Source organism: Pleurodeles waltl, chromosome 7 (assembly GCF_031143425.1).
Source record: "Pleurodeles waltl isolate 20211129_DDA chromosome 7, aPleWal1.hap1.20221129, whole genome shotgun sequence".
Lineage (NCBI taxonomy): Eukaryota > Metazoa > Chordata > Amphibia > Caudata > Salamandridae > Pleurodeles > Pleurodeles waltl.
In genome coordinates this window covers 273,152,746-273,441,103 of record NC_090446.1, presented here as the reverse complement: position 1 = coordinate 273,441,103, position 288,358 = coordinate 273,152,746, and the positions used below count along the sequence as shown (strand labels likewise).

Genomic DNA, 288,358 nt, shown 5'->3' with positions numbered 1-288,358 from the left:
CCAAGTTGGAGCAACTGGAATTTATACCTGAGATGATTGGACTCCCCTTAGGTGGACAGCCCCCCTTATGTATTTTGTGAAGAAGATATAGGGTGGGTGTAGTCGGATGTTTGATGAATAGAAAATTCCTTTCTTTTGGGGTAAGAATTTCTCTTGAGTACCAGTGATCTAGTAATTTCCTTCGTTTTTCTTGAACCTCCTGTGTTGGATTTCGCAAAAGCTTTTTGTAACATGTGGTATCATTAATTTGATGGTAAGCCTCCTGAAGATAGTCTCTTTTGTTGAGAATGACAATATTACCCCCTTTATCTTCTTCCTTGATCAGGATTGCATTGTCTTCTTGTAATTCTCCTATTGCCTGCCTTTGTTTAAAATTAGTATTCAGTGGAAGATATTTCTGTTTTCTTGCATAGTTTTGATATTCCTGATATGGTCCTCCATTGTAGCTGTGAAAAAAGATCAATAGAGTTGCCTGATATGGGTATTTAGGTCGATTGAGTTGGTATTCTGAATTATTTAGTGTGTGATGTGTCAATATTGAGTTCCAATGCTATCTCTGTAAGTGATTGTTCATGCTCCTTGGTACTGGAGAGGTTGCTGAATAATTGTATTGTTTCTAGGTCTTGGACTGTGAGGTCACTCATAGTGTGTTGTAGTGGAGGTATGGTTATGCCATATTCTTGTGTGGCAAAAAAAAAGATTTTAGTTTCAGTTTCCCAGTGAATTTAAACAGGTCAAGTTTAGTTTGCACTAGGTCCAGGCTTAAGGTAGGACAAATGAGAGGCCTTTTGTCAAAATCTCAATTTGAGATCCGGAGAGAGTTTTGTCAGATAGGTTGACAATCAGTTCTTTATTTAGGTTTTGTTCCTGGCTTTCTTGCTGCGAGCCCTTGTCTGTATTCACATGTGCGATTGTCTTGTGATGTGCCCAGGCGATGTCTTCTTACTTCTTTGTAAAAATGTACTCCTGGTCTTAGTGTCTGACCTCTTACTGTTTCCTCTGGTGATTCTATGTCTGACAATGGCAATGTCTCAGAGCAGTTAGGTAATTCCGTGAGAGAGTTTGATGCCTTTATGTTGTCATATTTTTTACCGAAAGTATATACTCTGCCAAGTTGGTAGTCAGTAACGTCTCGTCTGAATTTCCTATTTTTCCTTTGAATTATGTCTTCTTCATATTCATCAATGATTTTATTAAGGATTTCATCTGTTTTTTTTTTTTAGATATCACACCAGTTGGCTTCTTCAATTTGTTTGTTACAGCGTGCCCACTTCTTCCTGATATTTTTCAAAGTCCTTCATTGCTATTTTTCTTAGTTGTCACAGCAAGTTGTTTGAAGCTGTCTGTAAGTTGGCTTCCCATTGTTTGAGCCTCTCTTGGGAAGTGGTTTCAATGGGAGGAAAGATCAGGATCCTGAGGCCTCTTGGTATGAGATCATGTTCAACATATTTCTTAAGTGAGGCTGCCTCCTACCATTCAGATGTTTCTTTTTTAACGGCTCGTTCCAGAGCTTGAAAAGTTTTTTTAGCAGAGGACGGGTTTGGAGTCTTAAACTGACTTATGCTAGCAGCTGATGTGTTAAATACTTGGTTGAGTCCACTATTTCTTTTCCATTTCTATTTTGATAATCCAGCATTTTATTTTGACTTGTGAGGGTAGGTTTCAGTGTTGCAGGGTTAGCGGGAGGGAGACAAAAAAGTGATTCAAGAAGCGAAGTTCATGTGGCCCAACTCTCTCATCCTTTAGAATGCTTTTTTCATTCACTTGTGGGTAATCAAATGGTGTGTGGACCAATTGTCCCCATATCAAAGTCTTAGGGTAATGGAGAGTTGAAAACCCACATTATATCCAAGTATAAGATTCCAAGCTTGTGACTTGTAATAATTTGTCATGTAGAATTAGTACTTCAGGTCAATGTGGTGAATCCAAATGTATTTATTAATGTCCATTTGGCCAGAACGTCAAAAACATTTGAGCGAAAAGGCTGAGTCGAAAGTTGTTTATTGATGCCCATTTGAACAGAATGTTGTAAACACATGTTTCGCCCCCTATGGTAGGTCCATCTGGAGCTTTTTCAAGGTTGTAAAATATATGCAATGATGAGATCAGTAATGAACAATAGTAATTTAAGAGCAGGCAGGTTTAATTCTGCATGCGCTGCGGTGTAGTGTAGATAGAAAGAGTACCAGGATGTGCCCAGTGAATCTAGTGCGATTGTAAGATAGGAAGGAAATAATAAATAGCACCACTTGTGGTAGAGAGTATCAGAGAGATCCTGGGAGAATAGTTGTGACCGGATTTCCAATTAATATTCTCGGTGAGTCACACACATTGAGATAGATACACAATTATTGATTCTCTTTACTGGGTGTTGGTGAGTCATGTACGTATGAATATGCAACCACTTAGTAGAACAGATGCTGGCAGAGAGTAGTTAGTAACGTTGCTTAATGTATGTTCATCATCACAGGTTAATATATTATTGTTATGACACCAGGAGGTGAAGGGGAAAAAGGCAACTCATACCTAGAAATAGTCATCAGATTGAGTCCATTATTTGGGACGAATATTTGCAGGTCAGTATATTTAGGGGGTCATTCTGACTTTGGCGGGCCTCCGGCAGAATACAGCTGCGCGGTCAAAAGACCGCCGCGGTAATTCTGAGTTTCCCGCTGGGCTGGCGGGCGACCGCCAGAAGGCCGCCCGCCAGCCCAGCGGGAAACCCCCTTCCATGAGGATGCCGGCTCCGAATGGAGCCGGCGGAGTGGAAGGGGTGCGGCGGGTGCAGTTGCACTTGTCGCAATTTTCAGTGTCTGCGTGGCAGACACTGAAAATCTTGGTGGGGCCCTGTTAGGGGGCCCCTGCAGTGCCCATGCCATTGGCATGGGCACTGCAGGGGCCCCCAGGGGCCCCACGACACCCGTTACCGCCAGCCAGGTTCTGGCGGTCAAAACCGCCAGAACAAGGATGGCGGTAAGGGGGTCGGAATCCCCATGGCGGCGCTGCTTGCAGCGCCGCCATGGAGGCTTCCCTTGGGCAGCGGGAAACCGGCGGTACACCGCCGGTTTCCCGTATCTGACCGCGGCTGTACCGCCACGGTCAGAATGCCATGGGAGCACCGCCAGCCTGTTGCCGGTGCTCCCGCGGTCGTTGGCCCTGGCAGTCCATGACCGCCAGGGTCAGAATGACCCCCTTAGTCTGTATGAAAATGATGTGATATAAATAATGGTTTTCTTAGACACATCATCTTAGAGAACGTTTAAGCCTTTGCCACATTAGACCTTCCTAGACCTGATACTGGCCATGTAGATGCTGCTTTATATGTAGTCTTGATTAAAGGCTTCACTATCAATATACTTAGATTTCAACCACAGCCCATCCTATTGGGCTGAGGGCAACGCCCCCTCACCTTTTGGCCACCATAAAGAGTGTCTGTCAAACTGAGCAAAGGCTAGCCTGACAGATACTCTTTATTTTCAGATCAGGCAGCCAGGAGGTAGACATACACTAAATTGGCAGGCTCCTGGCTGCCTGAGCTAGCTGAACTTTGCTGGGCTGAAGAAGTCACAGCTCCTGTTGGGGTGACCTCTTCAGCCTGGCAAAGAACCTGGAGTCCATCCCCCTCATGATGAAGGGAAGAATCACACATTTCCTCAGACCTGGGTGCTTCAGTGTTAAGCTCTAATATGCCCAGGGCTGTGTCAGTCACTGACACCTCATCACAGAGAGGAGTGGGCTCAGCAATCTCACTGATCCCATCCTGCTCTGTGACAAGTGAGGAACTGCTGCCTTCCCTCATTGGCTAACCTTAGGTCAGCCAATGAGGGAAGACAGCAGTCCAGCCCTCCTGGGATCTTTGGGGCAGAGCGTTTTGCATGCAGGTAAGTATGATTTTATTTTTAATGTTTGGTGCGTGAGTGTGTGCATGAATATTTGGGAGTGAATGATGTAACTGGATGTTTGTGTGTGCATGTGTGAATGTATGAGTGTGAGCAGGTGTTTATGTGCACGTTTGTGCCCGCACCGCCCCCCAAACAGCCCCCAGGCTAAAAGTAAAGGCCGCCACTGTTCAGCCCATAGATGCTGATGATACGACCAGTTTGATGCCTTCTGTCTGGAGGACTAATGTCTCAGGATAGGTCGGAATGTTCTGTCACCATGGGGGCATATTTATACTCTGTTTGTGCTGAAATAAGGTAATTTTTCTTGATGTTATTTCAGCGAAAAACTTAACTCCATATTTATATTTTGATGCTTGACCCATCTAGCATCACAATATTGGAGTTAAGGTCATTTTTTGACTGAGGAAAACTACCTTGCATCAATGAGATGAAAGGTAGGCGTTCCCTGGAAAAAAATTACTCTAAGAGCCAGGCGCCTTATTTATCCTCCTGTGCAAAAATGGTGCACGGGAGGGAGGTGGACCTAAATAATGGGGCTAAGCTTGTTTACCGCCTGGGTCAGGGCAGGGTTTAGGGGAACTGTAGGACTTTTTCCATTGTGGAACACCATGGAAAGAGCCCACAGGTGCCCTTCCCAGCCCCCAGGTACACCCCCACCCACACCAGAGGGACAGCGGAGGATGGGGGACACCATCCCAAGTAAGTATAGGTAAGTATAGGTAAGAATTTGTTTTTTTTAAAGTGCCATGGGGGGCCTAAATTGGGCCCCCCTACAAGGCACTCTGCCCAGTGACCATGCCCAGGGGACTTAGGTCCCCTGGGCATGGCCATTGGGCTGGGGGGCATGACTCCTGTCTTTACTTAGACAGGAGTGATGTTCATGGGGGTTGTGCGTCTAACAATGCCGCTAGTCAGGCTAGAGTCATTATTTTTACTCTAACCTGACTAGCGACATTCTTTCATGCACAACCTCCAGTTTTCCCTACGCCTCCCCTATCCGCTTGGTGTCATGTATTTTGACGCTAACCGGGCCTTAGCGCCGGCTTGCGCCATTCCTTAAATATGGCGCCTGGCTGGAATGGCACTAGCCGGCGCTATACTTTTGCTGAAGCCTGCGCTAATGCAGGTTTTCGTCAAAAAGTATAAATATGGGCCCATAATTAAGTCTACACTACTGAAGAGTTTCAACAGGAATCCTCAACTTCAGATACATGGCTCAGTGAATTAAATTTTAACAATCTGAAGGTTACAATTTTAATCAGGCAAAGAGTCCCAATCCTACCCTCTTTGGAGCAAAGTAAATTGAGTGTTATTCAATTAGTTAGTAGGCTTACAAATGGAATGAAGCGCTGAATAATAAAACAGTTATTACATAAAAATACTTTATTATAGATGTAAGCTCAACATTTATCATGAACAACCTACTTTGACAAAGCTCTAACCATTCTTAAAAACGTCAAAGCAATTAATTCAGGTTGGACCGGGAAGCAAAGCTATCCCTGGCAAAAATGCTCAATCACCCTTCGTCCTCTGTGATCTCTCTCTCTCTTTCATAATCTGTCTTTCTCTTGAAGCACCGGTGCCAGTTGCAATTAATCTCTCGAGGTGCTGGCTGGGGAAAGTGACACCAGAAGGAGCGGCTTTAAATCCCATTCTGGTATGGCTGCAGCCTCTCGCGGAAATGCCCGATTAGTTTTAAAAGCCCGTCTCCATGCAAAATGATTATTTTAGGCCCATAAGGGCACCTGTCTCTAGTGTCCAGTAATCCTAGTGCAATGCCCATGCAACAAAAAGCTAATATATATCATATGACATACCTGTGCATAACACGACATGGCCTTCTTGTATATTCTCATGTTTAATTCAGATACGGAAGTAATAGTATTCGAAACTGCTATTTGCGATGTATAACTTGTTTAAATCAGTTATCATAAGATTACGTGCGAAGGGCAAGTAGGGAAGTCGTTATTCCATATGTACGCACCCTGAGTTTTCAGCCAGCAGTCTCATGCAATACCATATTTGAACTGAAGATGGCGGCATGAGATTCACGATTAACAACTATCGCGTCCATTATCAGAACAAACGAAAGACCGTTTGCTCTTTCTAATCTAGCATGAAGATATGTATTTGTGCGACTAATAATCTTACATCCGAGGACTTTACAGAACCCATAAAAATCATCTGAAACGGTCCAGCGGGTATTTCCATTATTGTAAATGCTGTTACCTATGGTAACCAGACACCATAAGGTGTAGTGCTTGCATTTAAGCAAACATTAAATTGAGAAGCGATAGAATCATGTCCTCGCCTCCCCTCTCGACCCCTTAAAGAACAGTTTTATGCAAAGAGCTGAAACAATGCTGAAGGTGGGTGGGAGTGGAGGTGCAGGTCTAGTTTGTACTTCAGATGTGACCAGGCACTAGGGAGGAGGTATTGACTACTGGTTTGGCAGACACAGTTCTAGGCAGCAATTTTCAGTAATTATGGTTATGTGATGGGGCGAGGGGATGGAACTGCCAGTCATTTCATTTGAGTTGGAGAACTTCAAAAGAATTAGGAGTGAAAACGCCACTAAACGTGAGATGAGGTTGGTTATAGGGGGCGTTGCCCCTTTATATCTCGCCAACATTTGGGTGCATATTTAAGAAAAGTGGCACTGCACACAGTCTAGCGCCACTTTTCTTGCTCCCCTTAATGCCCCCTAATGCTGCTACCATGCCTGTGCCAAATTTATTTCTTTGCGTCATTTTTATCAGCATTTTTAATGACTGCTAAGAGAAAGCGATAAAGGGATTGTTTTCAATGGGATGAATTTTAAATTCGGCACACACATGGTGGCGTTAGGGGGGCGCTAAGGGGTGCAAGAAAAGTGGCGCTGCACTAGGTGCAGTGCCACTTTCATAAATCTGACCCTTAGATTTCTTTGCACCATTTCTCTCCCGTCCCCCCCTATGGGGTATTCCCCCTTTGCATACAATAAGCCTGGCACAAGCATAATGTAGCGCAAGGGTTACAAAGTGGCACAATGCATGCATTGCACCACTTTGTAAATATTTCACGAGAATGTTGGCCTCATTGGGCCACATTAGCATGAAAAAACAATTACGCTTCTGTGCACAAGGAGGTGGTAGGGGCTCTTAAATATGCCCCTTGGTATTTTAAAGCACTTTGGTTCACATAGCTTGCCTAAAAAGCTGATATTGTAAAGTCAGATATAAAGCGTCTGCACGGCCTAGCACAAGACTCAGAGACTTTTCCTATGCAGCAGAAAAAAACAATTGTACACCCGTGAGTAGTATTGCATTATGTGCCTGATACTAACAATGCAATCATAACCGGACTTGTTGGTGCCACAGGAGAAATTATACTGAATAAGCAATGGCAAAAACAATAAGTCTCGCCCTTGTAAGAGCTATTGGTATTGCCAGCATGTTTTAGCCATGTTGTACTCCAGAGTGGCTGATGTTCAGCATGGCTATAAGTTAGTGGCATAGATGAGAGAGATGTGGAGTTTGGTAGTGTAGAACGGCGAAGAGTGGAGTACTGTGTTGTAGAGTGGTGTGACAGAGAGTGTTGTGTATTGGAGCGGCATAGTGTGAAGTCAAGAAGAGTGGACTGGTGTAGAGTGCATTGGCGTAGAGTGTTGCAGAGTATAGGGCATAGAGTGCAGTGGCAATGAGTGCAGTGGCACTGAAGTCAGTGGAGCACAATGTAGCGTCATAGAATGCAGTGGAGTAGATTAGAGTGGTGCATAATAGAGTGCAGGGGTGTAGAGTGCAATGGTGCAGACTATAGTGGCACAGAGTGTAGAGGCACTGAGTAGAGTGATTCAGAGTAGAGTATAATGAGGTAGAGTACAGTGGTGTAGACGGCAGTGGTGTGGAGTAGAGTGATATAGAGTGACGCAGAGTGGGGTGGTGTAGAGCTGAGTGATGCAGAGGGTAGTGGCGCAGAGTAGAGTGGAGTGGCATAGAATGCAGTAGCATAAAGTGCAGAGTAGAGTCGAATGGCATTGACTGCAGTGGAGTAAAGTATTGCAGAGTAGAGTAGCATAGAATGGTCCAGAGTAGAGTATAGTGTCATAGAGTGCAATGGCATAGAGTGCAGTGGCGTACAGTTGAGTACCATAGTGTGGCATAGTGCAGAATACAGCGGCGTATAGTTCAGTGGAGGAGAGTACAGTGTTGGAGAGTAGGGTGTCAGAGTGAAGTGGTGTAAAGTGGCATAGAGTGGAGTAGAGAACAATGATGTAGAGTACATTAATGCAGAGTAGAGAGCAGAGCGTAGAGTATAGTGTCATAGAGTGCAGTTGTGTAGAGAGCATTGGCATAGAGTGCAGTGGTTAAGAGTAGTGTGGTGTGGAGTGCACTGGCAGAGAGTGGAGTGGGGCAGAGTGGAGTTTAGTGGCATAGAGTGCAGTGGTGTAGAGTAGATTGTTTCAGAGTAGAGTGAAGTTGGCATAGAGTGGAATGATGCAGGGAAGAGTGCAGTTGAGTAGAGTGGCATAGAGTGTAATGTCATAGAGTTGAGTTGTGCAGAGTAGATTAGGGTGGCCTGCAGAATGCAGTGGCAAAGAGTCCATCGGCATAGAGTAGATGGGTACAGCATAGAGTGGACAGGCATAGCGTAAAGTGGCATAGAGTGCAGTGGCATAGAGTGGAGTGGTGCAGAGTGCAGTGGCATGGAGTGGTATAATGGTGGTGAGAAGTAGAGTGTATTGGCATAGAGTGCAGTGTTTCAGAGTAGAGTGGCGTATAGTGTAGTGGCATAGAATGGAGTGGGGCAGAGTGGAGAAGAGTGGCATAGAGTGCAGTGGTATAGAGCAGATTGTTTCAGAGTAGAGTGAAGTGGCAAAGAGTGGAATGGTGCAGGGTAGGGTGCAGTTGCATAGACTGGCATGGATTGTAATGGTGTAGAATAAAGTGGTGTAGAGTGCAGTGGCATATGGTGCGGTGGTGTAGAGTAGAGTAGAGTACAGTGGCATACAGTGGATTGGCGCAGAGTGCAGGGGCATAGAGGTAAGTGTTGCAGAGTAAAGTGCATTGGCGTATAATGTATTGGCAGAGAGTGCAGCGGCATAGAGGGCACTGTTGGAGTAGAGTACAGAGTAATTGATTGGATTTGTGCTGTCATGGTCCCAGGTGTGAGCAGGGCTAGACATGCCTTATCCACCCCCTTATGAGTGATATGAGAGTTGTTGTTGTTTTCGTTTCAAACACAGTACCAGTTTGAATCATGTTCTACCTTTAAAACCCTGTGTAACTTGGCAACCCAGTTACTAACATAATGGCAATGTTTAAAGCGGAGCTAGACCAATGCATGTTGTCAAGATAACTTCTGAACACCTGGGCCTCATTCAAGTATTTCAGGAAGCACATGTCAACTGTCTACAACCAGCTGGGCCTCACCTAGGTAATCCGGGAAGCACATGTCAACTGTCAACAAATGCCGGTTCTTTAATTGATTCTTCTTATGGAAAAAAGACAGTTGAGAAACATGAGCAATTAAATTAATAACTAATAAGCTCTTAATTGATCCTCCTAATGGAAAAAGACGGTTGAGAAACATGTGCAATTACAATTATCACTAACGAGTTCCTCTGTTTTCCTCATGTGTTTCCTTGCACCTGGTCCGGGCGGCTATAAAAGCCGGCATTTCAGACTAAACCCTGCTTAGCCTTGTTTAACTTGGGAGCAACGCTTACCTGTCTCCAGTCTTTGGAAGCCTTCCCTTCACAGTGGCAGTCCTCTCTTCACAGCGTCATCCATACCTTCACAGAGACAATCTTCTCCTTGCAGCGACGTGCTCCCTGAAGTTCTGACCTAATATTTCCGATCTTCTCCAGTTACCACAGTACCTGTAAAAGGCAGGCAGCTTGCAATTCATCTCTCACATCACGCTTTCTTGTTCTAGCAAAAAGACACAAGTCATCCCAAATAAGGTAACATGAGTTTTTATGTTTAATTTGGGATCTTGATCAAAGCTGATGAATCAAACTCATCTACAGCCAGCAATAATATTCGGATAAATGTTGTGACTGAAAAGACATTAGAGAAAAGTTGTATTTCTTTTAAATGTTGCGCCTTCCTGGATCTTGTGCTTCTTGTTGGTTTTCATTCTGTGTTTTCTCGATCAGAATCTGATGTTGGTGTTCTAAAGACTTTTGGGACATTTGAGAATTATAATCTGATTGCCATTGCATATTTGCATATGAACCATGAACTCTTGAAACTCTTGAACTACTGAAGAATTTGAAGTAGTTTTGTTGTGATTAGCCCAGTTTTTTCACTCAATGAAATCATTGTACATGATAATTCCGTTAGTTAATGCCAAAGATCTGTTTAGTTTTTCCTGTTTTAAAGTGTGGTTTTATTACAGGGAAATCTGAGGCCAGACCCTTGTATCTGAATAATCCTGATTGCCAGTATCCTGAATATAGAACCAGAATCCAGAAATCCTTGAGCCCAGCAGTACACAGAGTAGAGAAATTCCAATACGCAGAAGTCCTGGTATTTCTCTCTTTCTCTCTCATCCCAACCCCCCCTTCCCCTTGGAAACTCCTAGGTTGCAGGGTGTCTTCATTGCTGCCCTGTCAGTTCTCATTGAGTTCAGGAATTATCATCACCCATCGGAACCATCTGGTGTTCAGGTGAGTGTCTTGCATGTGCAGAGTAGATCAGTGTGGCCTAGACTTGAGTGGTGCCGCGTGCAGTGCTGAAGAGTGCATTGGCATAGAGTAGACGGGTACGGGGTAGAGTAGAGAGACGTAGCGTGAAGTGGCATAGAATATAGTGGCATAGAGTGGAATGGTGCAAAGTGCAATGGCATGGAGTGGTGTAAAGTTAGGTTGTGCAAAATAGAGTGGAGTGGCATAGAGTGGAGTATTCTTGGTGTTGTAACACACTGCCATTACTGACAACACATTTTCAATTGAAATGACCATTGCATTTGCACTAGCATACAGTTTTACTAATATAACTATGAAGTGCACAGACGAAAATGTGTGGAAATTACATCACCTAGTGTAATAAGTTGTTTTGATCATATTAACATATTTGTTTCCAATGCACTTCAGAAATAACAAAAAAATTGCTTAGTTTGTGTTCCTAATTCTGAAATATTCTGTAACACCTACACAGTTCATTTAAGTTTTGTCGTGTTCCAGAAGTAAACTTTTTCCTACCCCCAGTATCCAGCAAGATTGTTACATAATTCCTCTCACCTTGAAGTCAGAGAAAGAAATGTAAACAAGCATCCTTGACAACAGCAGCTGACATTTGACCTTGGTCTTCGACTGCATGGCAAATGTAATGAGATAAGAAAAATATTTACAGGCCTATCTACAGAAAGGGAGCAGTCAGAAGGGTACTGGAAATAAGGTTCAGGCACAGGAAGCTACAAATTCAAGCTAGACAGCCTAAAACAAATGAAGCCAGTGAATGGAAAGGCAGAAAGTGCGAGTTACAAACCACAAAGCTAATGGTAAGCACAGGCAGAATGCATTCCTAGGTCAGCTTTCAGCAAACCAGACAGCGACCTCAAATTTATGACACTGAAAATTATTGCCACTTGAACTTGTGACAAGGGAAACAGCACCAAACTTGCATCGACTGCCAAAAAAAGCCAAAGATTAGCATGACCATAACGGTTAATAAATCCTTGGTTACCTAGCTATCTATACTTTTTTCCCTTTAACAACTCCAAAATGACTGAACAGCTCTACACCAAATTGAAAAAAGGGCTCTTTGTGGACCAAGAGCTAGCTTTCTGCCAGATTTGTTGAAATTCCGATCAACGGTTCGGGCTGTAGTCAGGTCTAATACTTGAAAAATCCCTGTAGACATTGCATGGGAAAAAAGCATTTTTGGACCACCCTTTTTTTGACCCCGTTTGACAAATCACTCAGAACGTTCCAGACAGAAAAGTGGGCAGGATAGGAATACACTGACCCCCTAAAAAAGGTGCTGGGGTCCTCAAGAGACCCCACCAGGGCAAAAAAGCATTTTTTTAGTTTTCAGAGACATTTGTGGCAGATTCACGAATCTGGCAAAATTTATTAAAAAATCGCAATCTCCCACTCTTGTACAGTATGGCCCCTGGGTGGGCCAGGTCCTAGGGGCATTGACCATAAAAATAGGAGGGGGCGCGTGGGTCACCCCTTCTAGGGCTTCTTTAAAATCTTGGAGGAGCGCCACGGGGGCCCCCTCCTTTGGGCTCCTATGAGCCCCATGGACAACTACCTCCCTGGAGCTTTAATTATAAAATGGCTCCCCGGGGTAACATTTTTATAACTGGGAGGGGGCTGCGCGGCTATCATCCCCTGGCTGATTTTGCACCTGGTGCCCCCCATCCCATGGGTCCCAGCTATGTCTACCTGAGTGTGCTGGCCCCACCCAAGGCACACAGTTTGCAAAGAATGTGGACTGCAGCTAAATATGCAGCTCCCTGCGTGCAGAAGCATTCATTCATCTGTTTCCCTACCCATATGGCAGTGGGCAGGGAAACAGATGAAATCTCTGCTCACAACAAACAGGAGCAGTTTTTCTGCTCCCTTTTAGAAATGGGGTTTCTGGTTGGATACGGTATGCATGTCAGCCAGGCAGAACCCACCACTCTAGTCAGGGCGAGTATGTTACACACCAAAGATAACCCATTCTCACCCCCTGCAGTCAGGCTTATCCTCAGAGGTCATGTGTAAAATGTTTGCGCAACACACACACCAGTGACACAATAAGTGCACAACAAAAGAGACTCCACACAGGATTATCTATAAAAATATCATATATTGTAAACATATCATAATGTCACAAAACCTAATAGGTCATAAATGGAGGGCACTTTGTGTAATTACTGAACAGTTCCTAATATCCTGCTAAACGCATGCCAAAATGACACATGTTATATCATGAAATGCAGTCAGAAATATTTAAAGCAGCAGAGTGTCATCACCTTAGTGAACCCCAGTAAACCCCTGGGGCCAGATCAACAGTGTATATAGATCATTACAAAGTACCATAAATCATGGAGGTCGTGCATATCATGTAAGGACTAAGACTCATTATTCTTTTAGTGATGTACTCCCCCCAAAAAAAGAAATGATGTACAACACACCCTCAGGACATGTAATGCAGCTTTTGCCCCTTATGGTTTGCAATGCAGACCTGAATCATCGGAGCCTCTCCACCGGAACAGCGAATGCAGCCCACATGCACTCACATTAGGAGGACTACGGGAGCTAGGGCTTCCTGGATAATGGTTGCCGTTCCTATGAGGGCATCAGAGCAAAAATGAAACAAGGGCAAAATTAGCACATGTTGTCATCATACCTCTGGGGTGAAAAGAGGAAATACAGAGTAGGGCACATAAATTCCCATGTTCAATCACAGGGCATCGGGGGCCCTATGCTCCCCAAAGTACGTGAAAACTATGGCATGCTGGCAAATAAATCCCTTTGGTGGGGCTCAGGAATCCTGCAACTTAGCTGTGAATGCACGGCTCAAGTGACGGGCACAGTATGTTTTGTGGTCCCAAGAACAAGGGAGGGATGAGTTGCTGGTGTCGGGGCTGTTGGGGTTGCTATCCTCTTCCAGGGCTGCGTTGAGCCATTTCTCCAGAGGTGTTGCAGCGATTAGAAAACAGCTGACAGCACTTCACGGAAGTGGATGCCTGCTTATTCCATGGGGGCACTAGGCTGTGCTCACTTTGCCCATGTCGTTTTTTGGCAGTTGCCTTGTTGCCATAGAAGGGGGGAAAGTCATGCTGGTCAAGGTGTCTCCAACACTAGTGCATGGTCACCAGGCATGAAGTGCTTCTCCTGCACTGGAGGAATAACAGAAAAACACTCCTCATACGCTAGGAAGTATTCCAAGCGCACCCATGCATAGGCTTGGCCCAAAAGCTGGATGATTGTCACACTCCTCCTGCGCAGTGGAGGGGTATCCAAGGGTAGTACACAGTACTCTCCAACATGAAGGGCCCCTGAGAGAGCACTGGGGGAATTGAGATGCAGGAGGCCAGTACAGAATGAAACAGGGAGCCCAGATCGCGTTTTCTCCCGGCAATGTGCATGGTAGTCCAGAGACAGGGAGCAGCTGGCAGCAGCGCAACAAGAAGCAAATCAATCCAGTGAGTCCTTTATGCTACCAGGACAACAACAGAAGAGCAGTCCAGATAAGTTATTTGTGCAGTCCTTCTGGCAGAGAGTCAGTCCTAGTTCCCCCAAAGTGTTCTAAAAATCATTGGGTGAGAGCCCCTGTACTTATCTCCCAGATCCCCAAATTCTAGAAGGTGTGAGAATTTCCCTTCTCCCCTACTCTCACTCCAGACATCAGTAGGGGGTAAGCAAGCTCTTTGTGCGAGGGCAGAACACAGCCTATTCAAGTGTAAAGTGTGAATGACCCTCCCTCTTTCCCAGCCCAGGAAGACCATCAGTATGCAGATGAATGCAGATGTAATCCTGTCACACCTAACCATCCCTGATGAATGGCTGTCTGGAGAGTATGCACAAAGTGGAGCTGTCACTCTGCCCAAGCCGGATTTGGAGTCAGGCTGCAAAGCACCAGAGTTATAAGCACAGATAAATGCCCACTTTCGTAAAGTGCCATTCTAAAATAGAAATGTAAAATCCACCTACACCAGTAAGCAGGATTTCTCACTACCATTCCACACATACCAAACATACCTAACCTACTCGTCACAGATCAGAAATTACCACTTAGACATATATAATGGAATTCTCAATGCAAACCTATGGGAGGAGCGGCACTTGCTGTAGGGAAAAATTAAATAGGTTGTTTGTCACTACTAGGACATGCAACATAAAAATATATTTCCTACCTTTTACATACACAGCACCCTGCCTACCTTGGCGGTGACATAGATGTAGTAAAAAGGGAGCTCCAGCCTTGGCAAGTAGTTTGTCTTGCCAAGTCAATATGGATTAAACTGTTCATCCAGGAGCTGCAGTAGCAGGCCTGAGACAAGTTTAAAAGGCTACTTCTGTGGGTGGCACAATCAGTGCTGAAGGCTCACTAGTAGCATTTAATTTTCATGCCCTGGGTATATGGTATACCACTGTACAATGGACTCATAGGTAAATGAAATAAGCCAAATAGGTGTAAGCCAATTATACCACATTTTAGGGAAAAAACACATGCACTTTAGCACTGATTAGCAGTGGTAAACTGCCCAGAGTCCTAAAGTCAACAAAAAGAGGGTCAGAAAAATAGGAGGAGAAAGGCAAAACGTTTTGGGCTAACCCTGCAGAAAGGGCTATTTCTAACACTCTGCCTGCTGGGAGCAGAGTTAGTGTTTGCTGCTGAATGGAAGGAGATGTCACAGCTCCCACCAACCGAAAGCAAACAGCTATATATCCTGAGGGTGTGCACCTCTGGAGATAGCAGGAGCTTGCCCTGGGGGGGGCTTTCCCCTGGCCCATTAATGGCTCCAGAAGTGGTGCCTCATGGCCCCCTTCTTGGGAGGTGGTTGCCCCTGGGGCCATATGTGGCCCAAGAGTTGGCCCCCTCCTATTTTTAATTATGTTACTGTCTCCGGTAAGTTGGTGGTGCTAGGGCCCAGGCATCCATGCAGCCCACCTGCTAAAATACAAATTTTTAAGGCACAGGAGGAGGGTCTGTACAGTCTCCCTCCATACTAGTTTTCAAGCTTTGGGTAGGTGGTGGTCCCCGGGGCACAAAGAGCCCAATGGAGATTGGTCCCTGTGCCCCCCCAATATTTTAAAAAGGCCCTGTGGAGCTGGTGGTCCTTGGGGCTCATAAGAACCCTAAGAGGGGGTGTCGCATAGGCTCTCATTATTCTAATGAGACTACTGGAGTTTGAGCAGCAGAATCGTCCGCGGTGTGGGAGACTGAGTCTAACCCACTGCGGGTGACACCTGTCGCTCTAATCCGGGTTTTTGCTCCGGCTTACTAGCAATGCCTCATCCCTACCACAGGATAGTGATGATTGGACAGCCGAGCGCATGACATACTAGGCTTCTCAGGGAAGTCGTGGTCACTCAGGTCGCATCCGGTTCTCTCATTGACAACTTAGGGCCTGATTCCGAGTGAGGCGGGCGGCGGTAGCCGCCCGCCTCGCGGGAACCGCCATATGGCCGCTCCGCGGTCGAAAGACCGCGGAGGCCATTCAGGCTTTCCCGCTGGGCTGGCGGGCGACCGCCAGGAGGCCGCCCGCCAGCCCAGCGGGAAACCCCACCCCTCGAGGAAGCCGGCTCCGAATGGAGCCGGCGGAGTGGGTATGTGCGACGGGTGCAGTTTGCACCCGTCGCGTATTTCAGTGTCTGCATTGCAGACACTGAAATACACAGTGGGTCCCTCTTACGGGGGCCCCTGCAGTGCCCATGCCATTGGCATAGGCACTGCAGGGGCCCCCAGGGGCCCGCGGCACCCCCTACCGCCATCCTGTTCCTGGTGGGCGAACCGCCAGGAACAGGATGGCGGTAGGGGGTGTCATAATCCCCCATGGCGGCGCAGCAAGCTGCGCCGCCATGGGGGATTCCAAGGGCAGCGGAAAACCGGCGGGAGACCGCCGGTTTTCCTTGTCTGACCGCGGCCAAACCGCCGCGGTCAGAATGCCCGGCGGGGCACCGCCAGCCTGTTGGCGGTGCTCCCGCATCCCCGGCCCCGGCGGTCCTTGACCGCCGGGGTCGGAATGACCCCCTTAGTCTCATATATAAATGACAAACAGAAGCAGTATATGTTTCAATGAAGAGTTTAATAAAACGACTGCATCTTAGATAGCAAAGTGTGAGCTGCAATAACCAGGACGATACAACATGACAATATTAGCATTGTGACGATAAGAGTGAAGCATAAAAACAACGCTATCATATTGTCACTATAATCAATGGACTATTTCCTATCTAGGTATAGTTTGAGCACAGCATGTTAAGCTCTAATTCTGCATTTCAGGTTCCCCTGGGAAGACATCAACCCCCATACCTGAGCAAAGGCCTGTGGTGTGCATTGGCATCTGTAGCGAAGCATTCAGCAATCAGCATACAGTCGTGGTTCCCTGGCTGGAATCTCCCTCTAACGTGTAAGGGACAAGGAAGTGTTATAATAACACATCTGATGTTCTGAAAAAATGTCCCTACGGAAGGATGTGTATGTTCTAGGAATGTTGGAAACTAAACTTCTACCATGTTCACCGGCAATGTACCGAACTGTAACCTTGAATGAAGCACAGAGTGATCAAGAATGTCTTGTTTGAGAACAGAGTGCTGGCCTAGGCAAAAATAGTTAGATAGGTGAAAATAAAACAAGACCGTAAAAATGGTTATTGTAATAATAATAATGCGAAGCTGAATAAAATATATCTAGGTAAAGTGCACAGCGGCCTAGTGTGTTAAAATAACGTGCATGGAGCTATAACTAAAATGGCTACACAACAGGGGGACTTTTTGCCCTCCTCCTTCTTTTTTATAAGTCTACATGCCCCCGGGGCCTGGTTCACCCGGGGGCTAAATGAAGGCTAAAAGACTGCGCTTGCTTTTATTTAAAAATGTTTACCGGATTCGGGGATCCACTGCAATTTTCAACAAAATTTAAAAAAACAAATGCTTTTTTGCCCTGGCATGGTTACAGGGGGACCAGAACACCAAGACTGAGGGATCAGGGTATTCAGTATGCAGTACTGATGGGGGGCTTGAATGTGGCTCAGGTGGTTATCATGGATAGATTGAGAGAGAGCGGTATCCGGAGCAAACTTTAAAGTTATTGAGTACACGTATCTCCAGGTACACTCGGGAGATGACACTATATAAATCTAGGAAGGCCAAACAATCAGGAACACCACAGTGTAGATTTATTACAACCAATAATCAACAGCAAGGTATACTAGGGAAGGGCCTTCAGGGACATAAAGGCACAGATGTAAGAGGGAAACCCCAAGTGACATATAGGAGGGCAAGGTCTCTGAGGGACAATTTCGTCAGGCATACAGTAGAGAGTAAGAAGGAACATTGGTTGACACCTAAATCTGGGTTCCTGAAAAGTAACAGATGTAAAGCCTGTGAACATGGGATGAATCTGAAGGAATTAGGAGTCAACAGAAGAGAAACCTTTAGGCTATAATTTTGTATATTCTCTTTTGCATCTGCCCTAAACAGTATATAGTGAGTACTATACTCCCAGCATATAAACTGATTTTGAAACACCTTAGAGCTATTAGGAATATGGACAGGACCTATCCTACAGCTCGTCACTTTAGACTGGTAAATGAGGCAAACCCACAAAAACTAACACATAGGGGGTCATTATGACCCCAGTGGTTGGTGTAAATGTGGCGTAGTACCGCCAACAGGCTGGCGGTACATACCGCCACATTATGACATTGGCGCCAATATACAACACTGACCACCATGGCAGTAGCAGCCGCCGGGCCGGAGACAACAATCTCCAACGCGGCGGCCGCTAATGTACCGGCGGCGGCATTTTAATCATGCCTACCACCATGGTTTTTGTGGCGTTCAAACGCCACGAAACCCATGGTGGTAGGCTATACCAGTGACAGGGAATTCCTTCCCTGTCACTGGTAGGAGGCCCACCCACCCCCCCTAACAGTCCCCAGATGCCCCCACCCTCCCTCCATCCACGCTCCCCCTGTCCAATCACCCCCATGCACGCACACTTGCAGGCACACACCACGCATTCACACACTCACTCACACAGTCATACACACATTCATACACGCATGCATCCATTCATTCACACACACATCCATACACACATTCATGCTGACACTCAAACATGCATTCACATTTCCATTCTTACACGCATTCTCACACATGCACACACATGCAAACAACACTACACACATTTGCATTCATGCACACACTCGCACATTCATGCAAACTCTCCCCCACACAAACACACAACACCCCCCCCTCCCCTGTCGGAAATCCGACTTACCTGCATCCAGGGGTCTTCCGGCAGGGGACGGAGCACTGCTACCGCCAGCAGCGCCCAACAGCAGAACACCGCCAGGCCGAATTATTTGACATAATATGGCTGGCAGCGATCTACTGGCATGGCGCTGGTGGTGGTAGCACCGTCTGCCAGTATGGGCACAGCGGGATTTCCACCCTTCTTGTGGCGGAAATCCGGCTGTGGTCATAATTTGGCAGATGGATGTTAGCCGCGGCGACAGTCTTTTGGCCGCCGTCACCACGGCGGTAGGCGGCACTTACCGACAATGTTGTAATGTGCCCCATAGTGTGTTGGACGGTACAAGGGGGCACACCATTGGTTACAATGGGCCGCTATGTACTGTTCAGGGTTAAGCCAAACCTTTGGTGCTAATCCTGAACAGAACATCAATAGCGGCAAAAATGTTGATGCTATTGCTCCCTACCCTGTGCCATGATGCACCGTATTTTAAATACGGTGCACACATGGTGGCAGTAGTGGGGTTGGTAAGGAGCACGCTTTAGCTGCTATTTTAAAAATGTTCTCTTGCTTCTACTGGAGAATGCCAGTTCCTCCAGGATGCACGATCCGAGTTTAAAGGGAAGCCCCCAGATTCTTCTTCCCTAGGACATACCATTTTGGTGGGGGTGGGATTTTTGTGACAATTAAGGTGGACAGATCCTGAGGCAGCCTGCTGTTTCCCCTGATTTCCTACAATGAACATATTATTAACAACTAATTCCTATTGCTTAATGGAATGTGCAAGCTGCCCTGGACTGTAAGTTAGGGATTTACCTCACATTATTGCTTTCCATAGACTAGCCCTTAAGCAAGGGCCTATAGCAAACCCTCCTTATTTCAATTTCTGTAGTTTGCTTTGTGTTTAGTGGAGGCAGTTAGCATCCATGTGATAAGAAAGCAGAAGGCTGCTATGTTGTGGGTCGAGCACACTAATGAAGGGAGGAATCCACATAAGGAGGGTCACATCACCCTCCCAAGGTTGAAGAGTGTTATGCTCCTGATGTAAGGGGGGAGTTAATAAAGTGACCGGTGGATTGGCACCAAGGGTCTTTCCTTTGTAATTATGCTGGTGTCCCATTTCTTATACTGCATGCAGTTCCCCTGTTCGGGAACCCCACAAACTAGTGACAAGAGTGGAAGCCTGCCCATGCTTACCTGGGCATGTGCAGAGGCTCCCTCAGCGTCCCCCTCTAACCATCCCTGTCCCACCGACTGTGCAGGCCATCAGAAGCAGAATGCGCCGCCTCTCTGTGAGCAGAGCTCTGCTTGACGCTGCTCCCGCTGGTGTCAGCCCCATTGCACATGAGATGTGGAGCTTCGTCTTGGTGACGCAGGTGCTGCCTAGGATGCAAAGGCTTCTCTACATGCGTCCATCCGGTGAATCGGTGGTCCCGCCCCCTCCTGATATCCCGGCACTCTGCAGAAGCACTGCATCATGAAACGCCTGGCCACCAGTTTTCTCGGCCCCACCGACCCATGCATTAGCAGCACAATGGAGTGGCTCCGCCCACTGCCCCAAAGCACCGAGGTGAAATAAAGGAAGGGGCACACCCCTTAAAGGGACAGCAGGCTGAGCTGACAAGGTGGGGTGCCCTGTCTTGGTCAGTGTTTTTTGTTGTTTGGGGAACAAGCTACACCTCATGCTAGTGTCTAACATGCAAGCAGAGGCCCAGTACTGACAGCCACATAAGAGAACTTGACATCAGCAATCACCGCATAATAGAAATCAGCGCTGAGTGGATGTATGCGCAATAGTCCATGGAGTCCAGGCCCTGATACCAACTGGCAGCACAGAAAGCATGCGCACTGTACACACTCAGCACTATGACAGGTATCCCTAGCGCGCTATTCTACCTCGTCAATCGATTTATAAACGCAGGTAAACATTGAGCGGCCTGCCACCTGCCAGAAATTGCCACCACAAACACAGCACATGTCGATCTCAGACATTCGTCACTGCCACACAGTGGAATCCATACTTGCCCTGGGGCTATTTATGCTGGATGGACCGACTTCGGCACAAGCTGTGTGATAGAAGGAGTCGGTTGACAAGTTGGAGACCTACTTTGCTGCGGTAGCACTAGACAATGACAGACGTTGGCCAATGTTATTACATCTGGGGGGTGCCATAGTCCATAAAATCAGCAAATCAGTGGCTGAGGAAGGCACGCCATTTACCTATCAGTCCTTGAAGTGAGAACTCACTAAATACTTTTAACCCCTTGCCAATCCAGACTATGAGAGCTTTCTCCTTCGCCAAGTCCGTCAACTCCCGAAGAATCAGTAGACACCTTCTACGCAAGCTTTGGAGATCTAGCCAGCACCTGATTGTTGCCCAATGCTGCAGATGAGGTGCAAGCCCAGGTCATTTAGGGTGTCACTCGACAAAGTTGAGGGAACATATCCTGCAGGCCCCAGGATGTTAATGGCAGACATGCTTACCATGGGCCAATTGAAAGAGCTGTCCAGGGTACGTGCGGCGCATATGTAAGTGGCATTGCAGAAATACATAAAGACAGAGCCAGTGAATGTGAATGCAACACTGTCAGAAAAAAAGATAACTCAATCTAAGCCACCTCCAAGACCCTTGCATTTGGGTCGTCGGCACCACTTCCTTTAGCGGGAGTCTTCACAACGGACATCACACATGAAACCAGGACCACCAGGACCAAAATCTACGTCACCAAGGCAGGCTCAGGCATGCTGTTGAGTTTCTGCACAACCAAGTGTTGTTTGCTTTCAGTGTGCACCTGGGCAGAGTTGATGAGCTGGTCAGTGAGCACTCGCAGCCCTTTGAAGGCACTGGATGTCTTAAGGGAAGGCTCATAAACCAACACATCGATGAGTCCATCCAACCTGCGGCCATGAAACACCAACGGATTGCGTTCCACCTGCACCACAAGGTTGAGGAAGCTGAAGTCGGCTGATATGATTGAGGGAGTCGATGGTCCAGCACCCTGGGTCTCACCTATTGTCGGTACTCGAAAACCGAAACAGCCTGGTGAGGTGAGAACTTGTGTAGACATGCATCTACCCAATATGGACATCTGTTGAGAACGCATTTAACCCCGATAATTGATGACATAGTGGCGGAGGTGAGCAGGTCACGGTGGTTCTCGAAGATGGATCTTCGGGCAGGATACCATCAACTACTACTAGCACCAGAATCGCAAGCTATAACCACCTTCTCCACACATATTGGACTCTGGAGGTACAAACGCTTCAGTTTCGGGGTATCGAGCGCTGAGGAGGTTTTCCAGGACACCATACGGAGAGTGGTGGTTGGACTGGAGGGAGTCATCAATGTAAGCAATGACATCTTGGTGCATGGCCCACTATTGAGGAACACTTTGAAAGACTAAGAGCCACTTTCAAGCATTTGCATGACAACGAACTGACACTTCATTGGGAAAAGTGTGCATTTCTACAATAGGTCATTGCGTTTTTTGGATACCACTTTTCTGAAAAGGGGGTCATGCCAGACCCGGAGAAGTTCAGAGACATTCAATCTGCACCTGCTCCTATGTCTGTCACAGGGGTGCACAGTTTCCTAGGGATGGTCATGCACTGTGGGAGGTTCATCCAAAATCTGACCTCCCTCACTACCCCCTCTCAGAGAATTGACGAAGACAAATGCAACCTGGGAATGGGGGCCTGCACAAGAGGCCGCTTTTCAAGCTAACAAACAAGCCCTGTCAGCACATACCACTCGAGTGTATTTCGACCCCTGCAAGGAGTCAGAGCTGCCGGTGAATGCCAGCCCAGTGGGACTCAGAGGTGTTCTATCCCAAAAAGGGGTTAACGGAGAGTGTCCCAAGTGACCTATGCCAGTTGGTCATTGACAGATACTGAACAGAGGAATTTGCATATTGAACAGGAGGCCATAGCGGTGCACTGGGGTTGTCGTCACTTCCACCTCTACCTTTATGATCAGCCCTTCAATGTGCATACTGATCATAAACCCCTCATTTGCTGTTCAATGGATCCTCTTCCAAAGCACCTCCCTGGATCAAAACATGGATCCTCCAACTGCAGGAATATCAGTTTTCAGTGGTTTATCACCCCGGCACACAGAATCCTGCTGACTATCTGTCCTGGCACACCAGACCTGCCACGGCTCGAGAGGAAGCGAACGACGTGGAGGAATACGTGTGCATGGTAGTGGAGCAGTAACGGCCCCTGCCCATATCGCTGGAAGAGATCAAGACAGCCACCCAAGCTGATGAATGCCTGCAGTTAGCAATATCCTCTGTCCTTACAGGTAGATGGCATACCATGATGCACAATTTGTCATGACGGACGGAAGTCGCATGTCTCATACTATCCTCCTTGCATCGTGTAAGGCAGGAGCTGGCAGTTTCCCCGGATAGATGTCGAAAGGCTTGTCATTTCAAGGTCCCTACAATCAAGGGTCGTAGACCTTGCTCACGCTGCCCATCAAGGAATCATTAGGAGCAAAGCGAGGCTACGTTGCATGGTGTGGTTCTCGGGACTGGACCATCATGTGGTACGGGTTGTGCAACACTGTCCCATTTGCCAAACAGTTGGCATGGCTAATCCACCCGCACCTATCATCACCAAGCCAATCCCCTTGGTTCCTTGGCATCGGGCCAGTGCAGACTTGGGAATCCTACCTGATGGTTGTCATAGACAATTTCACTAAGTATCCGAGGTAGAAATTCTGGAATCCACTACTGCGGCCCAAATCATTCCATGAGTGGAAAATATCTTGGCTACTCATTGTCTCATCCAGGAAGTTCACATGGACAATGGTCCGCCCTTCTCAAGCCAAGACTTTGCAGTGTATCTGGCCTCTCACGGCATGCACCATCACAAAATCAAGCCTCATTGGCCTCAGGCAAAATGGGGAGGCTGAACATTTTGTGAGAACCATCAATAAAGCTCTGAGAATTTCTGTGGCTCAAGGTCAGAATACTGAATGTGCTCTATATGCCTTCTTGTGGGAATACTGACTCACCCCTCATGCTATCACCCTGATCGCCCCCATCTCCCTGTGCATGAATCGGATAATCGAGGACACGATCCCACACTCTGAGAGTCCTTCTATGCTGCAGCGCCAAGTGTCTGAAACCCCAAGTCGGCGCTGTGACAATAAAGATTGGATGTCCAGGAAAGGAGACGCCCTCCCCGACACTTCCGTGTAGGTGATTTGGGGCCAAATGTACCAACAAATTTTTCCATAGACATAGAATGGGTAAAACCCTTTGCTACATCTGGGCCTTGGTGCTGGTAAAAAATCGACATCCGGGGGAAAGTTTAAACTGCCTTTGGAGCCAATGCCGTGGACTGTTATGAAGGTCTGTGGGACTTTGTTCACAGAGTGAAGAGAGGAATTGAATCTGCGACGAAAAGTGTATCTTTTTTCAAACAATATCTAACTCCAGACCCAGAGCCTGAAGTTCTAGAGGATGCTATGCTTGTTCCCCGGGATGAGACTGAAAGTCCGGTGGTGAGCTTTCCTCTGGGTGAGCGATCTGGAGACTCCACCGGAGACAATCCTCTCAGAGCACAGCCTGGTCAGAGAACTGGAGTACTGCCAGTACCCAGGGATGGTAGGTTTGAAGACTCCTCCAGAACAGCGGCCCTGTCTTCTCCTGAGGAACTTGGTTTGCGAAGGAATGATTCTGGGAGATACTACCTCAACCAAAGCCTTCCGCGATGATGAGAGATTTTGTAGTGACCTGAGATATCAAAAATATACGTTTTGAGTTAATGTGTCTTGTAGTCAAGTGAAGTTATTTTGTGATAGATGTATGTGTTTTAGTTGGGGGTGGTGACTCCCCTGTTTCTGTTTTTGTTGTGTTTTCGTTTTATTTTTCCAGGTGAAGAAGGAATGTTATGTTGTGGATCGAGCCCACTGATGAGGGAGGAATCCTCACAAGGAGGGTCACATCCCCCATACCGTGGTTGAAGAGTGGTATGCCCCTGATGTAAGGGGCGAGTTAATAACATGACTGGCGGCTTAGCGCCAAGGGTCTTTCCTTTGTAAATAAGGTGGTGTGCTGGTGTCTCATTTCTCATACTGTGTGAGGTTTCCCCTATTTGGGAACCCAACATGGGCCAGGGGGAGAACTGTGAAAGCCCCTACCACCCTGATTTCTTGTTAGGTATGTCATTATGGAAAACAATCTATGGTGAGAGGTAGGAACCTTCAAGCTAGTGGGATATAAAAGCAACTATTTGGAACCATCTGAGAACACTGATATTCAGCACGGCTCAGAAAGTGAAAGGATTCTTTTTACTTTGTCTATGTGGTTATCTCAAATTGACTGTGCCCCAATATACATTATTGCCCCCGGGCAGCAATTCTCTGGGTTTGGCCTAGGTATCGTGGAAGATTCACTCTTGAAAGATCTAAAAACACACTTGTAGACTAGAGTTTTTATCGAAAAGAGAAGATGATCCCACTTGTCACACGAGGCAGACAGTCAGTGTTCTTTGCCCAGCACTCATAGGTGTCATCGTAGGGCTCATGTGATCATAGTTGATTAAGCTTGCTTTTACCAAACCTTGTAAGGAATATTTTACTTACATTGATGTTGCTGTCTATGTACATATAACCCTGATCGAACTGTTCAGTATGTGTTTTTTTCCATTTTGTTAACAGTGGTGCCCTAGCATGTTCTTTAAGTTAGCTTAAGATGGTATGTAGGTTAGATCGATAGAGAATTCTTCTCCACTGGTGAAGTATATTAGAGCAGAGTAACCTTGGGACAACTACTTACCTTAACCAAAATATACATTTTATTTTTGGAGACGTTACCTGCCACAAACACTGTGATTGGGCAAATCATCAAAATCTACCTGCAAAGTTAACTTAAGACTCATCATAATGGGTATGAGGTTGCAGATCCAGCGCCAGGGGAATCTCATCTTATTGTTTTATCCTCTGGGTTAGTTGATGGAACCTGGTCAGGGATCACAGCTCTGCCATGTTTCAGGAGCTAGAATGCAGTCAGGAATTTAACCATTTCAAAAGCAAGACTCACCCCCTTAATACAGTATCTTGGTTGGCCTTGGGGACTATGTTGGAGCTAATATATGTATGCAGTGGGTTTGTTCTTGGTTACGGTTGGTGTCAGAATACATGGCTTGTGCAAAGTCATCAACAAAAAACACAATATCTGGTAAGGCAGCAGCATAGAGTGGAAAGGAAATCTCCAAGTTTTAGCAATTAAACTCACTGCTGAGGGCATGAAGGTCAATTATTTAGCAATTAAAGGGAATTAATCAATTAAAACAGCATATATTTTCACCTGGATTTGCCTATTATGCTTAAGTAAGTGGGATAACCAAGGTTGTAAGACAGAAGTCAATTTGTTTTAATGTCTTTGGGACTCTTTTAGTTGCTTTCAGTGCTTCTTGCTGAAGCGGCAAATTTTCCTCCAAAGTCATTCTTGCCTCCAGGGAAGGAGTCAGTTCACTGAAAACCCTTCAGTGATGCTATGTCATGCCAAGGCGGCATGTCCACAAAGATGGCATGGCAGACATGCTGACACTTTGGGCCAGCTTTACAAGAAAGTGGCGCATTGGTCCAGATGAGAAACTTTTCTTGCACTGCCCCTCCCCCACCTAATGACACCATGGTTGCACCGAATTTACAATACGTCACACCATGGCGCTCATTTTCACAATAGTGTCATAATTTATGACGCTATTGTGGTACTTTGCTGGATTAGTGCCATAAATTATTGCAATAGTGCAGCAAAGCAATAGGGAGGCCCTTAGGTTACTATGGGCCAGTCACTTTAATGCCTACCCCGAGCAGGCATTAAAAATTACGGAAAGATGTTGCAGTGAAATCTTGTAGATATCACTGTGCCATTTTTAGCAGCCTCCCTGTGTGGGAACGCACCCTTTGCATACATTATACCTGGCACAGGTATAATGTGATGTAAGGGGATACAAAATGGCACAATGCTATCATTGCACTACTTTGTAAATATCGCACAGGGAAATTGCCACCTTAACACCACATTAGTATTAAAAATAATGCTAGTGTGGTGCAAGGAGGGGCAACAGGAAGCCGTAAATTGAGGGGCTTACTTACAAGCCTCTTGTGCTGCCTGTGCATCACTTTTTTATATGGGACAAAGTAATGCACCAGCTGTGCAAGAAGCTTGTAAATAAGCCCCTGAGTCCCTTCCCAGACCAGATCTGCCAGCAGCAGCTCTGTCAAAAGGGTTTTCCTGATGGTGCAGCTGGCAGTGGCTTTATCATCATTGTTGTGTCTCCTGCTTGGGCCTGGTACCACCTGCGCTAGCACCAATGACTGAGGCGACACCAGTTAATTAAGTGGTTCTGACCACGAGGTCCTGGCCCCGGGTCCTTTTATTGACTAATCTCCTGACATCATGGTAGATACCATGTGGCTGTGCATGACGGGGAGCAACCAATAACGTTCCTCACTTTACATTACACAGAGGGATGGCCCATCCCAACATAACATTCCCCTTTTACCCAAACAAAAGAACTAAAAGGAAAAAGACATAACCAAAACAAAAATGATAAGAACATACATTTGCAAAAGACCCTGAGGCCATGCAGGCAGTGCTTGGTACCATACACCATGGTCAATGCCGACTGCGACTCATGTGATATTTCTGCTGCGAAAGCCCCTGCCAGTGGGAGTGACATTGAAGATCCAAAAGCATAGCCCTGAGTGGTAGTGGGACGTAGGATTGATTGTATCGGGAAGGTCTGCAACACTGATTGCACCAAGATGTTTATGGAGGCTCCTGTGTCAATGAAGGCTGGAATCTGGTGGCCCGCAGGAAAAATGTGGCACTTTGGGATGTGCCAACTAGGGTGTCTACCAGGCTGCTTGTCATGGATAACCTGTACTGCTCTTTCCACATCATCAACGTCACCCTTATCCTTGTGGATTATCGCGGTTTTTCGCGATGTTGACTGACTTGGATTTTTGTGCCTTTTGAGATACAGATGTGACGCATACCTCAGTGAAATGGTTTAATTTGTTGCAGGTCGAGCACTGTTTTCCCTGTGCAGGACATGGCCCTTGATGAGGTTCGGGTCCTCCACAAGTGTAGCACACTCTAGCGCTTGCAGCAGGTTAAGGATGAGATTTTTTCTTGTCTGCCTTCATTTGTTGTTATAGAGCCGCTTCTATATTCACAGTGCACACCACTGAAACTTCCCTGGGCCGCCCCATGGTGATCATGCCAGCCATGGACTTACCAGGTACCTGCAGGATGTTCTCCTTCAGTTTGACTGAGTGGCACCTGTGTAGAAACTGTGCACAATTTTTTTTGTCAGCGTTAGGCAGTGTGCAAGTACTAGCAAGTTCCTTGAGTCGCACATAGATAGTGTCCAGTGTTTCATCAGGAAACTTCCTAGCTCCGGAGGTTTGTTTTTTTGGGGTATGGCTCACGATCGCAGGTTATTATGGACCTAATACAGATGATGCCAGTTCATTTATAGAACTATATAATCTCCTTCTGAAAACCAAATACCCGATTGTATTAGGTGGGGATTTTAATATATTACTGAACTTGGCCTTAGACAAATCCACTCCCCGGGGAACGGCTAATTCCCCTAGATGTAGGTTACTGGTTAAGCAGGCTATAACTGATTTGGGGTTGGTGGATGTGTGGCAGGTTAAGGGGGGGGGGTAGGACCCAGATTCACTTTTCACAACAAGAAATATGGGCATAAATCCAGAATAGATTTTTTTTTAGTACAGAATAGCTTGATAGGAAATGTTTCTTCAATAGTACATGCCCCGGCACATTTATCAGATCATGCGGCTGTTAAGCTGTATCTTTCCTTCACGGCGCAAGTTCCTAGGTTCCGAGGTACAATAAGTCATTTATTATTACTGGATGACATGATAATTGAGACATTAAGAAAGGATACAATAGATTTTTTTGAAGTGAATCAGGGATCTGCTAGTTTGCAAATAGTCTGGGATGCATACAAAGCCTATATTAGGGGGAGGCTGATTAATTTGGCTATATTTAGGTGCAGGGAGGAGAGAGAGAAATTACGTAGTGTCGAGACCAGTATAGCGATGCTGCAGGACTCTATACAAGCTGCACAGGAAATGGGGAATAGGGATCAATTAATGTCACTCGAACGACAGCATGAGGAAGCCCATTCGAAATTAGAGTATTTATTGGAAGTTCGAGAAAGAAAGAAATGGGAAGCTAGTCAGTACGCACATTATGAATATGGGGAAGGGTGCAGTAAGTTACTGGCTTGGAAGGTAAAATCTGACCATTCAAAGAAACATATTGCGTCAATTAGGTCTAAGGCTACTGGTCAGATCTGTGTAGAAGGTACAGAAATAGAAGCTGCTTTTGTTTCCTTTTTTCAAAATCTGTATTCAGATGAGCTGCGGAACTCTGAGGAGCAGGTTAGAGATTTTTTGGCTACGGTTAGGCTGCCATGTCTGGAGAGCTCAGTGTTGCATATTTTAGAAGGAGAGGTAACCGGGTCAGAATTAATGGACATGTTTAAGGGTTTGAAGAGAGGTAAAGCCTCGGGCCCAGATGATCTCCCGAATGAGCTATATTTGGTACTGAGGGAAGAATTAATTCCAGTTTTATTGAAATTATTTAATCATATGCTCTTGAAAGGGGGCCAAGCACCAAGCTCCTGGAGGGAAGCAGTAATTTGTTTGATCTTAAAGCCCCGTAAGGACCCAACACAGTGCTCCTCTTATCGACCTATTTCATTACTGAACTCAGACTATAAAATTTATACAAGTCTGTTATCTAAAAGGCTGGGGAAAGTTTTGCCGGGACTGGTCCACCCAGATCAGAAAGGGTTTATTAAGGGTAGACAGTTACAGGAATTAGTGCACGATTTACTGGCGGCAATGGATTTGGCTTTAGCAGAGAGGCTTCCTCTTGCAATAATAACCTTTGATGCAGCCAAGGCATTTGATCAAGTAAACTGGTTATTTTTGCAGGTGGTTATGGAAAGGTTTGGATTAGGGACTACTTTTATTAGCGCAGTTAATGAACTATACAGGTCACCAACAGCGAGAATTCTGATTAATGATGTGCTCTCACAAGATGTAGCTATTTTCAGAGGGACGCGGCAGGGCTGTCCCCTGTCTCCTTTGTTATTTGATCTATATATTGAGCCACTAGCAACACTGCTTAGAAATAATGGGGAAATCCTCCCCTTTCAGAGTAGGAGCTGGGAGAAGAAGGTCGCACTATATGCGGGCGATCTTATGATCTACACTAGGGATCTTTCTTTGTCACTTCCTCCAATAAAATTGGCGATAAAAGGTTTTGGTAGAATGTCGGGATATAAAGTTAATGCTGAGAAGACAGAGATTATGTGTTGGAACATGGCATATGAATCTCCTCTAGTTAAACAGGAAATTAGGTATTTAGGAGTCCAGATCACAAAAGAATTGGGGGACTTGGCAAGGATAAATTTTGGGAAAACACATTTAGAGGCCAAGAAACTCCTAAGAACATGGACGGCTCTCCCGCTGTCTTTAATAGGTAGATCCAATATCTTGAAAATGATAATTCTGCCAAAATTCACTTTTCTATTTAATTCTATCCCGTTGGAATTTAAGAGCAAGTGGTTTACAAAATTACAGGGAGACATGTCTTCGTTTGTCTGGGCACAAAAGGGAATAAGAATTTTGTGGAAAAAGTTATGCAAGAGAAAGGAACGGGGGGCAAGCAACACCTGATTTCTATAAGTATTATCTGGCTTTTCAATTTAAGAATAGTAGAATTCTCTTAAATAAAAAATCAGAATACACTCCAATGTGGGCAGCATTGACTGCATATGTGGGGGAAGGAGCTGAGTTTTTTCTATACAAATTTGGCCACCCAAGGTTTTTCAAAAAAATTAGACTTAAGACCCTGCGGCAGGCCTGTAAAATTTGATTACAGATTCGCAACCTACTGCGGATAGCTTATTACTCCGGCTCAGCTCCAATATGGGACTCACCTGGCACCCCGGCATGCTTGCATGATAAACTATCAAATCCTCTAAAGGCGAGCGGGATACTACAATGGGGACAGATTATAGAGGGTGCGAATTTGATACCATGGGCCACATTTCTGGAGAGAGTGGGAGGGGACATCTCTAAATTTAAGTATTACCAGGTGGTTAGCTGGATTAAATCTTTACAAGAAGGAGAAATTGGTAGATCTTGTTGGGACGAGAAACTAAATCAAAGACCTCTACCGAAGGAAATTGCGGTTTGGTATCAAGCATTGATGGAGGCAGCTGAGGAGGATCCCCCTTTCCCGCTCCAGAAATGGGGAGAGGTGTTCTCAAATATGGACATAATAGCGATGTGCCAAAAATCATGTTCTATTCTCTGGAATACGGTTAAATCTGCGGCAATGAGGAAGAATCATTTGTTTACATTGCACAGAGTGTATTGGACTCCAGCGAGATTATCCCGGATAAGTGGAATCCAGAAGAAATGCCCACGATGTGAAGGCATTGATGCGGACGAGATTCATATGTTCTGGGACTGTCCAGGTCTAGCTAAATATTGGATAGATGTGCAGAGTGTCTTAAATAGGATATTTGGGGAAGAAATAATATTGAATTCTGCTCTAGTGTTATTTGTGGTTTGTGAGATGAGAGACCAATCACAGCAACGTTTTTTGTTTCTTTTGATGCTTATTGCTCGGTGACAAATCTGTCATAATTGGATATGCTCACAACCCCCTACAGTGCAGGAGTGGCTGAACTCAATAGATAGATTACATAAACTGGACAGAGCCGGGCCGATCAGTAAAAGAGATGTTTTGTGGGTGGCATGGGAAAACGATTGGTAAAATCTTATTCGAGTGGCTAAAGATGTCCGATGATTATACCTGACCCCCCCCTCGATACATCTGGCCTTATTGTCCAATCAGGATTTTGGGCGGAGGGGGGAACGATTTGCCAAGGATATATGGAGATCCCTAGAAAAGCGTATCAGGTGGAATGGCCCATTGATACTAGGGGGCTGGATACCTGGAGTTAAAATGGATCCTCTCGCTATTGGCACGGGCTGGTGAGATGAGGACAAAAAAAAAAAAAAAGGAAACTTCCTAGCTTGGTGTAGAAGAAACTGCTCATAGGCCGGGTTTGTGAGTGATAGGAAGCGCCAGTGAGGGCCTGTTTCAAGGTTTGGTATGTAAAAGGTGTGCCTTCCTCCACCACTGATTTTCCCAGCTTGTGAATAGTGGCGCCCCATAGGTGTAGAAGCATAGGGTGTCGTTTGTCATTGTCCAGTGCTACCACAGCAAAATAGTTCTTAAGCCACACCACCCAGTCCTTACGTCGAGCTGCTTGTGCAGAAGCGGGTCCCTCCATGATGAAGAGTTCAAGCGTGGGGATGGAAGCCAGGAGGGATCACACCAGACACCACCAATAAGAAGAAGTCTATGCCAGAGGTTCCGGATAAGTTGCAGCAAATACTGGTGCCTTCTCTGACCGCCAGGCAGGAGGATTGTCACTTTTGTTTTAGGAGGGCATAGGTCTCACGCGCAGTTTGTAAACAAAACTAGACCTCACACACATGACCAAAACTAGCCGTGGACATCTCAAGGTTAAGTATAGGCTAATGCAGACAAGCAGGTAGAGTGTTCTGTTGTGAAAGGCACAAGTGAATCATGTTGTCTTTCTTTCCCTGATTTTGATGTACATCTATTTCAATCTGTTGAGTATAATAATTGTTGTGCAGTGACTGACGGTTGAGCAGGTGGTGGCATGCTCTCAGCCAGTAATAGTTGACTAACTGATGTAGCACCGGCCGCACAGCACAGTAGGCAGCACAGGAGAGTCTTCGTAAAGGCCTCGGGTTGGTGGACGGGGCCACCACCAGCAAACAACATCCTTGCCCCCCTCAGGCAGGCCTTTGCCGTGGCAGAGCAGCCCGCTGGGAGGCACAAGCAGCTGCTTCCACCGCAGTGTGTGTGGCATGGCTGGGAGCAGCAGACAAACACTCATTGGCAAGATGGTCTTGAATGAGCATGCAACACGGACTGTGCTGGCAAGCGCGCAGGGCGGCAGAAGGGCCACAGCGGTACAGAGGAATGCACAGTGGGTTGAAGTGGATGAGCGGGCAGATGGCGCTTCCCCCTCATCGACAGTTTGTTGTGTCTCCTGCGTGCTTCTGGTACCATCGGCAGTGGCAATGACTGAGGAGACACCAGTTGCTTAAGTAGTTCTGACCATGAGGTCCTGGCCCTGGGTTGTTTTGTTGACTAATCTGCCCATGTCATGGTTAAAATCCATGTGGCTACGCATGACGGGGCACAATCAATAACTTTCCCCACTTTACTTTGCACAATGGGATGGTCCATCTCAACAGAACAATCACCACAACCAGCATCTTTTGCCTTGTAAATGAGACATTACTGAAAGAGGGCAGTGGTGGGGCAGTAGTCTAAATGAGGGGTTTGTCTCCTCCAAGGAGCTGCTACAAAGAACAGCTCGATTTTCAAATGGACTTTTCATTTTATTTCAATAGATTACACATTTTACACTGTGCTCCATGATCAAACGTGCCACAATAGGTTTCAGTCCTACCCTCCCAGGGAAAACTGGTGCGGTGTGATAAAAGTCCGTGGAGTCACTTTTTAATTTTCAATTAACAAAAGCAGGCATAAGACTCCTCCTTCACTACAGAAAGAAACTCTAGACCTCGCTTGTTATGGAACACCTTATTGCCTTTTAACCAATGGTACAACACCCTCCACCCTCCCTTTTACTTTCAGTAGTACTGCATTGTTCCTTTACTTCTTTACCCCCTTAACATTGTTCATTCTATGCCTATTCTTTGCTGTCTCAATTTCCCGTTATTTATCCCGCTGTACTGTAGCAAGTTTCACAAATCCAAATACATACGGGGGGAAATAGTGAATGGCCCTTACATTGCTGTTGTTACACATATATCACATTATTTATTGTAGGAAAGTTATGCTTTATTGGCTTTTATACAACGGAGCGGGTACATATACAGTTTGTGGCGGTGCAGCGCGGCATATGATTGTAACAGGATAAATAAATGTCATGTCAGAGTGGAGTAATAACACCTGCAGTCCCTTGATATTTGTGTCTCGGAAGAAAAATAGGGTTTTATGAACTGACTCGGCTACAATAACCGGTAATTCATGTATATGTATAGTCATTTGAATGGAAAATATGTCCTTTTTTGAGAGACGCGGGGGAGGGTAGGAGGCAGGAGGCCGGTGTACAGAGCAGCGCTGTATGCAGAGGTAGTCAAGATAACAACACACGGAGGTGGAGGGCGCAGGTGTAGTCAGTGGAGTGTGAGCAGGAGAAAATTCGGGTGAATGTCAATTCCAAAAGGTTCCTGAATTTTGCTGAATGACTTACACTGTTGATGATTTGCCAATTGCTATTATCCTGCTTTGGGATTACAGTTACAGCAGCAGAACCTATACTGTAAATATTTCACACCTGCTCACTTCCATATTTGATGGCCTCTGAAAAGTGAACTCTGCTGGACAGGTGACAAAAACATAAGGGTATTTTGTATAACTCTTCAGGAAGTGTGAAGGAAGAAATCCCAGTGGACGGAGGTTTTGCAAATAGTTTAATTCATTGTGAATGTAAAATCACAGACCAGCCCTTTCTGAATCTGCTTCACTGTGATATGACTGCGGAAAGTCAGAGGTAGTCACGCAGAAGGCCTACATTTTGCTGTGAAAATCGACTACCCCGCGATACGCAGGGGACTAAATGGAGGTCCTCTGTAAACTGCCTAATCTGGAGAAATCGTGTTATGGAGCAGGAATCATTTGATGAAAACTGAAACAATCTGGAGCAATTTCGAAACTTTATCTATGTTATAATTCGTGTAGGCTCTGTTTTGGAGATGCCTTGGTTCCCTGTTCACCATGTTCCCTTTTCTTTTTCTCTATTCAGCTTCCTTTTTTGCTTTGCACTGTTCTTAATGTGAATTGTATAGCATTGTAGAATATCTTGGAGTGAGACTGGTGCTTTTATCTATAAAATCTGAGTTTACGTTTGTAACATAATTCCGAATTTATTGTTATAAGAATGGCTCTATGAAAAATTAATTTCCAGAAGGCTTAATGTGCTATGTGTTGTTATGTTATGCATATTTACTGTTTGCTTTCAAATAAAATTGAAATACAAACGAAAAGATAATGAGGGAGCACTGAGCAATAGAAGAATGAGGGAAAGTAAAAATGCTGCGAGTGCAAAAAATATTATTACATTAAAAAAAACAAAGTGGGAGTTAGCAGCGCGATCAATGCGGGAAGTATAATCTGAAAATATGTGTTTTAGGTCTTTCAGACTGAGCTGAGCCTGGTACAAGACTAGGACCAGGATATATCATAGTTTACCGCAACTGTGGTGCACCGAAAGAGCACTAAAGCCATGCACTGTATTGCTCAAATTTAACAAGTATGACCCCAATTTTTACCACAATTTTTCCTCTGCGTCTTCATGTGTTTTGTAAAATAAATTCCTGTGGTCATTTCATTCTTATTAATTGTTTCAGCTAAAAGCCTTATAATAAGATAAAACACTATACATAAGGAATAAAAACTGAATTAGCATATAAAACACGTAATCATTATTTAAGAAAAGTACAACAGCAACAAAGCAGCTACACACAAGGCAGTTCGATAATTCATAGGAGCACTTTGCACAAGTGTGTACCAATGCAGTACAACCATCTACAACTACAAAGAACAATAACACCCCCATCCATACCAAAAACGTTAAAAGGGGGACCCAGAGAAAAAGTGCTTGTACATCTAGCAATTGCTAATAACAAGACATTAAAAGAGACAACTACTGCTGGGGCCAACCCGCATTATACAAAGAATATAAAAGAAAGAGGTACAAAAAAAGTGCCTGTATATAAAACAGTTAGCTGTAGCAAGACATTACATATGGCTATTGAGGCCAGCCCCATTTATACAGAAGGGAGGAGGTAGTTCCATCACACAAAAGCACCAAAGCTGGGACCTTGTAAGATCTTATAATTCAGTCAACCACAACTTGGCTGGTAACTCCCTCAGGCAGGGCTAAGCAGCCCACATATATAAGGCTTTCAAATTGTGTGCACTGATGCTACCTGGCCTTACACAAAACGATAGTGCAGTTTCGGTGCGGTTTGCCCCACTGGATTTAAAAAGGGGATAAAGCCACTGTCGCCGTGCCGCATCTAATTTCCTACAAAACAGGGTAAAGTGGACAACATTGTCTACCTCCCCGAGGCTACAGTCGCAATACTCTGGTTCAGCAGACAGTTAGATAACCTCTAAATGGCAGTACACCTAACCTGTATTTTATACACAAAGAGTGCATCAGTTCAGGGTACACCAGATCCAGGTAATCTATAGGGGCAGGGTCATAGACGTTGTTAAATTATATCTTGTAATTCTTCAGGGCTTTTCAATTGTTAAGTACATTGACGCAATTGTTTGTGTTCCTCTTTGCGATGTCAGCTCTTGCGCAAACATTTTCAAAAACACACCCTTGTTTAATACATTTGATAGGTACACAGGGGGCTACATTCACAGCCACTTGCTGTGAAGGGCACCCTAAGAGCGGAACTGTATTGTCATTTATTTGTCCCTGAAGATAATAATTTGCACAAATCCTTTTTCAGACAGGTCTGGAAATCCAGCTTGATTAAGAAAAATTCTTGCACACCAAGGTGCAGATTGTGGGAGCAAAAGTTGAAATCTCGACTCAGAAACCTAACACCATGAGACAGAATCAGTGTATATTTCCATGCAGGCCGCAGTAAAGAACTGCAGAAAAGGTGCACGAGTTGAAGAGTGATCTACAGTGTTGTGAGTAAAGGACAAATATTGAGTTGTGACATCGAAGTGTTGTGATGCAAATATGTTGCACACCATTAAAGATGTAACTTTGTGGACATTAGCAAAGTAACTTTATTTTGGTTATTAAAAATCATACATAAAAAACTCATTAAAACACTGCAGTTCAAGTGCCCTTGTTATAAAATAAGTGTGTATGTGCAAGACTGAGTGATACGTTGTCTGAGCTAGAAACATTGCTAGAAAAACGCAGTTGACGCTATGAGCTCACTGCATGGCATTGCAGTATTTGATGTCCGGAAATAATGTTATGCAGGTCATGCCTGGGTATAAATGCTATCATGCCAGTTTCATTTAAAAGAAAAATTATCTTGAAGCCAGACAAGTATCCGCTATGTCCATAAACTTTCTAAACCTCGCTGTGGCGACTGTAAGATTCTCTTGCAAGCTAAACGTTATCGCAAGTCACCATGTTTTAACTCCATGTAGGTTGAAAATGTTGCAGAGCCAGAAGCGCTGTTCATTAAGCAGGAATTTGCAAGTGCATAAGATGTGTGCTAGCAATTCTTGGTTGTTGAAGAGACAGCACAGCCTTGTCATGGGTTTTGATAGCCATTTTGGCCAATGACTAAATGTTGCAGCATGTCAGATTCACCAGATCCTCGGGGTCTGTGCACGTTCCCAACACGTCCACCACTGAACAGCTCCAAGACTCTGATAGATAAATCACAGAGACTGAGAGAGTTCAAGAGGGGAAGAGGGGATTAGGAAGGGAACAGCTGGGAAGGAGACCTGTTGTAAGAAAAAAGTTAGAACACACAATATGAAAATTATATCTCCTGAAATCAATACTAGACTATAATTCTAAGCCTAGTCACTCTGAAAACATGAACAATCTAAGAGTTAAGTTTAAAATTACTAAGTTTTAAGATGGCCGGATACCTGTAGGGGAATCAAGATTAATTAAATGAAAACTTTCTTATTCAAGTACTTTCCTTTACATGAGAATCAGAAAAACATTCTGACTAAATTTTAAACCAGTCATATAAATCCTGTTTTGAGAATGTATACTAGGACCATACAATATTGCATCTAGAAACTCTGGCCTTCTGTGTACTCTTAAAATGTTTCAACACAAATTGCGCATATTGCAGATATATATATATATATTAAACACCATAAAAGGATTGTGCACCATGAATAACACAATATGGATTCAGGAAACAAATCACATAACTTGTCAACTCGAATATTACATAATAAATATCTTAGAATAGTGGCATACAATAAACAACATGAAATAAACTTAAGGAGAGAATCGTACGTCTTGCCGATTCGAGTGTTACCATGTAAAATACCAAGAAATGGTAGCATGCAATGAATATCAAAGTCAAATCATTATTAATTGAATTGTGTGTCTTGCCAATTTGTAAATCACGATGTAATTGTCAAGAAATAACAGCTCACGATAAATAACAAGATTAAAATACAATGAAATGAATCGCGCTTCTTTTGCCGATTCTTAAGCCACCGTGTAAATGTCAAGAAATGATAGCGCGCAATGAACAACAAAGTTAAATCCTCATGAAACGAGTTGCGCGTCTTGCCAATTCGTAAAACATCATCTAAATGTCAATAAATAGTAGCGCGCAATGGACAACAACGTTTAAACACCATAAAACGAATCAGGCGTCTTGCCGATTCTTAAGCCACCATGCCAATGTCAAGAAATGGTAGCACGCAATGAATAACAAAGTCAAACATTTATGAAACAAATTGCGCATCTTCCCTATTTGTAAACTACCATATAAATGTCAAGAAATGGTAGCGCGCAAGTAACCTGTCACTCATTTAAGAATTAAATCAAGAATATGAAAATTCTCAATAACGGTGTCGGGACAGTCCAACCACCATCTTACCGCCTGGAACAATGATCACCAGTGATGGATGAAGGGCAGAAAACTGGAAGATCCAAATAGGCCACCGGGACAGGAGCTCAGGAAGAAGCTGCTGCTCTGCACCGGGACCTCTGATTAGTGAGCACTGGGAGTTGGGCTGGCTATCTTTTATAGAGTCTAGGCCCAGCCCAGAACCACGCCCAGGCATGTTACAGCGAAAGTCTCTGGAAGGCCCTGGAAAGGGGCCACACCCTAACACACTCTGAAAACCTGCAGCAATACATTGCAAAGGAACTGTATTTGTAAGCATATTAAAAATAAGTTTTCAGGATTGAACTCTGCAATGCAAAAGGTTAAACCACAACATATCAGCACAATGGATAAATTACTTTGTTTTGAGAGTGCTGGGTTTTTGCATTTTTGTCGCCAATAGAGCGCATACTGCTCTGGTGTTGAAACTGCATTGCTAAAGCAGAGTTGCAGAGCTGGGTCTTGTAGTAGGATCTGTGTTTCTCTGTCAAATATGCCTGAGATGCCATGTATTGTAGGTGTTGATGAACATCTAAGCATTCACTTCTATGTTAGAATGACTCAGTATTGATAATGGGGATTTTAATTGTTTATCTGAATTGTGGCCCAGATATATCAAGAAGTCACACAACACAGGGCATCATGTGAAGTTGCTACGCTGGGTTGCTTGAAGACAGAGAGCCGAACCGCTCTATATCTACATATCTGTTGTGCTCTCTCCCTGCTCTGGCACACTTTTCTTTAGGCAGTTATTAGCCAACGCAGACAACCTTGTGCCATATTGCACGGGTGCCTGTGTTGTCTGAATCACATGTTTTGTAATGGAAGGGATCCCCTCCAGCACAAAACCTATGCTTTAATGCTCTCTCAATTTGTATACATGCTGTATAATGCAAAGCAGCACATTGTGCAGCTCTGCATTAATTAGGATAATATCCAACACCATTCATAATTTGTATTGGCTAGTAAATCAACATAATACCAAGGCCCTCATTACGAGTTTGGCGTCATCTGACAACCAGTGCGGCCAGAACATCGCCGGCCCTATTACAAGTTTCCTGCTGGGCCGGTGGGCAGAAACAGCGGGAAACAGGGCCTTAACATTGACGGCAGCTCATAATCGAGCCGGTGGCAATGTGGCTGTACGGTGGGTGCGTAATTCGGGCAGTGGAAAGAGCGACGGGGATGTCCATGGGGGCCCCTGCACTTTCCATGCCAAGTGCATGGGTAGTGCAGAGGCCCCCCAGGGGGCCCAGACACCCCCATTCGGCTAGACTTTCCATGACAGACCAACCGCAGTGAAAAGGCTGGTGGATTGGGGAGACATAATCTCCAGGGTGGTGCTGCATGAAGTGCCACCCTGGTGGATTACAACCGCCGAGACCACCAGTCTGTCGACTGGTGGCAACCTGACGGTCTCAGCAGTTGGACAGTGGCAACTCCGTCACAGTTGTAAGGTGGCGGTCTGACCGTCACGACTGCAGCGGTCCATCTGTCATCACGAGACTGGTGGTCTTAACACCACTAGACTAGTAATGAGGGCTTATGTCTGGTTTGCATTAGCTCAATAATGCAAATGAGATGGAAAGCATTTGTAAATCTGGGCTCTAGGAAGGTTTTCTAATTTCCATATTGCTTGCAGTCGGATTTGTCAATCCCATGTGGATCGTGAAATCTTCCAATTCCTACAAAAGTGTCTAAATCTTTCACACTTGTTTCAATACTTGGGCATATCTTGGTTGTTCAAGGAGGCCAACCTTTTGCTAAAAAAATTCCACATTGACTCTTTTGACTGATCTCAGTGCAAAATATATATATGTCTTTCTGACTCTCTTTTTTTGCGTGAGATTAAAAAAAACAGCTGAATTTTTATCATTCCAAAAGATAGCATACTGATGACAGTAGGCTTTAAGCAGATCTACATTCTGATATTACACCCATAGTTACCTGCTGATGTTTATAGTAAAGTGAATGGGAAAACGTTAATACCAGACTACCTCAACAACGTTTGCCCACCTAGAGTAATCTTTACTAGGTCTTAATCAACATATATGTAGTTGTCTAAATATTTAGGAAGGGCTCTCATTTCCTAGACCTCTGTTATGTTAGGCTATTCCACTTGAGTGTGCAAACACTCATAGTTTCTAGTTGCACCAGCAGAGCAATTTCAAGTGCTATTTGGGTAAGAGAATTGTAAATGGCCTGATTTCTTAAGAACATCTTTTATTACTCCAAGCCTTTATCTTCCTATACTTTGACAAACAGATAACAGTCCAATTACTTCAATATAATTCCCATTACTTACTGGTAATCTTTGTTGTTCCAAGTCTTAGTACACTTCACATCAGTCCTTGCATAAATGAGTGAACTGGGATGGGGAATATGAACAAGGAAGTAATGTTTACAGTTTGAAGGGTGAGTTACACTTTAGGGTTCTCACCTGTAACTTTGTATTCCGAGCACCATTTTGCTTTATACCATTGATGCTGATAACCATAAGCAATGGTAAAGAATGGCTAGATTACTAAATGGTAGTCCTCATTACTGTGATCCTCCCATTGTTTTCCCCATAGTTACTCAGTGGAGAGGATCCAACACATCTGGGCTGAAAAGGGGCAAATAATAAGCGACACCATAAAAACAACCACAACACTGGTGCAGGAGATGTGAAGGCTGGGGATGACAAATTCCAGTGGTGCAGGGTGTGGAAAAACAAGCATCTTTAGTAGTCCAGGTTGGTGCAGGAAGTGGGAAAACAAGCATTATGGACTAGTCTAGGTTCTAGCACGGCTCAGCCAAACATAACAGCACAAGGACAGTTACACAGGACCCAATATAGCAGCTTAAGTAAATTGTTAAAAGTGCCTTAAATTAGATCTACCAAGAATGAACAGAAAAAACAAGGCTGAAGAGAGGGTTCATAGAAGTTAAATTATCAACATACTGCCAGCCTGAACGCATCCATACTTGCAAAAATGTAGGAGTTGGAGAACCAAAAATGAAAGAATGAAAACACAGCCTTTCATCAAATAGGCCAGCATGAGTGACATAACCAAGTAGAAAGGCAAATAAACCATTATCTACCTTACTGAACAGTACACAAGAAGGAGCTAAAAGGGACAAGTATGATCATTCAGCGGCTTTGATGTACCTGACCTCACTCTAACAACAATATAACCCAAGGAGGTTTTGAGAAGCAAATTACTGTGCTTTGAATTATGAACATGGCCATGTACAAAGGCATGATCATATCACTCCTGAAACTAGACTTGGTCAGTAGAATCAGCACCCAACACTGCTATAAAGAAGGGACCCTGACAAGGAGCTAAATGATGAAAAACACAAAGCTTTGAAGGAAGGAACCTGAATATCAAATGTCTGCCACAACCATGCACCCAAAGCAGTGGTCACAAAAATATGAAGCTATTTATGTTTCACTTATTGGAGAGGTCATTGACAAAACACCCTCAGATAGAACACACATTCAAGCAGATGTAGGACCATGGTGACAGCTGAATCTGAACGTTTCACTTTCAGGTTGAGAGTCCAAGACCTTTACCACTGCACACTAGCGGCATTCTCCAAGATAACCTGTTTTCAGATGTCACCTGACAGGGCACACAAGCAATCTGAAACCAGAGGTGATAAAAACAAAATGTGGTGACAACCCAGAGAGATCCTGTGAAAGCAACATTATATTCACACCTTTTGGGATCACTTGTGTGTTTCTGAACACAGTGGAGGCTTTTGTACAAACAACATCCTGTGTACGGTTCGCATTCTTCCCATCCCCACAACTGAACTTACCGGCTAGCCATTAACTGGAAACCCATGCTTGTTTCTTACTGGTTGACCCACTAATCATAAGGACAGAAAGGCAAAAGAAAGATGAAAACAGGGGGGCAAGGCTAATATTTGGTGAAAGGCCAAAAAACCAGAACACAGACAAGCGACCACTATCCAAATCGAAAAGTGGTCCGTCATTTCTGTTAACATCCATGTTTCCTGAAGCTAGTGATGCAGCATCCCAAACCACCCCCTCTAGTCAATTCAATTCAATTAGACTTTATTTGAATACAAAAGTATTCATTAAAGCATCATACAAATACAGATACAGTGTAATAAATAGCGTCTTTAAAATCAATAAAAATAAAATCAATAAAAATAGATCATGAAACAATTTAAAATAACATATAACAGTCGATTACTATACAAACATAGAACTACGAAAACCCTTGATCCATGTGCATAGAACGCTGGGCATGCACTGCGGCTGTCAAAAAAGCTCCGACATGGACAAATACCTCTTCATCGGACGGCGCAACCAAGGTTTTGAAACCTTCCCTACCATGGTTGATCTCATTTTTCTTCATACAGGTTATCAATAAAAGCCTAGTATACATTAAACAATATTTACAGAAGAATGTAAAGTGCAACATTGTTTGCCCAGACCTCCCGTCACATGGGCAGGGTGTGCAAACAAGACACACATTATAACCCAGGGGGAAACTTAACAAATAATTCATCGTACAAGCCCTAAGATGAAATAGCAGGCTCTACTCCCACCGACCCATCGGTCTTTTCATGTACCCCACCATCTGATATGACACAAGGGAGACAATATGTGTAGCCACTTTTGGCTTTTCTCTCTCTGAGGTCCATCTTTCAGAATCCCTCAGATTTTTGACGCCTATTATAGTTGTTTTTTGTTAACATTGGAGACAGACTCAAGGTCCCTAAAACATCATAAAAATCTGATTTATGCAAACAGGACGACACATAGGATAGCCAAGCAATCTCCATACCTTTGTCACAGCTTATGGAGTCCTTTATAGTATCCCTTGTGAGACTTGCATATTCATTCTTCCAACATGTGAGCTATAACAAGGAAGGTCGAGTGGTGATATAATCCTCCAAAAAGCAGAGACCCAATTCTCTATGACACATCACTCTAGGGGAAGAGATGGGAGCAGCCACCACCCTTCTACAAAATGTATTCTCCTCCAGTTGAATTGTGGCACATTTCTGAAAACCAAACACCCCTGCTCCCTATGTTACAGAGGCTAAACATTGCATGTTATATATTTCAAAGAGAGGGATGAGAGCACCCCCACCTCTGGGCTGGGGTAGACTAAACAGAGAGGAAGTTGCCTTAGCTAATTTCACCCTGCTATGAGTGATATGCAGAGCCCAACTGCCTGTGTTTGCATATAACACCCCTAAATAGGGGAAAGTGCTAGTACATTTCAAAGTGTTGGAACCAACTTTCATGGTGGGCAAGTGTTGTTTCTTAAAAGCACATGCCATAATATAAGATTTATTAAAATTAGTTAATAGGTCTAGATCTCCCATAAAATCAACCAACTTATTGACTAAAAGATGGGGTGCGTTGTGGGTACAAGCCATCAAAACAGCATCATATGCGTATAATAACAAAGGCAACAGGAAACCAATAACATTTGGAATGTCCAGAGGTTTTTTTTTTTTAAAGGGATAAAGATTGTTTATAAATAAGATAAATAAAAGCGGGGCAAGGACACATCCTTGTCTCACTCCTCGGTAAAACTCTATGTCATTTGTGACTTCCCCATTCTTATTAAATCTAACCCTGGCCTTCATATCCATATGCAAGTAGGTCAGAAAATGCACCACTGTTTCATACAGCCCACAGATTACAAGATGTGACCACGGTTTAGAACGTTTCACACAATCAAATGCTGAGGTCAAATCCATAAAAGCCAGGAACAAAGAGGAGCGTTTGGCAATCATAAATTTCCCAAACACCAAAGACAAATTTAAACACTTTTCCAAGGTCCCAACATGAATCCTAAACCTGTACTGACATGGGACAAAATAGATTTATCTTCAGCCCATTCCCTTATCCTATTGAACTATACATAGAATCTTTACTGTCGTATCAATCAAGAAAATGGGCCTATAACAGCTTGGTTGCAAAAGATCCCCTTTTTTAACAAATTTGAATATTATATAGGTAGACCAGTAACTTGATAGTGGGCTATGGGTTAAGCTGTTAAAAACATTTGCCAACAGTGGAACCCACAACTCCGGGGCTAAATTTAATAAATCAATTGGAACACCGTCGGGTCCAGGAGCCTTATCCCCTAGACTCTGGATGATTGCCTCAGGGACCTCGTCCACGGATGTTGCAGGCCAATTCAAATTCGGTGCAATCATAAACACACTTGTGGCTTGAGGAGCGGCAAACATTTTTGCAAAGTGAGATTGCCAAGCCTCACTGGAAACATGACTGCTATCTGAAGGCGCTCCCCGACTTAAACGCTTAAACCCCCCTTCAAGTTAACATTGGAAGGAACTCGACCCAAGACTCCACATTGGTCAGGGTAAGATACAGTCCTACATACACTTAGTTACTGAAGAAAATGTCCGTTTTTTTCCCGAGAATACATTAAAAAAACCCACTGATTTTACATTTTTTTAAAACAACTCAGTCTAACACACAAAAGTTTTAATACTTTTATATTACTCTACTACCTTTTGGTGTTCAGCAGGGAAATGTCTTTCAGCACATAACATCAATAATTAAATGCATGTAACAGGAAAATACATTACACATTTCACACACAAAAATAATAAAATACTAAGTAAATTATAGAGTCAGACACACTACACATGTTTTGTACTTATTCAAGCATGTGTTATCCATATATTTGTGAAGTCCACAAAAGGGTTGTTCTCATTCAAAGACCCCCCACAGTCCATTAGTACAAGGGTTTTTGCTTTCATTGTGAGGGAATATTCCACAGTGGTGATGTAGTGCTGAAAAAAGTGTATGTGTCAATCTGTTTTGATCACCTGAATGTGGGATAGAATCTTAGAAAGAAGTATTCTTAAAGGTGACTTGCTAGTTTCATCATAGGAAACCAAATAAATAATAAAGCAATCAATATTATATGATATACAAATTCAATTTGATGTTCAGGAGAAATTATTTTTTAAAAACATACCCAGGAAAATCTTTCCAAAGTACTACATTCTATGAGTAAGCAAGAATTTAGAAAAATGTCATGTGAAGTAAGTCCACTACTCCTCTAGTAGTAAAGTAAAATAACGTCTCACCTAATCTGGTCATATCATTTCTTGAATTACTTAAAAAAAACAAAAACATATCATGTAAACATCAATGTGATTCGACAACACATTGGGGGTCATTCTGACCCTGGCGGTAAATACCGCCAGGGCCGGGGTCGGCGGTAGCACCACCAACAGGCTGGCGGTGCTCCGCCGGGCATTCTGACCGCGGCGGTACAGCCGCGGCCAGAAGCGGAAAGCCGACGGTGTACCGCCGACTTTCCGCTGCCCATGGGAATCCGCCATGGCGGCGCAGCTTGCTGCGCCGCCATGGGGATTCTGGCACCCCATACCGCCATCCAATTCCTGGCGGTTCACCCGCCAGGAACAGGATGGCGGTATGGGGTGTCGTGGGGCCCCTGGGGGCCCCTGCAGTCCCCATGCCAATGGCATGGGCACTGCAGGGGCCCCCGTAAGAGGGTCCCACAAAAAATTTCAGTGTCTGCTTTGCAGACACTGAAATTCGCGACGGGTGCAACTGCACCCGTCGCACCTTCCCACTCCGCCGGCTCCATTCTGAGCCGGCTTCCTCGTGGGAAAGGTGTTTCCCGCTGGGCTGGCGGGCGGCCTTTTGGCGGTCGCCCGCCAGCCCAGTGGGAAACCCAGAATGACCGCCGCGGTCTTTTGACCACGGTACGGTCTTCTGGCGGTTCCCGCTTGGCGGGCGGCTCCCGCCGCCTGCCAAGCTTAGAATCAGGGCCATTGTATGTGAGGCCCTAGAGGCATGTCAGAATGTATAGGGTACTTGTTTCCTAATGTGTGCATTGACATGCAGAGTAAGACAAGCCCAGTTCGGGTCCCCCTTATGGCTCTTTGCTGCCTGTCTCATGGTGGCAAAAATAGTAGGAATTTTATTGATTCATTGTTACACTGCCAAGAAGTATCCTCTCCCCGGGTTCTACTTGTTGTCTTTCCTGTTACTCTCTTTTACAGAGTGGTGGCTTATTTTAGTGTTCTGGATCTCAATTTTAAATGATGGCGATTAGCAGTTGTTCAGCTATTTACTTTCCCTCCACATTGAATGGATCTTCTGTGCACTTGACGTTGCCACAGAAAGACCGATACTCTGTTTTATGATGTCATTCATGCACAGACCTTTATAGGGTTTCTGGGAATTGTAGTTATCGAGATGTCACTTCTCCAGTTTGCTCTAGTAATAGTATGTAACAACGCCTTCTATACAAATTCAGATGCCTCTATATGTGGGGTGTTTCCATGGCATGATTGGTGATAATATTTAAAGAAATCATTGATGTGCAGACATGTATAAGGTTGTTAGGGATTGCTGTTGTTGATTAACTGTAATATAACTTCCCTAATGTACTTTTGTCTAAGTATGTAACATTCCCACAGATTGCTTATTGATGATATTGATAAACTATCAAATACAGATATGTCGAAATTGGTTGGATTCTGGCTGATCTCAGTAATTGCTTTGCTGTGACATAAGTGCTATCATGTGTGTTCCAGGATTTGTAGTCTCCATATCTCTACAAGAAGAAATGCCAGGTGTCTGTGTATTACCATGGATCTTGCTAACCTGTTTCCACTGCGATCTAGGTGCCATGAATTCTGGCACCTGTTGTCTCCATATCCATTTTAGAATGCAAACTAATATAAAGTGCCTATTGGTTGAGATGCAATGATGTGATACTATATGAAAATAAATCGTGCTCATCTACCTCCACCATGGTTTAGGTGCAGTCCTTAAAGTGTTAGTATTAAGTGGGTGAATGTACAAAATATTGGATGAAAAATATTATGTGACATGAATATTGTGCCAAAAGTATTGTGACTAACCAAATATCATCGTACATAGTACCTAAGGTATGAGTATTGTTTTTGGTGTAATATATCATTTTTTTAAATGTTGTTGAATGTAATATTGTTTACTTTATTATAATTGTAATATATATTGTTTTATATTAAGTGGGAAGAAAGCAAACATTTCCCAGCTGACATTCATTAATGAGCATTGCATGCTGGATTATTGTGTTTAGCAGTTAGGGTAGGACTATAGGGATCCTGGTCCTGATAAAAGCCAGGGACCCTAGGCAGATGCCTATAAAGGGCTGAACATGTTGACCAAGAGAATTAAAGGGTAATTAGCAACCCAAGCATCAGATAAGACATTTTAACTATCTCTTAAGGTTTCCAAGCAGTAAAGGAAATTAATTGGGGAGGTAACAGATTCTTATACCCAAATATTTATTCCACACTCCACTACCCCAGTAGGTACTCCCTGGTAATACAGCAAACCCACTCACCATTAGTGTAACCTCTGGCCAGTGTGGCAGGCCAGTGATGAAGCATGTCACCCAGGTTGATGTATGAAGCCTTGCTATACATTGTTATATAAATCCCCGGTCATTACATATAGGTGAGCATACAGCACTCTTTGGATCCCCTAAAGTGTAAGTCAAAAAGTCCCTGGATGAGAACCCTTGATAGGCTTAACAGATCAGTCTCACCTGTTCTTTTAGTAGTACAGACTGTAATTAGGTAGGACGCAGACGAGACCAGCCTAGCTTTGCCTCTCATTCCCTTGATCCCAAACAGTGGGCTTCATATGGTTTACAGTGCTGCAGGCGGACCGGAAAGAATGCCCGTCTTCAGAAGGTGAATCCTCCTCAATGCGTAAGGTATCAGACAAGGATGGGCATGAGGACATACTGAAACCTTTGCCCACATCACCTACTTTCCACAAGGTCAACGACCTAAGGGAGAGAATGCATCCAATGATTCTGACATTATGTATTTGTGCACTTTTTTACTGAGGCTTTTGCTTGCAACTGAGACACCATTTTGGATGGGGACGCCCATTCATTACCATGTTGTTGCTGCAGTAAAGTAAGCCAGGGTACAATGATGCAATTTCTTAATTTGCTGCAACATACTTTCAAAAGGGTAACCAGCCCTCCCTTCAGCCTCCCGCTGCAATGCCCAGATTGATGCAACAAGAGAAACCGACTTCTGTTTACGATGCACAGGCAATAAACAAGCCAGTATCCTGTGGTTCAGTTTATGTGGCCTGTGTGGAAATTAATAACATGAGTACCATATTCTACTGTAGGGTCACCAATACAAACTCAGTCGATCTAGTTTTTTTTTTTAATTGATTAAGGATATTTTAAAATATATTTCATGGCTTTTAACGATGTCTTGTATCCGTAGAATACCTGAAATGGTGGCTATACCAGCAATGAATGTATGACGATGTTGACTTCTCTCATTAGATTTTGACACTGAATTTTCATTGCTTTCCTGAAGTGGAACAGCTTGTTGAGCTCAGTGTAAATCTCGGCTTATATTCACATGAAAGTAATTGCGGCTTTGCCAGTTAACTGGCAACTTTTTGTTTTTTGAGAGGCCGATTTTAACCATTGATGCCGTTCGTTACAAGTGGACTTTTTCCCTTTTTTGCAGGTTTCATCACATTTATCATAGAAGATATGTGGTGTGATAAAGATCACTGTCCACGATTTTAGGCTAATATTGTTAAATAACGTAATGGCTTACACAAAATAAGTTTTTGAGGTACCTATGCTCACCCTTCATGTGATTCTATTAAGGTTTTTTCCACATAAAAACGGAATAAAATGAAACAGTTAAAAAAGATAAGAATAATATAATAAAATAAATAGAAGAGAAGAGAAGAAAATTGAAATAAAAGCTTTATATAGCAACTGAATCTTACCAAAAAGAATGACACCAAGTAGTAATCAAGGTCTTCATCTGAATGGCCCAATGTTTGGTGCAATATTTATGAAATCCGAGTTAAAACTTACTTCGGGAGTCGTTATTGATCTGATGCGATGTAAATCTTCAATTGGGAGTTTCCCAGCCTGGAAATCTGCATGTCGCGACAATATTGGGGATTTTCAACATACCAACATTGACCAAGAAGGCGAGGGTGATTACCGACTCGGTGCTTGTCATTTCTATATGCATTGTGCCAGATGTGCCACTTGTATAAGGATTTATATTGAGTTGTTCCGTTGTTCCAACTATAAGCAAGTTTTGAGCTCTGCTTAACTGAATTGTTACGATTTCCGTGTCCTTTAAGGACCTGTCTCCGTGTCCTTTAAGGACCTGTCTGTATAGTTATTTCCAGATAATCGCAGGACAATAACTTTCCTCGTCATAGTAGCTGAAAAACACCCCCATCTAGATCCTCACCATTTTTATCCCGAGATTTATGTTGGAAATGAAGGCTTTTTATGAGCTTATGCTCTGAATAGAACATCCATCTGTGCGTCAGCGTGCTCAGGTTCCACTTTCATGCACCATTTCCTCCAACTCTATTATTTAATTCCTTTGAAAGCTGTTAATCTGCAGATAAATGCAGGACATGGGATGAAAGAAGAGACTGCTTTGAGGGAGCGGGCGCCTCACTTTCACAACAGCTGGCGGGAAGCTGCAGCAGGAGCGCATTAAGGGCTGGACTGGGGCAATTCCTTTGCTCACCTGCGCCTGTTCAACGCGCCTTGCCAAAGGAAAGCGCTTTCTCAGTTGTAATCTCTTCAAAACACGCTCTCACGTTATCTGCATTTGGCGATCAACGTCACTGTGGTTTAAAGTATGAACTATTATGATTTGGTGCATGGTTACATACATTTTGTAAGCGTGCTAATTTATGCAGAGCTGTTATTTTTCACCGTGTAAGGTGGTGTTAACTTAGTTCACACATCTTGGTGAGGTCAGCAATATTTTACTGCAGCAGAAACTCTATAGGCCTTGATTCACAATGGTAAATATACAAGTATAGAATTAGCCGGGTCCTACACCAGGTGTAACTCTACATTTTTGTTATCCATCATTTTCATGAGGATATTTACACAAGGGTGTAGGCTAACTTATTTCCAATCCTTCTACAAACAAAGTTTTGCATTTTTTAAAGTGTAATTTGAGTTTATTATTTCATTACAAAAATTATAACTATTTTATATATTTATAATCACTTACAAAACTACACATGTACATTTTAAATTAGTGAACTAACTACATTTATTTAAAATAGTATAGGTCCAGATGTAGCAAGCTTTTTGCATGGCACAAACAGTGAATTTCGCTGTTTGCGACATGCAAAAAGCACAGCGCAATGCCCATTCCCATTTTGCGAGTCGGTAACCTGGTTACCGACTCGCAAAATGGGAATGCAAGTCGCAAATAGGAAGGGGTGTTCCCCTTCCTATTTGCGATTCGCATCGCAATGCAGAATTGCTTTGTGACCGCGAACGCGGTCGCAAAGTAATTCACAGTTAAAACCAGTGTCACACTGGTGGTAACCCATTCGCAAAACGGAATGGGTCCCCATGGGACCCCTTCCCCTTTGTAAATGGCCCTGAAAATATTTTTTAAAGCAGGACAACTGCCTGCTCTGAAAAAATGAAACTGACACGTTTCATTTTTCCGTGTGTAATGCAACTCGTTTTCCTTTAAGGTAAATGGGCTGCATTACAATAAAAAAAAAAAACTGCATTATTGAAAAGCAGTCACAGACATGGTGGTCTGCTGTCTCCAGCAGGCCACCATTCCTGTGAGTGCTGCGACTCGCAAGGGGGTCGCAAATTGCGACCCACCTCATTAATATTAATGAGGTGGGCCTTTGGGACCCCCTTGCGACTTGCAGATGGTGTCATGTACACCATCCTGCATCCGGATTTTCAACTCGCAATTTGCGAGTCGCAAATTCAAGTTTTGCTACATCTGGCCCATAGTTCCTTTGATGGGTATTTTAATTACTTGAATCCACCACTATTCTAATGGAAGTGTGTTATAGTACCAGTGGTTGGCCATGTGTGGTGCTTGCCATACCCCGAGACTGGGCTGAAGTATATTTACTTAGTTTATCAGACTTTTAGGCCCACATTTAAGAGGGCCTAGAGCCATTCTAACGTGACATTAGCATAATTGTTTTACGCTAATGTGGCGTTAGATGACCAAAAACGCTGCACCACATTTACGATGTGGTGCATTGCTTGCATTGCGCCACTTTGTAACCCTTTGCACTACATTATACCTGCACCAGGCATGATGTATGCAAAGTGGGCATACCCCCATTAGTATAATTTTTTTCGGCACTTTTAATGCCTGCTCTGAGCAGGCGTTAAAAGGAGGCTCCCATTGGTTACAATGGGCCTCTGGGTGCTTTGCAGGATTATGCTAATCCTGCAAAGCACTGAGCTAGCGCCAAAAATTCTGACGCTAGTTCTCTAACTACTGCCATGGTGCACTATATATGAAATACGGCACACATATGGTGGTGTTATCGGGGCGCTAAGGGGTGCAAGAAAAGTGGCCCTGCACTATGTGCAGCACCACTTTTCATAAATATGTACATAGTCTTGTAGCACTTTAGAAGTATAGTTTGTGAATTACAACTATGTTACTCTTTTCTGGATGCATTATATGAGAATATTCCTCCTGAAGGCCCTCATTCTATTTTCCTAGGTGCATACCATTTAGTAATAAGTATTTCCCATTTACTAGACAGCCTCACTGATTTAGTGCAAAACATATACCTACGTCTGCGCAAAAGTCTGCACATGATGCAGAGACCTACTCCTAGAAAAGATAGGAGAGACAGAGGTGTCATGCTGTAGGTTAGTGAATAGCATTTTATAGTATGTGAGTAGTACTATTCTAGCACTACTTTACATATTCCAAAATGCAGTTTCTGAATCAGGCCCAATGCAAGCATTTTGGGACGTCTTTATTAAAAGTGGCGCTGCAGACAGTGCAGCGCCACTTTTCTTGCGCCCTTTACCTCCCCCCCTACCATCACCATGTGTGCACCGTATTTAAAATATGGCGCACCATGGCTCAGGGTAGGGGGCAATAGTGTCATTTTTATTATGCTATTGATGTACTCTGCAGGAGTAGCGCCAACTTTTTGGCGCTACTCCTGCAGAGTACATAGGGGCCCATTGTAAGCAATGGTATACCCTCTTTAAACGCCTGCCTCCAGCAGGCCTTAAAAGTGGTGAAAAAATGGCGCAAGGAAATCTGTTCGATTTTTTTGCGCCATTTTTTTGGCTCCCTAACGGCCAACGCCCCTTTGCATGCATTATGCCTGGCACAGGCTTAAAGTAGCGCAAAGGGTTACAAAGTAGTGCTATAGCTGCATTGCACCACTTTGTAAATATGGCGTAGGGATTTTGGTCTTCTAACGCCACATTAGCTTAAAAAAATGATATTAATGTTTCGGTAGAAGGCGCTAGGGGCTCTTGAATATGCTCCTTTGTCTACAAGTACCAAATACAAATATTGTTTTTTCAGCTTTAAAACAACAATGACATCTGCATTAGGAAATGGAACAACATAGCATAATCCTCCAATAGACAATGTGCTGCTGAATAGTACATCTCTTCAAATTAGCACCACTCAGGTAGTTTCTGTAATTTGCCACTTTCAGGTTTAATTTTATAGTCCTACAGTATTTATGGGCATTGTTTAGGGTTTACATGGATGTCGTGTGTAACAGCCCCAGAGCTTTCACGTTGAGTATTGCATCATGTATTTGTTGGAATTTTGCATGAGGGGCAGTTTTTTGACCTGAGTATCTCCGGGCACGTAACCTATGTATTACGAGCTTTCTTTAGGAGGGTTCCAAGTTGCAGTTACTACTCCAGTATTCCAATCTTTCAAATTCCCCTAGACTAACCTACTGTCCTGAGATCAGTCTGAACTACTGCCTTTACTGTTAGCTTTAGTAACAATGGTTTATCGTCTATTAGCAACCTATTTTAGTCAGCATGCTACTGTCGGTCGAAATTCATTAAAGGATACCTATAAAAACATACACATGCCCTCTATTGTAGTGAAGTTTGTCCATTGTCCCACCACTGGCTGAATGGTTTTGTGCAATAATTTTGAGAAAGTTACAACTTTACATAACTATACTTATGATAGCTCTTTTGAATATAGTGATGGCACACCTAAAGAGCAGTTATCTGAGGGGCTTACCTCATTACAGTGTCTAATAATTAAAAGGGAAATAATTAAGTACATCTGTTGGGGTAGAAAAGTTCTTTGTATTATAATGAACGTGCACCCCTGCTCTAAGTGCCCAAACGTGCTGGTGCCTGTTGTCATAGGCAAACACAGATCATGTGTGTGCACCATGTCCGGTCTTGTTGGCCCAGGAGTGGCACTCAAATTGCTACACTCACAGAGGTGTGAGGCTCCTGCCTTCCCCAGGAGTTAAGCACACATGTTGTGGTGGCAGCATACCCTCCTTTTTAACTTGTTGCTCTGGAGGCACACAGGCTCCCTCATGTTAAGGTTCAACTGCTGTGTGCTTAACTCACCCTTGGCCTACATTTGTTTGCTGTGTAGTGCTGCACAGTGCATGAGTGGTGTATTTGCGCTGGGTGTATGTGTGCCAGGGAAGTGAACAATACAGGGATAACATAGTGGTGTGCAGTGTGTGCATACTGAATGCAAGTGATGTGTGTATATGTGCCTATGAGTGGTACATTACATGAAAGATGTAGTGCTGCACTGTGCATGCATGTTAAATGTTCATGCTGGGCGTATGTGTGCCTGTGAATGGTACAATTCATGGAGGACCCTGGGTTCCATTTTGGGCGACCCAGGCCTGCATGGTGAAACATGAGGTGGTAGAGGAATCCCTCCAGACTTGTGTATTGCTACATTCCTGTAAGCTGAGTAGGACAAACAGTGGGAGGGGGGAAAGCAGGCTTACCATGTACACTTCAACGGATGCTCTTTGATTCAGTAAGTGGTTACAGGAAAAAGACCTTTGCACATCTCAGGAGGGAGATGGGTCTGATGAGAGAGTCTTACAGAGAAGGGCCTAACTCCCCCATGACCGGTCCCAAGCCCAGCTTCAAAAGGAGGAGGGTTATGTGTGAAGTTAGCTACTCTACCATGTAAGAAAATCCTAGTGACAAAAACATCAGCCACAAGATGAAAAGACATGTCGGCCTTGGGGAGAGAAGAATCTTCCTCATGTAGCACTATGACTCATTGTGGTGAAAGCCAGAGATTCCTGGAAGCCACAGAACCGATCTACCTGCTTTCGACCAAGACCATCACCATCGGGACATGCAACATGAGGACCATGTACGGGATAGGCAAGACAGTCCAGGTGGCAGTGGGGATGAACAAATACAACCTTGCCCTGCTTTGCATCAGTGAGACCAGATGGACACAGTCCGGGCAAAAAAGACTGGCTCCAGGAGAAATGCTGCTGTGTACTAAACACAAGGAAGAGAACACCCCTCATACTCAGGGAGTAACACTGATGTTATCGCCAGCAGCCAACAGAACTCTAATTGGATGGAAAGCCAATGGTCGAGGAGTTATCACAGCAACCTACTGCACAAAGAAAAAGAGGGTCACCATGAATGTTATCCAGTGCTATGCACCTACAAATGACAGCAGAGAGGAGGAAAAAGAAAAGTTTCACAATAGACTTCTTTCCACCCAGAGAAATGCCTTGAGAGAGTTATCACCATATTAATGGGGGACATCAAAGCCAAGATTGGAAGCTACAACACTGGGTACGAAGAAGTCATGGGCAACCATGGCCTTGGCAACATGAATGAGAATGGTGAAAGGTATGCAGATCTCTGTGCCCTGAACAGTATGATGAGAGACGGTAGTGTATTCCCACACAAAAAAATACATAAGGCAACAAGGGTGTCACCAGACCATTCAAAAGAAAATCAGATCGACCATATATGCATTGGCAAGAAGTTATAGATGTCACTTTAGAATGTGAGAGTGATGAGAGGAGCAGATGTGTCAGACCTTCATCTTGTCATGGCCTCCCTAAATTTAAGGCTGACGAGTGCATGGATGGAACCAACAAACCAATCCAGCTATATGATATCACCCTCCTCAAAGATGCACAGAAACGGAGTGAATACTCAGTCACCCTTAGTAACAAGTTTCATGAACTAGAGGACGACAGAGGCCCAATAAAAAGTCAGCTGGAGAAGATCAAAGAAACAGTGACATCAACCTGCCATGAGATACTGGGTCCCAAGAAACACACGCATAAAGAATGGATCTCCACCGAGATTCTCGACAAAATCAAAGAGAGAAGGAAAAGAAAGCTGTAGTCAACTCCAGCTAAACAAGAGCAGAAAAAGGGACAGACCAGTGGCCTAACAAAGACCCCCGCAGTCCCGTCGGTGCAGGAGGGCCTCCGAGCAAGCCATAGATCCTTGAAAGAACTCTATGACATAACAAGGAAACTCCGTGGCAGATCAGCAAGCCAGCAAGATCTTTTAAGGACCAAGCTGGGAAGTGAATCATGGTAACGAGGGTCGACATCAAAGATGAGTGGAGCACTTTGAAGAACTGCTAACCCAGCCCGTGTTGCAGTCTCCACCTGATATACACACCATAGAAGAAGGCCCAACACTCTCAACTGCTACCTATTACCCTAGTAGAGACTTTTCTCAAAGAGCAGGGAGTTGTACACTCATGAGTATAGGGCTAACTATACCTCGTAAGGTAAGCAGTATGTAAAATAGTTTTGATTGCAATGTTCTCCAAAATTATCTCTAGTGGATCTAAGAAATTAAAATATTTATTTACTTGAAAATTTCATTTATTTGTTCCTGCACATATTTGCATATCATATAATTATATCTCACCCTAAAAAATAAACATAGAAGAAAGACCCTCTCTTAGCGCGTTTTGAGATTTATAACTAAAAATAAAGAAATGTAGAAATAATTAATTATGATCAATGTATAAGGTATGTATGAAAAGTGCCTTGGCTCACTACTTGTAAAACTCAGTAAATGGAATTCCATTAATTTAAAGGTAAAAATAGCGATGGTTCCACCATTAAAACATGGCAGATACCATTGTAACTATAGAAGTGAACATAGAAGACAGACACCCATCTTTCAATGAAGTTAAAATGGTGCCAAACAGAAACGCCATCGAGCTGACAAAGAACTGGACTCATGGCAACCAGATATACCACAAAGACTGGATCAGGGATTCAGCCTAGGAATACCCAGGTAAATGATTTTCTTAATAATTGCTAAATCAAAATACACATGTAAAAAGATTTTTCAAGTGTTGTGGTGGATTGAGTGATGAGTCGGGTCCAAATTCAAAGTGACCTGTAGTTTGTAGTTTGCAGCACAACATTGCAAACAGATGCTGATCCATGAATACAATACATATATTTCTAAAAAAGTAATATTAATATGAATAGAACAAACTAGACCATAATAATTTAGCGCTTCAATAACAGGTTGTGCTTTTAAAAAGGAGAGTATTTAGAATCTAACATTTAACAGAGGTAAATGTGTATAGAATATTACCAATTTTTATTAATATAACATCCATTTAAGACCTAAATATGCATGATTAGCAACAATCTAATAAAGATACTAATTGTTAAAGAGCATGCCCGTGCACTGATCATAAAATCCTATAATGAAGGAATATACAGAAAACTACATTTCTTTGCCTCTTTTTAAACAGTAGGATGGGGAACAATGGTTCTCACAATCACTGTTTGACCTTTGAAAGCACTAGATTTAAGGGGAATACAGGGTGAGATTCACTGGGGCTCATTTTTGTCTTTGGCCTCATAAGAGGTGATCTTGTATTCAGATTTCATTAAATGGATGTGTGATTATTTGTTTATTTGAAATGACAGCCTTGAAAAAGCTCCAGGCAAGCCAGCCTTAAAGAGACAAAACATGTATCGGCTGACCTTGTTAAGGAGAGGTGGCAAATCATCCAATGACACTATTTGTGAGCATAAGTAATCATTGTATAATTTTGGAATCTAACAAAATGAACTGAGACCTGGTGAGCATATTTAACATGGTGGTCAATCTACAATGGAGGGAACAATTCCAAAAGAAATGAATAATTTTCCTAAAGAAAGAGGATCAATGAACATATGGATGCTATGCCTTAAATTGTGTAATTCTTGGAGAAGACCTGAATGAAAGGATATAATATATTAAGCTTTGATTTGGCAGGCTGATAATCACTAAGTATGTGAACTCCTTGAGACTGTAAGTGGATATGAAAATATGTAAAGGAACAAATAAACACAAGTTTGAAGCAAATTAATATTGTGATTTCTTAGATTCACATGAAATTATCCAGGAGAACATTACACTCAGTACTCATGCACCAGACGTACAGCCAGACAACAAGGTCTTGAAAATTAACTGCAGCAGACCAACCAATGAAGAAACATGGCTAGCCATAAAACATCTCAGAAATGAGAAGGTAGCAGCACTTGACAACATTCCTGCATAGGTACTGAAGGCAGACATTGAAACATCAGTAGACATGCTCTACCCATGTTGGGAAGGATCTGGGAAGAGAAAAAGGTGCCATCAGACTGGAAAGAGGGATATCTCATTGAGACCCCTAAGAACGTTGACCTGAGTAACTGTGCAAACTACAGATGGATAACTCTTCTTTCAACCCCAGGCAAAGAGTTCAACAAAGACTGAAGGAATAAGTTGATTCTTAGTTGTGAAACAAGCAGCTGGCTTTGGCAAAGATATTTCCTGCACAGACCAGATTGCAACCCTGCACGTCATTACTGAGCAGTCGATATAATAGAACTACCCCCATGCCAATTTCAATGACATGAGAAAGCATTCAACAGCATTGACAGAGAGACCCTTTAGTAACTCCTCAGCCACTACGGTGTGCCAGAAAAAACTTGTGAGAATCATTAGGAACTCTTACAAGGGAGTGACCTGCTAGATCGTCCATGGAGGATAACTAATGGGTGCTTTCCAATTGAGGACTGGAGTCCACTGGGGTTGTTTGCTCTCACCTTCTCTCTTCCAGCTGGCCATAGACTGGCTCATGAAGACAGTCCCACAGCAAGGAGAAGAAATGGTATCCATGGACACTTTAAATGCAGCTCGACGACCTGGACTTTGCAGACGATCTGGCCCTACTTTCCCGTATTTATCTGCAGATGCAAGAGAAGACGGACAATATGACAGCTGTCACAGCACAACTTAGCCTTAACATTCAACAGGGGAAGAACCAAGATCCTGAAGGCTAACACAGCCAGTGCAACTGTAGTCACTATTGCAGGTGATTCACTGGAAGAAGTTGAGGTCTTCACCTACCTGGACAATGCCATAGACCAGCAGGGCAGCACCAATGCCAATGTCAAGGCAAGAATCGGCAAAGCAAGGGCTACTTTCACTCAGCTAAAGAAAATCTGGAGTTCCAAGAGCCTAGTGCTGCAAATCAAGATCAGGCTTTTCAACACCAACATAAAATTGGTCCTTCTGTATGAAGCAGAACCTTGAAGGACAACAGTGACCACCATAAACAAAGTTCAAACCTTCATCAACACTTGTCTGAGGAAAATCTTCCAAATCTGCTGGCCAAACACCATCAGCAAAAAGGGCCTATGGCAGCAGACTTTCCAACTCCCTGCTCATGAAGAAATCATGAAAAGATGCTGGGGCTGGATAGGTCACACTCTCCACAAGCCTGCATCAAACTGCAATGATATGGGTTACTCCTGGAGTCAGATTAAAAGAAAAGCCCAGGGCAGAGATGAATAGGGAGTTCTGGTTGATGGCCTATACCTCAGGATGGGTAGTAGGCATAAATAAGTAAGTAAAGAGTAGGCACGGGACTTCTGTGGATGACAACTAGGTGTGAACTCCAGTCACTCCCAAGGCCTGTGTTGTGGGGATATCAGCTTTGGAGTCCCTTGTGCTGTGATAGTCTGTTTCAAGTGGAAGAGAAAGCAGAGGAGAGGTCACTTCAAAATAAGCAGATTCCCAACATAAACTTCAAAGACTCAGACCCTAAATCACATTTGGTGTCAGGTAATGGACTATTAAAAAGGGAGTTTGAGATCCCAAAAAGTTTTCATCTTCATCTTAATTTTCCACTTTATTACACGTGCAAGGCTGCTGTGATAATATCAGACATGTGGGCCTAGGCCAATGGAGCTACTTGCATGCCGTAAGTGAACATTGCTGCTTGTAGCTTCACTAAAAAAAAACGAATCAAATTTGGGGCTAGAGATATTCTGGCAGTGAAGTGGGCATGCTACATTGACTGGCAGAAGGACTTAAGGAAATCCTAGGAATATTTCGCTGGAGCTCATCAAGCTTTTACAGGGAATCATTATTGCTGACTGTCATACATGACACTTCAAACACTGCACAACAAACTTTAAACATTGATTTTAAGTATTGTCTGCCTTTGCACAAGGAAAAACTGTCTGAAAGCACATCAGCTCTTAAATGGTCAATCTAGGGTTAAAGAAAAACAGTCTCTTCAGCCAGCCATCCTTGTACTGCTAACAACAATCACCAACAATAGACATTCTAGAAAGTGGCTGTGTTTGATTGGGTCCGGTTGGGTTTTGAGATGTATTTTGACATCATTCACCAGATGACATTTGTTATTAGAAGCAGGAGCTGCTTTCTTTAGCCCTCAGTGTAAAGATTCTGGCTCATGATTCTACAGAAGCTCAGCACAACGTCTTCTGAGATGTGGGGGGTTTTGTCATGTGCATGCCAACTTCTCCCTTTTCTGCCTTCCTCTCTCTTGCTCTGTGTCAGTGTCTGAAGGTGAAAAATAAGGTGGCTTTCCCCACAGAAGAATCCACCTACAACCACTCGCACACATTTTTCACAGACCTTAGCCTAGACAATACTATAGGACACAGTTTAGGTTACCTTCTGAGCAGCTGACTTTGGAACTGGGAAAGCAGGTTTGAGTCACAGGCTCATCTCAACACTTCTCCCTGTGGCTAAAAGCATACAAAAAACTGTCCTTATGTAATGTGGTGCTCATGTAAAGCGTTCTAATGACTTAGGGTCAATTTTGTGCTATTTAAAATTGCTAAAATAAATAACTAAAATGATGGAAAAAAAGTCCAACAACACTGCCTCAAGCAGGAAAAGGTCATGCATGGGGGCATAAAGTGGGAGAATGAACAGACATTAGGGACGTCGTTCCACACGGTTAATGTGTGGAGCGGGGCTGACAGATTCAACTAAAATGATGTGGCTGGGTGTACCTCTGAGTAGCAATGTTTCATGAAGAGGGGTTGTTTCTTGGAACGTCAATACATGCTTCGATTTTTTCTGCATTTTGTGAACTCTAGGGCTCATTTACAAGGAAATTATGCAGCCTGGTACTGCAAGCCAGCCCGGCAGTGTCATTTGGAAGTGCAGGGATGATTTGTATGCACCTAAATGTGATGCATCCCCGTACTTTCCTCTGCGCTGACGGGCAAACTTCCTGCCAATAAACAATCAATAATGGTGCTTTCCTCTCTGCAACACACCTGGAAAGAGGAAAAAACGGGGAGAATTATTGTTATTTATCCCCATTGCGCCACTTTAACATCACCCTTGAGTTGGCGTAGGAATCTCATGCATTCCCAGCCTTGTAACTATGGGAATGCGCCAGATTCCGACAGATTCCATGAGTGCTGCATGGGAATACATACAGCAACGCCCATGGAACACCCCTTTCACGCAGTGTTATGCATGAAAAGGGGCCATGTTTACAAAGCTATGAAAAGCCATGCAAGGTGACTTTGAGTGGCCTTGTGAATATGTGCCAGCACACTGCGACACCCAAGAGTAAACAAATGAGGCTCCAGTGGCGCAGTGTGCCGCTAGGGCCTTGTAAATGAGGCCCTCAGTTATTTCAGGTCGAGGCTTTCACATCAGAAAAGAAAAATGCTCCAGTACCACCTCCAGAAAAAGCCAGTAAACTCTGTGATTTGTGCAGCTGCCTTTTTGTACTTTACAAACCAGAGGTCTTGCAGATTACAGAGTAGAGCTCCCTTTAAAAGCAACTCACCTATAAATCAACAATATGCAGTCAATCACTGCCTGACGTTCCATTAGCTGAAAGAGCAGAGAATTATCTCTACAACACTTTTTCCGGGATGGTGACCAAAAAAGCTTTGTAGATAGAAAAGTAACGACTTTTGGCCATATAAGGCAACCAACGAATTGGCTCTCATGATGCCTTTTTGTTTAATAAGATATTAACCTTCCTGAGAGGAAGACAGGCTCTAATCTTTCACAGCAACTGCCTCTTTGACGGCTGACATTGCAAACTGCAATCGAAAGTTGATGTGCGAAGGTGCTAAAATCCAAACACATCAGGAGGTGTGGATTTTGAGAAAGTGAGAATTTTGGCTAAATGAAAGCCACGTCCTGTCCAGTTATGGATTTATTTGAAAAGAATAATAAACTTTAAGTCTGAACTACATTCTCTAAATTACAGTTTTCAAGGGACTTTTCTGGAAGTGAAAGGCCCAATTAATCATAAGAGGGGAAAATGGAATTATGCGACAGTGGAGGATTCTTTATGCGTCATGCCTGGCTATATCTTGTGGAAAAAACACAAACCCTGTGGTGAATACGGGACATTGTTTGGCTGAATCACTGCCAGTCAATTTCTCTTCAATTTCACTCAATCGGTCTTGAAATGGTTTCACTACCATATTGGAGATGCTAGCCCCTCTTTGAACATTTTTAACGCCTCACACAGAATGTAGCAATGTTAAACTGATGTCTGATTAGTACCAAATTGCTCTTTAATGACTGCAATTTTCTTATACTTCCAATTGGAACGTCCAGAAGCCACCAACATCTCTCTATTTTGGAAAATAAGGTCACTTTAAGCGGCGAATGGCTAGGCAACGTGCGTGGCATGCTATGTATCTCCATCAGGCGAGGCAAAAAATGCCTGTAGCACTTCAATAGACCTATTCTGGACAGCGAGACATGTACCAGCGATAGATCTATTCTGGACGGCGAGACATGTACAATGGAATAAGGGGAGAAGGTCTGCTCACACTCATGTATATAAGTGCATGCATGCTTAGTCTCCGGATTCCCTGGCTAAGTGCAGTGTGGTACCACGATCCTGGTAATAAAAGAGATGCATATTGAAGGGACACTAGGGGGGCACTACTGGGAAGTCAGCTTTCTATGTGACCTCTCCACTACCAGCATCTATGAAAAATGGTCTCTTCTAAAAAGGTTACTAAGCTGTTTCTTGACAAAACCTTCCAGCTTTCCTAACTGTGTTGATTGCAAAATCCCAATATTACAAATAATGTTTCATCGAGAGGCACCTCCAGACCTTTGTTTTTGCTCCATATTAACTCCAGATTTTTTTTTTCATGTGAAGCAGTTTCTTAGAGGATGTGGCTCCATCTCATTGATTCCTCATTCCTTGTCTATTTGGCTTGGCAGTTCGGGCTGGACTGTTCCGATGGGGAACCGGGTCAAGACTGATTTGCATATGGCTGGGTCAAAAACTGGAATGGCATGTTTGACATTGTTCAGCATTCCGTCTATCACTTGTTGTTTTTGTATTTTGCTTTCATGCCTGTCTCACCTTGCGGTGGGCTGTGAACGCCACTTCACTCTCGGAGTTTGCAGAGTTTTTTCCACTCCGCGCTCCAGTTGGAGCGCAGAGTTACGAAAAACTTGGCAGAGCAGAGTTTTTTTCCTCATTCGCGCTCGACAACGTTAAGATGGTGAGCGCAAGTGAGGAAAATGTTACTCAGACCACCTCCCAGTGAGATTTCTCAAAGCTGATGATTGTGGATGGTTGCTACCGCTCGCGTTGAGAAACCTGTTGGCGTTGAGGAAGTTGTAGCTCATGTAGAAATTCTACTTGAGTGGCAGAAAGGAAGCAGCGCCCACTTGCGCTGTGCGTGGTGCCGTTCATTTTGATTTTACAGTGTTGGACAAATACCTGTCGCTAAAAATCACTGCGAACTGCATGAATAACGCTCTCCACGCTTATGGAACTCCACGTAGCACAACTGAGTTTTTTTTTCATTTTGCTGTAGAACTCCGCAAACTCCTCCCAGGCCTAGTCTCACCTATCCTTTCATGTGGTCCTACAAGATTGTTAACCCCTTATTTGCTGAGGCTTTTTCAACCCAGTGCTGAGTCCTTTATCAGCCGTTTGTGGTACTTAGAGCAATTCATATGGTACAATTGAGAGGGTGAACAGATGGTATCAAGGAAACCTATGTATTTCTGAACTGGACACCAGATACAGAGTTCAGGAGCTGTGGTTATTTGTACACCTATGAATTTGTGAGTACCCATACTAACATTGAAATCAGAGGGCATTTTTCAAAATGTCTTCTGTCTTACACAGTTTCTTACATTTTGAAGGCACACATGCAGAGAAATCCAATTGGTAATAACAAATATTCTACTATTCTGTGCATCCACATTTATCCCAATAACAATGGTGCCTCACTTTTTGGCTAAGTGTCCATGATAGGAAAGGGCCCAGGTGCAACATAAATACATCACCATTTTGACTGAAAACTGACCTACAATGGGGATAGCTATGGTTTTTGGGCCCTAGCTCAGCCAGCACTTAATGAAACCTAGCAAACCTATACACTTTTGAAAACTAGATTTCAAAGGCAATACAGGGTGGGTTGACTTTTGTGGCGTTCCCCATGTTTTGTTACTCAGAAGCCTTTGCAAACCCCAAACTTTGACTAAAAACTCACTTTCCTCATATTTCTGCAAGGCAAACCTCTGCAATTTGTGGGGAACCCCACATTTCCTATTACTCAACTTTCCACCATGTCTCCTGATAAAAAAGAATGTCTCACTTGTGCTGGTAGACTTACTGCCTTCAATAGTAAAGGGCCCAAAACCCAACATGGACACATCACATTTTTCCTCTGAAAATGGACCCTGTTTTTGCAATGTGGGTAGTGGTGGCCTTTGGGCCCTATCTCAGCCAGCACCTAAGGAAGCCTGGCAAGCCTACTTATTTTTGAAAACCAAACACCTATGGGAATCCAGAGTGGGGTGACTTGTGTGGCGCTCACCAGGTTTTCTTTCCCAGAAGCCTTTGAAAACCGCAAACTTAGACTAAAAACACTTAGGCCCATATTTATACTTTTTGACGCACAACTGCGCCAACGCAGTTGTGCATCAAAACTTTTACCGCCGGCTAACGCCATTCCAACGCACCATGCGGGCGCCTTATTAATGGAATGACGTTAGCCGGCGCTGTGGACTGGTGTGCGTAAAAAAAAATGACTCACACCAGGCAGCGCCGGCGTATGGGAAAATGGGGGTTGTGCATCAAAAAACGGTGCAAGTCAGGTCTGAGGCAAAATTCAGGCCTCAAACCGGATTTGCGCCATTTGTTTTTACGCCCAACCTCCATTGACATGACTCCTGTCTTAGAAAAGACAGGAGTCATGCCCCCTTGCCCAATGGCCATGCCCAGGGGACCTATGTCCCCTGGGCATGGTCATTGGGCATAGTGGCATGTAGGGGGGCCTAAATCAGGCCCCCCTATGCCACAAAAAAAATCGGAAAAAAATACTTATCCAAACTTACCTTTACTTCCCTGGGATGGGTCCCTCCATCCTTGGGTGTCCTCATGGGGTGGGCAAGGGTGGCAGGGGGTGTCCCTGGGGGCAGGGGAGGGCACCTCTGGGCTCCTTCCGAGCCCACAGGTCCCTTAACGCCTGCCCTGACCCAGGCGTTAAAAAACAGCGCCAATCAGGCTGTGCGCCGTTTTTTAAGGCCTGCCCCCTCCTATGCGCCAAAATGACGTCAGAGTAAAAATAAGGGGCGCAGGCCTTAAAGTCATTTTTTTGAAGGGAACGCCTACCTTGCATATAATTAACGCAAGGCTGGTTCCCCCTTCCAAAAAATGACGCACATGGTGGAATTTTGACGCCCGCGGGGTCGGACGTCAAAGTATAAATATGGGGCAGGGTTTGCGCCGATTGTGCGTCAAACATTTTGACGCACATTCGGCGCAAACAGAGTATAAATATGCCCCTTATTTTCCTCACATGTGTCTGAGGAATTCTACTAGAATCGAAAGGAAGCAATACATTTCCTACCAGCTAGCATTCCCTCAAGTCTACTGCTAAGAATGGTACCTCACTTGTGTGGGTAGGTCTAATGCCAAGGACCGAAGAGAGCACAAACCCTACATAGATACACTACATTTTACCACCGAAAGCTGATCCTTTTCTGCCTTGTTGGTAGCTATGGAGTTTTGGCCCAAGATCAGCCCCCATTCCTGGAAACGTAGCAAATCTGTAAATTCTTGAGAAGTAGAATCCTGGGTGAATCAAGGATGGGGTGACTTGTGTGGCTCTCACCAGGTGTTGTTACCCAGAAGCTCTCGCAAACCACAAGCTTTGGGGAAAAACTCATATTCTACTCACATATCCGTGCGGGAATTTTTCAGAATCTGTAGAGATCCACAAATTTCATACAACCCAGAGTTCCCATATGTCTCCTTATAACAACGGCACCCCACTTGTGTTGGTGGGCCATGAGTCTGATACTCCAAAGGCTATGAAGCACTACATGGAGATATCAGCGATAGGGGTAGTTGCGGCATTTTGGGCCATGTTGGGCTGCCATCATTGAAAGACTACTAACCAAAAACTTGTATGGAAATAAGACACCCATGGGATTCTAAGGGGGTGTACCTTGCATGAATCTCTCAAGGTTTTCCTCCCACTATGCTCTGCAAACCTCAAATGTTAGCTAAAATCACATTTTCAAAACATTTCTGTGATGGAAACTTCTAGAATTCAGGGGGTATCTAAAAAATTCCCTTCACTCAGTGTTCCCAGACTTGTCATGAGTGAAAAACAGCCCCACTAGTGTGGCTGGACGTAGTGCCTGTGACAGGAACAGGTCAAACCATAGTCAATGGGAGCTCCACTGTAAGACTCCTATTGATCCTGGTTTGATCTGTTCCTATCATGGGCACTAGCTTCAGCCACACAGCAAGTAGGGTTGTGTTTTTATGGGACAAATAGAGGAATGCTCGGTGGTAGGAATTTTCTGGATCCCTATAGACTCTGGAAGATTTCATCACAGAAATTCAAGGTAAATTTTTGATTTTAGACAAAATTTGAGGTTTGCAGGACAATGTGGATAAGAAAACCTCACTGGATCAACATAAAGCACAACAACCTGGATACCCCAGGGGTCTAGTTTTCAGAAATGTGTGGGTTTGGTAGGTTTTCAATGGTGGTGGCTGAGCCTGGGCCCAGTCAACGCAGCTATCTCCACTGCCAAATCAGATTAGGTTTTTGACAGGAAGTGATGATGTCTCCACATTAGTTTTTGGGCTTTCCCTGTTGTGGACTCACGCACCACCCATAAAAGGCTAGTGTTTTTATCGAAACAAGTGTGACAATGCAGGGCAGTGAAATGTTTGTGGATCACTTTGTATTCCGAAAGTTTTCATCACAGAAATGCAAGGCAATATGTGATGTTACACAGAGTTTGAGGGATACTGAGCACTGGTGGTAAGAAAATGTCATGGGACCCATTCAAGGTATACCACTCTGGACTTCCATCAGTGTCTAGTTCTCTGAAAAAATGTCTGGGCCTGGTCAATTTTCCTCAGGTGGCAGACTACTAAAGTCCAATAGTGCAGCCGTTCACCATGCAAGTGTGATGATGTTGGGATTTAGCCACACTCTCCTGCCTCATATGTAAACTCAACACTCAAAAGAAGCATATGTCCTCTAGCCTACCATTGGGATGGGATTTTGTAGTCTGCAAGGGGACAAAAAGACTATTGAGGCTTTACTGGTGAAGGTGGGGCCTGATATGAGAGTGGGCCAGACCCACCCCAATATTTTAAATAAGAAAATAGTCCTTCTATTCAGTGGGCTTTCTGTACCCTCAGGGACAAAGTGGAGGCAAAGTTAGTTGCTGTCCTCCATGGAGACCAAAATACTGGTTTGTCCCTTTGAGTGGGACTCAATGTCACAGGACAACACAGGACAACACACTCACCACTTTCTTTTGCCCTATAGCAAACTCCATGGTGTCTAGTGGGCTCCATGGGGGCAGATTTGGGGCATTCTTCCCAATTGGAACAAGTCTTCTAACTTCACTAAGGGTGGCCGAAAGACATTATTGTCCCTACTGTGGCAGGATTATGCCTCCATGCCAGGGTAGGTTGCCCCATCTTTTTGTTTGTTTTGGTGCCATTTTAGATTCCTTGTTTCTAGTGGGCTCTCTGCTCCCACATGCCAAAATTTGGGGCACAGCCCCTGTCCAGCTCAGCGGGAGAGGGGGCAGAATTACTGCTTTATCCCTTTTGGGGTAGGGGTTTGACCAGTGCAAGAGTGCAAAGCCCACACACCTTCCCTTTTTCCCCAAATGCAAAATCCCTGGTGCATGGTGGATTTTCTACAACCAGAGGGAAAATTATGGCAACCTCCGCAATTGGGACAACCTCCTTTCTGCCCCCAGGGGGAATAAACACATTATCACATTATTGCCACTTCCGGGGTGAGGATATGGCCCACGGCAGGGTAGGCTATCCCATCCTTTTGTTTGTTTTGGGCCCATTTTGAAATTCCAGGTGTCTGCTCTTAACGGGAGGGGGATGCGTATTGGATGGTGAATATCCCTATCTACCCTCATGAGGGCAGAATTTCTATTAGGCCTTAGGATGGGGGAGGCAATAGGCGCAGTCCTCCCCAAAAATAAATCATAAATGTAGTCCCTGATGTCTAGTGGAGTTTCTGCCCTGTGGCAGATTGAAGGTGAATACCCCTATCCACCCCAGAGGTGGACTGAAATTATGTTTGGGCCCCGGGTAGAGGAACATTAGCCCATGCCTGGGGGTGCTCCCCCAGACCAAATACTGCATGAATGCAGTCCCTGGTGTCTAGTGGTCTTTCTGACTCCTCAGGTGCCAGATTAGGTGCAATTGCCCCCATTTGCCCACCTGGAGGGCAGAAAGACTCTTTGCTCCATTTCTGGGGTGGGGGCTTGGCCATGGCAATGATGGACAGCTCCCATCTCTATTTTTTCTTTCTAAAATGTTTTCCTGGTATCTAGAAGACATTCTACCCTTGGGGAGCAGGTCTGGCAGTAATTGCCTCCATACAGCTCCGAGGGGGTGGCAGAAACACTATTGAGCCATTTTGTGAGGTGGTGATGTTCATGACCATGGTGGACAGACCCCACCCCTAAGTATTGTTTTATTTTTTTACTTCTCCCTAGTATCTACTGGGCTTTCTGCCCCCTTGTGGGGGACATGTTTCGGTAATTGCCCTATCTCCACCAGAGAAGGCAGAAAGACTGTATGCATCTTCTTGTGGGTGAGGTAGCTCCCAACCTATATTAAAAAAAATATATATCTGTGACTATTGGACTTTTTACCCCCAGTGGGGCAGATTGTGGGGTTTTGGGGGGTCTTCTGAATCCTAGGTGTGTAGTGGGGGATCCCTATTTGGGGATTTTTCTCCTGTGGTGATCCTCATGTCGGGATATACTGAGCAGAGATACTATTGGAATGGGGAGATTCTCCCTTTCCAAGCCTACCTCCCCAAAAACAATCAGTGCTTGGTAGAGGAGATACTCCTCTCAGTACTGATGCAGTGAAAGTAAAAACAACTTGTTTTTCTGCGCCCTGCTGATTGTCATGATAAAACAAAAACAAAAACAAACCTCAGACTGCTTGCCAAGCTCCAGAGCTAAAGTAAAAAAAATGAATCCCTTTGGTCTAAAGCACCAGAGGGTCCTTTATACCCCTCCCCACTGTTGGCCAAAGGCCGGCAGATGCACTGGGGAAGGTGTGTGGGTGTCAGCCATTGACTGACACCCTCAGTTAAGGGGATAATAGGTATTATAATTCTATATCCCCAGCATTTAGATCACAGCATATTTTTTCTTTCTGTCTCTTTTATTGTATTTTGTCTTTCTGTCTCTTTTATTGCAGTATATATGTGAAATAGAAAATACCATCACATCAGCCTGCCAAAACCGGATCAATTATCCTTGTCATTAATTTTTCTATTTCCATCAAGAGACGGAGCACTCGTATTGCACCTCTCCTGTCTTTTGACCTTGCTTCACCCCCTGAGGGTCGTAATGGTAAGCATGGAGGTGATTCAAGGTGTGCACATTGAGTTAACTATTGAACATTTTATGGAGTAGGTTTGAAGTGAATATTGACTTGCAAGCAACTATATAACTGACAGTAGTTCATACCCACAAATTGGCACCATGGAAATATGGCCATAGAAGGTGTATGAAAAGGAAGAAGAGTGAGCTCTTCTCTTGGGTGCAGATGACAAGATGAACAGCAAACAAAGAGAATGATGCTTTGTTTCTCTGATCATAACAGCACTGCCAGTGTCTTATTCTTTGTAGATATATTCAGTGTTTATTTGGATGAACTACTTGTAGGGAACATAATGCTGAAGAGAAAGAGGTCAAGTATTGATGTGACCAGTGACTGAGCTCTGACAATGTTTAAAAAATTTGACTAGCAAAGTTATCCTTGTTTTATTAAGTAATGATGGGCTCCCCCTTGCTAATATTGCTCATGCTGCAATACTTTCCTTAAAACAAGTGAAGTTTAAATGTGCACAAAGATTTTTAAAAAAACAATGCAGTTAAAATGTAAAGAATATGACGGTTCCAACCAAGTCAACTCACACACCAGGGAAGTAGGTAGAAAATTATTATTGGTGGGCGTAACTCATGTGGTTCAATAGCACTAAATGTAACAGAAATGAATAAGAAGCGTGAACAGCCACTTGTGCTTGCTAAATGCGCTCTTGGGGTAGGATTTTCCCCCAGGTTACACACAGCATTTAGAACTACTTTCTTAGCACTAAATGCAACAGAGCATAAACAGTAACATCTGTTTACACTTGCTAAGTGTGCTCTTGCTTTAAGATTTTTTTGCCCTCAATTTACTCGAGTGGGCCTAATCAAGTTATTATTGGTAATTCTGCATTAAAGATTAATATAGAATTACCAAAAATTACTCCAGCATAATTGAAATTCTGCCCAGGCGTATAAATTATAAATACAAACAAGATGGGTCTGGAATATAATGATGTTTGTCCTATTCCAGGAGTCTGGAACTGCACCGGATTGATCAATACATTGCATGACAGTGAGAAGAGAAGGGAGAATAGTGTCCTTAAAAACTCTGTAGAATTCCAGGAATAGAATCTTCCCCTGTAGCCGTGCCAGTAGGCAGGACCCCCAGAGCTTCCTCTATTTCCCCAATAGTAAAATTCCTCTGTAGTGCCATCCTAGAAGAATCCTCCACTCTAGGGAGTTAGCAGTTTTAAATCTATGTTACTAGCTCAGCCTGCAGACTAACCTGGGACTGGCAATATAGTTTCTGATAAAAAAGGAAAAAAAATTGGGAAAACTCTCGTGGGTCAGTGTAAATCAGCCTGTAATACCCTCTAATTCTTTGAACTTCATTTTTTGCCTTTCTATCCGCAATTCGGTAAGCGGGAACCCAACCCACCTGCTCCCCTTACTTGTAATGCTGAGTCTGATATTTAACATAATTGGCTTCTACTTTATCTTTAAGGTTTCACGCCAAAAGGGACAGTTTATGGGTCACTTGTAGTTGGAGTTCCTGCTCCTTAAATGTACAGATGCCCCCATCGCAGACAGTTCTGACATAAATATCCAGGCGGATAACTTCCTCCCCCAGGAGCCTCTGCTTCCTAAAAGCGGTAGAGTTAACTCTAAGAATATACTGTTCCGTAATCCCCTTAATGTAGACCTTCATAGTATCGCATACCACCAGAGGGGAGGCTTACGTGTATTAATCCCCAAAAACTCGGTAAGAGAACTCCTAACTAATTGACAATATTCAATGTTATTCGGAAGATACTGAAGGAAGGTAAACTGACGCTTTGCCCTTCTTGTCCCTGGACACTTATTTGGAAGCAGTATGGGATTATGATCTGAAGTAATTCAAGGACAGACCTCCATGTCCATATCCTGGACCAAAATCCTTATGCAAAAGATCATGTCTATCCTAGAGTACTGTTTTTGAGGAGACAAGAAGAAGGTAAACCCAGGGGGAATTTGGATGAATTGCCTGCCAGATGTCCGTAAGCCCAAGAAGACTTGCCAGTTCCTGAATCGTCGCTCTAGTTTTGACCATGTGTGGTGTAGCAGACTGATTTATTGAATCGATACTATAATCCAATACACAAATAAAGTCTCACATATAAGTGATTCTCAGGCCACCCCAACAGTTCAATTGAAATCGAAATCAAGGGATTATCTATGTTTGGGCCGTATATCAAACAAATTGCATACTTCTGGCCAAATATCATAATATGTGCATAATATGTGCAACTGCTCATCTCCCCTGAGAGTCTGCCATTGTTTTAAGAACCTTAACTGTAATATTCTTAGCTGCCAACATATCAATCCCTCTAATGAAAGAAGATTGAGAAGTACAGATGATATTATTATACCCCAGTTGCACTAATAAAGCAATCGTTATATGCTAACTGGGTTTCTGAGAATGCCACCAAATGCAGAGTGTATATTTTGATTTCCTCGTGGACTAGTCGATGCTTTTTAGGAGAGTTAAGGCCTGACACATTCCAGCACATGCACTTAAACATATTTATAAAGCAGTGCCAATGAACCACCCCTAACTGCCATTATCCGAGTAACTATATTGAACGCACTCATACTCCCACCACTACTCATTGTGGGCCATAGATAGCCAAATTCTATATACAAAACTAAACCGCTCAGACCTTTCCCCCAACCCAACATAATGTAGCTCGTGTTTATGACACCCCTCATCCCTCCCCCTTCCTAACTGCCACCTCTCCTAGGCCCCCTAACCTCATACCTCACAGAGAGACACCTCCCCATACCTTTTGGATGTTGTTGGAAGCGTCAGCCGACAGAGCCTCTCCTCAAACCCTTCACTCACTGCCAACTGGCCCAGTCTGCCACCTCATGAAAGAGAAAGAGATTAAAAAAAGAAAAAGAGAAGTACTCTATACATATATACAAGCAGGGCTTCAACTCCCGGATTTGAAACTTTATTATTGGACTGCATTTGCTGGATGGCTTTGTAACCTGCTTACTGTTAAGGAGCCAGACCTTTCCACTCAGGCATATCATTCAGCATTGGGTCCTGGATTACAGTTTTGTCTTTATAGACTGATGGATCCTAACTGCTAAAATCGTGGTAGATTGAAAATCATTTGGGATATTACTCATATTTGGCAGGGGATATGTGTTAAACATTCGCTTGGGCTAATTAGCCGTTATACTTCGCTCTGGCTTTCCCAGAAACATTCCATGATAAGATTGGTTGGGTATGGGCTAGTCTAGGGGTTGAAACTGTCAGACAATTATTTGATTTGAATGGGTTTTGCACATTCATGAGCTCCAGGCTGCTTATGATATCCTCCAACAGTGTTATTTTTAAGTATCTACACCTGCAAAACTATTTCTTATCTGGATGTGAAACTCCTATTAATCTTGCTGGCTCGACTATCTTGGATGCCTTGCACGGCACTGGTACCAAATCACTTATTAGCAGAACTTACTTAGGGTTGTGCCAACCTCAAGTGGATGATGGGACATTGCTAACCACTAAGTGGAGTAAAACACTTGACTGTCAGGTTTTGCTCTCAGAATTGTATAGGGCTATGAAAACGGTTGAGGAATCTGTCCATTCTATTTCATTGAAACTGCAACAATTTAAGAATATTTGTCTATTATACTACACTACGAAGAAATGTATGTGATGGGGTAGAAGCTGGAAATGATAGGTGCCTGAGGTGCCCCAAGTGTAAACTTTCCGCTCCTGACATCGTATATTATTGTGATGTCCAGGCCTGCAGAGGTTTTGGGCCGGGGTGAGTCAGCTAATTATGCAATATTGTGGGTCTGACATTTATTTAGCACACAAAGAAATGATGTTGGGGTACAGAACGGGAAATAATACTGGGTCAACTCGGTAGGTGCCTATTTTTATTATGGCAGCTAGATTCTGTATCACTAAATGTTGGGTATCCCCAAACCCATCCCTTGTCATGGAATGGTGGGCAAACGTGCCACAGGTGTATGAGTTAGAATTTGCACTTGCTAGAGCTAGAGGGGCACAGTCACTTGAAAAGTTTCACAGAGCGTGGTTGGGGCTGCACTGTAAGTTTGGGGAAACCCTGTGAAGTCTGGTCTGGAAGTCCCTGTTTGTTTACTTTCTGTTTTGCCCTCTTGGGGAAACTTATTACCTCACTCACCATGTCTTGTATTAATTACTGTCATGTTAATGACAAAAATTAAAAAATAGTTTTTTTTTCTTTTTTTCCTCTTGGAGAACTCAAAAGACAGATTTGAATATATGAGTTGCTTTGTTGGAAAGTGAAAAAGAAAGACACTGTCAATGTAGTTGTGTCCGCAGTTGCTAGGGACTGGAATAAAGTGATGTAACAGCACGGTAATGTCACAAAGCCTGGCACACCACTTAGTGGTAGCAAGTGAAGACAGGATCAAACTCCAGTGTCTGTTGTTCAAAGCCTTCAGCTTCAGGCCATACTATGTAGAAGGATCCAAATGGGTTGCAAGGAACCTTTGGAGATTCAGCTTAATGCTGGTTCAGTGGAAATGTGTTTATCTTCAAATACCAGCTCAAAGAAGAGAGTCTCAGTGACTCAAATGTTCAATTTTCAGCATTATATGATGGAAAATCCCTATACAGCCACTGGCTTCTTCAGTGCAAGTTCCACTGAACCAAGTCCCCTTTAGGCACCTCCATCGAAAACTGCAGTTGGATACATGATCTTTTGAGACACTCCAATTAGCAGTTTTCACATTGGAAACATTGCCTTAGACAGATCAGCACCTTAATGCAAGCTAGCTCTTTTAGGCTACATAGAAACGGAGTTTCCCTGAATATTTTGCTTCAGCGCTCAGACTTCTTTTCATAAGTGAACATGCTCCTATGGAACTTGCACTCTAAAATCTGGAGAAATGTTCTGAAGGCAGAACTTCAATAAAGAACTGGAGACAGCTCCTATTAATACTATGGCTGGGTGGCAGAATTATTCTTTAAAGGGAAGCAGAGAAGGAAGTGTTTTACTTCCCATAGGTTTCAAGCAAATTGTACTTGTGCTGTTACTTAAACAGGGGGCAAATAGGTGTACACTCGGTTGTCATTCCTAAACTAAACCTAAGACAACTACTACACTTTCCAAAATCCAAATTTTGAATAAAGCAATGCATTTCAGGTTCACAGAATTTAATTCAAATACCAAATATCAAATACAATTACAATATCAAATAAATTTTTTGCAAGAGAGAAAAGCTTTGTCTCAGACCTGCATAGCTTCCTCTGTCTCTCAGCTCCATTCGTGTTCCTTCCAGTTCAGCCACCTTGACCACACAGTAACACCGATAGGCTAAGCTTTGGGTTTGATTGCACCTCTGTGACATAATATTAAGTTGAAACATATTGTGATACAAAGGGGCATATTTATACTCCGTTTGCGCCGAATTTGCGGCGTTTTTTTGACGCAAATTCGACGCAAAACTAACTCCATATTTATACTTTGGCGTTAGACGCGTCTAGCGCCAAAGTTCATGGAGTTAGCGTCATTTTTTTGCGTGAACACCTTCCTTGCGTTAATGATATGCAAGGTAGGCGTTCCCGTCTTAAAAAATTACTCCGATGCATATGCGTCATATTTATACTCCCGGGCAAAAATGATGCCCGGTAGTGGGCGGGTCTAAAAAACCCGCATTAGCGCCGGATTTTAGCGCCTGGGTCAGGGCAGGCGTTAAGGGACCTGTGGGCTCAGAATGAGCCCAGAGGTGCCCTCCCCTGCCCCCAGGGACACCCCCTGCCACCCTTGCCCACCCCAGGAGGACACCTAAGGATGGAGGGACCCACCCCAGGGACATTAAGGTAAATTCAGGTAAGTATTTTTTGTGGCATAGGGGGACCTGATTTGTGCCCCCCTACATGCCACTATGCCCAATGACCATGCCCAGGGGACAGAAGTCCCCTGGGCATGGCCATTGGGCAAGGGGGCATGACTCCTGTCTTTGCTAAGACAGGAGTCATTTCAATGGGGGTTGGGCATCGTAAAAAAATGGCGCAAATCGTGTTGAGGTGATTTTTTTGCCTCAGCCTGACTTGCACCATTTGTGGACGCCCATACGCCATTTTCCCCCTACGCCGGCGCTGCCTGGTGTACGTCGTTTTTTTTAACGCACACCAGACAGCGCCGGCGGCTAACGCCGGCTAACATCATTCAATAAATACGGCGCCCGCATGGCGCTTCAGAATGGCGTTAGCCGGCACTAATTTTTTGGGCGCAAAACTGCGTTGGCGCCAAAAAGTATAAATATGGCCCAAAATATTGCAGGAAAATTATCTTGGATAAAAATATCTAGTTTACTTACTAACAATGTATATAAAAAGATATATATAAATACTACACAAATATATTGGAAATATCAATGTTAGATAGGTAAATGTATATACTTAAAATATTTAACATTAAAATAACTTTAAAAATAATTGTTTTAACAATTACTCAGAAAAAGATATATACACATATATATTCATATATATATATTTATTTCTACATACAATCTATCTCTTTCTCTCTCTCATATACATATATATATATGCATAATATAAACAAAGGTGTAATAAATTAAAAAAAGTAAAAAACATACTTCAACATACACTTAAACAAAGAAACACATATATCATAAAAATGTAAATAATTCAAATTGTTAAAAAAACAAGAATTAGAAATAAAAGTTTTAAATGTAAAACTAAAAAATACACATATATAAGCTACAAATTACACATATATAGTATAACTCTTAGATAATTGAAATTCATTTTTCAAAATACATAACTACAGTTCATATTACATTAAAAATAAAATTGATACAGAAAATTAAAATGGAAGTATACTATACAATAAACTCACAGAATGTATCTAAAACAACAGATACAAAGTGTAAAATAGCCAACATTTAAAAATAGTATAATAAAAAACAAACATTGGTAAAAATAGATACAACTTTACAAAGAAGGGAAACTATGTACAATATTACCTGTCCATCCAGTTACGCTATCCCACAGCGTTTGTATTTTGCTTTGCTTTTGCCGCCCTAAGTGCGCCGGGTATGCCCAGACGTGGGTCCCGGGCTCACTGTGCCACTGGATTCAAGCTAGCCTGGCTGAGGAGGGGTGAAACCCCGAAACCGGTCCCAGGATGCTTGTTTCCGGTCCAGGGAGAACCTGGCCTGGCAGTTCGGGCTGGACTGTTCCCGTGTGGAACAGGGTCAAGACTGATTTGCGTATGGCTGGGTTCAAACTGGGGTGGCATGGTGACCAAAATAATGGATGGATTAAACCCAGATCTGTGACTGGGGGTGAATGTTTGATTGGTTCCGCATTCCGTCCATCCAGTTACGCTATCCCACAGCGTTTGTACTTTGCTTTGCTTTTGCCGCCCTAAGTGCGCCGGGTATGCCCAGATGTGGGTCCCGGGCTCACTGTGCCACTGGATTCAAGCTAGCCTGGCTGAGGAGGGGTGAAACCCCGAAACCGGTCCCAGGATGCTTGTTTCCGGTCCAGGGAGAACCTGGCCTGGCAGTTCGGGCTGGACTGTTCCCGTGTGGAACAGGGTCAAGACTGATTTGCATATGGCTGGGTACAAACTGGGGTGGCATGGTGAGCAAAATAATGGATGGATTAAACCCAGATCTGTGACTGGGGGTGAATGTTTGATTGGTTCCGCATTCCGTCCATCCAGTTACGCTATCCCACAGCGTTTGTATTTTGCTTTGCTTTTGCCGCCCTAAGTGCGCCGGGTATGCCCAGACGTGGGTCCCGGGCTCACTGTGCCACTGGATTCAAGCTAGCCTGGCTGAGGAGGGGTGAAACCCCGAAACCGGTCCCAGGATGCTTGTTTCCGGTCCAGGGAGAACCTGGCCTGGCAGTTCGGGCTGGACTGTTCCCATGTGGAACAGGGTCAAGACTGATTTGCATATGGCTGGGTTCAAACTGGGGTGGCATGGTGAGCAAAATAATGGATGGATTAAACCCAGATCTGTGACTGGGGGTGAATGTTTGATAGGTTCCGCATTCCATCCATCCAGTTACGCTATCCCACAGCATTTGTATTTTGCTTTGCTTTGCTTTTGCCGCCCTAAGTGCGCCTGGTATGCCCAGACGTGGGTCCCGGGCTCACTGTGCCATTGGATTCAAGCTAGCCTGGCTGAGGAGGGGTGAAACCCCGAAACCGGTCCCAGGATGCTTGTTTCCGGTCCAGGGAGAACCTGGCCTGGCAGTTCGGGCTGGACTGTTCCCATGTGGAACAGGGTCAAGACTGATTTGCATATGGCTGGGTTCAAACTGGGGTGGCATGGTGAGCAAAATAATGGATGGATTAAACCCAGATCTGTGACTGGGGGTGAATGTTTGATTGGTTCCGCATTCCGTCCATCCAGTTATGCTATCCCACAGCGTTTGTATTTTGCTTTGCTTTTGCCGCCCTAAGTGCGCCGGGTATGCCCAGACGAGGATCCCGGGCTCACTGTGCCACTGGATTCAAGCTAGCCTGGCTGAGGAGGGTTGAAACCTCGAAACCGGTCCCAGGATGCTTGTTTCCGGTCCAGGGAGAACCTGGCCTGGCAGTTCGGGCTGGACTGTTCCCATGTGGAACAGGGTCAAGACTGATTTGCATATGGCTGGGTTCAAACTGGGGTGGCATGGTGAGCAAAATAATGGATGGATTAAACCCAGATCTGTGACTGGGGGTGAATGTTTGATTGGTTCCGCATTCCGTCCATCCAGTTACGCTATCCCACAGCGTTTGTATTTTGCTTTGCTTTTGCCGCCCTAAGTGCGCCGGGTATGCCCAGACGTGGGTCCCGGGCTCACTGTGCCACTGGATTCAAGCAAGCCTGGCTGAGGAGGGGTGAAACCCCGAAACCGGTCCCAGGATGCTTGTTTCCGGTCCAGGGAGAACCTGGCCTGGCAGTTCGGGCTGGACTGTTCCCATGTGGAACAGGGTCAAGACTGATTTGCATATGGCTGGGTTCAAACTGGGGTGGCATGGTGAGCAAAATAATGGATGGATTAAACCCAGATCTGTGACTGGGGGTGAATGTTTGATTGGTTCTGCATTCCGTCCATCCAGTTACGCTATCCCACAGCGTTTGTATTTTGCTTTGCTTTTGCCGCCCTAAGTGCGCCGGATATGCCCAGACGTGGGTCCCGGGCTCACTGTGCCACTGGATTCAAGCTAGCCTGGCTGAGGAGGGGTGAAACCCCGAAACCGGTCCCAGGATGCTTGTTTCCGGTCCAGGGAGAACCTGGCCTGGCAGTTCGGGCTGAACTGTTCCCATGTGGAACAGGGTCAAGACTGATTTGCATATGGCTGGGTTCAAACTGGGGTGGCATGGTGAGCAAAATAATGGATGGATTAAACCCAGATCTGTGACTGGGGGTGAATGTTTGATTGGTTCCGCATTCCGTCCATCCAGTTACGCTATCCCACAGCGTTTGTATTTTGCTTTAATATTACCTGTAAACCAGTAAACAAAAAGTGAAACAATTAACAAACAGATAAATTTAATTAGGAGGAAACTTTAAAACCATATACATAAAACTAAATTAACATTGCAACATCAACATAAAAAAGTTAAAAGTTGTTAACTGTGGAGAAAGAAATTGTACTATTCCCACTTTAACTAAGCAACAGTAGATAAAGTGCTGGACTTTGGAGGAATCAAATTTACTATTCCTAACCTAAGCAACAGTAGGGAAAATGTTGGCTTTCTAGGGGTCAGATTAACTATTCCCACTCAAACTAATCAATGGTAGGAAAAGCGCAGCAATTTCGATGGGATGGATTTACTGTTCCCACTCTAAGGTAAACAAAGCTAGAGAAAACCTTGGACTTTGGATGCATATCCGCTGGAACAACAGAATTAATAAATCATCTATTAAAAAGGCTTACAAATCTGCTAGCCAAGCAGGATCTACAGCATCGAATACCCTGCCAAAGAACTCAATAAAATGTTACAAAACTATTGGGATTACACAATCAAGAAAGCAGTCAATTATCCATGCTCCACATTTCTGTGCTAAGTTAGCAGCTCATTACATAACCAGAGCAGACAACTTGGACTCATATCTAGAAATGTTGAAAGACTGCTGATACAATATAAGACATTTAGGGGGAAAATACCAATTCTTCCATCCTTCTAAGCAATATTCTTAGATCTAAATCTAAGGCTGTTACTTGCCTTCATTGCATATGTATACTGTTCCTCCCATAAAGAGACTGACGTTAATATGTTGCTGATAGCACTCATGATTACTATGAAACTGACCACCGAAGACAGCAATATTAAGGTATACTCGATGGACTTTTAAAACCAGATAGCTACAAGGTATAGTATTTCTACATTGTATCTGACTTTTTAGGATTATAGGCTATATCAATTTAACTAACTTAGTTTACTGACTTGATTCGGTCTACAGGATGCAGGGGTCTGAATTTTATTTATTTTTTTCCTTCTATGTTCTATTTGATCTTCTTGCCAGACGATCAAATAGAACATCAGCCTCCCCTGGGTCTTATTTAACAGTATATGTAATTATGGATCGGTCCCAAATGAAATTAAAGTATCGAGGACTCTGTTTTGAGTCCAAGGATTTCCATTAAGGTTTTACTTACTTCTTTCCAGAACATGAAAAGTGCAGTCTGCAACCATATGCTTATCATCTGCCACTGGCAGCTTGAATCACCTACAGCTTGGTATCACTTGTGTGAATTTGACCAATCTTTGCAGTGTCCAATATATCCTACAGAGAGTGAAGAAATGGTTCTTCTTTAAAGCAGCAGGTTTTACTGTTGAGTAAAGTAAACCTAAGGATACTTTCCATAAATCTTCTGACATCACTTTTGGCAAACTTTTTTCACCTTATTCATTGGATGTTCTATCAGATTCTTCTCTTTTGGTAATCTCCCAATACCACAGAGCAACATCTTTCTTTGGTTTCACATTGCCCTTCATCAGATCTTCATATTCCCAACAGTTATTGTCAAACCAATTTTGGGATGACCACCATGAACATATCTTCAAATAATTAATACTTGACAACTCTCCCTTTTTGCAACTAAAGCTGCATCACACTCAATGAGATCTGTTCCATCTCTAAGATCTCCCCAAGTACTAAAGCCTGACCATCTAAGGGTGCAACTGAGTTTGCCTTTCTAACATTCTAATGTCCCTGGAGAGTCCCAGATAGGAGCTAGGTATGGGTAATAGTGAATACTGAAGATTGTTCTGACATAAAACCAGATTTTTAAGGGTTCTAGCAACCTCTTAAGCTGTATCTCTTTAAAAATTAACTTTGACTCCCCAGACCTGCAGAGAACCTTTTCCTGACCTACATTTTTCAAAATAGTTGCATACATTTGCCCTATGTGTAGCTTGGCTGGTTGAGTTGCTGACATCTTATTGTACTTAAACTGGAAAGCTTAAAAATATATTTGAATGTCAGGTACGGCCAGACCCTCTCCTAGTTGAACTTCTTTCTGACTTTTTTTTAGGACAATCTTATGCCTTTCATGAGCAGATGAAACATCTAACACGTCCTTGTATCTTATTGTTAGACTTTTCATCCTTGGCGTGGTCTCCCTTAACTTTTTGCCTCTGTTTCCCAGGTTGTTCATGTGTGCTGGACTCTGTTTTTAATGTTTTTGTTACTCTGGGCACTTTACCACTGCTAACCAGTGCTAAAGTGCAAGTGCTCCTATACAAAATGTGTATGTAATTGGCTCTTCCATGACTGGCATATTTAATTTACTAGTAAGTCCCTAGTACAGTGCACTAGAGGTGCACAGGGCCTGTAAATCAAATGCTACTAGTGGGCCTGCAGCACTAGTTGTGCCACCCACATTAATAGATCGGTAAACATGGCTCAGGCCTGCCACTGCAGTGTCTGTGTGTGCAGTTTTAAAATGTAAATTTGACTTGCATACCCACTTGCCTGACCTAAACCTTCCCTTTTCTTACATGTAAGACACCCCTAAGGTAGGCCCTAGGTAGCCCCCTGGGCAGGGTGCAGTGTAGGTTTGAGGTAGGACATATACTAATCTGTTTTAGATATCGTAACAGTGAAATACTGCCAAATTCGGTTTTCACTGTTGCAAGGCCTATCCCTCTCATAGGTTAACATGGGGGCTGCCTTTAAATATGATTTAAGTGTAGGTTCCCTTTGTGAGCGGATAGACATGTGGAGTTTGGGGTCTCTGAGCTCACAATTTAAAAATATGGGGGTCATTCCAACCCTGGCGGTCATCGACCAGGGTGGAGGACCACGGAAGCACCGCCAACAGGCTGGCGGTGCTTCCCTGCCCATTCTGACCGCGGCGGTAAAGCCGCGGTCAGAAAAGGGGATCCGGCGGTTTCCCGCCGGATTTCCCCTGTCTGGGCTGAATCTCCATGGCGGCGCTGCAAGCAGCACCGCCATGGAGATTCCGACCCCCTTCCCGCCACCCTGTTTCTGGCGGTTTTTACCGCCAGGAACAGGATGGCGGGAACGGGAGTCGGGGGCCCCTGGGGGCCCCTGCACTGCCCATGCCACCGCAGACAGTGAAAATCGCAACGGGTGCAACTGCACTCGTCGCACCCCTGCAACACCGCCGGCTCCATTCGGAGCCGGCCTCTGTGTTGCAGGGCCTTTCCGGCTGGGCCGGCGGGCGCTCCCTTGGCGGGCGCCCGCCGGCCCAGCGGGAAAGCCAGAATGGCCTCCGCGGTCTTTTGACCGCCGCGGTCAGAATGACCGCCTATATCTTTTAGTAAAGTTGATTTTAAGATTGTGTGTTTGAAAATGCCACTTTTAGAAAATGGACATTTGTTTGCTTCAACCATTTCTGTGACTCTGCCTGTTTGTGGATTCCCTGTCTGGGTCAGTTTGACAGTTGGGCTGTTTGCACCTCTCTCTAGACAGTGACACAAAGGGAGCTGGGGTGTAGCCTGCATATCCTGATTAGCTATCTGTGCTAGGAGGGAGGGGAAGAGTGGTCACTCTCACCTGAAAGGGCTGTGCCTGCCCTCACACAATGCAGTCTCCAACCCCCTGGTGTGTGTCTGGGGCTTGGCCTGGGAAAGGCAGGATTTCACATACAAGAGAGACTTTTCTTTGAAGTAATCCTAATTCAAAGGGCAAAATGGGTATAAGAAGGGCAACCAAAACCACAGACTTTAAAACACTTTTGGAAACCAAGAGGAACCTTTGCCTGGAGAAGAGCTGAAGAGGTGAGGAAGGAGAGCTGCCCTGCCTGTGACTGTGCTTTTTGGAGCTACCCTGTGCTAGAGGACAAAGACCGGACTTTGTGTGCCTTCCTTTTTGTGAAGAACTCTCCAAGAGCTTGAATTAGATCTTTCCTCCTGTTGTTCAAAGCCTCAGGGACAGCAAAGACTTCTCTCTGCCAGCACCTGGAGCCTTGGCTGAGACTCCTACTCTGCCAAGGGGTGCCCATCCATTTCCTGGGACCCTGAAAAGAGTAGCTGACAGAACAAGAGTGAGAAATCCATGCACCGACCGCCGTGCTGGGAAAAGATCTACGCAACTCCGATCCACGGCTGAAAAACTGACGCCCTGCCAGCTTCGTGGTTGAAAATCGACGCTCGCCTGCAGTGTGACTGAAAGATCGATGCACACAGCGGGAGAAATGACGCGCAGCATCGCTGACGGAGCCTGGTGAGATCGAAACCAGCACTGCATGGTTTCCAGATCATCGTGCGGCAGGATTTCCGATGCAAACATCGCTGGGTGTGTAAAAATGATGCAAGGTCTGCCCGTACCCGAAAGTGCGGCTTGAATCGACGCAGTACTGTCCTGCGGAGAGAAGAAATGACACACGCCGACTCGACAGAAGGAGAAACGACTCACGGCCTCGCTCGTGAGTGATACTGACGCATCGCAAACCTTTGTTGATGCACATTCACCTGTGTGGGGTTATTTTTGATGCACCACAGTACATTTCCATGCTAACAGCGTTAGCGTTGTGTTTAAAATTACATGAAGACTCTGTTTGGTTTTTTTTCATTGATAACTTGACTTGTGTATTGTGGATTTTTGTCGTTTTGGTCTTGTTTTGTTTAGATAAATAGTTTCTATATGTTTAAACCTGTGTTGTGCCATTTTGTAGTGTTTTCATTAAGTTACTGTGTGTGTTGGTACAAATACTTTGCACCTAGCCCTCTGAAGTTAAGCCTGCCTGCTCGTGCCAAGCTACCAAGGGAGTGAGCGGTGGTTAGCTGAGGGTGATTCTCCTTTACCGTGACTAGAGTGAGGGTCCTTGCTTGGACAGGGGGTAACCTGACTGCCAACCAAAGACCACATTTCTAACACTTATTAATAACATCCTTTGGAAATGTTAAGGATATAGCATTAGAAAGGTCACTTTGGGAACAATCACCACCTTAATCAAATTGAATCTCCCATACATGCTTAGTGGTAGTCTTTACCATCTACTCAGTAGACTCTCTATTTTTCTGCAAACCTTGTTAATTTTTTTGCAGGGAGGTAATTAAAAGTTTGTTTTATTAAAACCCCTGGATACCTGATCTGTTGTTTGATTATCTCCATTCTTCTTTTTTTTATTAATACCTAGAGATGTCTTAAAACACTTTACCATGTTCCAACAATCAGGTTACTAAATACACTGGGTTAGATGTATATAGGATGATGTCATCTGAATATAAATCTAACTGTATTGGCATGCTCAGGGCCTCAAATGACGTCACATTCTGACATTCTGATCTAATCGGATCAGCTAGGCAAAGGGTTTGATGGATACCAAACAATATTGGTGAAAGTGGACACCCTTTCTTAGTCCCTCTTGAAATGGAAATGTTTTGGGTGAGTTCACCATTTAATAATATTGTTGTTGTAGGTGTTTTGTATAGGGTTTGAATGGTATTAATCACATTGTTACTAAACCCTGAAAACATTATAGGACTTTCCACACTCAGTTCACGCTATCAAATGCCTTCATGGCATCCAAAGTAGCTACTGCTAAAGGAATATTATAGGCATCTGTTTTGTCTATTACCCCAATCAAAAGGTGTGATACCTCAACAAGTTACCTGCGTGGTATGAATCCATTTTGATCAGGATGGATATTTGTATAGATAACACCGGCTAGCCTTTTGGCTACAACACCTGTAAAGGTTTTAGAATTGCAGCCCCAGTGCTGAAGGTCATAAAGGCATGCCTCCTACCGACACATCATTACAGGCTCCTGACATTACCCAAGGACTGCACTACCATCTTGGACCACTTGCAGACCCTATGTTATAAAAACGTTTTCCAACTTCCCAGATATGTGAAAAGATACAGTCTGCCTGGAATTTGGTCTGTCAAGCCAACAACTAGTGTGTGCATCAGACACTCTGAAATACTACATTCGGATAATTATGGCTCCAGACAACTCAGTGAAAGCGTGTCTGAAAGACATTTGAAAGATCAGGTTCCTCTTGGCAGGACCAACTGCAAAAAGCAATTCAATCACTTCAAATAGCTACAGCAGCCTTGGCACTCAACACTATGGATCTGTCATCATGGAACAGGGACATCAATAAATAGGTGAGTCTTGCATTGTTTCATCAAGACAAAGCATCTCTTCAGGAATTAGCTATTCTATGCCCGTTAAAAGCATCATACTTGATGAGTAGACCTCAACCCTGCCTCCTTGAGGCCATTAAACCCCGTACATGCAAAAACATCATGAGTCTATGTCAGCTAGTTTTGTCTGTGAAGGATTTTTGCAAGGCTTGGTGAGAAATGGGCAAGAGGAGGGCCTGCGGGCTTTGTGATTTTAGCAAAGAATCTTGGCTTCATATACTATGCTGCTGCCCTGTCATAGGGAACACTAGGAGGTGATTATTGAAGCCGGTATTTTTATTCAAAGACGCCTGCACTTGCAAGGAGGCTTCGGCAATATGCTTTGCACAAACAGACGTAAGAACGCTGGCAAGATGCGCCAACTACGTCAGTGAACTCAGAGCCCTCCTCTGCCCACAATTCACAGCAGCCAAGCCACTGAACTTTTCCCAAAACACACATTACAGACTATGGGGGTCATTCTGACCCTGGCAGTAACAGGCTGGCGGTGCTCCGCCGGGCATTCTGACCGCGGCGGTACAGCCGCGGCCAGAAGCGGAAAGCCGGCGGTGTACAGCCGACTTTCCGCTGCCCATGGGAATCCGCCGGGATTCTGACACCCCATACCGCCATCCTGTTCCTGGCGGTTCGCCCGCCAGGAACAGGATGGCGGTATGGGGTGTTGAGGGGCCCCTGGGGGCCCCTGCAGTGCCCATGCCAATGGCATGGGCACTGCAGGGGCCCCCGTAAGAGGGCCCCACAATGATTTTCACTGTCTGCTGTGCAGACAGTGAAAATCGCGACGGGTGCCACTGCACCCATCGCACCCCTTCAACTCCGCCGGCTCAATTCTGAGCCGGCTTCCTTGTTGACGGGGCTTTCCCGCTGGGCCGGCCGGCGGTCTTCTGGCGTTCGACCGCCGGCCCCGCGGGAAAGCCAGAATGACCGCCGCGGTCTTTCGGCGGGAACCGCTTGGCGGGCGGCGACCGCCGACCGCCGCGGTCCGAATCACCCCCTATATGCTTTTTACTCAGTCACCTTGCAACCTTTAGCCAATGGGTAATGACTTGGCAGCTCTAGCTTGTCAGAGAACTAAACGGGCGACCTACGCCCTTGAAGTCAATCTGCATGCACTTAATCTAGCTCATGTGAATGTTCTTGTGTAAAAAGCAATAACATTTTATAGATCACAATTCCACTTTATTTTTATACAGCTTTTACAATCAAGATCTATTTGGCGTCACTTGCACTTTTTGTTATGATATTATTCTTTTGTACCATTTTTATTTTTATGCAATGGGTTTAAGTAATCATGTATTGCCAATAAAATTGAAACTGAACCTGTAAAGATTTTAGAATCGAAGCTCAATAGTGAAATAGGTCTCTAGACATCTTTTTTTTAATCCTTATATTGGCTTCAGAACCATAACTATGCTAGCTAAATACCCTGGGGTAAGAATCTCTTTTTGAAAAGGGTGTAGTCGATAAAATATTTTTTCCTGTATGAGCCAGCTCAGTAATTATCTTCTTGTAAAGTTCCCCTGGGGTCCGATCTGTCCCTGCCACTTCACCACTCTTTAACCTCTTTACCTGTTTAATTATTTAACCTTCTCCATTTCAGCTGTATAGCCTGCAATTTGAATCTCTGTAAGTACCATTAACTTATTCTCTAATAACCAATTCCTGGTTTTAGCTGAATCTAGTTTTATATTCTTCCTATAAAGCAAGTTTACCATTTTTTAATATCTCACGTTTTATTCTTCCACTGTTCCCTTTTCTGTCAGTGAGTTTATGAGATTTCTGAATGCATTGGATTTTTTTTCCAGGTTAGTAGTGCCCCACTGTTTTCCTCATACTCAAATTGTTGTATCTTACTCGCTCTCAATTTATACAGTATCTTTTTGTCTAGACTCTTTTTGAACTTCTTGTGCATATTTTCTAACTCCAATCTATGCTAGGAATTTTATGAAGTGCTACTATTGATTGTATCTGTATTTCTGTTTCTTTCTATGGGATCATCTTATAAGTTTCTTTTCTTGCTCTTGTCTCTTAGTCTTCCGTATATATTCTGTATATATGAGATTTTACAAATAATCCCCCTAAAATATGCTCTGTATGCGTTCCAGACTTCAACATAGCTAACAATACCTGTATTGTATTGTAAAAAACTCTTTGGTTTTCCCTATTAGACTCCGGATGTGGCCCTCATCAAGGAGAAGGGCCTATTTAATGTTCACTTAGTTCTAACCTTTATTACCAGGAGTAAACAAAGCTCGACAGCTGATTGGATATCAGTGCTGGAACATGGAACTCTGACTTTACCATTTTAATCATCGCTTCATCGAAGAGGAAATAATCAATTCAGGAATGGTGCATATATTTCTATTGGAAAAAGTGTAGCCTTTATGGTTACCAGACTTCTTTTGCCAAATGTCAGCTAACTGTAAATCATACATCATGTTCTTTTATTTACATTTTAAGGTTCTCGTGATCTCCCACAAGAATAGGTGGATGTGGATGTCATAGATGACATTCTATGGTGCTTAATTGACTAGGAACATCATAGTTGGGGTCACCCTGTGGACGTCCTTATGAACTGACCAATCCTCAAAGTACCTAAAATCCCCCTCCCAGAATTGTCAGTTGTATAATTTATTAGTCTGTTCCAGAATTCTTTATATTAATTATCACCACTGCTTTTGTGCTATCCATATGAATTAGGCATCCAACTACAGTTTCTAAAACATAGGCCCTCATTATGAACCGCCGAGACCTGCGCTGGCGGTCAATAGAAGACCACCAGCACGACTACCCCTCCCCCGCCGGCCGCATAATGTTTTCCCCGCTGGGCCGTAACATTGACAGAGGCTCCAAATGGAGCCGCCGCCAATGTTGGTGTGAGGCGGGTGCAGCCGCACCCGTCGTGCAGATCACTGCCCATAAACCGGGCAGTGACCTGCGAGATGGGGCACTGCACAGGGTCCCCTGCACTGCCCATGCCAAGTGCATGAGCAGTGCAGGGGCCCGCAGGGGGGCCCCGGGGCACCCCTTCCACCAGCCTTTCCCTGGCGGGGAAACCCGCCAGAGAAAGGCTGGTGGCAGAAGGGATCATTATCCGAGGGGCGGCGCTGCTTGCAGCGCTGCCCGGTCGGAAAATGATTCCCTCCACCATCAGGCTGCCTGTCGGCAGCAGCCTGGCGGTGGGGGCCGCCATATGCAGCCCTCACTGTGTTCATTATATGGTGGCTCAGACCGCCATGCCGGTCTTTGCACCCGCTGCCGGCATGGCGGTCTGAACCACCGGGGTTCATATTGACCCCTATAGTCTTCATTCTGGTCTTTATATGTGTGCCTCTTCAATTATGATGATGTGAGCATTAATGACCTTCAAATATTGAGCAACTAGAAGTTGCTTCTTCCTTAATCTAAGACCATAAAAATGTGCATGTGATTATCTCAATCAGTGTTCCCGTCTCTTTCAAAGATATCACTTTACCTTCTTCTGAACGCCACTAACATCTCTCACTGTGCTCACATATAATTGGATAGTTTTTGAATGTCTTCCAAATCCCACTGTGTGAACTGAGGATTTTATTTTACACATTTTTTTCTGAATGCTCCCTATCCAATTGTGCCCTCCCCGAGGAACGTTCCCTTCATTATGTGGCATCATCTTCACACCTTTAGGGGCTTCTTGAAAGGGTTGGCTGATATACACGTGCCAGTAATAGGTATTAGAAAATATACAACTCTTGTGTGTTTGTGGTCTATTGTGGCCTGATCCATCCAAACCTCTGTATCTACTTAATCAGCTCCTCGACTTCCTTCACCCATATGAAGTTATGCATTTCATTTCCTCACATTATTTTAAGCATATCGGGGAAGTTAATCCGTACCTTGGCTGACAGTTTTTCTGGTTCTTTCATTTTATTCCTAGCACCCATTTGCTTTGTGCAGTTATTTTATTGATGTCTGATCTTACTGATAGGAAGAGCTATCATAGGTCAGTGAATTTACTTTTAAGACACCACTAAGGATTTGTTCTTTCAGCGTATAGGTTTGAAAGTTCACCAATATTGTTCTTGGGGATTTTTGACTGGGATTACATATAAAGGGATCCTCAGAATTTCTGCTTCCAGGTCAATGTCACTACCATCCTTTAAGAGTCCCTCCCTCATAATTTTGATTAGAAATCACTTTAGGCTACTGAATTCTGCCCATCTGGAATATTTAGGATTTTCAGATTTTTCCGTCTTGATTAAATCTCCAATTTTTAAGTATCATCCCTGTTACCTTTAGTTTTTTCTGAATCTCTTAAGTATTCTTATGTGGCGATAGATTTGTATTTTCCATGTTTTCTTACCAAGTCTTGTCCGTTCTGCCAAGTCATCAAGTTTAAAAGCTAAAACCTGGAATGCCCTCCGAATCTCCTTTTGCCTGTGTCATTGTGCCTGATTTCTAAACTCTCAAGATGATTTCACCTTAAGTCCCAAGAGAATGCTTTCTCATGAGGTTCTATCCATCTTTTGAGATATCTGAGGACCTACAAACCCCTGTCTAGTCTCCATCCCTGCATTGCTTTCATGCACTCCTTCAGGGATGCTAAGAGATGAGCTTTCTACTACCATCCACAGCAACTCTTGTTCATTTAAGGATAGGAGGATCTCAAAACTATTTTCTGTGGGAATACCTGAGGTCGCCTTTGATGACTGTGGGTAGACAGCTGTGTGTTATGTCATGTTTTCAACAACCTTCCTACTCGGCTCAATTTAGGTAGAAAGATAGTAAGGGGTTATACTTTGTTGCCATAATTCAAAAGAATTGAGGGCATCCTCTCAATTCACATTGCATGAAGAAAAGAGAGCAGGCCAAAACGATTCCTTGATTTCACCCCCAGCTCCCAACATCAGTACAAAACAGTGCCATGTTCATCTTCCTGTCCCCGCCCCCTCTCAAGCAATAATATTGCAATTTCAGTATCTTATGAATGCCAGGAGGCCTACTGGCTCTCCATCTGACCCATTGTGAAGATCAAGAAGATCCTACTATTAACATCAGAAGCCATCCTAGTCAGAATCATAATCAATGACTCATTGACCAAATAGCCCTTTCCTCTTTCCAGACGAATTGTAGAAATCATACTATGTCCATAAAACTAGAAAAATAGCCTGGACCAGCAAAACCCTAACAAATGCTGATCAAACTCTAAATAACGTCTTCTTGGCAAACTAACTGAAAGAGCCACATATCTCAGATCTCTCACATTCTAGAAGAAAACTTTGACTGTCAGTCTAGCAAACAGGATTCCATCTGAGAAGAAGCACAGAATCTGTCCTAATTACAAAATGGGACAGCCTAAAAGGCACAGTCATGGAGGATGGCATAGCTGCACCATTACTTATGGATCTTTTGGAATCTTTTGGTGTAATTCATCACCAAATTATACTTCTCAGACTCAAAGGAATGGGTATTGATGCTATAATTGTTGCTTGGATTTCATCCTATCGACATAACAGGACCAACATAATTATATGCACCCTTTCTCATTGACACCTTGCAACATAAGAACATGAGTGGCCCAAGGATTCAACATCTTGCCTCCCCTTTTCAATATTACATGAAACCATAACCTGAGCTAATCAATGCCTTTGATATTATCTGCTACAAATATGTGGCTGACAAAAAAAAAGCATAATTGAAAACATTAACAACAGAGGAACCGCTAAGATCAATAGCTGTCTCATAGGCATAGACCATTGCATGGCATGGAACCATCAGGAATTACATGCATCAAAAACAGAAGTACTTATATATGGGGAATAGAAAAAGTTATGAACTGCTATCATTCTGGTGGAATGAACCAGGACCTCTGCCAAAGTTGCCTGAAGTAGCACAAACGTTTGGAATTGTCATAGACCCTGCACTCTCTGTGAATGCGGAAGTGGACAAAATTACCAAATCTGCCATTCATCCTCTCAAACTTGGACTGGACTGCATAATGGCATCACACTCTCAACCATGAGGAAACACCAGAGACCCCAGAGTTTATGTGCATGACTACTTTTATATGAAAAGGAAATTAGATGCATCTCCCTGTCTTGAGGATTCTGCATTTGCTGCTGATCACAAAAAGATAACCATTCCACTTATAATGTATCACTTACAAGGTGATCACGTTTAATGGGCCTGAATGACTTTGAACAAAAATAGGTAAATATTTCTAACCTAGGACCTTATATTCCAGGCTAGCACCACATCTATTAATTGCAAAATAAGAAAATAAAACAGTTGGTGCCACTACTTTTTCTGTATGGCTAGGAAATAACAGAATTCCCTTCCAGCAATAATAAAAACCAATGACAACTGTTTGGAATTCAGAAGAATGATTAAGAGCAGGTTCTTCCCTACTCGATCATCTCAGACACCAAAGAACTGTCAGCAAAGACTGTAGGCTGTACAAAAGAGAGGCTGCTCTACACAGGCAGATGTTCAACCCAGCTTGTCAAACTACTTATGGGGGGTTTATAAAGCTTATTGTTCAACAGTCCTGTATCCACATTTATGGGCACACTTAAAAACTATCCTCAGTGATTAGGAACACCCCAAAACTACTGGATGGAGGTCCACAGGGGGTCACTTGGTCCAACTTATAGCGGGTCCATGGGAGGACACAATTGTGTTTATCAAAATATGACTGAAAAGTCCTCTTTGGAGCTTGATGCTGACATCTTCTGTGAGTCTGACATCATGAATAGAGCCTAGGCTGTTATACAGTTTTGTGTTTGAACATAAATCCATTTTACATACTGTTGTACCAAGGCTAGAAGCTACCTTGCTCCAGATTTACCAAGCAATGCAAGGCAACACAAGGTGGCCTTGCGTAGCTTGGTAAGTCTGACTTCAGTTTTGCCCTGCCTTTGCGGTACCTTGCGTAACACAAGGGCAATGCAATATTAATAAGGCCCAGGTGCCTCTAAAAAGGCTGACAAGGTGTTAGTTTAATGCAAGATGAAACTGACTTGCTTTGCATCAGCACCACCAGATAATGATAGAACTAGTCCATATTATATCTGGAGATTTTCTAATTAGACATTGCCAATTAAATCTCTTCAAGGTTTGGAAAGTGTTAGCAATTTACTCACCATGTGCTAAACTGAGAGTGCTATGACCTAGATTTTACACACAGCTGTGCAATCCTTTGCCTCTGCTGACTAGTATGTATCATATTAAATCATACTAAGGGGCATATTTACAAGCCCGTTGCGCCACTTGTTCTGCCCTAGCATAATTTTTTTAAAGCTAAGGCGGTATTAAGGAGGTCTTTCTCCCACCCATATTTGCAAAGTAGTGCAATACATGCATTGCAACACTTTGTAAACCTTTGCGCCACAATATGCCTGTGTCAGGAACAATGTATACAAGGTGGGGCGTTCCGATGCAGGGAGGCCCAAAAAAATGGCACAGTGAAATTTAAAACATTTCTCTGTACTATTTTTTCCATCATTTTTTACGCCAGATCAGAGTAGGCATTAATATTAACCTATGGGCCTCCCTGTGCTTTGCTGCACTGGCGTCCACATTTTTGATGCTATTGTAGCAAAGCGCCACAATAGCGTCCAAAATTCGTATGCTATTGTGCTAATGTCATGGTGTGTTGTATTATAAATGCAGCACAACCATGGTGTCTGTGATGGGGGTTGGGAGATGCAAGAAAAGTTTTCTTGTAAATCTGCCCCTAAATCTGTAAGATCAGGGGATTGTTCAAACTGTGTTCATTGAATCAGTGGACTCCCAGATGTGACGTCGACTCTCAGATGTGACGTCCAACATGGGATTGTACTACGTAGAAACCATTCCAATAAATGTTATGGAGCCCTGATGAGAAGTTTTGTGTTTTGTAGTTAAAAGCTTGACTGTCATGGTATAGGAACTGGCTCAGTGATGAGTTTGTTAGTCCATCTTCGCAGTTCCAAGCAACAGATAGAATGGCCATGTTTTACCTGGCTGGAACTCCACCTTAATAAATGTAGTGGAGTGACACACCCTGTACATTCACTCTCCACCAGCCTTTTGGAGTGGATGCTAAATTTAGTTCAAGAAGAATGCCGCTTGTAAGAAATTCGGATATTAGTTGAGAGGAGTCAAAGCTACACCTCAATAATAAACACATTCCTTGTCAGGGTGAACCATAAAAGTCACTAAATACATGTGCTTAACCTTCTGGTAGCTTGGACCAAAAGCAGTCACACTTAGCTCAAAGTATGTATTAATGCAGCACACAAACAGTGATATAGTTAAAATACAGCAAAAGAAAAATACAAATATAATGAAGAAAAATAGAGCACATTTCAAGAAATAAAAAGGCACCATAACGCTCAAAATCCAATTTTTTTATGCTGAGATATACGTTTTCAAAGTTTTAGGTGAAAATTGCCCGAAGAAGCACCACTTATGGTTATCTGGTTGTGCTAGACAAAAACAAGTACAGCCTGACTGCATGGGTCAGATACAGTTACCAGGTTAGTCCAGCTAAGGAGTTGCATTCTCAAGCACGTAGGGTGCCTTTTGCCTTGGTGAGGTTGCAAAGCGGATACCATCTGTACAAGGAGCAGGGTGAGTGTAGCAGGTGTTCATTGCTGTAGCGCACACAGCTGGTTACTGTTAGAGCTTAATGTTGGTTGATCATCATGGACTGTTGCTTTCAGTTTGAAATGCAGACTTGCACCCGTGGACAGTTGTTATTGGCACGAACATGCAGGCCCTGCTAAAGCTTAGAGTTGGTGGTTGTCACTGACAGTCGAGTCTCTGTGCAAAGAGGTCACTATCTGGTTCCAAGGAGCCAAAAGCTTCCCATTTGTATACACCCTGAAAGCTTTTGTGTGGGAGAATTCACTTGCCTACCTCCAAAATGATTCTGGTCAGTTCTTCCCGTACACCTGGTCTTGGCTGCAAACTGTCAAGGTGACAAAGCAAGGGCAGGTCTGGTATCAGGTTCCTTTGTGTGTGCTGCAGGCCCATTGAAGTGATATCAGGGCAGGGTACAGTTCCTTCCTAGTCACCCTCTCAGGAACACTCTCTTCTACGACACCTAGGCTTTCTTTGTCTCTCTGCCAGGAAGCAATACACGAAACACATCAGGAGAGCCATTCAAAGTCATGTGACACTGTACACAGGCAAAAAGTCACATTTGTTTTAGATGGGAAAACACTATGGAGCAGATTTAAGAGACCCTGGCGCCTCCTTGTACCACATTTTCCACATTTGCATCAATTTTTTTTTACACTAATGTGGCCCAACGAGGCCAAAATCGAGACACCAAGTTTACACTGTGCCACTTTGTAACCCCTTGCTCCACATTATTACTGCGCTAGGCATAATGTATGCAAGGAGGGCATTCCCCCGTTAGTGGGGCCGAAAAAATGGTGCAAGGAAATCTAAGAGATTTCTTTGCATCATTTTTTTCAGCATTTTTAACTCCTGCTCAGAGCAGGCGTTAAAAGGTGGCATAACCATTGTTTTCAATGGACTCCATGTACTGTTCAGGGTTAGCGACAACATTTTGGAGCTAACCCTGAACAGTATATTGATAGTGTCAGAAATTCTGATGCTATTGCCCCCTACCCTGCACCAGGCTGCTCCATATTTTAAATACAGTGCACACATGGTGGTGGTAGGGGGGCACAAGGGGCTGCAAGAAAAGTAGCACTACATGTAATGTAGCACCACGTTTCTTAAATCTGGCACTAAGTTTCTAAAAGGTGCAGTTTCAGAATAGTAACTTAAAAACCGACTTAACCTTCAGAGAGGATTTTAATATACAATTAATATGAGTATAAAAAGCTTATCTTTATCTAGTCCCAAACTTATATTAGCATGTATTACATATAATAAAGTAACCCTGTGTTACTGAAAAAGACAGATAGCCTTACAGCAGTGAAAAACAACTGTAGGAGTTTTTCACTGCCATGACACGTAAAACTTAAATACCATGCACCCACCCCTTTGAGCCTTTATGGCCTACCTTAGGGGTGACACATAGATATTAAAAAGCAAGGTTTGGATCTACCAGATAGTTTATTTTGCCAGGTTGAAATGGCAGTTTAAAACTGCACTACAGGCTGCATTGGCGGGCCTGAGACATTTTATAAATGCCACTTTAGTTGGTATCACAAAAGGCCTGCAGCACAGTAGTGGCATTTTATTTACTTGACAAGTAGTACCATATACTAGGAACTTTGAGGTAAATCAAATGAACCAATCATGTGTAGGCCAATTTGACCATATTTTCAGGGCAGAGCACAAGCAGTTTACCGATGGTTAGCAAGGAAAAGGGCAGAGAGCAGGGGCGGCACCTCCATCTGGGTGGAGAAGCGTCACCCCCCACCCCCCCACCAGCAGCAGGAGCTTATAATAAAATGAAAAAATAATATGTTTATTATGGTTTTATTTTTAAAGGGGGCAGGGCCATGGGGTGATGAGCACCGAGAGGGGTGCACAGAGCACTCTCCTCAGTGCACATGTATGTTCGGCCGGCCAAACACACATGCTCCCAAGGGCTCTTTTGCAGATACCGGTTTTACCGGAATGTCTGCCTGCTGCTAGGGTCATTAGAGAGGCACAAACATAACCATAGGCTGACCCAATCCATATTTGTCTCCTTCCCATCACCACCAAACAGAATTAAACCCTGGTTAGCCCATAACAGCAGGATCAGAGCTAACACAACCTGACCGCAATGCAGCCAAGGGGAATAGACCCCACAACCCCTGTTTGGGTAGCAATAGACAAACATGAATGGATACACAGGGCTCCTCACGTGCATTAGCTCTGGTGCCTCTACACCTTCTGCAGTATTGACAGTTGTGCCACTCAATAGTTAGAGTGTCTAGATTACCTGAAGGAACCTCTCTTGTTCATTTATTTTTTCATTCTCTTCTTTTTTAAATACATTTCAATTCTCTTCTCTCACTCAATGAAATTGTCTATCTGATCATTCTGTTCTTCTGTAGTTGAGTAGTGTACTTGACACCTAAAAAAGTGTGACCGTCTGAGCTGCTTGCAGTGCCTTGATGCAGCACTAGCTAGCAGAAATTTCACAACTTTCACTGCGTTGTCAACCCCAGAATTCTGCAAATATATTGTAGCCGTAATATTGATGCAATCCTAACTACAACATCCCAGCGTAAGTCAGGCTAAAAAATGTGTAGTCAAGAATAGTAGAGACATAGGCCCTCATTATGACTTCAGTGGTCTTTTAGATAGACAGACGAAGCCGCGGGTACCAGAAGACCGCCAGTGCTGACGGTCCTCCGACCGCCATATTACGAGTACTGAGAGATTTCCACCACAATTTGGCCGGGAATCCTTCTGCATTCATGCTGGTGGTCAGCGACACAGAGGCGGTTCCACAGCCATCATGCCAAAACGACTCCGCCCGCCATATTACAAGCAGTAAAACGGCATGGTGGTTGTCCTGGTGGGGTGCTGCCGGCCATGGAAGCGCCGGGTCCTGTTCCCTGGCAGACGACTTCCTCGCCGGACAAGGTTAGTCGATCGTCTGACAGGGGAGGGGGTTGGGAGGGTGGAGGGTGTTGTGTGTGTGAATGTAAGTGTGTGTGTGCGTCTGTGTATGCGTGTGCTATTCTTGAAGTGAGTGCGTGTTGGTTTGTTTGTGTGAATGCATGTCTATTGGTGTGAGTGAATGAGTGTATACATGTGTGTTTTGCATGCGTGTATGTATGCGTGTTGGTGAATGTGTGCATGTATGCATGTTGGTGAATGCATGTATGTATGTGTATTGGTGAATGCGTGTATTCGGGGAATGTGTAGGTGTGTGTGTGCGTGTATGCGGGAAGGTCGTGCTATCATGGAAGGAGGTGGGTGCTGTCATGGAAGGGGATGGGAATAGGGGACTATCATGGAAGGGGGTGTCAAGAAATCAGAGGGGGGATTTGGAGAGTCATCTGCTAGTGACAGGAAAGAAATATCCTGTCAACAGCAGCCTTTCCGCCAGGGTTTTCGTGGAGGTACTACCACCATAGAAACCCTGGCGGAAAGGCGATTCATAATACTTCCAGCGGTGTTCAGTAAACAGCTGGCCCGGAGGTGCTGTCCTTTGGCCCATTTGTCCTACCATCCTGGCGGTACCAGCGGAGATGTGGCGGTTTGGCAGAGGCCAAACCGCCACACTTGTAATGTGGTGGTCTTCACCGTCGGCCCGTCGGCAGTGAGATTGCCACCCCAACCCCGTCGGTCTTCGGACTGCCAGGGTTGTCAAAAGGGCCATAGTGGTGATGTAGTGATAGGCGACATAGTGGGTGCAGTATTTTTGTAGTTTTATATTTTGATCACGACATAGTGACATACAACTGACAAGCCACAATTACTCACATTCTACTCTGTGGTTCCTGCTAGCTAGTTACTTTGGATGGAAGGAATGCTATATTACGCTTAGCACACTTTTATTACAGGTTGGGAGCTTCAAAGTACACATAGAACAGTAAGCATGTGAAAGATATGAAAGGAATGCAACACTCGAACTGTGCTCTTTAATGTGAGAAGGGATTATTTTGATGCTAGGGTTGTTTTTAGGGTGTAGGACAAGCACTGATTGTCTTTTAGTTTTTTTGCACATTTAAGGCAATTTAGGGGTCATTACGACCCCGGTGGTCGGCGTTAATATGGCAGTAAGTACCGACAACAGGCTGGTGGTACGTACCGCCATATTAAGACATTGGCGGGTTGGCTGAAGCCAACCTGCCAATGTACCACTCCGACCACCGCGGCGGTAACAGCCGCAAGGCAGCCGTCACTGTTCCGCCTGCGGGTTTATGACCCTGCCTACCGCCATGGTTTCCGTGGCATTCGTAACGCCAGGAAAACCATGGCGGTAGGCGTTCAGTGACAGGGAATTCCTTCCCTGTCACTGATAGGGGTCTCCCCCTCTTCTCATCCAGGTACCTCCACACACCCCCTACCTCTCCAAAGCCCCACCACCCCCCATACATTCATGCCCCCTTCACACACACGCATACACACACCCATTCCCACATGCTTCCACGCATGCATACATCCATTCACACACACATCTGGACACTTTCAAACATACACGCAGACACGCATTCACATAACATAACATAAACGTACTCACACCTCCATACATGCATACACGCATTCAACACGCAACACACACCCGCATCCATGCACACCCATTCACACCCCCCCACACACACACACAACACCCCCCCTCCCCTGTCAGAGACCCGCCTTACCTGTATTCAGGAGATGGGACGGGGAGGTGCTGCCACCAGCAGCGTCCGCCAACAGAAAACTGCCAGGCCGTATTATTGGTCATAATACGGCTGGCAGCAGTCTACTGGTTTGGCGCTGCTGGTGGCAGCAGCGCCGCCTTACTGTCGTCCGCCGGCATTGCCAAAGCTGGATTTCCGCCATTCATGCGGCGGAAATCCAGCTGTGATCATAATACAGTGGATGGCTGGTAGCCATGTCGATAATCATTTGGCGGCCGTTGCCGCAGCGACAGGCGGTTTTTACTGCCAATGTCAAAATGAGGGCCTTAATTTGTGGTACGTAGGCTCATTTTACGAGTGACCTTTTAATTTTGATGTGGATATCCATGGAAACAATGTGGACTGGTTTTGTTTCACTTGGCAATTTAACCACTTGGTGATTCGGCTGCTGAAAACTACAGGTGAAATGCCGATGTAAAATGAGTTGTTTTCTGGGGAATGCGCACTAGACGTCACCAATTTCCCAGTAATTATTCATTTCTATGGGGATCCTCATGATCGTTTATTTATATCCATACTCCCCCCCCTGCAATTACTGGTCTTCCCCTAGAATCAGTAGCAAAAGGGAACAGTGTTACCAGGAGATTACCTAGGCCACTTGTAATGAGGGTCATGGCGTGCTTGTCCTATTACTTTCCGGTCATCTCCATTAGTCCTTGTCCTGTTGTCTTTGTCTCATTCATCACATGTGAGATAACTATCTCACTGCACACAAAAAAAGAGCAGAGCAATATCGTTATACACTGCCCCACCCCCTACCACTAGGGGATACTTAGCAGGACTTACCAGGCATTCCTCCTGAACTACCAAGCCCACACCTATAAAGGCCGACTTCTTGAGAGAGAGGGAGGGGCATGCTGAATGTGATGAGGACAACAGCACCAGGAGTAATGAAGTTTATTTTTAAGTAATAGGACATTACCGCCAGGTACCCATTGGCCTCCCCCCACAGCACAGGTGAGAATACCCATGCCGAGCAACCTAGCATTGATAGGGAAAAAAGAAACCATGTAAGGATACAACATCGCACTGTAATTTATTCACACATGCATAGGGCAATTTATGAAATAACAGAAAGTAAAACACCCTAACCTAAATTGTTTTCAGCACATAAAACATTCTACAACCTATAATGCTTTACAAAAGTATTGAAGGACACCCACATAGCCAAGCTGCAAATCTTAGAAATGGACATCCCTTTCAGTTCCACTCAGGTAACAACGACCCCACAGGTGGACAACTCATGATTCACAGCAAGAGAAGGGGACCACAGCAAAACATAAGCCAGAGAAATCAACTGCTTGATCCACCTACTGATGGACAAAGAAGAAGCCTTATCCCCCCCCCAGGGAAGAAGCATCAAAAGTAACAAGCAAAGAGTCTTTCTTACTAAAATATTTTTTCTTCTCTAGATAGACCAATAAAGCTCTCTCCAAGTCCAACAAAGACCACTGGACATTAGCGGAAGAATCCAGCTCAGCACACAGAGCTGGGAGAATCACTTCCTGATTCATGTGAATTTGGGATGCCGCCTTAGGTACGAAAGAAGAATCCAGTCGAAGAACGACACCACCATCCGAAAAGGATAAAAAAGGTTCCCTGCCCATCAAGGCCCCCAATTAACCAATGTGTTGGGTAGAAGTTATGGTCACCAGAAACACCACCTTAAAAAATCACAAACTTAATGTGCATCATTTCCAAAGGTTCAAAGGGAGCAGGAACCAGGGCTTTCAAAACAAATGGCAAATCCCACAAAGGAAACAAAGGGTGGGAAAGAGAAATGCTGTGCTACAACTGTGCCACTGATACTCTACATTAACCAAATTCCCCCAAGGGGATCTAAAAGCTTTAAAATCCTTCCAATGGGCACACAGAGTAAAAACAGTCAGACGTTTCTCAAATCCTTCCCACAAAAACTGCAGAACCTCATTCAGATTACAATCAAGTTCGGACAGGTGGCAAGGTTTATACCAATGCTAAAGACTCCCCCAATTACTCTCATAAGATTTTGAGGTAGATGGCTTGTGGTATTATTGCTGAACAGCATCAGCTCAATGAGGGAGAGTCCCTTACTCTGCAATCCCCTTCTCTCAACTTTCAAACTAAGGGACACGTAGCCTCTATAGGGACAGGGAAGGGGATGTCATGAGAAGAGAGGGAAAACAAGGAATCATCCATGGACCCTGAATTGCCAGAAACGTGTGTTTGGGGAACTATGAGCGCCAGGGCCAAAATCAAACAACTACCACCACTACTCTCACTTCCTCAATAAACCTCACCAGCAATGTGGGAATGAGAGGTATCAGAGGGAAAGTATTCAGTAGTCAATCTGGCCATGGATGGGTCAACGCATCCACCACTCATTAACCCTCTTGTGGACTGCGAGAACAAAACGTAGGAACTTGCGCATTGAGCCGGGAGCCAAAGAGGTGTAGAAAAGGCTGCAAAGACAGCCCTGGGCAGCGATATCTCCTGAGAGGGAGAAAAGAACAGCAAATTAACCTCTCCTCACTGGAAAAGCATGGTAGCCACAGTGTTCAGGGAACTGGATCATAACTCTCCTTGATGGTTCAGATGAGCAGCCACAACTAGTCGTCAAATCAGACCACCTGACTGCAACCCACAAGAGAGTGCCTGAATGCCAGTCTGCTTCATAAACAGCCATTCATTTTCACCAATTGGAAAAGCGCCGACCCTCCTGCAGAGACCACTGTGCTAACAGTGACCTGTCCCTCAGAGTGGCCCCAGCCAAAGGAATTGGCATCTGTTGTGAGAACTAATGGCAAATCTGGTTGCCGGACAATGGCTTAGGAGGGAGATTCTTGCTGAATCCACCAACTCATGGCCTTGATGATCTTCACAGTCACTGGCACCAAACAGTCAAATTACCCTGACTTTGGGACCCAACATAGATGAAGATGAAACTACAGGGGATGAAGATGAACACAGGCCCAAGGAACCATAAAAACAGCTGCCGCCATGCACCCCAGCAGTCTTAACTATTGATGCATCAAAAGGGAGTGGCAACCTATTGTTTCTCAAGGTTAGAGACCTCTAGAGACCAGCCCTGGGAGCAGGAAGGAACACCTTGTTCAGATCTGTATGGAACCTCGATAGAACCAACTGACACTTCCCTTGATTGAGCAGAAAACCAGAGCCTGGATCATCGAGAAGACCAGGCCTAGATCGTGAAGAAGCTGCTTCTCCAAGAGAACATGGATAAGCCAATCGCCTGAGTACAGATACAGGATAATGCCCAGCAAATTAACAGATAGCACCAAGGGAGTAACCAACTTTGTGAAGCCCCTGGACACCAACTTGAGGCCAAACGGCAGTACCCTGAACTGATAATGCTTTTCTTTGAGTCAAAATCTCAGATTCCACTAGAACTGAGGATGAATTGGAGCATGGTAGTACGCATCCTGATGATCCAAGATAACATCAGATGACCTTTGATCACCAACAGAATCACTATCTGCTGGGTTTCCATCTTGATGGGCAGGGATGGCACAAATTTGTTGATAGATTTTAAGTTCAACACAATCTTGAAACCTCCCGTGGACTTTGCCACAACAAAGATGGTAGAAACCCCTGCCCCTCTCCATCTGAGGAACTTCCAGGATTGGTGCCTTCTGAACAAGAGATCTGATGTCCTGAGCCTCTTTTCTTCTGAGATGGCCACGGAATCAGATGGACTCCTGATGGATGAGGCAGACCTGAAAATTCCATCTGGTGCCCTTCTCTCAGGATACCTAACACCCAGGCATCTGAAGTAGATGCTTCCCAGACCTGGAGAAACTGTTGGATCTGTCCTCCTGCTGGACACCCCTGGCTACACACCATACAGTCAGGAACGAGGTTTTGGGTGAGACTTGGGCTTCTTGTCTCTACACCGATGGGCCTGAAACCGTCCCTGAGAATGTGGGTATTGTCTCCTAAAGGGCTGACGAAATGAAGACATAGGCTTTGCAAGCTGCTTCTCAGAGGAAGCATGTTTCAAGGAGGAGGAATGTTTCTTCTCTTTAAACAATTTGGTAGAGTTTTTCATCCAGCTCTGCCCCAAACAGCTGATTACGATGGAAAGGCAGCCTAAGAGTGGATGCCTTCTGTGCTGAATCAGTACTCTAGTCCTTTAATATCAGGTTACGTCTGGCCACAGCACAAGCCCCACCAGATAATGCTGAGGCCCACACCACATCAAAAGAGATATCAGACGTATTCAACCTGGCGTTTGATTTGTTCCAATAAACCCGAACAATTAGATGTATCATCCATGGACCTTAACAAGGCCTTAATGTCTGACATTAAAGACTGGGCCACATGTATTCCATATATCTCAGCTTGACGAGCCAGATGTAAGCCTGAATACACCTTACACATGGCAGCATCAATCTTTCTGTCCACCAAATCTTTTATGACTGCACCTTCTGTCAATGATGTTCTCCCTACCAAACTGGCCACAAAAGAATCAATAGGGATTAAATCTGGAAACTTCAGCTGCATATCCTGCAATAGATACAATTGTGCCATAAATCTAGTGAGCATAATTTTGTCTGAGTCCTCTCACTCTCTTTTTAGGACCTCATTAATGTACGGATGTACCTGAAGATCGAGGGGAGCCACACTCTGAAATTGGTGTAGGAGAGACACCGCTGTTGTTTATCAGAACCTCATCTTCTGTGAAACCCATGTTGGCCTTAACATGCATGATAAACTCATGCAACAACACCCTAGCAATGTACTTTCCCTTATGCTCCTCTGCTCCTTGCCCCTTATACTCTGATCCTGAGTACTGAGAGGACTGCAAAGGTAAGGCACCCTACTGTTTAACTTTGCATGACCCCATCTCAAACAAAGTTTCCTTTATAAGACTCTTTATCCTGGCATTGTCAATCTCCTTGTGTCTCTTCAGCACAGGGAGAGAAGATGAAGATCCTGAAGAAGAAGAGGATGTCTCCACATGCCTCCTTTATTTGCATGTTTGCCCATCCTGGTAACATCCAAAAGAAAACTGTTTCACTGTACTCACTCCACTTGCCGGTATTTGATGCATCTCTCTATTTCACTGCAATCATTTCTGGAAAGCCAACACTGGCCTGTGCATGGATGGACTCCCTGATTGGCGTGCATGCACCATCTTCAACCAGGAAGTCAGAAGACCGAACATTGCGACCAAAAATGTCTTAATTGCCAACATCGGTAAACATCAAATGCACCTACATTCCATAAAAAGAATGGCTGCACTCCCAAGGAGACTTGCACTCCTGCTGACCAGCACCCCTGCCATGCTGAAATACGGGCAAGTGAAGATCTCACAACAGTTGCCTAAGCCCCACAGGAGCAACCCCATATCCTTGTCTCCTTCATTCAGTCAGAAAATAGAAACATGTATTTGCAATGCAATGGGTCTCGCGTTTGCTCGAATTAGAGCTATTAGCGATGTAAGCTCCTAACCCGACTTCTCTTACACATAAACTGAAAATGAAAAGTAAAACAGTTTCACATAAGCGAGCTGATGGCCTCTATGAGAGCGCAGCAGATGCACAAAAGGAAACAGAAGTTCCCTTGCACTGAAACGTATCTGCAAAAGTACAATTATCCATGTTACCAGCAAAAGTGCAATTATCCATGAAACAGGGTCGATGTCATCCAAAGTGCTCAACTACAGCCCAGCGAGATCACGCTGCCCATGAAATAAAGAGAAAAAGTAGTCCAGAAACCATATGGAAAACATGGAGCCTTGTATGTTTTCAGTAGTTGGCCGGTGTTCTCAAGGAGGGCTAAACACTGAAAAAGGCATGACATATGCATGCCTTTCACCAAAGAAATCAAGCGAATTTTAAAAGGCAAGCCCACGAACCAACCAAACTGTTGGGCATGGCATGGGTCATGGTTACAGCCCCATAGAGAGATTACAACAAGCACAGAGGGTTTTGTGTGCTCGACCCTAAAAAAGAACAGGAGGAATACTGGATAAGTGCTTAAGTATCTCCTAGTGGGAGTATTTGGGGCAGTATTTGCCCGTATTCCTCTGTTCTTTTTTTCTGCGCAGTGAGATAGTTTTCTCACGTCTGATGAAAGGGACATGGGCAAGGGGGGTCTTGGGAAAATATCACAATCATACTTTTCATTGCAATTTAAATAATAATTTGCTGTGGTTTTACACTGTCTGGTACAGTTTGTGCAGGCCCGGGGGACATATTACATGGAACAAGTCCAGAAACACAATGCAATACAAATCTACTTGTGCTCGGACCTCAGTTTGAGACAATAGTTGCAGGCAGTGGGCATAGTACTCATTTTTGGGGATCTGGGCTTATTTTGCATCATTAGATTTTTACTTCACCACGAGATAGAAGGAGAAAGGCGAAAAATGTAGAAAGAAGCAAGAGAATCATAGAAAAAGAGTGATAAAATAGAAAAGTGGGTGTGAAAATGGACCAACAAGAGTGATATAGAGACTGGAAGTGCAGAGTTGTGGAATAAAGGAACCTGCAGTGAAATCAAGACCAGGTCTTGGTATTCGACGCTCATGCATTTGGCAGCAGTCATGGTGGACTCCTAAGAAAAACTTTGGGCCCCCACAACTTAGCACTGCATAAGCACATGCATTGTTTTGCATCTCTGCCTTTAGTTGTTGGTGCCTTTAATGACTGCATACATTTTTTTTTCCAAGAGCTACAACTCGAGGTGAAGTGATGCCCTTTGACTTGGAACAAAGATACGCCCCATTGAAGTAAATCCAGAAGAAAAATACCAATTCAAAGAGTAAAAATTCTTGCTTATTTATTCAAGGCTGGAAGAATAAAAACTCCAGCCACTCCTGCTCTGCTCCTTCTTCAACTGCCTCCAATACAACATTCCAGGCAGTACGTTCTAAGAGCAGGGAGAGCAGGAAGATACCATTTCACATAGCAGACATAAACAAAGGGTAAAGAGACAAGATATAATAACATAAACCTTGAAATACATTTTGCATACATAAATGTTTCCTCAACAAACAGAATACCACACCATCTTTCCCCTTCAAACAAATAACCATATACATATATACATAATATTATTTTGACAATTCTATTGAGATTCCCAAATAACTATAGACATATAAACATCATTTCATTTTGACAATTCTATTGAGATTCCATACACGTCCATCATCCAATTTAACCGCTCCTTTGTAGACTTTAATAATTTTAAAGACTCTACTAAAGTGAGACTGCCCTCCACCAGTTCTCCCTGGTAATTTGACTTCAACTAACTCCCCTACACCAAAATGCATCTCCTTTACAGATTTTCTCGCATCATACACAAGTTTTCTTTTCTCCTGACAAGACAATTGCTTACTCATTGCTGAAACTCTCCTGCCTTCATAATTGAGATGTTCCTTGGTATCATTTTAACCCACGGTGGATTTATCACAGTGTGAGGTATACGTTTCTTGAACATGATGAACGGAGATTGACCAGTGCTAGTGTGCAGGGTGAATCTATATTCCTCAACCTTCTTCTTGACCATATACTCCCAATCACAGTTTAAATGATTAGCTAACTGGATAGGCTCTTTTAATGTTCTGTTGAAGCGTTCTACCATGCTGTTGGTTTCTGGATGATATAATGCACTCTTTTTGTGTAAAATCCCTCTTTTCCTCAAAAACTCACACATAAGTTTGGATGTGAATTGAACGCCATTATCGGTCAAGATAGACTTAGGATTACCCTCTCTACTAAATACGTCAGTGAGGAATTCTAAAACAGTCAAAGATGACACCTCAGAGACAATCTTGACTTCCGGCCATCTAGATAACTCATCCATGAGGACCGTCACATACTTCAAATGAGATTTACAATTGAAAGGCCCCAAAATGTCAATGGATACTGAATCCCACACCTCACTGGGATTTTATTTTGAGTATCATGGGTTGAGTTCTGACTTTCAACGACTTATCTGCAACATTACACTCCACACAATCTCAAACCCTTCTCTCGATAGATAAATCCATTCCGGGCCACCAATACACTCTCCTAAGTCTTTATTTGGTTTTGCAGATCCCATGATGACCACTGTGAGAAAGATCCATAATACGCTCACGCAAATTGCACGGCGGGATCAACCTTTCCCCTCTTAATATGATTCCATTCTGAATGGACAATTCATGCCAAATCTTACCATAACCCTCACCTATACTCTCACTTTTATCTAAAACCTTACCAATAGAAAGCAAATCTCTCACACGGTAAAGTTCAACATCATCATCCACTCCTTGTCTCCATTCCTCCTCAGTAACACATCCATCCGCTACAGCTCATACTTTCACCTTCTCATCTACCCACCAGGAACTTTCAGAGTCATCTTCTCCCAATCCTTTATTTCTGAGTCTGGATAAACAGTCTGCAGCCTTATTCTCACAACCTGGCACATACTTCACATCGAAATAGTAATCCTGTAGGCCAACAATCCATTTACAAATACGACCTGAAACATTATCCAGCCCCTTCTTCTCAAAAATCTCACGTAGGGGTTTGTGATCAGTGCACACTTCAAATTTAGTTCCCCACAGAAATTGTTTGAATTTCTTTACAGCCCAAAAGATTGCCAAAGCCTCTTTTTCAATGGTAGAATATTGGATGCTGACACCCAGGCGAGAGATGAGGGCATGTGCTGAAATTCTCCCTAGATGGTTTGAATATAGAATGAAGAACCACTTGCCCATGAAAACAGGAGAAGCAGCTCTCCACTTGCACGTGCATGTTTCATCAGTGCAATGGTGGTAGGATTGGGAACAAATAAATAACAAGTGCCTCAAACCTAAGTATACAGCAAACATTAGCAACAAAGGCCCTGATTTATACTTTTTGGGGCAAAACTGCACTAACTCAGTTTTTCACCAAAAAGTTTAGCATCGGCTTGCACCATTTCTGTGCACCAGCCAGGCACCATATTTATGGAATTGTGCAAGGCGGTGGAAAGGGAAGTCTAGTGTAAAAAAAAATTCCGTTAGTCGGGTGAGGCTGGCAGTATGGAAGAAGGGGGTTTTGCACCGAAAAATGATGTTAGGCAGGTTAGAGTAAAGAAAATGACTCTAACCTGCCTAAAGTCATTTTCAGACGCAAAACCATCCATGCCACATAACTCCTCTCTTAGAAAAGACAGGAGTCAAGCCCACCACCCCAATGGCCAGCACAGGGGACCAGGGTCCCCTGGGCATGGCCAATGCGCGCAGTGCCAAGGAAATAGTCCCCTAACTCCTGCCCTGACCCAGGCATTAAACAATGGGACAAAGCAAGCTTTGCCCCATTTTTTTACCCCTCCTCCCTCCTGTGCACTATTTTTGCATGGGAGTATAAATATCGCCTTAAGGCCATAGAGTCATTTTTTGCATTGGAACGCCTACCTTGCATCTCATTAAGGCAAGGTAGGTTTCCACGTCCAAAAAATTACTTTAACTCGATTAATTGGCGCTAGATGGGTCTAGCACCAAAGTATAAATATGGAGTTAGTTTTGCACCAAATTGGAGAAAACAAATTACTCTAATTCGGTATAAACAGAGTATAAATATGCCCCTATGAGTGTCCGAAGTGCATCATAGCCCTGGCTTTAGCACCCATAATCCCAGCCTGCCACTTGGCTCCACCAATTTCTCGATACACAGCTCCTTACTTTATAAATGGAAACATAACCCAAAATGTATACATAAATTAACTATCGACTTAATGCTATACGCACTTTATAAATATGAAATTACACTATGATTATATGTACCTGATATTATTGTTCGAAATTAGTCTCAGATTGATGCTGAAAATGGGTGCAAGTTGTTTGATTGAGTGCCTGTTAAATGATGGAACTTGATTTGTTCAAGCAGAGTTGCTTAGCAGAAATGTGGCTGTCCAGGTTGGTTGGAGACCCAGTGGAAGTGATGCATTACTAGACAATACAATATTGAATAAGTTCCCACTGTTAGCTGCACCCGAGCTGACCTCAGTGAATTGTTGCACTGGGAATTGACTTTACGATCACTAGGTTGAAATCTACCTTTAGATGTTTTCTCTTCATTATGCTGCACAGGTCTTCAACCCTGATGATGCTCAGAAATTGCACAACGCAGTGCAGACTTCTGGATCTCCTGTGACTTCTGATGAGAATGACCAGTTATGCATGTCTGTTCATCACAGAGGCGAGTCTTCTTTCTGTGAGTTGAACTTTCACAGCGTGCAGAGTTTGTAGTGGCCTAATGCGCTTAGGCTGTTGTGCGCCGGAACAGTCTGTAGGGGTCAGAAGTACAAGTTATGCAGACTTGATCACACCTCAGGGCAGAAAAAGTGCAGTGCCACTTTTCCTGCACCCCTTAGCGCCCCCCTAACGCCACCACGGTAGTGCTGTATCTAAAATATGGCGCACCTTAGCGGTAGTTAGGGTGACTAGTGTCATAATTTTTTACGCTAGTCCAGTGCTTTGCAGGATTAGTGTATTAAATGATGACTCTAATCCTGCTAAGCACCGAGAGGCCCATTGCAATCAATGGGAGCCTCTTTTTATTGCCTGCACTTAGCAGGCATTAAAAAATGGCACTAACAATGGGCAAAGGAGTTTCATAGATTCCTTTGTGCCATTTTTACTCCCCCTACCCCTGGTGCCGGAACACCCCCTTGCATACATTATGCCTGACGCAGGCATATTGTGGCGCAGGGGATTACGAAGTGGCGCAATGCACTGCTTTGTGAATATGGCGCAGCATTTTTCCCCTTCCAAAACCACATTACCGTCATGAAAATTACACTAATGTGGTGTTAGAATGGCGCAAAGCCAGCATAAATATGGCCCCTGGTATTTACTGGATGCGATCAAGTTTGCATAACCCAGATAAATTTCATCTGGAACATGGAGGGGAAAAATGCCCAAACATTACTGGGGAACATTTATTTTAGTGCGGCAAGCAACAAAAACCAAAGTTATTCCCCACTTTGAGGGTAAAATTTGTATTGCTTGCTACTTCTCTCACATAATAAATTCTGACCCCAGTGGATTTTATTGGGTGCAACAATATCACACCCTCCTCATTTGGGGGGCCTTAGGTTTCTATATGGGTAAGGTATCTCTTTCAATATCAGGGGCGGCTCCTCCACAATGGCGGAGGTGTGTCGCTCCACTTGTAAGAGCTAGCAGCTGTAAAACAAAACATTTGATTATTGTTTTATTTTACAGCTGCTGGCTCAGCCAACATGTGCAGGGGGCAGGGCTGGGCCATCGGAGGTGCCAATAGGAGCAGAGTGCACTTAGTTGGCATGCCAGTTTGGCCGGCCATATTAGACCAGCCAAACTGACATGCACACTTAGGTTTCTCCAGCAGACTGTGTTGCACAGCCTGGTGAGAGTAACTGCACAGACCCAAGTGCACTGTCTGAGCGGCAGACAGAGCTGAACTGACCAATCCTGGCACTGCTCTCATGCTCAATCCTTTATTGGCTGTCCCCTGAATTGTCTTCATTATGATGCATAATTACAGTAGTAACGCTCCGAACTATAGCATTATTTATCATAATGGCGATACCTCACGCTAGTTAACCTGCCAGCAAAGGTCAATCTTCGGAAAAATGAGTTTGAAGACATAAAAATGATTTAGGTTATGAATATGTTTTTCCCTCTAAAGGAGTCTCCTCTTGATGTTGCTTTAAGAGTGATTTCATGCTCGAATGTGATTTTTTTACCTAAACATGCTTCCTCACTCCTGCGGATACTGCACCAGGGGTTATTATGCACCTAATTGTTATTTTGTACTTAGATGTGATTTTCCCCCTAAGCGCTTTTTTTGCTCCTTAATGTGAATTGTGTTCCTAAACTGCTTGTAGTTTCTTGCTGAAGATCCATGGAGAGTGATTTTGTTCTTTAAAGTCATGCTGTACCAAAATAGGATTTTGCTCCTAAATGGGATACCATACTACTGCTACTCTGCATTGAGGGTGACTTCGCACCTTAATGTGATCTAACACCTCAAAGTGATTTTGCAAGTAAATGTAATTTATTCCCCTGAAAGATTTCTATACGCATGCTGATGTTGCATTAAGGGTGATTTTGCCCAGTATGCCATCAGTCAAATGTGTTGTCATTGTAATTCACACATTTTACCCATTTTATGCTTAATCTGATATATTACTACCACTTTTCTCTGTAATGGGTGACTGTGCACCAAAATGTGATATCTCATTTCAGGTAATTTTGCATGGAGGGGGGCAGATTTACAGGCGGCTTGCGCTGATGGTGCATCACTTTTTGTAATGCACTGGTGGCACAGGCTGCCAACCCATAGCTACAAGGCCACACAAAGCCACTTTCCTTGGCTTTTCATGGCTTTGTAGATATGGGGGAAGACAACACAGAGCAAGTTGCTGCATTGCCTTACTCTGTGTCAAAGAGGCGTTCCATGGGCATTGTGGTGAGTGTTCCCACACAACATGCATGGATTTTGATGCATTCCCAGATTTACAAGGATTTGTAAACCTGGGAATGTGCCAAAACCCTACACCTCCCACAAAGAGGAAAACACCTCCATTGATTGTTTTGTGCAGGAAGTTGTCCCCTCCTGCACATAATCATTCCTACAACACAGACTCTCTTGCACCATGATGCAAGGGTGCCTGCATTGGCCATAGCAGCCATGTGTGCACCAGTGCAATGGAAGAGGACAGGAATGTGCCATATCTCATAGACTGGACTCATTCCTGCCCTTTTCTTTTGACGCAGGGAAGCGCAGTAAAGTGACTTGCTGCTCTGCACTGCATTAAAAGTAGTAAATAAGCCTCAGGTTATTTTTGCACCTTTCAAAATGTTCCAAAGTTCAAACAGCACAACAGTAATTTAACATCTATGTGTGATTTTGCACATAAAAGCGATGTTGTACCTAAATGTGTTTTTGTACTAAAATGTGAGTTTTCATCTAAAATTCATTTTGAAAATAAATTGTTTTTTTTGCACTAAAAGTGATTTTGTGCTTGGTTGCGGATTTCTGCAATCTTGTAGATGACACACCAAGGGTAATATTTTGCTTCCATGAGATTTAACTCCTAAATGCGACACCCTAATCCTGTTTACTTTGCACCAATAGCAATTTGCAAATAAATGTGGTGTTTCAAGGATGCTACACACTGTTCTGTTTGGGCTACATTTCTATCTTACAACTACAGAACTACTATTTCTCCAGAGAAAAAATACTCTTTAGTTCAACTTTGGCAACTATACTAAGTGTCAATTCTTTCATCTCTGAATGTATGCTAAATTGGCTTCCTAGACCGCAAACCACTCACAAGACCATTAAGCCTGCAGCAGGCTGCTGAAAGCTCATGTTAATGGAGAGACAATCCCTTCAGCCTTAAAAGCGCTGTTTTGTAGGTCCACAAGAAATCAGCTTGTTTTCATAGTTTTGATGTCATACACATATCACTGGATGAGCGTGCATCACCTCTCTGCTCACCGAAGTATTTATACATTTATCAGATTAATAGAGTAATTCATCCTCCATCAACACGGTTCTTTAAATTACGGTCATAGTTTAATGCGCTAGGGCTTGAACATAGGGGCCTAATCATCTAAAGTAATGTTCTAGAGGCACTGATTTAGAAAAACACAGGGATAGATGGCTGTTCTTTAGTAAACTACCTTACGATTTGTATGATGTTCATCAATGTGCCCTCATTTCCAGCTCTTGAAGTCCATTTGTGCTATTGCTCCTTGCTGTATTTTAAGACTAAAATATATTCAGTGGTGCAAAGGCCACGTGCTTTCTCTGCTAGCTTATATTTGCACAGGAGGAGTAGCTTTTAAGATAGTGCTGACATCGCACTATGTAAGAAAACCCAGTATTTAGACGTTGCCCCTACCAAAGTAGCAGACTTTATAGTGTAACTGGCCTCATGAGACTAAGGTTGAACTGTTGTCCATCTTCGTGTTCCGTCCAGAGTCCCCTTTTTTTGTGAGAGACCCTTTCTCTCTAATTGTGGACTGCCTTGTGACCAACCTGACTGAGGCACTCAAAGGCCCATATTTCATAATTTTTCCTATAACTCAGAATATCACCCACATTTTTATGTGCTGTATTGCACAAGGAATAATACAGAGTGCAGAGCTAAATCTACTGAGATTGGCCTGCAGGGGCTGTCATCCCCTTTGCTCGTACTCTAAAAGGCTGCTGTACATGGCCCACAGCCTTCCAGAGGACAGAGTGAGCTATCTAGCATGGGGTTTGTACGGGAAACATACCCACCCTGTACAAATTTTGTTTTTTGACAGCAATAGAAGAATCCCACTGTTAGACTTGGCATCCTTGGCGTGGTATTCCCTAACTTTTTGCCTCTGTTTCCAAGGTTGTTGATGTATGCTGAACTCTGTTTTTTGTTTTTTTGTTACTCTGGGCACTTTACCAGTGCTATACAGTGCTAAAGGGCAAGTGCTCCTATGTAAAAGATACGTGTAATTGGTTTTCCATGATTTGCATATTTGATTTACTAGTAAGTCCCTAGTACAGTGCACTGGGGGTGCCCAAGGCCTGTAAATGAAATACTACTAGTGGGCCTGCAGCACTGGTTGTGCCGCCCACCTTAGTAGCCCTCTAAACATGGCTCAGACCTGGCACTGCAGCGTCTGTGTGTGCAGTTTTAAACTTTCAATTCGACTTGGCAAGTGTACCCACTTTCTAGGCCTAAACCTTGCCTTGTCTACATGTAAGGCACCCCTAAGTTAGAACCTAGGTAGCCCCATGGGCAGGGTGCAGTGTATGTCAAAGGTGGGACATGTACTTATGTGTTTTACATGTTTTGACAGTGAAATTATGCCAAATTCGGTTTTCACTGTTACAAGGCCTGTCTCTCTCATAGGTTAATATGGGGGCTGCCTTTAAAAGTTATTAAAGTGCAGATTCCCTTTGGGAGCAGATGGAAAAATGGAGTTTAAGGTCTCTGAGCTCACAATTTAAAAATACACCTTTTAGTAACCTGACTGCAAACCAAATACCCCATTTCTAACACCCACACAGTAGGTGTGTGCCCTGGCCTTCAGCACGCATGAGCTCACAATTTGAAAATACATCTTTAAGTAAAGTTTGTTTTTAGATTGTGTGTTTGAAAATGACACTTTTAGAAGGTAGGCATTTTTGTACTTAAACCATTCTGTCACTCTGCCTGTTTGTGGATTCCCTGTCTCGGTCAGTTTGACAGTTGGGTTGTTTTGCACCTCTCTCTAGACAGTGACATAAAGGGGTCTGGGGTGTAGCCTGCATATCCTGATGAGCCATCTGAGCTGGAGGGGAGGGGAGGAGTGGTCACTCACACCTGAATGGGCTGCGCCTGCCCTCACACAAAGCAGTCTCCAACCTCCTGGTGTATGGCTGGGGCCTGCACTGGACAAGAAAGGATCTTACAGACACTTGAGACTTTGAAGTTTGCCAACTTCAAAGGCAGAAAGGGGTATAAGAAGAGCACCCCAAACTTTAGATTACTTCAAGGATTCCAGAGGAACCTCTGCCTGGAGAAGAGCTGGAGGGCTGAGGGGAAGTGCTGCCCTGGCCTGTGACTGTGCTAGGCTATCATGCAGTGGCTGCTTCTGCTTGTGCAAGGGGACAGAGACTGGAGATTGTTGCATTCAAGCTTGAGAAGTGACTCCAAGGGCTTGGAGTAGAGCTTGCCTCCTGATTTGAAGCCTTGGGGACAGCAAAGCTCACCAACCAGACATGAGTCTACTTAATGTGGACTCTAGCTTGCTAGAGGGTGCCATTCTAGTTCCTTGACCCCTGGAAGTGAATTCCTGGAGAAAACCAGTCTAGGGATGCTGGACAACACCATGCAACTTCGCAATGGACACCGCTGCCTGGAACCGTGACGCCGCTTGCCCTGGGGGCGTGGACCTCTCTGAGAACGAATCCGATGACCCTGTGAGCTGACGCCACTACCCCGGAACCAGGATGCCGCTTGCCCCGAGGCCATGGACCTCATAGAAGTCTGACGACCCTGTAGGCCTTGTGTCACTGCAACCTCTGATCCTGCCTGACTTCGCTGACACTGGAGTGTCGTAAGTCCAACATCCATGATGATCCGACAACATTACCTCCCTGCGGCTATTTGTTGTCATTGCGGCCCCGTGAAGTCACCCTGAAGCATTGTAACACCGCCGGACTTTGCATCTGCTGGAACAAAGGGACCGACATCGTATCTGACGCTGCCTCACCTCCACCGCCCTGTTGAGAAGACCCAACGCCGCTGCACAACGCCACAGTCCTTCTGCCCCATGGCACTGGAACCAACGCTGCATCAGACCGAGCGAAGCCGCTCTCCCCGACTCCGTGCACAGGCCTGTTTTCTACTTGTTCTTGAGGTACTGTACCTGGGGGTTGACAGATTCCGTGAACAGCGCCATTGGTGTCGCATTGTAGGAAACGACTCCGTTACGATGCTGCATTTTACCAACCTGCAGTGTTTTGTCTCAAAGACTGTTTTCTTGCTTTTAAGTGCTAAATTCATATTTTTATCTGTATATTGTGGATTTTTATCGTACTTGGTTTTGTTCATTTAGATAAAATATTTACTATTTTTCTAAACCTGTGTTGTGTCATTTTGTAGTGGTTCACTATATTACTGTGTGTGTTTTTACAAATACTTAACACATTGTCTCTGAGTTAAGCCTGCCTGCTCATGCCAAGCTACCAACGGGGTGAGCGGGGGTTAACTGAGTTTGATTCTCCTTTACCCTGACCAGAGTGAGGGTCCTTGGATTAACAGGGGGTAACTTGACTGCCAACAAAAGACCCCATTTCTAACATTGGTGATCACCGGTGAGGATTTTAACTTGTGTTTGTACTTGACATACAGTGATTAAGTGCACACTACTGTTTTCAGTGCAGACCATTACGTAACCACGTACAGTTTTTGTTTTTGCTCTGCTTTGGACTTCTTCCCTACTTCCATATTTTCTTTGCTGAACTTTGATTGGCTTTTGAACTTCATTGGGAACTCGTTTCTCTGCCTTTGGAACTTTGCACTTTTGTTGATGCTTCATCATGTCTCAAACTGGGGATGCATCAGTTGGAGCTGCTTTTGACTTAGGGAAACTAGAGAGCTATACAGTGGCCCATTTGAAGCAGTTCTGTTCAAATCTTGCCTGTCCCATTAAGGGCTCCACCAGGAAGGAGGAGCTGCAAGAGGCACTGAGGGCCTGGATGACAGCCAAAGAAGCTGAGGGGCACACAGAGAAGGAAGAGGAGGAGGAGGCAGAGCATTCCATGCACAATGGTATAGTGGTTGGGCCTGTTCTATGCAGGGAGAAGGTCTCCAGGACAGGTAGCAGGGTCTCATCTAAGAGCCTGACTCCTGAAGAGTTACAGGACAGACAGGCAGAGAGGGTTCACCAACTGGAGTTGGAAAAGTTTAGGATGGAAGAAAGGAGGATGGCCATAGAAGAGAAGAAGTTACGGCTGGCTCATGAGCTCAGCTTGAGGGAGCTGGATCATAGGTTCCAGTCCAGTAGGGATGGTGGCATCAATATCACAGTGCAGTCTGAGAAAAGGGTGCACATTCCAAAAGATCTGGAGAAAGACTACAAAAGGGAGGATGATATATTATTCTGGTTTAAGGGGTATGAGTCTGCTCTTCATGTGAATCTGGTCCCTGAAGCTCTCCAGTTTCCCTAAGTCAAAAGCAGCTCCAACTGATGCATCACCAGATATGAAACTGTGGTATGACCAGAATGCCACTCTGGTTGAGTTTCTGCCTGGGCAAAAAGTGTGGGTCATGGCGCCAGTGGAGCCTAGGGTGCTCCAGGATAAGTGGACTGGACCATTTGAGGTGGTGGTGCGCAACAGTCAAGTCACCTACCTGTAGGACTTGCAGACTCATAGGAACCCCCTAAGGGCACTGCATGTGAACCGTCTCAAGCCACACTTTGAGCGGACTGAATTGTCCATGCTCCTAGCGACAGATGACGGGGTGGAGGAAGAGGGTGAGCCTCTTCCTGACCTCCTATCCGCTGGAGAAAAAGATGGCTCTGTGGAGTGGGTGAACCTCCCCCCCTCCCTGACTGCAAAACAGCAGAGGGACTGTCGCTAGGTATTGGGGCAGTTTGCCTCTCTGTTTTCCTTGATCCCAGGGATCACACACCTGTGTACACATGATGTGGACACTTGGGACTGTCCACCCATTAAACAAATAGTTTACAGGATGACTGACAAGGTCAGGGCTATCATCAAAGAGAAGGTGTCTAATATGTTATCCTTAGGGGTCATTTAGTTTTTTTAGCAGTCCTTGGGCCAGCCCTGTGGTCTTGGTCCCAAACACTGCTACTCCTGGTGCCACCCCAGAACTCCGGTTCTGTGTGGACTACCTGGGTCTCAATATTGTCACTAAAACTGATGCGCACCCTATCCCCCAAGATGATGAGCTCATAGATCGGTTGGGATCTGCCAAATACCTCAGCATGTTTGATTTGACGTCTGGGTATTGGCAGATCACCCTAACTGATGGGGCCAAGAAGAGATCAGCATTTTCTACCCAATTTGGGCACTTTCAGTTTAAGGTGATGCCGTTTGGGATGAAAAATGCCCCTGACACATTCCAGAGGTTGGTCAACCAGGTGTTGACTGGATTGGATGATTTCACGCAGCATACCTGGATGACATTGCAGTTCCTCTTGGAAGGAACATTTGTGGCACCAATGCAGAGTGTTGGAGGCCCTGCAAAAGACAGACCTCACTATTAAGGCAAGCAAGTGCCAGGTAGGGCAGGGTTCAATGGTGTATTTGGGACACCAGGTGGGGAGTGGCCAGGTGGCACCCCTACAGCCAAATATTTATACCATTCTTTCTTTGCAGCCTCCCAACACCCAGAATGAGGTGAGAGCCTTTTTAGGCCTTTCTGGCTATTATAGGAGGTTCGTCAATGGATATGGCACCATTGTAGCCCCCTTGAATGAATTGACTTTGAAAAAGCAACCCAAGAAGGTGATCTGGGCAGAGGCTTACCAGACTGTTTTTGATGCTCTGAAGGCTGTCATGTGCACAGCACCTGTGCTGAAGGCACCTGACTACTCCAAGGAGTTTGTTGTGCAAACAGATGCCTCAGAGCATGGTATAGGAGCCGTACTCTCACAGCTTAATGAAGAGGACCTAGGTCAACCTGCAGCCTTCATTAGCAGGAGGTTACTTCCCAGGGAAAGCAGGTGGAGGGCAAAAGAGCATGAAGCTTTTCCTTAGGTCTGGGCGCTGTAGAAGCTAAGACCCTACTGGTTTGGGACTCACGTCCAGGTTCAGACAGACCACAGGCCCCTCAGATGGTTAATGCAGGTGAGGGGTGAGAATCAAAACTGTTGAGGTGGTCCGTTTCCCTACAGGAGATGGACTTTATGGTGGAACACCGCCCTGGTACAGAACACACCAATGCTGATGGTCTGTCCAGATTCTTCCCCCTTAGTGATGAGAACTCCCATGAGGTTGGGTAGTTGCTCCCCATTTTGAGCTTGGGGGGACACGTGTTACACTTGACATCCTTGATGAGGTCTCCCCTAACATTTTGCCTGTCTTTCCAAGGTTGTTGATGTATGCTGGACTCTGTTTTTGCTCTTTTTTGTTACTCTGGGCACTTTACCACTGCTATCCAGTGCTAAAGTGCAAGTGCTCCTATGAAAAAGATATGTGTAGTTGGTTTTCCATGATTGGCATATTTGATTTACTAGTAAGTCCCTAGTACAGTGCCCAAGGCCCGTAAATCAAATGCTACTAGTGGTCCTGCAGCACTGATTGTGCCACCCACCTTGGGAGCCCTGTAAACATGGCTCAGACCTGCCACTGGAGTGTCTGTGTGTGTGCAGTTTTAAACTGCCAATTCGACTTGGCGAGTGTACCCCTTTGCCAGGCCTAAACCCTCCCTTTTCTACATGTAAGGCACCCCTAAGGTAGGCCCTGAGTAGCCCCATGGGCAGGGTGCAGGGTATGCCGAAGGTGGGACATGTACTTATGTGTTTTACATGTCCTGACAGTGAAATACTGCCAAATTCAGTTTTCTCTGTTGCAAGGCCTGCCTCTCTGATAGGTTAATATGGGGGCTGCCTTTACAGGGAGTAGATGGAAATATGGAGATTAGGGTCTCTGAGCTCACAATTTAAAAATAGATCTTTTAGTAACCTGCCTGTCAACCAAAGACCCCATTTCTAACACCCACACAGTAGGTGCGTTCCCTGGCCTTCAGCATGCATGCAACTGTCTTTTTTTATTCAAAACAATTCTGCATGTTAGAGCCAATTTCAAGGTAGCATTAGATTTTGATGTAACGCCTGGTCTTGCCATCTTAGAAGATCGAGCTTTTCGTCAAAACCTATGTGTTTTTCACTGATCCATCCCAGTAGAAATACAGCAATGCCCCCCTTGACATAAAATGAAGCTGCCTGTACACTGAGAAAAGAACATCTTTCAAATGTAAAATACCTTTTGCCTGGGAAAGTAAATACTTTGACCGACTCGACCCACTATCTCCAATAACCACCCATGGCCAAACGAAATGGCAATGACAACTTATGACAATGTCTGAAATGATCCCATCTAAGTAAGACAGCATTTAGGGGAACTTGGAAGTCGTGAAGTGATTAAAGATAATTAAGCTCTGGGTTGAATTGACAGGATCATAGGCCCAAATTTAAGAAAAGTGACCCTGCTTTATATGCAACACCACTTTTCTTGTGCCAATCAGCACCCCCCTAACGACACCATGTGCACGCCGTATTAAATATATGGCACACCATGGCAAAGGTTAGGGACAATAGCGTCAACATTTTTGACTTTATTGTAGTACATTGCAGGTTTAGTTCCAAAAATGTTGGTGCTAATCCTGCAAGGTACATAGGGGCCCATTATAAATAATGGTGTGCCCCCTTTTAATGCCTGCTCTGTGCAGGCTTTAAAAAAAGACACAAAAAATGGTGCAGTGGACTCTAATAAATTATTATTATAAATATTGAAAATATACTAGACTAATGTAGTAATATGTCATATTTAGGGCTATGAAGTATGTGTTAGCCTATTAGTTGTAGGCCTTAACTTAGCGAGTGTCTTGAACTAGTTTTGCCAGGACTCATGCAGAAGCTGTATTTCTTAGTGGTTAATGAAAATGCTGACAGAGTAAACTAAACTGTGAAATGTCCATTGTCTTGTTAAAAGTGCTTAACCAAAGCTTTTCATGAGAACAGACTAACAGGAGATGATGTTTCTAGCAGTGTAACAATCCATGTCTAATGTGTGTGAGATGTACTTTCCCAGGACAAGAACAATGAAGACACTGACTGGAGCTGAAGATGCAACAAAATTGTTACCTGACGAGCTGGATGATGAGGACATCGTAAAGTGAACCAATCAACTTCGTGTGAAGAGCAAAATATTAGAATTCATAGATTTGATATAGAAATATTATTGGGTAGTGTATAAACATACAATTGACTGACCAATAGGGAATTAGGGGATAGTTTAGGTGACTTTGATATAACAATGCGACAGAGAAGAATTATTCAGATTTTTAGGCAGATTTTACTCTGATTTGAGATGAGATATTGAGAGATGGAGAGACTCGAGATTCTGTCATTGGGCTCATACTTTCTAACTGAGAGCCTGATGCTTTGCTGATCGACTGATGACCTGAGGACGAAGACTGATTCTGCTTGCTGATCCATAACGTGGATAGGTGGATATGACAATGTGACTGTTATGCATTTTATGCCTTATCTTTCTGGGTACCAACTGCGCTGTTTTGATAGACCCATAGCTAGATGTTTTCTTAAATTTGTGTTCTAAATTGTTTTGCATGAAGCCCAACATGCTGATGCTAATCTGATGTTAGTTGAGGGCACTCAAACTTAACTGACCCATACAGGGACTAATGATTGACGAGTTATCTTGCTGAGTTCTATGTATCATATATCTTTATTGCAGCTGATTCTGCAATTGATCTGCACCATACCCTTAGAATGTGTCGTGATTCAAGCTTTGAATAGATTCAATTTCTCCTGCGCGCTTTGGACAACCAGTCTTGTTCTTATATGTGTTACATTTGATTTTGAGATTAATCTACATGACTTTAGTATTGTTAATATAAGGGAAATAAAAGTACTAAACTTTTACTAAAGGTGTGCTTGTTCATGGCTGAAAGGTCATAGTGCATGATATTTACTGACTCCATTGATTATTGATTTTATTCATAACTAATGATTATTGATTATCAATTATTTATTATTGGTTCATGCACTGGAGCTATGGTGAGAACTTCTTAATTGAGTCAAAAGGTTCATCGACCTATTCACGCCCTCTTGTAAGTTTATTATTAAGGTCTGACGCGTTAACACACGTTTACGGCGTGTTTCTGTGCCAATTTCTGCTATTATCGAGCCTGTCTGGATAATGTGGCTATTCGCACGACTTTAAGTGATCTTGATGACCGGCAATTCTAAAAATGCAGGCGCCGAGACAGGTCTCTCCATTGTTGGCCTCACCCTTCTCCAGATGGGAAAAAAACTTAGCTCGGCAGCAGTACCACCCTGCACTGCCTTTGATCTAACTTCTGAGAGACTAGTTAAAGGTTTTTTAGTCTCATCATTTCAGAACGGAACCATTTTCAATATTTATACAATGAAGCCAATATTATTTCTCATTTATCTCATGCAATTATCAACCATACACAAAGCCAACAGTTCTGGCTGCAGATTTTTAGTTTACGTTTTCTGAGCCACGCCTTAATTTTACAGTCCACGCCCCTTTGAGAGACAGCCTCCCCCCCCCATCCCCGTTTTTAATCCCACTTAAAGCCATGCCTGTTCTTAATGATGTCTTGTGTGGTTCGGAGTAATGCATTAATTTACTAACATACATGTGCCTACCCAACTTTGTAAATCAAGACCCTAGAGACTCAGGTACAGAATGCACAAAGAAGGAACTATTGCACTAAATGTGCAGTAAATCTATTTCTAAGCACTTAAAATGTTTTTTTCTTTACATTTCTGTGGTATTACTACGAAAGAAGATACTGTCATCCCGCTTCAGTGGCAGGGAATGCTGTGCCTGTTAACCCAGTCAAAACGGTGGTGCTAACTTTCTACTTTTGAATATGGGAACACTGCTTCTGTGTGCAGTCACATCATTAATGCTAAATGTGTCAGAACGACACAAATTTCGGTTGCACTTATGCAGATAATTAATTGTGATACTACCTCAAAGTATTCAGTAAACTGCAAACTCCCTCCATAGTGCATTACCATTTTTAGATGATTGCTGCAAACGGTATGCTTTGAAAGATGAAGATCACGGTTCAGCTGACTTTATTAGCTAAACCCGGTGGTTCAGCTGGTGTTTGCATAACTGGTCTAGGTGGATTAAAGTAAATGTTAATATGAGACAAAAGGGCTTAGTGACATTTTAATATTAGGAAAGGGGAAGATCAGAAGTTGATCCAGATTTCGCAGAAGAAAGGACTTTAGCTGATGCCTTTTCCACCCATTTAAAGTAACATATTCTTCTGCAGCAGACTTTAAGCTTGGAGCCGTATGACATGTTAAACAGCACATAAAGCTGTCATTGATAAAGGAAGGCAGATTACTAATAGCTGTATATTTGTTTTTAACATGGCTTAATTCTTTCCATAGAAATTAAATCCTTAAAGCAGATTGCAAGGATTTTCTAAAGCTTTCAGAGCCAACAGGTTTCTTGTGCGTTTGGCCTACATCCAATGCAGACAGGAAATCCCCCAGATGTACTTATCATAGAGTATAGAGTGTCCAGTCAGTCAGTGTGTAGTATATGGAAAAGATCTATCTATCTATCTATCTATCTATCTATCTATCTATCTATCTATCTATCTATCTATCTATCTATCTATCTATCTATTTCGACATACACACCCACCCACACACATATACATCTACACACACATCCTCGAATGCTCCAACAGGGGCCTAGATACCCGGAGGGGGTGGAGTGTGCGGCTGTGGAGCACGCCGGAGAAATATAGCATGGACTACACAAGAAAAACAGACACTTACAACTCGGACTGCAGGCGTCAGACGTTTACTTCGAAAAACAGACACGATTCGGCTGTCACCGCAGCCTTGTTCACATACCCTTAGAGCTTTGTATATCGCGTATATACATAAACCGTGAAAAAGGACACAACACAACATCCAACATAGGCATTATTTTATAGTGGATAAATATCAATGTGTATCAATAGAAGCATGTACCATAATATGTATAAACAATAAGATAATAATATAAAGTTCCACAAAATTGTAATGGTGTACATAACAAATGTTAAAGGGAGAGAAATGGGAGTATCATTTGGCAGAAAACCACAAATGGGTAAGCACAGCATATTGAAGTCCGAATAACTGTATCAATAAGTCTAATGGTCAAAGTAGTATTCCACATACTCAAGGTATAACACATACTCAATTACATACAGCCGAAGTGGGAAGAGAAACGTTATGTTATAAACTGTGTGCTCACCCTCTCCAACATACAAGAAGACCAAAAAATAAATACATGAATTCAGTTGGTACAAAATATACAGGTACAGCTAAATCTTCCCAAGTAAACTCACATACTTGGAGTAAAAGTGGGGAAGTACACAAATCATAAGAGAACTGAGGCCCTGATTTATACTTTTTGGGGCAAAACTGCACTAATGCAGCATTGCACCAAAACGTTTAGCACCGGCTTGCACCATTTTTGTGCACCAGCCGGGCACTATATTTATGGAATGGTGCAAGCCGGTGCAAAGGGTACGCTAGCGTAAAAAAAAAAAATGGCGTTAGTCAGTGGGGCTGGCAGTATGGAAGCAGGGGGCTTTGCACCAAAAAATGACGTTAGGCAGGTTAGAGTAAAAAAAAATGACTCTAATCTGCAGGAGTCATGCCCACCACCCTAATGGTCAGCACAGGGGACCAGGGTCCCCTGGGTATGGCCATTGCACCCAGTGCCATGTAGGGGGCCCCCTTTCAGACCCCCCAATGGCACTTTAAAAATAAAATAAACATACTTACATGTACTTACCTATACTTACCTGGGATGGGGTCCCCCATCCTCCGCTGTCCCTCTGGTGTGGGTGGGGTTGTCCCTGGGACCTGGGGAGGGCACCTGTGGGCTTATTCCATGGTGTTCCACCATGGAAATAGGCCCACAGGTCCACAACGCCTGCCCTGACCTAGGCGTTAAAACAATGTAACAAAGCAAGCTTTGCATCATTTTTTGAACCCTCCTCCCTCCTGTGAGTGATTTTAATGCCAGGGGATAAATATGGCGCTAAGGCTATATAGTCATTTGTTTGTACGGGAACGCCTAGTTTGCATCTCATTGACGCAAAGTAGGATTCCACGTCCAAAAAATTACTTTATCTCCATAAATTTGCCACCAGATGGGTCTACAGCAAAAGTATAAATGTAGAGTTAGTTTTTCACTGAATTTGCATTAAAAAAAAATTATGCAAGTTCGGTGGAAAATAAGTATAAATATGCCCCTGAATCTGGTAAAACTAAAAAGATATTTGAACATCTATTCCCAGGGCAATGCCAATAAGGCTGCAAAATCTACAAACAATATAGCCCAAGTGGGCAAAACAAAATAGCACCACAATACTCACTGGAAAACATTGGACAGCAATATTACCCTACTTCTTCCAATCAGATGGCCCAACATAATGATAAACATTACCTACAATCCCTCATTGGAGAAAAGTGCTAAATCCATAAAGAAAACTACAAGGATAAAAAAATCAATTCTTTCTTAACGGTGGTAGAGTGCAGACCCACGTGTACCCAAAGAAAGGATAGGGGACCCCATCAGAGAACTTCATCAACAGGAAACCCCTTCCTTTCCTCCTGTAAAAACACGAACACAATACAAAAGGACTGGGTTAGAATCAGAACATATACTTTGTTACAGTCCTGTAAGACCCATTAGGGCAGCAGAACCTCCTTAAACAGGACTTAATGAAGAAAAGGAGAAAGAAAAGAATATCTAGTGAACACCTCTGCTTTAAAACAGTACAAACTATCAAAGTACCTGAATCCCTATAGCCGAAGAAGGTTAATAAAGCCTGAGGATAACTGGGGCAATGAAACTAAGACCATCCCTTGGGTACCTACACTATGACAACCTTTACTGCAAGTGTACACTCAGCTCTTTGTCCAGATGAAAGTTATCCGGACTCTTGGTCTCAAGCTCAATGATCAGTTCTGACTCTCTCTGTCTTATTTTTAAAGTGTGAGTGCCCCTTTGGGATTGTATGCCACTTGTTGCACTGCATAGTAGATCAATATGGTATGATCCCTATTATCTTTCTCTTCAGAATGTCTGGCAACTTGATATTTACTATTGCAGTGATCTATGGCTCTGAGATGCCACCCACCTGCCTAAGTGGGCACGGACACTTAAAAATATATATAACAAACTTGAAATTGCAAGTAAGGAATTGCTTGATTTTATGGGTTTTGCCACCAATGATTGAATATCCTTTTTTGAATGGCTATTCCTGCAGTTTTTACACTGGCCACAAGTAAAGAAACCCTTAAGGCCATGTTCCTTTAAACCTTTGATAAGGGTGATGTCATTATGGATAAGAACGTTTCAAAGGGTCCTACCCATATGATACATTATAAGAGGTCTCTCATCAACCTCCTTGGCTATGATGTGATCACTTTTCCGGATATCCCAGTGTTTGGAAAGCGTATGTCTAATAGTCTTAGAATTACCATTGAATGCTAATATAACTCTCTTGGTAGTTTCCTCCTGAATGGGTACCCTGTTGTCAAATAACATTGACTCCATCTCAACTTGTGACACCCACTTGATTGCATTATTGAGTACCCATAGGGGCTAACCCTATTCTTTGAATCTGGCTACTACCTTGTTCTGTTCTTGCCAGAAGGTAACCTTTGTGCTGCAGCTTCTCTTAGCCCTGAGAAGTTCGCCATAGGGAATACTCCACTTCAAACTGTCAGGGTGTCCACTCTGGGCATGAACAAGGCTGTTACCAGCCATAGGTTTTCTGTGTAGATGGGTCTGTACCACCCCCACCACTATCTCTACCAGAACATCTAGATACTCAATCTCAGTGTTGCTGAAAGTATATCTGAATACCGGATACAGGGAGTTGTTGCTGAGTTTGTCTACAAGGTCTTTGGCACTGTTTAAGGATCCCTTCCAGATAATAAAGAGGTCATCAATGTATCTCAGCCAGAGAATCACTTTTTGCAAATCATTGGCTAGGCACTCATCGTTGAAGACCTGTTCCTCCCACCAACCCAGGAAAAGATTTGCAAAGATGGGAGCAAATCAGGTCCCCATCGTGGTCGCCTAGATTTGTCTGTAAAGTTTTCCGTTGAAGAAAAAGATATTATCCCCATCTCATGCTTAATGATAGTATATAGGGAGCTTACATCCAGGATCATAAGAAGAAAATCTGATTCCCAGGGTATGCCACTGATCTTACCTAGAAAATCTTTGGTATCCCTCACATAAGAAGGAAGATTTGATACTAAGGCCCATATTTATACTTTTGTAGCGCCGCATTTGCGTAATTTTTTTACGCAAAAGTGGCGCAAACTTGCAAAATACAATTGTATTTTGTAAGTTTGCGCCGCTTTTGTGTAAAAAATCGATGCAAATGCAGCGCTATAAAAGTATAAATATGGGCCTAAATCCCATAATATTTCATCAACATATTTGGACACATTCTCAGTAGAACTTTCTCTCAATGAAGCTGTAGGTCTACCAGGAGGGTGCGTAGGATCTTTATATATTTTGGGGAGCAAATATAAAGTGGGGAGTTTGGGGAACTCCTTCCTCAAAAAACAGTGTTACTACCAACTCAAGAAACCCTAGTCTCTTCACCATGTAAATTTGTCCCACAAAGATATAATACTCTAAACATACACAAACTTATCGACAACTTCATAATATGATTTGACACCCAATTGTCTGTATGCCTCGTTGGTATATTCCTCCCTATTTAATAAGACAATATTACCCTCTTTGTCCGGAGGGCTAGTAACAATACTGTCACCTCTTGCATGGGAGTATATGGCCATTGTTAGAAATGGGGTCTCTAGTTACACCCTGTCCAAGAAGGGACCCTCACTTTAGTCAGGGTAAGGGGGATACCCAGCTCAGGTAAACCCTGCTCACCCCCTTGGTAGCTTTGCACGAGCAGTCTGGCTTATGTCATTAGCAATGTATAAAGCATTTGCACATAACACATAGAAATACAGTGAAAACACTACAAAGGGACACCACACCAATATTTATCTGTTTAAAACAAGACCAAAACGAGAAATATCCAACATACACTAATAAAGATATGAATTTTGCAAGAATTCACTTAAAAATACAGTTCCTTGAAGCTGATAGCTCCGTTTTGGGCTATAACGGCATGGTGAACAACAAACCCCAGCATCACGGGCCACCTACGGTGTCAGGAAGACCTGGAAACAGTACCTTGGAAATGTAGGGGATTGTTAAATTCGTAATTAGATCCTGAGTGCAGCATCACTGGCGTCGGCAGACGGTGTGGGTTTTGGCCCGGGAAGTCGGTGCAGGGGTCATCGGGGCCTTGAAGTCATACGAGTTGCAGATCGAACTCCGGGCTGATGGCGAAGTCAGGAGTGCTGGTATTGATGGAATCGGGGCTGTGGTGCGAAGTGGGGCGATGCGACGTGCAGTGCTAACAGGTCATGGTGCATGCAGTGGCTCGGTGAGGACACCCTGCGGCACTGGTAAGACTAGGGCTGCGGTGTAAACCAGGGTGATGCGATGTGCGTGTCTCCATGTCACAGTGCAGGCAGCGGCGGCGTTGTTGCTGAAGGGCTGTCATCTCTAGGCCCAAGGCGGTGGTATGAAATGGAGTGGGTTCTGCATGTCACCCATGGGCTGCGGTGCAGTCAGGGGCATGTGTTGACAATGCTGGAGTTGATGGTGCTGGTGCCCGTAGGCCAGGGCTGCGGTGCCGGACGAGACGGTGCTTAGTCTGCCTCAAGAGCGGTGTCCTCATGCCACGGTGCAGGCAGTCAGCATTGAGCTGCGGCATTGCGTATACTAAGGCTGCAGTGTGAGCAAGGTGATGCGGAGTGTGGGGCTCACAGGTCATGGTGCAAGTAGCGGCTTGGTGATGGCGTCAGGTGGCAGCATCAGTGAGACCAGGGTTGCGGTGCGAAGCGGGGCACAGCTCTGTGTGGCATCGTCAGGTCACGGTGCAGGCAGCGGTGTTGTTAATGGCATTGTGGTGGTTTTTCTTCTGTTGCAGCGCAAAACACACAGGCCCCTATTTATACTTTTTTAGCGCCGCATTTTCGTTATTTTTTGACGCAAAAGCAGCGCAAACTTACAAAATACACTTGTATATTGAAAGTTTGTTCCGCTTTTGCGTCAAAAAGCAGCGCAAATGCAGAGGTAAAAAAGTATAAATACGGGCCACAGTTCCCAGTGCTGTAGGCCAATGAACCTGAAGTCTTTGATATCCCTGAGACTTCCAACAGGAGGCAAGCTCTACTTCAAGCCCTTGGTGAAACATCACAAGCAGGATACACAGCAAAGTACAGTCTTTGTCCTCTTTAAGGCAGAAGCAGCAACTGAAGGCCAACCCAGCAAAGCATACACAGCAAAGGGGCAGTACTCTTTCTCCAGCTCTTCTCCTTGGCAGAGGTTCCTCTTGATCCAGTAGTGTTCTATAAATCTGGGGTTTTGGGTCCACTACTTATACTCATTTCTGCCTTTGAAGTAGGCAAACCTCAATGGAACGTTTCTGTTGTTCACAAGAACCTGCCTTGCCCGGGCCAGGCTCCAGACATACGCTAGGAAGGCAGAGCCTGCATTGTGTGAGGACAGGCACAGCCCTTTAAGATGCAAGTGTCAGATCCTCCCACCACTCTTAGCCCAGGGAGACTCATCAGGATATGCAGGACACACCTCAGCTCCCTTTGCCTCACTGTCTAGGTGGACTTCACAAAGAGACCAACTGTCAGTCTGACCCTTATGTGGATTCCACAGTCAGGAAGAGGAACCAAATGGTAAAGCAAGAAAATGCTCACTTTGTAAAAGTGGCATTTTCAAACAGATAATCTAAAAACCAACTTTACCAAAAGATGTATTTTAAAATGGTGAGTTCAGAGATCCCAAACTCCAGATATCTGTCTGCTCCCAATGAGAAATTACACTCAAGAAGAATTTAAATGCAATCCCCATGTTAACCTATGGGAGAGATGGGCCTTGCAAGTAGTGAAAAACTATTTTGGCAGTATGTCACTACCAGGACATGTAAAACATGTATTTTTTAAATACACTGCACCATACCTAAGCGGCTACCTAGGACCTACCCTAGGGGTGACTTACATGTAGTAAAAGGGAAGTTTTGGGCCTGGCATGGGGGTACACATGCCAGGTCGAATTAGCAGTGCAAAACTGCAGACACTGCAGTGGCAGGTCTGAGACATGATTACAGGGCTACTTCTGTGGGTGGCACAATCAGTGCTGCAGGCTCTCTAGTAGCATTTGATTTACAGGCCCTGGCTACCTCTAGTGTACTGTACTAGGGACTTACTAGTAAATCAAATATGCCAATCATGGATAATCCATTGACCAATACAATTTACAGAGGGAGCACTCCCACTTTAGCACTGGTTAGCAATGGTAAAGTGTGCAGAGAAAATAAACCAGCAAAACAGATCTAAACAAATAGGAGGAAGAAGGCAAAAGGTTTGGGGATAACCGAAATGCGTCTGTTTCTCTAAGTAAACTCCTGACACCTGCAGTCCAAGTTGAGTGTCTTTATTTTTCTGTTTAGTTCATGCTCTCTCTCTATCTCTCTCTTTCTATATATATATATATATATATATATATATATATATATATATATATATATATATATATATACTTTATATATATATATATATAAAATATATCGATATATATAGATATATATATATATATATATATATATATATATCTATATATATATATATATATTTTACCCACTGGCAGTCGCCAGTAGGTAGTTATAGTTAGGACATTGTTTCCATAGGAAAAGTGCTTTTTGTTTTGCTAATATTGTTGGAGCATTTAACAGATCTTCACAATATTTTCCCAAAAAGGTGGCCCGGTGATTCTTGTTGCGCACAAGAAGTTTCAGGCTGATCCGTCAAACAGGGGCAGATGAAATGGGCACTCAAAAAACGTTGTGTTTCCCATGTTAAGTCCCATAGGAGCTGTCAGCACATCTACAGCCCGAACCACTGAGCGGAAATACACCAAATTTGGCAGAAAGCTAGCTGCTTGGTACACTGATTGTGCTTTTTGTTATTTGGTGTAAATCCATTCAGTAATCTAGGAGATATTTGAGGGCAAATAAATGTGTATATCTCTGGCTGCAATTAATTGCGAAATTCATGAATATTTGCGACTACGCATGCGAAAAGAAGCTTTGCAAATTGGCGGACCACATACTGACTAGAAAGTTGCGACCACCATTTTATTTCATGGGACACGGTCCCCGGAGGCAAAAATTGAAATTGAAAGTGTCACAAGGGGTCAAGTTAAGATACCCTAACCTCAGGGGTGTGATATAGGTGTGTTTTAGGGGCAAAATATAGGTTTAATATAATTTTGTGTCACAGCCCTCAATATTTAAACAAATTCATAAATTTTCATGAATTATCGCAAATTGTTTGTAAAATATTCACGATTATGGAAAGATTTGAAAGAAAACCCACAAACTCATTCATACACTAAGTCATTCACTCGTACATGCACTAAGAGGCTCATGCGCTCACTCACACACCCACCCGGACACTCATGCACCCACTGACACATCCAAAAGTCATGTGTGGCGTGGGGTTGAGTGGTTAAAAGGGCTTGGCTGCAAAGTCTGCTGCAAAGCCAGGCCTTGCGACCAACCCCGCCATGCATGGCCTAAGGCCATGCCCGGCGGGCGTTATAATAAAGTATAGTAGTTACAATTACTTTAAGTTAAAAAAACATAGAAATTCACTGAAAAAAACAAAGTTTACAGGAACATTATAGTTAGGTTCTGAATTTACTTGTACAAAACCATGGAAATTCAGCAGTTATCGTTAGAGTCCTTTCAAGTAACTATAACTCGTGCCCTAAGGTAACTATAACTCGCGCCTTTGCCATGTGCAGCTAATTACTCCACATATTGTGTCATTGATGAGATCTTGTATGGCATCTTTGAGATCACTGCAACGTTTGCAATAACATTATTGATAAGAAAACTGTACATGGCAAGGGCTCGAGTTATAGTTACCTTAGGACGCAAGTTATGGTTACATGAAAAAACTAACTATAACTGCTAAATTTCGATGGTTTTGTACGAGTAAATTCAGAACTTATCTATAATGACCGTGTAACCTTTGGCTTTTTCAATTAATATTTATATATATATATATCCAAAACAATAGCCACTTTGCTGTTGAACACTGGGCCAGTGGTCAAGCATGCATTAATTTCACAACCAAATCCCAAAGGAGGGGAGTACTCACTGGTAAGTAGCAGCTCAATTTATTCTGCAAGCAGAAGCGTTTGGGCAGGAACTGTCTTTCTCAATTGTTAGAGCGTGCATATGGATCACATAACGAGGTACTGAAACTCTCCCATTAGATAATTATCCATGAATGCCCCCCCCACTCTGCCTCCATGAATGGTAAAGCCAGCATTACATCTTCACAACATATTCAATTAGTTCTCAATTCATCCCAATAAAAATAACCTCTAAAAGGGAAGAATGGCATCACTTACAGTGAAGTTAACCAATCACTGAAGTGGGATGCCCCACGATGTATGCTGTTGTCGGAAGAAGAAAAATGTGAATGACACAACAATAGCCCAATGGATGATAAGAGCTTGCTGAAAGCCCCTATAAGTATAATCAACACAGTGCTTAATTTGTGTTGACATTTGCAGGTGCCCACCACCTTGACTTATATCAATACATTGGCCCTTATTTATAAAAGCCGACCACAAGATGGTGTTCTCAGCCTATTTGTAAGCTGCGTATGTCAGTGGAATTTCCAAAAAATCTATGTACTAAAACAATTATTAAACTGTTGTAAGAAATTGGGCTACTGGTTGAGGGTGGTGAAACTCTTCTCAAGCAGGAACCAAAATCCTTGTCAGGTTGAAGACACAAGCAAACTCCAAGTTAACCTGTGTTCTGCCCTCTGGTAGCTCGGCAGAGAGCAGTCCGGCTTAACTTAGAGGCAATGTGTAAATTGCTTATGCCGCACTTCAAACAGTACTAATGTGAAAACACTACACAAGTAAAATCCCATACCAATTTAAAGAAATAAATTAAGGGCCATATTTATACTTTTTGACGCAAAACTGCGCTAACGCAGTTTTGCGCCAAAAAAATTTGCGCCGGCTAACGCCATTCTGAAGCACCATGCGGGCGCCGTATTTATTCAATGACGTTAGCCTGGTGTGCGTGAAAAAAAATGACGTACACCAGGCAGCGCTGGCGTAGGGGAATATGGAGCTTGGGCGCCAAAAAATGGGGCAGGTCAGGCTGAGGCCAATTTTTTGCCTCAACCCGATTTGCGACATTTTTTTCGACTCCCAACCCCCATTGAAATGACTCCTGTCTTAGCAAAGACAGGAGTCATGCCCCCTTGCCTATTGGCCATGCCCAGGGGACTTCTGTCCCCTGGGCATGGTCATTGGGCATAGTGGCATGTAGGGGGGCACAAATCAGGCCCCCCTATGCCACAAAAAAATATAAAAAAAATACTTACCTGAACTTACCTTAATGTCCCTGGGATGGGTCCCTCCATCCTTGGGTGTCCTCCTGGGGTGGGCAAGGGTGGCAGGGGGTGTCCCTGGGGGCATGGGAGGGCACCTCTGGGCTCCTTCCAAGCCCACAGGTCCCTTAACGCCTGCCTTGTCCAGGCGCAAAAAAACGGCGCAAAAGCGGCTGGACCTCATTTTTTTTGACCCGCCTACTCCCGGGCGTGAATTTTGCCCGGGAGTGTAAATACGGCGCACATGCCTCGGAGTAAATTTTTTAGACGGGAACGCCTACCTTGCATATCATTAACGCAAAGTAGGTGTCCACGCTAAAAAATTACGCAAACTCCATGGACTTTGGCGCTAGACGCGTCTAACGCCAAAGTATAAATATGGAGTTAGTTTTGCGTCGGAATTGCGTCAAAAAAAGCGACGCAATTCCGGAGCAAACAGAGTATAAATATGCCCCTAAGGGCCATATTTATACTTTTTGACGCAAAACTGCGCTAACGCAGTTTTGCGTCAAACAAATTAGCGCCGGCTAACGCCATTCTGAAGCACCATGCGGGCGCCGTATTTATTCTATGATGTTAGCCGGCGTTAGCCGCCGGCGCTGCCTGGTGTGCGTGAAAAAAAATGACGTACACCAGGCAGCGCCGGCGTAGGGGAATATGGAGCTTGGGCGACAAAAAATGGGGCAAGTCAGGCTGAGGCAAATTTTTCGCCTCAACCCGATTTGCGCCATTTTTTTCGACTCCCAACCCCCATTGAAATGACTCCTGTCTTAGCAAAGACAGGAGTCATGCCCCCTTGCCCAATGGCCATGCCCAGGGGACTTCTGTCTCCTGGGCATGGTCATTGGGCATAGTGGCATGTAGGGGGGCACAAATCAGGCCCCCCTATGCCACAAAAAAAAAAAAAAAAAATACTTACCTGAACTTACCTTAATGTCCCTGGGATGGGTCCCTCCATCCTTGGGTGTCCTCCTGGGGTGGGCAAGGGTGGCAGGGGGTGTCCCTGGGGGCATGGGAGGGCACCTCTGGGCTCCTTCCGAGCCCACAGGTCCCTTAACGCCTGCCTTGTCCAGGCGCTAAAAAATGGCGCAAAAGCGGCTGGACGTCATTTTTTTTGACCCGCCCACTCCCGGGCATGAATTTTGCCCGGGAGTGTAAATACGGCGCACATGCCTCGGAGTCAATTTTTTAGACGGGAACGCCTACCTTGCATATCATTAACGCAAAGTAGGTGTCCACGCTAAAAAATGACGCAAACTCCATGGACTTTGGCGCTAGACGCGTCTAACGCCAAAGTATAAATATGGAGTTCGTTTTGCGTCGGAATTGCGTAAAAAAAAACGACGCAATTCCGGCGAAAACAGAGTATAAATATGCCCCTAAGTTTTAGTAAAAAATCAAGACTGAAACAACAAAAATCCAATCAGTGTAACTGGTGATATGCAGTTTTAACGATTCAGGTGAAAATAGCACCAAAAACCACAAAGGGGCAACAGTGAATATCTGGTTGCACTAGACCAGGACAAAGTCAAAAGTTCGGCCGACTGCGATAGAGCATTGGCCAACTAAATGGACCCAGTTAGGTCCACTGAACAAGAATACCAAAAACCCTGGTTGCTAAGTATTGCAGAGTCCTGTGGTGAGGATATGTCATGCAGCAGTGATTCCTAAGAACTGCAAAGCTGTGATGCAAAGTGTTGTGTCATCATCAAGGATGCAGTTGATGATGGCTTGCAATGGGAAACTTTGGTCAAGATGTGTCACGCACTGACTGGTTCCGAGCAAGCTGCGGGCTTGAAATATGAGGTTCTGTGTTGTCGTCAAGAACGCTGTTGAAAAGGGGCTTGCGATGCGAAAGCCTGCATCAATGATGCATCACACAACAGCGGTTCCTGAAAGGCATCGGGTGGCGATGCAATGTCCTTGCATAGGGGAGATCCATGCAGCCCAGGCAACGCGTTGGTTCTGCACAGAGTTGCACCTCGCAGCTGAGGAGATGTGTAGGTTCTGCTGAAACCACAGATGAGCTGGAAGCACCTTTAGGTCCCATTTCAAGAGTCCAGGACTGGATTGCCACCACTTGGCAGGTAGGACTCACAGATGGCAGAATCCGGGTGCTGGGTTCAAGGTTGTTGGAGCCTTCTGCACCAGAGGCTCTAGTCAGGAGGCCAGCCAATCAGCCCTTAAAGTGACTCTGAGGTCTTGGGTTCAACAAATGCAGGTCCAGTCCAAAGAGGTGTTGGTGCAGATCTTCAAAACAAAACCTGAACATGTACTCTCTTATAATCAAGTTATACAGCCCCTGGTAATCCTTCACATCACTGCCCATCACCCAGCCACCCACTGCCTTGCAAAGGAATCTACACTATCTACCCAGGACTGATGGGCCATCATTTGGCTGTCCGTAAACATTTGCATATATGTTTCAGGGGTGAGAACATACTTTCTGACAAGGGTTTCTTTCATGGGGGTATACCTCATCCTGTCACCCATCTCTACAGCCTGTAGGGCATCAATGATGCGTCACATAATGGCATCCCTCACAAGGGATATGCTTCTAGAGGCTAGCCTCTCACCCCCCAGAGGCATCCTATACCTCTGCAAGGCTTCCTCATAAGCTTCAACCCACTTTTTATTGCATTCTCCCACAACAAAGTCAGACACCAGACTCTAGGAATGTGGACCCTCCTATTTCCAGGGCACTGTAGGTATGCTGCCATCAATATTGCTGGACTCTTCCTGCCTGGCCTTGATGTCCAGCTCCTTAAAACTCAGTTTGTGACCAAACGATATTGTTCTCTCATCCATGGTTAGTTTTTTTCTTCTTCAAACCTCTCTGAGCCGAGCCTTCATTTACTTCACCTTGAGTTTGTCCATCTCCAGCTTAAACTCCTTTTCTGCCTTCCTGTCCACCAGACCCTTTGGGGACAGGCCTTGCAAAACCACACTGCTTTCTGCTCTTGCAGGGACCTTCAACTCTGAAGTAAGTCATCCCCCTCAACTCACTGCTTCATCTCAGGACTGATATCCTGGTCATCTCCTTGCCTTTTCACATCATCATCTCCTTCAGTTGCTGGAACAGTGATCAGTGGACTTCCACTCAGGCCCTCAGTGCTTTTTCAAGCTCTATTTTCCTGTTGTTGCTCTTGCCTTCAAGCCCTCTCTCCTTGCAGAACTCCTTGAGCTGGGCTGAAGTGTAGGCCTCTATTTTGGCCAGCTCAAACTCCATCCTTGCAGGTGTGGTTTCTGGCACAACAGTCAAGTAGAATGAAAGGGAATTTGAAAAAAGCAAAAAGGTCAATCAAGGAGAAGGTTAAAACTAACATTGGTCTTGAATTATTTACCTGGGATTTTCAGTGTAACAAAATATCACGGTACAGCACTGCACAAATACAAGTCTTAATCCTCTCCACTAATCATCAATATAAACAATACTGGTTGATGGGTACCATGTCGAGGATGCGTCATGCAGTGATGATTCCTAGGAGCTACGAAACTGCAACATGAGGTCCTGCGTCATTGTCGAGGATGCCGTTGACGAGGGACTTGCAATGTGAAGTCCTTCGTCAAGATGCATTGTGCACTGACTAGTTCAGAGGAGACTGCAGGACATTTTGATGCTGAGTCCTCTGTCATTGATGAGGATGCTTCTGATGAGGAGCTTGTGATGCAAAGGCCTGCGTCACAGATGTGCCGTGCAGCGGCGGTTCCTGGAAGGATGTGGGCGGCGATGCAAAGTCCTTGCATCAGGTAAATTTACACAGCAGGGGCAATGTATCAGTTCTGCTCGGGGTGGTGCCATGCAGCAGAGGAGAAGCCATTATGTTGTAACCACAGATGGGCTGACAGAGTACCTCCAAGCTCAATTCCAAGAATCCAAGACTGGGGTGACACCATTTGACAGGGCAGCACTCACAGATGGCAGAGTATTGGGTTTGCTGAAGCGCTACAGAATGCTAGCTATTACCAAACAGTCCATTCTGCGCTAGAGGTCAATGGATCGACATGACATAGGAATGAGAGGATGTCATCAATGAGGAATGTAATCATCAACAATAAATCAATACGATCAAAGACCTTAATCCTTAGACAATAACCACACCAGTTTATTAAGAAAAATAATAAAATGTATTTCCCTAGATTAACAACACTAATGTCACAAAAATAAGTCTCAAACACAAATGATAAGCATATAGAATTAATAGTGGTTGATTAAAATGTCTTATATATCGAAGGTTAATCAAAACAATCAAACAAATAATCTCCAAAAAGGATTACACTTGTTAATAGCACCAGAATGGGTAACAATGGCAAAATATACATTAGTACAACGTTCAAAGGATGCCAATATAAATCTTGAGCATTCTAAGTTAATACCCTCACTAACCACAAAGTAGCATCAACATGTTGAGCTTCATGTGAAAAGAATTTAGAAACACAAATTTTGGAAAAATCTCTTTAACTCGGGTTCCTATGAAAAACATTATGAATATGCAGCAATCAAATTATAAGTTGCAGCTGGTACCCACAAAGCAAAAGAGACACCTACAACATTAAAATGACATATGTTACCCTAATCGATAAAAACATGCTGACTACTTCAGCAAGGGGACACCATCAGGTATGTCTTCAAAAGAATCTGGCCTAACACCAGCTAAACCCACACTGCTAATACGACTCGAACCATCAGCAGGAACTCTGTCATCGAATTCTCAGGACTCTAACATGAAGTCTAAAGTCTAACATCTGACTAAAAGGTTGTTATACTAATCAACAAGAAGCATATGATTGGTCAGTTCATGGGGTGGTTACGTTTCAGCCAATATTTATTTTAATTGATAACCTAAAATACGACGACATCACATTAACTAAAATATTTTCTCAACAGTACCTTTTCCTCTTCCATCTCGTCTATAGCTCCATTTTAAATCTCATCTAAACTTCTCCTCTCAGGAAGAAACTTTCTCATTTGCTACATCCACTTCCATCCTTGAGGAAGAAACCACATATTAGTAACATTCTCAAACAATAGAACACTCAACTTATTCAAGAATTCAGTTAAACATGGCCTTGTAAGAAATAATGCAGCAACCCACTAGGGGTAGCTGTGGACACATCTGTTAGAGCATCAAATACACTTTTATGTAAGCATTGAATTATGGAAAATAACTACGATGTTTAATTAGAATTAAGAAAGGAAAATGAACTGTGGCGACCATTTTCAAAAGTCGCCCGTTTCACATGTTAATTCAACGTATAATTCATATGCTAAATCATTACTAAACATGTTAGAAAATTCACACTGTCACAGGTTCAAGGTTGTTGGAATCGTCTGTCTATGGTGCTCAGTCAGCAGGCCAGTTAATCCTTGGAGTCATTTTGCTGTCCTAGGCTCAGCAAATGCAAGTCCAATCTTCACCAAGGCAAGAAGGCATAGGGTCACCAGAGTAGGGCAGCAGTCCTTCAGAGCAGCAGTCCAGCAGAGTGGCAGTCCTTTCAGCAGCACATCAGTCCTTCCTGACAGAGTCTACAGGTACAGAAGTATACTGAAGAGCTGGGTCTATGCGTCCAATATTTATGCCTGGTGCCCACTTTGAAGTGGAGGAAGCTTCTAGAGGTTTCCATCCCCCTGAGGTATTAGGCATCCCTTTCATCACTGTCTTGACCACTGCTTGTCTGGAGTTACAATATACAAGTGTCAAACCCTTTGTAAGAATGCTGTTGCAGAGCCTTTGTGATGTCAAGTTTGGTAGGTGACAGTTCCTCACCTTTGTTAACTCAAAGTGGTCCATCCTGCCAAAACCTATCTTCCCTTTTTCTCACTGACTGGGGGCACTATACAAAGACAAACAGCCAGCTACACCTACCCATGTGACCAAGGATCATGCTGAAGTCACCAAATAGTACAAGAAAATGGCAACTTTGTAAAAGTGCAATTTTCAGAATTGTGAATAAAAATCTGACTTTGAAGAGTATGTTCAATTACAGTTCTTTAAACACCAAACTCAACCAACCTATCTACCTGCTCCCAATTAGAAATTACAGATTAATACATCTATTAAGGTAACTCCTAATTTATCCTAAAGGAGAGGTAGGCCTTGCAATAGTGAGAAACAAGTTTAGGAGTTTTTCACTAGAAGGACACGTAAAACTTAAAAGTAGTTGTCCTACTTTTTAAATACACTGCAGCCTGCCTTCTGGGCTATTCAGGGCCTACCACAGGGGTAATTTATGTGTTTAAAAATGAAGATTTGGGCCTAGCAAAATGTTTTGTTTGGTGGAAATGGCAGTTTAGAACTGCACACTCAAGCTAGAATGGCAGGCCTGAGACATGCTTAAAGGGTTGCTTAAGTGGGTGGCACTATCACGGGCTCGACATAGCACAAGTCAGGAGTCCACCTAGCAGGGAACTCAGGCTCCTGAGCGATGATCTTCCAAGTGATGTGAGAGGAAGAGGATGCCGAGAATAGATTGCCGTCAGGAGCTGTGGAATACCAAACGGACTTCCCTCTAACCACTGAAACCCCCGAACAAAGCGGGAGGTGAGACTGTGGAGACAGCCCGAGATAAAGCCTGCCAAGATGTTCATTGTCCCAGCTACATCACAGGAGGGACGTGGCTTTGGAAGGTGCGTGTGAAGCTGTTAGACTGGAAGGGCGGAGGCCTGCTGTAACTGCTCACAATGTGTTCTTGCGTTTCCTCTGCATTTCCTCCGTTGGTTTGTTCACACCAGCCTCCTTTTAGCATTTATTCTCTTCCTCATTCCTCCTCCCAGGGCTGTTACTAGGGGTTAGGTTATTATTGAGTGTACTCAAGAGCTGATAAGGGGCATTCAGATAAGGAACGCCAATGGGGTATTAGGTGTATTTTCTTCTCCCCTCCCACGACTGCACGGCTGAACTTCAACCAGACACTGGTGACGGGTATAGTTGTACAGAATAATTACCTGTGACTTTCTTGTTATTTCTTGTCTTTCCTCCTGAGATACTCCCCATGACTCCCTTCAACTGGAACTGGTACCTAAATGAGAGAATGAAGAAGAATTACCTCCCAATTATTACATACTCATGAAATAAATGACTTAAAGTGGCCACCACTTAAGGGCTGAAGCCCAAGGTGACTTTTGTGTTCACCACACCTCAAACAAATTCACAGACACACAAGTGACTTATGACAGGAACAACTGCATGGGGCACTGTTAGAAATGGGGTTTCTGGTTGGCTCGGGTATACACTTAAGCCAGGCAGAACCTACCACTCTAGTCAGGGCAAGGGAGTCACACGTTCAAGGTAACCCCTGCTCACCCCCTTGGTAGCTTGGCACAAGCAGTCAGGCCTAACCCAGAGGCAATGTGTAAAGCATTTGCACAACACACACAACACACATGACGCAAAATGTACACCACAAAGTAAACACAACACTGAGATTTGTAAAAATAAACTGGATTCCACAAAACATAATTAGACCAACATTACACGTTAGTAATACCCTGCTACCTTAGCAGTTGTCAGAACGTTACACAAGTTACTAATACTCTGCAAGAATACGCAGTTGTCACATTCGAACACGTAAGTACTCAGGATTCTGCAACATAAGCAGTAGTCAGGAATTACAGTAAAGAAATCTATGCACTTGTCATGAACACCTCATTAATACCCATAAAAGGAACATTAGAGAACGTATCACACGTCATAAAAAAATACATAGCAGCATGTCATGCCCATAAAAGGAACATCAGCACATATATGTAGTATCAGGAAAGCAGGTAGAAACATATAAACCCCCCCCAAGGTTCATACTAGGCTCATTGTGGCAATATTTTCTGAAAAGTACCTGCTTTCTGTGAAGAAGAGGCCCTCCCAGTGCTTAGAAGCAAAGCATGGGGGCCCCCCGGCACTCCTGTGCGCACAACAGGGGCCACATGGTGCTCCTGGGGGAGAGGGGTGGTCAGCGCCCTCTCCATGCGGTGAACAGGCCCCTCCTGGGTCCCGCGATCTCGGTGGGGGCCTTCCTCAGCCTCCTCACACACTGACTGTGGGGTGGGGACCAGGCAAGGCCCAACAAGCAATTAGGGTGCGCGATCTTCACGCTTCAGGATAATCGGACGCCCGGGTTGCGGCGGTGATTCTGGGGCAAATAAGAAGCAATTTTCAAAGCGCAAAGGCCTGATTTGCAGCCCGGGTGGCGGTGGTGATTTTCCTGGACACAAAGAGCGCTCCAACAGCGCTTTTTCAGCAACGCAGCACTCCTTGTGCTAGAAATGAGTTTTACATAGGTCAGGGGCCACAGCACCCTGCCTCTGGAGACAACAAGATAAGGGGCCCAGGGCTGGCAAACCCAGCTACAGGCCAGCACACAAGGGGATGCCAGCAGTGGCAGTTTCTCCTAGTGACCAAGAAGGTCACAGTGCAGCACAGCAGCAGCAGTCCAAGGTGGTACTGGTGAGTCCTCTCAACAGTCTGTCCAGCTCCAGGTAAGGTTCCTGGAGTCCCAAGAATGTCCAAAATGATGTCGAAATTGTGGGGAAAATTCCCCTGTACTTATACTAGGTTTACAGTGTGTTTTACAATGGAGAGGAGAGGGGGTTCCAACCAGTTACAACTAGTTCTGGGAGTACTCTTTCTCTCCTCCAGCACAGGATCCAAACATCAGTGGGGGGTAAACGACCCTATTGTGCGAGGCCAGGGCACAGCCTTTACAAATGCAGGTGTGCCCCACCTCTCCCTTCTCTCAGCCCAGGAAGGCTATACAATATGTAGATACACCTCTGTGACACCTCCACCCTCCCTGTGTTCAGGCTGTCTGAAGAGTATGCACAAAGTCCAACTGTCAGTCTGCCCAGATGTGGAATGGAGGCAAGCTGCAAATCACCAGAGTCATAAGCACAGATAAATGCACACTTTCTAGAAGTGGCATTTCTGTGATACTAATACAAAATACACCTACACCAGTAAGCAGCATTTCTCGTCACTATCACAACCATACCAAACATGCCTACGCTACCCCTCATAAATCAGACAATACCCCTTACACATAAGGCAGGGCATTTCCAATGCAATCCTATGAGAAGGCAGCACTCACAGCAGTGAGACAGCAAGTTAGGCTGTTTGTCACTACCAGGACAGGCCACGCAACCTGGCACATGTCCTGCCTTCTACATACATGGCACCCTGCCCATAGGGCTAGCTAGGGTGTACCTTAGGGGTGACTTACATGTAGTAAAAGGGGAGTTCTGGGCCTGGCAAGTAAATTTAGATGCCAGGTCCCTGTGGCAGAAAACTGCGCACACAGGCCCTGTGCCAGCAGGCCTGAGATAGGTTTGACAGGCTACTTCAGTGGGCGGCGCAAGCAGCGGTGCAGGCCCACTAGTAGCATTTAATTTACATGCCCTGGGTATAGGGATACCACTTTACAAGGGACTTATAGGTAAATTAAATATGCTAATTTGGTGTAAGTCAATCATACCAATTTTACAAGGGAGAGCGCATGCACTTTAGTACTGGTTAGCAGTGAAAAAGTGCTCAGAGTCAAAACGTCAGCCAACAAAGGTCAGAAAACTAAGGAGACAAAGGGAAAAAAGTCTGGGGAATGACCCTGTAAAAGGGTCTGGTCCAACAGGCACTTACTGCTGGACCACGGGCTACCTTCTCCCAGCACACACGCCTGGAGGTGCCAGGATGTGGACAGGCTGGGCCAACCCCCCTTTTCGTTTCTCTTTTGGCCAGTGAGTCGGTGCAATAACAGACACTGCTGGCGTAAAGGTCCTGACATTCTTACAACTCTGTGCATGCCTTTGTGCTTGCAACTCCTACTCATGGGGGAGAGTCAGGGGATGAGATGCCCAGACCCCGGCCCACAACAGAAAATGTAATTTGAGCCCACAAGTATAAATATGATGCTGGAGTGTGCTGTAACAGTAGTGTTTAACAAAATTGAACTCTATGGGACGGTAGAGCTCTCATTAGTGCCCTAGTAGAAACTGATGATAATTGCTAAAGTTTTACTGATGGCTGTTTGGCGGAAGGTATGAGTAGTAGCACCAAGGGGCTGGTATCTCCAGGCCTATAGGAGCACTGGAGAATGTTGTAATTGCCAGCCCGAAACGTGTTTTCGTGTATGAGGATTAGATTGACCAGGCCGAACATGAACGGGCTGATCTCACCTCCATTGTTCAACCTGCAGTCACTCGGAAGAACTCAAATGTAAGACCAAAACAGGTGAAAAATAAAGGGGCAAAGAGAGTGTCAGGGGGGGGCTAGTACTCCAATTACGACTGCAGGTAATGTTTCTGTGGCAATCTATATAGTAGTTTTGTTAAATTTTAGACTCCAATTCACAGGCAATAAGGGAGCGCCTTGAAAAAAATTTAAGCAGTTATCAAAGCAAAAGAGCGCGCCAAGCAGGTTGTGTAAGCAAGAGTGTACCTGGGTCTGAATTGCCAGTGTTTGCTCCCTCAGTGCTAGCTGTAGAAAGCTCAATCTTGCAGGTGAATCCCTGTTCCCCGGCTGAGAATGCGCAACCGAGCCTTCCACCGCTTGTGGTTTCACATCTCACACATTGTACCCCACTTTGCAAGAAAATGGAGGAATAGGAGATGGAGGCACAGGCTTGGCAAAAGATTTTAGTGGGATAATTTTAAACTTGCCTCCTGCATCATGCCCATTTGTGATGGTAATGGAAGGGGTCCCCCCTCTGCAAGCTACTCAGAAGGAATCTTGAGGGAGCTTATGAAATAAAGTGGTCAATTGGCTGAGCACACATAAGCAATTTAACCCTGTATGGAGCCAAGACATTCTGATGGTATGCAAGGTGGGGTGGATCAGACCTGCAAGGAAGAACATAGCTGGCGATTGAGTGGTGGTCAATTTTAGATACCTGTCATGTGTCCAAAGGCTATTAAGAACTCAATTAACAAATACTTTCATTGAATCTAAGATTGTTATGTTATGATTGAGATATTTTTACAAACCAAAGGTGCAAGGTGCCCGGAATGTGGGGGGGCCTAATGTGGTCAAATAGTTTTTACCCATGAATGGATTTTTAGGAGGTGGATTGACTAACCCGTTCGAATCTAAACGTTTCCCCCTTGCTCGCGTTAATAGGGAATATTGAATCCCGTAGCCCCATCATATGTTAGACAAATTGGAGGGGGCCACTGTAAGTTGTGTTAGTGAGTAAGTAAGTAGTGACTCTGACATTTTTTTATCTTCAAAAATACGTGCCCGTCTAGGCCTTTACCCAAGCTCCTGGGAACTGTTCTCTCGCCTTAGCATCAAGACCGTTGCCTGTGTGTAACGCTGGGCTGAAAATAATAATCTGGAACATTGCTGGTATACACTCTAAGATCACACTCAAAGACTGGCAAAAATGTATAAGAACATATGACGTGTTGCTACAGGAGACTTGGGAAATTAACCAGATTGTATTTGATGGCTATTTGTGTTTCAATCTCACTGCAGTTCTTTCCTGTTCCCACTTTGTTTGGGGGGTGATTTTAATGCTAGCCTCCCACATCATGGCAGTGGGGGGGAACAAGATGGGTTTAGGGGATGCAATAAGTGGGGTCAGGAGTTGTATGTTTTATTGCCTCTGCTGACTTGCTCAGTGCCTTGGAGGAGGTTGGTGAGGATAAGCCAAGAATACCCACATATAGGGGCTGTAACAGATCTTCAGTTATTGACTATATCTTTATCTCTCACAATCTGAAAGATCTGTTGCTGCATGGTACAGTTGTGGCAATGAAGTGTGGGGACCATAACCCTAATGAAATAATATTGAAAGTGCCACATAGGGTACCCCATCAGAAAAATATATGTCTTGTGAATATACAGCTATCATCTGACAATCTAAGGATGTGCTGGAAATTATATGAGCCAACTAGGTTCCTTACCAAGTTTATCACAGCTAATGTGCAAGTGGTTCTGGAGTGTCTGCAAGCAGGTGTGGATAATGGAAGAGTTGGTAATGCTTTTGTTGGTCTGTGTGAGAAGATTCGACTCTCCCTCTACAAACCATCCAAAGTGGAGGAGAGATGCCCATGGTGGTTTCATATTGAGTGTTCCATGGCTAACAGAGCTTTGTATAAGGCCCTCACTGCAAGGCCATGTGATTGCTCACTAGCGGCGGCCCAGCGTAAAATCTATAAATCAGTCATTGATAAGAGAATGAGAGAAGTCATTACCCGACAGTGGAATTGCCTAACTACGACAACTTGCTCTAAGAACAGTAAATCATTTTGGAGTTCTGTCTCTCATTTGCGACAACTTGATCAAAAAGTCCTGTTGGCCAGCTGCCATATAAAGGGGGAGGACTAGGTAGCCCATTTTGAGAACATTTATTTTGATAATGTTATGAGCCCTGAGCCTGTCTGACCTGGGGGTGTTTTGCCCTTTCCATCCTTTTTCCTGCAAAAAGTGAGACTGGCTACACAGGAGAGCTCAGGAGGGAAGGCCCCTGGGCCTGATGGGGTGCCAATTGATTTTATTAAATGTAATATAGACCTGTGGGCACCGCGGTTGACTAATGTTTATAATTGTTTGAATAGCACACTAATTCCTTATTCCTGGGCATCTTCAGATATAGTCCCGGTTTTCAAAAAGGGTTAAAGGACTGACATTAAGTGTTATTGGCCTATTTCCCTGATAGACATCCCAGCACAAATTCTGGGCAGATTTTTCTACAATATATTAGTTGGATAGACCAATGACAATAGTGTGTTAAATAAATGTCAGTATGGCTTTCGTAGTGGACTAAGGACTATTGATCAGTGTCTCAACCTAACTTTGATTATGGGAAATATACAATGGCCAAAAAGTCTGCACTGCATTTGGGTTTTATGGATTTGTCCATGGCATTTGACTGTGTTAATAGGGGAAAGCTGTGGCAAATTCTTCTTAATCTGGAAATGGACCCTTCCTTAGTCCACATGTTGGCCTCACTGTATACAGGTACCAAGGTCAGAGTTAGGTTTGGGTGGGACGGGGAAGTCACAGATGAATTCAGTGCTGGTTGGGGGGTCTGGCAGGGGTGTATTTATGCCCGTTGCTCTTTATCTTATATATTAATTAATTGAGTCTGGTACTGTCTAAGTGCACCTCAGACGTTCCCCACCATGAAGGGTGTCTCTCTCCTCGTATTGATATATGCTGAGAACATGGTTTTAATTGCTCGTACACTTAAGGCTTTGCGTCTTTTAGTGCACTTGTTTGTTGATTTTATGGCTGAATTAAACTTGAAGACTAATTTTAGGAAGTCCTTTATAATAAAGTGTTTACCATGCCTTAATAAATTATCCTCTATTAGGGTGTGCACCGATACTTTAGTAAGTACTAGCACTTTTTCATACCTAGAGGTCACGTTTAGCTCAAGCGGCTGATGGGGCCATCATGTTGCTCAGATTAGGCTAAAGTTCACTAGGGTAGAGGGGTCTTTGTTGAATCTTCTGCTGCCCAAAGGTGAATGTCCCCTTAGCTCTCTCATGCAAATATTCTTTTCTCAGTGTGTTCTAATATCAACATATCGGGAAGGAGACTGGGGCTTGGCGGATTCAACAAACCTCCAGAGGGAGGAGAATCGCTTTTGTCGGAGAATGCTCTCTGCGCCTCCTACTACCTCCAGCTTTAAATGCCATAATGAACTTGGCCCTGGTTATTTGTTTGACTTCATTCGCAGTAGGCCGGTACTCTTTTGGTTGTCTGTTTGGAGATTCGACGAATGAGTCTTAACCAGAGGGATAATTCTTGAATGCCTGGCCTGCAATAGAGGCCATTCCATACCCTGGCTAGCATATGTTAGACAGTACCTGGACTAAATTGGTTTGCGTGGTCTTTTTTGTGATGGTACATAAGGGATTCCAAGGGGCAGGCGACGTGTCCAAGAATTACTGCTGGAGTGTGCTAAAGCAGATGGGTTGTGGGTAGAGGTAGTAAAGTTGAGTGTAAAAACCTATTTATGTTTTAGCTCGGGTGAGGTTCTTAATAATTATTTATGGAATACTGACAGGAACTGGCCCAGGTTTTTATTATTTAGTTCCGGGGCAAGAATAATGAAATATTTTCTTTTCTTCCCATCTGGATTTCAGTTAAATCTTGACTCCATACCTTGCCCATAATACGATGCGCATAGGCAGACTATGTTTTTTTTTTTTTTAATGTGATTATTCTAGAATGTTTGCAAAAAGATTTCTGGTCCCCGTTTTAAAGTGCAGGAACCAGCGGATCTGGCTGGTGGCTTATCATGTCTTATTGAGCATGGCAGATGAAGAAATATGCAGGCATATTCTGCTATTTCTCCAAGCCGCAATGCGTGCAAGGAAGTCCATGCTCCCTCATTAGTGTACGCACTGTGTTAATTGGTGCATGAACTGTTTTAACAGGTCTGTATTTATCTTTTCATGCACGTTTTTAGTCTTTTAATTTTGTATTTTAACTGTTATTTATTGGGTTTATTCTTGTATGTGTTTTACATGCTTTTATGGCTGATCTCAGCCGAATAAAGATGTTTATGATGATGATGAGGTGGGTGGCACAATAAGTTCTGCAGTCCTACTAGCAGCATTTCATTTATAGGCCCTAGGTACATGTAGTACCACTTTACTAAGGACTTGCAAGTAAAATAAATATGCCAATTGAGTGCAAGGCAATTGTACCATGTTTTAAGGAGAGTGCACATGCACTTTAGCACTGGTTAGAAGTGGTAAAGGGAGCAAAGTCCTAAAAGTCAACAAAAATGGGTTCAGAAGCTAGGATGGTAAAGGCAAACATTCTGCGGATGACCTCATAGACACGGCCAAGTCGAACAGCTAACATTTCAAGAGCATCCCTATAAGTTGAAGTGACATGGAATAGTCGAAAAGGTCACACTTGTTTAAGTGTGATGGCCAGGGGGTAATACTGGCACTCGCATTTGTCAGCAGTGGCAGGATCTGCAAGTGAATCCAGCTACACATTTATTTTTACATATCGAGCACTAAATGTGCATGTAATTTTAGTAAAATCAAAAGGTCTTGGCCAACGCCAGACTGTAAATAAGATTTATTTGGTGGTGTTTTCAATGGAAAGTTAACACCGGTAGAAACACACTACACTATTGCCGACAAAAAATATTACCAGTAAAGGTAGCATTTTAGAACAGAGACAACATTTTATAACCACAAAGCTGCAGGGAACAGCTTTCAGTAAATCTAAATATCTCACTAACCAGTGTATGCCACACCATAACAGCACAAGAGCATTGCTTTTGTTCTTGCAGATTATAACTTCAGATTTACTTTTCACCCTAGGGTAAGCAACAAAAAGCATACAATATATCATGACAGTCAATTAGATCTGCTCACAAAACCAATGTGCGATTTGTTCAGGAGCGTACTTGCTGGTGCTGGCTTTGCTGTGGAGCAGATACACACACCATACATGCTCTTGGCCTGAATAACCCTCTTGAGAGCTTAATTTACTGTACACCTGCTCACGCTCCACCCCTCAATATCTGCACCATGTTACTCGCATTGGGGATATGCACTTTGAAGATCACTCTTTCTCTTGTCGTTGTCTAAAGTATCACGTCTAATCTAATTTTCCATAAGGAACGTAGGCCCATATTTAAGAAAAAGTGGTGCATCAGCTATGATGTGGCACTTTTCTTGCCCCCCCATGGGCACCTAACGACACCATGGGTGCACCGTATTTATGATACAGCACACCATGGCGGTCGGTTGCAGAATAGCATCAAAATATTTGACGCTATTTGGTGCTAGTGTCAAAAATGTTGACGCTAGTGCAGCAAAGTGCAAGGAGGGCCATAGTTTTCTATGGGAGTGTCATTGTAATGCCTTGTCTGAGCAGGCAATAAAATTGACACCAAATATGGTGCAATTAAACCTTTTAAATTTCACTACATCATTTTTATGGGTCTCCTAGCGCCGGAAAGCCCCCTTGCATACATTATGTCTGACGCAGGCATTATGTGGCGCAAGGGGTTACAAAGTGGTGCAATCCATGCATTGCGCCACTTCATAAATATGGCATGGCAGAAAAGCCACTTTAGCGCCACCTTAGCATAAAACAAAAATATGTTATGGCAGTGCTAAGGTGGCACTAGGGGCTCTTAAATATGCCCCTTAAAATTTACCAGTTGTTGTTATGAAACTTCTGTTTTTCCCTCCAGTCTGATGAATGTAATTCAGTGTGAGGACACCATTTGGTAATTATGCACTCTGTAAACTCATAAATCAATCAATGAACATGTCACTTACTGAAATAGTCCAATGGGTGACAAAGGATGCCAGGTATGAGACTAAGCAGGACTACAACATTGTCATACCTCATTAGGTTTCCTAATTCAACAATTGTAACTGAAGGTCATTCAATGGTATTACAACTCACAACTTGTTGCCATCTTTATATGCACAAGACATAAAACACCGGAACAGGAATTTTGGTGTCCACACATGCTCCACACGTTCTCTGAGCACAGGAACCTCCAAAGCATGTACTAAAAGGAAATCTGTGTTACAAGGTTCACACAGCAGTCATTACCCTATGACAAAACCCAATTATTCTTTTAATTATAGAGTTTCCTGAATTCCATGCGTATACTTCTGTACTTATGATTTGTGCACGTAGGGCCCACTTCATAAAGGTAAACTTGGATTTTTGGTCCAGGTTTAAACCAAAAGTCGGGCGGAATCTCCACACTCTGGGCTGAATCTCGGCCCTGATTGCAGAGTTTCCACTCGGGATGCAGAGTGTACACTCCAGGTGCAGAGATTACACTCCGGGTGCGGAGTGGAATCTCTGCACTAGGGGCGGAGATTTCGCCAAGAGTGCAGAAAGTCTGCCTTAATTGCGGACGCTAAGATACTACTTGTAACTTACCTTTGTGAACACCAAAAAGTCATAAACTTAGAATTTTGATCTAAACTTAGACCACAAGTCTAAGGTTACCTTTGTGAATCAGGCCCAGGTGAGGTAACAAATGTTTTCACAAATCCTATGAACATTTTTACTTTTTTTATCAAATTAAGCACTACCCCCATGGATGTGACACTGACATAAGAGTACTAGCAGTTAAAGGTCAATGAAGGATTATACAAGAAAGTTTACAGGTGGAAACAAATCTAAAACATGGAAAAAAACATTGTAAGATTGCAATGAAACATAAAGAGGACTGATTCCAAACTTTACTGTGGGTGACAGGCTAGAGTTACCCACACAAACAGGTTCAATACAGGGTCCTAGAAAAATACAATCTTTTGTTAATTAATTCTATCACAATCAAGTTAGTGCCACCCAGGCAAATTAAGTTATACTATATTTCTGTACAGTTTATCCAGGAACTTGATTTCTCAGTCAACCCTTGTTGGTTTTGACCGTAAGCAAGCATGAATGTCATGTCAGGTTGGGGTCAGGCTAAGTGTCAAATGAACACAGGTGTTTTGTGGACTCAGTGGTAAACATCTGCACATGAGAGTTGATATGCCATTTTTATGTTGAAGCCTAGCAGATGGCACAGCTGTCTGGTTTGCTAAAGACTTCTTGGGGACATTCAGAAAGCTGACCTAGGAATGTATTACGCTTATTGCTTGCCATTGTCTTTATGGTTTGTAACTCACAATGTCTTGTTTCTATTCACTGGCTTTATTTGCTTTAGGCCGTCCAGCTTCAGTGCAACCCCCTTGTTGCCAAAACAACTTTTTCCATAACCCCGTTCTCTGTAAACAGGCCTTTAAATCTTGTTCTTATCTTTCACATTTGTTGTACATTCAAAGACAGAGGTCAAATGTCAGGCTCTCTCTACCTCGGAATGTGGTGTTTATTTTTCTTCCTTTTACTTCAAAGTGAGAGAACATATGTGCGAATCTTGCTGAGTAAGTATGTAAGAGGTGAGGGTGTAAGATGTTTTTTTTTGCTAGCATAGAAAAAAGGACTGTTGATGTTTCAGAATAAATCAAAATTAGTACAAATGAAGCACATTTTATAGCAATTCTGAAGTGTGGTGGAAACAAATATTTGAATACAATCAAAACACATGAATACACTAGGTGATGACATTGGCACACGTTGTTTGTGTGCAGTGAAACCATATTCTGTTGAAAATGAAATGGTAATTTCAATTGACAATGCCTGTAATGGAAGCGTGCTACCACACCATGCGTACCTCACACTACCCCACTCCACTCTATACCATGTCACGCCATTCTATGACACTCCACTCCACTCAATGACATGCCAGTCCAATCTATGCCCCTCCATTCTACGACACTATGCAACACACCACTTGACTCCACGCCACTCCAATCTACACCACTCAGTCCACTCCACTCCTTCACTCCACAGCAATTACTCCACTCTAAAATCTACCCCACTCCACACCAATGTACCGAATCTACCCCACCCCCTCCATGTTGCTACAATCTAGCCCAATCTACTCCATTCCAATTTAACCCACTCCACTTCAACCTTCCCCACGACACTCCAATCTACAGCAATGTAATCTACCCCACTATAATCTAACCCACCCCAATTTACCCACTTGACTCAACCCCACCACATCTATCCCACACCACTTCAATCAGCTGCACCCCAATCATTTCTACCCCACCCCACTCTACCGCAGTCTACCTCACTCCACTCCAATCTGCCCCACTCCAGTCTACCCTACTCCACCCCATTCTACAGCACGCCATTCAAACCTACCACACTGTGCTTCAATCTACCCAAGTCTACCCAGCTCCACTCCAATCTACCCCAATCAATCAGGATTTATAAAGTGTGCCTAATCACCTGATGAGGTATACAGGCGCTTGCAGATCCCCAAGGCTCATTCGAAAAGCCAAGTCTTGAGGGCCATTTGAATGCTGAAAGTGAGGTAATGGTCCGGGGATGGGTGGGGAGGCTGTTCCAGGTTTTTACTGCGATGTGATGAAAGGCGCATTCTCCACTTCTGCTGCTTTAGATGCGGGGATTATCGGCACCCGAAAGGGAAGCAGAGCATAGGGCCTGATTCTAACTTTGGAGGATGGTGTTAAACCGTCCCAAAAGTGGCGGATATACCACCTACCGTATTACGAGTCCATTATATCCTATGGAACTCGTAATACGGTAGGTGGTATATCCGCCACTTTTGGGACGGTTTAACACCATCCTCCAAAGTTAGAATCAGGCCCATAGTCTTTTTGATGGTTTGTGAAATTTAGGCTGTAGTTGATGTACGCTGGTCCTTGGATGTGTAGAGTCTTGTGTGCGTGGATCAGCAGCTTGAATTAGCATCTCTTCAGTACAGGAAGCCAGTGGAGTTGCCTGAGGTGGGGTTTGATGTAGGTTTGTTAGGGAAGGCTGATGATCAGTCTGACTGCGGCATTCTCTACGTTCTGAAGTCTCTGTAGGAGGTGTGTGGTGATTCCTATGTTAAGGGCATTGCCATAGTACAGTCGGCTGGTGATAAGGGCCTGTGTCACGTTGCATCTCGTGTGTAGGGTTAGCCCCTAGAAGATCTTACGTAGCACGCACAAAGTGAGGAAGCAGGCGGTGGAGACAATGTTGATCTGTGATTTCATTGTGAGCATGTTGTCAATGATGATTCCAAGGTTTCTGGCGTGGTCAGAGGGAACGGGTACGGGTCCTAGGTCTAATGACCACAAGGAGTCATTTCATTGGGTGCTACTGTTGCCAAAGATCAGTACTTCCATCTTGTCTGTGTTCAGCTGCAGGCAGTTGTTCTTCATCTAGTCAGCAAAGCTTGTCATGTATCTGTGAAAGCTGGCTCTGGTGGTGAAGGAATTGTCAGTGAGTGAGAGGATAAGTTGGGTGCCATCTACGTAGGAAATTATGTTGAGACCATGGGATCTGACAATGTTGGCCAGCGGGATCATATATGCGCTGAAGAGCTTGGGGCTGAGGGATGAGCACTGGGGGGCATGGCAGGTCATCTCCCTGTGTTCAGAGGTGAAAGATGGGAAGTGGATCCTCTGGGTTCTTCCGGTGAGAAAGAGGTGATCCATCTGAGTGCGCCTTTCAGATGCCGATGTGGTAGAGCCTTTCGATCAGCATGTGGTGGGATATGGTGTCAAAGGCTGCCAAGAGGTTGAGGAGGATCAAAGCTGCTGTTTCTCCTTGGTCGAAGAGGGTTCATGTGTCGTCAGTGGCTGCAATCAGGGCAGTTTTGGTGCTGGGATTGCTGCGGAAGCCGGATTGTGAGGAGTCAAGTAGCTGGTTCTGCTCCAGGTATGTCATGAGTTGCTTGTTGATCTTCTTTTCCAGTACCTTTGAAGGGAATGGGAGCAGAGAGATCGGAAGGTGGTTTTTGGGTTTGCTGGGGCTGGCAGAGGGTGTTTTGAGTAGTAGTGTGCCTTTGGCGTGTTTTCAGGCATCAGGAAATGTTGTGATGATGATAGAGGTAAGCAGGGTGGTGAGTTCCTGGCTGATGCTTTGGTTTCCAAGGATGAAGATGTGGTGCAGGCATGGGTCAGTGGGAGCTCCTGAGTGGATGGATTTCATGGTAAAGGTGATGTCCTGGGTGGAGATGATGTTCCCGGTGGACAGTGTGAGGTTTGTGTCAGTTACAGTGGTGACATATCTTTCGAGGAAGGCCGTAGGTGTAGGCTGGGGTTTGAAGTTTCTGTATGTGGTTGCGATCTTGTGGAAGAAGTAGGGTGAGGTTGTCGCACAGCTCCTGTGAGGGTGTAATGTTGTTTTCGCTGGCAGCCAGGTTGGAGAATTTCTTAATGATATTGAAATGTTACTTTGTTTTGTTGGCGCTGGTTTCGATGTGTGCGGCAAAGCTGTCTTCTCTGTTAGCAGGCAACGGCAAGTTGCGGGAGGTCTTGAAGGCTTCTCTGTTGGAGGTGTCCTTGTTGGCACGCCATCTTATCTCCAGGTGTTTGCTGTCCTGTTTCGATGTTCTGAGTTCTTGGGTGTACCAGCTGGACTTTTTGGAGGATTTTCTCTGGGTATTGCTGTTGATGGGGACGATGCTGTTAGCGCAAATAGTGATCCAGGCATTGACATTTTTCACTCCCTGTTCAAGGTTGGTGACAGTAGCAGGGTTGAAGGTGTTGAGGGCATCCGCCCAGCTAGTCTCTGAGATTTTGCTCCACCTCCGGTGGGGGGGGGTGCTGATCATCTTGGGGGTGGAGGTGCCGGGGCTGGAGATGCTGAAGTGGACGATGGAGTGATCGGTCCATGCGAGTTCTGTGTCATGGCTGTATGTGATGCGTATGCTAGAGGTAAAAATGGGGTCCAGGATGTGGCCTGTGGTGTGTGTATGGTCGTGGAGGATCTGGGTCAATCTGAGGCTGCTCATACTGGTGAGGAGGTGTGCAGTGTTGTTGTCGTTGGGGTAATTGATGTGGCGCTACTCCTCCACAGTACATGAGGACTCATTGTGTTCAATAGTATGCCCCTTTTTAACGCCTTCTCTGAGCAGGCATTAAAAGTGTCGAACAAAATGGTGCAAGTAATTCTTTTAGATTTCCGTTGTGCCATTTTTTTCGGACCCCTTAACGGAGAAACGCCCCCCCTTGCATACATTATGTCTGGCTCAGGCATAATGTGGCGCAAGGGTTTACAATGTGGCACAATGCATGCATTGCACCACTTTGTAAATATGACACATGTAAAATGTCACATTAGTGCCACCTTAGCATGAAAAAATGATGTTATGGCGGTGCTAAGGTAGCCCTATGGCCTATTAAATCAGGCCCTTAGGTTGCTGAGGAAGATGTAGCCCTTGGAGTCTAAGACTGGGGCACAATTAAGTCTGCAATGACGTTGCAGAAGCTGGAGCTTGGGCCTGGGGGTCGGTATGCAAGGGTGCCTCTGATGGTTGTTTTGTCATCCGTGTGGAGCTTGAAGTTGAGATGTTCCATGTGAATGGTGGTGTTGTCAGTGTTGGTGGTGCACTGTTTGGTCCCTTTGTGGATGATAGTTGTTCCTCCTCCTGGCTTGTTAGTGTGGTCCTGGTGAATCATTTTATATCCGTCTTGGATTGCTTTTGCAATGTCTGGGGGGGATGTGAGGTTGAGCCAGGTCCTGGAGAGGAAGACAATACTGGGTGCGAGGGTGGTGATGAGGTCCCATAGTTTGGTGAAATGCTTACATAGTGAGTATGTGTTGAGAAGGGCGCATGCGAGTTGGTGTTTTTGTTCAGGTGCTGTCTATGGTGTGTTCGGGGTTCGGCTGGTCAGTGGGCTGGTGTGTGTGTTGTGGCAGGTGAAGTGACAGTGGGTGCAGGTGAAAGGTCCTAATGTTGAGGTTGGGTTGGCACAGTGGCAGTGTTTGTTGCAACGTCAGGGGGGAGTGTGTAGAGCTTGGTGATGGTGTACCTTTGGGCCACGGAGGGCCAAGGGTTGTGGTGTTGGGCACAGCCCAGGCATGGACGGGTGCAGAAGCGCTTTCCTTTGGCATGTCGACAAGCAGTGTGCCTGCTGCATGTGTCCACTGCGTGGTCATGTTGCGGCTTGCATTATGTAGGTCCTGGGGTGGGCGGGACTTCTGCTGGCAGGACGAACAGTGAGTAAGAAATCCCAACCGGGAAAACCCTAGTGGGAAAACCCAGGCAGTTGCGGTGTTACTTGTCAATCTGGAACAAGCAGGAACTGGAAGCCACAGGAAAGTGGCAGGCTAGGTGTCCAGGGTTCTACCGCTTGGCACCCCAATCCAACCCACTCTACCTTACCCCACTCCACTCCAATCTACCCCAGTCCAATTTACCTCACTCCATTCCAATTACCCCACTCCAATCCAAACTCCAATGCAATCTATTCAACTCCTCTCCACTGTAACATACCTCACTCCACTCCACCCTACTTCACCACACTCTACCCCACTCAATCTACCAAAATTTGCCCCACCCCAATATGCCACTATGTACCCCACTCCACTCCAATCCACCCACTTATTCCACTCCACTCTACACCACTCCTATGTACCACATTCCACTCAAATTTACCCCACTCCAGTCTAACCCACTCAACCTCAATCCACCCCACTCCAATCTATCCCACACCATCTACCCCAATCTACCCTGCTCCAATCTACCCACTCTAATCCACCCAATCTACCTCACTCCACTCTACGACACTTTATTTCACTCTGCCCAATCTAACCCACTCCATATTAACCAGATGCCATGCAAATCTACCCCACTCCAGTCCAATCAAACCCACAACACCACAATCCACTCAACCCCACTCCAATCTACTCTACCCTACTCCACCCCACTCTACTCCAATATACCCATCCAATCTACCCTAATCTATTCCACTCCAATCTACCCCTCTCCAATCCAGTCCACCTCACCCTAACCTAATCTCCCCCACTTCAATCTATCCCACCTGCACCAATCTACCCGACACCACTTCATCCAGCTGTACTCAAAGTTACTCCATTCGATTCTAACCCACTCAATTCCATTCCAAACTACCCTTCACCAATCTACCCATCCAAACCACCCACTCCTATCTACTTCGCTCCACTCCAATTTACCCCACTCCAATATATCCCACTCCACTCCAATCTACCTCAATCCACTGCACTGCACTCTTCCCCACTCTATCCCAAGCCACTCCTATCTACCTTAATTTAGCCCACTCTACTCTACTTTGACCTAGCCACTCTAATCTACTCCACTCTACTCCATTACACTCAATCTACCCTACTCCACCCCAACCTACCCCACCCCATGCTCCAATCTACCTTATTCTATTCCACCCAGTCTACCCCACCCTAATCTACTTCACTACACTCCCACCTCACTCAAATCTACCCGACTCTCTTCCTCAATCGGTCTCCTTCCACTCCAATCTCAACTCTAATCCAATCTATCAAACTCTACTCCAGCCTACTCCAATTCAACCCACCCCCCTCCACTCTACTCTATCGAATCTACTCCACTTCACTTCCCATCATGCTTCCACATGCAACTCAAATCTACTCTCTCCATCCAATCTACCCTTCCCACTCTACCCTTTCCAATCTGCACCACTCCAATCTACGCTACCCTAACCCAATCTACCTCACTCCAATCTAACCCACCCCGCACCAATCTACCCCACACTACTCTATCCAACTCCACTCCAACATACCCCACTCTACTCCAGATTACCCATACTCCTATCTATCCCACTCCTATCTTCCTCACTCTGCTCCAATCTATCCTACTTCATTCCAGTCTATCATACCACATTCCACATAATCTATCCCTTTCCAAACTACAACACTGCCCTTTATCCCACTTTACTCCAATCTACTCTTCCCCACTCCAATTTAAACTACTCCAATCCACCCCACTCCCTTCCAATCTACCCCAATCCACCGCATTTCACTCTTCCCAAATCGACCCCACTCCATGCCAATCTACCCAATATATCCCACTCCAATGTACCCCACTCCATTCCAATCTAACCTACTCCAATCAACATCATGCCAGCCCAATCTACTCAACCCCACCCCTATCTACCTAAATTCAGTCTACACCATTCCCCCACTCCAATCTACCCTACTCTAATCTACCCCAAGCCACTCCACTCCAATCTACACCAATCTACCCCACTGCCGCCCACCCCTTCCCAATCTACTCCATACCATTTTGATCTACTCCACTCTCCCAATCTATTCCACCCCAATCCGATCTACCCCAATCCTCCTCACTCCAAACTACCCAAATCTACCCCTATTCCATTTCATCCTACCCCACTATAATCCACCCAATCTTCCCTACTTCAATCTACCCCACTCCACTCCAATCTACCCAACTCAACTCCAGTCTACCCTACCATAATCTCCTTCAGTCCACCCCACTCCACCTTTCCCCAATCTACCCCAATCCACTCCAGTCTGCCCCAAAATATCCCACTCTCTCTACTCTACCCCAATCTACCCCACTCATATTTACCCCACTTTAATATATCCCAATAACCCACTCCATTCTACCCCACTCTACTCTACACCAATCTACCCCACTCCACTTTAACACAATCTATCCCATTCTATTCTACTCTAATCTACCCCACCCGACTAACTTTTAGCCATGCTGAGCAGCAGCTACACTGGTAAACCATGGCTAAAAGACACTGCCAAAGCCAATAGCTCTCGCATAGGCAACACATATTAACTTTGCCAATGCTTGCTGCAATTGGCAATCTGCTGCACCCTGACTGGCTGCACAGCCTTGAGAAGCAGGACACTGTTGAGGTTCACGCCATGCAATATCTGGCGATTATTCTTCCTTGTGTCAGAAGCCCTACTCAATGTTTGGACAATCTGTTTTACTCCATTACTAGAAGTCTGTCCAACTGCGCATCAAAAAGTTCTACATTTCTGATGATACCACAATTCCATAATAATCTCAGTGGCATCATGTTAGACCTGACAGCCTTAGGGTGGTCACCCCTAACTTTTTTCCTGCCTCCCTCCCTCTACTTTTTGGACACTGTTTTTGCTAGTTTTTAGACTCTGCGCACTTTACCACTTCTAACCAGTGCTAAAGTGCATATGCTCTCTCCCTTTAAACATGGTAACATTGGGTCATACCCAATTGGACTACTTAATTTACTTATAAGTCCCTAGTAATGTGCACTGTATGTGGCCAGGGATTGTAGATTAAATGCTACTAGTGAGCCTGCAGCATTGGTTATGCCACCCACTGGAGTGGTAGCTGCTGATCTAAAAGGAGTAGGAAGGTCATATTTAGTATGGCCAGAATTGGTAATACAAATCATGCTGACTGGTGAAGTTGGATTTAATATTACTATTTTAGAAATGCCACTTTTAGAAAGTGAGCATTTCACTGCACTTAAATCTTTCTGTGCCTTACAATCCACGTCTGGCTGGGTTTAGTTGACAGCTCCTTGTGCATTCACTCAGACACACCCCAAATACAGGATACTCAGCCTCACTTGCATACATCTGCATTTTGAGTGGGTCTTCCTGGGCTGGGAGGGTGGAGGACCTGCTCTCAACAAAGGACTGCTACACCCTCTACTGGGACCCTGGCAGACAGGATTGAACTGAAAGGGGATCTGGTGCACTTCTAAGCCACTCTTTGAAGTCTCACCCACTTCAAAGGCACATTTGGGTATAAAAACAGGGCCTCTGCCCTACCACCTCAGACACTTCCTGCAGAAGAAAATTGTAACCAGAACCTGCATCCTGCCAAGAAGAACTGCCTGGCTGTCCAAAGGACTCACCTGACTGCTTTCTGTGAAGGACTGCTGCCTTACTGTTGCCCTGCTGCCTTGCTGTTCCCTGGCTGAGGTGAAGAAGTGCTCTCCAAGGGCATGGATAGAGCTTGCCTCCTGTTCCCTGAAGTCTCAGGACCAAAAAGACTTCTCTCTTGCAACTGGACTAAAATTTGATGCACTGCTTGCTAAAATCGACGCACAGACTGTTCCGCAATGAAAAATTCACCGCACACCGAACTGGGACAACGCCGCTCGACTTCGCAAGGAAAAGATCAATGCGCCGCCTGCGGTGCGACCGCAACTTCAACGCACGGCCCACCAGATCGACGCACAGCCGACCTGGGACAAAGCTGCCCGACTTCCAGAGGGGAAATCGACGCAGCGCCTGCAGTGAGGGAGAAATTTCCCCGCAACGCCCACCGGAACGACGCACAGCGTGTCAACAAGCCCAGGATTCCACGCACAGACCCTGGGGCGTCTGAAAACTCCGCAACCTACAGAGGATCCACGACCGAGCGTCGGAAATCGACACCCAGCCGTCCCTGCGTGGAAACTAAATGACGCATCGACCGTGTGCGGCCTGAGAAATTGACGCACACCCCTTTGTTTCCACGGTTCTCCTCCTCTGCGGCCCTTTGCAGAGATTTTTCACTCAAACCAGGTACTTTGTGCTTGAAAGACTTTGTTTGCTTCTAAAAGACTTAAGACACTTTATATCACTTTTCAGTGATATCTTTACATTTTCTTATTGCATCTTTGATCGTTTTGACCTGCAAATATTCAGATAAATATTATATATTTTTCTAAACACTGTGTGGTGTAGTTTTGTGGTGCTATATGGTGTTATTGTATGATTTATTGCACAAATACTTTACACATTGCCTTCTAAGTTAAGCCTGACTGCTCAGTGCCAAGCTACCAACGGGTGGGCACAGGATAATTTGGATTGTGTGTGACTTACCTTGACTAGAGTGAGGGTCCTTGCTTGGACAGAGGGTAACCTGACTGCCAACCAAAGACCCCATTTCTAACATTGGTCATCAGCGGTGAGGATAGGACTTGTATTTGTGTAGTGACATACAGTAGCTAAGTATTTCACTACCTACCCACAGTTGAAGGTCAACTTGATTTTTATATTCTTCCTGAAATTTCGTTTTTCCTGTCAATTTTTTTACCAAAATCCTCACTCAACATGTCTCAGGCTGGGTCTCAAACAGGAGATTTTGACCTAGCCCTGCTGGAGAAATACACTGTCAAACAGCTGAAAGGATTCTGCAGGGATATGGGAGTACCCACCCAAGATGCCTCCAGAAAGGAGGAATTTCAAAAGGCGCTGAGGGCCTGGGCAGAAGCCCATTCAGAGGAGGGTGCTGAGGAGGAGGAGCCAGAAGATTGCTCCCCAGAGGATTTTTTGCCACCAGTGGATGTTACCACTGCAACTGTGCCCCCTGCAAAACCAGGGAGCAGTGTCTCTGATCAAAGCCTGACCACAGAGGAAAGGAGAGAGGAGAGAGGAGAGAGAGTTTCAGTTGCAAATGGCTAGGCTAAAAATTGAGGCTCAACAGGAAGAAAGGGGGGCAGAGAGAGAAGCCACGCAACCTGAGGCTGAAAGAGCAGCCAAACAGATTGAAGCTGCAGCTGAGAGAGCTGAGAAGAAACTATTGTTGGCTCGTGAACCGAGTCTCAAGGAGCTGGAGAGAGACAGTCTGAGTCCAGCAGTAATGGTGGCAGCATACAAACAGGACCTGCTGGAGAAAAGAAGGTTTGTATACCCAAAAATGTGGTGCCCAGTTTTGTGGTGGGAGATGACATAGATAAATGGCTAGCTGCTTATGAAGTTGCACTAAGGGCTCATGAGGTACCTGAAGGGCAATGGGGTACAGCTATGTGGAGTTATGTGCCAGCACTGGGGAGGGACACACTTCTCACACTGGATACAAAGGATCAAAACGCATACCCACTTCAGAAAGCCATTTTACTTGCCAAGTTTGGGCTGACCCCTGAGGGATACCGTCAGAGGTTCAGGGCCAGCACCAAACAGTCCACACAAACATGGGTAGATTGTTTAACTTTTCCAGTAACGCACTGAATGGATGGGTGCGGGGCAGCGAAGTAGATGATTAAGGGTTATATGACTTGATTTTGAGAGAGCATATGCTCAGTATTTCTTTTACAGAGTTGCGCCAGCACTTGGTAGATAGTAAGCTGACTGACCCCAGGAAGCTTGCTGAGGAGGTGGACATCTGGGTTAGCACCAGAGTGTCCAAAATGGCATCTGGGGGGGGACTCCCACAAAGGTGGTCAGGGTTCCCAACAGAAGAAAGAGGGGGGAGAAAAACTTAAAGAAAAGGAGTTCTCAAAAGGCCCCCAAAAGAATTCCCAAGGGGGGAGGGGTGGATACCATTCCTCTTCTAGGTTTGCAAAGAAGCCAGGGTATTTTGACAAAGCATTAGGGAAGTTCATCCCCAAATGTTTACAGTGCTACCAGTTTGGACACTCTAAGGGCGAATCCCAGTGCCTCAAGAGGGCACAGTCCACCACTGGACAGACACCTGGGTTGGCTAGTGTAGCGCTCGGGGGGAGACAGTCCCAGTTAGCTGTGGGGAGCAGGCAGAGGTTTCCCTAGTGTCCCTGGGAGAAAGAGATGGTGCCTAAAGCCTACATGCCAGAAAATACTTCAAAGTATAGGCAGTGGGTCGCCATTGATGGGCAAAGGGTGGAGGCTCTGCATGACACAGGACCCAGTATGACTACTGTCAAGAGTCAGCTGGTGTCATCAGAGCAGATAGTCCAAAATACATTCCACCAGGTCATAGTCGCTGACAATCGTGAGGTTCCCTTTGAGTGGGGGGGGGGGGGTCTCTGGTACTCTGAAAGTAGCTGTGAGTCCTGCCATGCCTGTAGATTGTCTGTTAGGCAATGATCTTGAGCATACTGCCTGGAAAGAGGTAGAGCTCAGATCCCACCTGGAGATGTTAGGTTTGCCTGAGAAGGTCTGCATGACCACACGGTCCATGGCTGCCTGGGAAGGGAGTCAAGGGCGCCTGGAACAATGGCCCAGACAGCTGCCAAGAGGAAGGGCAAGAGGTGCGGGAAACCCACCCCAGATGATCCCACAGTGGTGCACGGGGCCCCTGAGGAGGAGGAGGCCCCTGAGCCAACTGGGGAAGACATAGCTGACCTGGGTAATCTACCTGAACTTGTTGGCTGGCAAGTAGAGAGTGGGCCGACCAGGGCAGAATTCTGCAAGGCGCAGAAGGAATGCCCCACCCTTGAGGGTCTGAGGCGACAGGCCACAGCCCAAGCAGCAGGTGACGCCTCTGGCACTCACCATATTTACTGGGAGAATTATCTCCTTTACAGTGAGCCTAAGGTTCCAGGTCCTGGGGCAGCACGTGTGCTGGTGGTTCCTCAGTGTTACCGGGCCTTCCTACTGGGTCTGGCTCACAACATCCCCGTGGCAGGACACCTGGGCCAAGGTTTAACAGGCTTGTCACCCACTTCCATTGAGCCAGAATGAGGATAGCCTCAGATAATTTCTGCAGAGCTTGCCCCACCTGCCAGGCTAGTGGGAAGACAGGGAAACAGCTTAAGGCTCCCCTGCTCCCACTCCAGGTCGTTGGCACCTCCTTTGAAAGGATGGGCATCGACATTGTTGATCCCTGGGACCCCAAAACTGCCTTGGGCAACAGGTTTATCCTGGTTTTGGTGGACCATGCCACCCGCTATCCAGAGGCCGTCCCTCTGAGAACAGTGACTGCACCGTGGTGACCAGAGCCCTGTTGGGAATATTTACTCGTGTGGGATTCCCTAAGGTGGTTGTGTCTGACAGGGGCACAAACTTCATGTCTGCGTACATGAAGTCCATGTGGGATGAGTGTGGGGTGACCTACTGGTTTACCGCCCCTTATCATCCTCAATCCAATGGGCTTGTTGAGAGATTCAACAAGACCCTGAAGGGCATGATTAGTGGCCTGACTGAAGCCATGAGGCGTAAGTGGGACGTCCTCTTACCATGCCTGTTTGCTTACAGAGAGGTGCCCCAGAAAGGGGTGGGGTTCAGCTGCTTTGAGCTTCTCTATGGTCACCCTGTCAGGGGACCTCTAAGCATTGTTAAAGAGGGCTGGGAGAAAGCTCCCAAGACACCTCCCCAGGATGTGGTCAGCTACATGCTGGCGCTCCGCAACCAAACCCAACGCTTCTGGAAGCAGGCCAAGAGTAACCTTGAGGCCAGTCAAGAGGTGATGAAGGAGTGGTATGACCGGAAGACCACTCTGGTTGAGTTCTCACCTGGAGACAAAGTTTGGGTGATGGAGCCAGTAGAGCCCAGGGCTCTCCAGGACCGCTGGACTGGCCCCTTTGAGATCAAGGAGCGTAAAGGGGAGGCCACTTACCTAGTGGACCTCAAGACCCCTAGGCACCCCCTAAGGGTCCTCCATCACAAAAGGCTCAAACCTTACTTTGAGAGGTCTGAGGTCAGTATGCTCCTGGTCACAGATGAGGGCATGGAAGAGGAGAGTGAACCTCTCCCCGACCTCCTCTCTGCCAAAGAAGGTGATGGGTCAGTGGAGGGTGTCATTCTCTCTGACTCCCTGACTCTAAACCAGAGAGGAGACTGCTATGAGAGAAATTCTCCTCCCTGTTCTCCCTTACTCTTGGACTGACCCCCCTAGGTGTTCATGACACAGGTGACAGTCCCCCTGTGAAGAACAAAATTTACAGGTTATCGGATAAGGTAAAGGCCAGTATCAAGGAGGAGGTCTCCAAGATGTTGACTTTAGGGGTTATTGAGAAATCCAGTAGTCCCTGGGCCAGCCCTGTGGTGCTGGTCCCTAAGGCTGCTGCCCCCGGTGCAAAGCCAGAACTCCGGTTCTGTGTGGACTACCGGGGTCTCAACTCAGTCACACGGACTGATGCTCACCCCATCCCCCGAGCTGATGAGCTTGTTGACAGACTAGGCGCTGCCAAGTTCCTGAGTATGTTTGATCTTACTTCAGGGTACTGGCAGATCGCCCTGACTGAGGGGGCTAAAGAGAGATCAGGATTTTCCACACCTGATGGCCATTACCAGTTCCGGGTGATGCCATTTGGGTTGAAAAATGCCCCCGCTACCTTTCAACGGTTGGTTAACGGGATCCTAGCTGGCAAGGATGCCTACTGTGCAGCCTACCTGGACGACATAGCTGTCTACAGTTCCATCTGGGAGGAACACCTGCTCCACCTCAAAGAGGTGCTTCAGGCTCTGCAACAGGCAGGCCTGACCATCAAGGCTAGTAAGTGCCAGATTGGACAGGGTTCCGTGGTGTACTTGGGACACCTAGTAGGTGGTGGCAAGGTGCAGCCACTCCAGGCCAAGATTGAAACTATCAAGGCCTGGCAACCACCTAGAACACAGACTGAGGTGAGAGCCTTTTTAGGCCTCACTGGATACTACTGCAGATTTGTCAAGGGCTATGATATCATTGTGTCACCCTTGACAGAACTCACTTCCAAGAAACAACCTAGGTTGGTGAATTGGACAGAGGCTTGTCAGAAAGCCTTTGATTCCCTGAAGGAAGCCATGTGCACGGCCCCCGTGCTCAAGGCCCCTGACTACTCCCAGGAATTTATTGTGCAGACAGACACTTCAGAGCATGGCATAGGGGCTGTTCTACCACAGCTAAATGAGGAGGGCTCAGACCAACCAGTAGCCTTTATTAGCAGAACGCTATTACCACGGGAACAGAGGTGGAGTGCTAGTGAAAGAGAAGCATTTGCTGTGGTCTGGGCACTGAAGAAGCTGAGACCATACCTGTTTGGGACTCACTTCCAGGTTCAGACAGACCACAGGCCCCTCAGGTGGCATGAGGGGTGAGAATCCAAAACTCTTGAGGTGGTCCATTTCCCTACAGGGGATGGACTTTACGGTGGAGCATCGCCCGGGGATTGACCACGCCAATGCTGATGGTCTCTCCCAATACTTCTGCCTTAGCGATGAGAGCTCCCAGGAGGTTGGGTAGCTCTTCCTACTTTCTGCTGGGGGGGACACATGTTAGACCTGACAGCCTTAGGGTGGTCACCCCTAACTTTTTGCCTGCCTCCCTCCACTTTTTGGACACTGTTTTTGCTGGTTTTTAGACTCTGCGCACTTTTCCACTGCTAACTAGTGCTAAAGTGCATATGCACTCTCCCTTTAAACATGGTAACATTGGATCATACCCAATTGGACTACATAATTTACTTATAAGTCCCTAGTATTATGCACTGTATGTGCCCAGGGATTGTAGATTAAATGCTACTAGTGGGCCTGCAGCACTGGTTATGCCATCCACTTAAGTAGCCCCTTAACCTTGTCTCAGGCTTGCCATTGCAAGGCCTGTGTGTGCAGTTTCACTGCCACTTCGACTTGGCATTTAAAAGTACTTGCCAAGCCTAAAACTCCCCTTTTTCTACATATAGGTCCCCCCTAAGGGGTGCCCTAGGTAACCCCTAGGGCAGGGTGCTGTGTGGGTAAAAGGCAGGACATGTACCTGTATAGTCTACATGTCCTGGTAGTGTAAAACTCCTAAATTAGTTTTTACACTACTGTGAGGCCTGCTCCCTTCATAGGCTAACATTGGTGCTGCCCTCACACATTGTTGGAGTGGTAGCTGCTGATCTGAAATGAGTAGGAAGGTCATATTTAGTATGGCCAGAATGATAATACAAAATCCTGCTGACTGGTGAAGTTGGATTTAATATTACTATTTTAGAAATGTCACTTTTAGAAAGTGAGCATTTCTCTGTACTTAAATCTTTCTGTGCCTTACAATGCACGTCTGGTTGGGTTTAGTTGACAGCTCCTTGTGCATTCACTCAGACACACCCCAAACACAGGATACTCAGCCTCACTTGGATAGATCTGCATTTTGAATGGGTCTTCTTGGGCTGGGAGGGTGGAGGACCTGCTCTCACACAAAGGACTGCCACACCCCCTACTGGGACCCTGGCAGACAGGATTGAACTGAAAGGGGACCTGGTGCACTTCTAAGCCACTCTTTGAAGTCTCCCCCACTTCAAAAGCACATTTGGGTATAAAAACAGGACCTCTGCCCTATCACCTCAGACACTTCCTTGAGAAGAAACTTGTAACCAGAACCTGCATCCTGCCAAGAACTGCCTGGCTGCCCAAAGGACTCACCTGACTGCTTTCTGTGAAGGACTGCTGCCTTGCTATTGCCCTGCTGCCTTGCTGTTACCTGGCTGAGGAGAAGAAGTGCTCTCCAAGGGCTTGGATAGAGCTTGCCTCCTGTTCCCTGAATTCTCAGGACCAAAAAGACTTCTCGCTTGCAACTCGACTCCTTGTGCAGCGAAAATTTGATGCAAAGCTTGCTAAAAACGGCGCACAGCCTGTTCCGCGGTGAAAAATTCACTGCATGCCGAACTGGGATGACGCCGCTCGAGTTCGCAAGGAAAAGATCGACGCGGCACCTGTGGTGCAACCGGAACTTCGACGCAAGGCCCACCAGATCGACGCACAGCCGACCTGGGACGACGCCGCCTGACTTCCAGAGGGGAAATCGACGCAGCGCCTGCTGTGAGGGAGAAATTTCCCCGCACCGCACACCGGAACGACGCAGAGCTTGTCAACAAGCCCAGGATTCCACGCCCAGACCCCGGGGCCTCAGAAAACTCCGCAACCTGAAGAGGATCCACGACCGAACGCCGGAAATCAACGCCCAGCCATCCCTGCGTAGGAACTAAATGACGCATCAACTGTGTGAGGCCCGAGAAATCGATGCACACCCCTTTGTTTCCACGCTTCTCCTCCTCTGCGGCCCTTTGCGCTGATTTTTCACTCAAACCACGTACTTGGTGCTTCAAAAGACTTAAGACACTTTGGGGGTCATTCTGACCCTGGCGGCCGGTGACCGCCAGGGTCACCGACCACGGGAGCACCGCCAACAGGCTGGCGGTGCTCCCGAGGGCATTCTGACCGCTGCGGTTCAGCCGCGGTCAGAAAGGGTAAACCGGCGGTCTCCCGCCGGTTTACCGCTGCCCCAATGAATCCTCCATGGCGGCGGAGCCCGCTCCGCCGCCATGGGGATTCAGACACCCCCTACCGCCATCCTGTTCATGGCGGGAAACCCGCCATGAACAGGATGGCGGTAGGGGGTGCCGCGGGGCCCCCGTAAGAGGGCCCCGCAAAGTATTTCAGTGTCTGCTTTGCAGACACTGAAATACGCGACGGGTGCAACTGCACCCGTCGCACCCCTGCAACTACGCCGGCTCAATTCTGAGCCGGCGTCCTCGTTGCAGGGGCATTTCTGCTGGGCCGGCGGGCGCTCTTTTGGAGAGCGCCCGCCGGCCCAGCGGAAATGTCTGAATGGCCGCCGCGGTCTTTTGACCGCGGTGCGGTCATTGGGCGGCGGAACCTTGGCGGACGGCCTCCGCCGTCCGCCAAGGTCTGAATCAGGCCCATTATATCACTTTTCAGTGATACCTTTACATTTTCTTATTGCATCTTTGATCGTTTTGACCTGCAAATATTCAGATAAATATTATATATTTTTCTAAACACTGTGTGGTGTATTTTTGTGGTGCTATATGGTGTTATTGTATGATTTATTGCACAAATACTTTACACATTACCTTCTAAGTTAAGCCTGACTGCTCAGTGCCAAGCTACTAGAGGGTGGGCACAGGATAATTTGGATTGTGTGTGACTTACCCTGGCTAGAGTGAGGGTCCTTGCTTGGACAGGGGGTAACCTGACTGCCAACCAAAGACCCCATTTCTAACACATAATATAAAATGATGCCCCACCCCCGCAGAATGTGATGAGAAGCCACTGAATCTCTTATATTTCGTAGACTTCATTAGGTTTGGGCTGAATGGGGCCCTCTGAAGTATGGGGGGGACCCTGAAGGGATGGAGACCCATATGCGCCTCAGGAGTTGCAGGAGCCAGTGTTATGCCCCTGAATTAAGTTGGGATCCATATACTTAGAAGAAGCATGTTGAACCCTTAGATCTGCCAATCTGTACTACCATTCAGCACTCTTCTGAAATAACTTTTCATAACACGCACACGTGTGTGTATATATATATATATATATATGTATATATATATATATATATATATATATATATATATATATATACTAATGTTTACTGTTTACGTCTGCACATTGTCTATAAATACAGGAAAAAATGGACGTCGAATTACTTTTTAATACTCTGTATCTATAGTTTTGCAACTTTGTAGACATTTCCATACATAAAATTAAAGCCATTGTTCCGCCTTTTCATAATGATGTAATAATCGCGTGAAAAAAATGCATATGTAAAGTTTGTACAAGTTATAGACCTTTAAAAACATAATAAATAATAAAACGGCCTACACATATAATATTTAATTTCCTGTACAGTATGTTTACGTCGCGTAGCAAACACTTTTTTGTGCTTCATAAATATATACATATTTGCATTTAAAGAAGCAAAGGGTAGCTAAAATATACTGAAAGCAAAAATATAAATAGACTTTTAGGCTATGTTGGTTTTATGACTTTTTTTCTTGCTACTGAAGTACAGGGATGTTCATCAAGTGCTTGCTGTGCAAATGGTAAGAAGTGTTTTATAACCGCAAAATGACGCCCGGGGCCTGACTTTAAAGGTTATCTTTGATTTAATCATTGTCCTTGGTTTCGGAAGAGATACTGTCAAATAAAATGTCGCCCCCGTGTGCAATATTACTTAACGGTGACCTTGTTTTCATCAGCAGTTGGGCTCTCCGGCACATAAGTCTTTCCTGTTCTTGTTTTAGCTCAATGTAAGAGCGCGAAAAAGTATGGAAAATAGAAGTCACTGGAAATGCCATGAGGAGAATCCCGCTTAGTATGCTGCTCAGCGCTACAACTTGTCCTGGAATGCTTCTGGGCACCATGTCCCCATATCCGACGGTTGTCATGGTGATTACAGCCCACCAGTAAGAGGCAGGGATACTAGTGAATTCCTGTGTTTCTGCCATTTCATTTTCAATGAGATACAGCAGAGGTGAAAAAAGTGCAATAGCTACACAAAGAAACAGCAACAGAAGCCCAAATTCCCTCGTACAGCGCCGAGCAGTGAGACCCAATGTCTGAAGCCCCAGAGAGTGCCTGGCTAAGCGCATCACATACAAAATTCTTAGGGCCCGGAGTATCCTCAGCACCAGACCTACTTTGTCCAAGTAAGTGTTGCCAGAACTTGACTTCTTCTTGCCAGCTGAAGTATTGTCCACAATCAAAGTGATATAATATGGAAGAATGGCAACAATATCGATAAGATTCAGTGGCCTCCTTAGAAACACAAATTTGCTTGGTGCCTGAATAAACCTTAGACAGAACTCTAACGAGAACCATGCCACACAAACAGATTCCACAATGAAAATGTTGTAGCACATCTTGGAACATTCACCCTGAAAAATAAATAAAAAACAACAGGCTGATCATCTAAGAAATTGACATTTTTAAAGTTAATGTTTTAATAATATACAATTTAAAATCATTGTTCAAACAAAGTGCATTCTGAACAACTTTTATTACTTCAACGTAAATTGGTGGAAAGTCAGCGGTTCAAGGGAATTAAGATATCTGATTTTCCATCCTGACTTGTTATATGTTGAAGGCCTACCATCAAGCCTAGGGCTAGAATAGACTATTCCATTAGGACGGAAGCTACTAACAGGCATGCTGTGTCAAGCCTGGGGACATTTTGTTGACAGCTTTTGATGGAAGCTCCTTCAGAACGCAATTCCTTTCATACAGGCTTGAGCGTCTTAAACATTTACTTATTTTGCATGCATGAACATTGGGATTCAAAGTGAAATGGTCGTTACGAATATAATATCCAGATATCGGTTTATTGGTCCACCGAAGCTTAAACTACTAGAATATCAATTTTTAAACATTGTGTTATTGGAGTATTGTAACCATTATACCAACAACAAACCGACTGCAACAGTAAATTTACATGGGTAAGTGTACGTTTGCTATAGTTAACTCCACATATCTGGCCACTGGTGATATATAACATCAGTGAGTGTTGATGCAGAGTGGAAAGCAGTAGATCAATACTTATCTTTATGTAAAATATGGCTTCCATAAGATGTAATTAGCATGATTACCCCGGCTGGAATCTGGTAATTCACTGCTGTAAAGTCCCAACACTAGATAGCCAAACTGGTTAACAACTGTTGTACATTACACATGGTAAGCATTAGCGTCCTCTTTGTTCCGTCGCCTCGCCTAGGACTTTGCCACCCAAGAGTGGTGGCTAAATGACTGTTGGTGATTTTGCCCGATTTCTCCAACCTCTCCCGGGTCTCCACGGCCTGAAGGAGGCAGAAGAGTAGGGGCAAAACTGTCCCTGCACCACCTGCCTTCTCCCCTGTCAGCATGGATCTTTGCAGACCCACAGTGAGCGGAGAATCGAAGTCGCACTGACAAGTGACTGTCAAAGAACCAATGTCAGCATGATGCTGGTTTGCCCCTCAAAGTAAAAATAGAGCACCTTACTTATGGCTGGGTGGGTGTGAGAGTGTGCTGTGGGTGATAGGTGTGGATGACATAACACCAGGTAAATTTTGCTTCAGTTTTGGGGGTTGGCAGAGGGTAGCAGGATTATGTGGCAGCAGTCCGGGCAACATTTTGGCCCTTTACATTTAGGGAAATAAGTGGGGGATCATGTGCCAAGTGTATTAGAGATGGGCTGGGGAGGAATTATTCAGAGCATGGTGTGTGTTCCTGGCTGAAAACCAGGCATTTAGGGCCAGATGTATGAAAGCATTTTGCATTCGCAAATGGTGCGAATGCCCGTTTGCGAATGCAAAATGCCATTTCAGAATGTATTAAATACATTCTGAACGCAATTTTAAGGAATCGCTAAAATAGCGATTCCTTAAAATTGCGACCCTGTTTAGAGTCGCAAATTGCGACTCTCTAAATTAGAAATCGCAAATAAGGATTCCTTATTTGCGATTCCTTAGCACATATATGAAGTAATTCCTAAATGCGATTTGGGCATTTAGGAATCGCTAATTACCACCAAGTTGAACTTGGTGGTAACCATGTGCAAAATGTAAAACTGCATTTAAAATGCATTTTTAAATTGTACATGTAAAGGCATGTGTGCCCCTTACATGTCCCCAAAAAATATTTTGGGGTGCAGCAGAGGGGGCCTTAGGCCACCAGCACCCTGGGGTTTTGCATTTCCAAAATTGCGATTTCTGGTTCAGAAATCGCAATTTTGGAAATGCAAAAAATTCTCAGATATGGGCCAACAGGCCCATAGGTGCGAATGGGGCCGGTATCGCATTTTGCGATTCGGTAATTGCATTTGCGATTTTTAAGAAATCGCTATTACCGATTCGCAAATGTGATACATGGCCCTTTGCAAGTCGGAAATAGCGATTTCTTAAAAATCACTATTTCCGAATTGCAAAAGGCCTTGATGATACATCTGACCCTTATTTTCTAATTTGCATAAGTGGAAGTGTATGTCTAGGTTGGTGTGGGTGATGGCAGGAGGCCACATTTCTTTTAATGTTATACACTCTACCCCCTAACTACTATGCCCCTTAGTATTTATTGGAAGCCAAGGCAGAGGATTTGGAGATGTCATATGCAACATAAATTACCCAATGGCTAAACTATGATTAATGGGGATGTTATTCAACTCGAGGTTCTCAGTGGCTTCATAGATAACTCGAGTTCACTCTTGTTCTCTGTTTGATGCCACTCAGAATCCCTTGGTGAATGACATCCCGCTTATTCACAGTTACCCATCCATATTTCTAAATATACTTACCTTCACAATATTCACTGAATAGTAAAGTCAAACGGGCTATTTTCTCGATATCTCCAATTAACATTTATTAGACGAATTAACACAGAATCAATTTAGCAGACACTATTAGAGCCTTAATTGTAAAATATCCTTTAAAATACGAAAGATACAACTTTATTCAGCTCACTCTAAAATGGTGGAATATTTGTGCCTACTTTTGACCAAGTTACGCATTCTGCCATAAACCACTTACTTTTTCTTCTTCTTCCCTTAAATCGGGCATGGTGCTGATAGACAGGTTTACTGCAGTAATTGTCACAAATAATACAGACAAACATGCAAACACTTTCCCAGGAAGTCCAGATTGAGGCTTTTCTACCATATCCCGTAATTTTCTCATACATACACTAGACCTGGTCTCCTCTGCTGTTTCAGAGGCATTTTCATTCTCTGCAAGTTCGTCTTCCCTTAAGTTCAACTCTGCAAACTCCTCAATTTTTTGCAGATACCTTCTTTTACAGCACCATTCCAGACTGTCCTCCGCAATGCCCCAGTACAGAAGCTCTTCTTGGAATGAGAGTGCGCACATCTCCCGCAGGAGTCGCAGCTTACCCACTCGTAAGAAAGTTAAAATCGTTCTAAAAGCCCCTGGGTGGCGGTCAAAGAAAAACTCATTGCAGGTGACGTCGTAATCATCACAAATGTTCAAGATTTCATCAAAATTGTTGCAAAATTTGAGCTGTCCCAACCGAGTCAATGGGAATTCTTCCAGAGTAGTCCACGGGAGTAGGTACTTTATCCCTCCCACGTTTATGATGGCATGGTGTTTGCGGTCTTCAAGGCGAGCGCTTTTGTATACATCTTCTTCTGGTTGGATTAGTTTTGCGCGTTGATAAAACACCCCCTTTAGCGTTTCTGTTTCTTGAAAGATTGGATGTGTGAAGGAGTTATCAGAGGCACAGCTAAGGGCGCTGTAGTCATAATCAGAATTTTCTCCTCCAAGAACAGTCATCTTGATTACAGAGCCTCACATCACTGTGATGGTCTAATCGTAGAAATCTGTAATGAAAAAAAATAGTTTAGTATCCCCACAACCAAAATACGTTCATTTGGGCTAAACGCAGAACAAGAGTTTAGTATAGGAATCCTAGACAGGGCTAAACACCTTGTTTTGAATTTGTATATGGGCAGATTCGACTCTTCATGAATGGTTCATTCAGACAGCTTTTTACAATATCCACAATTAATGTGTATGAGAGGGATTTAAATATAGTGCATTCACTAGAGAATATTTTCCTACATGTTGGTAGTGCTGGATACCCAACTGGATTACACTATTCAGAGAGTTAATGAGCCCAATGTGATTTATTTCAAATAAACCACATCATGCATAGCTGAGATGTTAATATGAACTGCAAACTAAAGTTTTAGTAACTAAACATACTCCTACATTATTTAGCACAGCGCGGTTACATTGGCAATTGAATGTCGAAAGTTCCATATGTAGTTAAGAGCAAATATCTTCAATCTATGTTAAAATATACCAGCTAAGCAAAGACAGGGTGGAAAATGCAATTTACTTTTGATTTATTCACAGTCTGTCCTAAGAAAAACGGAGAAAAGAGCTGTAATGTCAAGGGAGCTTTCTAATATGGTTGTATAATAGATGTAAACATTACCCTTTGCGCACTTTATTCAGAATTGAAAACAGGTCGACTGAGTGGTGTTCAGTGTATAATTCTTTTTGAAAGTTTGAATATGTAAGCAATGAAAGTAACTGCTCAAGTTGCTGCAATATAGCATTGGAAGGGTCACAAATTATTTGTGTCTACTACATTCCATTTTGCAAGAAATTTGCATATTTGTAGAAAAATAAAATAGTGTCAGTCCGTTTCTAAGAAACAAAATGAGCTACAACGTATTACTTGAATAACACAATAAGAAAAATAATCTATATAGCAAACTAAAACTCTGGAAGAATTGAAAAATGTATTTTGTGTTTGAAAAATACCCTCTTTTTTTTTTAGAAAGAAAACAGCTACTGCATGCCACATCACAAATCTCGTTTGTGTACATAGGTAGAGGAAGTGCTAACAGGATTGCTGTGAATAGGAAATGGGCCTCCACAAATAAACAAGCATTAACAAAGCCAATAGGTTGCACCTATGGTAGTGCTAGTGGCTTTACCAATGTCTTTTAGACATGTAGTTCACCAGGCTGGCTGGTGCACAGTAGTAGCGTGATGCACAGTAGAGTGACACAGAATGGAGAGGCAAAGAATAGAGTGGGGTAGAGTTGGATAGAGTAGAGTGCCGTACTGTTATCATTTTCTGCTAAGGCTCCTAAACTTTAGATAGCCTAATATGGCGGCCGCCGTGGCACTGTATATGTCCACCTCTGTGCCCGGTCTAGTGTCTCATGGAGCTAACCATTAGAAGAGCAAGTACAAAATAGAGCGCAATCGTTGGATGCCGACTTTAGGAACCGAACGCCAAGCCGTCTTGTCCGCAGGTAAGCACATTGGACATATCCTTTTCGTCTAGGAGTCCTCCTGATGACATTTTCTACAAATAGACCTACCCGTAGTAGAACAAGTCCTACTTAGAGAGCCATTTATTCTGTTTTCCTTTACTCTATTTTAGTCTCTCCATCGAAGTACGTGCCTTGGAATTCCTACAAGGCGCATCACAAGCAATTTAAAAAAAATCCACGAAATGGAACCAGCCCTTCTGTCTTGCCTCGTCGACCCTCAGGTGACTTCTAGCTTTTTATGTATAAGGAATTTGATCTGGGCTGGCGAACTTAAAACTATCACTGGCCCTGGCATAATGTAGCTGCATCTTCACTTTGCTCCTTGGATTCCCCAATATTGACTAGAGTCTTTTCTCCTTATTAGAAGTGTAAACCTTTATTGACAACAAAGGACACTATGACGCATATCCTTGAAAATGGAACAACTCTATATCAGTCATTACACCAGACTGGTATAACAGATACCACAAAAAATAAAAAATACTATTTAATCGCAATTAATTTCACAATTCACATGGGTGCACTTGCTATAAGCTTGGGAATAGTAATAGAAATTAATATGGGGTATGGTATCCCCATATAGCAATTCATCACCCATTCGACTTTCCATCTATACACTAGGCTAACGTTTCTATCTACTATTCTATATTCGCTTAATATCTCTGTTGCTGCATGCTATTAATTATTTCCACGGCACTATTCCTCTTGAAGAGTAAAATCACTCATGCATGACTCGTCCACAACTTCTGCATTGTATGATACAGCAAGGACCGATTATCGGTCTACAAATATAATCTAGAAAAATAGTTCTCATTCTGTCTTTTTGAAAAAAACTGGAACCAGAGATTTCAGGATCACAAGCGTTATTTGTATACATATATATTTTTTTCATTAGATACCATGTTCATATTTTCGACATACATCCAGAATTTGGCACAAGAAATGACCAGGATGTTCGGCTGCTAGGATTGTATCATCAATGGACAGTAACATTGGGAACTGCCCTGATGAAGGTGACCTCAATAATAGAGGAACACCGAAACGTACGTAGGCTTCTGGTTCCTACTGTATATCACCGACATTATAGTTATTTCATTGTCCTTTCTTAGTCACAGATTTTGTTTGTATTAGCTTATAGATTGTTTCTGCTATCTTGTTAGAGTTGTCTTTCTTCTAACCCTTTTATTGACTTGTAACTGATTGCCGTTTTCAGCTTACTTTTGTTATTGTTTAATTCTCTTCGTCTCAGGATTATTAGAGTTCTTCTTTTTTTGCATCTTTATTTTTTGTATTTTTTGCATTTTTTACCCTGGTTGTGCCTAGTTTGGTGTGTATGCTGAATGACTGAGTTAGGTAACATTTTTTTGTATTAGATTTTATGTGTTTTAGTGTTTTGTAAAATTACCTAATAAATTTATATTTTGGTTGATAGAATGCTTTATTTATTCAACTTGATGCTCAGCTGTATTAGTCATCCATGTGTCATTGTTCGTTTTTGACATACAACACTATGGCTACTGATATCTATAGTGAGACAGTACCTGAGGAATATCCAACCTACAGGTAAATTGTTGTAGGTTGTTATTTAGATTTCTTCTACAGTTTGTATAATAGATGTAAACATTACCCTTTGCGCACTTTATTCATAATTGAAAACAGGTCGACTGATTGGTGTTCAGTATATAATTCTTTTTGAATGTTTGAATATGGAAGCAATGAAAGTAAATGCTCAAGTTGCTGCAATATAGCATTGGAAGGATCACAAATTATTTTTGTCTACTACATTCCATTTTGCATGAAATTTGCATATTTGTAGAAAAACAAAATAGTGTCAGTCCGTTTCTAAGAAACAAAATGAGGTACAACGTATTATTTGAATAACACAAGAAGAAAAATAATTTATATAGCAAACAAAAACTCTGGAAGAATTGAAAAATGTATTTTGTGTTTGAAAAATACCCTATTTTTTTAGAAAGAAAACAGCTACTGCATGCCACATCTCAAATCACGTTTGTGTACATAGGTAGAGGAAGTGCTAACAGGATTGCTGAGAATAGGAAATGGGCCTCCACAAACAAACAAGCATTAACAAAGCCAATAGGTTGCATCTATGGTAGTGCTAGTGGCTTTACCAATGTCGTTTAGCCATGTAGTACAGCAGGCTGGCTGGTGCTTAGTAGTAGCGTGATGCACATTATTTCATTTATTTAAGTTCATTCGGTCTAAACATTTAGACCGTTAAAATTCAAAATAGCAGTCTTACATGGTATGTAATAGTCAGGCCAACAGTCAGGTAAAAATGTTACAATAAAATCCTCAGAGCTGAGGCTATGATTATGCTTAAAAATACAATAAATTAAACAAACGTAAGATAAAAGAACTTTGATAAAAACTAATGTCTACCATGCGAATATATACAGCTGTTGCCTTCCATGGAACTTTTACTCAGTATCTTAGCCATTTTGTAAGCTGATAAAATTCATTGTCATGTATAAAATATTTTATCGAGTGGCGTGGCAAAATTTGAGAGGAAGTTCGTCTCCCTAGACTTGTGAGTACTCTGCTACTCGTAGGATGTTCCACAAGTTCCTAGTGGGATTCCCAGAAATACTATATGAGAGTTAAAAAAATACACATCAATATCAGAATGCAGGCCACATCTAAAAAAAAGGAAGCAGATCAAAATATGTCTTGGTAAAATCTCCTACTGTGGGCGAGAGCCTAGCCGACTCAAGGACCCTTGGCTGAAATTAACCTACGCCAGATAGACCAAGCCTCAGATAGATATTTGGTGACTGAACTAGCTACCAATGTAGATGTATCATATTTGTGTGATGCACAGTAGAGTGACACAGAATGGAGAGGCAAAGAATAGAGTGGGGTAGAGTTGGATAGACTAGAGCACCGTAGATTAGACTGGCATGTCATGGCGTAGAGTGGCATAGAGTAGAGCGGCATAGAGTGGAATGGAGTGTCATTCATTGGAGTGACACATATTAAAGTGGCATTGATTGGAGTGGTGTAGAGAAGTACAGTTGTGGGTGTAAATGCATCAACAGACACAACAGAGCGGGTGAAAGCAACATAAAAAAGGATGCTATATGCTTGTGTTATAAGTAGCAAAGCACTCCTGCACATCTAAGAATAATACTGAAACGCTTCTTTAAAAAAATTGCGTGTTGCAAAAAGGCAGGGAAGAACAAAGACGAGGAAGAAGAAGACGTACTTGGTCCATGCTCTGGGGAGGAGTTAACACGAAAAGAAGGGAAGCCCACAGGAGCTAAACAATCGAAAAATTGCAAATGAGAGTGACAATAAAAACCTAATGGTATGCTGTAGGTAGGTTGTAAGCCCACTGAACAGAAAACAATATGTCACACAGCACTGTGCATGTGCTGTGTAGGGGAGACCTAAAAAGTTCTGATCTGTACCTGGGAAGGAAAAACCAATCCAACCACCACCAGACCTTTTATTCAAACAAAAGAATTCAGGGTGCTTCAACTGTAAAAGAAAAAATAACTTGAAAGAATCTGGGGTTATTATTAATGCTAACAGAAAAACGTGTTACCTGGAAACCTTCAAGTAGCCTACAGAGGACTGTAATATTTATGTATTTCAACCTCTATACAATTTTTACAACAGCATCTGGACATTATTGAGTTATTGTACTAAAATAATTCAGCCAATCTGTCATCAGGTAAGAGTTGTGGCAAAGGAGAAACTGCTCCCCTAGAAAACAGCCAGGAACAAAATGCCTCCTTCAATAAGATTTGATCCACGTAATATAATTTAAATTACAGAACGTGTGTTGCCCCAGATCACGAGAATGAAATGGACAGACGTTTAAAGTGCATTTTGAAGTTACAAGCATCAGACATGGCAACAACTGTTTACAGTTGTATTAAGTAAAAAATAGAGTTGTGAATAATTCCTGATCAGCATCACACAAACTGAATGGCATAGGATTCTAATACCAAAGCAGCTAAAAATGTAAATTGCCTAAATAAAGTGACTTGTGATCAACACATTTAGCGGACACAATAGACCCGGACTTAAAAGGTCAGCCTCTAATAAAGGAAAGCTCTGTGCACCCTTTTCCCCCAGGGCGCTACAGCAGAATCCATCTTGGCGTGAAGGATGTAGTGTTTGTGTAACCTCTCCGGAGCACAGGAAAGTGCAGTAACACTCAAGATTTTTCCAGGGAGCAAATTTACTCTCGGACATGCATGGGCCGCTCGCACATTCTACAGCTCAAAGGAGTGGAAAAGAGTGACTCTTCCTTGTTTCATCATGGACAGTATTTTATAGAAGGGGAAAATATAATCGGGTGGCAAACGGCATCTGGTGCTTGCAGACAAATTACATTTCTTGAAGGGGGGTGCAGAATTCAAAAACAATTGTGCTGGCATCTTATAGGATGATATTCAAACAAGAAAATACGTTTCCATAATTGTGCAAACACAGGCCAGACACTGCTCAAACCAGACCACCACATTTAAAAGGCAGCAATGTAAAAGTACAGAAAGGACAGCCAGTGAAGTACAGGTACAAAGAAATGCATGCAGTGAAAAAAGCAACCCCTGGTTATTATGACTGATTTACGTAATACAAAATGAGGGCTGAGATTAGTTTTTTTACAGCACAAGATAGGGCCTGCTATAACACATAAATACCATAAGGACGCCATACAAACACTCAGAGCAACAAAGAGTTTACTGTAATGCCCGTGAAAGATTCCCATTTAGTTATTAATTTATGTTGTTCTTCTGCGTACATCCCTACAAGTTCAGTAGATGAGAGGACCACCTGTCTGAGCTTGGAGGAATCATCTGACACATGTTACTCACAAGCTTTCTCACAACTCCCTCCCTCTTGCCCTCACCAACACAACACTGGGTACTCTTAACTGGAACAAACACAATGTCCCCGGGCTTCACTCCTAAAATAAATAAATAAATAAAAAAAGTGCACACGTTCCAGTCTCAAGAGTCAGAGATTTGTAGTGCTGCTTTCGTCCACCCACGTGAAGGAGAAGAGGCTGGCGGTAAAAAGTAAACTTGCAGATCTGTCGCCATGTTTAAGTTAGTATCACAGAAGCCGCCCACAGATGCTGCATCATGTCAAACAAATTAAAGTGACAGGATCTGATGGTGAAATAAAACGTTTAACTCAACAATTAAGCCTCCTACCAGAAATGCCAGCACTTGAAAAACAAGTTCCATGTTTTAATGTATAGTTTCTCAATGTTGATAAGCACTAGAAGAGCATTTCCTGGAGTAGGCGCCTGGCTGGGTAATGAACAAATTAGAAGGAGTTTGTAAACCGTCTCTAGTTAATAAAAAAAGTAAACATTTGTCAGAGTCCGGCTTTGTCTCTTATCATAAATATCTGGGGAAAACAAGAAAAGGATGGGGGGAGATGTAAGATGAAACAGATGAAGGGGCGTGAAGAGAGAAGTAATGGACGGGAGGTGGCATGGTGAAATGAAGCCACAGAACAGGATATGGGAGTTCCTGAAAACAAAAACACCCATGTAAAGTGCTTGAAAACAAAAAAGTAGTTCCAAAAACGGGAGCAGTGTAAGGACATAAGTACTTAGCCCATGCTCCAGGGGAGGGCCAACACAAGAAAACATATGACAAACGTGATGTTCCCAATAGAACAGAAGCATATGCAAGCCACGCTGAAGCTAACCAATGGTAAGCCTATGGGTGGACTGTAACCCACTAATTGCAAACAAAAGGCCTTGAAGAGACAGCGCATATGTTATGTATGCTAGACTTAAATAGGCAAAAAAAGGGGAAAGAGGTAGACCATGCAGTTGATGTTAAATTAACTAATTTTGAAAATTGGCACAACTTTCCACATCCAAAAAGGGAGAAGAGAGAAAGGAAGAGGAGTAAGGAACGGTCAAGGAACCGGAACTGGAGAAAGCATGTAGTGGAATAAGGAGGGAAGTGGTGTAATCCCTTTGAACACCAATTTAGAAAAAGTGAAATGTGGCCCATTGATAAAATAGAAGGAAAATGATGTAGAAAGGATCTATGTAACCCTTGAAGGAAAACCCATAGAGAGAACCTATTTTCAAGAAAAACAGCATTTAAACTTTAAAAAAAAGCAAATAAGAGGAAAAAAGGCATTCTATAAGTTGGTTTCTACTAAACCCCAGATTAGGTGAAACAATTTCCTAGAATTGGCATTGTATGCATTTCTTTATGAAATTACATGCAGCTGTAGAAGCAGTTACACACTATGTTAGAAATTGGGTCGTTGATTGACTGGAGTGCGCTAGAAAACTAGAATTTAATTTTATAAATAAATAAGACCAACATGACAAGGATCCAATAAGTAGAACTGGCATTATTAATTTTTAAAGAATAAACTGTAAAACAGCACTTATCTGGTCACCCTGGTCCAGGACAAAGTCAAGAGTTCAGGCCTACCACGGTGGAGCCCGGACTGGCTACAGAGACCCAGTTAGGACTGCTGAACCAAAGTACTTTGAATCCTGGTTGCAGAGTGTTGCATGGGTCCGAAACAAAGATGCATGGTACATCTGGGGAGATAGGTCAGTTCCGAGACAAGGCGAGGCTGCTATGTGAGATACTGATGTGTCTACATAATGGATCCTGTTGACAGGGCTTGTGATGTGAAGATTGGTGTTGAGGATGCGTGACGCAGTGAAGACAATGCATTTGTTTCAATCCATGCAGTAGCAGCGAATTGGAGGTACAGCAGTGGCATTGAGGCTGCCGTCCATGAGGAATGCAAGGAGATTCTGCTGGCGAAAGCACTGTGCAGTGGCAGTTTAGAAGGTGATGTACTTGTCCCAAGATAAAGCTCTGCGAAGTCTGTTGCATAGGTTCCGATGCAGCAGTATTGGTAATGAGCCACTTCTGTTCCACGTAACAGAGTGATGCAGCAGATCTGCTCCAACAGCAGAGGATGCATCAGTTCCATTGAAGCAGGCACCTTAAGCCCACTTCCAAGGTTCCAGGACTGGGTGGCACCAATTGGTAGGACAGACTCACAGATGACAGAGTCCAGGTTCAAGAGCTAGGTGGTTGGAAGTCTTTTTTGTCCTTGAGACTTCAGATTAGGAAGTCAGCTATTGGTGCTTGGAGTTATTCTGAGTTCTAGGTTGGAGAAATGTAGGCCCAGTCCTCCCAACTCCCAGTCAAGAGGGCCGCAGGCAGGGGCCAGCACAGCAAAACAGCAGTCCAGTAGATTGAGAGGCCTTCAGCATCACAGCAGTCATTCCCAGAAGAGTATTAATGGGCCAGAAGTGCACTGAAGTCGTGGTCCCTGTGGTGCAGTATTTATACTTTTTTGCCTTGGTTCTGAGCGGTGGGAGAAGTTTCTAGACAGTGGTTATGAAGTGCAAGGGATCCCCCTCCTCCCCTGCCCTGGCTTCAAGCTGGCTGTAGTGACAATACAGGATTATTAAGCCTTTGTGTGTGGACAGCACACAGTAACCAAAGACAGGCTGCAGGCACCCAATGGCTAAGGCAAGAAAGGGCCAACTATATAAAAGTGGCATTTTCAGAATTGCAATTTAAAATCCAACTTCACAATAAGCTAGGTTTTTAGCTTGTGAGTCTAGAGATATCAATAATAAAGTGGTCATCTTTTCCTATTTGGAAGCTATACTTACAATATGTGATAAGGCAACTCTAATGTTATCCTATGGGAGAAATAGGCCTTACAGTAGTGAAAAACACATTAAAGAGTTTTTCACTACCAGGACATGTAAAACTAAAAAAGTACATGTCCTACCTTTTGACTAAATTGCACTCTGTACTCTGGGCTGTCCAGGGTCTACCTTAGGGGTTGACTTATTCAAATAAAAAGGAAGGGTTGGGCCTGCCAAAAGGTTTATTTTGCCAGGTCTGACACATGTTTAATTTACAGGCCCTGGGCACATGTAGTGCACTTTACCAGTAATAAAATGTAAATTTTGCACTTGTATAGCACACTACTCACCTGTTAGGGTCTCAAGGTGCTGTACACATACTGCTGTGCAACCCCTCCTGGCTTTTTCCCTGTGAGGCACCCACTCCTGGGCAACCCCCAGGGTGAAGCCAAGCATCCAAGCACTGTCAGGGCCTTTGTGGAGATTAAGCAAGCTATTGCCCAGAGTTACTGAGTGGGACCCATTAATTAGATTAGGCACCAAGGCGAGAATTATCTGGTCCAAGGGTATTGAGCCCAAGACCCGCTGAGGCAGAAATTGAACCCTAGTCCCAGGCCAGATATCTGCATCAGAGGTCTGCCGCTCTAACCATTGTGCCACACTTCTCCACAGGGACTTATAAGCAAAAAATAAGTCAGCTGGGGGATAAGCACGTACACTTTAGCACTGGTTAGCAGTTATACAATATTCAGACATGTAAGGCCAACAAAAATAAGTCCAGCAAAATAGAGGAGGAGAGGCAAAAAGTTGATGGGAAGACTGCCCTAAGACTGACAGGTCTAACACACTACTCTACTAATCAAATTTATTTAGGATGCCCTTTAAATCTCAAGTGAAGGGCTTTTCACCCCCTCAATACGTGGTTGATTATGTTGAGTTCACAAAACACAGCCTAGAACAGGGATATTTGTTTATAGTGATCCAGGGTCCTATTTTTCTGACTTTCATTTCAAACTAACCCAAGTTGTACTTCTATAGCAGTCACAGATTTTCAGCAGTTCTCACATACATACCATTTATGCATGCAGACTCTCAAGCAATTGCAAAATTGTGCGTGTGAATACAGGATAGAAAAATGCGCTTACATATTCTCCATTGGGAAAATCATTTTTTTGTGGAAATAGCCCTAGCCGTACACCCCTCTTTAAATTTAAGGGCGTTCTCACTAACAACTGACAGCACACCAAGTCCAGTCTTTTGCAAAAGTAAATATGCAAGAATTTCCAAAGTATAAACTACCTGCAAGGGGTATGTGAATACCAACTAACATGAATTTTTCTATTTTTGCAGGTAGGATCCTCCTAAGATATGCACAAAAAAGAGCTCCAGCTCTTGAAGTTGTGATTGCAAAAATTCCACAAACTTACTGAATCGCTAAATTCAAAGAGTCAGGAGCTTAGTTTTAATGTATAAAATGGATTCCACTGGGCATATTGGTTGATCACAGAGACACAAAGTGCTTAATATCTCTGGTGGATGCAGGCTTTGGGCATGGCAGTGATTTGTGTGGATGAGGATCTTATTTTCTCAAAATTGAACCCTGGCCCAAACTAAGAGGGAGAAAGGCAGAAAAGGAGAAATAAATGGCATAAAGTGCAAAAGTCAAGAGGTGAAATCAAGGGTAATGTCACTTAGCATTCGACATTGCCCAAAATTAGCTGCTTTAAACTGTTTGTGTGCAAAATCCGAGATGTCCAGTCACTGGTTTTGAGAGATAGCACACCCTGTAATTAAAGTTACCTTTTGGAGACATTTTGGCATATTCTTTTGCTGAATTTTCTGGCGCAGTGCTTTATACCTGCTCCCGACTCCTATCAGATTTTATTTATAAAATAGTTTTTGAAAAATTGCTGTAAATGGGTCTATATCAAGCTTAAAATACCACAAAAACTAGAAATTGTAATAAGCAAGTATTTTTATAGGGCCATATTTACAAGTCTCATGACACAGGGCGGAAGAGCAAATGCCTTGCTGCCCCGCTCTGCGCCACCAGTAAGGGGCAGAAATGCACCGTATATACAAGATACAGCACATATCTGTCCGTTTCCCCTGCGCTGGGCCACAAATTGCTCCCATGCGCCATTGCAGGCACCCTTGCACCATGGTGCAAAGATGCCTGTGTTGTGGGGGTGATTGTTTTTGTGCAGGAAGGGGCACCTTTCTGCACAAAAACAATCAATGGAGGCAATTTTCTCCTTCTATGTGTGCTGCAGAATGCATTCCCAGGTTTATGAAACCTTTTGAATCTGGGAATGCGTTAAAATCCATGGGTGTTGCATGGGAACATCCATGCAACACCCATTGATACGTCTCCCTGCTGCGTAGTAAGTCAACGCAGTGACTTGCGCTGTGTTACCTTACTTCATATCTACATCTCTATGAAAAAGCCATGCAAAGTGATTTTGCATGGCATTGTAAATATGGGTGTGCAGCCTACGCTGCTGGTGCATCACAAAAAGTCATGCACCGGCAGCGCAGGCTGCTTGTAAATATGGACCATAGTCTTGAAGAGCTAACTGCTGCCAAATCTTCTACCTCCCATTTATAATAAAATCAGATAAGATACCATACACCAATCCATTCCAAAGTGTAAAGTTGATTCCAGCATCTGGAATCCCAGACTGTTACAATCCTGCACAGAAATATAATGCATAACAATCAAATATATTGTGTTTTACCCCAATTGATTCTTGTGCAGAATTATTGCTTTTAGAATCGTATGCCTAGTTTTCTTGGGGCATATTCATGATTAAAAGAAAAGAAAGGAAAACTGCAATCCTAACTCCAGCACCATTTTCCTTAAAAAATTTTTACCAGGTGAGAGCAGATCGGCATATAGATAATGCATGAAAATCTACAAAGGCTGACTGATAACAGCGATAGAAATCACGTAGATCCAGCCCTCCCTGGTCCTTGGCTATCTGGACAGCCCTCAAGTAAAAACATGGACACTGCTGTTTCCATATGAATCTCCTAATTAAACGATCAACTTCTTTAAAATAATTTTTGTCGAGTCTAATAGGAACATTGGAAAACAGAAATAAAAAAAATGGATTGTCAATGTGGTAGATGTTAAATTTGCTGGTCTTATAAAAGTGCCAATCAAAGTCACATTCAGGTGAGTTTTTTTTAACAGGCTATAAAGAAATATAAAGCAAAATATAAGTACCTCACAAGCCAGAGACCTAACGTTCAGAGTGTTCCTCGTGGTTCGAGAAGAACATAAGAGAGTTTGGCACTTTCAGGTAGAGGCTCTCCTCCAAACAACCAAGGGCATACAGAACAGGTATTCCCCTCTGAAGTCTCTGGCATCCTACGCAGCAGGTGTTGTGTGTGGCTAAATTGTGCATCCAGGTAGAAACACTCCTCCTGACCTCCCTCCAAAGAACCAAGAGCTTATTGGACAGGTAACTCTGAAGTTTCTGGTGTCGCCAGATTTAATTATTATTGACACCTGACACCCTTGGCTGGTAGTCCCGCAAACATATTGCATTTACCCCTCCTTTTTTCTGAATTTGTTTTTGTTATCTTTAGGGCCATACCACTGCTAACCAGTGATAAAATGCTTCTTCCATCTCCTTAAAACTTTATAAAACTGTCCTACACCTAACTGGATACCTATAGCCCCAAGTGACCACTCGGTTCACTTTTGTAGGTAACTGCTATTCATTGATAATAACTTTTGTGCAACCATAGAATGTGTTTCGGCAAAATACACACACCTTCGAGAATGATAGCTGCTTCTTCTGGTAGGAGTAGTCCCATGGAGCACATTGTTTGTTCAATAATTGAGGGTACAGACTTCACTCATTTTTGTGCCACTGTTACACAGTTCAGGAAAACTTAAATTAATATATCATTTTATTCTTTTAAAGCAAATATTTGAAATATATTTCTCAAAATGGTCTACAACTCTTGTCAATGCAGAACCACAAAATTTAAGCTTGACAATGTTTTCACAGAGCTTTGTTGAAACAAGATTTTTCAGAAACAAAAGCAATGGGTTAATGGCTACATGTGCAATACATTCTCTGTGGAGGATGTTTCTCCTGCCAGATATGAGGAAAACTCCATTTTATCTGCTGCAAAGCATTTCGGGCCCTGAGGTCCTTCTTCAAGGGGACTCCGAGAACATAAATCACCTATTTACACACAATGAAAAGTTCTTAAGAAGGCACAAAAATAGTGCAATATAACTAGTTTGCGTGAATTATTGTGATTGCAACCATGTCCCATAATCATTCCACATGGCATAAACCCATTCACCTCAACCCCACCGTGCGCTCTCATAGTTGACACAAAACTCCTAATGTGGTTAAAAATTTAAACTGAATTGGTTCATCGAGGTACTCAAGCTGCAGTGCTTTCTAGATGATTATAAACTGCACAAATGGAGAAGTAACCATGCTTTGGGAATTATGTTCAAGTGTGTCCTACAATAACATTTACTGTGTCTGATGAAGTGATCATCATACTCACAAAAAACACAGAAATTTGTAAACATTATATATAGCCCATGTAATTTAACAAAAGTCAATGTGAATTGCCTGATATATAATACTCATGTTTACCCATGAAGTGTTGTGGATCGCCCACGAAGATCACAAAACCAATCATCCCGCCATATTGTGTCCGATAGTTAAAGCGTGAATGTGTGATGACTCATGATTCATATGACAACTTGCACCAATTACAACCTAGTATTGTAATTGTAATGTCAGCAACAGGCTAAAAGTGATGGCCACTCTCCTCCTAACAACTAAAGGCTTACAGGACAGATAGTCTCCTCTGCATTTTCTGGCATTCCTGTGCAGGAGGTGTTGGTGTAGTGCTAAATAGCACTTCCAGGTAGTTATAGTCCTCACCTTCCTCCAAACATCCATGGGCTTATGGGACAGGTAGAACCTCTGCAGTTTCTAGCACCCCGATTTAATGATTGTTGAAATCTGACACCCTTGGGAGATTGTCACGGAAGCTGTTTCCCTTGACCCCTCCTATTTGTCTGAATTCATTTTTGTTAGCTTTATGACTCTGTGCACTTTACCCCTGCTAACAAGTTCTAAGGTGCTTGCGTCTTGTCATTAAAACATGGCAAAATTCGTCTACACCTAATTGGCACATTCCATTTACTGATAGGCCCCTAGTAATAGGTACTATATGTACCCACAGCCTGTACACTAAATGTTACTAGTGGGCGTGCAGCAGTCATTGTGTCACCAAAAGAAGTATCACTTTAAAGCATGTCTCAGGCCAGACACTGCAGCCTGTAGTACAGTTTATCTATATATTTTTTTTGTTACTTTTCTTTTATTGTTAATAACACAATATGATACAAAGTCAGTGGGATCAGGGTCCCGTCAATCAAAAGTAATTGTACATCAGTGATATTAGGAAACCAAAGAAGAAGAAAAACGCATAAGGCACAAACAAGGTATCAGTCGTAATATAAAAAGCTGAGGTAGAGTTTACTTCCAACATATTTTAGGCTATGTGGGGGGGTTTAAAGAGGATAAAGATATAAGGGTGGGGTAGGTTGTACCTGTTCAGACGAGAGGACCGGGGAGTGCCACCTTGGGAAGCGAGGGATGTCGCTGCGCGGATAATGGGTGTTGCAGCTCATGTCAACTCTGTGGTCAGTTTCGGCTGGGACCAGGTGACTATCAGACGACATAGGAAGAAGGATCTACCATGGAGGTCTGTTTGGAGTGTTGCTGGAAGGCGACGTTCGGACTCTAGTGGGTATTTAGAAAGAGACGTGGGGATAAGGGGCGAGGGGGGGAGAGAGGAAAGAAAGAAAGAAAGAGGGAAAAAGGAAGAGAGAAGAAGAAACAGTAGGAAAAGGGAGGAGGAGAAGGGGAAGAAGAGAGAAGGGGAAGAGGGGAAAAGGAGAAAAGAAGAGAAAAGAGAAGGAAGAGAAGGGGAGATAAGGCGGGGGAGAGGGGGGAGAGTACAGAGGGAGGGGGAGGTACGGGAGCGAGGGGGAGAAGGGGGAAAAGACGCATGTGGGGGAGGGGAGGGAAAGGGAAGGGAGAAGGGAACAGTGGTGGTTCCGGGTAGGGCACTATTGCCCCCTTGTAAGGAAGAGAGCCCATACCTGTAGGAATATTTGAGCTTGGTCTTGTAAGTTATAGATGATCCGTTCATGCATAGCAGTGCGGATCACGGCTGTAATCCATTCCTCCGGGCTTGGGGGGGTATCTGACCGCCAGTGTCTGAGTATGCAAATTTTAGCAGTAGCTAACGCTGTGTGCAACAGTCTTTTGTGTGGTCTAGGGAGGTCTGGTAGGGAGGTCGTATCTTGCAGAAGTATGAGGGCAGGAGGAAGTGGTGACGGAAGTGACATTACTTCAGTCAGAGTGGAGCTCACAGCATCCCAGAGTGGTCGTACTGTTGTAAAGTTTACTAAGATATGTATCAGGTCACAGGATGTTTCTGGACATCGCCAGCAGTTCGCATGCGGGAGGAGTCCGGTCCTATGCAGTTTCGCTGGGGACCAGTGCCATTCATGTAAGATTTTGAAGAGGCAGAATTTCAAGCGTGCTTCCCGGGTACCTCTGTCTAGTGTCTCTAGGTTAGCTTCCCAATCATCTGGGTCTAGATCCTGTTGCAGCCTGGTTTGCCACCGTAGACGTAGTTTGTCCATTAGAGGTTGGGAGTAAAGCCGTCGAATAATTAGATCATAGAGACCCGACATTACTCCCTTGTATTGTCCCCATTGCTACAGGTAAGCCACTATCGGTGAGGGCAGGGATCCCCGCAGTGGAGGTGTATTCCCTCGGGAGAGACAATGCTTGAGTTGCATGTATCTCCATTCCTGGTTCGGGTGTAGGCCGAACTCCTCCCGTAACTTGGGGATGGGTTTGAGCACATCGTTCTCATCGGTCATCGGACCTGTGAGAGGGTGAGGATGCCTGCCTGTTTCCAATGGAGTACCTCACCACCTATGCGTAGGCCACTGTTGTGCCACAGGGGCGCTTGGGCATGTATGAGGGGGTGGACCCCAAACAGTCGGTGGGCCCTTTGCCAGCATGCCCTGGTCGCCGCCAGGATAGGATTCACTGAGTTAGTGGTTGGGAGGTCTGCACGGTAGGGTCCACCGAGTCCTTCGTTCGCAGCCAGGAGTCGTTTTTCCACTGCTATCCACAAGGGGGGGTCTGGTATATTCAATAGTGTATTGGATAGCTGAGACATTTGGAGGGCTAAAGAGTAGTGTTCCACCGATGGGAGTCCCATTCCCCCGTTTATGCGGCGGGCCAAAAGCTTGGCTGGTGATAGCCGTGGTCGCATTGTGCCCCACACAAATGATCTAACTAGTGCATCGATGCCTCTTAGTGTGGAAAGGGGCACTTGTAAGGGCAGGAGACCTAGGATATAGGTGAAGCTGGGTACCGTCACCATTCTAACCGCTTGTACTCTGCCCCACATGGAGAGGCCTAACTGGGTCCATTTCGCAAAGTCCAGTTTCGCCCGCGTGATGAGAGGGTCAATGTTGTCCGCCACCATGTGTGCCAGTCCAGGGTTAACAAGCACTCCTAGGTATTTAAGACGTTTTGGCGTCCACCGGAATGGGTAGCCTAGGAGTGCCGCTTTTGTGGTTACTCACGATAGCGGAAGTGCCTCGCTTTTGTCCCAGTTAATACGGTATCCCGATAGGGCTGCAAAGTCCTCGATTACCTCTAAAAGGGCCGGTATGGATCTTTCCAAGTCCGTGAGTGTTAAGAGGATATCGTCAGCGTAGAGGTATATCTTGGAGGTGCCTTCGGGTAGTGGTAGGCCGGTTATGGAGGGGGAGGACCGGATGGCTGCCGCCAAGGGCTCCATTGCCAGAAGGAACAGGAGAGGTGAAAGGGAGCACCCCTGCCGTGTACCCCTTCGGATAGGGAAAGGGTCTGAGAGGAAGACTCCGCAGTTGACTCTGGCCGCGGGTTGATCATAGAGCAGTCGTACCATGGAGATAAATTTGTTGCCTAGACCAAATCTCTCTAAGGCTGCAAATAGGTAGGGCCATTCTATGCGGCCGAACGCTTTTTCGGCATCTAAGGACAGGGCCAGTGCCGACTCCGGGGAGTCTCTGGCCGCCCATAGGGTATGGCACAGGGTTCGTAGATGGTTCCTAGACGTGCGGCCCGGTACAAACCCCACCTGTGTATAGTGTATTAAGGACGGGATTACTTTACGTAATCTGTTTGCCAGGACGCTTGCTAGAGTTTTGATGTCCCCGTTTAGTAGAGAGATGGGTCGGTAGCTGCCGCATAATAAAGGATCTCTCCCAGGCTTCGGTATGACAGCTATTGTGGCATTATTGGATATGGCCCCTAATGTCTGTGTTTCGCAGGCTTCATTGAGGGCTTCGCATAAGATATCAATCGCCTCTGCCCCTACCCATTTATAAAATTCTGCCGGGTATCCGTCCTCTCCGGGTGATTTGTGGTACTGGAGGTCAGAGATGACTTTATATATCTCCTGTCTGCTTATTTCCCCTTCTAATAGGCTACGGCCCTCGTCTGTTAGGGAGGGGAGGTCTAGCTTCTTTAAGAAGGTGGTAGCTTGCACTAGGTTGGTTGTGGTTTCCGGCGTGTAAAGGTGTCTATAGAATTGGGCAAATTCGTTTGCAATGGCCTGCGGGTGGGTCAGTATGTCCCCGGAGGGAGAGCGAATGGCTGGGATGGCTAAAGCGGCTGCTCTTTGACGGAGTTGGGCTGCAAGCAGTCGTCCTGCCTTCTCACCCTGTTCATAGTGTCTCCCTTGGAGTCTCTGTAATGCGAATTCGGCCTGGGTGGTGTATAGCTCATTAAGGGCCATTTGGGCTTGCTCTAGACTTCGGCGGCCTGGAAGGGAGGGGTGTGCTGTATATTGTCTGGTTAGTCGGCGTATTTCGAGTTCCAGAGCCGCGTGTTGCTCTTTTCTGTCTTTGTTCGCTATCGCCGCATCCCACATGAGCTGTCCCCGTATCGAGGCTTTGGCTGCGGCCCACATAGTTCGACTTGAATTCACCGTACCGAGGTTGTCTTGGGCGAAAGTGCTCGCATGATCCTCTAGCTGCAACTTACCTTGGAGGGATCGATATCAATGGATCGCTAATCTCCAGGGTTTTCGGCCCGGGGATACCAGGCCTAAGCGGATGGCTATAAGGACTGGGGAGTGGTCTGAAAGGCCTCCCTCCAGTATGTCGTCCTCCAAGGTGTGGGCCACAAGATTATGGGATAGGAGAAAGTAATCGATCCGTGATTGGGTACCGTGCACCAGCGAGAGAAAGGTAAATTCTCTGTCCGTTGGGTTAGTCAGCCTCCAGTGGTCAACCAAACCATTATCCGCGAGTATATCAGACTGGATGGCTCTGTCTGCGTTGTTACTCGTGTCTAGAGGCCCCGTCCTGTCCAATGCTGCATCCCTTGCTAGGTTCCAGTCTCCTCCTATAACGTAACGGGATGCCCCTATCTCGGTTAGAAGTCGATTGAGCTGGAGAAAGAAGAGGCGTTTGGGACCTGTTGGTGCATAGACTGATCCCACACACAGTGTTGAGTCCCCGATTTTCAGCTTGGTAAATATGTATCGGCCCTCGGGGTCTGTCCACCATTTGACGACCGTGAAAGGGAGGGTTTTGCGTAAGAGGATCGCCACCCCGCTTTTTCTTGGGACATTCTCCGTATCGGGTGAGGGTGGGGTGCAGCTATACAGGACGGTTCCCACCCAGTCACGTTGTAGTCTATCAGATTCAAGACTGTCTAGGTGTGTCTCTTGTAATAAGGCGATGTCTGCCTGCTTAGAGTTAAGGTAAGATAGGACTTTCTTCCGTTTGATAAAGTGGGTAAGGCCGTTTACGTTCCATGATATCACCCTGAGGGGAACTACTGGTGCTCCCATCTGGTTGGGCATCCTCGTTTCCTGTGTCCGACCACCCTGGGGTATGAGCTCGGGGGAGTGGGGTGGACTCTGAACTGAAGAGGATGTCAGGGGGGGTAGAGGGGGGGTTGGCGGGTGCGTTGGATACGAAGAGGAGTTGAAAAGAGAATAAAAAGGAGACAGTGGGGGAAAGAAGAAATAAAAAAGAAGGTAAAGAAGGGAGACCGGGATACAAGTCCCGAAGTACACAAACTTTAACCGGCGGGTCTAAAACCTAGGCCGATTGAGCTTCGACACCCGGCCAGCGGGCCCCGCGCCGGGGGGGGGGCGGCGCCCACGAGGTAGATGCCTCCAGTCATGTCTGGGGGGGGGGGTGTTTGTGACCAGAGGATGGGGGGAGGAGGGGAGGTCGCATGGGAGGTCGCATGTTGGCCGCATTCCTGTGTGGGGGGGAGATGGGGGAAGCGCGAGGAAAGGACAGGGGCAGGTGTTGTTGTTACTGAGGTCGCTTCCCCTTGGTTATTCTGAGGGGTTGCGGCATGTATATTCTCTGTATATTCTCTGGGACTTGGCATCTGTGGTCTGTTCTGCTTTGCACCAGCACCCATCATTATGTCACTATTGTGTTTGTTAGTAGACTGGGGTCTAGAGCTCAAAACCCAGTTCAGAATCATTTTGCCCCACCCCTTCCAGGGCAAGCCAGTAGTGTGCAAGGGTATTGCGTCAGTTCCCATATTTTCCAGAGGACGTTATGGATCCTGATTCTAGATGGAAGAAGTGATATGGGATATGGTAAGTGTTACCCAACATGAAGGGGAGGGACATTGAGAAACAGAAGTAATCGGGAGCCAACAAAAACTATCACACAATCCGAACAGTCTAAGCAGTCCGAGGCGGTTAAAGCCTTCTGGGGGGGGGGGGGGGCGGTTCTCCGTGGGTCAATGTCTGAAGAGTATACATTAAAATAGAGTACTCATCATTTCTCTGTGTCAGGACTCTATCATCAAAGTTCCTATGTTTCCTGCAACGTTTCTATGACAGTCTGTGGTTGTAGATATCGAGGGCTTGTAGGAAAACTGTGTCCATGTTGGTTTCAGGTAGCAGGCACCTAGGGTTTCAGAGGGGATCGGGACTGGTCTCTGTCTGGCAGCTGTGTGTGCATTGCCACCGCCTGTAGGACTTGGCCCCTGTCATCAAAACTTTTTGTTAATCTCTCCAGGTCTCTGCCCCTGGTTTGGGGGTCTGTAGTAGGTCTTCCGTCGGTGTCCAGAGCAACTTCCGATTGGCCCATTCCCCTAGTTTGGTTCTGTGTGTCTTGGGGGGGTTGGGTTGTTGATTCCATGGGTTGTGTCGGATCATGCAGCCCCTCTAGGAATGACTTCAGGTCCTCTGGGTCATAGAAGGTTCGTGACTCTCCGTTCTTAGTTATCCACATCCTGGCTTGGCTCTTCTTCGATCTGCTGTTTCTTTGGAGAAGTCTGCTGAAAGGCGAATTTCGAGGGGACCGAGCCGGAGTGGGCCTTGCCTTCGGGACAACTGTAACAGTTGGCGGACCTGCCCGTGCCGGAGGAAGCAGGCTAGGACTGGGCGAGGACGATCTTTTCCGTTTTGTCTCTTGAGACCAAGTCTATGCACTCTTTGAAATTCCAGAGGGGGGTCAAATGTTATGTCGGCTAGTTTGGGAAGCGTGTCTCGCAGGTAAGAGAGGATATCTGTACCCTCAATGCCTTCCAGAAATCCAAGGAAGCTGACGTTGTTTCTGCGGCTTCGGTCCTCAAGGTCGGTTAACTTGCTGCGAAGGTACAAGAGTTCCTGATCTCTGTCAGTCTGTAAGACCACTTGACTTTCCGCAGCCGCTACTCGATGGTCCAGTCTGAAGATTTGTGACTGGAAGCCCGCTATTTCCAAGCGCATGGATCTCGTTTCCGCTGTTAATGCTGACATGGCAGTGTCCATACCTTTCAGTTTGCGGCCTACTGCCGATATCTCCTGCAGTATACGAACCATTGATGCTCCTTGAGTTTTGTCTGACATGGTGTCGTGCAAGGGGGGTGGAGAGTCTGCGGTAGCAGGATGTTTCTGTTGGCGCAGGGCTTCAGAGAAGAGTAGTTGGCGAGCAGGTTTACACAGTACTTTACCCGCCGTCTTGCCTCTGGGCATTGCGGGTTTCTCCCTGCAGGTGGGGATCCAAGGGGGTGCCTGTCCGTGTCTCAATGAGGGCGATCAGTGTGGGCGGCAGAGGAGAGAGGGTGGCGGAGTGGGGGCATGGGGGGGTTCAGAGTAATTGGTGAGTTCAGGTGAGTACCTCTCTAAGGTTTTTTTTGTACTGTGTTAAAGTCTCCAGTCATGTATTTAGTTAGATGCAGCCTCACAGATAATCTTTTTGTATGTTGACTACCCCATTAGATTAACCCCGTAGACACAAAGGCCCCCATTCACAAGGGTAAACTTAGATTTTTGCTCTAAGCGTAGAACAAACATTTAAGTTTACAACTTTGGGAATTCACAAAGGGCATTTACGAGTAGTATCTTTGCGTTTGCAATCGGGGCCTTTGAATGGAACAGAACATTTCAAATGCACCCCTACAGGGGACATGTGCGTAAAGCATTACACAATCACTGACACTCTGCTCAGGCAGGGTTAAATAATCCAGATGACACAATAACAGTTCTGCACCCAGTAGTTGTGGCACCATAATATTGTAGTTAGAATATAGTTTGACATAAACATGTAGTCCTAAATATCATTTAAACATTTTCTGATAGATATCCACCATTCATAAAGCTCATCCAAAATAGTCCTACGGGGCAAACATATCAATGTTTTAAGTCATAAAGGTAGGTTTGCCAATTCTCCAGTGACACTGTCCCAGTCACTGGGTTCACCTTAACCCGCAGGCCTAATCAGACATAGAAGAAAAGCAGAAAACAAGCTCAGAGCTCTGCTCCAGAAAGTAGTTAATAATAGACTGGTGTTACCTGGTCAGCAGGTACTGCAGAAGCAGATTATTAATGCTTGTATGTAGGAATATTCATAGCCAAAAATATGGTCTGATATACATATTGTGGCCTAAATATGGTTTAAAAATATTACTCTATTAGTTGTAAATTTTCCATTAGTAACACCAATGGGATGATATTTTTGTAAACGATATTCAGAACACAATATTTATGTCAGATGATAATTTGGCCATGATATTCTGACACCATCTTGGCTAGCAAGGGAGGTCAATTGTCTTTGTCCTCCCAGCTGAACTTACAGAGTGCTAGTTGTCCTGTTACAGACATGAAATAGGAGTATCTGGTTCTCCTCAAACACTCTTCTTCTAGGGGTCTCAAACTAAAAGGGACTCAGACCCAAGAAAGAAGTCAAGCACTAGTCTCCCTCCACTTAGGTCCCCTCAAAATAAGGATTGAGTATAAAGTGCAGCACACTCCTCAAACCTCCTCTCTCCTCTGGATGACTATCAGGACCCACCAGCTAATCACCAAACAAGGGTATCAAACACATTGTAAACTTAACTAGCAACAACGATCTCCCAACTACTTTCTTGAGTACCAGTGTGATATTGTTTACACTAAAAGAGAAACTATGTGGGACTAACACAAAGAAGAAGGTGAGCAATAGCTGCAAGTGATTCAATTCCATTACTACAAGTGATCTATGTTGATTTGTGAAAGATAAGACATTTTGTAAGACACCCATTCATTTTATAACATCAAATAAAGAAGTACTACAAATATGAGACCCTAATAAATGTGCACTGTGATTTGTTACAAGATCTGGAATTATACAGAATTCATTTTACAAGCACTTTCAATTTCAATTAAATAAATATTTTGTGGTCATTGCTCTCCTTTTTGCAACTGAACAAACTGCTGGACTGTGATAGCTATTTCCTCAATTAGCACTACTGAGGTAAAATCTGAAGTAATGTAATTTATTGAACATCCTTTGTATGCTGTGAGTGATTGACAAACCAGTGATCTCTCTATTTGAACGCCTTTTACATTTGAGCAGAAAATTTGGTGGTTAGTTTTAAAGGAAGTCAAGCTATTCCAGGGCTTTCATTGCCTTCAAATGGAACTTTGAATTTCTTCGAATTTCAGAAAAGATAACAGCAAGCAATACTTGGGAGGAGGGGCATGAGAAAATGAGTAGCGAGGCTCTCAAAAATATTTTTACTTTGCAAAACTTTCCATCTTGATATTAGGGAGGCACCACTCACATAAATCCGTTCTCTATCGCCATCTCTGACCACTTTGTGTAATTTCTTCAGTTCTCATGAGAAATGATTTCAGAGTAAAAAAATACACATACATGGTGAAATATCTAACCAGTGTTGTTTATTAAAGTACCTGCAAGATAATGTTACAAAAAAGCTTTATTCAAAATGTATCACAAAATAGGATCTCCATGTCTTGACCATCCCAACTGAAGCGAGTATACCAACTGCATATGGTGTGCGCAAAGGCTTACATTGAGGTTAAATAGTGCTTCAGATTCACATGCAGCCCGAAGACAAGGACAGAAGCTATGATTGAAACGGGTATGCTAAACATGTAGGGTCACCAAAATCCCCTATTTCATTTGGAGCCCCGTTTCTGATCCTGGGTTTTGTGTAACTCTATCACCCTGGTGGACTCCCACCAACTATCTCTAGAGATCACTGCTGCTCCTGTTAAAGCACAAAAAGTTTATTGTGGCATCTGGGATGTTTCTGCTGGCCCTCACCAATCATTTTTGCTTTTCCAACACAAACTCCCAAAGTGGCAGTTTGTTTCTGAAAAACAAAAAAATGATTGACCCCCAGACCTTGGGAGTTTTCTCTCAAGGTGTGGCAGGTATTATTTTTTTCTGTGAATATCCTTCTGGCAGTATTGGACAGAAAACAAGGACTTCAGACAACATGGGTCGTTTGAGGTCCTTACGCCAACATCTCCTGCTCCGCCAAGCTTCAGACTATAGAAACAGTGGCAACACTGCCATCAAAACAGATTGTCTATTTGACTCGAAATGTAGTAGGCAGACCAAGGGTTTGACAGGCACGACACTCTGTTATGGTTGTGGCAGAGTACCCTGTCAGCAAAACTCTAACTCTACATCATGCCCAAAGTGAGCTTGTCATGTAGCGACAGCTGTTCAGCGTAACACCTCCCAGACGTGCTAAAGCCTATCTGTAGGAGGCTGGCCTGTTTTGAAATGGGAACCTAAGGTACTTACACCTTATAATAGGTCCAGTTATCCCCTATAAGTGAAATGTAGTCAGTGTCTAGAAGCCAGGCTGTCTAGAGGTAGCTGTAGGCACAGAAGTCAAAGCTGAACTAGGAGACATGTAAAGGACTTGCAATACCACTGCAGTCACACAGTACTCACACACATGAAAGACAATACTCAGTGTTACCAAAAATAAAGGTACTTTATTTTAGTGACCCAGTGGCAAAAATACTTTGGAGACTATACTCCCTTAGGAGGTAAGTAAATTACACAATATATACAGTAGTAACCAAAAACAGGTAAGTAAATAGTCAGAAAATAGTGCAAACAGTGAAAATCACAATAGGTTGCAATGGGCCTAGGGGGTACACAAACCATACACTAAAATAGTGGAATGTGAAAGTTGGTTTTCCCACCTAGGTAAGTGTAGTGTGTAGAGGGGCACTGGGAGTGTAAGAAAACACCAAGGGTAGGTAAAATACCCCACTCCAAAGCCCGGGGAAGCAGGAGTAAACACAGCAAGTTTCCTAAAACACACTAGAAGTCGTGATAGAAGACAGTGCCAGAACCAGAAGAGACTGCAAGACATCAAAGATGGATTTCTGGACCAGAAGACCTGTGGAAGAAGGGGACCAAGTCCAAGAAGCACTGACGAGTCAAGGAAGAACAGGAGCCCTGCTAACCCAGGTGAAAGTGCAACAGAAGAACCACCAGTGAGAAGACAAAGTCAGTATTGCGCCAAAGAAGACAGATGCGGGTTCCTGATTGGTGCAGAAGATGTCCCACGCCAGATGGATGAATGCACTCTGGTTTGTGTTACTGGATTCTGCCAAAAAGCCTTGGCTCACGCAAAACACACGGTTGGGGGAAAATAGCGCTGCCCGGCACCAGGAGAGACCTGGTGGCCTTAACCCAGGAAGAGGAGACAGAGGGCACTCTCAGCAGCTCAGAGAGCCCTCGGAAGACCAGGCAGAGCGCACAGGAGTCCCACAACATGGGACAAAGATGTGCACATGGATACCAACGCAGCACAACACTAATGATTTACACATCACCGGAGAACCACTCAGGAAGCTGTGTGTCACAGGATGGAATGATGGAGTCCTAAGCTGTGTTGGGCATGAAGAACTTCTTGGAAGGTCACACACAAGCCTTGGCAACTGCAAGTCACGCTAGTACTAGTTTGGCTGGTGCTACCACAACTGCAAGGCTCATCAACAAAAGAAGTGATTGGTCATTCATTTCTAGACCAGCAGTGTTAGACTGGTTGTTGCCAATGGCTTCCAGCAGAGAGGGTTTAGTCAGAGATAGAAAAGCGATGTTCTCCACTGTGGCCTAGTCCCACCAGGCAGATGGACTGAAGAGGCATTTTGTGTTTCACTCTAAGTGATGCTGCCCCACTTTTGTGAGGGATCACCTTCTTGGGAGGCTGTGTGTGTCAGACTTACTACTAGAGCAATTGTATCACATTCACGTTCAATCCTATGGTGGACTAATGCTGACCCAAGAATGGGGTATCCAGGAATGATAGAGCAAGGCAGGGATTGCTAGCCTTCAAAGAGCCCTGTAATATCATATATGGAGGGAAGCCACCTTAGGGACACTCAAAGTAAGGGGCAGGAGGAGAACTCTGCCTAACACTGAGTTCCATTAATTTGCTTCCTCCTGAGCATCCAGGACCTGTTTTCAAATAACTGCGTTCCTTTGCAGACAGTGGGGCTGAATGAACAATTGTCATTGTCGTCCCCACTACACTAATGGTTGAAATGCATGAAAAAAAACTACCTCCCTGGGTTGGTAGCTTTGGTTTGGTTTTAATGATTTTCTGACAAAAGAAGTAAGTCATTATAGGAGTGCACAGTCCAACTTGTCCGGCCACATTACCAGGCCTTCCCTCATCTCGCTTGGTTGTGGAGTTTGTGGCTGAAGAATTAAGCAAGGGAGAACAAGCCTGCTGCACTGTTGCTGAGATATCTGCCCTAACCAGCTTCCTTTGCTTGAGACTAATCGGTAGCACCTGTCTCATCTGGCCAGACCTTATCGCATCTTATAACTCAGGAAACCTTGGAGATGATTCTTAACGCATAGATGTTGTCCTAAGTGGAAGGAGTGTTGCACCTGTGGGTCCATGTGCTGCATTGAGGAGAGGATGGATCAAGAGGGAGAGAGCTCACAGAGTCACAAGCTGCATCTGGGCCTAGCCAGTCCACTTCTGTGGCACTTGGGTTTAACCTTTTATTGTAACTGTAACTAAAGCCTCACATATCTTACAGGGTGACACCCATTGACTGTAAGTGATGCTGAGTGGCACAAAATAAGGCACCACATGCTTATTACTCCCAGGGCCACTGATGAGCTGGTCGGCTAGTTTGGCATATCGGCAGATCAATGGATCAGATTCTTGCCTGGTCAGGAATGCAGAAGCAGGGGTCTTTTCTCTCCTTTTCTTCCCTTACGGCAGCTCTTGCTACTCCTTGTGATACAGTGGCTGGTACACTGGTTCACTGATTCAAACCAAATGGCCCAAAAGACACAACACAGGGGCTCACCTGGCTCCAGTAACTCCAATGCAAGGGGCGATTCAACCAGTTCTCTAGTTTATACGCCCCCCTCGCTCCAATTCACTCCTGGGACAGCCGCTTGTAAAATGCCTCTTTTTGTGATCTCTGTTGCAGGAGCAGCTCCGGCTGCCACCACCACCTGCCTCCACAGCTCCAACCTTGCAGCTCATGGCACTCGGATTGCGGCTTGGGCTGAGTTGCAGTGAGAATTGAGGCTTGGGTCGGCTGAAGCAGTTGGAGCAGCTGGAGTACACCGTTCATCTGCTTACTAGCCGTGTCACTTCTGGCAATCCTTTGCATCACTGACTGACAAATTTGTCTTCAATTGTGCACCAGCAAGAACAGGATAATTTAGTGTCATGAGGGTGAAGGTCAACAGCAGAAGTACCAGATCCCTCTATGTTACCATGATCCTAATGAATCTCCTTCCAAGAGGTTTGACCCAAATTAAATGGGCTCTTCTTTGAAAACATTGTGAAATATGTGGGTGTCTTCATTTCTCAAAAGATGAAGAGAGTCTTCAGATGACAATGCTTAAGCCTGAAGAAAGTCATTCTTCTGACAGTGGTTCTGTCAGACCTCCTGCTGATGATATCTGATGGAAAGGAATATTCTAAAGTTGTTAATACACTACCAGCTTGTTCCTCAGCATGCTCACCACTCCAGTTCGAAGGGTTGAAGATGCTCTTAAATCAGAACTGAGCCCTCTATAAGGCTCTGGGATGAATAACCTAGGTAAATCTACCACCACTTTCACCAATGTATGCTTGGTTAGATGTGTTTACAACTATTGATGCTCACATTAAAGAGTAGGCTAGGATTTTTTCTGAAATAAGGGATATTTGTAGCTTCCAACTCTTGTATGTAGAAAACTCAGGCCAGTTTTACATCATTTTGGGGCCCTGGTGTTGAAAACCACCCAAAGCATAATTATTTTGCTGAGGACTAGGAACTTCTGACTGATTTGGATCTAGTTGCTATAGATGCAAAACAGGCCATCCCATGGTTGAATTTTTCATATCAGGTAGCAACTTGGGAATGGCATTGTGTCAGGAATGGGGACTCACATGCAATAAGGGATCCAGTAATTCTGGGCCCACATGCTATACCCCTTTCTAGGCTCAATACCTCAGAAAACCCACGTTTAGATATGACTATATCAGCTGGGAATGTTCATTTTTGCCACTCTGTAAACCAGTTCCTAAATCTAGCCCACCCATAATTGGGCCCTTCTTAATGTAGGTAAATGAAGGTACATTGAAAAAGTGTTTATGAATGATTTTTAGCTCCCTTCTCATTTTCATTTATAAACCAACGCTCTTTTCAAATTACGTGTTCATATGATTTGTTGTGGATGAATCAGTGTGCTTCGACCTGATAAATACATTTGCAATTTGAAATGTCCATATTTTCAGGACTAGTTTCTCAGACCCATTCTTGGGATTCAAATTTAAGGGAGGGTCTTCACAACTCCAGTTGAGGGCCACAGCAATATGCCAAGTTACATCTAGTACTTGGAATTTCTTTGTGACAGCACCAGCTTCCTTTGTCCACTTGGCCTTCTGCACCCCCTGGGCAATATGAAGGTACTCAAAGTCTAACTGGCTCCCTGTCTTTCTTCCAGACAGGTTTCAACTTTCACTTTCCAGTAATGAAATAGAGGAGGATTCATGCATCACTAGAAGGAATTGAATCTCTGTATCCTTGGTGGACAGCTTGAGACTAGCTCATCCTTGCCCTTGAAAAACCTTTTGGTTCCAGAGATCCAAAAGAGAGCAGAGGACACACTCTCTTCATGAACTTTTATTAAGGAAAGAGGAATTATCCAAGTCAACAACAGGGAGGTTTTCTTGTGGTAAATTCTATTTTCAGTTAGGAATGTTTCAAGGTGGGCCCTTTAAAAGGGCAAAAGCAGTCAGTGATTAATGATGATTGCCACGGAAATTTGAATACATTTCCCTTGTTTCCTCCTCCCGTTCTTTGCAGCTCTATAAAAGTTCCTCTTAGAGTGATATGTTAGTATGTAACCAGATATGGCAAAACTGATCGTTTCTGATTCTGGTCTTTCCATACCTCCAATGTCCAACCAGGCAAGACCAGTTACTCCCTCTGGTAATCAAATAATATAGTCAATTAGAAATTTCGATCTGCCTAAGAGTCTGTGACCTTTGGCACCTGAACTCTGTGGCTTGTTACCAAGGTCATCTGTAGAAGGTGATAAAATGGTTATTCACAGCCAAATGTGAGTTTTTAGGCCTCAGAACCCCTTTCCCTCCTTTCCGAGACTAGGCTTATTTTGACATCCAGCCTCTGGCTTATGCGACACAGAAGAGAAGATGAGGTGTTGACTACATTGGGTTGTTCAGCAGGGAAAATCTGTCTAATAATTCAAAAATGGTCTAAATAATATTTGTAATTAAAATATGTCCAACATACTGGTCATTTTGTGCAGGATTACCTATAGGCTGGTAATTTGTTTTGATTAGGCTTTTCTCTCAAACATTGATAAAAAAAAGGTTTACATTTAGGTTTCACATTTGAAACTGTAAATGTGGCATAGCTTCAAAAAACATGCACATTTGAAAGGATGTTATATTTGAAGGGCCAGTAGGATTGTTTTTCTTACCTCTGACCCTCAATATCTACACTTTGTACATCTGTGAAAAACCTTTGAACATGTAGTGCTAACTTCCCAACGTAGCAGGTTTGACAACATTAAACTAAATGTCTCTTAAAGCTTATAGTCATGGTTTTCCTTGTGTCTAAAAATAATTTTCTCACGGCCTGGACTTCTTCAATAACCTTTATTTTGCCACCCTAATTATAAATTCTATTTAACAGGCTATACCATTTAATCATGCATTCTGTAGGATTTTTTTTTAAGTGTTTAGCCAAACATTTTTGCTGATTTTATACCTAAAGAGGTGAAGGGAGGAGTAAAGACTGGGGGCTACGCTGCCCTTAGATGGTTAAAATTGTAGTGGAAACTAGCTTGCCGAGAGATGGGGCATACCCCTTTAGCCCACCTGGTTAGCTAAACTGGTTTGATATATATAGGGTAGACAGTTTTGGCAATATTTGGTCAAAGTAAATCTCCAGTCAGTGATACCTTCATGAAGTAGTAGGGTGAAATTTATCAAGCAGGATTCCTTACTGACTAATTAGCCAGCCAGCTTGCGTTTTGCCCTTAAGTGGCTTGCAGGCCTGGGGATTTTTCAGTGCTATTGTATAGAGCAGTCAAGGGCAATACAGGACTCTTTTTCCACTGAAAAAAGAAAGGTTACAGGGATTATAGTTAAGCTCACATTTTAAACGTACAAAGCCATAGAAATACACCTGTTATAATTAGCGCTATCTCACATAACTATAATTATAACCCTCTATAGCTACAGAACCTTGCGCCGCCATAGCCCTCGGTTGTACAGGGTGTGGTTGGCCGCAGGCCCTACAGCCAACCCCCCACTAACCCCCTCCTAATCACCCAACGCCTTGCGCAGCGGGGTTTGGCCGCAGGTCGGCGTGTTCCCCTCCCCCAGCTGATTTTGGCCCTGGGGAACCCATCCCACGGTCTCAGTGTTAATATATTTATTTCTTTGGGGAGGGGGAATGAGTGGCAATGTGGCCCTCCTCCCCAGGCCGATCTTGGATCCAGGTGCACCATCCCATGGGGCCCGGCCTAAACATTATATTTTTTATGGGGAGAGGGGGCCATGTGGCTGACCTTGGTTCCGGGGACCCCATCCTCTGGGACCCGGCCATGTCACCTGGGTACCTCCAGGGAACGCGGTCAAAATGGTTGTGGACTACGGGGGGAGCCTGAAGGCCCCCACAGTCCTAGCTGGCTGCTGACCTCCTGCAGGAGTCGGCATCTAAGGAGGGCAGGACAGAGATGGACAGGGCACCAACCTGACCTTACAGGGCAAGCATCAGGGGTTGCGGTAGCACAATACACCAAACAGGGCAAGCTGGTTGGCAGTGCAGCACAACGGACCAAGAAAGGGAGGGGACAGGGCCAAATGAAATGACAACTGAGAGCAGAGGGGAAAGAGGAAATGGCAGCATGTTCACCATACCGGATAGACAGGAGAGATAGTTGCAGCATGATAGACCATTAAGGGCAGAAAGAAGGGGGCAGTGGTAGCACATCAGACAATGCAGGCAAGAAGGGGGCTGGTGAATAAACTCAGATAACAGAGGTAGGGAGGAAGTGGATGGGTCAGAAAGTTATCTGTTCGGGGCAGGCAGGAAGGGTAGTGGCAGACCAGCAGCCACACAGGGCTGTAATGAGGAAGCCGGGGCATGGACATAGACAATGAATGGGAAGGAGAAGAGGAGAAAGGAGCATCAAGCTTCAATGGGGGCAAACCAATGCCAGGCCATACGTCCAACACCCCCACTCCCCACATGTGCATTGTGATGGGCATCTTATTTTTAAATGTTTAAAAAGCCCTAGAAATTCACTGAAAAAACAAAGGTTACGGGGACATTATATTTATGAAATAGAATTAAAAACCTTAGGAATTCACTAAAAAACAAAGGTTACAGGGATGTTATAGTTAGGTTCAGATTTTAGAAGCACAAAACCATAAAAATTTAGCTGTTATACTTAGGGTTATTTCAATTAGTTTTAACTTGTTCCCTAAGTTAGCTATAACTCGCCGTGCACTGCAAATTACTCCAGTTATTACAACACTCATTATATTTTCTTTGACATCATTGATGATGTGACTGTAACATTTGCAGTAGAATTACCGATGAGAAAACTGCATGACGAATGTGTTGTAGGAAAGTACCCTCTTTTTGGTATATTACCCCAAATTTCTGCCTGATGTCAGTGTGTTTCTGACTGTGTCACTGGGATCCTGTTAATAAGGACCCCAGTGCTTATGGTTTATAGCCTGCTTGTCAGTGTGTTTCACTGTTTTCTAAATTGTCACTGGAGTCCTGCTAATCAGGACCCCAGTGCTCATGCTCTCTGTTTTCAAATTTGTCATACTAGTCCCCCCTTATAAGTCCCCAGTATATGAAACCTTGGTACCCAGGGCATTGGGGTTCCACTCCGAGAGCATCTGAGTGGCCAGTGCCAGTAGGTGACGTCAGAGACCCCTCCTGTTAGGTGCTTACCTGGTTAGGTGAGCAATCCCCCCTCTCAGGGCTATTTAGGGTCTCTCCTCTGGGTGTTTCTTCAGATTTGGATTGCAAGACTCCAGCAAGAATTATCTGCATCCTTTACTTCATCTTCTACCAACGGAACAACTGCTGACCGCTCCAGGAACGCTACAAAACTGCAACAAAGAAGCTAAAACAACTTCTGCAACATTGTATCTTCAGCTCCTGCCAGCAACTGCAACAGTTTCCAGGTCGTGCATCCTCCGAGGACTACACCAGCTTGCACCAGAAGAACTCTAGGAATCTCCAGTGGAGTGACAAAGTCACTTCCCTGCTTCAGCAGGCACCTCTCTGCAGCGACGACCGGTGGCTTGGGTCCCCGCTCCAGATGACAGGCATGGAGCCAGCAACATGAGTGGTGGACTAAAGTGACTCTTACAGTCCCTACGTCCAACTATCCAACTTTGGTGGAGGTAAGAGCTTGCCTCCCCACGGAAGACGGTACCGCCGTACACCTCGTGACTTGCAGTTGCCAAGGCTTGTGTGCAACCTTCCAAGAAGTTCTTCATGCACAGCATAGCTTAGGCCCCCAGCACTCCATCCTGCGATGCACAGCTTCCTGAGTGGTTCTCCAGCGGCGTGGAAATCCTTTGTGTCGTGCTGCGTGGGCCTCCATTTGCACCTTCTTTGTCCCCATGTTGTGGGACTCCTGTGCACACTGCCTGATCTTCTGAGGGCTCTCTGAGTTGCTGAGAGCCCCTCTGTCTCACCCTCCTGGGTAGAGGCCACCAGGTCCCTCCTGGCCCCGGGCAGCACCATTTTCCGCCACTGCGAGCTTTGCGTGTGCTAGGCTTGTTGGCAGAATCCAGCGACGCAAACCAGACTGCATTCATCTATGCAGCGTGGGACGTCTTCTGCACCAACCAGGAACCCACATCTATCTTCTTTGGTGTAATACTGACTTTGACTTCTCACCTGTGGTTTCTCTGTTGCACCTTCATCCGGGTTAGCAGGTTCTCCCTGGACTCTTTAGTGCTTCTTGGACTTGGTCCCCCTCTTCCACGGGGCTTCAGGTCCAGAAATCCATTGTTGGTGTCTTGCAGTCTCTTCTGGTTCTTGCATTATCTTCTATCACAACTTCTAGTGGTTTTAGGAAACTTGCTGGGTTTACTCCTGCTTTCCTGGGCTCTGGGGTGGGGTCTATTACTTACCTTTGGTGTTTTCTTACACTCCCAGCGACTCTCTACACACTACACTTGCCTAGGTGGGAAATCGAGTTTCGCATTCCACTATTTTGGCATATGGTTTGTGTTCCCCTAGGCCCATTGCAACCCATTGTGATGTTCACTATTTGCACTGTTTTCTTACTGTGTACGTACCTGTTTTTGGTTACTAGTGTATATCTTGTGTGATTTACTTACCTCCTAAGGGAGTATAGTCTCCAAAGTATTTTTGGCCTTGTGTTGCTAAAATAAAGTACCTTTATTTTTGTAACACTGAGTATTGTCTTTCATGTGTGTGAGTACTGTGTGACTATAGTGGTATTGTAGGAGCTCTGCATGTTTCCTAGTTTAGCCTTGGCACTCTGCCTTCAGCTACCTCTAGACAGCCTGGCTTCTAGAGACTGACTACATTTCACTACTAAGGGATAACTGGTCCTGGTATAAGGTGTAAGTACCTTTGGTACCCACTACAAACCAGGCCAGCCTCCTAGAGGTGTGAGTTATAGCTAGGCATGAGCTATAGTTACTTGAACTAACCCTTGCGTATAAAATCTGAAAAGTACAACGTCCATTTAATCTTTGTTTTTTTTTGTGTGAAATATATATATATATATATATACACACACATATATACATTTAAAAAACACGAAAGGTTACAGGGACATTATACTTGGGTTCTGAATTTACTCGTACAAAACCATAGAAATTCAACAGTTATAGTTATATTTATCTCAAGTAACTGTAACTCATGCCCTAAGGTATCTATAACTCGTGCATTTGCCATGCACAGTTTTTCATCAAAAATGTTCCTGCAAATATTAGATTGATATTATCGATGATGTTATCGAAGATGTCATGAGTGCTGTAATTTGAGGGTTAATTAGCAGTGCATGGCAAGGGCGCAAATTATAGTTATTTCAGAGCACGAGTTATAGTTACTTGAGATAACTGTAACTATAACTGGTGAATTTCTATTGTTTTGTACGAGTAAATTAGAAACTCAACTATACAGTCCCTGTGCTTTTTTTTTCAGTATAATTCCATTCAGTAGTTTTAGAGATATTAAAGAAAATCCAAATTTGAAGGATTCACGACCCCTCCCGATCTCGTGCAGAGATCTGATTGGCTGAAAAAGGGGCCAGGGTACGAACACCCTGACCCCTTAGTTCTGGTGTTGGGGTTCCAAAAGGACACCTTCAGGGCTAGAAAGCATTTTTTTAAATGTTACAGTCGAATATGCCATGGATTTGCGACTCCGCCGTAAAATAAAATAAAAAAACAAAGCGCATGCTCCTGACCTTCATTAGTTTCATGTCCCCAGGTGGGCCAAGTCCTGGGGGCTTATGTGTATAAAATCGGGGTGGCCTCCCGGTCCCCTCCCACTGTCTCAGGGACTGCAACCTCCCTGGAGCTTATTAGTTGTATGTGGGGGGGGGGGCTATGGCCCCTCCCTGCCCTTCAGACTGCCACCTCCCCAGGACTTGGTTCTGATATGCATAGGGCCGCCCAGCCCCTTTCCGCTACCCCAGGGACCACCACCCCACGGGGTAACACTGTATTTGGGGCAGGGGTGCAGCCCCATCCCAGCTGCACTGGGACCACCATCCCGAAAGCAAATCTTTGAAAAAAGAAAGAGGGTCACTATGGAACCCCGGGCCCCGGGCACCACCACCCCCAGGGGCTATGTCCTCTCTGGAGGAGGGCCAGGCGGCCCCCCTCTTGGAACCAGATAGCCCTGGGGACGGCCACCCCCCAGAGCCAGCTCCTGCTATGCCCCGGGGTGCCCACCCTGGGACACAGCTGTTTACTGTGGCTTGGCTGCAGCTGCAGCCAAGCCATAGCAAACTCTTAGGGTTTTGACAGCGGGATCTGTAAAGCAGGGGACAGGGATGAAATGCTTCAGCAAGCACAGAGCTTCCCTCTCACTTGCTTTCTCTCTTAATCCCTTTCAGTCAATTTCTCACACTCACACACCCACTCAGACACTTATGCACCCTCTCACAGACCCAATCAGACACTCACGCACCCCTTCACAGACCCATTCAGACACTCACGCACCCACTCACAAACCACTGACACTCATGCACCCACTCACAGACCAGCGCACACTGATGCACCCACTAAAACACTGATGTATGCACTCTCACCTCCAGATAGACAATCTGACAGCCACTCTCACCCCCAGATACACCCTCTCACACCTATTCTCACACCCAGAGGAGCCACAGCCAACTCGTGCCGTGCACTGCCAAAAGGTTGTGCACAGTGTGGGTTTGAATGGTTAGGGAGTGTTGTTAACAGGGTCTGGATGCAGGCCAGGTCTCGCAGGCAACCTCCCCTGCACACGGGTGAAGGCCGTGCACAGTGCAGGGTTGGGTGCTAATAGGGTTTTGGCCGAAGGCTGTGCGTGGCGGAGTTTGGATTAACGTATAGGAATTAAAATTCCTATACACTAAAAAAACATAGAAATTCAGTGAAAAAAAACAAAGGTTACAGGGGCGTTATAGCTAAGAAATAGAATTTAAAAAACATAGAGATTCATTTAAAAAAAATCAAAGGTTACAGGGACTTAATAGTTAGGCTCACATTTTAACCTTACGAAACCACAGAAATTCACCAGTTAGAGTTACCTCAAGTAACTATAACTTGCGCACTGAGTTAACTATAACTCGCACCCTGGCCATGCACTGCTAATTACCACACAAATTACAGCACTCATGTAATCTTTCATAATACCATTGATAATATGAATGTAATATTTGTAGTAAACCTTTTGACTACAAAAACTGTACAAGCTTCTTACAACGTCAAACGCCGACTGCGTGAGCAGGGCATGAAATATGCACTACAGTTCCATTCAATGCTACAAATTACACACTACAGATTACACATGATAGCAGCACCACACTCTGTAGCACACCCAAAGAGGCCTGGAACTGGCTAGAATCTGAAGGCATAACAGTGACACCTCCGGAAACAGCTGGTGCCTCTGGTGGTTGGCTGACACGGATGTGCCGTAAACCTCGGAAGGCACGCACTTCCTTGGATCCTACCAACGAACAAGCAGCTAAGTAGAAGGAACAAGCTGTAGCCGCTCTTGAACTAACAGAATCCGGGCCGTCTCCCCTGCCATAATAGGCCAGTAGTTCCGAAGAAGAAGAGGATTTTACAAGTGCTTCCCAATCTTTACTGGAAACCATGCTCAGAGGTGGCCCAATGGTCACTCCACAGACTGCGGAAGAAATGGTGTGAAAGTAAGAAAACACAGGCACCATTTATACAAACTGACCTGACCCAAACAGACCTCTCCACCGCTGGCTCGGCTCCTAACGATCTCAGAGCAGAGAGCCTTAGTCTACTGCAACGGCTGGGCATCATGGACACTAGACTGGTTACGCACCGAGACTGAATCCTCGCCCCCCACTATACTAACAACTAGTTGTCACAGTTTGTTGTTCACATTAACTTTCTTTATCCCTTATTACACAGCAATTGAGTGCAAATAGCCGGACACCCATTGGCGCACCAGCTAGAGAAGGGGGATATCAGACACAGGACTGTGTTAATTTTCACACTTTCATGTTACTGTTAGCTGCATATGGCATGCTACATGATCGGTCTGACGAGACCAGCAGTGGATGCCCTCGGGGGAGGGAGGGATGAGGAATTAACTTACCATACTAGAAACAACACCTCAATGGCCGTGAAAGGGGAAGGATTAAATACTCAATATCAATTACTGACTTGAAACGTACAGGGGATGGCGGGTTACGCGAAACGTTATCTATCAGTACCTCTGTAGGAGGAACATAATGATAGCACTCTTACAAGAAACTCACCTAACGGTCACCGACACCCTATTAGGAACTGCATTCTCGTGATACGCCAGAGAGGTACTCATATGGGTGGCATGGAGCACACCGCCGCAGATTATACATACTAGCCTGGACATTAACGGCATTACACAATACTGGAAAGGATACTAGATGGTCTCCCATCACGTTAGTTTCCTTGTATGCCCCAAATGCCAACCAATCACAATTTCTGCAAACACTTACATCATCCCTACTTCACAACCTGTCTGCCCCTGCCTGCTGGGGGGACATTAACTGTGCCTCGGATACCACTAAAGATCGCTCCCGCTCCCCCAATTTCAGGAGCACAATCAATCACACTCTCTCAATGCTTAACATAATGTGCCAGCAAAATACAGGTTAAGGATGCGTGGCACTGCCTTCACCCTGACCATGGGGAATGCTCATATTACTCCCGCTTACACGACATACACACCAGGATAGACCTTCCATATTGCACAGCAACAGCACTACCAAGATTAATGGAGCTGAATACTTGGGGAATACAGTATCCGACCACTGTACTTTATTACTACACCTAAACTAGTTATGGTCCTGTCCTCGCATACCAACTTGATGGGTCCCCCCAAAGCCTTGATTTATGGCGTTGCACTTCAAGGGTGTAATCAGGAAATATACTGACCTGACTCTTTTCCACTGTCCAGGGGCCCTTGTTTCGGTTGACTTGTAGAATATGGTCTCCGTCCCTGTAATTATAGGGGCCGTGCTACCACTGGGCAAGGAGGGGACCCAGGAGGTGGGGTTGCCCCAGGGCTGAGCTGATGCAGCATATGATCAAAGTTTATTTGCTCTCATCGCGCTTCAGTGGTGCACGGGGCACAATTCCTAGGTGTCAGTGCCACTGGAGTGGGATCACACAGATGTTGTACATGAGGTAATACTACCCCCGTGCTCACCTTTCTGGGCTGTTCCGCTGCAGCAGGATAGCATCTGCTGGCTTGCACTCCGAGGTCCCTGTTGCTGTGACACTAAGCAGTTGAGTTGGGCCACGTCTGCTCCACCCACCATAGGGGCCAGAGTTGTGCCTAGAGGGTTGTGGTCTAAACGGCCAATTGGGAGGAGGAGTAGAGCAACCCGGTGGGAAGCGGAAGCCTCTGTGCAACCCCTGGGAGTATGCAGGGGGGAGGGAAAACATCTCCTCAGACATATAGGCCCGTAAGCAGTCCCACGCCCAGGGCTTGCGTCACCTCAACAGGAGGCAGCCAGGGCAGCTGCAATCACTCCATCAGTATTGGGAGCCAAAGTTTTGTTCCGCAGGTAGCACCCTGGGTTGCTCGCTGGCAGAGTGCAGGACGCAGCAGGGCGGCAGGCGGAGTCACATCACACATTCCCAGGTTGCTTGAAGGGGAGGGAAGGAGGGCCCTTCCTCGAATGGGCACCTGAGGCACGATACGGCATTAGGCCCGGTGGCACATGCACTTAGACTGTCACAGGAAAACATCCTACAGAAGGTCTCCGGTTCTAGAGGGAGGTAGGGGCTTTGCTCGCCCGATCTCTCTTTCCTTGGTGGAGAGCCGTGTGAGAAAGTCAGGATGGTGTTTTACAGGACAGGCATCATGGAACTCTGTAGTATGCTACCCACTCGGTCACCATCTTGTCCACGCCGCCCTATGGCTGTAATATTAAGCGTATTGTAAAGTTTGAAGGCCTGTTGCTAATGACGAAGAATATCTAATAAAGACAGAGGAGAAGAACAGATTTTGGGGGTCATTCTGACCCCGGCCGGCAGCGGTAGCCGCCGGCCTGGCTGGGACCGCCAGAAGACTGTACCGCGGTCAAAAGACCGCGGCGGTCATTCTGGGTTTCCCACTGGGCTGGCGGGCCACCGCCAAAAGGCCGCCCGCCAGCCCAGTGGGAAACGGCCTTCCACGATGAAGCCGGCTCCGAATGGAGCCGGCGGAGTGGAAGGTGTGCGACGGGTGCAGTAGCACCCGTCGCGAATTTCAGTGTCTGCTGAGCAGACACTGAAATTCAAAGTGGGGCCCTCTTACGGGGGCCCCTGCAGTGCCCATGCCATTGGCATGGGCACTGCAGGGGCCCCCAGGGGCTCCAGGACACCCCTCACCGCCATCCTGTTCCTGGCGGTCGAAACCGCCAGGAACAGGATGGTCGGTGAGGGGGTCGGAATCCCCATGGCGGCGCAGCAAGCTGCGCCGCCATGGAGGATTCCCATGGGCAGCGGAAAGTCGGCGGTACACCGCTGACTTTCCGTTTCTGGCCGCAGCTGTACCGCCGCGGTCAGAATGCCCAAAGGAGCACCGCCAGCCTGTTGGCGGTGCTCCCGCGGTCCCGGGCCTTGGCGGTTTTTACCGCCAGGGTCGGAATGACCCCCTTTGTTTTTTAAAACCTGTGAGTGGAATATGGTTAGTTATTTATTTGTTTGATGTGATGTGAGTTATTTATTTGTTTGATGTAATGTGAGTTCGCGCTACCATTGTGTCATCGGAGCGTGGGCCTGTTATGAACTGTTGTTTGTGATTTGAAGGCCAGCGTTCCAGGCAGAATGCCATTCACTGATGGACACTGTTGGTGGTGGAAGGTATTCCTGACCTGGACGCGGGCTCCGTTATTTCTTTGAAAGAATAAACATAATTTTAAGAATACAGATTTCGTGTGCGGTGAAGATAAACGATTACTACCGTGAGCCAATGAGAATTAACTTTCCAATATTTAAAGACCTATGGTGTTATAGTTGCAGATCCCCAACATTGAGGAAGGCTTGTACGCCGCAACGCGTCTCTTTGGTAAATAAATCCTTGTACTGGAATTCATTGGGTGCTCGAGTGCTCTGCTTGTGAGTTTAGTTTTATTATTTTTCACACGATGGCAACAATCATGATCGAAGCACCCGTTTTGAAAAGGGTTCAGCAGTAGTGAGTGGCATTTGTTTGAACTTTAACAGCCAGCAAGTTGTGTCATAGCCGCCGATACAAAGTTGGAACATTACTAAATGGAGGGATATTGGTCACTAAATGATGGCCCACGGAGACACGGCTTGTTCTGAGGCATTAGTGGCTGAACGAGGATATGCTAGATGAAATGAAGTATTTTCAAGGTATGACAGTAAACAAATATTTCGGCTCTAACTTTAAGCCTATTGTAAAGTTTAAAGGCCTGTTGTTAATGAGGAAGAATATCTACTCAAGAGAGAGAAGAATAGTATAATATTTAAAGACCTACGGTACTATACCTTGCAGATCCCCAACATTGAGGAAGGTTAGTTTGCCGAAACGCGTCTCTTTGGTGAATAAATGCTTGGGCTGGAATCCGTTGAGTGCTCTGAGTGCTCTGTTTGGGGGTCTTATTTTAATATTTTACACACAATGGCCACAATCGTGACTAGAGCACCATTTCCTAAAAGGGTTCAGAAGTCAGCAGTAGTGAGAGGCATTTGTTTGAACCTTAATATGGATTGCTTGAACCGTCGTAGCCTGCAAGTTGTATCATAGCCGCCGATACGAAGTCAGAACATTACTAATTGGAGGGACATTTATTACTAAACAAGTGCCCACGGAGACGTGACTCGTCATGAGGCGTTAGTGGCTGAACAATGATATGCCAAATTAAATTAGGTATTTACAAGGTAGGACACTGAAGAAAATTATGGTTGTAACATTAAGCATATTGTAAAGTGTGAAGGCCTGCTGTTAATGGGGAAGAATATCTACTCAAGAGAGAGAAGAACAATTTTGCTCTTTAACCCCTTCGCTGCCAGGCCTTTTCCCCTCCTGTGCCGAGCCTTTTTTTGGCTATTTGGGGCAGTTCGCGTTTAGGCCCTTATAACTTTTTGTTCACATAAGTTACCCACGCCAAATTTGCGTCCTTTTTTCCAACACCCTAGGGATTTTAGAGGTACCCAGACTTTGTGGGTTCCCCTGAAGGAGACAAAGAAATTAGCCAAAATAGAGCAAAAATATCGTTTAAAAAAAAAAGGAAAAATGGGGAAAAAGGGCTGCAGAAGAAGGCTTGTGGCTTTTCCCCTGAAAATGACATCAACAAAGGGTTTGCGGTGGTAAAATCACCATCTTCCCAGCTTTGAGGAACAGGCAGACTTGAATTAGAAAACCCAATTTTGCAACAAAATTTTGACATTTTACTGGGACATACCCCATTTTTACTATTTTTTGTGCTTTCAGCCTCCTTCCAGTTAGTGACAGAAATGGGTGAGAAACCAATGCTGGATCCCAGAAAGCTACACATTTCTGAAAAGTAGACTAAATTCTGAATTCAGAAAGGGGTCATTTGTGTAGATCCTACAAGTGTTTCCTACAGAAAATAACAGCTGAAATAAAAGAATATTGAAATTGAGGTGAAACAAACTGCCATTTTTCTCCATGTTTTACTCTGTAACTTTTTCCTGCAATGTCAGATTTTTGAAAGCAATATACCGTTACGTCAGCTGGACTCTTCTGGTTGTGGGGATATATAGGGCTTGTAGGTTCATCCAGAACCCTAGGTACCCAGAGCCAATAAATGAGCTGCACCTTGCAATGGGCTTTCATTCTATACTGGGTATACAGCACTTCATTTGCTAAAATATAAAAAATGAAAAATAGGTATCAAGAAAACCTTTGTATTTCTAAAATGGCCACAAGATAAGGTGTTGAAAAGCAGTGGTTATTTGCACATCTCTGAATTCCAGAGTGCCCATACTAGCATGTGAATTACAGGGCATTTCTCAAATAGACGTCTTTTTTACACACTGTCTTACATTTGAAGGATAAAATGTAGAGAAAGACAAGGGGCAATAACACTTGTTTTGCTAATCTGTGTTCCCCCATGTCTGCTGATAAAAATAGTACCTCACTTGCGTGGGTAGGCCTAGCGCCCGCGACAGGAACTGCCCCAAAACAGAACATGGACACATCACATTTTCACAAAGAAAACAGCTGTTTTTTGCAAAGTGGCTAGCTGTGGATTTTGGCCTTTAGCTCAGCCGGCACCCAGAGAAACCAAGCAAACCTGCGCAGTTTTGAAAAACAGACACCTAGGGGAATCCAAGATGGGGTGACATGTGGGGCTCTGACTAGGTTCTGTTACCCAGAATCCTTTGCAAACCTCAAAATTTGGCCAAAAAAACACTTTTTCCTCTCATTTTGGTGACAGAAAGTTCTGGAATCAGAGAGGAGCCACAAATTTCCTTCCACCCAGCGTTCCCCCATGTCTCCCGATAAAAATGGTACTTCACTTGTGGGGGTAGGTCGAGCGCCCGCGACAGGAAAAGCCCCAAAACACAACGTGGACACATCACATTTTCACAAAGAAAACAGAGCTGTTTTTTGCAAAGCACCTAGCTGTGGATTTTGGCCTCTAGCTCAGCCGGCACCTAGGGAAACCTAGCAAACCTGCGCAGTTTTGAAAACTAGACACCTAGGGGAATCCAAGATGGGGTGACTTGTGGGGCTCTGACCAGGTTCTGTTACTTAGAATCCTTTGCAAACCTCAAAACCTGGCCAGAAAAACACATTTTCCTCTCATTTTGGTGACAGAAAGTTCTGGAACCAGAGAGGAGCCACACATTTCCTTCCATCCAGCGTTCCCCCAAGTCTCCCAATAAAAATGGTACCTCACTTTTGTGGGTGGGCCTACTGCCCACAACAGGAAATGCGCCAAAACACTACCTGGACACATCAAAATTATCAAATACAAAAACTACCTGTTTTTTTTTGGGGGGGTGGGGGGGAGGCAACCTGAGTTTTTGGTCCTGGGCTCAACAGCCTTCTAGGGAAACCTACCAAACCAAGACATTTCTGAAAGCTGGATACCCGAGGGAGTCCAGTGAGGTGTGACTTGCGTGGATCCCCCAATTTTTTCTTACCCAGAATCCTCAGCAAACCTCAAATTTACCTAAAAAATCACATTGTTCCCACATTTCTGTGTGTGATCACCGCACTGGGACACATTTCATACCACCCAATGTTCACCTCAGTCTCCCGGTAAAAATGATACCTCATTTGTGTAGGTGGGCCAAGTGCTTGTGAAAGGGAAGAGCCAAAAACATGTCGATATTGTGGAGGAACCAAAGGAGGTGCAAAAGGGCAGTTTGCAAAAAAAAATTTTTAGGCTGACAAGTGCAGCAGAATTTTTAACGGTATAGATGAGACAATGCTGGGTGGTAGGAAATTTGTGGATTCCTGCAGATTCCGGAAGGTTCCATCACACAAACTTGGGAAAAATGTGTGATTTCCAGCAAAGTTGGAGGTTTGCAGGGGATAGTGGGTACAAAAATGGTGCGGGTGCATGTGAAACTCACCACTCTGGAATCACCCAGATGTTTAATTTTCAGATGTGTCTAGGTATTGTAGATTTTTCTACATGGCAGCGTCCCAAAGTCCATAAAGTGCAACCCTCACCATTCCAAGTGGGACGATTTTGAGAGTTAGCCAAGCTCTCATGGCCCAAATGTAAAACTAAAACCCAAAATAATCAAATAACTTCTTGCTTGCTGTGGGATAAGATGCTTTAGAGTGCGGGGGGAGCTGAAAGACTGTTACCCCCTTCAGTTGGGGTGGGGGCGTAACCAGGCCCATACTGGTTGGTAACCACCACCCCAATATATATATATATTTTTTTTAAATTCCCTGGCATCTAGTAGACTTTCTTCCCCCCCGGGGTGTGGATCAGGGGTATTTGCCCCATCTGCCCACTGGTGGGCAGAACAACTTTGTCCCCATTTATTTGGGGTGGGAGTATGGCCATACCCCCCCATCTTATTTTTGTAAAAAAACGTCCCTGGCCTCTGGTGGGCCTTCTGCCCCAAGGGGGGCAGATATGGCCAACAGTAATGTGCCCCCATGGAGAGCAACCCTTACCCAAGGGGCTGCCCCCCTAAAGAAAACACATGCATACACACACCAATCCCTGGTGCCTAAGTGGTTTCTGCCTCCATGGGGGCAGATTGGCCAAACAAAAAGCGGCAGATCTGCCCCCAAGGGGGAGCAGAAAGGGTCTAAATACAATTTGCCCCCAAAGGGTTTAACCCTTGACTAAGGGGTCACTCCCCACCTCTAAAAAACAAAAATAAAAAAATGTGTTTAGCCCTGGCGCCTAGAGGCTTCTGCCCCCCCCCCCCCCGGGGCAGATCGTCCTAATAAAAATAGGCCGATCTTCCCCAAGGGGGGGCAGAAAAGGCCTAAAATAAATTTGCATTCCCCCCCAACCCCACCGGGGAACAACCCTTGGCTAAGGGGTCGCTCCCCACCTCTAAAAAACAAACACAAAAAAAATAATAATAATTTTTTAGCCCTGGTGCCTAGAGGCTTCTCCTGCCCCCGCCCCCCCCGGGGGCAGATCGGCCTAATAAGAATAGGCCGATCTGCCCCCGGGGGGGCAGAAAAGGCCTAAAATAAATGTGCCCCCCCCGGGGAGCGACCCGTGCCTAAGGGGTCGCTCCCTACCTCTAAAAAACAAAACAAAAAAATCCCCAAAAATGAATCCCTGGCGCCTAGAGGCCTCTGCCCCTCCCCCGGGGGCAGATCGGCCTAATAAGAATAGGCCGATCCGCTCCCAGGGGGGCAGAAATGGCCTAAAATGTGTCCCCCTGACCCCCCCCAGGGGGCGACCCTTGCCTAAGGGGTCACTCCCCTTGCGTGACATTGGCGCAATAAAAAAAATCCCCAGTGCCTAGTGGTTTCTGCCCCCCTTTGGGGCAGATTGACCTAACAAAAATCGGCCGATCTGCCCCCAAGGGGGGCAGAAATGGTCTATATACAATTTGCCCCCCCCCAGGGAAGCGACCCTTGCCTAAGGGGTCGCTCCCCATTTCTAAAAAAAACCAAAAAACACACAAAAAATTTAGCCCTAGAGGTTTGAAATGGCCTAAAATAAATCCTAGCTAGCGCTCCCTCTGAGCACAGTGCCCAGGACGTAATGGTTAGGTCCTCGGCACATGAGCACTGTGCCGCAGGACGTAGGCATTACGTCCGCGGCACAGAAGGGGCTAAGACCTGTGAGCCAACTTTACAATATTTAAAGACCTATGGTGTTATACCTTCCAGATCGCCAACATTGAGGACGGCTTGTATGCCGAAACGCATCTGTCTGGTGAATAAATGATTGGGCTGGAATCCATTGAGTGCTCCGGTTGCTCTGTCTGGGGTCTTTGTTTTAATACTTTACACACAACGGCCACAATCATGCCTGAAGCACCCGTTCTGAAAAGGGTTCAGCAGTAGCGAGTGGCATTTGTTTGACCCATAGCTTGTGTGTGTATATATATATATATATATATATATATATATATATATATATATATATATACATATATATATATATTAAACCTAATTTCATACCTTTCTTTGTCTGGTTTATCAACTCTTAAATGTTTTGCATTTTATAAGTTGATTCTTATATTGTCCAGTTACTCCTGCTCGGTTAAGAAATGTGCTCAGCAAAGCTACCAAAATGAAAGATTAAAATACTTTAAAAAATCTTTGGCTAGCTTTTGGTGGATACTTGGATTTGGATCTTGCAGAGGCTAATTTAGATCACATCATCCCTAAATGGGAGTTTGGCAGATGGGTTACTCTGTCACAATGTGACCATAATCTATAATTAACTTGTAATAAGGTGGGTGGGATAACCATCATGGTGTGATATTGTGAAATATATTGCCATTATTGATTATATTTTTTATATTAATATTTTGGGGTCCCCCTCTACCTACTGTGGGGACCCAGAGATAACCTAGACAGAAAGAGCACAACGTGCAGTGAGTTATGAGCAAAAATATTTTGTAAAAGGAATGACCTCGAAATCATTATTGGGCACGTTTCCGAATGCAGCTATTATTGTAGTATCTTGATTGTAATGCTCAGAACAGCCCGTCGAGGACACCATAATAAAAATAGCATTTGTAAGAAACAGGGTCATGTTACCATATAGTCAGCACCTAGAGAGCATAACCACATGAAAACAGAATGATAGAAGTAATGCAGTGCAACCATGTCTGTAACTCCCTAGAGGATGTAGTGACTTAGACATTTTCGGGCCTAGCGCAGGCCTACTGCAATACTATTATAAACAAGGCCCTTAAAGAACAAACTACTCCCAGCTGTAAATCAAAAGTTCCATCCACGAGAGAGCTTTAAAAGACATTGAATGGAGGGAGAGGTTACTATTTTGGGCCCCCCAACCTAGTGTGGGACCGATAAATGCCCTAAACCGAAAGAGTGTGTTGAGCAAAACAGTTTAGTTGTGGTCCCATTGTGGGAGGACCACCACAGGCTGAGTTCTGGGCACAAATGTTTTGAAAAAGGAGTGCCCCTCAAAGAGTTATGGGATGATTTGCCTGAGTGCAGTGAATATTGTACTATCGGCTCTTCTGCTGTGCGGGGAGACAAGCTTTGAGTATTTCTGTGTTTTTCGCTCTGTTAAATGCTCTAGTTTGTATATTTGTCAACTGCTAAACTTGTTAAGTGATACTCCGATCGAGTTCAAGCTATATGAAACTTCACGTCCTCATGTAAAGTGCTCCTCCCATCGAGTTTGCGCTATCTGTACCTTTTTAAAAGAAATGATTAAGTAAATAAAAAAGAATCCCCCTCCAGCTTGCTGTCTTTGTGGGCAGACACCACAAAGAAACAGCTGCATGCCCAAAACAAGGAAGAGGAAGAAACAACATATGGTCACGCAGCATGAAACGAAAAGGCAAATGAAAAAAGTAGTGCATCACACTAAGGTAAATGGGTAAACATGCAATAATCCAGGTCACAGGGTCAGTCTACAAGGTGGTAACAAAGCAGCCTCAAGACGACACAAACGTAAAGCTTTTACCTACGAAATCTGTGGAATTTTGAAAGGCAGGCCAAGGAACGAATGAAAGTGATAGGGGTGAGATGGGATTGTTGCAAGCCTACAGATGTAGATCACAACATGTCAAGAGACAGCGCTTGCGCACTGCCTAGGCCCGACCTAATAATCCAGCTGTTAGAGAGGCATTCTTCTAACTGAAACATCAGTAACTATAGTCAGGTACATCTATAAAAGAAGGTGAAAAGTTTAATCGCCCCTCTGAATTCTTTTTATTTCTTTTTAAACTAAGTCCCCAAGTTTTACTTTTTTACAATAATATATTATTGCTGTGAGATAATATGCACTTTGATGTAGCTAAACGTTTGGAGACACCAACACTTCTAAACTCTTTCAAAGCAGTCTCTCGACGGCACTACTTTTGTAAAAACCCCAAATCATCCACAGCTGCCCTCAGGTTCACATTTCTAAGAATCTTAACCTGTCAGTGTTCTGTTTAACCATATTTCCAAAGACTGTCTTTTGAATAAAAAAACACCCCTAACAGTTTTTAAATAAATCCTGGTCTGTGCATCAGATTAACTTCATTTGTGTATCTTTTTGATCATTCATATTAGGTTTTCTACAAATAAATTAGTTCGGGAATTATTGATTTCTGTATTTCTTCACTGTCCCTGTACCATCTAAATTCTTTAATGTTCCTGTACCACCTATATTTTTCTTTGAGGAAGGTCTTCCTGCTTGAACCAAGCTCCCATGGATAAAGATCACAAGGGATACATGCATGTACATTTACACTTAATGGGCATCTTTTACATCGTTTGGGGATATCCTAAAAATATATCAGAGAGCTGAATATTGTGCAGCAAACTAAGGGCTGGATGTATGAAGATTGGTAACAGCAATTACCAAATAGCAATCTTTTATGAATCGCTATTTGGAAATCGATATTGCCAATGTACATCAGTGATATCTGACCCATTAGTGAGTGATTCATAGTGGGTCGCACATAGACCTTCTTCATGAATATTACTCAGGTAGGCTATTTGTGACCTACTAGGGATCCCACCATCACAGGGATGGTGCACTGCTGGTGTCAACTTAACACCTTGTCTGTGATTGCTTTCAAATAAAGCAGTCATTTTTTAATGCAGCCGGTTTTCCTTAAAGAAAAACAGGATGTGTTTTAAAATAAAAAATATTGCATTTTTATTTTTTAAGAGTATGCAGAGGTGCATGAAACCACTGCCTGCTCCTAAAATAAAATAATAATAAAAAAAACATTCTCAAAGGGGAAGAGGTCCCAAGGAGACCCCTTCCTATTTGTGAATGGGTTACCACCTACTTTAGGTTGTATGATGGAACTATGCATGCCTTAACAACGCAATCGGAACATCGATTGCGTTGTTTCCACGCATGCCTTTGCCCCGCATCCCTTTAAAACTAATTTTCGTTGCAAAAGTATGCCTAGTAAAGGTATGTGTGGAAACAGCATTCAAAGCGGCATGCATGCTTGTATCATACCACCCCCCACACGCCCTGAGGCCCACAACTACCCCGCCCCTAATACCTAAGCTACCCCGACCCCCCACCCACCCTAAAAAAAACAACTATCCCAACACCCCACCCTCAATCCTATAATATAAAGTACCCAACCCCCCTAAACCTAAAAAAAAAACTAGCCCGACCCCCACCCCATAAAAGTAAACTGCCCTTACACCCAACCCCCCTGAGCCCTAAAATAAAATAAAAAACTATCCCAACTCCTGACTCCCCCACCCCTAAAAACGAAACTACCCCCTGCTACCCCCTGCTAAAAACTACCCAACAACCCTGCCCCAACCCCACTTACCTCACCTGATCCTTTCTCCTCTTTTCTCCTACCTCCTTCCTCCCTTAAACTTCCCCCATGCATTAAAAATAAACTACCCTGCCCCCACCCTCAATATATATTTTTTTTTTACAAACCCACCACCCCCGCTACTTGAAAAAAATTGCCCGACCCAGCCCTCCACCCACTCCAATCCCTGAATCCACTTCCATCCCTGCCCCACTCACCTCACCGCATCACTCACGCCCCTAGACCAACCCCCTACCATAATTCCTTTAAAAAATACCCAAACCCCCCACACCAGCCCCTTAAAAAAAATAGCGTACCCCCACTCCACCAACCCAATTCCTTTGATCAACCCCCTAGACCTGCCCCAGCTCCCCACCCACCCCAATTCCTTAATCCACCCTCCCACCCATGCCCCAGCCCCACTCACCTCACCACGTCACAACCACCTCTAGCCCAAACCCTCACCCTAATTCCTTAAAAAATACCCAACCCCCATCCCACCCCTTAAATAAAACTACCCATCCCCCAGACCCCAAACCACCCGCCCACCCCTATCCCGGCCCCAGCCCCACTTACCTCACTGTGTCCTCTCCCGAACAAAGCTGGCTGTTTCTGTGCCTTAACCATGTATATGTGTAGTTCAACACATGCATGATTAAGGCACAGAAACAGCCATGTGTTGTTTAGGCAAGCTTGCTAACACTTGCTTGGGAAACGTCCGCATTGTTTACAATGCGTGGTTGAGGACATTTCCCACTACTTTGAGTGGGGGGTAAAGTGTGAATGTTTTGGGATCCCATTTCGGTAGCAAAACATTTGTACAAACCATTGCAAATCCTTTACTGTAAGGGACGCCCCAAACATACACCTTCCAAATACTGATTCGCAAACCAAAATTCAGATGCAGTAACAAGTTACTGAATTGCAGTTTGGGCTTTGTGCATAAGAAAAGACATTTGTACGTTCACAAATGGCCCAATTCTGCCAATTGGGCCATTTGCAAACACAAAAAATGTTTTGTAAATTTAGCCCTTAGTTATGTCTAGTTTAAAAAGAGCTGGAGGAGGAGCTGCTGCAGAAATTACTTTTCTTCTAGTTCTAATGGGTGCCATAGTTCTCTGGGGAGGGGGAAAGTGGTTAGCAGCTGTGGCTGTCACCTATAATACAATAGGAGGCAGATTGACAAATCAACATACACGACATGACAGATGCGTAATATGCCAGTGCACAACAGCCTTCAGTTCTGTGTGGTGCATTACTGGAATTAAAATACTCACCAGTGGCAGAAAAGTTGGGTATCTGCCTGAAGTACAAATCCATCTTCTATTATTGAGCTAGATCCTGGAATATGGCCAATTTCAGTGAAATGTGCTGATGCGTGCGCTTTGCTGTCACTGGGACACACAGTCACTGGTGTGTTGCACTTTGGGGGCATTGCATTCGGAACAACAACCAGCAGAGGGCGAGGGAGGTCTCTTATTTTCAGTTTCAGTTAGACAGAACACAAATGCTTCACTTAAAGGACCATCAAGACACCTATTGATTGATGCCCATCTAGCTAAAAGTATCTGGAGCTTAATATATTGATGTCACTGGCATTGAGGAAACAAAAGCACGCAGCTTTTCATTTAATATAGACTCACATTTGGAGGCAGATTTTGAAAAACAGATGTGCCTATCTGTATGTGTAATAATTACGCACGTAAAATAGTTGTATCTTACTACCCAAAGAAAACCTTTTTAGTAACCTTAGAATAATGAAAGAATGAGAAAAGGTGCTAAAGTTCCAGCCCTATGCATTGCAGTTTGCATTCAGCTCCTTAACGCCAGTTCGCAACTAACTATACTATATTAACCACCACGGTTATGTTACCTATACCTTGGAACTTGCTGGGTGCATAAAGATCCATGCAGCAAGTGCCTTGTCCTACTAAGATATTCCTAAATGTATCCTGTTTTTTACCAATGAAGTAAGTCTTACTTTCACGTGTCCTGTTGCCAATTTCTATGTGGAAGATTTAAAAAGAAAATCCGTATGCATTGACTGTCAGGCGCTGCACCTCATGAATCTTCCTCTTGTGACTGTGCCCCTTTCTACAAGCCTTCAGTGACCCACACTGGGGCAGTAAGTGCTATGTAAATGCTGCAATACAATACAATACTGTCATATTCTGACATCCGGTTGCGATGCCTTGGGAATTCTTTCCATTTCCTTCACAGACACTCACCCACAACAAGTACATCTGTAGTTATAAAAAACGACTCTGCTAAGAAAATATTTTTGCAGTCTGCAAATCTTATATAAAAAGACTCGCGTCAGAACAGGTTTTCCCTTATGTGAAAGTAAGCAACCAGACACGTTTTTATAGCGTAGCTCTGTTTTGCTGCTGCTCCTTTGTAAGATCAACACTTGCTTCTTGAATTTCAAGACTTTATCTAAAATAACTTATTGAAACGTGATAATCGGAAGCGAGCCGTTTGAAGTTTAACATTTCCTATGAAAACTGTACAGTCTGAGACAAATATAAAAATTTGAGACAAATATAGAATAAAAAGTGTATATTTTCTAGGCATACAAAGTGATATTCTCTGACAGCCAGTCGGCTGGGTAATTTAAAAAAAATATATGTACATATAGTATTTAAAGTACCTATTGTTTAACAAACTAAATGAAAACTGTGTACTTAAGACACCGCTGCGTATGTCAAACATTCAGAAATATCTTTGGCAATGCGCACTCAATGCCATTTAAGTGGAAGTCACACACATTAATATCTTGTATATATAGTAGTTTTAATAAACATTCCTTTACAAAAGTAAATAAATGCCTATCCAAGGAGCTGACCAAAGCTCTTTCAGGTCTGCACAGTGTTATAACTGAAGCTTGTTTGGACAACTAGACAACTGAGCGCAACAGGATTGAACAAAATGTATTTTATTTTTATTGCTTTCATCTTGTTTCTCTGCACTAAGCTCTTAAATTTGGTTGTAAAGACAGAAAAGGACAATTTGATGTAATCGCTTCAATGCACCTTTTAACTTTCCAAATAATGCCTCTGAACTGGTACTTAATGTTAGTTAATGTTAGTGGGGATTTTTAAAGCACACTTGATGGAAGATCTCAGTGCTAGGAAGGAAGATGCGGCTCAAGGAAGGCTGAAGGTCTAAGTGTTCATCATCAGTAGTTTTGCGGTCAAGAGGAACAAACCTACCAATTTGGGAGGATACGTATGAGACAGAGAGTGCTCCATCAGTAGATTTGCCGATCCGTCGGAGTATCAGGGGATAATGCATACCATGCACTACAGGGAGAAGCTAGTGATCCATCGTGAAAGGATAGTGGGGGACTTTCCAAGACGCACCTATGAACAATTCACAGAGTTCTGGAATTAACCCTAGCTTATTTTGGAAGCCCATTAAGTAGATATAGCAGAGGAGACCAGTCTTGTCTCCTTTTTTTTTAACAAACACTTATTGATTCTAAGGTATAAGGCATTGCAGTATTCAAGCTGTGAGGCAATGGCTGTAGAAATTGCTTCCTGGTGCCCTTGAAGAGTGAGCAAGAGAGAATGGGAGACATTTTAGATTATATATACTGGCATCTTAAGCTTGCGTCCACTTTGATGCCAAGGCTCTTTACAAAGGAAGGAGGAGAGGGACAGGGACCCAAATCCTAGGACATGGTTAGGGGGTGGTGTAGGGGAAATCAGGGGTCCACAATGTCTCCTACCACCTGCGCCGTGGTTTTGTCAAAATTAATCTTCAAATATTTTCTTCCCATCCAGTTTCTAACCTCTGGCAAACAGTACTGTATGGTGGAGACATGAGAAAGACTTCCCACTGCGAAAACAAGTAACTGAATATCATTAGTTAACTTGTAAAACTATAGTCCTAGAGAATGGAGAAGAGCAAGCGGCTGCACATGAACGATGAACAAGCATGAGGACGGTGAGGAGCCCCGGGGGTAATGATCGTGAGCGTGGTTGGGGAGGAAGCATACTGGGCAAAAGTATCTATTTGCCTCAGATTTTCAAGATAGGAGCAGAACCAATCTAGTACAGGGTCTGGTGCCACGTGTAGTTGACCACACATTACATGGAAGCATGGCCAGAGCCATATGACGTTGTTGATCCTTGTCTGCTGCGGCTAGGTGTGTATTATCAGGTAGGCAGGTTACATGTAGGTTCTCATTAAGTAGGCAGGAAGTGCTCTTTAAAGAGACGGTTCTTCTATTTCTTTCTGAAAGATAAGAGAGTAGGAGCCATTCTGATGTCAATGGAATGTTGTTACAGATGCTGGTTGCATAGATGGAGAAGGCTTGCCTTCTTATCTTTTCTTTTTTGTTTTTCTTCAACTCCAATCTGCTGATGTTCTGGCTTTCGTTATGGCACTTTGCACCAGGGGTTGTAATTAAGTGACCAAGTAGGCAAGGGTGCCACATTTCATTGCCTTATAGGAGTGCAACTGGTCTAGATTATAGAGGCTTGGATGGGGGGGTGGCCAATGTAGTTCTTTCAGTTTTGGGATGATGTGGTTGAAGTTCTTTCATGAGAAATGCTATAGAGTGTCCAATACCTGTTATGGATTACAGAGTGGTATTGGGGAGGCCATTAAGAGAGGCGCTGCTTCGATTGAGGTGGGAAAGTGTCTGCATGGTTGTCCTAATTTGGTTTCAGGTAAGTAGGTTTTCATATTTTCAGGAATGAGAGATGACACCATGTGTTATATTGTGGCACTCCATTTACCCTCTCCCCTTTCCCCTTATCTTTTTGTCTAATTATTCACTTCCTTTTTGTCCCTTGTTCAGGTTTATTCATTTTGAAATGTTCTTATTGCACTGCCTTAGCACAGGTAAGCTTACCTTTAAATCCTGGCTTCTAATTTGAGACTGTTGGAAAAGCTGCTTCACTGTGCCTGCATTACGGGCGAATACGACTATGTCCTTTCATCACATTATCCTTTGTAAAACCATGTTGTTTTAGTTTTCTTGATGATGGGTTAATTGAAGGAGATGTCCTTGTAGGGTATTATTCCAAGTGATTTTGTGGTGGCTGTCAACTGAGTGGTGAACCTGTCCATATTCATGTCAGGTATCTTGGTTTGAATCCATAGTTGTTTGCCATAGTTGGTGAAAGGAGGAATTCTGTCTTTGGCTTGTTTTAAGTAGGTGCTTGCTAGGTAGTTCTGTATTAGACGAGGAAGGTTCAAAGTCACTAATTGTTATGTGAGGATGATTTTATCTAGATTTGAGAGTGGCTGGCACTTTGATAGACCTCAATGCTTTTATTGGTGTGTATGAAAAAAGGGTTCCATGAAGGTATTGATGATACAGGGGAGAGGATAAGCCTGGGAGTCACTTTGATCTTGAGGTTCCCATGTGGACCAGTGTCTGATGATTGACGAAGTTAAAGGTGAAACACTGTAGCACTCTGCCAGGTTGGTCCCACGGAATGTTTCAGTGGTAGTGAGCAATTTTGTTGGTTAACAAAAGGCTGCACTGATGTCAAGGACAATCAGGAATCAGGAAGCTGTTAGTTAAAAATACAACACATTTCAGGGTAGTAAACTCCATGCCGCAGCAAAGTCTGTAGCCTGATTGGTAGTGCAGTATAAAGTTATTCTAGTTAACTTTATTTTAAATGGATAGGGGAGTGTGTACTCCCAAAGATAATTGTTTAAATTAAAACGTTTTGTGAAAATCTGAAATATGCGGACACTGCTTAAAGAAGAAGTCTTCTTCAAAACCTTTATTCTTTGATTGTCAAGAATACGGTTTATTTTGGGCAAAATTAAGGCAATCTTTTATCACTATAACAACAATCTGTACCAAAGTAGAATGTCTGTGGTGTGTTCTGGCTCCTAAGATTGCTTCCATCAATGTTAACAAAATACAGAGGAAATATAATTGAGGCCGGCCAAACACACAAGCTCACAGGGCGCTCTCCAGTTGCTGGGTTGGAGAGAGACTGCACAAGCTCCAAATCTGCCTGTTATTGTCCACCCTGGGCGCTCCCAGCCAATCCTAATGCTGCTCTGAGCAGCGTCAGGATTGGCGCAGGGCAGGCTGGGAGCCTGTGCCTGCAGAGCCAGCGAGGAAGCAGCGGAATGGAGTGCGGCATCAGAGAAGGTAAGTTTTAAAAAAAAAAGTTTTTATTTCCTCCCAATTTCCCCCACCCCCGCGTGCCGCACCGCCCCTTCCGAGCATGCGAGCCGCTACTGCCCCTTAACCTTCCTTTTCCTATTGTACATGGCATCATGTTTGCACGTAATCTACATATTTTAGTAGATATGACAATGAGATAATTGCATTATAGCTTTGCCTGCATATATGTCAGAATAATAATATCTGATTCACTGTTAAAGACAGTAAAACAAACAACAATAAAGAAGAATACGTTAAAATCCTGCATGCTTTAAGTGGCCTATGCGAGCTCGCGTGGAATACTTGTGAACCTAACAGACTAATGCTTTACAAATTCCACACCCTTAGAGAAATCAATTTTGTACTCACTACACTATTCCTTGGGGGCCGAAAACCAGCAAGCAGCAGAAGACAAGGCGGTGTCTTCATTGTCTCCTGAGGCATCGAAAAACAAATGCAACTAATAAGCTTGCTTCAAATCAATTGATTTCAAGGAACAAGGCTGCTCAGATCACAAATCTCATGCATCAGAATCTTTTCCTACTGCGTTGTACCACCTCAGGCCTAAGGGAGCTCTCGTGCTCCACGTCAGTAATTAGTCAGCCTAGGGGAATCATCCAAGCTGGACAGTGCACAGTGTTTTTATATTTCAGAATACAAGCATAATACCATACATTTAAAAAAATCATTCCTCTAAACTTCTGGCACATTTACACCCCTGTACTGTCCCAATGAATATGCAATATTTCAATCCTCTGTACTGAAGACTTTTAAAAACAAAACCTTTTCGAAAGCCTGATTCATGGCCCAGCAACCATTGCATTTTTACGAAAGTTACTCCTGTTGTGCTGGAGAAAGCACTTTCTGCAAAAATTCTCTGTCACGGCGGTGGGGAACTCTTAAAATCATAGATTAGCGTCTTGTCGGGCCCCCACTATCCCTGCAGATTGTCGACTGCTTTCAAATATTAAAATATGCATTGAACTGTCCTGACACTTCTTGGATGCAAATGTTTGTGGACCATGTTGATATCAGTGCATTCAGGATACATACAGAGTGGAGTGCTGCCCCATATGCCCTTTTTAGGTGAAGCGCGCAAGCATGCTGACGTGTTGTAATCTATCTGGGGGCTTTTGACCACGCCCACAACACGGCCATCACTATCACTTGTTCATGGGCTTGCCTTTCAAAAATCCTTTATCATCATTGGCACATGCTTTACATTTGTCCCTTCTTGGCGTGGTTTTGTTACCGCCTTGGACACCAACCCTGTTACATGGATAATTCCACGTTTGCCGATACGTTTGACTGTGAGCGAACTTCTTTTTCCTTCTGTGTCTGTCATTCGCGCTCATGGCCGCCGCGGTGCTTTGAATCGGCTCACTTATGTCAACTGTTCTACTTTTCATTTTCAATTTTTCTGGCAGGAAAAGTCCAGTTAGGAATTTAAAATGCCAATAGCTCTAACTCGAGCAAATGTGAGACCTATTGCATTGCAAATGCTTGTTTATTTTTCTCAACATAGTGCTTGAGGCAACATATGTTGTAATGGCGATCACAGGAGAATTTCTTCCTGCCACAGCCAGCCAATCAGAGCACAGTAGATTTGCAAATGTGAAGCTAGATTCACAAATTCACAAAGCACGATGGGAGGAAAAGCTGCCTTTATTATTTTAATAGTATTTGTGACTTCGTTGTGGATTTGCACATCTGTGAAAGCTGCACAAATTACCTGCCCTAATACTGAATGGATTTAAACTAAGCAAAGTCACAGGGGGTCATTACGAGTACGGCAGAAGGAAAAGGTAGTTCGGCAAACTCCCGCAGTCAGCTTGCCACCAGTAAGGCCGCCTCCCCATGGGCTCCATTAGGAGTTTCCCACTTGCCAAGCGGGAAACAGCCCACAACATTGACACCGGCTCATAATTAAGCCAGAGGCAATGTTGCGGTAGTTAGGTTGCACCAGCACCCATTGCGCTGGTGCAGACAGTGAAGCGCATGATGGGGCTGTCCATGGGGGCCCCTGCCCTGCCTATGCAAAGTGCATGGGCAGTATAGGGCCCCCCATGGGGCCCTATGCACCCTGTCTCCGCCAGCCTTTACATGGCAGTGCCACCGCCATGTAAAAGCTGGCGAAGAGGGGGTTGTAATCCCCAGGGGGGCGCTGCCTGCAGTGTTGCCCTGGAGGTTTCAGATCGCCAGTCCCTCCTGTGGAAGGAAGCTGATGGTGCTGGCGGTCCAACCGTGGCGCAGCTGCCACAATCACAATGTGACGGTCAGACCCACTTGAGTACAACTAATCCGATTAAAGTTGAAAAGGGAAATGCCCTTTTTGAACCACCCCATCCCCTCCATATTTTTAGTGCTCCCCCTGATGGATCTACATGAAACTTGCCATGCCCTGCCCCCTCCAAAAGCTGAAATAATTTTTTCGAGGAAAATTTCATGCAGATTATATACATAATTATATATATATTTTACATAGTGGCGGATGCCACTATGTAGTTATAGTTAGGAACTAGTTTCAACAGAAAAATACATTTTTCACTTGCCTTTTATCTTTGGCACCGCTTGACGAATCTTCACAAAATTTCCCCAAATATTTGACAGTCAAATCCGCTGCTGTCTGGAAAGTTTTGGGGTGATCTGTCAAGCGGGGGCTGAGGAAAAGGGGTGTGAAAAAGAGTGTTTTCCATGTTAATTCCCATAGGGATTTTGAACAGCGATAGCTCCCGAACCAGTAGATGGAATAGCACAACATTTGGCAGTAAGGTAGCTCATGGTCCTGAAATAGTCCTTTTTGTTATTTGGTGTGAATCAGTTCGGTAATTTTCGAGATGATAAAGAAAATCCAAATTTGATTGTGTAGGGATGCAAAACATTTGCGACCCCTTCCGATCTTGTGCTGTGATCTCATTGGCTGCCAACACTTCAACAAGGAAGTGTTAGCAGCCACGTTGGGACAAAGCTTCAGCAGAGCCCCAGAAAAAAGTAAAAAATATAAGAAAAGGGTCCAGGGCGGAGTCACCTTGAAGCCTTAGCTCTGGTGCTGGGGTCCCAGAGGGATCCCACCAGAGCAAAAAAACACTTTTTAAAATATTCGTTGGGAGTCACGGGCGAGCTGCGAATCTGTCCCAAAAAAAAAAAATGTTGTCTCCCACACTTGCTTTAACTGCAACCCAAGTGTGGGCCGGGTCCTAGGAGCATTTATATTTTGAATGCGGGGGGCCCTCAGGTCCCCACCCAGCCCTGGGGACTGCCACCTTCCTAGGCTCTAATCGATTACATCCTGGGGGCCTTCCCAGCCACCCCACAGCCCAGGGACAACCACATCCCTGGGGCTCTTATTACAAATTAATTGTGGGAGGGCCTCTCTGCCCCCCGCATGCCCAGGGTACTGCCACCTCCCAGGGCTCTAATCAAATTAAATATGGGGAGGCACATATTATGACCAAAGTGTTTCCCAGGACATAGCTGTAGGCTTTTGCTTGGTGGAAGCTTATAGCTCCCACCAAGCAAAAACAAACTCACTCTGATTTCTACTGCTAGAGAGCCGTCAAACAGCTCTCCCTTGCAGAAAGCAGAGATTTAATCTGTCTTTCCTACACGCAAATATGCGTGCAGAGAAGACAGGTGAAAACATTGCTTCCGCATGCAGGGAGCTGCTATTTAAAGCAGCTCCTTGCTTGTGGGAGCTATGACGACTCTCACAGGACGTGGGGAGTTAACTAGGACTGCAGGGGCCTTGAGGCTCCCCCGTGGTCCTGTCACTCTGTCTCTCTTCCATCCCATAATGGGATGGAGGAGAGAGAGAGAAAGAGATAGTCATTGCAATTGTTCGTCCATGCAGTTACAAAAAATCACAGTAGGGAGTCACCTGTGGCATAATGGTTAAGATCACAGACCTTCACACTGAAAGTTAAGGTTTTTAATCCAGGTTTCTCTATGGTCATTTCCCTACTTTAATTTGTTTTCAACTTCAAAAGGTTAAGGCTCATACTGAAAGGTGATCTCACTCTTTTTAATTGACAAATACATTTTTCTTTTCAATTTGTCGAGAAATATCTCATTCTAAGTATATCATTCACCAAAGCCTAAAAAACTATTTCACTTTCCCATTTACTCTTTCTCTCAATTTCTCTTTTTCAATCTCTTTCACCCACTCACACACCAACTCAGACCCTTACACACCTAATCACTGACCTACTCAGACTCTCACACTCCCACTCAAAGACTGACAGAAACCTTCACGCACCCACTCACAGACCCACACCAAAACTGACGCACGCACTAAGACACTGATACACCAATTCTCACACCCAGAAAGACATTCACCACCACTCTCATCCCCAGATACACCCCCTCACACCTATTCTCACACCCAGAGAGACAGGCCATGGTCAACTCCCACTGCACATGGCCAAAGGGCCTTTGCGACAGCAGTCATGACATCTTTGATAATGTCACTGTAACATCTGCACTAAAATTATTGATCAGAAAACTATGCATGACCAGGGCACAAGTTATAGTTACCTTAGGGCACAAGCTATAGTTACTTGAGATAACTCTAACAGATTTAAAATGTGAGCCTAACTATGATGTCCCTGTAATCTTTTTGGTTTTGTAAGTGAATATATATATGTGCATGTGTGTTTCTTTGTAGATAGATAGATAGATAGATAGATAGATAGATAGATAGATAGATAGATAGATAGATAGATAGATAGATAATGCTTACTTAATTCTCCATTAATCCTAGTAGCTCAGACCACGGTAAAGCTCTGCAAAGTGGTATGGGTGCTGTGATGTGATAAATATTTCCCATATTTCATGGTTTACTGTTAAATATGGTTTTATGCCACTGATATTTTTGTGTAACAAAAGCACCCAAAGATATGATAGATAGACAGAGATAGATAGATAGATAGATAGATAGATAGATAGATAGATAGATAGATAGATAGATAGATGGATAGATAGATAGATAGATAGATAGATAGATAGATAGATTACAAACACACACACACACACACACACATACGTGGCAGGGCAGTCATATTTACTTTAGCTTTAATAATTGCGTTGTATGTATCTCAAATCCCCTAGTCTGCCTTTTCTGATGTTGGTCTTGACTGCTCTTCCACGTATACCTCAGTTTTAAATATTTTTAAGAGGCCAACTTTCCATTCCAGCCCAAGTACCTAGTGTATTAATTAGAGGCTAGAACACCATACCTATCTTTGAAAGGGCTTGATTGTCCCTGAGCATGCACTTGTCACATTAGAGGCCTCAAAATGTACATCACTGATAGAGAGCTGCTCGGATGAGCACTGTGTTTTACCCTGGGAGGGGATGGCTCCAACAATATGGGTGTGACAAGAAAACAGGAAAAGATACCTGTGTAAACCGATACCTGTATAGAATTTGAACTGTGCAGGGGAATGGGTTTAGAGACATGCTTGGGTGAATATACCCATAAAGACAAACAGAGAGTGCTTGGGTGAATATACCCATAAAGACAAACAGAGAGTGCTTGGGTGAATATACCCATAAAGACAAACTGAGAGGTATTGCATAAGCAGCAGAACTGCGCTTGCTAGGGCATATCAGTCACTGTTCTATGTGGCAACAAGGTAGGTAAATTATATCCATACATCTGTGCACAGCTTCTGTTGTTAGGTCGCAGCCTACCAGGCAGCACAGCTGTTTACATATGCTAGAGACATTTTGGGGAATTTCATAAAGTTGCCCAGTGAAAGTGTTCTGCCTGTCACTTGCCATTGGCTTAGTGGTTTGTAACTCACATTTTCTTGTTCTTGATTAGCTGGCTCAGGCTCTCTAGACTCGCTTCCTCCCTTCCATGCTGAAACCTTATTTACTAGTATCTTTCCAAGTGCTCGCTTTCTGTAAACAGGCCTGTAACTCTTGCTCTTATCCTGTCAGAGCTGCTGTGCATTCAAAGACGGAGGTCAAACATCAAGCTGTGTTTTCCAGGAAGCTCAGTGCTTGCTTTCGGCTGACTTCAAAGTGAAAGCGTTTATAGCGAAAAGGAATGCAGGTTTTTCTTTTTACGCATGGAAAAGTAAGTGACTGGCTCGGAATCACAGGATGCTGCAGGGGCGAAGCCGTCCCTGCTTGTGTATTATACTACTGCCATGTGTGGCAACACGCCGTGGAAGACATTGAGCAATACTTGGACTGAAGCCCCTCCCTTCAAAGAGCTGCACACCAGTTGAAAGGGCACACATAAGGTAAACGAAGATTGGGGTGCTTCTGTTAATAGATTGACAATGGGTCAACTAACACAAACAACAACCCATGTCCCAAAGAATTCTAATTGCACCCCTCACTAAGGGTTTTTCCATATTAATAATGCTTTTGATTCTTGTAGTGTGCATCACAAATTGAATTATCTGTTAGTGACAAATGACAAGTGTTGTTATTGCCTAACTTACTCGTATTCATTTAATCACAGTCAGGAGGATGACCAGTTGAGACAGCCTCCGCAGATTTTGCTTCTGTGACCTACAAGTTGCATGCAACGCTGCCATCACAGGGCCTCATTATGAGTTCGGTGGCTGCTCAAGCTGACCACCAAACTCACAGGGAGGACACCACAGTCATACCAATGTTCCCCCCCCCATGTATTACAATGTTCCTGCTGAGCTGACCGGTGAGAACATTGTATTACGTGTTCCCATCAGAATTACTGGCAGAAACAGTGCTATTATATTACCTTGGCTCCTTTAGGGAACCGAGGCCAATTCCATAGCACACCAGCATCATTGGAATGAGAACTGTCTGCAGGGCAGACAGTGCACATTGCAATGATGCTGAGCGGGGGCTGCACTGCCCATACCATAGGCATGGGCAGCGCAGGGGCCCCCTGTGGCCACCGGGCTCTGGCTTTCCACCAGCCTTTCCATGGCAGGAGTCCCTGCCATTGAAAGGTTGGCAGAAAGCTGAGTTGTAATCAACGAGTTGGTGCTGAGTTCAACGTCGCCTTGGCTGAGTACAACTCTGACCACCGTCACCATGTTGAAAGCCATGTTCATGGTGGGTCTGCCCGCTAGGATTGTAATGTGGCAGTCAGAACGTCACAGTTCCAGCAGTCCGACCCTCACCACACGGCTGGTGGTCCTTGAACTTCCAGCCTCATATTGAGGCCATCATTCCCCAACAGAGCTATATTTTTGGGATTCAATTAAATGAACTGTGTCTCAGCACTTAATAATCACTTTACTTAGCTATCATAGGAAGGAAGCAAAAGCTGTTTTTCATCTATCAATACAACAGATACAGGAATTATTGCAAATGAAAACCTTGGTATCATACAAAAGGCAGAAGAAAAAGTGGTTATTGTTTGTCAAGGGTAGGTACAGTTCTCTGAGAAGCCTTACACAGAAAAGCTATTCCTTGAATTGAACAACTCTACGTAGCATCAGAGGCAGTCTATTTGTTCCATGGATTACCTGTACCCAGTAATAGTCAATATAACAATGCTACCCCTCTTGTCACTTTAGTAATGTCACCTTCAACCCGAGGAGTCAAAACAATCTAATATGAACACAATCACAAAGAAGACTGTCAATAAGTGGCATTTGGTGAAATAATTATTGAATACCGAAACTTTCCTTGAAGGAATACCGTTTTGATCAAAGTGTGCATGCTGAAGAGCCCTAGCAATCAGTGCTCAAAATTCATGATCTGCAACAGAATGGTAATCTAACTAATACTCCTTGAGTATCCAGTCCATTGTGAATGCGTTGCCAACCCCTATCTCAATGGAGGTGATAAAGGGAAAGTCGAAGCACAGTATGACACAATTATCATAGTTACAATAAATAATGAAAGTCAAGCTAAGGTTGTGCATTACATAACACTTGAATAACATCTGCTATGTCACATACAAAATACGTTTGGGGTATAAATTTACATCACACATTGACAAAGCCATGGACAGTGGTGAAACATTTGTGCTCTGACCGTGAAGGGATGCACTATGAAATGCAAAATGTTATAGATTCCTTATCATTTAAATATATTTTACTCTTTCAAACTATTTTCAGAATGTGTGGAATTAAATAGATCTCTGGGTCTTTCACAGTCTGTATTCCAACCAGAGCAAACCACTGAATCTACCCCCCCTTCTATAAAGGACGGATTGCACATGATTCTGGATCAGGTAATGTCAGTTGCTCTGGTCCTCCCTGCAGCCTTTGATAGGATCTTCCACTCAATCCTGTTATCACGTCTCATGCATGTAGGTATTTGCAAATTTTACACTGATTTCAATCTTCACTCTTGAACAGAACACAATTGGGTGCCATTTCCCCTTTCCGATCTACCTTTTTCACTCTTAAGTGTGAGGTGCATCAGGGCTCCTTTCTGAGCTCCTCATTGTTCAACATTTTCATGTCTCCGTTGGTGACCTTGGCTAGATCCACCGGTTTCAGTTTGATATCGTATTTGAGTGATTCTCAAATAGTAATGTCACAAAAGCCAACTTTGCTAACTGCATGACTTTGGTTGCACAACGGATGAGGGAAAATTGCCTCAAACTGAACGGGGACAAGAATGAAATATTACTGTTTGGAAGCTTCTCTTGGTCGCGGTCTTTGGACCGGTGGCCACGCGAACTTGAGCCCCCATTCCTTGTGAACTCTGATGAAAATATAGAAGTCATAATAGACAACACTTTGGCTTGTTCTAAACAAATTAATAATGTGGTAGGATCCTGCTTTGCCATACCTAAATCTCTTAATTAAATCTTTCCTCTCAGCCACACCTCGACCAGTAAAGCAGTAGGCCAGACTCTTATAGTCTCTCGTAACCATAATGGCAAGTCACTGCAATTAGGAACCCCTAAGCAATTCTAACTGACTGAGTCTTACAAAGCTCAGGAGCTCAGCTTACGCCCTGGATCCCAAAACATCACTTTAAAATATCAAGTAGACAAATTCCACTGCCTCCTGGTCTGTAAAAGAATCTTGTTCAAAGCTTTATGTATCACACATAAAGTCACGTACCATGCAAACCTGACTTACCAGGCTCACATGTTGGTAAGGTTGCCTGATAGTATATTTAATATTCTTAACTCTACATCTCTACTATATAACATAAATAGTTAGGACCTAGTTTCTATAGAAAAAGCACCTTTTGATTTGCCTATATCTTTGGCGCCGGTTGACGGATCTTCATGACATTTTCCCAAACACGTTTACATTTACTTCAGCTGCTTTCCAGAAGGTTTTGGGGTGATCTGTCAAGCAGGCGCCGAGAAAAAGGAGGGGTCCTAAAATGCGGTTTCCCTATTCATTTTTATATAGGGATTTTGATTCAGAAACACTGGGCGGAATTACACCAAATTTGGTAGAAAGGTAGTTCTTAGTCTGGAAAGAGGCCTTTTTGTTATTTGGTGTAAATTCAGTAGCAGAAATCCAAATTTGTATATCTAGGGACATGAAGGACATGAAGAGCATGAAAGATTGCGACCTCTTCCGATCTGTACGGCTGCCAACGCTTCAACAAGGAAGTGTTGGCAGCCATGTTGGGACTCGGCTTCAGCCATGTCCCAGAAAAAATATTTTTTTAAAACAAAAGTGGCCAGGGTAGGGACACCCTGTCCCCTTAGCTCTGGTTCTGGGGCCCCAGAAGGACCCCTTCAGAGCTAAAAAGCATTTTTTGTTTACATTTTTGCTGCAGAATCACGACAGGGTTGCATAGCCACATCAAAATCTTTTTGAAAAAGAAGCGCTGGCTCCCATGCTTCTTAATACTTAAGCCCCTGTGTGTGCTAAGTTCTGGGGGCATTGATATTTGTAATGTGGGGAGGGGGGCCCGGCCACTCCGCATCCCCACAGACTGCCACCTCCCTGGGGCTTTAAATTATTATGATGCGAGGGTCCCTTCCCAGGCCATTTAACAGTGTGTGCGGGGGCCCCACAGCTTCCCCGCAGCCCTGGGGATCACCACCTCCCTCAGGCATTCAGTAAATTTTGTGCAAGGGGGCCATGCGGCCTCCCAGGGGCAAACTGTAAAAAAATAGAAAGGGCGTTTGCTTCGAACCTCCTGCAGCCCCTGGAACCACCACCTCCATGGGGCTATTCTATGTTGGAGAGGGGCCAAGCAGCCCCCCTCGGGGAGTCATTGATAGCACCTGCTTTGTCTTGGGGTGCCCACCACCAGGTCATAGCTGTTTACTGTGGCTTGGCAGCAGCTTTGACAGCTGCCAATAAGCCACAGCAAACACTCTGCTCTGGCCTGAGGAAGGGGGGCCATGCGGGGTTGGGCTGTTATAGGGGTTGGCCACAGGGACTAGCCAAAGGCCAGAACCTGCAGACAATCCCCACTACGCATGGCCATGAGCAGCATGAGGTTGGGCGGGTATAGGGGTTGACAGCAGGGACTGGCCGCAGTCCAAACACAGCTGCGCAAGGCATTACATTGATATTATCAGTGATGTTATCAAAGATGTCACGAGTGCCATAATTAGCAGTGCATGTCGAGGTTGCAAGTTATAGTTACCTTAGGGCATGAGTTACAGTAACTTGAGATAACTCTAATTATAAATGGTGAATGTCTATGGTTTGGTATGTTTAAAATGTTTGCCTAACTATAATGTCCCTGTGAGCTTTGTTTTTTTTCCAGTATATATATATATATATATATGTATATATATATATATATATATATATATATATATATATATATATATATGTCAGCCAGGTACATATATGTGGAGTTAGATGCAGTAAAATGTTGTTTACCCATAGAAACCTACTATTTTGCCCACATATTAGTTTATACTCGATATTTTGTCTAAACACCGATGGTAGGATACATCCCCGGCAGAATCTTTGTTCAACTAATGAACAACTTCTCCTAGTCCCAAAACTCACTTACGTTGGAAAGAATGGGAAACAAATCCTTCTCTTAACTTGCCTTCTAATGACGGAATTCTATGCCTTTTAATATGAGAGCCATGAAAAAAAAGCCTTCTTTCAGGAAAAATCTTCAAATCTGGCTATTACAGATTAGACTAAAACTACTTTCCTCAACAAGGCTGTGCCTACAGCGTCGGGATGCTGTTTGGTACCTGTGTGCTTTATAAACTGTAAATAAAATAAAAACATGATCGCGGGCCTCCCTCTGTGCTAATACCCGAGGGGAAATTGAAATTCAAGTGTTGAAGTAGCAGCTATGGAAGCACAGACGTTTACTGGAGAAGTAGCATTCTCTTAGTGTGAGCAGTGATCAGAAAGTTACAGCTTTAAAATGAGAAAGGTAATCTCATGTGGAAATCAGTAATCAGATAGAGCAGATTATAAAAATAGTATGCAGTAACAAACAGGACTCCTGGCCGTGTGTTCCATGTAATGGCTGTGCAACACCTAATTTTCAAAAAGCTGTAATGTTTGTAAGGTTTTATTATTTACAAACCTCAGAACCAAAATATTGTAACTAAAGTATTGTTTAACAGAAATATTGTGCCCTAATTATCCTCCACAGAGAAATTACCGGACTGGAATTAATAATAGAACATTTACACCCAATGGAACAATATATTTTTGCTAATGATATTCTGTCAGAGAAACCTAAAAACACTTTCGGATCATCAGGTCCCTTTGGTGTCATAACAACAAAAAATAACAGCATCATAGCATTTCAAAATACACCAAGCTGATGCCGGCAAGGGCTTATGCAGAGAGGGACAAGACGCGATGACCCCCTAAATAACACAAGTGGACCTTTTGTACATTTTAAGGTCAGAGCATGGTTACCTGGGGATCTGCAATTGGAGAGGGTCATAATAAGTTGCGATCCACTAACTGTGTCAAAAAGCAACAATCCAGATGAACACCTAGGGCAAAAATAGATCACAAAGATGGCACTAATGTGCAAGATCTTGAACTTTCATCCCAATAGCCACCATGGGCCAGATTCACAAATTAATTTTCAGAATTCACAAATTCCTCTTTTTTAGTACGTCCAGCACTATACATGGCCATCCACTACTGGTTCTGCAACATCCACCCATAGAAATTAATGGAGGTAGGGACTATATCCCCAGAGGAAATAATGTTAAATTAATTTAAATTATGTAAAATAGGTAAAAAATATAAATACATATAAATTAATGTTAATATATATATAAAATAATACATATTTATTATTTAGGTATAAAAATTGTAATAGCCTATTTTGAATGTAAAAAGTAATGTAACAATAAATGTTATTATTAGATTAAATATTTTACTAACATTACATTATTTTCAAAATCTATTAATACCATTTATTTCTGTTGGAATATGAAAATGTAACAACATATTGTGGAAAAACAACAAGACACACTGTCATGCTCACTTGGCCACAATACTTTGAAGTAGGTTGAAGACAAGACATGGCTCAAACAAAGATTATTATGCAAACAAATATACGTTGTTATATTATGGTATTTATTTTTAGAACCCACTAACAATAGGTTTCTTGGTGGCCAGGAGGCAACAAAACAGGATTTAAAAAAAGACAAGAACATTACTGATTAAACACCATGTTTTTTGGCCTTTCTAAGCTTGCATAATCTGGATTTGAGGCAAATGTGGCAGGAGGGAAGTTCCACAGTTTGACTGCCAAAATAGAGACAGATCTGTCTCATTAGGTGACTGTTCTGGCATGGGGTACTATCAGTAGGAACTGGTGACTGGAATAAAGATTTTTATTAAGTTACTTAACTGAGAAATTAGAGGTTAGAAAGGTGGGGCTGTGTTGGTACGGGAACTTACATGCCATTGTGAGGCCTTTAAAGGCTAGACTAAATCTAATAGACTGTGAATGAAGATAGCTTAAAATATGTGCTCCCCTGTCCTGTCTTTAAATACCAGATATTAGATGAGTGGTAGAATTTCAAACCAATTGTAAATGGTAACATAGTTATGTGGGGGCTGATAGATTGCATTTGTGAAACAAAGCCTGGATTGAACCAAGTTGATGACAACTGGTATGTGACACTTGATGTCAGTGTGGGGTAGAGGCTTCGTTAAAATTTTAATCTGATAGTTGTGCAAGTTACTCAAGCCTTGGCAGGGAATGGAGGTAATTGCACAGATTAGGGCTACTTGTCATTAGCCTGGGAGTAGGGGCTTTTAATTCAAGCAGTACCTCAGTTTTGGACTGATTCAACTTCAGAAAGTTCAAAGATAACCACCAGTGTGTTAAAGTGAAGCAATGGGACACCTTTTGGCTTGTTTTGCATAGTGTTATCTTTTAAGCTAACCAGAGCAAGTATAACTTGATTATCATTTGTATACACGTAGAATTGAGCCTCTAGTTGCTAGTGCTCCATGTAGAAATTGAAAAACAATGAGGAAAAGATTGGCCCCCGAAGGACATCACAGTTCATTTGTTTAAGTATAGAATAGAAAGCCGGTAATATTGATTGATTTTCTGTTGGTTTGCAAGGAAGGATACTATCTACTTGACGACCTGTTCGTCTAGGACTGATGCAACTCGGGTTCTTTTCAGGATGGAGTACCCTGTGGTGCCAATGACGCTGGGAAGTATAACAACATTGGGCAAGGTGCCCCTGTTTCTACTAGATGGCGGGGTTCATCCAAAACAGATATAATCACCAGTTCTGTGCTGTGGTCTGGCTGGAACCCAACCAGAAAACTGTTCAGGATGTTATTGTATTCAATTAACTGTTAGAGCTTCTGGAAAACCAACTTCCTCAGAAGGCTGCTCAGGATTGACAAAATGAGAGATTGGTCAGATATTTTTAAGATTTTAAAATATGGAGGATCGGCAGAAGACTTCTTTAGAAGTGGTTCCACTACTGCAGTCTTCCTCGTGGAGGAAAAAGTCTTGTGTAAAGGAGCAATTTAAAAGCTCCTGTAAGTGGCTTTTTCGAGTAGGAGGAAGAAGTGTCAATAGTGTAGCTCGATTTAGGTCTAAAGGGGAGCCAGCGTGGAAACATCTAGTAATGTGGCATCTCCGTTGATGAAGGCATGAAGGCAAAAGTGTCTAGGGTAGTCAAAGTTCAGGTGTTGAGTGTCTTGGGTTTTTCATATACCCCTATATTGTCCACCTCAGTTGTGTCCAGAATACGATTGATCTAACTGAAAAATAAGAAAATAAGATAATTGCAGAGTTGGTTGCTGTGTATAATACAGGGAAGCTGAAAGAGCTAGAGGAGATTTCAAGTCTGATACAATGTGGAAAACCTACTTTCTTATATAAGGGACTTGGAAAATTCAGGTAAAACTTAGATTTTCTTAGCGTCCCAGATTTTCTGTTTATAAGTTGTTCCTTTGTTACTACAGACACTTTGTAGAATATCCTTCGAATAATAATGTAGTTTGTCATACAGCAACACATTACTTCAGGATGACTCATTACAATTACATAATTTATGCAAGGAATGTGGTTACTATGAAACCAAGCCAAGTGTTCCTAGCTAGAGCTTTTAAGAGTCAACAAATGGCCTAAATGGCTCATTTTGAAGAGCACAATCCAATTAAAGACTTACAGAGTTATAGGGTCTGATTTATAGTTTGGCGAATGAAGTACATGCTGTCAGGGTGGCACAGAATATCACCTATGCCATTCTGGCAGACTATCCTGTACCAAATTCAGAGATGACTTCCAGCTCAGCAGTCTTCTCTGTACATTGAAAGGAACCGGCATACTGCCATTGTGGTGGTTATTTTCAATGTACAAAACGTTTGGTGGTTGCCTGCCCCTGGTTATGATGACCATCCACCAAACTTTTACAAAGTTTTTATTTTTCTGAAACAAAATCACAAAGTGGGAGTTTGTTTCAGAGAAACAAACATGAATGAGCCCCTACACAGGGAGCGTTTTCTCCCAAGTTGTGGGAGGGGCCATCATTTTTTATCTGCCACTTGTTAGCTATTTAATGGCCATGAAGGGCAGGGGAAAAAAGACATTATACCATCCACCATAAATAGGGCAGGTGGTGTAATGTCCTTCCTCCCGCGTCCCCTACACTGTCTGGCCACTGAAGGAAGTTTTGCCAGTGGAGCCAACTGGGGCTCCGTTGACAGATAACTATCCACTTCTCATTGAGGTGCGTATTTCTATGTTATGGCAGTTTTGGTACTCCGTCATGTCGGTGGTGGAGAAATCTGTCCATCAAATTCTAAATCAGCCCTACAGCGTTAGTTATAGCCAGATAGGGAACTTGTTAATTTTACAATACTACATCTCAGCCTTCTGTGTAGGAAAAATGAGGTTTGGTCCGCTGATGTAATTCACTTTATCTGTCATGTACTCTGCTCTGCCACTCTCTCCAGACCATACAACATACAGGCACAATATCCCCCAAAATAGATCATGAAAGAACCATAATCAGAATGAAGTGTTCTCCGTTAAAGCAAAATGGCCAAAAATACCAAAAATGTCCATAATGGTGGCACGGGATATTCGACGGAACAATGGAAATGACTGCAATTACCTATATGTTACTCGTAGTCACTGCTTGGAAGCATTGATCAGCTGGCCTTTTCCATTACAGAATTCTAAAATGACATGAAAAGCTATCTCATAATATGACACACCAGCACAGGAATGTACACAATAGTGAACGTAGCCAAACATTTGTTTTTGCATAATTGCTGCTTCCTTTCTTCTTGTGTAACTATCTCTACATTATGGCCCTCATTCTGACCTTGGCGGGCGGCGGAGGCCGACCGCCAAAGTCCCGCCGTCAGGTTACCGTTCCGCGGTCGAAAGACCGCGGCGGTAATTCTGACTTTCCCGCTGGGCTGGCGGGCGGTCGCCCTCAGACCGCCAGCCAGCCCAGCGGGAAAGAGGCTTCCACGATGAAGCCGGCTCGGAATCGAGCCGGCGGAGTGGAAGCTGTGCGACGGGTGCATTTGCACCCGTCGCGTATTTCACTGTCTGCGCAGCAGACAGTGAAATACATTTAGGGGCCCTCTTACGGGGGCCCCTGCAATGCCCATGCCAGTGGCATGGGCACTGCAGGGGCCCCCAGGGGCCCCGCGACCCCCCCTACCGCCATCCGGATCTCGGCGGTCCGACCGCCGGGATCTGGATGGCGGTAGGGGGGGTCGGAATCCCCGCGGCGGTGCAGCAAGCTGCGCCGCCGCGGAGGATTCAATGGGGCCGCGGTACACTGGCGGGACCTCGCCAGTGGTGCCGGTCCGACCGCGGCTTTACCGCCGCGGTCGGAATCCCCATTGGAGCACCGCCGGCCTGTCGGCGGTGCTCCCGCGGTCCTCCGCCCTGGCGGTCAAAGACCGCCAGGGTCAGAATGACCACCTATATCATTTCCAAGCATTATTTTTTCATATACATTAATCATGTACCTTGACATAGGAAGCTGAATCTGATATGGGATCACCCTACTTGGATATCACACTCTGCACCTGTCTTATAATTCTGTGCTTTGACAAATGAGGCAGCACTACCCATATGATGGCGGTACAGTAGCATACAATTCTGTACTTGGACATACAAATTTGTACTGGTAAATAAGAGAATGTATCACAACACATGAACCTCTACCTGGCATTTCCTTGGCATATGAGGTGGTATCTGTTTTAGAATGACAGCACAGAGGAGTTTCAGGCTTTATCCGGAATGTGGTTATACAAGGGCATATTACGCATAACTGGCATTTGAAGGTACATTACAGCAAATTAAGATGCACTTGCATATGAGGAAATGACCTGGGCATACAATCTGCATCTGATTAATAAACACATCCTACCTTCAGTACTTCACAAGCACTACTAACTTTCAAGCTGTGTGTTAATTACTGATGCAGTAAAAACTACAGTGCACAAAAACCCAGCAACATTTTTTTGTTAAAATGTGCACGTCTCTCTCACTGTCTGATGTCATTTCATTGCACTAACATAACCTCAAACTTACAAGCGGGTTTTAAAAAATTCAAATCAATAACTGCCAAAGTTCACTTGTTCAATGCATAAGTATTCCGGAATCCAGTTGATATACTATTTCCCTTAGGTTGAATCATTCAGAATCTGGGTACAATATTTTTACATTTCTTTCTATGATACAGAAAGTAGTTTTCCTCGAGTAATTATGGATATCAAATAGGTGTCTTGTGGAAAACTCTTCCGGCCTAATTCCCAGTTCAGCTGGAGACAAAGTGCTATTTATAGTAAGGATACCACAGTGTATTTTATGTATTGCTTGTGATAAGTAGCACCTATTATGAGTTTTGGCGTAATATTATGTAGTTTGGTGTGTTAGTCAGAAAAATGCACATGGTATGGTGAATACCGTACTCATTTCCCCTGTTAAATGTCCCAGGTTAGACCTGCTGAAATTCATCAAAGGTTGAGATATCTAAAACAATGTACAATTATTGGATGCGATAAATACCTCTTAACTCAATTCTGACCTGGCCGGCATTAGGGATTTACACACTGGTCAGAAGACACTGACCCGCTTGTAATCAGGCCTTTAGTGTTTTGTTTCACAAAACAGTTAGGTTCCATTATTTCCATTGTTCATTAATTGTTCCTGGACATCTTAAAATATGTCGAGTGTTTTTTGATTCAAAACATTATAGATAGTGGTGGTCGCCATTGTGTAGTTAAAGTTAGGGCAGACTTTTTTTTTTTTTTTTGCTAGCAACTTTGTCTCCATGTGATGATTCTTCACAAAACTTTCCAAAAAACTCTCTCCTGCCTAAGCTTCTTCCTGGAAAGATTAGGAGTGATCTGTCAAGCAAAGGCTGAGAAAAAATGGGAGTCCCAAAAAACGTTTTCATTATTCAACAAATGGTATGTACAACACCAAATTAGGCAGAAAGCTAGATCTTCCCCAAGAAAGTGTGCTATTTGATATAAATTAATTTAGTAGTTTTTTTGAGAAATTAAGGTCGAAAATGTGTAACTATATTGACAGACTAAAATTAAAAAATTCAAGGCTTCTGTTGAGAGGGCTTTTTTAAAGCAAGTGTGCTGATTTGCTGGTCACAAAATGAACAAGAATGTTGCCGGGGCCTTTACAGGGCTTGGGAACTCGGTCCCCTGTCCTGAAAATGATTTACAAAAATAACAGAAGGGGCAGGGTAGGGATTCCCTAGTCCTTGTGGGGGCATCCTAGGTGGCAACATTTTTTTTTTATTGTTTTACTGTCCAGCTGGAGTAACTTGGGAAAGGAAAAAAAGAATTTTAAATAAAGGCAACCCCCTTATTTTTTTAATTTCCCCTAGTGTATGCCATAGACTTGCGGTAGGCAAATATTTTTTTTTTATTTGTGGAGGGGTGGGGTGTGCACTCCTGCCCAATGTCAATTATTAGCTCTGGGAACCCCATTACCTGGGCCCGATGCAGAACTGGTCTGTGTACCCCATCCCCTGGGACAAAGTAATTGAAACTGTTTCTCCCGCCAGGTGGGAGACAAGAGGAAGGCAGCACTCCCCTCTGGGATCATAAAGAAAATGATTGCTGGCTCCCAGGCAGTCCCGGAGGGGCTGTGTGCATAAAGCGGTGGGGCCCTGGGGGCCTTGGCCTCTCTCTGATGGCCCTCAACCAAGGTTAAAGCTTTGGGTATCTCGGGTAGAACCAGAGCACCTAAAAATAAAAAATGAAATTATGGACGGAGGCCACTAAAGGGTATTAGAAATTATCAGCCAGAGCAGTTGATTTATTATTCACTGTTCTCAGCAGGGAGCACCCCATAATGCCCTTTGTGGGATAATTTATATATTTTCCCTGATTTGTGGTGCCCCAGTCGGGGCTGGGGCACCACCAACATGTTGAAAAAGTGTTGGAGGGCCTAGAGGAAGTGCAGTAGGCATCTGAAAATCATTTATTAAAAGTAAGTCTATGTTTCCTGAGGCCGATACAAAGTGACCCTAGTAGAAGCTCAATGCGTTTTAAGCATTTTCACAGCTGAATCATTTCCTCTTCATCTAAGGTCTGTAGGGATTCCTTATGAGTGGTTTATAGCTGCAATATGGCTTGAGAAATGCAAAAGAAAGACTCTGCGTGTGCTTATTGTTATTGACAAAACCAATAGGATTGGATTTATATATGAACCATTTTGCTGCTAGTTCTTCTCCCTCCAGTGTTGAGCCCGTTTTTTGGCTATTTGGGGTACTCTGCACTTAGGCTCCCAGACCAATTTATCCACATAAGCTATTCATGCCAAATTTGTGTCCTTTTTTCCAACATCCTGGGGATTCTAAAGGTACCCAGTGTTCGCGGATTCGCCAGGAGGGGCTGAGAAATTAGTCAAAATACAACTAAATTTGGGGTTTTGTGGGGAGAAAGTTCTGCACAAGAATGTGTCTGTTCTTTTTCCCTGCAAATAGCATCAATGAAGGGTTTGCAGTGCTGAAATCACCATCTTCTCAGCTTTCAGGAACAGGCAGACTTGAATCAGAGAATCACATTTTTCAGCACAGTTTTGGCATTTTGCTGGGACATAGCCCATTTTTCCTTTTTTCTGTGCTTTCAACCTCCTTCCAGTTAGTGGTAGAAATAGGTCATAGAACCAATGGTGGATCCCAGAAAGCTATACATTTCTGAAAAGTAGATACATTTCTGAATTTAACAAGGAGTCATTTGGGTAGATCCTTCACGGTTTTCCTATAGAAAATAACAGTTGAAATAAAAAAAAAATGAAATTGAGTTGAAAAAACAGCTATTTGTGTGTACATTTTTATCTATAACTTATTCTAAATACGGCAGACTTTCAAAAGCAATATACCATTACGTCAGCTGGACCCGTCTGGTTGTAGGAATATATAGGGCTTGCAGGTTCAGCAAGAACCCTAGGTACCCAGAGCCAATAACTGAGCTGCACCTCGAAATGGTTTTTCATTGTGTACCTGATATACAATAATTCATTTGGTAAAATATAAACAGTGAAAAATAGGTAGCGAGGAAACCTAGGTATTTCGGGAATGGGCACAAGATATGGAGTTTAGAAGCAGTGGTTATTTGCACATCTCTGAATTTGTGGATACCTATACTAGCATTAGAATTAGAGGGCATTACTCAAAATGACTTCTTTCTTACCCACTGTCTTACTTTGGAAAAGACAAATGCAGCGAAAGACAATTGATAATAACACTATTCTGTGTTTCCCTAAGTCTCCCAATAAAAAATGGTATCTCACTTGTGTGGGTCGGCCTAGTGCCCCTGACAGGAAACGGCCCACAAAGCAACCTGGACACCGCACATTTTTCCACTAAAAACTGACCCTTTTTTTGCAATGTGCCTAGCTGTGGATTATGAGCTCTAGCTCAACCGGCACCTAGAGAAACCTAGTAAACCTATGCATTGTTTAGAACTAGACACCTACAGGAATCCAGGATGGGGTGACTTGTATGGCTCTCACCAAGTTCTGTTACCTAGAATACCTTGCAAACCTCAACGTTTGTCTAAAAAATACATTTTCTTCCCATTTCTTTGAAAGTTTTAAAAATTGTGGGAGCCAAAAACGTCATTTTACCCGACATTCCCCCAAGTCTCCAGATAAAAATGGTACCTCACTTTTGTGGGTAGGCCTAGTGCTTGCGACAGGGAATGGCCCAAAACACAACATGTATGCTCTGCATATTTCCACCAAAACTGCCCCTCTTTCACTGATTGGGCAGGTCTAGATTTTGGACCCTAGCTCGGCCGGCACCTAGGGAAACCTAGCCAATCTGCACATTTTTGAAAACTAGACACATAGGGGTATCCAGGGTGGGCTGACTTGTGTGTCTCTCCCGTGTTTTTTTTTACCCAGAAATTCTTGCAAACCTCAAACTGTGATAAAAAAATATATATATATTTTACTCACTTTTCTGTGGTTAAAGTTCTGTAAACTGTGGGGAGCCACAAGCTTCCTTCCACCCGGCATTCCCCCAAGCTCTAGAGTTTGGAACCTAGCTCAACCAGCACCTAGGGAACCCTAGCCAACCTGTACAGTTTTGAAACCTAGACACCTTGGGGAATCCAGGACAGTGTGACTTGCTATCCCATTAGGTTGTCTTACCCACAATGCCCTGCAAATCTCACACTTTTCCTGAAATCACCCATTTTTAATTACATTTCTGTAATCGAAACTTCTGGAATCTGTAGGAATCCACAAAATTCCTACCACACAGCATTGCCCCATCTTTGTGAAAAAAGCACTACCCCACCTGTGAGCTGGGCCTAGTGCTATGACAGGAACAGATCAAACCAAGGACAGGGAGCGCTTGTGTATAGACTCCTACTGACCTTGGTGGGATGTGCTCCTCTCACTGCCACTAGGCCCAGCCACACAAGCGGGTGGAGTTTTTATCGGCACAGGAAAGATTGTACCCATTTTTGGGGGATGGGGACACTGAAAGGGCCAACATGGCCCACCCTACACTAATAATAAAAAATATTCCCTGGTATGGTAGAGGGCTTTCTGCCCCACCCCCAGTGGCAGATTGGGAGCTTTTACCCCCATCTGCCCCCTAGGGGGATAGAAAGACTGAATAGTAGTCCAAAACAATATTGGGCCCTTGCCCAAGGGGCCGCTGTCCCTCCCTGGTGTCTAGTAGAGTGGATCCCTGCTTGGGGATCGCCCTCCTTCAGCAATACCCAGGCAAGGATCCGATGGGCTTATTTCACTTCAATTTTCAGGGAAATTATATCAGTGCGCTGATGTAATTTCTCTGAAAACACTGAAATAGCTTTTGGAAATGGAGACACTTTCCTACAGATCCAAGGCTGTTTCTTTGCTAAGGAAACCAGAGGGATTTCCGGTGCTGTTTGCATCGGATGGCCAGAAGCCATCCAACGCACACAAGCACCGTGGTGTCGAACAGCTCCCGGTCATCTAACACACACAAAGGGTTATTGTGGTAATTCCTTGACAAAGCCAATAAGCTTCCTTTGTATATTGAGGTGGTCACCACTTCACAAAACCAATAGGCTAGCCATCATATATTGATGTGGTGACTCCTTGATAAAGCCAATAGACTTGCCTTGTATATTGATGTGGTCATTCCTTGACAAAGCTAATAGGCCTGCTTTTTATATGTTGATGTAGTGACCACTTGACAAGGCCATTATACCTGCCATACGTAAAATGATAGGCCTTTGTACTCTGATGAGCGCTCTCACTGGCTGGGTGTGCATAGGAGGGGTTGGGTGCAGGGCGTACCTGCCACAGCCTAGTAATGTATGGTGTGGTATGGTAGGAGGAACATACTTCATCTTTAAACAAAATAGAAATTCTTTGAAAAAAAAAGGTTAAATGAGCATTATAGTTAGGTGGGGTAAAAGAATCTTAATGTATGTTTAAATACAAACCAGAAAATAACTGAAAAAACAGATTTTAAAGTGGGGTTATAGTAAGGTGAAAATGTCAGCTAAAAACAACCATTTTTAATTTCAAAACACTGAAATTCACCAGTTATAATTTATTGAGCTAACTAAAACTTGTGCTCCACCATGCGCTGCTTATGACTTCACAAGTTACATCACACAACATGGTAAATGACATCATTGATGACACCAACCAACCATCTAAAACACAACCTACCGTCTAAAACACAGAATACATATCACTGTGCTCATTACAATATCTCTTGGGTCTGTTTGAGCTTTTCACCACTCTCATCACACTGATATATGGGTTTCCACTTTCCTGAGAGTTGTGAAATAAAATAGAACTTCAGTGGCATATGGTATGAACATCTAGATATGCTGTTGGTGTCTGAAGACATGCCCACTTCCCCTACTGCCTTTGCTGTACCTGGTCTTCTTCACTTCCAACAACCTCCCCCCACCAAGCTTTATCTCTAGCAACTTTAAATGCCTTTTAGGCAACTTCAAAGTCTTTTTACAACAAGGGCATGTTTTATGCCAATAATAACTTAGGAAACCTTCAAGTTCCTCAGTCTGCGTAACAACAAATACAATCTTACTCAGAATTGGTTGTGCAAGAACTTCTAGTGCTAAATACATCGGGATAAGATGGACTGTAAGCACGGTTGCAGGGTTTATGGTATTTTGGGGGATTTTACTCTGTATTTATCTATATTTATTATCTGCTCATTGTATCTGTGTTTATCCTTGTTTATTTTTAGGGTTATGAATTACAAAGCTGCAACTGGTTTATTTTTGCATATTTTAACCTATAAATGCACACTAATATACGAATGCCCGATGGGCGTTAATGATATGAGAACCCAAATGTGAAAAATCCTAACAATCATATCAAAGTGTGTAGCGGTAAACACACATGTACACTCCTGCAGCTAGTTAAGCTCCCTTAGCTTACTTTATCCATTTTTCTTACTCTCTGGCCTGTCGATTTGGGCCGCTGGTCTAGAAGTCATTTCTGTCAGTTTTGAGAATCAATCAAAATAGTTTATTTTCCATCTTTTGTCAATTTTCAAAAATAAATGCGTGTAGGAAAATATACAATTTTCTGTCTGCGTTTTCTGTAAAAATCGGTTTAAACGGAAACATGAGAGCCTTAATCATGCTCTTTAATTCGGGTTAGGGGTGAGGGTCTCTCAGAAGGGTATGGCCTGTATAATTAAGGGCGTGGCTTAAAACATGTAAGCTAAAAATCTAAGTTTAGCATAGTGTGCCACCCAAATGGTATTTTGCTTCTTTCTGTCATTGCACACAGATATAAACATAAAATACAAAAACTGACATTGAACCTAAAACAAGCCAGGACTATTGGCCTTGTCAATGGGTATTAGTTGCATAAGATAAACAAGTACAATGGCTTTATTGTAGATAATAGTGAAAATGCTTCAGTTCTGAAATGGAGAGCCTGTGAAATAACTATGACGAGTCTCTTTGAAGTCAAAAAAGGCAGTGAAGGGTGGTACTGCTGTCAAGTAAAGATTTGTTTTCATCCTGAGGGGGGGATAATACTGGACAGCCCCATACGGACCCGTCTCAGCACCTCCTTTTTAGAACTGCTGGTGCTGAACACTAGCAGGACCCGGGCCACATAAAATCCCTGACCCTAATTGTAATGGGAAATAAACAGAATAGATTAAAGTTTTTAAAAAACTGTATGGAATACAATAGGTTAGAATAACATAGAATATTATTTAGAAATAGGTTTAGATAGAATGGAATTAAATTAGGGAATGTTCGGTTTAGGACAATAGGAATAATGCAACTTCTTCAGAGCTAACAGTGAGTATCTACATTATTCTAACTGGAATCATTGAACATAATGCGTCTCCTTTGAATAGCCAAGAAACATCTAGCATAGCTGGACAGTGCAAGACTAGCTAGACGACACAGACAATAGAGGCCATTGGATTTTAAATAATACCTATATGCTCTCTACTAGCATATTCAGGCCTCGGCCCTCTTGCCAAGCAATGCTTCAATCTTGAAGTAATGTTTATCTTCACATAAACGTGAGTGCATGCACGCTCTTTGCTAGTTAAAAACCAACTTCATGTGTGGATTGAATTGCAGGTGTCACTAACTTTTAGACAACTGACTATATGTTAGACCGCTATATGTTTGGTTAAATGTGGCATTCTGCTCCTTGTCATTTTGTGGAAAAGGCCTGTATAAATGTTCAGATATACTTATCACTCTCAAAAAATCAACTTCTGTGGTGTAGTTAAACTCTGGTCAGCAAGCTTCATGTATATATCTGCCTGGACAAGTGAGCAGGACAGACTAAACCTTAACATGATTTCCTAGAGACTTGTCATAAATGAGTGGACTTGCAAATTGTCTCATGTAGGCTACTTCAAAAGGCGTTTGAAGGCAATTTTGAGGATTTCTATCCCCTCCCCCATTCATTGCACAAAGTAAGGAATACTTCCTCTTGGTCTGACATTTTCGTATCTTTTGCAGGTCCATGAGTGTCATTTCAAGGCAAGGGAGTAGCCAGAACATTTAAATAGCCCCCACCGTAGCACCGATCCTACCAAGCAACTGAATCAAGTGAGCCAAACTTCCTTAGAATATCTTCTTTGTCTCTTCAGTCCACGCATCTATGCCATGATTCTTTCATCTTTACATCCATCTGCTGATATCCACTATTTTACGATACGTTCTGGCATCCACTTAATCTTTTGCCCATTATTCAATATTCACAAGTCCATTTATTGATCTATACATACAACCATCCATCCACACTGCCACCCATCCATTCACCCATAGACATTTATCCACCCAACCCCTCTGCCTTCCATCCATCCATTCTTCTACCGATGGATACACCCATTCTGCCAGCCATCCATCCACTTTTCCATCCATCCACTCTGCCCTCCATCCATCCATCCATCCACTCTGCCATCCATCCATCTGTCATTCATCCAGTCTACGATCCATTCATTCACCCATCCATCCATTCACCCATTCATCCATCCATCACTACACTCTGCCTAGCTTCCGTTCAGCTACCTAACCATCCACCTGGCCATCTATTCATCTATCCATCCACTCTACTCATCCACTCTACCATTCATCAATCAATGCATCCACTCTGCCATGCATCCATCCGCTCTGCCATTTATCCATCCATGCATCCACCCTGCCATCCATTAAATTCACCAACTCTGTTAACCATCCAATTTGCTATCCATCCATCTACTCTACCATCCATTCACTCATATTTTCACCCACTCATCCATTCACCCCTTTACTTTGTCATCTTTTCACATGTCCATCCCCATATCCATTCACTCATTCATCATCCCTTTACTCTGCCGCCCTTTCATCTGCCCATTTAACCTGCCTATTCACCTATCCATTCACACCTATCCATTCATCCACCTGTCCATACATTCATGTGTTACTCTACCATCCTTTCAACTGTCCATCCATCCTTTTACTCTGCCATCCTTTCACATGTCCATCCCCATCCATTCACTCATTCACCCATGCCTTTACTCTGCCATCCTTTCAACTCTCCTTCCATCCCTTTATTCTACCATCCTTTCACATGTGCATCCCACTATCCATTCACTCATTCATCCATCCCTTTACTCTGCCACCCTTTCATCTGCCCATCCAACCTGACTATTCAGTCACTCATCCATCCACTTATCCATTTACTTTGTCGTCATCCTTTCACCTGTCCATCCACCTATCATTCACTTATCCTTTCACCCACTCGTTACTCACACACTCATTTATCCACCCACTCTTCATCCATACTTCCTTCTTTTCACCCTTCCTTCCAATATTCCTTCTTTCTTTCCCTGTTCTATGCACCCAGCTCTCGTTTTCCCTTGCTCCTGCTTGCTCTTCTATTGAGCTGTGTTCCAGGGTTGATAATGAGCTTTTGCCTGCCGAGTTGCAGGCAGAAGAGGGCCAAAAAGAACCTCACCCCACTGTAGCTGCTAAAGCGGAAGTTTACAATGCCCCTGTTTCGAGGCAAATGGATGCCTCGTATTAAAGCCAGGTCAGCGAAGGGTATGGCCTCGAGCCGGTGGCGGAAGACCACCTGCCTGTATAGAGATCCTTGAAAACTTGAATGTAACTGCTTGTAAGGCATTTGCAGTAAAAGCTGTAAACTTTGCCGAACTGGTGTCATGTTTGAGGCATTTGCTCAGCACGGTTTTGGGACCATTGAACTCTTCCAGTGCCTGACACCACCATAACTATAGGGAAAGATGGCCATCAACAGAACCCACCAACAGAGTGTAGGACGTCATGGGTTTCCACTGGTCAGGTCAGTGAGGCTCTGGTGACAGAAAACCAATGGTTTATCCATCTGTAATTGGGACCTCGATTTCTGGCAGTGCTCCTGCTCCCCAAACTGTAAATTACCTCCAGAGACTCACTACTCTCTGACTTCAACCCACCCCCAACATTTACATCACTTGATGAGTCGTTTTCATTGTGGAACTTGTTTTCTTTGCTACCCACTTTAACATCTTTTGCATATTTAAAAATTCCATGTTGTTTTTACCATCTGTTACTTGGAAAAAGAAGAGTTAAGACAGTGATTTGGAGCACGACAAGTAATCCGCACCCAACCGCCAAGTCACCAGATGGTATGACCTCCACTCCTGTACCAGCCACTCTCTTTAGAGTTCCCTGCCTGATGGTGATCTCTAACGTCTCCAGTGCCAGCACTGGTGCAGTGGTGGCAGAAATGGCTGCAAACTTTACCCAGTGGGTGCCATGCTAGCTATTCCAGTTTGGCAGAGTTTGTGGTTTTCCAGGTTCAACCTAGAAGCACCCCAATGTGTGAGGAGTTTTCTGCCTGCTTTTGTTGGTCATTGAGCAATGTCCCTGCCCAGAACAGCTGTGTGAGGTATTAGGTTCTCCCGCTGGACACGTTGGTCCTGTGCAGAAAAATATGGTGTGTCTTGTACAATGCTAACTATGGCAGGGTGGCCATCACTAAGACTTGGCAGCTCAGTGATCAAGGGACATCTTGGTTAAGGGTTTCCACTGACAGATCCAGCTGAAGCTATGCTGACAGAACACAGCCATTCCAAAGTCTAAAATGGAAGGGGTAACCACAGGACTGGGGAGGTTGAAGAACAAGTGATTTACAATGCTCACTCTCTGACAAACTCGAAATGACTGTCCAAATCTGAGGACAAGAATTCAATCTGAGCAGTGTTCACATCTCCATAAAGTGTAAATGGTCCTTCCTGACAAGTCCTGATCAAAGACCTCCTGCGCACCATAGCATGGGTACCACGGTTAATAAAGTACATTAGTGTACGCAAATAATACAGTCTGTGCATTTCATATGCCCAATTTCCCTCCTTAATATACATGGTAAGATTAGTGCTGCAATCTTTGACAGTCACATTTCTATTCGGATACTATGGTGGTCATTTCAACCTCGGCGGTCTTTTCACAAGACCTCCGAGGAACCGCCGTGCTGAATACCTCCAGTGCTGGTGCTTTTCCGCCCGGCGAATTATGACTTCTGGCAGCCCTCCGTCCTTTTCCAGACGGAGAGCCGCCAGCAGCCATACTGGCGGTCGGCGGGAAAGTGGAGGTTGCTCCACTTCCACCGCACCGTCAACAGAACACCGCCCACTGAATAACGTTACGTGATTCGCTGTGGCGGTGTTCTGTTGGCGGGGTGCTGGCGGCGGAGCACCCCCCATGGATCCCGTCCCCTCCCGGAGGATCAACGGACCAGGTAAGTTGATCGTCCGTTAGGGGAGGGGGCTGGGTGGGTGTTGTGTGTTGTGTGCGTGCATGGGGGTGTGCGTGTGAGTATAAAGAGGGGGTGTGTGAGTGCCTGTATGCATGCAGGGGGTGTTGTGTTTGGAAATGTGTGCGTGTCTTCCTGTATGTATGTCTGTATGGATGTGTGCGTGTATGTCTGAATGTGGGTGTGCGTGTATGACTGTGTGTGTGGCTGTTGGCATGTTTGTTGGTGTGTGTGGGTGGGTATGTGTGTTGGTGGTGTCTGCGTGCGTGTCGGGTGTGAGTTTGTATAGTGATGTTGGGGGGAGGGGAGGGGGGTCCTGCCACCTTTGGGGGGTGTTAGGGGGGTGGGGGTTGTCGGGGAAGGACTCTGGGTGGGGGAGACCCCTATCAGTGCCAGGGAAGGAATTCGCTGGCACTGATAGTGCTTACCGCCATGGATTTCATGCCGGTTCCCAACCCCATGAAATCCATGGCGGTCAGCCGGGTCATGATACCGCCGGCGGTCTTGTGATGGCCACCGGGCTGGAGACCCAAGTCTCAAGCCCAGCGGTCGTCTCCGCCCTGTTGGTCGGTTCGGAGAAGTGGCGGATGACCATGGTGGTAACCGCCATGGTCATGATTCCATTTTTTTTACCACCAGCCTGTTGGCGGTAAGACAGCTGCTTCTCTGCCAACCGCCAGGGTTGTAATGAGGGCCTATGTGTGATAGATGTGTTCTAGGTTCATCTACTATTGAATTTGTCCTTTCTACACATGATATTATGCTGGCTCAGGATTATTGCATAACATTTGTCCTCAACATCAATAGGCCTATAATAAGGTCAACAAGACTTACTTTTGGGCATTATATCGACATTGAAATACCAACATTGTGAGGGGGGATAGACCACCCCATACATCACTGTGGATGGTAAGGGTTAGAATACTTCCATTATGTTAACCCAGGGACCTAGAAGGAATCCACTAACCCCTAAATCATAACCCTTATCATTTGGTATTCCTAGTCTTAATGTGTAAAGAGCTAGGTTGGCGTTCTACCTCACTTTATCTCAGCAAAGAAACGAAGCTATTTTCTTTATATGACCCTTACCCACTGTAATAGTGGCATCCTTCATCATCGGGTCTTCCTTGGCCCCTAAAAACCAAGGTGGGTTCAACTGAATTTCAGGAGCACTTAAGAATAACGTGCTGGGGGTCTAAAGAATGAAAATACCTCACTATTCACAAGGTGTCCCTTTATTAATTGTGATAGTGGGTATGGTTAAAACTAATATCATACATTGTCCTGTGACCCTACATCAGATATTGCCAGCATGCTTCAGCCCTTAACAATGGACAGTATTTTCCTGGGCTTTCATTAGGACATGAATTTTAATAGTAACTCCGGGCCCTGACCTATTTGTCATGTCATTTGTCAACAAGTGGTGAGAGCTCGCACACATGCAGGGAGCCCAGTAACTTGCCTGGTTAAAGAAAGCTCATTTGTGGTTCCTGGAATCGGGGTTACTATTAAAATTCACATCCTGAAACATGTTGATGATATCTAAATGAGGATCAAAAGACCATAATATCTTAGCATACCCCAACTGTGATATTAGTTTTAACCATTCCACTATCACAATTAATAAAGGGGCAGCTTTGTGAATAGTAAGGTATTTTTAATGTTTAGGCCCCCAGCAGGTTATTCTTAAGTGCTCCTAAAATTCGGTTGAGCCCGCCGTGGCTTTTAGGGGCTGAGGTGTTCCTGATGATGAAGCATGCCATTATTAGAGTGGGTAAGGGTCATATAAAGAAAATATATTATTTTCTTTGCTGAGATAAAGTGGGGTCAAACTCCGACCTAGCTCTTTACACATTAGGACTAGGAATACTAAATTATAACAATTGTATAAGTGACCATTTCAAAGGCACCACTAAAGTGTGGACCTCTGTGTTACCATACAGGAGTACTTTAGCATACAGATTCCTTCTCAGCACCAAGAAGCTGCATGGGCTTTGATCACTACTCTTTACACATCTGCCCCAAAAAACACAATGTATTTTCTAAGCTTTGTATGGGGTGAGGGCTGATGTCCTGTCCGGGATCCTCCTTCTAGAGGAAGTGTAAATGCAGCATTTGCCTCCTTATCTGGGTGGGAAGGAATGGAGAACAGATTCCCCTTTGAAATTCAAGGAGGGCCTCCTTCGGGAGGGGATAATGGTTAAATGTTCTTTCTAAGCACTAAAGGTTTGGGAGATGGGAAGTATGAAGGGAAGGGTGGTGGTTTCTACTGCTCAGTCATGGAAATTTCCAGGCAGGGCTTGTGTGTGTTATGATTACTGCTATAGGAAGGCTGAATAACAGCAAGATGCAGGATCTCACAACGTATTGTGCCTTTGTTGTGAGTGCCTACACTAGAGACACCCCAGTGCTACCTGCCCTATGAAACATTACACAAATCCAATAAAATATACTCTGCTCTTCTTCTTATCACCCTGACCAGAGGGAAAGAGGAACAGCATCTTGAGAAACAAACGTTTTAAATTAAAGCATTCTAGTTTTGTATAAAAATTAAAACATATTTATTTAACTGTATTTCCTGGTCGGTGATGGTGTGTGTGTTTGGCTTGGGTTCTTATGGCATTTAGTGGAATTGTAACACATGCAAATTATGTTTCCTTCTATAGTTTTGCATGCTATCGCAGAAAACCTCTACAATATTCCTAAAAATCCTGCATTAAAAAACAAACTTGACTTAAAACGTCCGATTGTCAACTCTGATATTTCTTTCAAATGACTTTCCTCTTCCTTTCCATCATTTAAATGCCTCAGCTTTCTGAGTAGGGTACTCTAAATAACATGCATATTTGCCTTAATCCCAAATATTGTATCTCTGCAAATTGACCAAACCTTATTTAAACTATCACAATCTCTCCTTTAAATGACATGCCCACCCACCACCTAGCAATGTTTAATCTCCTGTAGCTTATCTATTAAGCCCACCAACCAATGAATGAAATTCCCATAACCGTCTCCGCCACTGAAGATCATACCGAATTTTCTATTAGTGTAATCTATCACATTGAAACTGGAGTAAAGGCATGGAATGGCTCCTGCAGAGCACAACATTAATCCTAATAATCAACAATAACTACAACAAACGCTAACCCAGGGACGTAGGATGAGGTGCTGCCCAACGTAAAGCATAACCCCTCATCAGGATAGTAGGTGCTATATAATGCAGTCACATTACAATATATTACAGACACTAAAACTACAATCATAACACTTAGCAGTTAGACAGAGGATGGTAGTTAGTACAATTTGCCTAAAAATTCCCTTTACTGCTTGACACTCTTACACTAACACAAGACAAAACTGCTAAACGTCATGTCCATCACCCAGTGGTGTACCAGTCCACAGCACTAATCCACCCATTACCATATAATCAGGCGTGGAATAACTGAATAGATCTGCCACAATCTGTTGGCCAATAAAGGACTCTAATTTAGTCCAAAAATGCAAGTCACAACTAGCTACATGTTATGGCCACTTTCTGGCATCTCACAGAGACATATATTTGGGATAATATTGACAAAGTCAATCCCAGAAGATCTCTCAGCATTTCTTCCTGTTGATCTATGCCTGTTCAGGACCAGTGACTTCAAAGAAATATATTTTAGAACGTACAACCCTTCCAATCAACCACCCTACATTTTGTACAATGAAACCCATGTAGGCAAGTGCTTCAGCACCCCACATAGGTGTAGTAAGCACTATCTAAATGTTGCAATACAATACAATACAAATTAGGGAAGTCAGCATCAAAACCCAGATGACAAGGTAGTCTCTAGACCACATGAGCAAGTCTGTTGTGGGGAAAAGTGACCAGGCCTGCCCGATCTAAACAGGATCACCTCCCATCTCCTTTAGTTGCACTTTCAGCTCAAAGTATTTCTCCTCTCTGATATATTCACACATTTATTAGCAAACTGAAGTTCCCTCACTGGCAGCCTCTGCTGACTCTCATCCCTGCCTTGTCATAAGGTCTGACTTCATCACATACCTGCACTCCTGTCCAGTCCCTATTTTACTATTGACTACTTTCAGAATCACACCTGCTAATTGTCTTTGGGCAATGTGTTATTCTTCCTAGTTACTCTCCAACTCTTTTGTCTTTGCTCAATTTACTATCTCATCTTGTTTTAGTGGGCTGTTTAGGTCAAGCCTAGACAGCACACATGCGCTTTCCACAAGACATGCTGTATTCCGTCTAGGGGCTTTAACCATGCCCACTATTGCTGTTGGTTCTTTTTTGTGCTTGTTTTAAATACCTCCTTTTTATTGGTCCATTTTTCTAAATGTCCCTGCTTTGTGCGCTTTGTTCCCTCCCAGGCAAATTCACTAGGAGAACATTTTTGTTGGCCATCACACTACGTTCACATGCGTTCATGCATCCTCCTGTTACAGGTTGTGATGGCCTCTTCTTCCGTCTGTGTTCTTTTGGTTGTCCATAGCAATGTGTTCACACCACCCCAGTGAAAACACTGTGTTAGAAAGGCTCAGAAGGTTTCAAGTTTCATTTGTTATTCTGCCTCCGCTCGGGTATATTTAATTGATGTTTTCCAAGCCACTTTTCCCTCCACTACAGTTTTAGAAATAATTGGTTCTGTGTGCATGTTTTGCACCCTCCGGCAGACACACACTCATCCACTTTCAATCTATCATATTCTATAGTCCTGTAAACAGTGCCCCAGCTGCCTCATTCTAAGACATTTAGTCAGTGCTGCTCTCTGCTTCTCTGGTCCTGGTGGCAGTTCCTCTTTCTTAGACATCTAAACAGTGCTGCTAGCTGCTTCTCTGGTTCCAGTGGTGATTCCTCATTCTAAGTCCTGTAGACAATGCTGCAACTGCTTCTCTGGTTCCAGTGGTAATTCCTCATTCTAAGTCCTCTAGAAAGTGCTGCAGCTGCTTCTCCGGTCCCAAGGGTAATTCCTCATTCTTAGTCCTCTAGGGAGTGCTGCTAGCTGCTTTTCTGGTCCTTTCAATAATTCCTCATTCTGAGTCCTCTAGACAATGCTGCAAGCTGCTTCTTTGGTCCCAGTGGTAATTCATAATTTTAAGTCCTCTAGGCAGTGCTGCTAGCTGCTTCTTGGGACCAGTGGTAATTCCTCATAGATAGTCCTGTCGATAATGCTGCAGCTGCTTCTATGGTCCCGGTGGTAATTCCCCATTCTAGGTCCTCTAGACAGTGCTGCAGCTGCTTCTCTGGTCCCAGCGGTAGTTCCTCATTCTTAGTCCCCTAGGAAGTGCTGCTAGCTGCTTCTCTCGCCCTGTTAATAACTCCTCATTCTATGTCCTCTAGACAATGCTGAAAGCTGATTCTCTGGTCCCGTCAGTAATTTCTCATTCTAAGTTCTCTAGGCTGTGCTGCTAGCTGCTTCTCTGGTCCCATTGGTACTTTCTCATTCTAAGTCCTCTAGGCAGTGCTGCTAGCTGCGTCTCTGGGTCCATTTGTAATTCTTCATTCTAAGTCCCCCAGACAGCGCTGCTAGCTGCTTCTATGGTTCCTGTAAGCAACTCTCCCATTCCAATTCCTCTAGGTAGTTCTGCAGCTGGTGATAGTGGTAATTCCTCATTCTTAGTCCTCTAGGCAGTGTTGCTAGCTGCTTCTCTGGTCCCATCAGTAACTCCTACATTGTAAATCCTCTAGGCAGGGCTGCAGCTCTCTGTCTGTTCCCAGTGGTATTTCCACATTCTTAGCCCTCTAGACAGTACTGCTATATGCTTCTCTGGTCCTGTCAGTGCCTCCACCATTCTAAGTCCTCTAAGCAGTGCTGCAGCTGTATCTCTGGTCACAGTGGAAAATCCTCATTCTAAGACCTCTAGGCATTGCTGCAGCTGCTTCTCTGGTCTCATCTGTAACTCCTCCATTCTAAGGCCTCTAGGCAGTGCTGCAGCTGTGTCTCTGTTCATACATCCACTACACTCCTAACGAAAACAGACAGGTAAAAGACATTTTCATTTGCAATGCCAATAGCTCTAACTCAAACAAATGCAAGACCTATTGCATTGCAAATGCTTCTTTTAATTTTCCTCCTACCTTTCTATGCTGTCAGATGCTGAGCTTGTTTCACATCGGATAGCACTGTTCATCTGGCTTATTTTTTTTCCCTCAAAACATACTTGTTTTTATCATTCCAACCTACACTCTTTATTTGAAGGCTCTTTCAGCTCTAACCGGCCCCTCTCCCCAAAGCACCCTCACTGAACGTTTTGATCAATTTGTTACTAGACAGGTGAGCACTAGGAACTGATAATTACAAATTAATTGGTTCTGCTGAAGTGTTGGAGCTGTTGATTACAAGTATAGTTATTGAGCTGAAGTGCCTGTGCAGTCGATTACAAGTACAGTAGCTCAGCTGAAGTGTTAGTGCAGTCGATTACCGTACACTAACTCAGTGGAAGAGATGGTGCTGTTGATTATAAGTACAATACCTTTGCTAAAATTCTGGTACTGTTAATTGCATGTTGGTGCTGTTGATTACAAATTCAGTAGGTCTACTGAAATGTTGATGCTATTGATTACAAAAATAGCAGCTCTGCTGAAGTGTTGCTGCTGTCTATTACAAGCACAGTACCTCTTCTGGAGTGTTTTGTGCTGTTGAATACAAGTTAAGTAGCTTTGCTTAAATGTTGGTGCTGTCGATTGCAAGTATTGTAGCTCTGCTGTAGTGTTGATGCTGCTGATTGCAAGTACAGTAGCTCTGCTGACCAGCTGGTATCACCCTTTAAAATTACAGCAGCTTCATTGAGCAGAGCTTGTGCAGTCATTTACAAGCACACCACTTCACTGAAGTATTGGTGCTGTCTATTACAAGTACAATACATCTGCTGCAGTGTTGATGCTGTTAATTGCAAGTACTGTCAGCAGTGGCTGTTGCATAAGTCAGGGGGAGTGGTGGGAGCGGAGACGAGGTGAAAATAAAAAAAACGCACTAACCTCAATGTCTCCGTTCCTGCCGCCTTGCTCGTCGTCCTCTTGTGGTGTCTCAGCATTCACTGCTAGGACACCAGCACAGGCTGCCCATGCAATCCTGGTGCTGCTTTCATGCTAGAATTAATGCCAGGATTGGTCTAAGTGGCTCAGACACAACCCTGTGATCTGTGCAGTTTCTCCAGCCTGGCTGTTAAGCACAGCCAGGCTGGAGAAACCCAAGTGTGCATGTGTGTATGGCCGACCTGAGACGGCCGGCCAAACACACATGTGCACTTAGTGCACACGATTCCTCCTCCCACCTCCAATGGGCCAGCCTCCCTCCTCCCTGCACTGCTGCTTGAGCCAGCAGCCGAAAAATAAACCGACTACCATTTCCTTTTTCTGCTGCCAGCTCAGCCAGTGGCCATAGTGAAGGAGCCCCCCCTGAGTACAGTAGCTCTGCTGTAGTGTTGATGCTGTTGATTGCAAGTACAGTAGCTCTGCTGAAGTGCTGGTATCACACTTTACAATTAGAGCAGCTTTGTTGAGAAAAGCTTGTGCTGTCATTTACAAGCATACCAGCTCCACTGAAATGTTGGTGCTGTTGATTGTTGGTGCTTTGCTGCAATTTTAGTGCCACCATTTACAAATACAGAAGCACTGTTGACTAATGCTGGTGTTGTTCATTACATGTAGAACATCTATGCTGAAGAGTTGGTGCTTTGGCATACAGTTTTGGCAGCCTTGTTGAGTTGTTACTGCTGTAGATTTAAAGAACAGAAGCTCTTCTGAAGTGTTGGTGTCATCCTTCACAAATACAGCAGCACCACTGAGTAGAGCTGCTGTTATATATGACATGTTTAGCGGCTCTGCTAACGAGTTAGTGCTGTTGAGTAGAAGTACAGCAGCACTGGTGAGTAGCTGGTGCTGTTCATTACAAGCATAGCAACTTCCTGTTGCTGTTTCTGTCCATTGCAAGTTAATGTGCCTTGGTGAGATCTGCAGGACACACCCATTGCAGCAACAGCAACCCAGCTGAAAAGTGGGGATATTGCCCAGCTACAGGTACAATGGCCTTGCAAGTATCTCAACACGAGTCAGGTAGAACTGGCATCCTCTGGAAAGTGGCGGTGGGAATATCACCCTGCCCAATTCTGCATTGCAAGGGCTGTGAACCCTCACGGCATATCAGTGCTGTAGCAAGTGTGTCATGGGCCCTAGTTTAAGGCTAGAAATGCGCCCCAGCCTACTGTTTGAATTGCAAAATACGGCAATAACCAGAGTTCAATGGGCCACTCTGCCCTCTGGGCTCATGTACAATTGCAATGCTGTACCAACGGAAGCTCCACCCCTGGCTGATATCTACCTCGCTGTTTTTACGCACAGATTTTAATTTTGTTTATTTATTGCAGTTTTATATAGCACGACCTCGACCTGAAAGTATTTTAGGAGCACTTTACTGGAGCACCAGTTACATTACACAAGGGCGCATTCATATTTTTGTAGGCATAGGGAGATTCAAGCCCAGATTTAAGAGGGCCTAGCACCTCCTTGCACCACATTAGCGTCATTTTTTATGATGCTAATTTGGCCCAACAAGGCCAAATTCGCTGTTCCATATTAACAAAGTGGCGCATTGCATGCATTGCACCACTTTGTAACATCTTGTGCTACATTATACCTGTGCCAGGCATAATGCATGCAAGGGGGGATCCGCCCATTAGGGTGACCACAAAAATCAGAGATTCCACTGAACCATTTTTAGTGGCTATTTTTAACACCTGCACAAGCAGGTGTTAAAAGGGGGCCTACCATTGTTTTCAATGGGCTCCTATGTACTTTTCAGGTTTAGCACCAAAATGTTGGTGCTAATCCTCCACAGTACATCAATACCATCAAAACTTTTGATGCTATTGCCCCTACCCACCGCCATGGTGCACCCTATATTAAATATGGTGCGCACATGGTGGCGGTTGAGGCGCGCTAAGGTGCGCTAAGATGCGCAAAAATAGAGGCGCTGCATTGGATGCAGCAACCCTTCTTAAATTCTGGCCTCAGTCTTTTGCACAGCATCATAGGATGTTAAGCCAAAAGCAAGACTCGAACCTGGTTACCCAGGTAACTGAAGGATACATCTGTGCCCTGATAATCGACCGGATTCGGGAAAAATATCCAGAAATGGGCCTAATAAATCTGGGCCCGTTTATTATTCCTCATTCCGGCAGGGACAACTCAGATAATGACCGTGAGATTCCGCCCCTCCTGCACGCAAACCTTGGAATTGGCCGTTTAGAGGTGCTGAAACTGTCTTACAAACTGGATAGGAGCTCTGCTGTGGAGACTTACTGATGTATAACAGCGGTGTTTATGTGTGCCAGCACTAAGGTAGCCAAGACCTCATTTAAAAAGATTGTTGGCTGCAAGTCACCATGACGCACGGATCGTCTCTTGCCCTAGCCACCCTCTCTGCAAGTTGGTGAGATCCCAGGGTAAAGTTTTGCAATTCTGTAATAAAGAGTCTAATATTAAACGAGTAACGGCGTTTACAAATGTTTGAATAATTATATGGGATAATGTATCGACTCTCAAAATATGAAGTTGAGATTTAAACACTACTGCGCAAGCGGTAGGGATCACTTCGAATTTCACTCACTCTTCTTTGGAAATCAGTATCTCTGTAATAACTCCCTCTGCGTCGGCCACTCGCACCATATCTCTCCCCCACAGCTCTTGCTTTGTGATCCGTCTTGGGCTATCTCACACTTCCTTTTCATTGCTGTCTCTTCACAGTCTACTTCTGCGTGTCCCATTCCCCTCCCCCCTTCTCCTCAACACAGTTCTCTCTCGCTTCTTCACACAGCCACTCACATACACACCCTCCCCGTCTGTAAACATTACAGTTTCTTTTTTTCCCAGGGGCTGTCAGTCTTTTGACTGCTGTGTACCTATTTCACACACTTCCCTAAAAACTGTAATTGATATCGACACGTGTGTCACCGTCTCTCTGGGTGAGTAGTCTGTGCAGAGGCGCTATAAAAAGAATCTGATGTTCCATTAAAAAACAAACCTACAGCAGCGGTACATTTGTGAAAAGGGAGTATTCGCGGGGACACACAGATGCACGTTTCGGTAGATGTTGTGAACTACAGTGCGGTGAAACAGCGTCGTCGTCTGTCAGACTCAATGACGGCCGACAAAGTAAAACAGGGACTGAATGCCATGACTTGCATTACTATAAGGGGTGTTGGGCTCATTTTCGGGAAAGATAAGTGCAAGAATTGTGTTCCTGAAAAATGCATTTTCCTTGCTTGCAGGAGGGACCATGGCTTCCTTGCTACGCTACTGGCCAGTGCCATGAGCACCAGGTGGCTTAAACCCCAACTTCAGTACAAAGTCGAGCCACAAGAGAGAGAGAAGGAGAGATGCACACGCACTGCAGCGTGCAAACAAAAAAATAAATTACTGCGGTTATTGAGTTAAAAGGTTTGGTGATCCTGACATAAAAATTACACGCATGCCTGTTGCTTCTGCCTTCGTGAACACGTAAGATAACGCAGAAGCTTTTTACTGCAGAGATCAGCAACTTGAAGGCCACAGGTTTGAAGACTGACAGCTGATTTTGTTAACCTAACATAAGTTATCATCTCATCCACGCAAAGTTGTTATAACGAGCACCGGTTAGTTGTGTGATACTAATACCAATGTAATCGTAATAATAACTAAAATACACAAAGTTGGGTCGTGTCCATTCTAAGGTGAAATATCTGCATATTGTGGAGATGAGGCGGGTAAATAATCATCGTTAGTGCGTAGAAATAGAGAATTTTGGTTTCTAAACTGTGCCCAGGAAAAACCTGTCCTATAGTATCTTAACTTTTATAAAATGCAACACCCTCCTTTTGTAAAAGTGCCCTCTCCCCTGCCTCGGATTTTCTATACGTTACACATACCGGAACATCTCTGGTACAGGGCGGGGATACTTTTACCACTCTGGTGTAGGAATGTATGGTGCAAGATAAACACGTGCGTTTGCACTTGCATGTATTGCACACTATTTTAAATCATACAGAATAAAATGTATTGTTACCACCAACATATAAACCAAAATATGTCGGTAAAAGAACCAAATGGAAAACAGTTCCTAGTTTGAGCACGTGAGAAGTCCGCACGCGCCAGGCAGAGAAAGGGAGGGGTTTACGCCTGCTCAGGCAGTGGTGCTGCAGAGATTGAATATTCACTACACTGAATCCACGCCTCTCCTGTAGTGAGAGTTGCTACCTGGGCCGCTCGAAGGCTCTGCGCCTGCTGTAATTTGTAGGGCTCGCTCCTGCGTTTATGAGGATGCAAGCACTCCCCTTTCCCATGACAACCGCAGCACTGCTGGCATCTTTTCAGTCCCCCGCTGCGGCTGTCAGGAAATCGCCCTCAGTGTTGGTGAGGCACAGGCATGCCACCTCGGCATTGTTCTGGTATGTTCTTCATATTAGGGTAGATGCCGTCCAATCCCGGGACGACTTCTAAGCGCTGAAAACCAGGTCGAATGGTCGGATGCGCTCCAGAGTGGAGCAGCCGCAGTGTTCTTTTCAGATGAGTGCGTGATGTGCTGAAAGATAAGTTGCTCTGAAATGCACGTGGCATTGCAATCATGTATCTGAGCGCAGTACATATGAAATGTGTCTCTGACATCCCGGTGGTGGTGGGGGGGCATTTCCTTTCAAATCGAATTTATTAGTTGTCCGGGGAAGTGACGGGATAGAGTACGAGGACATCTCAGTAGGAAGCAGGTACTCCCTGACAGTACGTGTAAGCACTTTTGCATTTCCATTTCAAGTACTGGTTGTAAGCAAACAATGGCCGGAATTTTCTACACCAACCACAAGAGCTCTCAACTTTAGACTAGAGAAGCAGGCACGAGTCTAGATCAACTTTTGAGTTTCAAAAATGATAAATCTTCAAAAAGCAGGAACGTCCACAATAACCACAAGAAGGAAGTATTTACATTAGGAAGCATGGGGGGAGGGAGGCTTTCAGGGTGGAGGTGACTAGGAAAACGGAGACGCGAGCTGGCATTCGCTAATGACACTTCACTTCTAGCTTTAGAAAAATACAGTAATGCACCCAATGCCCCTTTGATGTCTGAGAGGAACCAACGTGCATTGTGCACAATACGATTGCTAAGTGGGTTAATAATACACATTCGTGAACATCCGTGAGTAAGTAACCTGCATGTCACTCACTGGATCGAGTACTGATTTAAAAGTGTTGGGCAATAACAACGTCCGAACCATAATATATGTTATCATTGGTTTCCCTTTATCACAGCCACAAAATCTGTTCTCTTGAGATATGGTTGGCAGGTCCATCTTTCAAATTAAGGTGTAAATAAATATCGGTACCACCAACACATTTCTTTGAGAACTAGCGTAATCTCCGACGGTTTCCCCAAACTTTGAACATAACCTGATAGTCCAAAGTATTAGCTACACTTTGGCACTCACAGACCTGTGCCGACCATGTGGGGTTTAAAGTTGAAGGGCTGGGTCAAGAATAAAAGGTGCGATCCTTTTATTCTACTTGACAAGGCGTACGTTTTTAAAGGGTACCTTCACAAATGTAAAAGCAGGAAGGAGACAAAGGGAGGTGTATGTGAGCTCAATAAATAATCATTTATTTAAAAAAAGAAAGAATGTATAAAGAAAAGAAAGCACAGGTAGACGGGTTCGTCACACCATACTGATCACTGACAGGTGGGTAACGTCCAACCTACATGAAACTAGTGGGATTTAAAAACACAAGAAGCTGGCAGGGTGTCTAGGCAGAGCGCCCGGATCACCCTTCCGTGAGAAGCAGTCAACTAGTCATAAGCTTGTGCCTGAAGCTGCCTGTATCTGATGTGTTTGTGTTTTAGCCCCACCCTTACACAACCATTCTGCCCTGGAGGACACGCTGCTCATCTCTAGAATGTTGAAACGTGTAACTCCTCCCTGAAACCACCCCCGTAGCACCTCGAAAAGAACAGTCTGAACATATCGCCAGTGCACAGTATGTGGTACACTCACTCTGCAGTGGTGCTCTCCTCAGGTACCATCAGCAGCAAACTTTAGGCACGCTCGGACGAATCACGCCTGGCTTCGCCAGCGCTTACTTTTCTGGATGATTCCCCCAGCTGACCAGTGAAGAGCGCTTCGTGTAGACAATGCCCAGATTCCCGAGTTTTACCGTCATGTAGGAAAGTCTCATTAAAAAGTAGAGCGCCATAATTGCGCACATGTAAGATCGCAAATTCATTGACTCTCCCGTGATCCGTCTGCAGATGCATGCTCTTCTACTATAAGAGGGGGGTTTAATTGTGCACAGATATAGCGCTCTGTATTGCATGCTAGTGAGCTGACTGACGATATAGCTTCCTATACTACACAAAATTGACCAGCCTGCACAAGCCTAGATGTCTGTACAAAGAGTAAATCCGTTGACGGATACCGCGCACTGTACTGCACGCGCGAAATGAATGCACAGATGTGTGGCCATCTGAGACGCATCGCCCTGGACTGTTACTAATTTGAAGGCTCTGCTGAGCTAGCTCTTGGTTAAAAATACACTTCCTGATATGACCATCCAAAACATGAACCAAGTCAGAGGACTTGAAGGGAAAGTTTTGGCTCTGCACTTTCGCGCCAGAGTAGCATCAACGCAACTTTGATAATTAGTGCCCGGTAAACACGGAGACTTCTAAGGTGCCCGGTGAGTTTCGACTCCTTCTGCACAGACAGGTTTTCTGGCATGCGCTACACTTACTTGCTCCGGTGCTCCCCTCTCCGCTCACTGAAGCCACGTCGCGGGCTCTGCGAGCTGCGGGCTCTGGGCGCAGCAGCCTGTACCCCGGCTGCAGAGACTGCAGCTACAGCACTCTGTGCGCACTGTGAGAAGCTAGGGGCGGAGCCAAAGGGAGGCGGACGCATGGAGAGGAATACAGAATAGGGAGGGGATGGGTGGTCGACGGGATGCAGAGCGGGAAAAGGTGGGGGACGGAGGGAGAGAAAGACATATAGAGAGAGACCCAGGGGAGAGAGAGCGTCAGAGACAGCGAGCTCGAAGGGCGTGGCCTGCGCCTGGGCTGCAGGAGTGCGTGCTGTGAAACCTCCTTAGCTGTGGCGCGCCTCCGGCCTCCCCAACAGCTTCTCTGGTTGGCACCAGTTACACTCTCTGGACTATCACCTGCTCCTGCCCGGACCCTTGCGCTCGCATTTCCTATTGCCCTGCGGGCTCAGACGCTCTTTTGTGAACTTCACTTTTGAACTTCAATGAGAGTCGCGGCGACTCTCAACAATGTGAACAGGTGCGGCACGGAGACTGGGCTCGCAATAGGTGCAGTGCGCGCGGGCACAAAGCTTGAGGTAGAGGTGGCAGATGCGTCCCTGCGGCGGATGACTGCGGCTAGGGTGTGGCTGGGTTGCCCCAAATGTCACTGCTTTGACAGGTTACACATGCTACTCCACGCAGATAACCAAAAAGCATCCAAAAAAGCCCACCTGTGTTTAAATGACACCACACCTTTTATTTGGCGTTTTTACACAGCTAATCCACATTGGATCTTGAAATAATTACTGCTTGATTTAAGGTTTTAATATTTAACTGGCATTGTCCTAGTTTGCATATAATGTGCAAACAGAGCTTTAAATGGGAGGCAATCGTGGAAGGGGTCTCTTAAAGGGAGAAGTCTTAAAAAGCATAACTGGGAATCCTTTTCAAAAGGTGTGGCCCACAGAATTAAGGGCATGTACACTAAAATCCCTCGCTTCTATTAACACAGCACACAACGACTATTTTGTGAGCTTTCTGTTTGTGCATCCAGGCATAAAACAACAAAGGACATATGTATGAAACAAGGCAGAACTACTGGCTTTGCCAATGCTGAATAAGATAAATGAGTAACAATGGTGTTGATCAGAATTAAAAAAAAAAAGAATTCTGAATATGTGAGTCTGTGTATTACACATTACTAAGGTCTGTATAAAGGGCAGTGGTTTTCGGAATATTTATCACTACCATTCATACCTTCACGCCTCTTTCTATTAAAGTCATTTTTTCAGAAACTGACGCCATTTCTCTCCTTCACTTTACTCTGAAATCCTCTAACTTCAAATCTCACACCTTATTTTATTCCTCTTCAGCATCCTCTTTCCACTCTCTCCTGCATATACGTTATTGCAGTGGTTCCCAACCTTTTGACTTCTGTGGACCCCCACTTTATCATTACTGGAGCCTGGGGACCCCACTGAATCATTATTGGAATCCAGGGACCCCCCACTAAGTCATTACTGAAAGCTTGGGACCTAATCTGTAAATATTATTTAATTTCCTGAGCAGTCATGGACCCCCTGAGGAGGCTTCGCGGTCCCCCAGGGGTCCCCGGACCACAGGTTTGGAACCACTGCGTTATTGTATTTCCTTTACTTAACTACTGCTGTGCACACACTGGCTCGCTTGTAAGCACTGCTGTTTCTTTTACTTTTGCCCTATCAATATGTCCATGGCTGTGTGCTTCACTCACACACTTTCTCATCGTACTACGAATACCATTGGCACCAGAGACTATAACTCAGTGCACTCTACTGAGAGGCCAAGGACTGGATGTGCATGTTTTCCGTACACTTTTATGACCCACTGACAAGTACTTGAGCCTGAACCCCAGAGCACTCAATCGTGCCCCCCCATAAACAGCCACCCACAACCTTAACCCACAAAGACAGCAATAGGCATCTCAATTCACAGTGTACATTATGTCATTCTAATGTACCACACAAAAATACAACTACAGACATTCGCCATTGTAGAAAAAGCAAACACTCATAGTTCCAAATTAAGAAAAGAAAGCAAAATATAAACGTGCTGCATTCCTGACAAGGATTCACTTTTCAGATTTACAGTCATTGTTCAGCACTCGGTCAGAATTTTTGCCTGTAAAGTTAGGGACATGAATATAGGGACCTATTTGAATGTCAGTTTTTCATTACTTATGGATGAATGACCCAGAAGGCTCTGACCCACCTAAATACCTTTTTGCAGGGTGTTAAAGTTGATAGTTAGTGCCTAAAAGTGGAATACAGCTTTGTTTTCCTCAGTGCAAGTTTGAAGAAAAATTGGTAATGACCAAAGGTCTGGGTTTAATGTATCATCACATGCAAACAAAGGCATGCAGAGATAAAGTTTTCATGCAATAGGACATTAAAGTTAGACATATGATATGGCTTTGCCAAATCGTGATGGTGATGCTAATGTGGGTGGTGGTATTGGTGGTTGTATTAGAAGTGGCACTGGTATTCTGGTGGTGTTATTGATAGTGGTGTGATGTTGGTGGTGGTGGTTTTGGTGGTATTGATGGTGGCAATGGAATGTGATGCTCTTGGTGGTGATATTAGTGGAGCTGGTGGTGTTCATGGTTGTGATGGTGGAGGTGGTAATGTTGGTAGAATTGTTGGTGGTGATATCTTATGGTAATGTATTTATGGTTGTGATGACATGGGTAATGGCATTCGTTTTGGTGTAGGTTGTATTAGTGGTGGTATTAGTGGGGGTACTATTGCTTTTCCGGTGTGTTATTGGCGGTGGTGGTTTCACTGATGTGTGCTACGAGTGGTGGTGTCATTTGTTTTTGGTATAGGTCTTAGTTCTTGCGGTGGTGCTGATGGTAGTGGCATTGGTGGTGTATTTGCTTTGCGATGAAATTGGTAGTGGTGGCATTGATGATGTTATTAATTTTGTAGCTGCTGGAGATGTTGGTGGGAGTGGTATTCTGGTGGAATTAGTAAAGGTGGGGCATTGATGTGGTGATAATTGTGGTGGTGTGTTTTTGCTTCTAGTGTGCAGGTAGTATTGATGGTTGTCGGTGATATTGGTTGTGTGCGATATTTGTGTGATATTATTTGTGATGTTGGTGGTACTGGCAGTTATGGTGGTATTGGTATAGTGGTCATGCTATTGGAGGTGCTAACGGCGGGTGTGGATTTTGTAATGGTGGTTAGGTATTGGCATTGATATTGTGGTGGTGGTGATGGTGGCAATGGTAATGGTGTGGTGTTGATGGTGATGTGATGTGCACATCTAGTACATATACCTCCGAATTTGTTTTTTTGGTTATCATATCAGGAGGCCCTGACTACCAAGATGGCATTCAGATGTCATGAAAAAAGCAATTAGGATGATTAAAATATTGTGTTAGAATCAGGCTCCCAATGATGTCAGGATAAAATAATATTAAAAAAATCCTGCTGCAGAACAAAAAAGATTGTGTCTGTACACAATGCATGAATTGGAAAAGAGATGAATGTGACAGAAAATGTAATGGCTGAGGATACATTTTAGGAGTAAAATAGTCCTTTATGCCTTGCAATGCAAGTGTAATACAGGCGGAATGATACCCCAAACAGCTAATTGCGTACAGACAAGAGACACATACTCCGCTAGGCAGATCTAAGGTGTGAGTGATGGTGTCTCAAGCAAATGGCTGAATGGGGCATTTCCAAACAAGCTGAGAGTTGAAAGGGGCGGACGCACAGACAACTCTGTTTACATTGTAAGCAATAGATCTTCGATATAGCTGCACTCACCTCAAATCTGAAAATCATCACTTAAATCTTTCAATAGTGAAAGGGAGTGTATGAAACAAACATCCTCGCATTGCATGCTTGTATGTGAGAGAGAGAGTGAAAAAGTGAATGTGCCTTTGGGAAACGTGGTGATAAAAAGAGATGTATGAAAGAGACAAGGCATTTATGAAAAGTGGTACTGCACCTAGCGCAGCGCCATTTTTCTTACGACCCTTAGCGCCCCCCTAACGCCACCATGTGTGCGTTGTATTTAATATACGGCACACCTTGACGGTAGTTAGGGTGACTAGCGTCATCATTTTTGATGCTAGTGCGGCACTTTGCAGGATTAGCATAAAAAATTGTGACACTAATCCTACAAAGCACTCAGAGGGCCATTGTAATCAATCGGAGCCTCTTTTCAATGCCTGCACGTCACAGGCGTTAAAAACTGCAGATAAAATGGTGCAAAAGAATCTCATAGATTCCTTTGCGCAATTTTTATGGCCCACCCTAGTGCCGGAATGCCTCCTTTGTATACATTATGTCTGGCGCAAGCATTGCGCCACTTTGTAATTATGGTGCTGCATTTTTGCTCTTCCAACGCCACATTAGTGTAAAAAAAATTACGCTAATGTGGCGTTGAAATGGCTCAAGCCCTCCATAAATCTGGGCCTTAGTGCAAGGGAGGCGAGGAGCATGCACGTAAGCGGAGTTTGCCACAGCAAGCAGTGGCATCAGAAAGGCTGGCAGAGAAGTACATACATTGGATCTACAGGAACTGAGAGTCGCAAGACTACAGGTTACGACAACAGGAGTTACCACAGTGACAGCAGAACTTTGAGTCCCTGCTTGAGCAAGACTGCAGGATATAATAGCTGCAAAATTTGCACGTACTGGCAGCAGCAGTCAGGGCAGGAAGAAAACAGCAGCACCATCTACAGGAAGTGGTAGACGCAAGACAGCAGGAAATTACAACATGAGTTAGAACAGTGACAGCAGGAACTGAAGTGCCCGTAGCAGGAGTTTCAGGAAATGACAGTAACTTTTCCAACAGCATTGCGAGAGCTAGACGAGCAGTGAAAGAGGGAGGCAGCAAGTGTGCTCTTGGGAAATGTCATCTAAGTGAGAATGGTGGTAGTGCACATCTGTTTCCTCACTTACCCGCCTATGCACTCATCTCAGTTGATTGTGCATCTTTCCAAGGCTCTGTAAGTATCCTACATTCAACTGATGCCTTTAAATTACACCTTCTGTGACTATGGAAACTTGCACTAGTGCTGCATGGAATGACTGTTTGCAAACAATGGAGGCGTGCTTCACTGGTGCCCTCGGAGGGGGGCACAGTCATGTTTTAATGCTGCCCTGCTGTACCTCTTCTGTGAGGAAGTAAGGCTTGCTCTCATGCAGTCTGATTTGTACCTCTCCTGTGCAGGAGGGAAGCCTGCACTGCTGCTGCCCACGCTGTACTGTGATCACGACAGATTTCTCGGGGCTAGCATTCCAACCCATTGCTTTACTCGCACTGTGAACATATAGACACAAGTTCTTCTTATGGAGATCAGTTCAGCCCTTGCTCATCAGGAGAACAGTCAATCCTGAACTGTCCAAACAAAGTCCCCCTAGAAAGGAACACAAGCAGACCCAGACAGATTTCAGCCTTGTTAGACTTCGCAAGTGATGTAAAGCTTGGATCCTATGGTACAGTGAGCCAGCGACCCACGTCGGGGCATATCCTTGGTCACTTAAGGCATGTCATCAATCAAACAACAGGTGATAAGAGGAATGCTTGCAAAAAACATATAACTACTGACAATTTCTAGGGTAAGATCCAATCCATTGTTTTCCACACACTATGCCACTCTAGACAAAGGCCCACCTTAAGCAAATCAGTACTAACCCAGCTCCTCATGGGAGCAGACCATCCCAAACTGCCAGACGAGCCCCCCTCCAAAAGAGAAAACAAGCAACCTCAGACCTTGGTAAGCCTGGTCACTGAGGTGTAGCTTGGATGTGGCACAAGCCCAAGCTGGACCTGTCTTCTCAGGGATGCAACATTGCACTGCCACTGCTGCCCTAGCTGCACCAGTGCTGTGAGAGAGAGAATTGCTCACTGCTGCTGCCCTGGCGGTTTGTCTTCTTTAACGGGGGAAGCTGGCACTGTTACTGCCCCAGTTGCATCAGTTCGGTCCAGATGTGCCTGCTCTGCAAAAGAGGGAAGCTGGCACTGCTGCTGCCCTACCTGTACCCCTGCCCTAAGAGAGGGAAGCTTTTACTTCTGCTGCGCTACCTGTACCTCTGCTCTAAGAGAGGGAAGCTGGCACTGCTGCTGCCCTACCTGTACCCCTGCCCTAAGAGAGGGAAGCTTTCACTTCTGCTGCGCTACCTGTACCTCTGCTCCAAGAGAGGGAAGCTGGCACTGCTGCTGCCCTACCTGTACCCCTGCCCTAAGAGAGGGAAGCTTTTACTTCTGCTGCGCTACCTGTACCCTTGCCCTAAGAGAGGGAAGCTTTCACTTCTGCTGCGCTACCTGTACCCCTGCCCTAAGAGAGGGAAGCTTTCACTTCTGCTGCGCTACCTGTACCTCTGCTCTAAGAGAGGGAAGCTGGCACTGCTGCTGCCCTACCTGTACCACTTCTGTAAGAGAGGGAAGCTTTTACTTCTGCTGCGCTACCTGTACCTCTGCTCTAGGAGAGGGAAGCTGGCACTGCTGCTGCCCTACCTGTACCACTTCTGTAAGAGAGGGAAGCTTTTACTTCTGCTGCGCTACCTGTACCTCTGCTCTAGGAGAGGGAAGCTGGCACTGCTGCTGTCCTACCTGTACCACTTCTTTAAGAGAGGGAAGCTTTTACTTCTGCTGCGCTACCTGTACCTCTGCTCTAGGAGAGGGAAGCTGGCACTGCTGCTGCCCTACCTGTACCCCTGCCCTAAGAGAGGGAAGCTTTCACTTCTGCTGCGCTACCTGTACCTCTGCTCTAAGAGAGGGAAGCTGGCACTGCTGCTGCCCTACCTGTACCCCTGCCCTAAGAGAGGGAAGCTTTCACTTCTGCTGCGCTACCCGTACCTCTGCTCTAAGAGAGGGAAGCTGGCACTGCTGCTGCCCTACCTGTACCCCTGCCCTAAGAGAGGGAAGCTTTCACTTCTGCTGCGCTACCCGTACCTCTGCTCTAAGAAAGGGAAGCTGGCACTGCTGCTGCCCTACCTGTACCCCTGCCCTAAGAGAGGGAAGCTTTCACTTCTGCTGCCCTACCTGTACCGGCCCTAAGAGAGGGAAGCTTTTACTTCTGCTGCGCTACCTGTACCTCTGCTCTAGGAGAGGGAAGCTGGCACTGCTGCTACCCTAACTGTACCACTTCTGTAAGAGAGATACACTGGCACTGCTGCTACCCTACCTGTACCACGTTTGTAAAAGAGGGAAGCTGTCACTGCTGCTGCTCTGCCTGTACCACTTCTCTAAGAGAGGGAAGTTTGTGCTACCTCTGCCCCACCTGTACCCCGTATTTAAGAGGGGGAAGCTTGCCCCGTTGCTGCTCTAGCTGTGTGTCTCCTGTAAAAGAAGGAAGTTGTCACTGCTGCTGCCCTACCTGTGCCACTTGCCTGGGAGAAGCTGGCACTGCTGCTCTACCTGTACCACTTTTCTAAGAGAGGGAAGTTTACACTGTTGCTGCCCTACCTATACCACTTCTCTAAGAGAAGGAAGCTTGTACTGTTGTTGACCTACCTGTATCAGTACCACTTCTCTAAGGAATGGAATATTTCATTATTGCAGCCTACTGGTAGCTCTTCAGTAACAGAACGAAGCCGTCACTACTGCTGCCTTACCTGTACCACTTCTCTAAGAGAGGGAAGCTGGTACTGCTGCTGCCCTACCTGTACCACTTCTCTAAGAGAGGGAAGTTGGCACTGCTGCTGCCCTGGCTGTAGTTCTTCTCTAAGAGAGATAAGTTGGTGCTGCTGCTGATGCTCCTACGTGAAACACATCAGTAAGAGAGGGAAGCTGGCACTGCTGCAGCCCTACCTATAGCTAGAGAGATAAGCAGTCACTGCTGTTGCCCTACCTGTATCTCATCTCTAAGAGAGATAAGCAGTCACTGCTGTTGCCCTACCTGTATCTAACCTCTAAGAGAGATAAGCAGTCACTGCTGTTGCCCTACCTGTATCTCATCTCTAAGAGAGATAAGCCGGCACTGCTCTGCTCCACCCGTACCACTTCTCTGAGCGAGGGAAGCTGGCACTGCTGCTTTCCAAGCTGTAGCTCTTCACTAAGAGAGGGAAGCTGGCACTGCTGCTTTCCTAGCTGTAGCTCTTCACTAAGAGAGGGAAGCTGGCACTGCTACTGCCCTACATGTAGCTCTTCTGCATCAGAAGGAAGCTAGCTGTCACTGCCTCTGTACTACTGAACCTTTTCCATGTAGAAGGTATATTTCCACCGAATTTGACCCATCTGTGCCTGTTCTTATAGGAAATGAATACTGCATTGCTGCTGCCTGTGTTGTACCTGTTGTGTTTCTTGTGAGAGAGAACATTGCCATGCTCCTCCTGCAGCCAGCCCTGCACCATTTGTGTTCTGGAAGCTTACACCGATGCTCTCCGTGGTGCACCTGTGTTGGTGAAACTTAGGGCCTCATTCTGACCCTGGCGGCCGGTGACCGCCAGGGTCACCGGCCACGGGAGCACCGCCGACAGGCTGGCGGTGCTCCGAAGGGCATTCTGACCGCGGCGGTTCAGCCGCTGTCAGAAAGGGTAAACCGGCGGTCACCCGCCGGTTTACCGCTGCCCTTCTGAATCCTCCATGGCGGCGGAGCGCGCTCCGCCGCCATGGGGATTCAGACACCCCCTACCGCCATCCTGTTCATGGCGGGAAACCCGCCATGAACAGGATGGCGGTAGGGGGTGCCGCGGGGCCCCCGTAAGAGGGCCCCGCAAAGTATTTCAGTGTCTGCTATGCAGACACTGAAATACGCGACGGGTGCCACTGCACCCGTCGCACCTTCCCACTACGCCGGCTCAATTCTGAGCCGGCGTCCTCGTGGGAAGGTTGATTTGCCCTGGGCTGGCGGGCGGCCTTTTGGCGGCCGCCCGCCAGCCCAGGGCAAATCTCAGAATCACCGCAGCGGTCTTTCGACCGCGGTGCGGTGTTCTGACGAGGTTACTTTGGCGGGCGGCCTCCGCCGCCCGCCAAAGTAAGAATGACCCCCTTAGTGTACTTCTTTCACCATACCAAGTTCAAAAGGCTGTCATTGTCAATGTTTGCTCTATTGGAAAATGTGAATGAAACAGTGATGAATGTGTGCTAAAAAAATGTAAACTAAAATTATTTTGGTTTTGCATGCGAAACAATTTGCTCTTAAAATGGATTAGCCCACTTTATACCATTTTCAAAGATAACTGCCAAGTGATTATGTCACGTGGGGCACCATTAGCTAATCTTAGCTCTCGAGCTAATATTTCTTTTCTTGTTGTGGTTTTTGATCCCATAATAACAGTGTTAAAAGCAAGCCTACAAACTCCACCATACAACACCCTGTTGTCTGAAATGAACGGGCTAGGTGATGGTCCCTTATGTCACTATGTCTTGGGCACCATTGTAAAAAAATAAATACAATTATTTTGAGGGCTGCAATAGCTGACAGTGACAATGGTACTGCCGTATGCTGCCCTTGCTTATTGCACCTTTCTCGCTCACCCTACCTCTGCCTCCTCGGCTTTCACTACACTGACCATGCACAGCTTTCGACAGTGCATCAGGTGCAGTGGTACCTGGGTGTTCACTAAGAAGGGTCCTCAAATATGCCTTTCTTTCAGTGTCACCATAAGGGAAAAAGAGGGCAATTTTCCTTGTTTACATGAAGGCACATAGGGGGTCATTCTGACCCCCGCGGGCGGCGGGAGCCGCCCGCCTGGAGGGAGCCGCCATATGGCCGCTCCGCGGTCAAAAGACCGCGGAGGCCATTCTGGCTTTCCCGCTGGGCTGGCGGGCGACCGCCAGAAGGCCGCCCGCCAGCCCAGCGGGAAACCCCTCTCCACGAGGAAGCCGGCTCCGAATGGAGCCGGCGGAGTGGGTATGTGCGACGGGTGCAGTGGCACCCGTCGCGTATTTCAGTGTCTGCAAAGCAGACACTGAAATACAAAGTGGGGCCCTCTTACGGGGGCCCCTGCAGTGCCCATGCCAATGGCATGGGCACTGCAGGGGCCCCCAGGGGCCCCACAACACCCCATACCGCCATCCTGTTCCTGGCGGGCGACCCGCCAGGAACAGGATGGCGGTATGGGGTGTCAGAATCCTTGCTGCGCCGCCATGGAGGATTCTGCAGGACAGCGGAAAACCGGCGGGAGACCGCCGGTTTTCCTGTTCTGACCGCGGCTGAACCGCCGTGGTCAGAATGTCCTGAGGAGCACCGCCAGCCTGTTGGCGGTGCTCCCGCATCACCGGCCCCGGCGGTCCTTGACCGCCGGGGTCGGAATGACCCCCATAATGTCCTTCCTGGCCACTGGCCAGCTGATGCCTCAGATTCCATCCTTTTGCCATCACTGTTGCTGCTACTCCATGATGCACGCTCTACACTGTGGCTGCTGCTTCTTTTTCAATCACTTCTACTGCTCTACTGTTTTATCTTCTATCTCTAAGTATTCGGGGGTGTGAGCAAGTAGAATCCTGATGTGGAAATTCCACTGCTGAAGCTCATGTAGGGAACGTTTCACTGTGTGACAGTTGGAGCGAGTACGGAGGAGACAACAGTGGTGGCTCAGTGTATGTGTGTTCATCCTGCCAATAAACACACTTCAAGCATATCCAAACCTGTCTTGTTCATCCTTCGTCACAACACCGATTGGCGATGAGGAGAAACTACCACACAGTGTCCACACAGGCCTGTGCACGTTGAGGCACCTACTTTCCATTTTAGACTGTTTCCCAAGGTGAGCTGGGGAGCACAGCTACTTTGCCTTCATGTGGCCTTTTCTTCAGCACAGCGGTTTCTGGCAGTGGGGTGGAGCAGACATATTTGAGGGTGGTGTCCTCATCCTTCAAAATGCTATACTACATAAGCCTTATTGGAATATTCACCACCTTGGGTGGAAAGGTTGCTGCATCATGCACAGTGGCGGCTGGCAGCTGGGAAAAGTGGTGGTACGGTGAAATAACACAAAAATCATTTTTAAAAAATGTATCTGAATCTCGCCACCACACCGCCACTCCCCACCACACTCCAGGCATCGAGCCTGCCCTGTGGGCAATCATGATGCTGCTCAAAGCACCGTTATGATTGGCTAGCACACCCTGGCTGGGCACTCCAACACAGACTGGGAGCCTGGGCTTGCTCTCCCCAACCCAGTAACACAGTGCTGGGTTGGTGAGCGCCCTTTTGCGCATGTGTGTTTGTCCAGCATGAGACAGCCGGCCAAACATACATGCACACTGAGTGGAGTGCTCTGATCACTCCCCTCACTGCTAGCCACCCCCATGGACCCACCCCATTAAAAATAAAACAATAATAAATATTATTTTTAAAGGTTTGCAGCTCCTGCTAATGGCAGAGGGGCAACACTCCTCTGCCAAAGCGGAGGAGCGGCTGCTGATCATGCATATCCCAACAGCCATTATAAGCTAGTGTTCCAGTTGTTGTGTTATGTTGCGTCACATGAGGCGGCCATTTTTAAAAACCTCATCGGACACATCAGTTCATGTTATCACTCTAGTTTTTTTCTCAGCAATCCACATCAGGCTGCCATTTAATAACGCACCTGAAACTGCACACGTCGCATTACATCAGGCTGCCATTTTGGGGCATTCAGCGCTCCAGCTTTTCCCATCCTTGAATGCCTGGTAGCTTCTACAAGAGTATATGTATCTATGCGGTCTCCGTTGTGTGCTTCTGCCTCTGTTTTCGTGTACACCATCGTTTTGCTACGGGACCTAACTTTAGTCGTTGCGAGTATCTGACTCTGGTTATTTGGTAAGGAACAGGGTATCTTAGTTTCACTGTACTACAGTGACATGCACACCAGCATTGGAACACTGGTGACATGACCAACATTTCTTTTCAAGTTAACTATTGATCCAGTATATCACAACGGTGACACTCATACCATTTTTGGTGACTTAATATTTAATTTCGTACATTGTGAATTAATCCACAGCATATGATGCTGTACATGCATAACTGTTAGATTGTTTACCTAGAAGGTTGTATGTATACCTTCATATAGATAGGTGTTATCAAGTTAATATTTTACTTAAATGTTATATTATCAGCAATCATGCAGGCAGTAAACCCACCTCCACTGTTTCTAGAATCCCCTATTAGTCCAGGGATTCCATGAAAGGAATGGTTTGATGCATTTGAATGCATCTAAGGACAATTGGTGCATTGCGTTTCAAAGCAGAAAGAAAACAAAATGTAATTTAACATTCACTGGAGTGGGAAGGTAGGGAGGTTTATAATCCTCTACCAGACTAAGAAGCAGCTGTGGGCAAATAGTTAGACAGGTACCACAAAGTGTTCAGAAAGTTGGTAGTCAGATTTGATATCCAACCCAGTTTAGTAGTTATGCGACACACGTTTTTCAGAAGATCACAAATACAGAAAGTGAATCTGCACACTTACATTGGCATGGTAAGAAATTAGTGTTCCAAATGCCAGTTTGGGGAGTTTACTGACCTCTTGATTTGGTATCAGTTTATTGACCCCTTCTCGGACAGATAGATCCAACAAAAACTACTTACTATGGTCATTAAAGTAGCAAAGGTTGTTGACTTGGCACAAATATCTCTTAAAGAGTTGAACATTACTACTACTATACAGGAAAATGTAAATGTAGCTCCAGTTGGCCAAAGAGGAATGTAAAGATGTCAAAAAACATTGAGAAAAGTTTATTTTAATGCACCAACATATGCTTTAGGTGTGGTAACTACCCACATGGCAAAGAAGGTAAAGGGTGCCCAGTCAAAAATGTCTCATGTCATAAATATGGTAAAGTAGGGAACTTTGCTAAAGTATGGCAAAGCAGTCAGATTAAGGTTGTTAGGGGAACAGTGTGGCTGAGGATGACGTTGTGGATGAAAGAGATCAACATATTGTAAAGGAATTCCAGGACATGATTGTTGTGGTTACTGAAGACTAGATTGTCAGTGGGGGCCTGAATGATTTTGTAGACCCATACTTTGATGTCTTGGTTGAGACAAGAACTTGCATATTTTGGTAGACTCAAGAGCACAAATCCCAAAGATTATGTTTGATCTGTTTTGAAATCATGGGGTGACAGGAAGTTGTTTATTCCAGATGGAGCTCCCGTGTTGCAAAATTGAATTAAGGAGTTTTATTGAGCATATACTAGAATTCAGGGGTTCAAAATCCAAGGCAAAAGTTATGTTGCCCTAAGACAGTGGTTTTCAAAGGTTTTAATGCTGCACCCCCTTAATGGAAATAAAATCATCTGGCCGCCTTCGATATTTTTCACAATTCTTCTATCAAATTGGCAATGTTTAAATATGTCTAGACTTATTTAAAAATTGGAGTTTAGTTCTGTTACTGTTTTAACAATGTAATCAAATACCTGGAGACAAACATACTGATCTGGTCAGGAAGGCCGTAGTAACGTGTAAAAGTATCCACAGTGTGATCATTGGGGGGTGGGGGTTTTGAAGAGTATTTGCAGTCCCTTCCCTTTTGACACATACTCCCAGCTTGGATATAAATTACAAAACATGTTACGGATGGCCCATTGAAGAGTGGTTTACTACTCTTCATTTTTTCAGCTTAAAACAAAGCTCAGTTATCAGCATAATGCTTCATTTGGTCAGTGCCTGGCACCCCCCTAGGATCATTTGAGGCCCCACTTTAAGTGTCCGCCCTGCAGTTTGAAGATCCCTGTCCTAAGAGGACTGTTGGACTTTTTCCCTTTGGCAGTGTCATCTCCAATCTGTTTGCCTCCTTCCTCCTATGTTTTCTGACCTGTTTTTGTTGGCTTTAGGACTCTGGGCTCTTTACCCCTGCTAACCAGTGCTAAAGTGCATATGCTCTCTGTGTATATTGTATTGTTGATTGGATTATCCATGATTGGCATATTTGACTTACTAGTAAGTTCCTAGTACAGTGCACCAGAAGTGCACAGGGCCTGTAAATCAAATGCTACTAGTGGGCCTGCAGCACTGGTTGTGCAACTCACATGAGTAGCCCTGGAAATATGGCTCAGACCTGCCACTGCAGTGTTTGTGTGTGCAGTTTTAAAATGCCAATTCCACTTGGCAAGGGTACCCACTTCCCAGACTTAAACCGTCCCTTTTCTTACAAGTAAGGCGCCCCTAAGGTAGGCCTTAGGTAGCCCCATGGGCAGGGTGCAGTGTATGTTAATGGTGGGGCATGTACTTATGTGCTTTACATGTCCTGACAGTGAAATACTGCCAAATTCGATTTTCACTGTTACAAGACGTATCTCTCTCACAGGTTAACATGGGGCTGCCTTTAAATTTTATTAAAGCGCAGATTCCCTCTGGGAGCAGATAGACCAGTGGAGTTTGGGGTCTCTGATCTCACAATTTAAAAATATACCTTTTAGTGATGTTGATTTTTAGATTGTGTGTTTGAAAATGCCACTTTTAGAAAGTAGGCATTTTCTTACTTAAACCATTCTGTGACTCTATCTGTTTGTGGATTCCCTGTCTGTGTCAGTTGGACAGTTGGGCTGTTTGCACAAAGGGAGCTAGGGTGTAGCCTGCATATGCTGACGAGCCATCTGTGCTGGGAGTGAGTGGAGGAGTGGTCACTTTGACCTGAAAGGACGGTGCCTTCCCTCACACAATGCAGTCATCAACCCCCTGGTGTGTGTCTGGGGCCTGGCCTGGGCAAGGCAGGATCTTGAAAACAACAGAGACTTCTCTTTGAAGTAGGTCTACTTCAAAGGCAGAACGGAGTGTAAGAAGTGGACCCAAACCTCTGAAAATCAGATCACTTCTGAAATCAAGAGGAACCTCTGCCAAGGAGAAGAGCTGAAGAGCTGAGGAGAAGTGTTGCCCCTGCCTGTGACTGTGCTTTGTTGGGCTTTCCTGCAGTTGCTGCTTCTGCCTGTGAAAGGGGACAAAGACTGGACTTTGTAGTGCATTCCTGTTTGAGAAGAATCTCCAAGGGCTTGAACTGAGCTTGCCTCCTGTTGTTGAAGACTCAGGGCCATCAAAGACTTCCCCTGCCAGCACCTGGACTCTCTGCTGAGACTCCTGCCCTGCCAAGTGGTGCCCTATCCAGTTCCTGGGTCCTTGAAAGGTGAAGTTGGCAGACAACTGGAAATCCATGCACAGATCGGCGTGCGGGGACATTTCTGAAGCACCTTCCATGACGCGGCTGATAAATGACGCGCCGCCGGCTTCGTGGCTGAAATCACCGCTCCACCTGCATGGTGGCTGGAAGATTAACGCAACACGGCTGGCGAAACAATGCGAAACACCCGCTAACGGAGGCTGATAACGACGCAAACCCCATGCAGCCCGGTTTTGTGATACCGTGCAACTGGATTTTCGAAGCAACATCGCTGGGCGCAAAAAATCAGTGCAAAACCTGCCCTGACCCGAGGTGCCTGTCCGGATCGATGCACCGCTCTCTTCGCCTTTTTTAACGCACACTCACCTGTGCTGCTTTATTTTGACGCTACCCAGGTATTTTTGTGAAATAACTGCATTCTCACTGTTTCTAAGGATTAAGACTCTTACTCTGTTGAAAAATCATAACTTGACTTGTGTATTTTGGATTTTTGTCATTTTGGTCTTGGTTTGTTAAGATAAATATTACCTACTCTTCTAAATCTGTGTTGTGTCATTTTGTAGTGTTTTCACTGAGTTACTGTGTGTGTTGGAACAGATACTTTACACATTGCTTCTGAAGTTAAGCCTGCCTGGTTGTGCTAGAGTGAGGGACCTTGCTTAGACAGGGGTAACCTGACTGCCAACCAAAGAACCCATTTCTAACAAGGACTCAACATCTTGGGTTAGTTTCACCAGGCACTCTTGGGGCTGGTGCTTAAGCCTGGGAAAAGTGAGCTGGTTTTTGTCATCAAAGATCTACCAACTTCCGATCCCATTGAACGTGAGTTTCCAAATGTCTTCTCAGATAGTTTGGGAAAAATCATAGGATTCAAACATAAAATAAGAGTTAAACAAAGAGCAATTGCTATTAAGCACACAATTAGATCTGTGCCCTTCTGTCTAAGGGAGGATCTAAAAGAGAGCTTGCAACTCTACAAAAGAAAGGAAAATTGAGCCCACTGAGTCTAGCCTGTGGTTATCGCCCTTAGTCATTAGCAGTAAACGTAATGGGGATATGCAGCTTTGCATTGATTGGAGGAGACGCAATAAGGAAATCTGGGTTGTTTCTCACCCGCTACCCAGGATTACTAATCTGTTGAAGGAACCTGGAGGTGCAGAATAGTTCTCTAACATTGATTTGGCATCCGTTACCATTAGGTGGTGCTAGAAGAAACATCCCCACATTAGATCGCTTTCAACTCACAATTCTTCCAAATGCCGTTTGGGCTGGCATCTGTGGCCTCGGTTTTTCAGCGAATTATGCACCCGTTGTTAGGGAATATTCAAGGAGTTCTTGTATTTTTAGGATGATGTTTTGATCTTTGCTAAACATGTGGAAGAACTTGATAAGGTGCTAAGATCAGTTCTCCAAATTTTTGCAGAAAAAGAGGTGGATGTAAAGAAACAGAAATGTGAGTTTTGGAAAAGAGACATAGATTTTCTGGGGCTTAGTGTAATGACTAATTATGACATATATTTCTAGATGATTTACCTTTTTTTGTAATTTTATGTTTTATGTAGTTTGTCTTTTGCTTATTATTTCGTATTATTCTAGATGTAGTTCCTTTATCATTTTTTTTAATACAGGAGAAGTTATATTATGTTATAATTCCACTGCTGAAGCTCATGTAGGTAATGCTCCACTGTGTGACATAATTCAGAAAAGCATTTGTCTGAGAATCAGGCCCTTAAAGGGCCAGTGGCTACTGGCTAGAGCTACAATTCTTAAACTGTGGTCTGGAGACCATTGTGGGTCCACACCGCCTACTCAGATGGTCCACAACTGCTTAGAAACGTAAATAATTTTAACAGATAAATGAAGTGTATATAAATAAAGCAAATTGCCAATTCAAATGTGTATACTTTTGCAAATGTGAGGGAATTTGAAATTGGAGGCTATAAATTACATTGATATCCTCAGATTGATTAATAAGAGCAGTGTAAGTGATTAAATAGAATATAGTATGGACGATGTGTGGCCTTAATGGAATTTAGAAAAGCTCTAACCTTTCCATTTTTAAGATAAAAAGGTTACATTTTCAATAATTGGTTGTGAATTAAATAAAATATTTAATCATTTGTGTATTTGCAAATGGCAGGCCAGATATCACAGATGGTCTTCACTGTAGCCTCAAGATCCTAATGGGCATTGTGGAGAGTCATGCTGATGCTGCACACTGGCTGCCACCATAGGCTGTCACCACTGTAGCATGGGGTGCAGCTCTAGCACTGTGGGTCATCACTGGCTGTCACTGTAGCTCAGAGTCAGGTCCACTGGAGGTTTGCATAGGTGGTCATTGCAGGCAGCAGGATCTCGGCATGAGCGGGCCCACTCGCTGTCCTGAACATCCCAAAACTTCAGGGTTTCTCAGTTTTTCTTCAGAGGAGTGCAATTCAATACCAATCACATTCCCAGAACCAGGGGAAGTGCCCCTTAGGAATCATAGACGCACTCTAGCAGAGGCCAGCAAGGCTCAGTCTGGTCCACTTGCAGGTCCAGACAGGTCCACTTGCAATAACTCAGCTCAGCGGTTGCAGGGAGGTGTCTGGAGCTGGTAGTGTCCCTGTAACCCAGAACAGGAGGTCAGCCAGCTGACTCTTGGAATCATTCTGCCTGGGAAGAAGGAAGTAGGTCCAGTCTTTCCTCTCAGGGGGCATCTTGCTTGCGAGTGAGAAAGTGACGCAGTACAGTCCTCAGGCAGCAGGGCAGCCCTTCTTCTGTATTATCCTCAGGTCCAGGTGTGTAGTGAAGTGTGCATCAGAGGGTCCTATTTTTATACCTGGTGACAGCCTTGAAGTAGAAGAAACTAAAGTGAATCCTTTTGTGTCTGTGCTGAGTCGGCTCCTTTACAATGTAAGTTAGGCTTTTCACAGCTCTGTTTCGCAAATCTAGTCAGGATGGCCCATCTTGCAAACAACTAGAACTCCTTTGTGTTCATTTCTGGGAGAAATACACAAAAGCCAACTGCCAACTGCATCTAGGTCCAGAATACAGGCTGCAAGCACCATATGGTTAGGAAAAGAATATGCCAACTTTCTAAAAGTGGCATTTTTAGAATTGTGATTTTACCTTTAAAAAGGATTTTACATTGCAATTCTTTAGATACCAAACATTTATATCTATCTTTTCCTATACAAAATGTATCACTTACTAAATGTGATAAGGTAATACAATATTATCCTTTGGGAGAGGTAGGCCTCACAGTAGTGAAAAACAAATTTGTAGTGAAAAACAAATTTGTAAATGTTTCACTACTGGGACATGAAAAACTTAAAAGTACTTGTCCAAGGTTTTAAAACCAATTTACCCTGCCCAATGGGCTGGTTAGAGCCTACACTAGGGGGTGACTGTGAATTATATGTATGAAAGAGGGTATTTTAGACTTGGCAAAAGGCGTACTTTTCCTAGTCGAATTGGCAGTTTAAAATTGCACACAGGCTGCAATGGCAGCTCTGAGGCATATTTTAAATGGATACTCAAGTGGGTGATATAATAAGTAATGCGGCCCCACTAGTGCCATTTAATTTACCAGCCCTGGGTATATGGCATACAAGTTTGCTAGGGACTTACAAATAAATTAAGTAAGCGAATCAGGTGTAAGCCAATCTTACCATGTTTTAGAGAGTGAGCACAAGTACTGTAGCACTGGTTAGCAGTGGTAAAGTGCATAGAGCTCTAGGATCAACAAAAACAAATCCTGTAAAACAGGAGGAGGCAACAATTCTGAAGGAAGATCCCCCTAAGGCTGACAGGTCAAACAGGATGTTTCTGTGGAACTGGCAGGCACATATTAAGTTCAGAAGGGACCCCTGCCAAGCCCTAATGCAGACGTAGGCAGGCGAAGTCAGAAGAGGCCATTGCTTCTTCTTTCCTGTTAGATGAATGCCCACCAAATTTGGGGATGCCTGTCAAGCTAGCTGGGATCTCTTCCACCAGTGGAGCTGCCAGTCTGTTGGTTCCACCGAAGGCACTAAACATGCTGAGTTGGCACCATGTTTGGCGGACCAGCTTGGTAGTTTGTTCTGAAAGAATAATAAAAATGACCCAATGCCCAGGAAATGTTCTTCCTGTGATGAGGGCCATTGTGCAATTTCCCTATATTGACCCTAAGAATTTTTGAAGAGTTTTAGGCTCATATCTCAGCTTTTACGTTCTTCAATTGCAGAAGTGGGCTTCTGGACGTCTGGGCATGTGCAAGAGACTGCGGAACATTGCAGTTTGGAACTGCTTGTGCAAGGTGTACACTGTTCTGGTTCTCCCACTTTTTAATACATCTGCCATTCGTTTAATTGTTCACTTACCACCTTCCCCAGGAACTGGCCCCTGGACCAGTGACCTTCAGAACTCTAATAAGC

At 44.4% G+C, this 288,358-nt stretch overlaps 1 protein-coding gene across 2 annotated transcripts; it reads right to left on the bottom strand.

Annotated features, from left to right (window-relative positions):
• Positions 1–167,654: 167,654 nt before the first annotated feature.
• Positions 167,655–269,047, bottom strand: KCNG1 (potassium voltage-gated channel modifier subfamily G member 1). 2 transcript variants are annotated; one of them, XM_069243637.1, is made up of 3 exons: positions 268,919–269,047; positions 171,520–172,325; positions 167,655–168,897 (listed from the first exon to the last, which is right to left on the bottom strand). In XM_069243637.1, exons 2-3 carry the CDS (start codon positions 172,276–172,278, stop codon positions 168,127–168,129), a joined length of 1,530 nt encoding a protein of 509 aa, XP_069099738.1. In that variant the 5' UTR covers positions 172,279–172,325; positions 268,919–269,047; the 3' UTR covers positions 167,655–168,126. The 2 variants fall into 2 exon arrangements, with proteins under 2 accessions (XP_069099738.1, XP_069099739.1); XM_069243638.1 differs by having other exon boundaries at positions 167,656–168,897; positions 171,673–172,325.
• Between the last annotated feature and the right edge of the window lie 19,311 nt (positions 269,048–288,358).

Bases quoted from the DNA above. Each gene is read 5' to 3' on its own strand.
- KCNG1 (XM_069243637.1), bottom strand. From the start codon at position 172,278: ATGACTGTTCTTGGAGGAGAAAATTCTGATTATGACTACAGCGCCCTT. The intron at 168,898-171,519 runs GTAAGTGGTTTA...TTTATTTTTCAG, and splicing joins TAAGGGAAGAAGAAGAAAAA to GGTGAATGTTCCAAGATGTG.